This window comes from Paramormyrops kingsleyae, chromosome 25 (assembly GCF_048594095.1).
Source record: "Paramormyrops kingsleyae isolate MSU_618 chromosome 25, PKINGS_0.4, whole genome shotgun sequence".
Classification (NCBI taxonomy): domain Eukaryota; kingdom Metazoa; phylum Chordata; class Actinopteri; order Osteoglossiformes; family Mormyridae; genus Paramormyrops; species Paramormyrops kingsleyae.
Window position 1 is genome coordinate 26,521,590 of NC_132821.1, and position 227,167 is coordinate 26,748,756.

The 227,167-nt window shown below is 42.5% G+C and overlaps 4 protein-coding genes and 1 long non-coding RNA gene across 12 annotated transcripts; 3 read left to right on the forward strand and 2 right to left on the reverse strand.

The window, feature by feature from the left end:
- The first annotated feature begins 16,701 nt into the window (after positions 1-16,701).
- ndst3 (N-deacetylase/N-sulfotransferase (heparan glucosaminyl) 3) lies at positions 16,702-176,400 on the forward strand. Of its 5 annotated transcripts, none has more exons than XM_072706933.1 (15): positions 16,702-16,832; positions 17,126-17,196; positions 104,272-105,540; positions 128,504-128,591; positions 129,651-129,805; positions 132,495-132,680; positions 140,392-140,520; positions 159,123-159,305; positions 159,599-159,695; positions 160,932-161,055; positions 166,603-166,777; positions 169,444-169,614; positions 169,878-169,987; positions 171,406-171,508; positions 176,051-176,400. In XM_072706933.1, the coding sequence occupies exons 3-15, from the start codon at positions 104,560-104,562 to the stop codon at positions 176,168-176,170; spliced, it is 2,622 nt and encodes an 873-aa protein (XP_072563034.1). In that variant the 5' UTR covers positions 16,702-16,832; positions 17,126-17,196; positions 104,272-104,559; the 3' UTR covers positions 176,171-176,400. The 5 variants fall into 5 exon arrangements, with proteins under 5 accessions (XP_072563034.1, XP_072563038.1, XP_072563036.1 ...); XM_072706935.1 differs by lacking the exons at positions 16,702-16,832; positions 17,126-17,196 and adding exons at positions 96,282-96,388; positions 98,171-98,268; XM_072706937.1 differs by lacking the exons at positions 16,702-16,832; positions 17,126-17,196 and adding an exon at positions 86,084-86,182.
- On the forward strand, positions 34,154-36,811 carry LOC140582842 (zinc finger BED domain-containing protein 4-like). The gene is made up of 2 exons (XM_072707237.1): positions 34,154-35,746; positions 35,940-36,811. The coding sequence occupies exons 1-2, from the start codon at positions 34,382-34,384 to the stop codon at positions 36,435-36,437; spliced, it is 1,863 nt and encodes a 620-aa protein (XP_072563338.1). The 5' UTR covers positions 34,154-34,381; the 3' UTR covers positions 36,438-36,811.
- Positions 137,926-151,060, reverse strand: LOC111837439 (uncharacterized). 3 transcript variants are annotated; one of them, XR_002836660.2, is made up of 4 exons: positions 150,771-151,060; positions 147,387-147,501; positions 144,087-144,242; positions 137,926-137,980 (listed from the first exon to the last, which is right to left on the reverse strand). It is a non-coding gene; the product is annotated as an uncharacterized lncRNA (long non-coding RNA). The 3 variants fall into 3 exon arrangements; XR_002836659.2 differs by lacking the exon at positions 137,926-137,980 and having other exon boundaries at positions 143,677-144,242; XR_011985497.1 differs by lacking the exon at positions 137,926-137,980 and having other exon boundaries at positions 143,677-144,242; positions 150,601-151,060.
- Positions 176,401-183,003: 6,603 nt separating the features above from the next.
- prss12 (serine protease 12) lies at positions 183,004-209,787 on the reverse strand. Of its 2 annotated transcripts, none has more exons than XM_023799455.2 (13): positions 208,708-209,787; positions 205,806-205,944; positions 203,709-203,887; positions 203,078-203,228; positions 202,180-202,358; positions 201,417-201,558; positions 200,494-200,690; positions 194,939-195,080; positions 192,343-192,545; positions 190,473-190,551; positions 189,820-189,942; positions 185,893-186,173; positions 183,004-184,507 (listed from the first exon to the last, which is right to left on the reverse strand). In XM_023799455.2, the coding sequence occupies exons 1-13, from the start codon at positions 209,036-209,038 to the stop codon at positions 184,200-184,202; spliced, it is 2,454 nt and encodes an 817-aa protein (XP_023655223.1). In that variant the 5' UTR covers positions 209,039-209,787; the 3' UTR covers positions 183,004-184,199. The 2 variants fall into 2 exon arrangements, with proteins under 2 accessions (XP_023655223.1, XP_023655222.1); XM_023799454.2 differs by having other exon boundaries at positions 202,162-202,358.
- Positions 209,788-210,442: 655 nt separating this feature from the next.
- mettl14 (methyltransferase 14, N6-adenosine-methyltransferase non-catalytic subunit) lies at positions 210,443-221,175 on the forward strand. The gene is made up of 11 exons (XM_023799518.2): positions 210,443-210,603; positions 210,992-211,080; positions 211,469-211,556; positions 211,662-211,739; positions 213,063-213,150; positions 213,334-213,424; positions 213,681-213,822; positions 215,830-215,922; positions 217,980-218,096; positions 218,724-218,934; positions 220,279-221,175. The coding sequence occupies exons 1-11, from the start codon at positions 210,538-210,540 to the stop codon at positions 220,581-220,583; spliced, it is 1,368 nt and encodes a 455-aa protein (XP_023655286.1). The 5' UTR covers positions 210,443-210,537; the 3' UTR covers positions 220,584-221,175.
- The last annotated feature ends 5,992 nt before the right edge of the window (positions 221,176-227,167 follow it).

A 227,167-nucleotide genomic window follows, 5' to 3' on the forward strand; every position in this document is an offset into this window, starting at 1 on the left:
GAAAAAAAAAAAACACCATGATTTCATGACGCTTTTGTTTCGTTTTCGTCCCTTTAAGCATTAAGTACTTGTTGAGAGGCGGTGGCTGTATTTCAGGAATGGCTTAGTTGGAGCCCAATCGAAAATCTCTGGAGTGGGCTCCATTCCGCGAGTCACCTGCTGTAAGTGAAGAGCTTTTAAAAGCTTTGTCCTTGTGTCCCCTTTTTCCAGCGGTTCTCCTGCTTTTCATGGGGCTACAATGCTGTGAAAATAAATAAAAAAATGGGGCCATGATTGACTTAAAAAATAAATAAAGCGTTGTCTCTTGTCTCAAAATGTGGCTGCTCATGTCTGGGGTGAGTCTTTTTTCTCCGGTTGGGGATCAGATCAATGTGTAAGCAAAGCCCAGGAAATAAGATCTCGTGTCACAGCAAATGGAGTAGCGTTTGTCGTTAATGTGTGCGCTCTCGGTTACTCTTCCTGGGTACGCCGCTCACGCGGCGCCGCATGTTTTCCAGCTACCGTCCACGGAAATGATTTAAAAACCTTTATTGAACGTTCTGCCACCTTTCTAAATTTCACCTGCCAAGTTTTCATTATCCTAAATTGCTACGTTAGATTTTGGCGTTAAGCATAATGCGGGTTTTTCAGAATGATTCTGGAAGTCCTCGTGCAGGCTTTTTACATTTATGATGCTTCCATTTATGATGAGATCAATTATTTACTTTTATGTTTAAATCTGAAGCACATAAAATATATCTGAAATAACGTTTATTAAGAACACTTTCAAAGATTTTGCTAGAAACTAGTTAAAAGTTAGTTGGTAATAAATTACGTGGAAAAAGCCACTTATCGTACGGAACTTAAGTTCATTAAAGTCTTTTTATGTATTTCACATAAAATAATGCTGCTTCATTTAAGGCTATTATGACAAGAAGAGGATTTTCAGCAATGAAAAAACAGGATTAGTGGGTGGGATTTACACTCAGAGCATGTCTACAGAATGAAGCAACAAGCAAGGCAGTTCTTGTAGGTAAAAAAAAAAAATAATGATTTGGATGATTGACATATTATGTGATAAAATATGCACCCACAGATCAATCACTGTTATGACACTACCAGAAAGAAATTTATTTCACATGGTATGGCAAGTGTGACACAAACAACCCACAAAAGATATCTGTTTAGTATGGATATATTTGCAGGTAATATATTCTGAAATAATGGTGTGATTTTCTGCATGACTACAAGTCACTGCCATCAATGTCACTGGTTAAGCAAAAGTATAGACCTAATATCATCAGATTCGGAGGTTAAGCATACTCATTTATTAGTCTGCTGCCACACCGGTTCTGCTCTGATAAATACAGGAGTCGATAATTAGGCGAGGCTGCGCCGGGATTCTTTTGCAAAATTAATTTCCAAAACAAACAATGGCCAATCTGCATGCCTTTGACAACCCTGCATGAATTATACAAATGACATCAGAGATATGTTTTTAGATGTCTGAGAAGGGGTCACTGAAGGACCACAGCAATGGGATTATAAGATATCATATACATGCTGATCATTTGGTCTTTTGACAGCAATAGTAGTAATAATAGTAGAAATAATAATAATAATAATAATAAAACAGCTGCAGAGGTGATTTCACTGAACTGCAATCACTGGCAAGTAAATGTCGAATTTATTTTGTTTCATTTCATTCTTGCTCTTGATTTCCATGCGAGTCGGGATGTTCCGCCGTCTTTCTGAAATCCTTCAATGTCACATCACGGCTCCCAGCAGTAAATTGTTGCTCTCTGCCTTTCCATCATCTCTTTTTTCTGGCCTGGCCCTGTTGTCCCATTCATTAAGCTGCAGCTCGCTGTCATATCCAGAGCAAGATATAATATTTCAGGTGTCAGGTGGAGTGGGCAGGTTACTGGAGGACGCGCCAGCGTCTCTGCGCTCCCTCAGAACCTCGTCTGTCCTCGGCCCTCTGAGGGCTTGTCATCTGTCCCCTTGGGCCCTCTGCAGACTCCGAACAGCTTGCATTTATTCATTCCATATTTAACTGGGTTTCCGGATAACGTCTCGGCTCAGATGGTTCTAAGGTAGTGTTCGATAAGTCGTGGGACCTCTTTAGCCACGTCTTTTCAGATGGACGGAACGTAGATGCCGTTCCTCAGCTTTGTTGAATGTCCGTGACGATGGATTTTTGCACAAACTGCATTTGAAAGCCACGGCTGAGAAGCAGAATCGTTATTTATAATTATGGAAGGAATGTATCTCCCACTTCAGTCTTTTTTCGATGTATCTCAGCTATCGCAACAGAATGTATTCTTTATAATCGCTGTTGCTGCAGGTTCTCCGCTGATCGCTACTGTAAAATGACCAGTTTTTGTTCTGATTTAATAAATAATACTGGGTATGATATGATATGATATGATGAACTGGTAACTGTTGCCCTATTAGGGATATCCCCTGCTTTGTACCCAGTGTTTTCAGGGATAGTCCAAACACAGTGCAATCCTCTACTGGATAAGTGGGATGGATGGATGGATGGATGAATTAATATATAAAATACGATGCGCAGCAGTTTTTGGTATCAGACCATGAATATACAGCAAAGCGTCCTCATATTCATGCTCGCATGTACAGAAAAAATCTTTATGCATGATAGTTTTAATTAACAGGAAGCAACCAAAGTATTCATTTTGCACTCAAATACTTAAAAATGAATTATCATACCCTTGATTTTTAATTTAACAAGCACGCGGTTATTGGGGTGAATTTATGCACAGAATGTGCATGAGTTAATTCCTCCTTGGCCGTGATGTAGAGTAGATAAGTACATAAGTGAAAAAGCCCATTTTCAAAACAGAATGTCTTGCGAATATGAGTAAATAGATGCATGTTTGTGTAGGTATATGATTCTGTTGGCACTGCCTTCGCTGTCTTTGACCGCTGCGTCTGTCTGAAGTGACCCAGGTTGCCGTAAACAATATGGAATCTTTTGCAACGACGTGGATCCACTGTAAGACGTCCTATTTGGTCTGATAGGCAGCTCTTCGTTTTGCAGAAGCTATTGTCAGATCACAGGCTCAGGCCAACGTTTCTCATTCGTTTTGTTGTCCCTCTTTCATCTCCGTGACTCTATTTAAAGCCCATCAGCATGGCAGTTGCTCTGGTTACAAGATGACACCAGTATAGGAACACCAGGCCTCTTTCAGATGTAACTCATTCCCTGTAGTGTTTATTAAATTAAAAGTTCTGATTAGAGATAAACCAGAAGTGAAACTTTAATATGTCTCTTTTATTAACTTTGACAACTTTAGAAGCTGTAGGTGTAGCTTATAGTTGGGTGGACTTTTGTCGAAGAGAAAGAAAACAAAACGCTGGAACAAAACAAAGGCAGATTTCTTTCGAGCTTAAATCTGAAGCTATAATTGCCTGTCTGCCTGTCCCATTGCCTGCAGTTGCATGTGACTCTCCCCCTCCCGCCAGCCGCATTTCAGAAAGGACCCAAGCAAATTCCTGACTTCCTGATTACATCCGAGTCAATCCGCCTCTGTCAAAGTGATTTCTTCAACTTGCCTTCGCATGGAAGCGGGCCAAAGCATATTTACTGCAGGGTTAGGATGCTGTGGAAGGCTCCATGACCAGTGCGGCTTTTCCCACGAATGTCCCCGTATCTGTCGTCGAAGGTTTTAAGCATCCGTTTGGTAAATAACTGACTTGGAGTCGTTTTCCATGCCCATAAATGGACCTTAACGCAGATCCGTGCAGTCAGCGTGTTAAGGTTCAGTGTATACAGCTCAGCAAACTCACGGTGCCGTTCGAAGGAGTGGCCCGCTCAGCCGACGGGTCGAGACTCGATTTGCGGTCGTGTGTGGCGGATTCCCCAGACTTCATAATACATCTCATAGGTTCGAATGTGTCCACAAAACAAATTTTCATTTTTCATCTTTCAAAACCAAATTGTGTTACACGCTCCATTTTCGAGAGCTTTATTGAATACAAAGCAGAAGCCGAAGCAGAAATTATTTGTCTTTTTTCTTATCCCGCTATTGTATTTGCTAAGTAAAATATCACTGAGGAGATTTTCCATTTCATTATCAAGTCTGACTGGGAACCGTAAGCCTATTCCTGTTTTGCACCAGGAGAAATCATGCCAGTCCCTAAGTAATGAACCAGCATTCACAAAGCGAGACTAACCTTGATTTTGGTGTATAGCTGACTAGAATGTAAAAGACACTATCTTGTGAGGACTATACATTTTAAATGGAAACAAAAGCCTCATCTTTAAATCTCTAAAACCCTTATTTGAATCGTCTGAAGTATCAATGTCAGGTTCACAGCATCACATTTTAAACACACTCAGGCACAGTTTTAGTTTTTAATTTATATTCTCACCGAATTGTAATAGCCCCAGTTGTTGAAATGCATCGCACTGGTAAATAAATGTCTTAGTCATAACTTCCTGTGTTACACCCCATAGTAAATAATACTAGCAGTGTCACTTCCTGTTGGCAGCAAATAATAAACATCTCAAGTGTGACTTTCTGTCTGACAGTATATAGTAAATCTCTTAAATTTGACATCTCGCGTGACGGCAGGTAACATACTGTATGTCTCAAATAGTCTAAGATTCCGGCCAGAGAATAATTCTTGAAAAAGAAAAAAGGAACTTCAAGGAAAAAAAAAAACTTCTTGAGGATGTCAAGACTTTCTGACCTTTCCTACGTACCATATATGCTCTGCTAAATTGATTATTTTAATGTGTATCACTTTACCCCGATTCACCAGGTCAAAGGACCTGTGGTTCTCGACTAATGCCCCCCCAGAGACGCCAATTTGTTTGGTCAAGGGCAGGAACACTGAGTTTCTTCCTGCCAGAATCAGGCACGTCTAGTGAATCAATGCTAATATTCAAATACCGATTAAAGTCCTGGACAAGCGTGCAGCGTTGTATAAGAATGTTGTTTAACTATGTGTTTTTTTTTTCTGTTCTGTTTTTCTGTTGTGGATTGTGTGTAGGCATTTTAATTCCAGTGACGGCCATTACGAATTTTACATCTGCTGAGTTTAGGGATTCTTGGTCCTGGAGCAATTTATCTGAATTTTAAACTGTGTTAAAAAAAAATGAATTATGTCAAAACATGAAACGTGGAATTAAGAGCTGTCTGTGCTATCTAACTATCAGGTGATACTAAAATCCACAGCAAGGGATGCTTGGTAACATTGATATTTTCATTGGATTTTACAGTTCTGATAATCGTAATTGCCTCCTTTTGTATTGACTCCTTCGTTATTTCGGACACATACACATGTGATGGACTCCTGCTCTGTGCCTCCTGGACCAGACTGGTTGCAGCCCTGTGTCGGTCGGACGGACGTATGGACAGACGGACGGACGTGCATAGTTCCATTAAGACTTGATTTCACCTTGAAAGGAATCTGATATTTCATCTTAACTTTCTCCTGTGTTCTTTGTCTTGAATTATGAATGTCTGGCCTGTTCCTCACCCAGTAGAAAGCTGGAAAAGTCATTTGGAATCTCATGATACACTGTCTTTCCCTGATTGCTGATTGTTTTTTTCTTTCCCTTTTTAAAGTGACCTTGGATTGTAAAAGGCACTTTATGAATGTAACCTATAATAATAATAATAACTATTATTATTATTATCATTGTCATTATGATTCATATTATTGCTAATTATTAGTTAGTGTTATTTTTATTATTATTAATTATAAAATATTATTACTAATACTGTTATTGGTGCTTAAGTGGGGTAAATATCCTTTATCATGGCAAGCTTGAAATACAATGTTTAACCAAATGATTTAGACACAGATCATTAACGCAATGCTTTTTTGATTGACGCATTTATTAGCGTTTGCTCAGAAATAAAAACACGTCCAGGTACCAGGATATATGAAGGGCCGTAAAGGGAGAGGATTAAATAAGCTGACAAACACAATGATTCACAGACTGTCAGTGTTGTGGCTTTTCTCATATGCATTGTTAAAAGTGTAACAATGGATACATTTCCGTAAATCATGTAACACTCCAGATCCGTATTGTGAATTTAATCTCCTCATTACTTACACAAATAAACAAGGAAATGAACAAATTAATAATGAGTGATGAGAAAAATGTTTATCGTGTGCCAATAAATTAGCTAAGATGAATTACCGCCGGTAATTAAACTGTATCACCCTTTCCAGCTGTGACTTATATGAAATGACAATAGAGGGCATTTTTAAACAAGTGTTTTTTCTTTAATTATTTTATGTTGTATGCACATTTCTTGGATAAATTAGACATTACATTCCCAATTACTATAAATTTCTTACCCCCGGGGGGCAAAGGTAAACACAAACTTAAGAATGCTATGTTTTACACAGCTAATTATTCTGTATACCTTAAAGGCATACGTACTTAACAGAGCAAAAAAAATAACTTTAGGATAGACTTGTATCCTTACTTTACATAAAATAGAATTGTTCTAGAATCTATTCTTTTACTGATTTATATTTTTATAATTCTATGAAAATATAAATTAGTATTGATATATATTGCTCCAACTAGGAGTCCATTGGAAAACTGAGAATTGGACATTTTTCATTGGGTTTTGACAAGAAGGTCAGAAATGGCCATATTTCTACAGGGGCATGATGTAACAGACCGCGGAACATATATATTCTTCATAGCAGATTCAAACAGTTGTTCTGGAGAAAGATGTGTACATCACGCAGATATTAATGATTTGCCTGACAAATTACTCATCAAAGCTGTAACCTCAGTATCAGGCATCCATCAATATGCTGCAGAAGCACGTTCATTTATGTCTGTCACTCGGATATCTAAAAGAGGAATCCAGCATGTCATTTTATCCATTAGCTTTTGCTTTACACGAGAGGCCATCTTTAATAATTGCTTAATTTGAACATTAAATGTGTGAATATATATTCAGTAGTGTTTTAGCACTGTCTGATTTTTACACAAATAATTTATTAACGTACTGCAAAATAAATGTTAGCGCTGCGCTAAAAGGTCTTTAGGGCTTTTCTGAATGATATCTGGAAAATAAACCCCTTTATTAGTACATATTCTCTTCATTTACTCATGGGTTCCTCTGCCGAATCCAATTATCGAAATGGACATGTGCATCGAACACCGAAGGATACTTCAGCTCCGCTGATGACGAAGGTTACAGCTGACTGCGCCAATGGCATAATCGCAAGCCGTCTATTTGGTCCCCTGTAATTAGATTCAGTTCTAATCAATTCATTCCACCCCCACGATAACTGACGTACTGTACAGGAGCAGAAGCGAGGACTGAAAGTCCGACAACCGCGACGTGCTCTCTTTTATTTTCCACCTGCCAATGGACAGGAAATGCCATCATATTTCCGCATTTATTAACCAGTTTATGGGCAAAATGCCACATATTCTGGTGTTTCTCAGCATAATGAATTAGTCAATGAAAGGAAAGTGGGATTTTGAGACACGGATTGGAAATGGTGGGGAAGCAGCAGGGTGTCCGATAAAATATTAAGGCAGTGACAGTGGAGTCGGCCATTGATGAAACTCGTGACAAAGCTGACCATTAGGTGACCACCACATGTCACCGCCGCGGCCTGCAGGAGATGTCAGAATGTGCGAAATCTGCACCGGCCGCGCTGCTCCAAGAATAGCCGTTCTCGCACAAACGTGGGCAAAAGTTTTCACTTCTTCTCAGGGAGACAGGAAATGTGGACTCGGAGAACTCTGCCGGCGCTATTCTGTGTTATAAACAGTCACTGCAGCACATGAAAATAAATAAATAAAGATCCTGTACATAAAAATAAGCTCTGCAACCCAGCAGATGTAATATGCTTTAGGAAGACGGATGGATGGATGGATGGATGGATGGATGCATATCCCTGTACTGGATGATGAGGTTGCAAGATGGATGGATGAATCGCTTTATTATTATATACATATTTAAAAAGGTTATTTTTTTTATTGTTGCCCTATTAAAGCAATGAGCTGTCTGATACAGATCCTGAACCGTATTAGGCATTGTAAACATGAAGTTGCCCAAATTAGTGTTTTTAAGTATGCAACTACAGGAATATGTAAGATACAGCAACTGCATTCTCCATTAGTAGAAGAGTATTTTAGTAGAAGAGTATTTTAGAAGAAGAGTGTTTTTGAGGATTATTGATCTATTATTGTTTCCTCTATGATGGTAAAATCGTTGATCTTTTTGTTAAAAATGGGAACCTGGCACTCGAAATATGTTAACTGCTGTGAAAATATTTAACAATGCAAGTAGCGATTACGAATATTGATTGCATTGCTGTCCATGAATACTTGATATAATATTGATCACTGTTTTAGGGGGAAAAAACATGCAGTAAGAAGGACATTATCACAGTCACTGTCATTTTCCTGTAGTTAGAAAATGCACAAAGCAAGAAATAAATAAAAAATAATGTCCTTATTAGTCTTCAAACTAGTACTAATGATTATTTAAGAATGTCAACTGCAGTCCATTATCTTTGCCAGTTTGTGTGCTGTTGTCGATGTGACAGTGGTGGCTTACTGGTTAGGGAAGTGGAATTGTAATTGAAGAATTGTTGGTTTGAATCTGCATTCTGCAAAGTAGTGCTGAATTAGTTGTCCCATGCTATGTGGCCTATGGGTTAAATGCAGAGGACATATTTTTCTGCGGTGTGTGAATAATGACAATTCTTCACTTCACTAAATGGACGAATGTTGCATATATACACAGGTGTCTAATTAAACCCACAAGAAAACATGTGCAATATTAACCTAGTTTGGATTGAAGCTATTGCACAATGTAAACAACATTTTGTTTTATATTCTATCTAGAGAAACAAAATACAAAAATGTTTATGACACTGTTCAGAAATAAGGAAATAAATTAATGAACAATTTAATAGGTGAGCAGAAAACCAAATCAAATACACAAAAATGTTTTACATTGTTTGGTAGTAATTTGTCATGTTCGCTTCCCATTTGAGAGTACAAGCACTTCAATAAATTCAGTCTTGAAAAGTATTGTGTTTGAAAAGATCATTTACCGCAGAAGGCAGTCACCATTTCTAGATAGCAGTGCAAAAAAAACTCCTTTGTAATTTATGAAGCAAGTAAAACGAACAGGCACTCTCGCCCATTTTCAGAATTCTATGAAAAATGCAAATTAAAATTCACCTTCAAGTTATCATTTGCATTTTATTCAGAATCTGCCGCGGAGGGTCTGTGTAGGACAAACCTTTGCGAAAATGTAGCACTGCTTTAGCCTGAAGTGATGCACCATAAAAATGAAAAAAATAAATAAGACTGCAGATTTACATTACAGCTGACATTAAAAGTTCATTTTTATGTCCCTCAACACGGAGTTAAAAATATTACTTTTAAGGTCGCGGCTGTTACAAATTTTAAGACAAAAATTTATATCGTCATAAAAGATCAACTTCTAAGATTTTCTTCTGCTGTCTCGTTCAGTACAAAGTCAGCACCATATATATATGCATGCACTTACGTTACGTACGTATATCGTTTTCAATCTAAAAATCCAGATATGTCCATTTCTTTATTTACTTTTTGTCAAATATATTTAAATGAGGCCACACAAAATGAAAATATTATGGTTTTTCCAATAAGGCCATAGCTGAAGAAAAATTTGTATGAATTGTCATAAAAACATATCATGGTTAACAACAATTTAACAGCTGAAACAACGAGATCCTCGGGTGACATCCTGGGCCATTAAGGTGCTTTCTGACATGGAAAGGGGAACGTTTTTTAAATGTGTCAAGTCACCTCATAACAGCACTTTACAAGTCAATGAATTTTTAATAAAATCATTAATAAAAATTGTCTAAAAGTAACATTACAAGCACTTCAATTAAGATGTCTGCAGATCTGATTTTAAAGAGTTATACTATATGGACAAGAACATTCTGGACAAACCTCTTAGTCACTGAATTCAGGTGTTTCATTCAGACCCATTACCGCAGGTGTATAAAATCAAGCAGCTAGCCTTGCAGTCAGGTTTACTGACAGAAAGGGTCGTTCTGAAGAGCTCAGTGAATTCACACATGGTACTGTCATAAGATGCCTTTGCAATACGTCAGTTCGCGAATTTTTTTCCCTGCTAGATATGCCACGGTCAACTGTACTGTAAGTGGTATTATTGCAGCGTGGAAGCGTTTAGTAACAACAGAAACTCAGCCACGAAGTGGTACAGTACGTAAAGTAACAGCGGGGTTGAGGAGCGCTGAGACGCATAGTGCGTGAAAGTCACCAACGCTCTGTCGACTCAATACCTGCAGAGTTCCAAACTTCCTCTGGCATTAACTCCAGCACAAAAACTGTGCATGGAATGGGCTTCCATGGCCGAGCAGCTGCATGCAAGCCTCATATCACCTCACATCACCAAGCGCAGTGCCAAGCGTCAGATGGAGTGGTGTAAAGCACGCCGCCACTGGACTCTGGAGCAGTGGAAACGTGTTCTGTGGAGTGATGAATCACGCTTCTCTGTCTGGCAGCCTGATGGACGAGTCTGGGTTTGGCAGATGCCAGGAGAACATTACCTGCCTGACTGCATTGTGCCAACTGTAAAGTTTTGTGAGGGAGGGATAATGGTATGGGGGTGTTTTTCAGGGGTCGGGATAGGCCCCTCTGTTCTCGTGAAGGGAACTGTTATTACTTCAGCATACCAAGACATTTTGGACAATTTTATGCTTTCAACTTTGGGAACAGTTTGGGGAAGGTCCTTTTCTCTTCTAGCATGACAGTGCCCCAGTGCAAGGGTGTAAATTATGGGGGGGGGGTGTGGCGGTGTATTCCACCAATAATCAAAACCAACCCCCTAGACCCCCTTAAATGGGTGAACCCCCTCCCAGTGCTCAACCCAAAGTTACGCCCTTGCCGCAGAGTGCATAAAGCAAGGCCCATAAAGACATGCTTGGGTGAGTTTGGTGTGGAAGACCTTGACTGACCCACACAGATCCCTGACCTCAACCCCTTCGAACACCTTTGGGATGAACTAGAACAGAGAATGCGAGCCAGGCCTTCACGTCTAACACCAGTGTCAATCCTCTTCTGGACGAATGGGCACAAATTCCCACAGACGTGCTCCAAATTCTTGCGGAAAGCCTTCCCAGAAGAGTGGATTTACAATGGGATGTCAAAACTTCCTGTAGGTGTAATGGTCAGGAGTCCCAATACTTTTGTCCTTATAGTGTAACCCTGAAGGCCTCTGGTAAACACTAAATCGAATAAACTGCCACTTCAGCTGAACTTCTGAAGCAAACAAAACCATCGTCTTTTCACACTAAAACGCAGTATGAAAGCACCGACTGAACAGAACACGAAATACTAAACCTTCCAAAGGATCCTCAGGCAACAGCTCACCAGACTCACACAAAACGGCTGTTGCAGGACGCAGATACTAACAAAAACATCACACACTCAATGCGCTGAAGAGGCAACAATGTCTCAAAAGGTGCAGCAATGCAGAATATGGGACTGAGCGGGAGAGTAATATTACGACGACGGCATTTACGCATTGGGTTAATAGCTCCATGAATTAAATAACAGCCATCCTTATCAAAGAACAGTAAGAGTGGGCTGAACATTAGCTCAGATAAAAGTGACATTGATGATAAAACAGCAACAATGGAAGCACATAAACCTACAAAAGCAGCTGCAAATCCCCGCAAGATTGCCAGCCTGGCATATACAAGCGTAGCAGATAAAAGCCATTCAGGAGAAATTATTTCAAATTTGATTCTTTGTGTCAGCCTCTTGGGAATCTAGCTTAAATACGGACCTTGTTATTTCCAAAATGAAAGCAAACTTGGAAATACATTTTTTTTTGAGACCGGCATCCCATCCTGGGTGTACCCCAGCCTTGTGTCCTGTCCCGCCTGGGGCAGGTTCCAGATCCCCCTACCACCCTGAGCAGGATAAGGGAGTAGAGGATGGATGGATGGATGGTTGGTCGGTCAGTTGGTCAACAGAATGATATGGACTTCAACCATGTTTATTGTTGCTTTATGTTGTGAGCAGGATCTGTACACCACAAGCGGCGTAGTGACCATAAGCACATACTGTGCATTCCAACTTTGGGAACAGATACAAATACAAAAATATATCACAAATACTTCATCTTTCTTCGTGAAATCAGGCAGAAACTGCATGTCTCAGTATAAGCAAGTATATGACAAACTGTTTATGTCCACATTATATCTCTAGATGTGTGGAGTTTAAGTCAAGGGAGGTGATGTTACACTTATATAATTCCTTGGTAAGACCCCACCTAGAATACTGTGTGCAGGTTTGGTCACCATACCTCAAGAAGGACATTGCTGCCTTAGAAAAGGTGCAACGAAGAGCTACGAGAATGATTCCTGGTCTTAGAGGAATGTCTTACAAGGAGAGGTTAGCGGAACTGAATCTGTTCAGCCTTGAGCAAAGGAGACTAAGGGGGGATATGATTCAGGTCTATAAGATTCTAACGGGTCTGGATGCTGTTCAGCCAAATGACTATTTCAATATTAGTCTAAATACTAGAACTCGTGGCCATAAGTAGAAATTAGCGGGAGAACATTTTAAAACAAATTTGAGGAAGCACTTCTTTACACAGCGTGTAGTTAGAGTATGGAATAGTCTTCCTGCTATTGTAGTGGAAGCTAAAACCATGGGTTCCTTTAAATCAGAGCTAGATAAGATTTTAACAACTCTGAGCTATTAGCTAAGTTCTCCCCAAATGAGCTTGATGGGCCGAATGGCCTCCTCTCGTTTGTAAATTTCTTATGTTCTTATGTTCTTATTAGCTATTGAATAAAAAGCCAGCAAAACATTTACAAAATACACCAGTCGTTGTCGGCGAAGACATTCACCTTCCGTGTGCCATTTGTCATCAAACTACAGGCCAGATGATACGGGTCACTTTAAGATCAATGGGCCACAATAAGTCCCAAGTGCCGAGTTTGAAGAAGAGCAATTAAGGATCCAGATGCATCCAGTCATGATCTAAAATGCTGATGTTTCACAAAGCCATGGAGACTGGGGGGATATCTAAATAAACTCTGGTCACATTAGTACTAGGTACACACTCAAGGTACAAACAGCATTAGTGTACCATCAACGGTACAGAAATGTTCAACAGAGTCCATTTCAGTACCTTAAAAGGTACAATGACCTACAGCTAAGGGTATAATTGGCAGATCCTTGAGGGTACAGCCCCAGTGACAAGCAAAGGTACAAATTTTGACCTGAGAGCGTATGTACAGATACAGCACTACGGCCATGTGGCACGTTCCCCTGAGGGCAACCCGGCTCACAGGATCCTCGTCGGTGAGGACCCAAGTGGCCGGGCCAGGCCGTGGGGACGCCCACGTAACACCAGGATGCGGCAGATGGACGCCCATTTCCGAAGGGTGGGACTGGACCGTGTGTCTGCCCTGGGGGGGGTCGCCAGCCGGGATCCCGAGGAGTTTCGCCGTGCGGTGGGTGCGGAAACACGCCGCATCAGCTTATGCTCCCCAACCTGGCCTGTATGTACAGCCTGTGATGTGCTGGATCTGTGTATAACTTGTGTAATAATGAACTGAATTATCCCATAGTTTTAGCTAAGCTTATAACGGCGGCATGAGGTTAGGGTCAGGGTGGCGTGTCTCTCAGAGATATTCATTATCACTCCTCAAGGAACCACTGCTAGTTGTACGTATTTCACGTGACTTCACTTGTAAATGAAAACACATTCACTGTTTTTCTAGTCCCTATATTATTTCTTATATGTAAAAATACTGATGCACTGACGGCCGTGATCCTCGATGTGCCTCGGCCGTGACGTTCACATCTCATCCTTTGCTCGCGACCCCAAACCAGCTGTCGATTACTCATTTTTTTGCGCTAGTGGTTGCGGAATTTTATACATTCCGCAACCACACCTTTTGTCTTTCGAGAGTCACACTGCTAAGTAGATGTGAGTCACTCATGAGACCTCCTTCTCATAATGGTCATATGAGTAAGATTTATAGGCTGATCGAGGGTTATTTATATATAAACATTTGCACGCATGGTTCAAGCCTGGTTTGCACATTTGCCAAAATAGCTACATACAGTATGTATCGTAGAATATAAATGCAATGTTGACTATGTACTATATGATACTTTAGTAGCTGTGCAGATCTGCTACTACATGATATCTTGTATTTATGAAATATGTCAGTATCTTTCTGGACGTCTGCTTTCTCCTGTCTGTCCGCCTAACTCTGACGAATATTTCTCATTGCAGGAGTGAGACACATGGCAGTGGGCCCCAAAATTCCCATCAGCTGTTACCTCTGTCTCTCTCGCTCCCTCTCTCTCTTTCTCTCTCTCCCTCTCTCCAGCTGGCTGTCAGCCTCTGGATGTGTTAAGAGACCTAATTGTCAACAACTTCTCTCCCAACACACCCTGATCACTTTTACTGCTCTTCCGTGGTTTTCTAATCAACACCAGCCACTAACCCTCCTCCAAGCTTGACACACTACGGACGCTATCCCTGTCAGCAGAGAGCACTCTCGTCGCCATATTCCTCAGAGATAATCTCTGTTCATGCCCACTGTCACCAGATTCCCTGCCCGGCCCTTGCTTATTTAGGCGGGTTGGCTGGTGTTACTCTCTGGCAAGAAAATGGCTTGAATTGCATTCCTGTCGATCTGTAAGTTTCATCATTTAAAAAAAAAAATACAAAATGTTGCCGTCTGATTTCTAAGGACCTTTTGTGGAGATGACAGGGGATGCTATTAGAAAGGCAAAGAAAACAGCCTTTAATCATATGCCTTGTGATTGCTTCACATTTGCCGGAACACTCTTTAAACCGGCACCGTCGAAGACGGCTTGCGGCTGCAGGGCTGCAGCTCTGTGGTGAGCTCTGCATTTAGTGATCTCTGTGGTGAGCTCTGCGTTTGGTGCCACATGAGTCATCCGCCCTTCCTAAACAGGCACACCTCCTTACCCTCCACACAAGTTTACCTATCAAAAGTTACTTTGTCGGCACTAAACATTAATTTACTCGGGAACCCCTGTTGAAAGTATAATTCTCCTGCAAGCTCCCTTTTAATAAGCACCACAAAGCTTAATTCGGCACACAGCAGGGGTATTAATGATAGAAAACAGTGTTATTATAAAAAATACCATTTTAATTCAAAATACATTCAAAATATATCATAATCCTCTAAAATGTATTTAAGTTTCACTTTCTGTTATACACAGAATGTCGGTTTGATTTGCTATTAACTCCCGAATTTCTGGCTTGACTGCCATAGTAAATATGAATTTTGCTGAGGGACCTGGGTGGCAGGACATGTTCAGTCCTGCCTATTTGTGCGTGGAGGTCGTCTTGTGGGAGAGGAATTCAGACTCATGGTAGCGTCCTTGGGGATTAGTCAGCGTGCAGTCAGCATTATCTGATAACCTGTGCGATAATGGAACGGTACAGGCTTCCCATCAGAAGGTCACATTAACTGCGGCTCTTGGCTGCCTTGTGTTTTCTTCCACATTAGTCCAACGGGAGATTTATTTAACCTCTTTGAATGTTAATATTCTCCGTCAGCTGTGATAAACTGCACTCGAACTGCGAATGCACACGTGTTTCCTCTCCGCTATCATGCAGATTAAATATCATAACCCAAACAGTATGGTAATAAAATTACAAGTGCAGGTGTATAGAACGGATTTTTCCACAAATTTTAGAAATATGTTTTAATGCTGGGACATCTATCTATCTCTTTATTTATATATTTATTTTTATGGATAAATATCAGCTTTTTAATTTGCGACTTCTTTACTTCACTGGTCAGAATTGTATGAGAGATTGTAAAACATTTATGTTCTCTCCCTGACTTTAAATGACAAAGTTTCTTAAATTTGCACTGTATAGCATAAATAAAAGCCTGATTCTGCATTATATTGTAGCGCAGCTGCATGCCTATGCTGCAGTATACTAATTCATAAATATTCATCGCGTATAACATTTATAACATCTCATTTTCTTCACATTTACCGCGACAGTTCTGTAATAACACATAAATGCAGGGAATTGTGCACGAACAATGAAATCCCTCTCAGATGTGCGATGGACATTGTTTCCAGACTGTTGCACAATCGCGTTATTTAAATTTTCCCCTCTCAGGAGTTTAAGGAAACATCGAGCGGATGCATGTTTTGAGAAATGTCTGAATCGACATCCAAAGACGCGTTAATTGACACAATTAAATATGACTTGTTGCATATGCAGGCTGCATGATGGGCTGGTTTGAACAAAGGCACGGAAACCATCAATAGCAGAGGTCCATCATTACACTAAAGGGTCTGAACTGTTATTGACCTGTTTCTGCAGACAGTTCACCCGATGAGCATTTTTACCGGAACGCCATTCATGGAATTACAGAGGGTGTCTCGTTTCTAGTAGAAGTACACGTACAGATTCCTGAGCCATGGAAGCATTTCAAAGGGAATCAGCTACATAGCATCTAGAATGGCGTGTGATATACAGTATGTAAAAAGGTTCGTTTCCACAGGTATGCACACACTGCAAATTTCTGTCGGTCATTCCTTTTTGTCTACTACGGTAAGGTCTGTATCACCAATTTTTTTTTTACATCAGCAACGTTCCTTGATTAATCAAATGAAACACAGCTGCGACTCCTAACATACATTTCATATAAGCAGTGAGCGACTTGTTTGGCGTCCACCAGCATGAGTGAAAACAGCTCCAGTTAGGCGGTGTAAAGTGTACCAGGGTTTAACTTGGCTCCTTATGCCATGACACCTAGTATGCAGCGACAGGAAGGAGGTAGGTAACCATCCCGTTACGCAAATAAATCTGTCGCTGCTTCTTAGTTAGTCTGAAATATTTATTTATCGTTTATAATCAAAGTGCATTATTGATCACTAATTTTATCTGTATTATCAGACGTTCTAAATGAAATAATTACCCTGCTGTAAATATGCTTTTTTTATACGCTTTTTAAAATCATCTAATTAATCGGAAATCGTTTTGGGTCAGGTTAACGGCATGCAGAACGTGGTAAAGGGAAATACTGTCAGTTATGACTCACGCTGTTGTGAAACTTGGGCTGTTTCTAGCAGCCATTAACCAGACGAGGGCAGTGGCGCAACTGACCAGAGCGTAACGCCTCAAGACAACCGCTCTTCAGGTACTGAGTATATTCTGTTTACCCAAATTTGTTTCCAAACAGGGCATTGAGATTTAGCATGCATAATTAATAAGACTCAAGTGGATAGCCTGCATAATGGCGGTATATTAGTAATTTTGTATTTTGTTTTAATTTAGCAATATTCATAGATATATCTTGATACTGTAAGGTTTTAAAAATAATAATAATAATAATAATAATAATAATTATATTATTATTATTATTATTATTATATAAGCATGTGTGGATGTATAGAAGTTAATATTTAAAGACGTTTCAATGAAAACACAGTTTTGAATAATATTATGTAAATGACGACGATTACCGGTAATGAAAGACCTCTTAAGATAATCATTTACTAGAAATGGCTGGAAGGTATGTGAAATATTTTGCTGCCACAGGATTTAGTTCTGAAATTTTCTTTGTTCCGTTTCACTTTTAACACCTTTGACTCTAATCATTGCATGGCTTGAATTCAATGGGCGCCTCACTTGAAAATGTCAACTTATCTGTCAAAACTGTTCCGCTCTTGTGACATCTCAATGCCCGAAAGCCGGGGGAAAAACAGCTCTTTGTATTGAAGCAGCTGTCTCTAAAAGGCCTCCTCTGTCCTTGGATTCAAACATTGTTGTCTTTCATTGAAATAGCTAACATGCGATGTGCGGAGAACCGAGAGATCGCGCCCAATGTGCGGCCGATAACAAAACGTGAACTTTTCCCCATTCATCTAATCTGTTAGAATAATCTAACTTGTAATACATGTACCCTAGCTATTTATTGGAAATCAGACGTATTAGAATAAGAATGAGGTCTGATGAGCTTGTCAGCTGCAAATCCTGACCGAAATTAAATTTTGAATAAAAAATAATTTGCAGAAATTATAATATAATGAGAACTTTTCTGCTTCCTTTCTCCATTGGGAATTAAAAGGGAATGACTTATAGAAAATATTTTCATTCACTGTAATTAAATGCTACAGCCAGAAAGGTATGTTTGTCTTTCATTTTTATATGGGCTTTATTAGATAACAAGCTTTGGCCCACCAAAGTGAACAATACATTTTAGCTACCCTTGGTATATCAAGGGTTAATTTAAGTTAAACACTGTATATTCTTGAGGTCCTGGGGAAATATGTTTATACACACACACACACACGGACATATAAATAGAAACATCTTTATACATTTTTGTATTGGTATATGTAAAAGTTTTGCAATTACAGCATGACAGATGTGTAAATTGTATTGCACCAGCAATTAGGAATCAAACTGGTCCCAATTACATTAAGAATAATTGTGCAGGACTGGAAATGGAGCACGCTCAATACAGTCAGTGTCAATAACTGTCGACCACACGCTGACCATGAACAACGACATCGTCGCTTTTGAGTATTCTGATGTGCATTGTGCTTTTAAAGGGATACCATTAACGGCTATACTGAAGAATGCCATTACTTTTACTTAATTTATAACTGTAGTATAGTTACCAGCATGATTGAAAGTGTGAATAGGATCCCTTCAGAATAACCTTCAAAGGAACAAATCTTTCATATCAATGCTTTAAACATTCCTTCAAGACCCTTGCGTGTTTTTTGTGCATTCTCATTGTGCACTTAAGCTGGGACACATGGGAAGTAAACAGACTTTTTTTTTTCCCCCCTTCTAAACAGTGTCCTGACCTGATACTGTAATCTTTTAGATGGCCTGCTGATACAATGTATTGACAGTTCTGCCACTTTTCCAAAAGCCTTACTTTAATTAGACCTTTGAAACTCAGTCAACATGCTTTCCTGTCCAGTCCATTCAGGCATGCGGATAAAGCCTCAACACCGGATAGCTTTTTATTTTCTATAAAAACAATGTGTGAATTGGATTAAATGTGAATAGCACGGTAATGGCCTATGTATTTGATGTACTGCTGGGGATAAATGTTGCAGGAGGTGTAATTTTGGTCATTTATTCTCAGTCGGAAAATGGTGGTAATTCTGAGCCGTGTCTTTCACCACGTTTCATACCGTGGTATTTGCATTGTTTGGCCCCGGCTAGGGTAGGTGGACTGCTTATCAGGTGTAGGCTGAGTGGCATTCTGGCTAAATGCTTTTTCTGGAAAAAAACACGTTTCAAAGGCCTCCGACTTAAGCTTCCGGCCTCCTGAATAAAAAGCAACAGGAGTGAACAGTCGCCACTGGTCAAAGGTCAGCAGAGCCGACTCCTCTCTGAAGAGGCGTGGAACACTGAGCTAATCCCTTTGGAACTGCGTTCAGATCAAAGTGTGTTGGTTTTTACTTGCAGTGCATATATACAAATCGGGTACTTGAGCAGAAGACAAAAATGCAACAGGTGACACCTTGATGAGATGAACTGGATACATTTTTTCCAGGGAGTTAAAACGGACTCGGAAAATGCGACGGCACCTTGCATGTCACCAGTATCTGAATTTGCAAACACCACGTCACCCAGATTTCGTTAGTCAGACGAAGACCAGAAATATATTTCATAATATCATTTATTAGTGTTTTCCTTCTGTACCTCCAAAACGTTACCCAGTTAATTGAGTTATAACATCATTAAAATGGTTTTAGGCCTGGAATGGACACGCCCCGCACCCGGTTACTTAAACCTTGAGCGCAGAGCAACCAAAATATTCACGTTGTTATACAAAATGTACACATTAATCCTACAAGGATCAGACCAAATTTTTCCATTTTACTTTGTGTTTTTAATAAAGGCCGCCATTGATCAGACCCCAAATACAGATAATGTAAAATTACAGTTGATGGTCAAACATTGTTAGTGTTCCAGGTGAGCATGTTTGTAACTGTATGATATACAGTATTTATTTCATTACCCAGTGTGATTCAGGCCTTGTCCACACGTACACAGGCATTTTTAAAAATGTACCTTTTTCCGTGCGTTCTGCGCCGTTGTCCACTTTGTTTGATGTCAGAATATGTGGCGTTCGCTGTTTACATTAGCTGTTTTTAGCCTAACAGAATTGGCAATAAGGCTTCTGATTGGCCAACACGGCTTTACGGTTAGTTATATCGCCACCTGTTGGCTTGGCATGCTCTTGACAGCGTGTTTTAGTGTTTTCAGAGTTTTTTTTTTTTTTTCTTTTTCTTTTAGTAACTCAGGAGGAAAAACACCCTTTTTAAAAACACCTCTGTACATATGGACAAGGCCTTAGTGTGGTTTTCTGATTCAGGAAAGAAAAGGGACTCATGGATGTTGTGATGGCTTGTTGGGTAGTATTACTGCACTGTGCGCCAGTGTTGTTGGTTCAAGTCCCACCATACAGTATGTGAATGCTTGCATGTTCTTCGCTGGTTGTACAGCTCTCCTCCTGCACTCCAGAGGCAAGAAGCTAAGATGATTATTGTCTCTAGATTGCCTGTAGTGTGGCTATGTATGTACTCTATGATGGCATCTTAGCCTACACTGTGAACCTTTTGGATAGATTTCAGAGGCCTTGCAGTTCTGACCATGATAAGTGGATAGACAATGGATAGCAAATTAACACACACTGTTTGACTGTTGGCCACTAGTCTGAATCTAGTTTGATGTCAAAGAGCAAATTAATGAGCTTTCATCATCTAGAGATGATATAGAGATGTATAACTGACTTCAGTTTCTTAGTGGAAGACTTACAGCTGATTCCCGGCATAACAAACCAATGAAATCTCATCAGATCTCACCCATTGGGGTGGATTATACATTAAATTCAATTTGAGCCTAATACAGTCACTGCTGAGTTTTAGAAAATGAAAAAAAATGCTTGCAGCTTGCATGTCTGCACGGTAACGTGATGCGATTAGTCTGATTACTTCACCCCCTGTTTGACCTTTTTCTGGAGCTTTTCTGGTACTTAATCCCAAAGGTTAAGGCAAAGCCTGCTTCCATCGGAAGTGATATGCAATTTAAAATATGCATGTATAGAAATAGTTTTTTAATTCCATAATCAGTGGATAAATATAGCTACACGGCTGGGAGCAACGTACATCGGTCTCTTAGCTAAGGGGAAAAAAAAAATTCTCGTTACCCTATTCATAATGGAATTATGACTGAAAATAGGCACCAGCTGATTTCCAATACACCTTTTTCACTTGGGGACCCCCCCCCCCCCCACCAAGAAAACTGATGGTCATTTCACTACCTCCGTAATTTGGGGGCCCAAAGCAACTGCCTGTTTTGCCTGTGTCCAGAGCTGACTATGTTTCTGCCTGTACTTAAACATTTTAATTTGATGTACAAGCTTTTATTTTTATTATTTTGTAAATTTTTCATAATTGTTCTTATTTTTACTTATGAATATATAATATATATATTTTTTCATGACATTGCCTGGGCCCCTTGTGCTGATTGGGCCGAACGCAGCCACCCAGTTTGCCTGTGTCTGGATTGGGGCCTGTTTGTAGAACAGCATTCTGTTCTGTGGTAGTTTATTTGTGGAGCAGCACATATTTAGGGGCCAGCTGTGTGACAGATGCATTCCGAACATTGATGACATGCTGGATGTTTTTGAGGGACTAAATCTTTTTTATTCCTGCTGTCCATTCATTAATCAGCAGCCATAACCAGTCTCTCGCATTCTCCACTTTCAAACTGGCTTATTAAAACATTCCTTCTGTCAAACATATGTTGGGTTTAAAAAAGAAAGGTCACTGGGCGTTTTTTTTTTTTTTTCCCCTTCCCATTGCTGCGTCGCTACGCCCCATGTATCGACCGCTCCTGCACGTTAAAACCCTGGGCGGAGTAAACCGCTCCTTCACGTCTAATTTTATGTGTGGCTGCCTCATTTTTGCGTGCATCTTTAAAGCTCGCCGGCATGTCCGTAATGGGCGAGGTGTCGCGATCCATTTTTCAGTGATGGCTTTGGAGCGAATGATTGAGGATTCATGTTGCTGTTTGCACATGAGACAGGTGGGGGGAGAGAGAGAGAGAGAGAGAGAGGAAAAGAGTGAGCAAGCTCATCCATGTGAGCAGATAGCCGTTAGGAGCCTAGGGTCTTCCATTATGTGCCCATAAATCTTACGGTGACACAAAGCACCAGTGTGAATCAATGAATCAATTTTATGTATATGGTGTACTTAACAATTGAGAGCGTCTCAAAGTGCTTCACAGAGAACAAAGGAAGCAGAAGGATTAACAGGTACAACTCATCTTCAACAATGTGTATCTATGAACAGGGGTGTGCTAGGAATTCTGGGTCCCCTGACAAAATGAGGGCCCCGTGCCAAATAAAATTGAACAATTTTATATATTCAAGGGCCCCTGTATAGTGTTGGCCCCCCTAAATGTACCAGGGTATCCATCCCTCTACTGTATCCCCAGATTCCGCACACCCTGAAAATCGATCTAGCCGCAAGTCTGATCTGCTTTTATTCATTAAAACCCTTCTCTGACTAGTTCAGGGCTACACGGAGCGTGAAAAGAAATACGTCTCTATGGTTATGGATGTCCACTTCAGAATGTCGACGCTATGTGAAATGGATGACCCGGGACAGGTCTGGCCGCTCATAGCGGCGATGAATTAAAGGAGCCGGTGGAATTGAGATCTCCGCGTGCAGCGTCTGAGCCGGAGGTACAGTACAGAGCAGGTGCAGTCACCCATGGAGACGGTATGGCCCAAGTGCTCCTGTCTGACCTACAGCCATCAGTCACACCGGCCAACAGCAGAGCGCTGTGCAGCACGCAGTACGTTAGGGCAGCCTTTGGCAAGAAACGCCAAATGAATTGAGGAATTTGAGTCATTTTTAAAATATATAATACCCTGAATAAGCTAGAATGCTGCGCCGTCAGCAGAAATCAAAGGACGAGTTTGCCTTTGTAGCAGCCAGCAGATATATATTTGGTGGCCACTGCTTAGCTTCATGCTTCAGCCCGTCTCCTGTTTTTCGTCCACATCGCGGTTTGTGTAGCAGTGATATCCGAGAGCAATAAAACCTATAAAAGCTGAGGTCGCTTGAATCCGAAAGCAGCTTAGTAAATAATAAGCACGTGTTCCTCGGCGCTTGTCTTTTTTAAACAGACTCGTCTGTTTGTTTTATCCATGTTCCATCGATAAATTTTGAAGCGAGGTGAAATCGATCGGCGGGTATCAATTCAGGACTTGAACAAGAGGTGGTTTTGTGCTTTTTTTTTTTCCCATGATGCACTCATCTCACGCTAATGTGCCTCGGTGACTCTGTTGGGGCTGTAATTTATTTCCCAGTACTGTCGACGTATATGTGTTTGAGCTGCCCGCCGATGATGGTCGGGGCTGGCGCCGGGGTGGGGGGGCAAGATGCATTTTTCTGGGGAATCGGCAGAAATATCCCCGGTCGTCATCTGCTTTGCTAAACTGGACCCAGAGACTCTGCCGCGGTGGCTGCCCCGTGTCGCCGCCCCTAAACCCCCCCGTCCAGCACCTCGCCCCCTCCCGCAGGACAGCAGGGATTTGTTGTGATGCTCTTCGGTTATGAAAGCACTAAAATATACTGATGGATGGAAAGGTGGGCACTAATGAATTATGCCCCCTGACAAGAGCTGTTCCTTAGTGCTCTCGGGGAAGATTAATGGAAACGGCCCCCGCTGCCTCTCCACATCCCCCCCCCCCCCAATGTATGACCTTGCCCGGCGGAGCTGTGAGAGCTTCGACTTGGCCATGTGATGAAATATTTACGCCTCTTGACTTACACGTGCCACAACAAGGCGCTTGCGGCCCACGCGGGCGGCTCTGGAGCTGGTCTCCCGCTGGTCTCCAGCACCCAGCGGCATGGGGTCACCTCCCACAGCCTCTCTTCTCCTTCAGGAAGTGCTCTGCTGGGACCCCGAGGATCCACGGCCACCTCCCTCCCTCCATCTCGGATCGGCGGCGTGTCCAGGTCCCCAGCAGGGTCTCCCTCATCCTGATATAAATTATTATTGGCTTTAATTAAAAAGGTGTTTCCTCTCTGGTACAATAAAGGTTATAATAATGATGATAATAGAGGCTTTATAGTGGCTTATTGGATGGCAATGTCACCTCAGATTTCCAAAATCAGGAATTTCAATCCCATCCCTGTGTGTGTGTGTGTGTGTGTGGGGGTGGGGGGGGGGGAGGCCCTTAGCCAAAAATAAATTGAAGGTGGGAGTCCCCCCTCAGTTGACTTCACCAAACAGGCGGTGCAAGTAAATTTCAAGTCTTCATTTTCATACCTAATCAGTAGGAAACAAATTGTAGTGGGAAGGGGGGGGGGGGGTATTGTGGTGCGGAGTCTGCATATTCTCCTTGTGTATTTAAAAGGTAGTTCCTCTCTTGTCCAGTATGTTACGATGATGATGATAATGGGCATTTTACTGGCTCATTGGTTAGCAACATTGCCTCGTTTCCAAGGTCAAATCCCATCTCTTCTTTGCGTGAAGAGTTTGCATGTTCTCCCTGTGTTTGTGTGGGGGTCGAATCCCACCCGTTCTGTGTGTGGATTTTGCACGCTATCCTTGTGTATGTGTGGGGGTCGAATCCCACCCGTTCTGTGTGTGGATTTTGCACGCTATCCCTGTGTATGTGTGGGTTCTCTTCGGGTTCTCCAGTTTCCTTCCACCTAATGGATTCCTTTAAATTGCCCATAGTGGGTGCCAGTGTACCCTCTGATGGACTGGTATCCAGTCCACTGTGTCCCTGGCCTGTGTCCTGTGTAGCCGCCAGGCATGCTGTGACCCTATACTGGATGGAAAATGGATCGATGTAATAATAAATGAATAAGGTTAAAGTTTTTCTTTTCCACCATCTGAGAATGTACTAGTCATTCTTGTGAAAGTAAAGCAGTTTTTCCTGCATTGTGAGCCTTCTGTTCCTGTGAAAATGCTCTAGTGATTCCATTTATGGCATTGACATTAAGGAGGTCTGATTGGAGTTTCAAATGAGTCATAACAGTTTACCTTCACTCACCCTGCTTCTTCGTGTTATAACTCTGCTCATTGCTCAATAAATGTTGTATTTTGAGTGACTGGTACTTAATAATGACGTTCTAGTGAGAGTCTGTCCAACATACTGGTTTTTTTTGGTGGGGGGAGGGGATTTTCAAGTGTACACCAAAGCGATGACTGAAATTCTGAGGACTGAATTAGCTCACACAGACTCTGCTCCAGGTACACAAGAATAGCAAACACACTAAAGAGAATTAAGATACATTCACACAGCCTGTAGCTATTTAAAATAGATGAACACCCATCTGCTCGATTCATTATAATGGTCCATCAGTATTCTCATTCCTGTTGCGATCTGCAGGGGGTATCCTCTATATATGATACATGTGATTTAAACAAAACAGGAGGAAACTAATGAAACTGTTAATGAAATTATGTTATTGAAAGCATGCAGACTTTTAGTAATTCAGAGCATCTGGATTGGATATTTACACTTCGTAGTGAGCTAATATTTCTATTAGTGGTAAAACAAATTGAGGTTATGCTTTTGTTTGTACTTGATGCCATTACGTGTTGACTTACTAAATGCAAGTTAGCCTTTATTTAACCTTACCCGACACCCCAGGCTGAAACGACTAACAGAGTGGACGGTATTTATGCAGTTTACACTCAGCTGGTTTCACACTGTGGCCCAAATAAAATGCAAGTGTGTGTGTGTGTGTGTGTGTGGTGGGGGGGGGCCTGGACATAGAATTCAGGATTCTCTCAAAATAAGCCATCAGTGCCACTGTTAACTATGTTTCACATATTTATTTCTAAAACATGCTGTGCACCTTTAAGGTACAGTGGATCTAATGTCATATACAAAGGGTGTACACGATAATATTGCTTGATGATTAAGATGAATACCCTGAAGTTTAATATAGAATTGTTCATGTCCCTGATATGTTAAAGTTTGCTTTAAAGTTTCCATATGCCTCGATCCTAACGTGGTTGTCACGAGTGAAACGTATAGGGCGTGGATTGACATAAGGGGACTTGGAGAATAAATGAACGAAGTTTTGAGGAATTTTGTAGCGTAAAGTGTTTTGTCTTTAGCCAAAAAAAAAAAGAGATGGCATTGCAGCCTGAAGACCTGCGAGTAGGAGTACGGGGGATTGCAGATAATAATCCGAGAGCGAGCCGTGAGACGTGGATTAAAAACAGACGGCATTGTTGAAGTCCCCTTTGTTCTTTTTCACTACTTTGATCTAATCCTCAGGCTCTTCAGACGTCAGCGTAATTATCCATGGCACTTTTAAGGCAGAGGCGAACACTGACGGTGGAGTCCCCTGACCTCAATGTCACCATGGCGACCGAGATGCCGTGGCCCCCCGAATGCAAATTCGGGATTAAGCGCCGCTCTGACGGGATTGCTCTCATGACGCTGACGCCAGTGTCAGATTTGCAGTGTGTGACGCTTCATGCCGCCTTTCGGGCAGTCACTCGAGCCGGCTAGTATGCATCTTTATAAGTGTGTGTATATGTCGTTTAATAATATATACATACACATGGAACTGTCGCATGGAAACGTCTTAGGCAGCTACTGGAAATTACAATATGTTTAAACTTTGTCTGACACGTTTATTCAGAGGGACTTTTTTTTGAGAAAGCAGGGTCACAGTCCCCAGAGCATTTATTATTAACTGTGACATCACTCTGCTGACCCTGGGACTTGAGCTGATGGCCCTTTGATCACCGGGACAGTGACCTACCCCGCTCAGCCACACTCTAGCCACAACTGCGTTTACGTCTATGTCAATCTATCGTTTTATGTTTGTAGGAGTGCATACTTTTTATTACTGTTGTTACTGTTAATCTGTGCTGTATACATTCTATATAAAACTGCTTTTTTTTCTGAGTAAATGTACACTCACTGTGCAGATAAATAGCTTTAAACATAATTTCCTTAGGCTGACTAATACTCTTGCGCAGTACTTTACATGTATAAACTCTCCTCTAATGCTTGTGCCCACGTTGAATAGATGGTAATTAAGGTTGTAACGTATCAGCCAGGCCGACACTAACGTCTTACGTTTTTGAATCGGCAAGACCAAGAAATAAATAATAAAGCTGTTTTTTCGTACTTATCGCAGACTTGTCAAATCTCAACATTAGGTATGCCTGCCAGAGCTTATTTTACTCAGTTTAGCAAATATCTTTTGAGACATTCCGAAATCTCATTAAAAATCGTATCGACAGTACAGTTACGACAGTATAGCGTACAAAAAATATTGTTGGTTATCTTTACTGACAGTAGCTAGCCTGTATCACGCTCCTTTTATTGTAATATTTTAAGGTTAACATTATGAATATTTGAGTATTCTGTGAGTGTTAGAAGAAAATATGACCTGTGCGTATTCACAAAAGGATACCATTTCATTTAACGTTAAACATCTGGCAAAGGTGGTACTTAACTTTTATGAGTTTGATACACATGGTCGAAGAAGAATAGTAATTCAATTCGCAATTTTTATTAACATAAATCAGACAACTTTTTTTCCATTTGTAAAAATAAAAACCTCTTTTGCCAGTCCATTTTTTTTTTCTTTCTAACAGCTAGCTGAGGAAGTGCAGAGGAGATCTGCTGCAGGCGAGTCTCTCTATTCGCCGTTGACTCCATCGAATCAGCGGCCGATGCATATTAATCTGTGGGTGATTTCACTACTGGAGCAAGGCTTTTCCGCTTTCAATTATTAATTTTTTTTCCAGATATTTCCTGTCCTCCTTTTAGCTTAAATTTCTAGCATTATGTCATTGCACACAAACTTTGCACCCTGCTGTTTGACTGTTCTTTTCAATAAGCTAAGAGTAATTTATGCCGCGATCATCTATTGTAAAAATCAGTCATAAAAATGTCAATTTGCCGATAGCCAACAGGAGATTTTATGGCTTTATCAGCCAGATATGGCTCTTTGAGTGATCAGTTGAGGCAATCCCTTGTTTTAGTTTATAACAAGGGAATTAATTATTCTGCAGGTCCTAAGGAAAATGGCTCCCATGAGAACGTCGTAGGAAGAGTTTGGTTTGTCTAAGCAGCCTCAGGACTGTGTCCTTTCAGAAATAGGATACACAGCGCTCACAGAAGGCCTTGGGAGGCTTGCTTAATTCTATTAAATGTTGCACATTTATTGGTTTCATAATAAAAGTCCATTGACAGACAACATTTAACATATGTGCATATATATTCAGCACAGACATTCTCTTTTTAATAAGTATCATTTTCTTGACTGACTCATTCACTTCTGTTCTTGTCATTGCTATTAAATGCAATTGTAGTCATTGACTCCCAAAGGGATACTAAAAATAAATGTTTGGTGTTTTATATTATTACAGATGTCTTACTAATTAAAAAGACTTTGTCAATGAACTTGTAACTCAAATCTTTTAGAACTATATAATTTGGGTTTCAGTGTGTTACATGAATGTTTTACTTAAAACTACTGGTTGATTCTAATGTGAGATATATTGTAAAACAAATGAATAAAGTGGTGATTTTTGTTATAAAACCAATATATTTGCATTTCTTATTGAATTAAGCAAGCGAGTCTGTGAGCGCTGTTTTTTGATGCTGCACTGAGCAGAATAGATGGGTGAGTACACAGTATGTAAAACTGGTATGAATTTAAGAGCAATTTGTCCATGGATGATCTCAGCTATTGCGCTTCAGCTTGAGGCTGATGTCCCATCTTCATGCACAGCTACACACTTTATATATTTATGTACATACCTTTTAAAGGCAAAATTTTACCGGGGTTGTATGAATTGGGTTGAGTGAGAAGATAGGAATCCACAAAAAAATAACAGACACACCACGTAGACCCCTTTCGCAGAGTGTATTGCATATTGCATATTGTTCAAACCCACAGCTGTAGATGTGCAAGGTTTTACCGCGATTGTCTCGTGTGGTTAAATACATGTGGTGGCCTCTTCAGACGTTCTCAGAGAGGACATGCCTCATTGATCTTGTAAATAAACAACTAAACCATGCAGACCAGTGGCCTGTACTACGAAGCGGGGTTACTGGCTTATCGGGGTAACTTGTCGGATTTAAGGTACCACAGTTTAAATGGACTTCATATTCGCTCACTTACATTTTGCCCAGACTACCTTAAATCCAACAAGTTACCCCGATAAGCCAGTAACCCCGCTTCGTAGTACAGGCCACAGCAATCTGGTCAGTCTGAAGGTCCCCAGGTGAAGTATTACTTGTAGACATCTTTGTTTGTAATGGTTCCTAGTCATTTCAATAGACATCTCCCCATTAGATGTTGTGGTTCCAATGCAATATGTAAATAAAATATGTAAATTCAGTTGAAAGCTCTATGTGGATTAGCCTCCAGTTCTTAAATGTAATTGTTTTGTTCGAGGTAATCTCTGACACAATAGAAATGTCCTTTCTGGACAAGATATGCAGTTATATATATTTTATGAGAGCACTTTTTTATGGCCTGCACAGAAATACTCGTCGTTAGAGTCATTGATATGACTTTTTGAAGTGCTTACTTAAAGATTTAAGGGGAAAGCAATTTGCTTTTCTCCTTTCTGCTCAGTAAGCAATTAATGAACTTGGGTCCAAACTCATGAGTTGAGTTCCATTGTTATAAAGCATTTCAACGTTGTCCTACAGTCGCAAAAAAAACAAAAAAACAAGCAGCTTAAGGCAAAATAATGAGTATTTCATTTAATCTTTAACCCAGTTTAAGTAATTCTGAATTTAGGTGCATTGAATTTGTTGTTTGTGCGCTGTCAGTGGATGTACACGTCTGGCTAAATTTACACCTCGAGAGAGAGTGAGAGACGGGTACATTTTTGTTTATTTATCATTATAAAGTAAGAATAGTCCCAAAGGTATTTCAGTTTTTTTTGTTTTTTTTTTTGGTTTTACGCTTAGGAGTCATGTAGGATTGTTGGACGACTTCCACAGCTTCGTGTAAACTTTCCGAGTTGGCCCATAGTCCAAGGACACGGCAAAGAATGAGAGAGGCATGCGGGGTGGGGTCAGAGGTACGGCAGGCAGAACAGAGCCCATCTCTAGACGAACACAGTTCCAGCCACACAGGAGCTAGCACAAGGTGTAAAAATAGAAGGTGTTGTTTATTAAGACCTTCAAGGACATCTGTGGCACATCCACTCACCCTGACTTTTTCCTTCGACTAACTACATAGTTCCGGTGTCAATTCTTGTAGACGGTACCAAATAGTTCACATCCCAGGCCACGATGTGTACAAACACATGCTACTGTATTAATAAAGCCATAGTTAATTTGAAGTATGCATCTTATTGCAATTCTTGTTTTTTTTTTCCCTTAATTTTCTTTTAATTACACTTTAAATTAAGCCTAGCTATTATGCTTTATTTAATTTTGTCACCAGCCCCTAAAAGCTCCCAACATAAAGATCCTTTGTGTATCTTTTAATAAAGTAACACCTCCTTGTGTCTCTGATGTGATTATTTTGTTTCATTATGTTTTGGTGTCTGCTTCATGTTTGGGATTTTAACGAGACAGAACACACTGGTGGCCAGGCATGCTGATTTTGATCTGTAATCTTGGATGGTTATCTGTTGACCCTGCAAATGTGATATTTATTGAATAATGATGGTGAAAGCCTAATTTGGTGGAAATGTTTTACCTCTAGTAATGCATATTAATTAAGAGCCTTCATCTGTGGAGATGGTTTTTTTTTCCAGATGTCGAGTTTTTAATAGGGAATTTTAATGACATGGGAGCAGTTCTGAAGATTCCATCCTAAAAGATTTTGATTGCTTTATGAGAGATTTTTTTTAGCTAAAGCAGTGGAATTGAATTTAGAGTACAACACACTATTCTTGCCACAAATACACATAATATGCTCTAGCTATTTCTGTGTCTTTTTCCATTTTCTGTACCCCTTGTCCAGTATGGAATCATGGTGAGCTGATGGGCGTTTTATGTACACAAAAATGTTCTGATGGCAGAGCAGGAAATGATAGGCTATCTCTAACCAATCAGATTAAAGAGAATGTGGGTCCAAACAACTAGAGAAGGCGGGGCCAACCAATCAGATGTCTTGTTCCCACCACCTCTACAATATGATTGGTTCAGACAAATAACCAATCATTTTTCATTGTGCCCTCAGAGCAATTTAGTGTAATTAAAACTCACACAAGCTCATGGTGAGCCTGGGTCTTGTCCCAAGAAGCACCAGAAACCAGAGAGAGGATGCCCAAGACTGGATGCCAGTACATCACAGGCCACATAGTCATAAATTACAGGGATTCTGAGAAACCAATTAGCCTATGTGCATGTTTCTGGATTGTGGGAGGGAACCACTGGGACAGCATGCAAATTTCACATGCACAGAGCCAATAAGGTGAGACCTGAGGTGCGGCTACAGGTCTAAGTTCGGTGACACAACACTGCTTTCAACGGCCTTTTTTAGACATATGAGCCCAGCTGGGATTTGGCACCGTGCGATGACATATTGCAAGTTCCAAAGCTCCCTGCTAACCTTTTGTTTACCTGCTGATGACATCGCCGAAAATGTCACGCAAACAAACCAACACAGCCGCAGAAGGACTGCATAGTCCTGTACTGATAAAAACATCCCATTCCTTCTCGTACCCATGTTATGCGTAATTGTATGGCAGGACAGAGAAAACGTCACCTCAACTAGTTAAGTGATTCATAGTTACTTGCAAATGAAGAAATCTAGTTTAGAATAAGTAGTCTGCATGTTAAATTCATAGCATGAAATAAACAATGACTAACCTTAAGCTCTGTAAGATGTACATTACATCATACCATTTTTGTTTACATAAATATAATGCTATATACACACACACATATATAATACTGTATACACTGATATTTCAGTCCGGCAGAAGCGCACAGTCTATATCACTGCTATTATTTCTGTATTCACTCCTGTGGAAGTGTTTCCAGCCAGGTAGAATGCCACACCAAACAATCTTTTTAGCAAATGTGCTACGGTTAAATAAAAGGCCAACATTTTCCCAACACTTGAAGGAATTTTCAAAATACCTGATTTGTTTTAAGAATTTTATGAATTTGATGATTCGTTTGTGCTTTATGAAACTTTCTGCGGCTTATTTAAACCATATTGCTGTTAAGTATCCCACTGCTCTGTGAAACACCCTAAAAGTGCAGATCCCCAGCAGCCTTATTCCACCAAAATAAAACGGGGCAGCACTTTACAATGAGGCTTTGTTTTGCCACTTATAAATGGTAGTAATGGTTGTCTTATTGTACAGTGGTACCTATAATGGTAAGCATTTCTGATTTCATCTTTATACATTGACAAACACACGGTAACCACTCTGTGCTCTGCTAAATCCTAAGAAGAATGTGATTTTCTCAGTATGAAGCAACCCAGGGGACAGATTATCCTCCAGATTTTGCCGTAATCGCAGGGGCGGACAGCATAAATTATAAAAATCTTGGTCTCGCAAACTCTAGACACGAAGCTGTTTTTTGAACGATAATCTTTGTCATACACGTACAAGACAAATGCATTACTGTCGCTCCGAAAGATGTTTTCCGCCATTGAAAGGCTTAAATCTAACAGTTCACTGTAGCTGCTTCCTGGATTCCAGACTCCGAGGTTATATTGATATGTAGCATTTTTGTATTTAATATCTCCTGCTGTGTTTATAGTGTTACGAATAAACTCTGCCAGATTGAACTGTGAAATTGTATAATGGAGCAAACTGCTGTTCTGTCATTTTCCTTAAAGAAAGTATCCTCGTGTCGTTAGGTTTCTAATGTAATCCTGATATAATGCACACAAAAGGCTGGTTAATTCTCAAGGCTCAAATATTAGCTATTATTTTAAAATTTTAAAGTTCATATTCCATTTTTATGCTGTTGAACACTCAGTCTAGCATTGAAATTCTGAAACACATTTGTACACATCGTACAATTGTTTGCATAAATCACATTTTCAGCTAATCAGGGGTATACCTAGTCCCAGTGTTTTACACACTTGTTGATTAAGCTTTTAAGGCCTTAATTGTTCATCGTCTTTACAACATGGTAAAACAAACTATTAAATAAATAAAGCGATCTCTAAATGAAGCTGTAAACGTAGAATGCTTATGAATTCACAATATAATTTGAAAGGGATCATATGGCAGTAATCTATTATGAGAGCATTAAGATGCTTGATGTGTATGTTTTACAAATTAAAATTCATAGTGCATGAAGAACAAAAAAACAATGTTCCCTGATAAATTAATGGCAACATTTTGCTAAAGAAGAATGAATTTGCTTACTCTGCATTTTTAAAATTAATTTCCAAATCTCTTTAATATGTCATATTTGTTATTATAACAATATAAATGGTTTTGTTTTTATAGTAGTTAGTTGATATATCATAACAATGTTATGTTAGCTGCATAATTCATGAATTCACTATGCATTCCACTGTTCCAGGTGGGGATTGTAACGTCATCAAGCCGATGTAGTCTCCAAAACAATGGCCTTCTTACAGCAGAAGTGCCTCAATGCTTTATGCTTAGAACGGCTGGTGCCCCCGGGAGATATTACCATTCATGCAGAGCGCCACTTTTGAAGGATCCTTGTTGTGACTGATAGCTATACTCAAAAGCTCGCGAAACCCGGAGCCGCTGTCCGCGCACATGTGGCTCACCTTAAAACGTACTGATGCTCCCTGCCACCATATTGACATCTTAAGTCGTGTCTCATTTGGCCGTCGCACCCTAGGGAAAGAGAAAATGAAAGGACCCGAGCTTAGGTTTGCGGGGATGTTTCGTCGAATTCTGCACCCTCTGTTACCCATGAGCGAGCAATCACATAACAGCCAGCGAGTGCCGGCGCTCACGGTGTGCCCGCACTTTGTCTGAACAAACTAATTGACGGAGCCGATAGCTGATAGCGAGCTTGTGTTTCATTGGTTGCGATGATGGATTAGAGCGCCTCCCGCACCAGCCGGCTAGTGCCGATCAGTGTTGTGTGTAACGCGTTACTAAGTAACGCGTTACTGTAATTAAATTACTTTTCCACTGAAAAAGTAGAGTAACTGATTACTGTTCATTTGTAGGTATTTTAATTACAGTTACTTGTAATGTACTTGCGTTACATTGAAAAATAATTAAACTCGCTGAATATCATTATTTAATTTTATTAATTTATGTTCTAAAGGTAAAAGTAAACTCTGCCGCTTTAAAATCGTTGTAGTGCAGGTGCACGTGATTTCGCGCCAGTTATAGTCTTATATAGTCCTATTCTAAAGCGGAAGATGTCGGACTCGGCTGAAGCGAGTGGCTGTTTTAAAAAATGGAAATATTCCCATCACTTCAGTTTCCTTAAACAAGCAGACAAGAACATTACTGTACTATGTAAGCTATGTCCTGGGGAGAAAAAACTATCGGCCGCTGTCAATAGCACGAGTAATCTACTGAAACACCTGACACGGCAGCATAGACGAACACTTCTGAGTGATCCTTGTTCATCATCGACGGATAACCCAGCGGCAACTCCTGCTAAGCAGGCAAAACTTGATTTTACTTTGGCAGTGCAGAAAGTGTCTGAAGGTGAGTTTAAAAAAATGATTGCAGGCTACATTGTGGAAGAGATGCTACCGCTGCGTACTGTAGAATCTCCGTCTTTTAGGTGCATATTAAACAAAATACCTGTGTGTGGCAAAAAAGCAGCACTGCCCGATCGAAAAACGTTTTCGACTTACTTAGACGAGTGTTATGCTGACATGGAAATGGAGCTTAAAGGGAAATTCGAGAGTTTGCAATATATTTCCACGACTGCTGACATTTGGACCAGCCATAACAAAAGTTTTCTCGGAATGACGGCACATTGGATTGATCCTTCTACTTTTGTACGAGGACATGCAGCACTAGCATGTAAAAGAGTGCGAGGGAGACACACATATGATGTAATCGGCAATGAAATCGAGCAAGTACATTCGGCTTATGGACTGAACTCTAAAGTGACAGCCACCGTGACAGACAACGGGTCCAATTTTATCAAAGCTTTTAGAATGTTCCAAAAATCAGACTCTGATGAGGAATCCGAAGAAGATGAAGAGGTGACATTTACTGATGTTGAGCAGACCCTCTCCACAGAATCAGAAGGACAGTTTTCTCTCCCTCCACACTTAAGGTGTGCATCACACACACTGAACTTAATTTTTCATGATGTCGAGAAATGGCTTCAAGCAAATGAGTCAAAATTCATCTACCGAAGTGCAACTTCAAAGTGTTCTGCAATGTGGACAAAAGCAAACCGTTCTTCTGTTGCTTCAGAGTTAGTAGATAATTTTTTCAAGAAAAAACTCATAGTGCCTATTTCAACACGATGGAATTCATTTCACGACGCCCTGTCCAGGATCACTGACATTCCCCTTACTGAATTAAATACTGTCTGCACTCAGTTTGGAATCAAATGCTTCACTGATCGGGAGTATCTGTTCCTAAAGGAGTATTGCATCGTGTTGAAGCCACTCACTGTTGCGCTAGACATATTGCAAGGAGAAGAGAACTGCTATTTTGGAATCCTTCTTCCAACTCTGGAGATTCTAATGTCCAGGACGCTGGCGCTGCGGGATGAGCTTAAGCTGACAGCATCTCTCCCTGATGTCATTGTTAAGGTAATCTAATATATATATATATATATATATATATATATATATATATATATATATATATATATATATATATATATATATTATACATATAGTACAAATTGCTAGATTCTGACCTTACCCTAAAATACATTTTTGTTTTATTTATCATGCTCTTATGTGAAGTGTCTGAAGTGTCTGATGTATTTTTGTCTCATAGGCGATCAAGGTGCGCTTTTCCTCAATGATGGACAATAAAGAAGCTCTCCTGGCTGCAGTCACTTTGCCTAAATTTAAGTTACGCTGGATCAGAGAAGAAGAGAAAAAAGGCATGGTTAGGGCAATGCTTACTACAGAGTGCCATGGGTTGTCTCTTGAAGACCAACAACATGCTCAAGATCACAAGAAACCTGCAGACTCCACTGATGACTTTTTTTCATTTGAGGAGGACGACTGTACCTACTCTGCTGAAACAGAGGTGATGGAATATTTGAAATCTGCTGGGTCTGAGCTGGGTGTTCTTAGCCAGTTTCCCAGGATTAAGGCCATTTCACTGAGGCACAACACAGCCACACCATCAAGCGCACCAGTCGAAAGGCTTTTTAGCCTGGGCAATCTTGTGCTTACGCCCAGAAGGAACAGGCTGTCAAGTGAACGCTTTGAGAGACTTACATTAATGAGATACAACCACTTTTTCAAAAACAAAGCAGCTAAGTAGTACAAAAAGTTTTTTGGAAAACATGAGTGCATACAGTATGCATGAAATATGGTGCTCATTGGTTTGAGGAAGTTTCAGAGGAATTCTGTTTGTTAACTAAAGGTTACAGTTAACTTCACTTTGTTGAAACATGACATGATTACATACATTATGTATGAATATGGTACTCATTGCTTTGAAAGTAAGTTTCATGTTTCATGTTAACATTTCTTAAGTTAAGCTTTTTTGTTATTCAGATATGTTGAAGAATAATATTTTTTTGTTATTTTGTTATGTGTTTCTTACCTGAAGAAGGTTACATTTCTTACTAAAAGATTTATTATTATAGAATGTTTTTTTATAGAATGTAATAAAGATGATTCAGAAAGGTAAAAGGCTAAACTATTTCATGTTTGACTCATATGTTTTTTTTTATTATTTATTATTTAAAGAATTTAATTTCTATTGTTTGTCCACTGAAGGTTTATAGGGATTTTAAGAAGTATTTAGTTAAATTACTTATTGAGTAATTAAGTTACTTTTCAGACACAGTAATTAGATAAGTATTTTAAATACAACATTGATTAAGTAATTAGTAATTAGTAATTAGTTACTTTTTTAAAGTAACTTACCCAACACTGGTGCCGATTCTCTCTGAACATCTTTAAGAACCGGGATCTCCGCAGAGGATGCTGTTCAAACAGTATGAGAGGTATTTCTGCAGAGCTTCAGCACCCGAAGGTGCTCCTTCAATCAGACACTTGAGTTAAGAGTGTTTGACGGACCAGGTTGAAGGGAAACGACGGGATTTGGAGAATGCTTAAAAGCCTTTGGATGAGGACCGTTTCAAAAACAATAATCATCCCAGTGGGCTGGTTCTATGAAATTTGCTGTGTTGTTGTAAGTTTAATTTACTGAAGAACAAATCAACGCATTAAATAATAAGGCCACTCCAATCCAGCCCTCCCCCGCTCACCCCTGCCCCCCACCCACTATGACCTAGCGGTATACAAATGGACAAATAAGACGTGGCAGGTAGGACAGACATGACATGACATTGTAAGACTGTGCAGGTTGACGTAGACGGAAAAAACAGGGCAAGACAAAGCAGAGCACTACACTGACTGGGATAGTTAGGGATTTTCTGTGAAGGTGACAAATTTGGGATGATTGCATTGAGGAGTTGTTGTGTGTGTGTGTGTGTATGTGTGTTGGGGGGGGGGGGGGGGGTGTTGCATAGATCACATATCAGATAAACAGATAAACACAATCCTGGTTACGTGAAGGAAGTAGGTTTACTATTTACACTAATAAAATAGGCTTTGACTTGTACCAACATTAAATATTGTAAAATTCCATCATAACATTACATTTTAACACATACAGATCACTTGAATGTTGTGGATAATTCATGAAAAAAATAAAGTATGCTTTTTATTAGCTAATAGAATTACAATCTTTAACTATGAGGGTACATATACAAATGTCATCTGATTTTATAATTTTTATGACTATCCCGAAATCATGTGATCGAGGCAGTAGGTGGCATATTGGAAACTGATGCAAAAGTGCTATTTCGGGTTTGGATGGAAAGGAGCATATTGTCTGCTCATTGATGGGGTAAATATAACGATGAAGCAATCTGTCAGGTACAGTTTGACTTGGGAAATTATCACAATAAGGCAGCTTTTTTTTTTTGCTTTGTTTCTGAGACACTGATACTAGCTGGAATGGTGGATAATTGTATTTGATTGAATTTATGGAGAGTGTGACTCAATGAGATCCGTAACAAGGTGAAGTTCTGTTTGAAAACAGCCCCCATGAATCATGGGAGAAAAGTTCTCATTCTGAAAGACATAACTGTCCAGGATGCCACAGTAGGCGAGGGTGTGTTGGGGGAAGAAATGGTCAGGAAGAGGAAGTGCATTCTTTAAGTGTGCCGTCTCATATCTGACATCAGTGGCCATTTTGTGAGGAAAATGCCTGAGAATGACCGTGTAACAGAAGGGGTCCCGCTCTGCTTGGACCGAGCGGCCAATATGTCTTTATCGCCTCGACTTTCTGCTGGTATCGAGAGGCGTGTCAGGAGATATGTGGGGATGTCAGTTTGTCAAAGTCAGACAGGTCTGGGTCCCGTTAGGTAATCCATCTTACCCTAGTGGGGGGGGGGGGGGGCTGGAAAATTCAGATTAGAAAATATAAAGATTAAAATGTCAGAAAACCTTTGGGAGATCTCAGGCCACTACCTGTCAATATTACCAGTCAGAGTTGGAATTTAGGACTGGTTTTTTATATATGTGGTAGGTAAAATGTTGACGCGGCACCAAGGGAAATAATTAAGCACGGATCAATTTTGACAGAGGTTATTTTTTATGTCTGCCAGCCTACGAGCGATATTTTTTAAATGGCGAGTGATACATGTGTGATCATTTGCAAAGATGCGCATGCACATTTGACACAACTGATCCATCTTGAGCCTAGCAGACCATCTGATGGCCTGTTACACCTAGTGTCTCTTGTTAAGTAGGAGCAGATCCCCCGATCCGTTCAGATCAGCAGTTATCCGCACGCGCTGTGAATGTTATGTACAATGTGCTAGTGACTCGTTAATAACTAGCCTGTCTGTATGTTCATTATCATTAGTGTTTTTGTGTCACCCACTTTTTGGAGGAGAGTTAAGCATATTAATCACGCCCTATAATAGATCTTATAGACCTTTTCTGCAAAAAGTAAGTGAAGCTATTTAAGCGTGCCAATTTCATGAAATTAAAATCGTTAGATGTTATTTGTTTGGTTATTCGATTTTTTTCGCATTTAATATTTGATGTACGTCTGTGAAAGGCTGGCATCCTGTTCAGGGTGTACCCCAGCCTTGTGTCAGGGTTAGACCCCGGAACTCTCTGTAACCCTGACCTGGATGGATGGATGGATGGATGGATGGACCGACAGATGACATACATATTTTATAAGGGAGAATTTATGTATATATAGATTTTTGTAACATAGTGTGTACCTAATGATCCAAAAGAACATTTTAATTGCATAATTAAAATCTTCATTTTTGCCTTGCAGCAAACATGCATCGGAGATTTTGAGCTGTCATTTCATTGAAACCTTTTGGCACACAATTACGTTTCTCACGTTTTATTACGATTTTCTCGTTGTATAACTTTAGTTATTTCTCCCTTGAGGTAGATCAAGTAAAGAACAAAAGTAATATTCAGGCTTTCAAAGTTTTTCAACAATAGTAAGCAAATGTGTGACTTTTGGGATATATGTGTTAATGACAGAATATCAATTTCCCACATGTATGTGTTTTGACATTTATAGTATAGATATGTATGATTATTGAGTCTAACACATCCCAGGATACTATATTAGAAAAGCACAAAAAATAATATTTCTGGTTAGAGAATTAAAAAAATACCCGACTGATGTACATGACACGAAAGTGGTCGTTGCTGTCTTGTCGTTGCACAAACTATAAGTTGTCATTTCATGAGTATTTGTTTGTATGGTTAAGCACTGCAGTAGTACAGAAAATGTAAATTTAACTAAGCACCGTATCACTAGACAGGAAACACTAGAACCTGGAAGACATCTGTAGCACTTGAGTTCCAGCACCTCCTGTAAACAATGACATCGTAATAAACCAGGAGTAGGCTAATGACTAGGATAAAGATCTTCTGCGATCACCTGCCATCAGTAAATGACCTAGAATCAAGCATGAAAATATATCCCCCTTGTCAAAATCTGTTTAGGTCCAGTTGAAGTACCTAGACTGTGGAGCTAGTGGAGTTAGTGCACAGAGCTGCTGTTTTGTCTCCTCTCTACCAGTGAAGGCTGCCAAGCCCTTAAGGAATGTGTAACTTTGCGTAATGGAGGGAAAAGTGGACAGGTTTAAAGGTAGCAATCTACATTCGTAATGACTGAGTAAATGTTATCACTCACGCCATATGTTAAAGGGTATCAGAAAACAGCTGTTTTGTGTGACTCACGCATGTTCTGAAAAAAGCACAGCCATATGGTAAATTGCACTTACATCACTGCTACTTTGAAGAGTAGATAAACTGTAGAAAGTCGGGAAAAACGATGCCAAATTTTTCATGGTTTCTGGAGATATAAGCATCGTTTTATATCGTTCACCTTAACCCAAGGCTTGTCACTTCTGCTGTCATTTTGACATCCCATTCATGCATATTTATCACCGTTGAGTATCTCTACTATTTGATTTTTCACTTATTTCATTATTCTATTTTCTCTTTTTTTCATTGAATGCATGGTTTAATTTTTTTTTCCTGAACAAAGTGTATTTTTTTTTTTTAAATCATTCTGGATTGTTGACTTAAAATTAGCAGAGTCTTGCATTATTAATGCATGATTAGTTTACATTTTAGATTCTACTCAAATTGTAGCCCCAGGTTAATTTGTATTCCTTATGTCACACCACTGCCCCATGGTATGAGAAAGGTATCTGTAATAACAGCAGATACTTTCTTCCATAATGGAGGCGCACAAAGAGGAGAGAGCATGTGTGACATCACCCTTAGCTGCACACGTCTGAGAAGCTGTGATACACAGAGGTGTTTGCCAGACAGAAACGATGCAGTTTAAGGCTATATTTATTTGTGTTTTCATAATTTTTATGATCCACCCATTTTCCATGCCTGCTTGTCTTGTGCGTGGTTGTGGGGGTGTGGAGTCTATCCCGGAAGCTATGCCTGCAAGGCAGGGAACAATCCAGGACGGGGCACCAACCCTTTACACGGCAAACACACCATTCACACCTACGGACAATCTGGGAAATCCACATTAGCATGTTTTTGGACTCGGGGTTGTGCTGGTGGTACAGGAGGAATTCCCGTGGGAAGAACAAGCAAAGTCCACACATGTGGAGCCAGGTTTTAGGACACGGGGGGCCAACGACTCTGGTGCAGGCGTCAGGAGAACTAAAGAGGCTTCATTGTCAAAACGGGAGCAGGGACACAAACAGGACCGCGAGAGGTCAAAACGGGAAGACTGACTTGGGGATGGGCTCGGGTAACAGGAGGGCTGACGTTAATGACTGGACTGGGGATGACGAGACAAACAGGGTCTTGTATACAAAGACTAATGAGAGGCAACAACCAACATGCTTGGCTCATCTGGGCTGTGACAGGGAGGAGACAGAAGGGTCAGGCAGACATGACAGGCTGGACAGGACCCAGGCAACAGTGCTAACCACTGCACCACCGTGCCGCTCCTATTATTATTATTATTATTCTTATTATTGTTATTTATTACCGTTTCCATGGGGGTATTCCACAAAGCAGGATTTCTTCATTAACCAGATAAGGATTGGTAAGGATTGTCCAGTAGAATTCTCGCATACTTCTCCTTCTGTTGGATAGCTTTCACATAAGTTATTCAGCTAATTGGGAAATTTTACTTTGTGGGAAAACCCTTCATGACCCTGTTCAGGCTAAACAGTTGGAAGATGGATTATTCGGTTGCTGTTGTTGCTATCAAGTTATTTTTATATGTTTCATAAATTAGATTAGATAAAATTTTCTTAGTCAGACCAAAACCGAATCCTTCATTTTTTTAAATAAATACATGTGTTTTACTGTAATCATTATGGTGACGGATACAAATCAGAAATACTGTTTTATTATACACTTTTCATCACAATTAAAAAGTGTGGCTAATGAGGTCAGAGAGAAGCTGACCAACCACGGCAGGCGAGTTCTTAAATCGGGTGAAGTCGTCTTGATGCTTCCCGGCCCGGCTCTGCTGCTAGGCAGCACCTGAACATAATTAAGCGCTAAGCAAACACCTTTTTGTCGGCGGTTTTTTTTTTCTATTTCCTCCCTTCAAGGTGTAGAAATAATTAAGTGTCTTATTTTGGGGAGCACTGGAGATGAGACTTCTAAGTGGTATTGATGGAAATAGAATAGATTTTTTTTTTACCAGTCGGTAAAGTTTTTGCACTCACCGTACAAATCGCATCCATCACAATACTGAAGACACACCCAGCATGCGCAAACTCAGATGGCTGACTGTTTCCTGTTTACCATCTTTCCTCTCTTTGATGAAGACCTCCATCCCACTGCTTTCCAGGACCTTAGGTTTATACCCACCTCGCGGGCAGAACCTTCTTCTATTTGTTACGTCGCCTCATTTCAGAATCGTTGTTACCTGCCGTCCACAGCAGGTTATTCATTTACCCGACCGAGGACAAATGGGCCACCTTTTCATGAGCGTTCCGCTACTCCATTTCTCCTGCAAGAACTTTAAATAGATCTTTGATAAATAAGCAAACTTTCAGCCAAAAAAGAAACTTCTGCTTTACATGGATCATACCATTCAATTAACATTCATTTAATTAAATAAAGAGGTCAAGATTTGTTTTTTAGCTTGTGGGAGTTTTACTTGCACAAAAATGTTCTGAGGGCAGAAGCAAAAATGATTGGTTCAGAGAGATAACCAAGCAGCTTGTAGAGGAGGTGGGTCCTAGCAACTAGAGGAGGCGGGACAAAGACATCTGATTGGTTTGTCTCGCCTCCTCTAGTTGCTTGGGCCCACTTCCTCTGCAATCTGATTGGTTCAGAGAGATAACCAATCATTTTTCCTTCATCCCTCAGAACATTTTGTGTAAATTCCCATGAGGTTGTTTTTAAATTGCAATTAATGCCTTGGATTCAAAAGGGTGACTTTGTAATGTGGTCAGGGGACCTGGCATCTTTAAATTGCTGATGCTTTGTTGTTCCCTGTAATGGACTGGTATCCTGTACATGTTGTTCCCAGTGTTTCCTGGGATAGGCTCCAGGATTCGATAGTGTGCTGGTCAAGCATTTATGTAAAATGGATGGACGGCATTTGGACAGTAAGTGTAACTATAAACAGCACACGGACGTGAAAATAAAGCTGTAATTGTGCTTGCTCTGAATTATGGATTCCTTGTTTTTAATGGTATGATAATGTTGACGTACAGAACATCTCACCAGCGTTTCAGCTGAATCGTAAAAAGCCTTTATGGGGGGAAAAAAAAAAAACACGGTACCTTTATCTCAATCTAATTTACTTTTGCGGGTGTAACTTTCAGTTTTTAGCACCTGTGTAGTATTTTCTACTCGACTCGCATACAAAAGGTGGCTCAACTCCCCCCCACCCCCCAATCTCTCCACAGATAAGATGCAGTTTAGCCAGCTATAGCATGATGAAAGGGGAAAAATATCAAGTGGGTAACAAGGGCCAACAGTCAGTTTGCAAGATAACATTGAACAAAACAGAAATCTAGTTTTACTTTTGCCTCACAGCATCCACAGCTCACTGGATTAATCTTGCCCTGCACAGAACCCAGTAATCGGTTACTGGATTCCTCTGAAGCAATCGCTTGTTGCCTTTTCTTGATCACAACAGAAGCTCCCAAACTGAATGAAAAAAATTCTGAGTGAGGCAAGTCAGTTCATTTTAGCTGCTAAGTTGAGAAAATGCCAGGCATGAACACACTGGATTGTTTTCATTCTAAAATAATTATTTGTTCATAATTATAACAAACACGCATCTCACACCCATCACACGATATCTGCAACTGAGTGTGAAGTAGCTGAATTTATGTTTGTTTGTTTATTTATTCCTGAATTTATTCATCGGGTTGTTCGGTTTTGCTTGACTGCTTTGGGTTTTCTTGCACTGGAACAATCCTTTGGAGATTAAAGTCTCATAAGCCTTAAAGCGTCCTTCGTTATCATGCAACGTGACGTTAGACGTTACCTGGATAGCTGTGCAACATGTCGATATTCACCGGTCCCTCCTACCCCACCACCTCATAAATTCCCCAGAAAAGATACGTGGTTTGCCATCCAGCTCTATGTCAGGACACCCAAAGGGATGAGGTCACCGCTATATTAATTAACTGCAAAAGGCTCCATTAAACAAACCAGCTTCACAAAGGAGAGTAAAACACAGGCGGATGGTCTTCCTTCTCTCAATGCTGTTTGGTCATTATACGTATTTATGGATGTTTACAAAACACGGGCATGTTTAAGTGTCACTAATTTTACTGCTGCACGCAATCATTTGTTAATTAGGTGCTTTAAGCAGGCACTTAACGCCATGATACACCACTAAACAACATGCATTTGACTTATACTTCTTCATTATTTTTAACAGATTGGCAGTCCCTTGCCTTTCTCAACACCCTATACCAGGGTTCTTCAAATCTGGACCTCGATTCCAAATCCAGGCCATGTTTTCAATTCTCCCAGGTAGTTAGTTTAATAATTACTGATTCTGATTGGTCAGAGGCTTCACACCTGACTGACAGGTAAAGGAAGGCTGGAAAACCAGCAGTGCACGGACCTCGAGGACCGGGATTTTAATAACCCTGCCCTATACTGTGCTCTAAATAAGCATCAAATACGACAATATTTGCAATACATGTTTATACTCTATAATGGATTTTTTCAATAAAATGCTGTGACCGGGAGGGAAGGCTTTTAGTTTGTATTAAGGAATTGGTCTTCAGCAGGTATGAATGGGCCTTCAATGGGATATCAATGAAACATATACTAGTTTTTAGAATTTGAAGTATATATATATTTAAAAAAAAAACCTTTTAATGTTAAAACAACCCCACCTGTTTTGACCCATGTATCGTTCCCGCTATTTATTAAAATGTCCGGCTCTGCACGGCTTTGTACAGACTGACATTTTGGCGTCAGGGTTGGGAGGTGCAGCCCCTTTGACCTGCGCTGCGTATCTTGAGGGTCAGGGTGGATGTGTTCTGGTTCTTATTCCCCCCCTCCCACTGCACCCCCCCCCCCCCTCGCATGATGGTACGGTCCCCCCGAAAGCACTTCTGCGGGGGGGGGAGTTGGAGCACAAGACTTTTAGCCATTAGCATGGTGTCAGATAACATGACGTGAGGTCCTTTGGAGAGCTTGGCTTTTCTAAAATAAGCACCACTTACGGAATCTCTGGGGCTCCACCGTGCACCGCTTTCAATTTAGTGTCACTTTATTTCACATCTAGACTGTACACATCCATTTAGCCAACTCACCGGTCTATACATCCGAACGTTACGTTCTTTCATTACCTAGCATATTGCTGGAGTATCGCTCTGCATGGTCTCAGGTAAACAACCAGTATTTATAGCTTAGGTTACTCATTACTTTGTTTTATCTGTGGAAGCGATATAATAGGGCCATAAATGTTTCAATTTAGCATCCGAAATACGTCGCCAGGTATAGAGCCGTGTCTTTTGCGATGAAAAGATTTGTTTCAAGGTTGTACCCATAGTGTACTGTCTTTACTTGGGTTTCAACAAAATCTCAGAGCGAGATCCAATATAGCCCATGCTGCCTATGATAGATGGTGCAGGCGGAATTTCACCTATTCCCTGGGAACTCCCCTTAACCGCGTTTACTGTTCTGGGGTCAGTTCAGTCATTTGTCTTTGTTGATAATTCATCTCACAAAATGCACATTCATTCCAATACAGCTCACAATGCTCATATTGGGGATGCAGGCAAAGCTTTAGCAATAAATATTTCTGATGAGCCGGACTCTGAAAAGGCTACATTCTCTGCATTTATTTGCCATAATTATGTTAATAATATGTCATAAGGCCATTATCATAGCATATGATTTCTTACCGGACAGAATGGTAGGGAGACGTTCTCCAAAGACTATCAGTCAGTAGGGTTCCCTCCTGCCACCGTACAGTTTAACCATGTGACTTTACTCCTACAGGAAATTACATGTCTTACTCGTCCAGAAGATTTGCCCTTGTGAATAATGTAACACATTCCATGAAATTTGGGCTCAGATTGCCCTTTGGGTGTCTCTCTCTATGTGAGCCAGTGATATATATGTTGGGGGGGGGTGATACCGCAGCAAGAGGTCAACCACAACAACTTCTGTTCCACGTAGCAGCAAACAGATAGACTGAAGCATCAAATCGGTGGCGTGGTAAGAAGCTCTGAGTCAATGAATTAGAATTTAGTGATCAGTGGTCATTGTTGACACACCACAACAAAACGTGTCCTCTGCATTTGACCCATATGTGACAATATGACAGAGCAGGGGGCAGCTAATTCAGCGCCCGGGGAGCAGTGCTTGGGGGCGGTACCTTGCCCAGGGTACCTCAGTGGTGCCTTTCTGGTCAGGAATTCGAACCTGCAATCTTTCAATTTCAAGTGTGCTTCCCTAACCATTAAGCCACCACTGCCCACGGAATGTACCATTATCTTGGAATGTACTACATTGGAAGACGGGATTTATAATTACCTAAGTAACTTTGGCACAACGTGAAAACTCTCGCCTGAACTCGGCCAGATACCTGCAGCCTATTACAGCATCTTTACCAAAACCATCTATAATATATCTATAGTTACTTGAATTTATAGAACTGAAATATCAATGTCCATATAAAATAAAATACCAAAGTCTTATAAACAATGCAGAATATTTTTTTAATATATATTAAACCGCTTTGATGTACTTATTTAAATGAGAATCTTCATCATTGGGCTCAAGGCTTATCCAGGCCCTGCATTGTATAAGCAGATATGAAAACTTGATGGATGTATTTCTATCATTAGTAAAAAAATATATATTCTGGTCATTAGCATTAGCATTAAATGTTGCAGCTTGTTAGCATCTGCATGTAATGCTTATCTCATTAGCATTAGCAAGAAATATTTCATCTGTTATCATTAGCGCATAATGTTTCTGCTGTTAGCGTTAGCATGAATTGTGTTGGAAGCATGGGTTTATCCAGTGTAAATTTATCCAGTAAATGATAGTATAGATAGTACTATATCTAATCTCTTTCTATCTCTTTTTATATAGTTTTTACCAATATTTCCTCGGAGCATTGCAATAAGCATTTCACTGCATGTTGTGCTATGTATGATGATGCATGTGACACATAAAATTTGAATTTGATTTTCGGTTTGTATTTGTGTACCGTTGACTGCTGTTCATGCTGGCTCTCTACACCGCATAACTTGTGTCGCTGTGTGAGTTAATGGGAAAAATGCTGCAGTGAGGACACGTCCCAAGATAAACAGGCCTGCAGAACAACGTCAAGGAAATTGGGGGGGGGGGGGGGGGGGGCTGCCTGCCTGCCTGGCAATCAATTGTCCTGTCAAGTTTTTATCTGGGTGCCAGGGGACAAGGGCACACAGCCCCGAACGCCGGCGTCATGTGGAAACGGCATCATCTAGGCAGATTACATTCAAGCCCTCGTTTACTCGCCTCTCAGTCTTGTCGCTCTGGGGGTCTAAAGTGCGGCCGGATGTTTGTTTACCACTGGCCGGCTCCGCCTCGCTCCCGTGTGGCCACCGGAGGCAGCGGTGCACATTTCAGTTTGAAACAACTTAGATCTCAATAAACCAAGAGGATGTGGCATGTTTGTCTTTAATAAACATGGGCTTCTGAAGATGGAAGTGTTTAAATTCAAATAAATAAAAAAAAGACAAATTGTCTAACCAAATGCATTTGAACTGCTTTTCTATGACCAGCAGTTACAAGGCATACATTTCATTTGTTCCGTCTTCAGCTGATTCTCAAAGAAAGGATAGCATCTATGAAAATAGTTCAAACATATGTAGCACATTTAGTGTTTTTTTTTTAAAATACAGTACATTAGATTTGGCTTAACAATCTTCAGCTAGTGCTGTCTGTGTAAAACGTCATAGATTTCTCGAACTACTTCTTCCATTATTGAATCATCTTATATTTTGCCTGTCTTCCGAATACGCTCATGGGAGTTTTACTTACACACAAATGTTCTGAGGGCAGAAAGAAAAATGATTAGTTCTGAGCGATAACCAATCAGATTGTAGAGGAGGTGGATCCAAACAGCTAGAGGAGGCAAGACCAAGACATATGATTGACATATGACCCACCTTATCTCTCTGAACCAATCATTTTTCATTACATTTATATGTGAATAAAACTCCCACGAGCTCCCAATACCTGACGACACGTGAGACTTCTTCTTCTGCAGTTTAGGACTCACCCCATTCCTGCACTTTATATTATTGGTTGGTTGATGTTTTTTCACCCCCCCCCCCCCTCAATCTCAGATACAAGTCTTTTTGTTCTGAGAACAAAGACGGTTTTAACGGAGGGGAAGCAAAACAGCAAGCTCAACAAGAAAAGAAAAAAAAAAACAACAAAATAATCAGCTCTACCTTCATAATCACAGGGCCTTGGATGCTTTGGTGGGGACATCAAAGGCTTGCGGAAAGGGCCCGCCGACGTACGGCTTGAAGTGGCAGAGGATTGGGGGAAGGCCAGGTCACGGAGGGGGCAGCGACACACATGCTGCCAGACTCTGCGGTAGCTAGTGTTTTTAGCCAAACACTAACGGCACGGCGGTGCGAGCTAACTGGGTGACATTTGCGTGGAAATAATATGCCAGAACATTAAGTATAGATCAAGGCCCTTGCTGATTGTCTTTGTGTCGATATCAACCTCCAACCCTAAATTAACAGTCTCTCATTAAACAATCAGATTTCCTCAGTATTCCGAACCATTAGTCAAGAAACGATTAGCTGCATCAATTAAGGAGGATAATGTTTTACTTTAATTGAACGCCGGAGGAGTGTAATGGCGTAGCTCTCTCTGTTAATGGATTGCACTCTGTATTCTGTTGTGCATCGGCTGACACCAAGATCAATACATTTCGCTTCAAAGTAGAGCTTTAGGCTTTTACCTTAAGCTCATAGGCCTATGGTTTACAGATGCTCCATTTGGTCCTAAGATAATGAAGTGCAAATTAGAAAGAGTGACAGGTCCCGGAAACGGCAAGAGCGTAATTAGATCTGGTCCCTGAAGCCCAGTGAACAGGGGCGAGCGTTAAACACGCTGAGAGAGCGTCGACATCATGGTTTTTCTATTTATTTATTTTATTTTTTCTCCATTTTTACGGACTGTGGGGTTGTGACTGCAAGGTTTTCTATTTTCCCTGCTGACCCATATAGATATCTTGCAATGTTGTTTTGCACATCAGTTTTTGCTTCTTTTCTTCGCTGAGCCTTTTTTTTTTTTCTTCCAAAACTGATGTTTTTCATAAAATGTTGAAACAGTTTAGGTTAATTATCAGGCGGAACGTCCCAACTAGCCACCTTCAAAGGACTTAAACCTCTGACTATCCAATTGGAGGACTGCCGCGCCCTCATCAAACATGTCACCTATTAAGCCACGCCCTGTCGATTCCTGCTCCGCCTCCCCTAATTACGAGGCACAGACCTGGTTAACTGGCAGAGATTAAAAGCACCTGCTTTTCAGTTAACTATTTGTAAAGTATTGAGTTTTCCACCATATTGAGTGGCTGTTGGGGCTGCGCTGGTGCTTTGCGTGACTTGTGTTCGGTCTTCGGGATTTCTGGCTCTTTATTTTGTGCTTTGGTGACTTTCCAGTGCTGCTCTCTCGATTTTGTGACATTTTGTCTGTGTTTGGACTGTGGATTTGAATCAAAATTTGGGTTTAGCTATCTTCATCTCCCAGGACCCTGCCCAATGACCTACTGCCGATTGTTTTTGGATCATTATCCTGCAAATAAAACCTACCACTACTGCACTTACATTCTCTCATGGGATCAACACCGTTAATCTCTGCACTGCCTGTTCACCTCTGAATATTTTAAAGTGGCCCTACTTGTCATTAGCTAAGGCAATCAAACAACATATTGTTTGCCATGAATTTAGGAAGCACATTTCGAATTGGAAACCAAACCTGGCGCAGCATTCCGCCATCTATGTTTTGAATGTTTTACAAATACCTAATTTTCACACTTCGAAACAACACAATAGTCTGTTTTCAATTTTAAAACGGACAAAAATGCAATCAAAGTGTTTGCAAATTAGCTTCTCGCACAGCAGCAGAGGAACATGTTTTGCGTTAGATGAGGCTACGTTAAAACACATTTTATATTATTTAGACGCATTACTTTTCTGCATGAGCTGCCATCTGTTCTGTTCAGATGGATGTAAAAATTTGCGGGTGTCCATCGAAAGACAGTGCCTGCAGTCACCACTTTCAGCTGAGCGCTGAGTCGAGTTTCCACACGAGGTCCTGTGTGGAGTGTTCAGATCAGAAACTGATTTTGATTGGACATCAAAGGTCATAAACAAGGCCTCACTCTGTTGTTTATTGCCGTCGTTCTCTTTTGTTGTAGGTACTATTAAGATAATTAGCTCACAGATAAAATTAGCATACTGTTATATGTTTGCTCTCACGGTGCTTGAGTTATTGTTTAGAATTAAAATTAAAAATATGCCTGATCGTCCTTCTAACCTCTGTTTTTAATATGTTATTTTTACCAACACAAAGCATATGGAAAAAACATTTCTTTCAAAGGAAATGTTAATGCTTCTTGTTGTCTGGGAGGTTCATCCTAAAGGTAAAGACATTTTTATTATACCACAAATACACATAAACAACCAGAAAAAAAGCAAACATAAGATTTAAAAAAATAGCTCAGTTTAATATTTTAATTCCCCTTGCTGTATTATGGTGTGTACACACTATATATGGCACTAAATTTGTATTTTTGGTTTTTACCAGATTATTTCCTGTCTTTTAGGCATTGAGGCATGAATCGGGTCACACAGTTGCATTTTGTGATAGCATTGTTCAAGGTGATACCTGTTAATATACTTTAAGGTCGAGGCTATGCTCATTTAGTACCAAGCTTAAGTTATGCAAAGACAGGGTCTGCAGTAATCACGCCATCAGGGTTATTTTTAACACCATTTATTTTAGGCTGGTTTTAATGAAAGTAATAAAAAGGAGTGATGGCATACAGGAGCCAAGGCAGCCTGCTGTGGAGATGGCCACTCTCCGCTGTTCCCTGGTCCATGCCTTGCGATAGCGTCATGCTATTTTGGGGCCCACGTTAGCGTCCTACCAGCCAAACACAAGCATTAGCATCGCTAAAGGATTCACGCTTGGGAACCAGCAGTACGCATAGAATTATCGTGTTTTTTTTTTGTTAATTTTTCTTTCCACTTGATCTTAGAGGTACTCGACTAAGGCAGATGCTGGCTACCTGACTTGTGCGCCGAAGGAAATGCACAGATACACTTTATCACAGACGTCGGGCAATTTATGTCTGGCGAAGTCTGGTAAGGTGATTAAGCATGAACAGCAGATAGACCGGCCGCTGCTTCGGAGTGCAGCTCAGCGCTTTGCAATATGTAAATGCTGCACTGTAAATTCATGAGTTATGTCAACATGTCCCGATTTCTCTGAATCGGTCAAAGCAATATCAATTTGTTGCTTTCCTCTGACAAACATGATGGACAGCAGTTATAAATAAGAACATGTCGTGTGGCGTATATATATATATATATATATATATATATATATATATATATATATATATATATATATATATATATATTTTTTTTTTATTTATTTTTTTTTTTGAGAGCAAGAATAGAGACTATATGAATAACAAACTTTCTGGATTGTTTCCAAAATGTATGAACTATGTAACAGTATAATGGCAAAAAGCTCTGTATATATTTGCTCCTGGACAACTTTGTCTTATTCAATGTGTCACTGAATAGTCTGACAAGGATTAAAATATGAATGTGAGTCCTCAGACTATATGATTCCCCAAATATTTCATCTGAAGATATATTCAGTAGCTTAAGTGGGTACTTTCATTGGAACGGTTCTGTAGCATTTTCCCGTTTATGCAGTTTACGACCAGACCAGTTAAAACAAATTGGCAACTTGTTGCTTGTTCCTTGTTAAACAGCGTGGTGTTTTCTGCCTTGGTTGTTGCCTAGTGACATTTTAAAGTCTATAAAGAATAATTAACTCTTACATCATTAACCTCCCTTCCAAATCACTTTGCTGTGCCTCGCTTCTGTATTTTTGCTTACAAAAACAAACTGGACATTATTAATAAGCTACACGTTATTCTTTAAAGACTCATGCCGGCTACATATGAGGTTTTGCGATCTACTTTACCTGGCCATCTCAGCTTTCTATATATGACTAAAGATTACTTTTATTTGTTTTGTGACCATTTACGGTGACCTTTGTCGTTTAGATTGCCTACCTGGTCACTGGATGACATAATACATTATAGCATCTTGCTTAAATACTGTATAACATTTCCGTTATGTGTTTTACACATTTATCGAATAGGGATTTTGTTTCAATATGTCTATGTCATGCATAATAAAAAAAATTAGGCACAGGCCAGGAGTACTATTAAATCTTTATTTCTATTACGCTTAAAGCCAGACACGTCTTCCCTAGCGTGGGGTTGTCAGGGTATGTCTGTCCACACTTCAGGGAAGGAAATAGACTACAGCACTTCTGTGTCACGCTGTCAGGGAGGTGATGGGGTCTTCAGTCTGCAAGTTCCTATTTCCCTCTTAATTAAAGGATCCCGCCACAGACACCCATGCTGACATGAATATGCAGTTTGGGGGGGGGGGGGAGCTGTCGTGGTTCATTTAAGACACGCCCTATAAAAGGCGAACAATCTGCGGGAACGAAGCGCTGACAAGTTCATCCTGGCGTTATTACACATTAGCGGGGGCGGTCAATACCGCTAATTTCTTCTACCACATATTAACACTGCACACTCTTAGCAACGAAGCTGATTTAGCATGCATGACTAAGAATTTAAAAGAACTTAAGTCTGTTTTAAATAAAACGTTTCACTACAGGATGTGGCAGAAAGGTGTTACGTTTTAGTATGCAAACACAAACTGCAGCGTCAGATGCACGGGGAAAATCTTGCCCATTCGACAAACCATTAGCTATTTTTACTCGTTAAGTGGGCCGGAGGAACTAATTAGTGTAAATGATATGAACTGTGGTCCGCCAGACAAGTTACTGTAAAGTGAGACAGATTAGACACTTGCTTTCCAGAAGGTACTATCCTCCCCATTTCCCCAAACCAGCTGCTGTTTGCAATCCTGTCTCCCGGAATTCCTGCAATTTTTATCTTATACTTTTGAGTATTTATTGAAGCTGCTATCTGATTGGTGGAGCAATTAGCTGTCACTGTCACGCATAATGCATTCATGTGAAAGGCTATGCAAGTTGTCCCTTTTCATTTTGCTTCCATTAAGCTTACTTAACGGCACGTTGCGATCCATCCCTTTTGAAATTCAGATGATTAGATATATATCTGGAGCCCGATTAGCATACAAGGAGACCTCTTAAGCGGAAGGGGGGGGTGGGGATATCTGATTTACTGGCCGTTTCGCAGCGGCGGGGTTTCCGTCAGCTGAGGGCGGCACGCTGTGTGCGCGGCACCGAGGCAGCGGCGGTCGCTGGAGAGCCGCGGAGAGGCAGGTCTACATGCTGTCCTCTCCCGGGAGACAACACGTCTGCTCCCGCTTTCATGCTCCTGGTATTTTCGTCTCCTCTCAGCTACATCCTTTATTATCGCTGCTCGCACCAGGCACGGTGACTGGCACTTTAACTGTCACCCCAAACCCCCCCCCCCCCCCGAAACTGCACCTCCACCTCCATTACCACTCTCTCCACCAAGTGCCCTCAACCCTCACCCCTTGGCTGCTACTGGAGCTGAATGCAATGTCCGAGTGCGCGCTGGGGAGGGGTTGTCTTTTGAAGCCCTTCCGCTTCAGCCTCTGACAATAATTTTGAAAGTCGATGCATGAAATCTAATTCAGGAGTGCCCTTATATTGCTCCGCCCTGTGGCTTACCGAACAGAGAGGAGCACGTTCTGTATCAGATGTTGCAGACGGTGTCGGATTGAATGCTTTCCAGATGTAGAAGCGAAACCCTATTCTCCGCTGTGGTTTTTAGCTATTAACAGCGGGACTCCGGTTACTGTCATCCTGTACACAAGGCAACCTCTATCCCTTTGTCAAAGAATATCGATTCTGTCCCATGTCTTGTACAGGAATAACAACATTATTAATTGCAGCCGGATCTGCAGAACAACGGATCACTCCCATCCCGTCACAGTCCGGTCCGGCGAACAGAAAAACCTTCGCTTTTACATTGATAAAAAAAAAGGGCTAGGTTGGCATAATTTGACCCAAGACCCAATGCAGAGTAATCACCGGGCCTCCGTGAAGCATCGTGCATTCGGCCTTAGTTAGTTTGTCATGTGTCTTAGTTTTTCTGTTTGATATCAAAAATCATATTTCACATCAGGCAGTACATTCTGCTAATTTATATTCCAGCTAATGTCCCCAAGGCCACTGTAACATTTTCCAGATGAAGGAGAAAAAGAAGTGGGGAAAAAAAATCCTTCAGATCATTTACATAGAATGTGGAGTTTTGCAGCCTAAAGATACAACAAAGTAGCTTTTGTTTGATTATGTAAAATAAATATATTCATGCACTGCCTTGCCTTCTTACCTTAGTTCAAATGGCAGCTAGTTTGTGAGATATCAAGTACTTGTACATAATCACATTATAATATATATACACATACACACACACACACACACACACATACACACACACAGGTTTGTAATTATAACTTTGTGGGGACTCTCCATTCATTTCTATGGGAAAAATCCCAACATGACGACCTTAACCCCTACCCAGTCCTAACCTTAACCACAAGTAACTAAATGAAATACGAGACTTTTGGCATTTTTACTTTTTTGATTGCATTTACAGGTCTTTGTGGGGACCTGAAAAATGTATTTTTCATAATCTGGCGTAATACTTGCATGTATACCATGATGCTGCTTGGGGAAAATGGAGTTTAATTATTAAATACACAGTGATTGGTTTTAGTTCACAGATTTATGGTTTATTTGGAATATATCTGGGATATTTTTTCGTGATTCTAGTCTGAGTTTGCTTCCAATGGCTGCATTTCCTGTCATTACATTGTAATTTGAGCCCCTACAGGTTTTGTCATGTCACTTTTAATGTTCCCAAAAAAAGTCTCACTGAAAGCAAACTTCATAATTGCGCTGCCATAATTACAGCTCCCACAAAGCATGACAGCAGGAGTGGGAGTGTTCTGCGAGAGTGATCAGCAGGCGTGCTTTTCAACTGAGTCGTCATCCCGCTACTCAAAGTTCCTTCGCCGTTCGCCTGAGGTCAGATGCAGGCGACAACCGCATGAAGGACCGGAGGTAATAATTTCGGTACGGGAGGGTGCGGCAGTCAGGGGGTCTGTGAGTGTTGGACGAAAAAACAGCCTTGGTTCGGTTTATATATATATAAAAAACACAAAGTAGATCTTTGTTCCTCCTGTAAGATGGCAGTGTGAAATTTGTCAGGAAGAAAAACAGGGGATGCAGAATTTCTTTGAAAAAATAAAAAGGATAGATCTATTGGAATGACTCCAGATGGGCTTAGGGGGCACGAACATGTGCCGTGCCTGACCTGAGCCAGCGACGCGACAGATTATGCTGGTTATAAACTAACAAAAGGATCTAACTGTTGTGGACAAGCAAGTTCGGCCTGATCTGGAAGCTGCATGTGTTCTGCCTTTTACCCATGATCCTACATGCGGCAATCCCCCCAGGCTGTCTCCAGGGGGCGCCCACCCCTACTAACGTGGTGGGTCTACTCGCATCATTTGCCTCGGATCCCCCCCGCAGCACCCTACCGCCCACCCCGCCGTGTCGCGCTCACCGCTCTTGGGCGTCCCCCCCCCACAAGCCCACGTTACCGTTCGCCTCTCCAGCTCCTCAAAGCCCCGCGCCGTCTCCTGATGTGCTATCATGAAACGCGACGCCGAGGCAACCGAAACAGGACCCCCCCCCCGCCCACTCCCTCCCCCAGGACCTGCTTCTGTGCTTCTTTTTCATACTTCTGTTACTTTAATGTCAAGCTAGGAGTCTGTTTCTAAAAAGTCACATGTTGTCTGACCTGGGACAAAATTCCTTCAACCAGGCCCCCACGGCGTGCGACACCCCCTATCCAGAGCCGGCACCCTACTGCTTATTTACCCCCCTGGGCTTGCCTGGGTTTTCATACGTCCCACCTCAGCCGTGAATGTCCCGGGAATGCGTCGTTCTGTGCAGTAAAATTAGCCAACAAGATTTCGACGGTATTTTTAAAAGTGACGCTATTCCGGCCTTTCCCGATAAAATTCACCTGGGGGTGGGGCATATTTTCGAATGAAAATAATGTGGTTTACGGTATGACCGTGACACTGCCCCAGCCTCGCCAGCACCCCCTCCTCCCATTTGTCCCTCATCCACCCCCCTAAAATCAATATGCAAGAGATGCAACGTCTGGGTTCTGCACTTCTGTTTAGTCTGGTCATTATATACCCATTTAGTATTTAGATTGTTCTAGTCAGTGTGAATGTTTTTGTGACTCATAGCTGCAGGTCAAATCGACACAAGGTATTTATGGAGACCCAAGTCACTGGGACTGTGAGCTGATCCTTGGGATAGTGGACCATAATGCTTTGCTTTACCCATGAGTGCCCAAGAGTTTTTTTTCTACACCAGCTGACGTCGTTCGCCTATTGATGCCTACACCTCACGGAGTGGCAGTCGGGAGTGTATGACCTTCTCTGACCATTGAGAGGTGGGAGAAACCTGGACGGAGAGCAGGAGCTTCTGAGAACTCTCTGGTTTGGGGTTAGCAAAGCAAAAACCACACCAAACTCATTTCTTCAGTGCCGCTACGACCTGCCTGTCACACTCTCGATAAGCGAGGTTTGTATCATCTTCGTGGAGGTTGATCTGTTTTTTTTGGGGGTGGGGGGGGGGGATCTCTAAGAGACTTCAGGCTGACATGTCCCCTAAAAGTTTGGCGTAAAAACTTTCTTCAAGCAACGACTTTGAACATCGCGATGGATTCCTATTTTTAGCCCTGACCTATTTCAGACCAGATAGAAAGATGCGCGATAGTGAAAATAAAGGAAACATTCTGAGACGGAGAGCGAATGGCTTTGCCGACTGAAGCCTGCGTGTGGGTCTGTTATTCTTGTGACTTGGAGTTAAATTGCTTGTATAAATAATTAATAGCGCAACTCTCCTTTTATGTTTCTAGTTGTTTCGCGCCAGGATTGCTGTCGAAAAATACAAAAGTCTCTGGGTCTAATGAAAGACGTTTCTGAGAATGCACACAGGAACACTGAGACACATCAGACATGTTGCCAGAAACAGGCACACACACACACACACACACACACACACAGTCGGGTATACCTATCCTTATGGGGACCACTCATTCACTTCTATAGGAAAAATGCTAACGCTAATTATGAAAACCTTAACCCCTACCCAGCCCTAACCATAACCATAAGTATGTTATAAAATAGTCGGTGACTATTTTATATAAGTCACCGACTTATATAAAATAGAGTTTTCCCTTATGGGGACCAGGAACAGATATTTATCACGTTATGGGGACATTGTGTCCCCATAAGGATAGGTATACCCGCTCACACATACACACACACACACACAGAGACAGACACACACACTCTCGATTCTCACATATGCAGGAAATAGCGAACTGTGGGAATTCTCACATCTTCTTGCTACGATAGCTAATATGACAAGCTCTCAGCCACTTTATAGAAGTTAAAGGCTAAAAAATATACCGCTTTTAAATTACAAATTACCCTAACAATTTACAAATGAGAAATCATTAACCGCAGGGAATACTTTTGGGCAGTAGCAGATATACAAAGCTCGTTTTAAAACTCCAAGGGATTTGAGACATAGTCTATTGTTAAAATTAATTGATGCCTATTACACATTTATTCATCAAAAACTATTTCTGTAACGTACAGGGGCAGAAAAGGCAATCTGTTCTGAACCGATGCAATTCACATCAGTAGGACTGTGTGCTCATGCCTTATGTTTAAAGGACTTTAAGAGAGTCAAAGAATATGTTGCCTTTTAAGGAATCAAAGAGAACAAAGTTCGAGTTCTACAGCGGTTTCCATGGTATATTATGAAACACGCATCAGTAAGAGCGGGTGGGGTGTTCCGCCCATGTGTTTATATGATCTTAGGCCGGCATCCATGTGACACTTGAGAAAAGTGATACATTCTTCAAAGTTTTTTCTTATATCTATGCAGGTGAATAATGTTTTTTTTTTTTATTGCATTCAGAGTGGTTGACCTGTGCCGTTCTCAATCACATTACCCAGAGGCACTTTTCTCAATAATCATAAAGCTGGTATATTTAAATATTTATTTATGCATGTTTAAATACTGATACATGTCCTAGATATATAAATATGCAAAAATACGGTTATGTGTACATGAGATATTGTACACCCCAATATTTAATTTGGATTCATTCACCCTGCCCCCCAAAATGAATAGACCATTGTTTATAATTTATTAAGTCTTATTCCCCCAATGTCAAACCCTCTCCTATGTCGTTGTGTTTCACATTTTTTGTGTGACAGAACTTTTATCTTTGTTATACATACAACACATGTCTTTGATAAACCGAATATATAAGTTTAAAATGAGGTTTTTGGTTGCAGAGATCAAACGCTCTCAGAGAAACACCGAAATGTCGTGACTGAGGCGCGGCCGGTTTTCCACGCCGCGTCCTGCACTAATAGAAGGAGCTTCACACGCGTCGCTTTTTCCCGTTTCAGCATTTTTAGCTGCAGTAGATGTGCACGCTGACTTCTGCCAGCATGGAACGTTCCGGACGCGGCAGCTTGTCACGCCGAAAGCTCTGATGTATTCTGACGCTTGGCTATTATGTGTTCACTCTGTTTTTTGGTCTGTGCTTCTGCTGTTCATCAGAAATGTTAACGGCCCCTTAAATGCTGGAGCATCCAGCCGCATAAGATGTTTAGGGTGGGTGCACGTTGAAATCTTTTAATGCATGTGCTTTAATCGCAAAAGCTTTTCAGGCGGAAAAATTTTTCAGTGCAGGTAGCATATTGGGCTGGCTTGGCATTGTGATCTCAAGGTTTGCTGAGCTGTCTGACACATACGGGTATTTCTCTTGTACCTTTAAAGGTAACTGCAGCCCCTGAATTGCTTTGGTAAGAAAAGATTCGGTGCACGAATGAATAATGTCTCTTGAAATAGTGTGCCGGCGAGTGCAGACTGAGTGAATACACAGTGCACACTTTTACTTATAGAGATTGGAGTTTGATTTTCTGTGAACGCAGGAGAAGATGCAAGCTGCAGGTACTGTGTGAGATGGGGCTACTTACTAAGGCGTTTTGGTACTTTTTTTGCGTCATATCCGGCTCTGGGAAAAAATTAAGAGACCACAAGATAATTTTTATTTTCACTCATTTCTCAATATATGGATATTCTTTTGTAAACTGCAGTCTGGTTCTTCCTGTTTGTCATTAATGAAGGGCTTCTTCCTTGTTTTGTGGGACTTCAGTCCTGCTTCTAGGAGCCAGATATGAACTGTCCTAGCAGTGCACTTCACACCTGCATTGTTTCCCATTCCGTTGGAAGGTCACTTGAGGTCATCCTCTGATTCATGAGGCACTGTCGGATAAGCTGACAGTCATCTCTGGCATTAGAAAGTCACTTCTGCCCTCTACCTGGCTGGTTTTTGGTCATCGCCAGTGTCTCCTGCTTCACCTTATTCTTTTGTACTGCTGTCTTAGAAACTTTGAGTCTGGAAGCAGCCTGCCTCACAGTGTAACCTCTGCCAGCAGAACCAGGATTAAACCAGGATTTAACAATGCAGATTCTTGGAAAATAATGAGTGGTCTCTTAATTTTTTTCCAGAGCTGTATATGTCTAATAATTACACCTAATTTAATCTACCTCCTACATCAAAATAATCTTCCACTTCAACTTCTTAAAAACAGTTCCATTGTGGTGCATTAATGATTCTGACAGTTTATCAGTACCCTGTTTTTTAGTTTTTTTTTTGCAGTTCTACATATAGAACTGTGATGGATTTGCTTATTCTACCAGCTCTTGCATTTGTATCGGAAGTGAAATCTAACGGATAAAGCTGATTACTCCTGCGCCCGTCTATCAACAGTTTGCGCTGGCGTGCAACAGAAAGTGAGGCGATGATGGAAAGCCGATCATCACGGCTAATGTTTACAACGCCCTGTAATCGCCAGCGAAGAAGCCAAGTAATGATTAAAATCTGTGCCGTCTATAGCAATATTGCTCTGTTTAGCACGTAATATGATTTATGATAGTGCCACTACAGTTTATAGGGCTCAAATTGGGACAATCTTGGAACGGAAGAGGAACTGACTTTGTTTTATATGAAAACTAATAAGCTAAATTAATGTAAAACCTCTTTTTTTTTGTTAAAGTAATTCTGAGATTGAAACATCTTAACGGTGACAGATAAATCATTTTTCACACGCTGGAAACCTTTATGGATTAACACCACTGTACTGTCTTCCCAGTAATGCTTAACTCCGCTGCCAAAGCAGTAATAGAAGATAATAGATTATCAGAAGAGTACTGGGTGATCTGGCTTTTCCCCAGATCCCCAGAAGCAGCTGATGAATTGACGTGTTGAAATGTTTCTTTAAATAAAAGTCTGAGCTGTCAGAGGCTTAAGGACCACACTTTTGTGGCATTGTATGTTTGATGAAAATGACTGCTGTATCATAGCTTTGAAGTTCCAATAATTGTATTACCTTGGTGTTTCCCTGTAACTTTCACTGAAACTCTATAAATGAAATAGCAGACTTGGACTATGGCACATATTGAAATGTATGTACATTATTTGCATATAAGATAAATGGCAAATAATGATTGTTAATTTCATCATCATTTACTTTTTTTACTCCAAGGGCATTTCAGGTTTTCCGTCCATAAAAAGACCAGCTTCTTTGTGGTTTCTACTTTTTTTTTCAGTCCCGCAGAGACTCGTTCCCAAGCATATTTTTTTCCATCATATTTGCAATATTTTATTTTCCCCCAAATTTAGCTGGTTGTCACGGTCAAAATCGCTTCGGTACGGAGACATAAATGTGTAATATAAGACTTTTGTTGTGGAGTGCCTGTCCCTCCACTGCGGTGGCACCATGGATTTGGGGCAAAATCCTCAGAGTAAACAGTAAATCATACCATTGACCCTACAGCTGGTCTACTGGCTGGGGAGATTCTAGGGGTTTTTTAAGGTTGGGAGCATAAGTGGGGCTGTAATTTATACAATAGGGACAACCTTATCATGAGCCAATGATTTGTCTTGAATCTTTGAGTGACAGGGGAGGCGACACACTGGGGACCAATCAGCTTTCAGCTGGACCCCGTGCCCCTGTGGCCCCACCCCTGTCTATGCCCCTGTGGTTAAAGAAATTATCTTATTTCACAAAAACGACACAGCTCATATATGGCACATATACACGGAGTTCTTTCGTACACAAATTATATGCGTGGCCGTCCTCCTGAATTTTCAATAGTTCTTCTTCAATATACAAAGACATGGCATGCAGATTACATCATTATAAACTGCATCAGGTGCCTCATTTGTATTCTGGCCTAAAATAATTGTAGCCTCCTCTACTCTAAAATCAGTAGCAAGGACCCACCTGTGCAGGCACTAAATATAATCTCTATCAGGCCTTAATGAAATCCAATATTTCAGCCCAGGAGGTTATAAGGCAGACAGGGAGTGGGAGGAATAAGTGCATGAAGCGTATCCACGGTAACGTGTCGTAGCTAGCTGTCCGTGCCACTCGAGGTGAACGATGAAGGAGATGAACTGACGGGTGATAGGCCGAGCTGCCACCTGCCAGCCGGATGTTGCCTTTTTCGCAAGTTTTAGCCGGACGCGCCGCCGACGAATCGGGTTAATCGTTACCTTGGGGTGATCGCCTTTGTCAGATCCCGTAGGCCGCAATTTGGACTCGGCGCGTGCAGGTAATCGGGGATCGGTCCATGAGCCAGGCCGCTACGTTCCTACTTTTCATCTGTGCAAAAAAAAAGAAAAAAAGAATAAAACTCCCATTGTAAAGAAGCCATTATGGAGATGTGTTTCGGAGCGCTCGGGGATATTCGGTGATTTGATCACCGCGTTGAGGGCTTTCCTTATTATCACTAACACCGAATCGGCTACGGAACTGCCTCCCTCGCTTGATCTGCTCCCGACTTCCTGGAGCCCCTTCTTGCTGGGGTATTTTTAAATTACCTTCCACCGCATTTGAGGGAGACACTCACTCAGAGACTCGCTCACTATCTTTCCATTTTATACAAATTTACACGGCTCACTGATTTAAACTGCAGGGCAAGCGTAAATGTTTGGAGATAGAGTACGGCCCCTTTCATTGATGCTCTACGTTTTCTACAATGGGGCATCTGCAACTCAGAGATAAGTTTCCTTCATGCTAACACCCAGAGAGTGCGCCTTGGTGCACATTTGCATGAATATACCAGCATTATAGCTACATAGCATTTTTTTCGCCCCCCCCACACGTACAAAAGTCTCTTAGTATCTCAGAATAGGACATCACAGCGATAGGAAGCGGGGATTGTTATCGTAGCATGCTTTATCCTCATCTCCCCCCCCCCCCTCCCCCACGCCTAACCTGCGTATACGGATTCCCTCCCACGCAAACACGGAAAAGCCACAACGCCGCCATCTAGGTCACAGACGATTTACCGAGCGTTCGCCACAATGCATCCTGTTGCTGAGAAGTGCTGCGAAGAGGCGCCTGACTCGCGGGTCATCGCCCCGAACCGCACTGCCAGGCGACGTTCTAGAACTTTCCATCCTGCACTCTACTGCGTTTGTTTTTAATTCGGCGGGTGCTTGAATGTTTCACTCCTACAGTGACAGCTAAATTACTGGTGATGCTGCCATTTTATCCCACCAGCATATCAACGGGTAAATACAGACCTCAAATCATACAACAGTCTACACAAGAGTTGATTGCGGTTGTGGGCATAGCTGTTATTAAGAGTGAAAAAGAAAATAAAGAAATTCTGCACGGTTTCTGTTTGTTTTCTGTGTACGAATCTAATTTAGCTGTTATAGTTGTGCGCTGTTTTTTGTTTTTTGTTTTTTTTCCTCTCCCAGAATTCAACATCTGGAGAATAAGCACTATAAAAAGCATTAAAATTTTAGGGAGCTGAACTACTGGAAAGTACACCTGCTGAATCACCCACCCAAGAAGCACTGGGTTGCATTAGTGTCAAAACCTGCAGGCCGGGCTAATGAACTTACCAGCTGTGTGACCTTGGATTACAGTCGCGTGAGATTCTGCAGGCAGACAGGAAGGAAGTCATAGGCTGTGACAGATCCCAGTGGCTCGAACAATAAGATTAGCGCTGCCGTGAGGTCGCGGTCTCCCCCACGCTGCGCAGGCCGCAGCCCTGTTCCTAGTTCATGTTTGTATGGGGGGGGTAATTCCACAATATTGCCCAGGCCTCTCGTTCAGGCCAGATGCTGTCCCGTTTCTGAGAGCTTTGCCCATCAAAGTGGAGCTCTGGAGCTGAGCTCTTCCTGCCGTTTTCCTGGGGCGCTGGAGCTCACCTGGGGTGAGGTGGTGGTGACAGGTGTCTGATGTTCTTACGCGTGCAATTTATCACTCGTTTGGTGGTCAGGGGCTTCTTGGCACCCCACCGTAGCGCTGAACCGGAGGAGGATCGCGATGGACACCTGCTGATCTCGGATGAAGCCCGCTTTTCAATTTATTTTCATTTTCGCTTTAAGTATCGTTTATTTTGGTTTTGAATTTCCTTCACTTGGCGAAGAACTTTGAAGCCGCTGATAATGAGCGCTCGGGTGACGTTTCAATAACTCGCATCTCTCGGTTCTGTCCGGGGTTCAGGTTGAGTCCAGAGGAACAGATTTCTCAAGCAGCTGTGTCTCCGTCATCAGGGGACACTTGACACTCTCCCATAGCGTTCCTTGTGCTCCGAAGTGCGTCCGTCCCTGGCGATCTAACAATGTGTATGTAGATCATTCTTCCCCATGGCATCAACAAGTGTTGTTGCGATATTTAAATGCAATTAAATGGGACTCATCAGCCCTGGTATCTTAAGGGCCATTTGATAACAGAGATCGCAGCCTAACCGTGTGAAAACCACAAGACACATATTGTGAAGCGAGCGCATATCTGCCCACTCAGAAGCCATCGTGTCAATGTCTGTGAGCGTGTCATGCTGAACTGGGGTGGTTAGCTTGTTTGTTTTTGTTATATGCGGTCTAGGCTTGGATTGAAGTGTCCTCCAGTTTGTATCAGCATAAGTGTTGTTGCGTCAACAGTAACTGAACGGAATTGCTGCAGCCTTTCTTAACGGGCGTCACCTTTTTTGTTTGCATTGTTCTTTTTTGATAAATATATCGGAAGTCTGTGGTGTCACACAGAAGCCTTGTTTATGTACGGTCATGAAGGGCTATGTCCCGAGGGTAGGAGGACGCCTTATTGGCTAAAGGAAAACATCTTCATCTCTCCCCTGTCTCTGGGTGTCTTGTGACTCACGATGGGAATCTCTTAATTAATTTATCAAGAAAAACGATGGCGTGGAAAGCAAAGAAAATAACTTTGGAATTTGATAAGTTGAGTACACAGCTACTCGAAAGAGCCTAAAATATTTATTATCTGTTGTTCACTGTTTGAATGCCAGCCTCTCATAGTTGCCTCTGTCCACTCTGTACCTAAGATCATCAGGTGGGCTGGTGGCCCTGTTTGGCTGTATATCCATTCATCCAGTGGTCCTTCCGTCCATCCATCCATCCATCCATCCGTCCTTCATCCATCCATCCATTCATCCATCCATCCATCTTCCCCTGGACATCTCCAGTGGCCTATCTGTTCTGCTGCATACAAAACACTGTATTTAATTGTGATAATTCTAGGCCTTGTGTAAACATGCTTTTTAAAAGCTTAGTTTCTACATTGTGCAATAGAAGTCTCAGGTTATAGGTACACCTGACATTCTATTGTCCCTTGAGTCATGTGAGGACAACCCAGGCTTACACACATTCTTAACTTGGACTGGTTGTATCTTGTGCAGTTGATTAATCAATTGCAACCCTTTTAATGTTGGTATGATTCATCCTCCCATGTATTAACAAGTTGCGTTCTGTGCTGGTGAGCTGTAGCTATGTATTTTATCATTATTTTCTGTTAAGTAGGTGATGTATCACTGAGTTTGGTCTCTCACGTCAGATCGCTACAATGAGACACTTAAGCAGAAAAGTACACGGAGATCTAACAGTACAGGAGATGTTAGATACATTGGTGGAATTATTAATTAGCTACTACACCATAAAACGTAAGGTAGTTTTACTAGAGGGCAATAAAATATGATAATACAATATAAGGTAATAAAAAACCACAAGTATAAAATATATAATTATATAAATAAATGATTGAGAATAGTAAAAAAAAATTAAACGTCATTGTCTTTATAAATGTCATTTACATGTGTATCAAATTACTACATAGGAATCATGTTATATGCATTATTATTTAAATACTTTTTGCTGTGCATTACTGAAGTCCAAGACTTCAAGGGAAATTAACAGTCAGAGATGAAAAATCCACTGGTTAATGCTAAAACTAAAACATAACCTATTTGCCTTTAAAAAATTGTCTTTCAGATGTATTTTGATTGACAGCGATTAAAGTCAGCTCATACTAATGAAATAGTTTCTTAATTCGGGGAATTGCTTAACTTTTCTTTGTAAGTGTCACCCTTAAAATTGCAACTTTTGGGTACTAAAAAATACAAGGAAGCATACTTACACATTAAGTGGAATTAGCTAAACACATTTGTCGCATAAACCAACCCGTCCATTTTCTGTACCTGCTTTTCCTAATGCAGGGGGTCTGGAGCCAGGGAATAACCCAGGATGGGGCACCAACCCATTGCAGACCACAGACGCACACCAGTCACACCAACGGGCTTGTACCATGTGTTTGCTGGAACTGCCCCCAGGCTCACACTGTTCCTGTACTGCAGTGTCTCCCAATCCGGTCCTCGGGGACCCACAGTCAGTCCATGTTTTTGCTCCCTCCGAGCTCCCTGCCGGACAGTTCACACCCTGGCAGACAGTCCACATCCTACTGAGTGCTGGGAGGGAGCAAAAACATGGACTGTCTGCGGGCTCCCAAGAACCGGACTGGGGAAACACTGCTGTAGTGAATAAGCGGTTATGGAAAACTGGCTGATGGAATTTCGAGTGAATAGCAGTTTTTCTTATAACCATATTAAATGTGATATATACTGCATTCTTGCTGCGGTCATCTGTATCAAATGTAGAGTCTAAAATGCTTCCTTCTGACCTCTGTGAGACTTGAATGCCGTGGAAATATATGGACTGGATTTTGAGTTTGCCATGTCTATCCGTCTGAGTGCTACGTGGCTGAAAAGACCCCCGCCGATGCACCTTCAGAGAGCGCCTGGAGGTCGTCGGGTCGAGTCCCAACTCCCTCCGCACACATGACGAACGTCAGCAGCAATTTAACCTGCACGGGTCTTTGTAACATTAAGAAATCACCGGTTCGTAAGTTATATCTACACACACCCGTCTGCAGACTTCTCTAGACTTCACCGTCTATAGATGAAATGTTTCATTTTAATAACGTTGAAGCTATTTTCTTGGTTTGAAACAGGCACCTGACAGACAAGAAATAGGACCCATTACAGCAGACTTGTATTCGAAAATTACACTGGGGTGACGGTATTGATTCTGTTTGGACCACGGAGTTAATCTGAAGAGTAATCTTGCTGTTTCCCTTTAATTCTTAGCCTTCCAAAATAATAAAAAGCTAATCGAAGCCTTTTATTATTATAATTATTTTTTGCACAGAAATATCTAGCAGGCGAGCCGGGCATGGGCATTTTGCCATTCACTGTGCCAGTCTGAGGCTGCTCTCTGTGTAACTTTCCTGCAGTCACCGTTCTCCTCTAAGTTAATGGACTGCAGATACGAAAATTCGACACGGCAGTGATGGGGGGTGGGGGGTGGTGATGATTTAAAAACACCAGGGTGTCGTTGAGATCCTGAAAAGGGGGGAGCGGGAAGTAAACATTCTTTTTTCACTTTCAAGTTTTGTTTTCCACATACGCGGCATACAGTGCACATGTATATAGTGGATTCAGGTTCCTAAAATCCCCCCCCCCCCAAAACCCCCATAACTATCTCTGACATTCAAACACCATGTTTAACTATCACTCAGTCACCTTGTTTATCTTTTTATCCGATTCTTTTATTCACCTGAAGACATTTAAATGCCATAGATGTCATGTCTGTTGTTTTTAAACCATGACTGAGTGAAGTTCCAGGTTGATTCGATCCAACAGTGACATGCTATTGCCACATGGTACCTAGACTGTGCTTAAAAAGAAAAGACATAGTATGAAGTAAGATAAAAACAAGGTGTATCATTAGAATAAAATAAAATGAAACCACAAGAGTGGGTGGCACTGACAGACTGTTACGATTCAAATTAAATTTTTCTTTTGCTGTTTGGAAATCTGCTGCGTCAAGAATTATATCGATTTGGGGCCACTTCAATTAATTAGTGACAGGGTTTGGAAGCGTGTGCTGAGAGAGACAGCGCGACATAATGCATGAAGGCCCCGTTTACTCGCGCAGGTCCGTGAAATTTTTATCGAATGAACTTTTATTACCTCCCGCGTAATGCGATGATTTATAAAAATTAGCTTTTAGATGAAAACCATTATGCTGGGTATAAATTGAAATCTGATGAATTATTCTCCCAAATATGATCGTAATCTCCGACGGAGTATCGACCCAGCCCTATCCTCTTTGCTTTATTGAAAGCAATTTGAAAATTGCAGATGGTGGATGTTATTCTATTAGGGCTCCGGGAAGAGCGGCGTGTGCCGGAGAAGCGACCATCGTGCCAGCGGCTCTGGCCAACAGCTCTGATCAGAGCCTCACGCAGCCTCGCGCTGGAAAAGCATTAAGGAGCCGCGCGTCCCTGTCATCCCTTCGGAATGTACTTTTCCTCCCACCGGCACGGGGTGGCGTGGGCCGTACCACGTGGAGGGGTGAAGTCCTAGAGCGGCTCACGTGCCGCCTGGGCTTTCCTGAGGCGACCTCATATTGCACTTGGCAGGCCTCCTTCCACTGGCATTCCATCCCCTTACTGGAACCCCGCTGCTATAACCTGGGCTGCTGCTTTCTGTAAAGGCTCTCAGAACAGCGGTCGGATCTTCTGCCCGGAATATGAATGGAGGCTTCTGGGGCAGTGCTCCTTGATATTATAGGAGCCTTTTTTCGTTCATTTACACATTGCACTACATTTATGTTATTTTGCAGATACTTCTGTACAAAGCTACGTGAAATCGCCTGAAGACAGAATCATACAGTTTAAGGACCAACTGGGGATGAAGGCCTTGCTCCGGCGCCCAATGGTGCAATCACTGTACTGATTCTGGGATTCGAACCCGTGACCATCTGATCACAGGTGGAGAATCTTAGCCGACCACCCCTCTATGTATATGATGCCCTGCAAAATTTACACACATACACACGCCACAAGGTTTTATATTTGCATGTATGTATAAACCTTTGTGTGCAGCCCTCTCCATCCTGTGTGTTGTACTTTAAGCCCCGGTGAACCCCCCTCCCCCCCCCCACCGCTGTTTATATGTCACACCATGGCCCTGGGGGAACATTATGGCGCACCGCGCTATGCTTGTATATGGATGGCATGACACTAAAGCTGAATAAATATCTAAAGAGAATTAAAAAAATAAAGAAATAAAACAATCCCAGGCGGCTGCGGAAGGGGGGGCATATTTTATAGTAAAAAGGAGCAGGTTGGGAAATCCAATGGGGGGGGGGGGGGGGAGGGGGGTTGAGGCAAACGTGTAAGGACAAAGAGAGAAATGGCGGGAAACTGGTGGGGGGTGAATATGTCAGAGGTAACGAGGGCGTTTCAGGGGGCAGCACGTCGGGGGGGGGGGGCAGTCTGAACGGGGGGGGGGGTGTAGAAGGATGGAGAGGTTGGAGGGGGGAACAGGAAGTTCAAGATGCCAGGAATCCGCCTCATAGGACATTTCTGATGGATGCGAGATATGGGAATCGAGCGGGGGAGGGGGGGGCAATCCATTGATCCGCTTAATGGGGAATGCATTGTTATTTCTCAATATATACATTATCTTAAATAGGCCAGAGGCAGGGATCAATACCTCCACATCTCATATTAGGACGGGCTGGTGAGAAAGGGCACGAACACGACGATATGACGTTTACCCTCACACGCGACTCGCACTCTGTCACGTTCACACGGCAGCGTGTGAGTACCCTGTCACGCGCGTTCCACATTCCAGGTTCCGGGATTCATTCCTTTACTGCCGCCCCCCCCCCCTCCCCAAAGCCAATTCTCCTCTGCGACCTGACAGGATAATCGATACCTGTGCCAGAGCCTTTGGTTGGAAAGCCAGAGACGGCACCGGCTGATCAGGAACGAGACGACGAAGCAGCCGGCACTGTTTGCTTTATAGACGCGGGATATACATAAACGAGACAGAAGTGTGTACAGGAGACAATAAACCAAAGTGCGGGGAAGAATAGGGGCCCATTTGATAAACCATAATGCCAGTCCGTTCCTTAATTACAAACCTCTCAGAGACGTGTAAGACTTTCATAAGCGTATTCTGAATGTACGCAATTCTGGCCTGTAAGTCACACCTACATTCATTCGAGTACTGTAAAAGTCATTAAGCAACCATCAGCTGGGTTTTCTTAATGGAATAATGAATGTGAGGGATCCGCGCGCCACGGTGCTGTTTCTCTATTGTGTGTGGTGTGATGGGAGGCGTCCTGATGAATAGGCTTGTCAGGGGTGCCGGGCGTTTCCAATTTCTGGTCAGTCATACATTTATCCACGGCTCAATGGGCGAAATCTCGTAACCTTATTTGTTCCTGTCAACAACGAGAGTGGGGAAGGCGATTGGGCATCCGGCCGCCCGCGATACGATTGGATGAGAGGGAAGCCGACCCTTGCAGGAAGCGAGCTGTATTAATGTCAGCAGCAGCAACCCGCTCGTTAATCACGGCACGCTGCTTATGAAGACAGTAGCTGCTACTGCGCGTAGAAATAAAGAAATAGTGGAGTAGCTAAATACTGAAAGTAGCTGAAATATCGATCTGGAAAAGCGGGACGTCAGACTTGAGAGTGCGTTGGTCGGCAAGATAAAGTATTCATGCGGCACCACTCATTCCAGCTATTCAGGTCACATTTTTTCCCCCTTCTGTGGCGTTCTCATGCGTTTCTGAAATAGCGAAGTTGACATCTGATGGCTTTTAATGGTACGGCTCACTTTTAGGATGGAGGGGGGTTGTGTGGGACCCCGACTGCCTTTGTAAAGTACGAGAAGTAGCTAACTGAGGTGGTGTGTGACAGCTTTAGTCGCAGGCGTCACTCCGCACACACACACTGTTGCGAGGATGTGGGCCCTGGGGCTTATTGGGGGGGGGGGGGGGCTTCTCTGATCAGTTGATCCTACGGGGGGATAAGGCCCCCAATGTGTCAGCATGAAGCAGCTATCCCCGAACAGCTCTGCCAAACAGAAATGGTGCCCCTGTACACCCTCCACGAGGATTCCGCTTAGACCTACACCAGTGTCTTCCTGTGAAAACCTGTAGCCAATTTCTCAAAAAAAAAAAAATTCTTTGTAAAGAATTCCACAATTCAGGACGGTGTGTTTCGGGCGGAAAAAAAAAAAAACCGTCATGTGACCCTCCATTCACCTGTTGCCGTGTAACAAATGTCTTGAGCCAGCTGTCTGTTTTTCCTCTCAGCCTCCAGACAGACTAGACCAAATACTAAGCCCTCGTGTCCCGACTCCTGCTTCTTCGCTTGAGCTGACGCCGTGAAGGCCATCCTTTGTGTTCCTCTCCCTCCTGCAGGTTTGTTAAACTTGCAAAACCCCAAATTAAATCCCTAAACTTCCCATTTCATCCTCCCACGTCCCATGGGACTGTTCGCTGTCCCCATGGAAAGTTTCATCACAACCCGCAGAAGACTGAGGAAGACCATTCGAGTTCAAGCTCCGTCCATCCTGCCACCATCTATCAGGCACATTAACCTGGGTATTATTCTGCTCCACGAAAGAGTAATTCATACTCATGATTTATATCCATAGACCCTCATTACTGCACTTCGTAACACAGCTTAATTTAAACACTCAATAGTTCCATTCATCCATTTTCCTTACCTGCTTGTGCTGCGCAGAGTTATGGGCAGAGGCAAAAATTTCTGGGCCAGGAAGTAAAAGTCCAGACCGAGATTTTGTTTCAGCCAACCGGTTGAGTATTGTGTGACTGTGATTCTTTATGTTCAACTGGACAGTTGAAACAAAATCTTGGTCTGGATTTTTCCTTTCTGGACCTGACATGGGGGTCTGTAGCACAGGTGGAAATTTCAGGTCCTGAAAGTACAGATCCAGACCGGGATTTTGCTTCAACCAGCCAGCTGGGTATTATGTGATGTGATTCATTATGCTCAAGTGGTTTGTTGAAACAAAATCTTGGTCTGGATCTGTACTTTCTGGACCTGCACTTTCCACCTCTGGTCTGTAGTCTATCCAGGAAGCAACGGGCACAAGGCAGGGAATAACCCAGGATGGGGTCGCCCAATAGTTAAATAGGAAAATCATTCAATAAATAAATGAGTTTTGATAAACTTTGTTAAGAGGCAGCTTGAAGAAACTAAGGCTCAGATGTAAACAGATGTAACAATAACCTCCAAAAATTTAAAATAGATTTCCATTGCAACCATCGCAAAGATTACCATATTAACACAGTTTAATTCCAATCTTAATCTAATGTGTAGATGCCCTTCTGCTTGATTTATAGGAAAAGTTTGTTTTGCCTGCTCACTTGCTGAGCTTATTTATCCGCTAGACTAATGCAGTTATAACAGGAGGTATAGCCATCTGTAGATTAACAGTGTTTTGCCCAGTTTCATTATATATTTGACAAGGCCATTATTTTTGGAGAACCCAGCCAAATCTCAGTAAGGAAGGCATCTGTATTGGAAAGGCACATATTTATAAACAATTATAATAATCTAGCTATTTGAAGCAAAGCCTAAAATTGCTGTGGAAACTTACTATGGACCTGCATTAGATAGATAAAAAGGGAGAGTCTATAGAAAGATGAAAAAAACATACAACTGATGATGATGATGAAAATGATTATGCACATTCGCATGCTGTCTCTAAATATGCTTTTTACTTTTATGGATAACGTAAATCCGTCGCCTGTTTTTGGTGTTGTGTAGAGTTTGCTACTGGGTATTTACTGGTGTTTACGTTCAAAAGCTTGGAAGGAATTATATCACAGATATGGTCACTCTTCTTTAATTTCAGAGTTCCTCAATAAATCTGAAAATGTGGAATTCTTATGCTAAAAACTGGATGTTATTAAGCTTGAAGTCTAATCCTATTTTAAAATTATAGTTTAAGGTTAGCTGGTTTATGGAGGCAATTTAGTAAATGTCAGATGTTGCACTTATGTTTATTTTTAGACTGTTTATTTTCCATTATCACACGTGTTTTTTTTTTCTTCAAATTGGTTGCATGCCACCTGAGCACAATTTTAATTTTGTAGGAAATACTCTAGAAAAAAGAACAGGTCGCTTAAATGAAATACCAGTTACGGGAAAATTCCCCAGGATAGGTTGATCACTATTCCAGACAGATATACTACTGTTTAGTCTGGGACAGAGTAAGTTGATATAGATGCCTCTGTGTGATCTGCAAAGGTCATGTACTGAAGTTATATACCATAAACAGCAGAAAGTAAAACAATAGAAATAGGCAATAAATTAGAAAACTGAGTAGTAAAAGCTGAACCACTTCATCGAACAATACATTATCGAGGTCTTGATTGTTCTGTAAAACGCATTGTCCATATTTTTTATGATACTTATTATTGAATAGTCAACAGATATAAAGCATTTTAACAGGCATAAAAATAATGTTTTCTCCCAGAAATTGAAAGCAATATTGTGAGTTTATGAATCAATGAGAATATTTCATCCTTTCCCTTTATCCGAGCAAGGCTATGAGCAACTAATTTTTTTTGTCACGGTTGTATAATAATCCATGCATCAAGCCTTTAGTGGCAACAAATAAACAGTGTGCCTCAAAAGATGAGAAGGACAATATAGAGGATTTCATTAAACCGGCAATTTTAAGTTTCTCACAGAGAAAATAATGCCGTGCAAGCTTTGAGAAAAATAATCTGACTAAAGGACAGAAATAGGTGATTCTTTTTTCTCTTTGATCTAAAGAAGCGATTAAGGCGGTAACTTTAGCAATGCCACCTTAAATTTCACTCCTTTTCAGTGAGTATCATCACATTAATAACTGCAGGGATGCTTTCTGCATTTCCATGGGTTACTGCGGCATATTTTACCATCAAGTTCCGCTACCTTCGATGTCCATAACAAAGGAGCCGCCGTTCTTGGGGACTTGCTGTCCACTGAAGTGCTTTCAGAAGGTACATTTATTTCCATTGCTCGAAATGCCACTTACACCCACGGATGTTCTATCACTGCTTTGGCTTAATTACAAGAATTCATATCTTGAGATGAACTAGTGAGGCACAAAAAAGAAATGGTACTTTCCCTCCTAAATATACCTTTGCGATAAATTAACGCTGCCGTTTTTATATTAATGGAGATGATACACGTAGTGTAAAGTGGAGTCACGGGGGTTCATCGATTAAGTAAGTCACAAATTGCCTGGATGCTCTAAGGTCATCAGAGGAAGCCACGGAACTCTGCCGTTCGTTTGAATCGGTGCAGTATAGCTAGCCATGGGTTTTCCATCAACATTGGCCTTCTGACATCAGAATTAATCCCAAACTTATCTCTAGTCCTGCTGCCTTTCTCCATAAATGAAATATCAGCCCCCGTCACTTGCTCATGGCTTCCCAGACTCTCACGTCAGCTGTGATGCGGGTCCAGAACATCTACTCTCAAAACCATGCGAAGAACTCCTTGTTGACAAGTTGTTCCCGCTGCATTGTGGGATTGACGTGAAGTATCTTAATGGCAAGGGCTGAACGTTTTTGCCGCGGTTTAGCGGCCATTAGCTTTCAGCTAACTGCTCTGTGCCCTTTAGGCTTGGGCTGCTCGGATGGCAGGTGCATGACCTCACCGTCTGAATTACCGCTGTAGACGGCCGAAATGCACCAGCTTCCCCGCCGCTGCCTTTGAAACTCATTCGGCATTTAGCTGAGGTGACAAAAGCCCCTGAGAGTTTAAGACCCTGCTTTGCTGTCGGAGGTCCCCAGGCAGCTCTGGTCCATTAGCAACTCACCATAAGCTAAGAAACCAAACAGCCAGTTTGTGAAACATCCTATAATTTCACTCGCTTTTTACTGGGGGGGGGGGGGGGTATGAGTTGATCTGCTTGACCCAAAATGAACGAAATACGAAATGCAGCTTTCTTTACCATTTGCACAATAACAGAAACATCGTAATGTGTTTTTCTCCACATATCCCACAATGCTCTCCTTGGAAACATACACGTATATACAGAATCAGTCAAAAGTGTGGACACATCTACCCAAGGAGAGGTTTATTTATATTATTCTCTACATTTTAGAATAATTATAGGGGCATCAAAACTATAACATAACTTATATGGAATTATGAACTGACCAAAAAATATGAAACAAAAAAAAAAAAAAAATTGTTGGGGGCAGATCTGTGGGTTAGGACTCAGAAGGTTGCTAGTTCAAACCCCTGGGTCAGCAAAGTGACCCCAGCACTGGGTCCTTGAGCAAGGCCCTTACCCCCATTTGCTCCAGGGACTGGCTGAGCCTCCACGCCATTTTCATGAGGTCCCTCCTGGGACGCTTTTCCAGCAGGAGGTCCCACCCATTGGCTGCTTTCCCTTCTCTCATTGGTCAGACTCCTCTGTTCACCATCTCTACTGCATTTAGGTCAGGTGGCCAGGTCATGTGAAGTAGCATTTGATCCCTTGTTCCCTTGCAAAAATTTCCATTACGAATCCATTCCGTTTAGCTGTTCTATACTACTTTTTGAAGTACGAGGTTGGAAATTTTCAATTTCCTAGTTATCAGGGATGCATCAATACATTGCAATATGCAATGCTACTTATAATTAATAATATATAGAACATGCTGTTTATTCCTTCAGATAATCCACACTTAGTGATGCAGATCATCGGTATATCTGTGCTTTCAACCAATCAGATGGTGGTGATGTAACCACCTTGGTCTGATTACGCATCTGGCCCTACTAGTTAGCCTAGCCTAGTCTACTGAGCCACGACCCACCTCCTCTGAATCAGTTTGGCTTGCCTGGGTTGGATGTGGCCATCCATAGTGCTGACAATGGTTCGAATATATTTCCAGTCTGCGCAAATGAATCTGAAGGTTTGGCAGACATTTTAACCCCCCCCACGCTCACACTGTATCTCTGCCCCTGCTCCTGTGCTCAGCTGGTGTGGCATATTTTGTCCAAAAAAATGAAAATAAAAAAGTGCAGACACATCGGAAGTCTATTGCTGCTTATTTCAGTACGTTTGTCAGCTTGCATTACCTGCGACAACGGGGCCCAATTTATTGCAAGAGATGGCTGGGGAAAAAAAAGCGCCACAAAACAAGCTCATGATTTATTAAATCAATCTCGTCAGTAGCTGCTAAGCTCATTGGGTATGCGGAGCACTTCTGGCCGCGTAAGACAAATGACGTGTCTATGCAAAAGAGCAATGGCCGAGTTAAACTCGGAGTAATCAAGTTGTGAAATTAAACATCAAAAATGCTTAAATTATTGTGTGTGGCAAAGTGATTTGTCTGCAATTAAACCACTGCACATTACTCAAACAGCTGCACTGTATGTGATGTTAATGAGTTGGCATTCCCTATTAAGATGTTTAAAATACAGCATAAGCAAATCATAAAATACGGAGCATTAAAACGCAAGAGGACGTGAACAGGACTCCCGATGATTCTTAAATCCCTGGTTGCTCTATCTTGTAGGCAGCTATAACGACTGCTTCTACAGAGTGGGGTGTATATTATCCAGTCATTTCTCTTTATCCGGTCTGCGTTCATTTGTAACTATTTCCAGATTTACAAGGTGATACAGATACCATAACTTGACAGTACATCGGCTGTTTTAGCACGCTCAAAAGCATGGAACCACATTTGGTGTATCTAAAGCATCCCGCACGGTTTAATAACAGCTTTTTAATGAGTTATTAAACGATTCTTTTTTTACATTATGAATCAGATTAGAAACATTTGTAAAGAAATGCAAGCCATTAACTTCCCAAATTAATTTCATTTACTGAAGAGTAATTAGGAGCTTGTGTGGCGTTCGGATAATGAGGTGAATCATGCAACTTTGTTGTACAATACAAGATAAGCACCCTGACACAGAATGTGGTTCATGCTTTACTTGAAAGTTTAAAATGCGTTAAAACATGGTACAAAGCTAACATTATGAGGTCTGTATTATTAAGGGCATATAAAGGAGTTCAGCCATTACATTAAAACCACCAGCCTAATATTGTGTAGGTACTCCACATGCTGCCAAAACAGCTCTGACCCGCTGAGGCATGGACTACAGAAGACCTCTGAAGGTGTCCTGTGGTATCTGGCGCCAAGACGTAAGCAGCAGATCCTTTAAGTCATGTAAGTTGCAACGTGGGGCCTTCAAGGATTGGACATGTTTGTCCAGCACATCGCACAGTTGTTCAATTAGATTGAGATCTGGGGAGTTTGGAGGTAAAGTCGACACCCTGAATTCTTTTCCATCTTCCGCAAGCTATACCTGATGAAATTTTTGCAGTGTGGGAGGGCGCACTATCCTACTGAAAGAGGCGATACCATTGGGAATACCGCTGCTGTGAAGGCCTGCAACAATGTTTAAGTAGGTGTCAGAGTAACTTGAGAGGAGTGCATATTACACTTCCGGATTACCCTATTTCAATTCCGGCTGCGCTCAGCGACTGCGCCTGTGCCCAGGTTTGCGCAGATTCTTTCTGCAAGGGCGTAGGTTTGGTGTCAACATCAGTAGGGACCAAATCAGTCTCCAACTCCCCTGAACACACACACACACACACACACACACACACACATATGGAGACACACTCACACATGTACTCTCAAACACACTTAGTTCATATATTCCTGTCATTGTGGGGACTCTCCATTCGTTTCTGTGGGCATAACCCTAATCCCAGCTATGACAACCTTAACCCCTACCCAGCCCTAACCTTAATCATAAGTATTATACGTAAAGATATTAATTAAGCATTACACCAGAATTGCAACCCTGTCAACTAGACAATAGATCTACTAAAAAATAAACTTTCAAAATAAATACAAAAATATCAAAGTCAAAGTGAAAGAATTAAAGAAAGTGGGCTACAGATGCATTAATAGATTATTCTGGGAACGCAAAATGAAACACCTAGGGCCTGTTACGTAAGGAAATCATAACACATTACAGTAGCTGTACGATTTGTTGCAAGTGGAGGGAATGTTTAATGTGAAAGAAGCTTGTGTGTCAATGTGTGCTTTGTGCTGTCAAAAAAAATAACAAATCATCGAAACCGTGCAATGCGCAAAAATTGCACCAAACAATCATTTGAAATTCTCATAGTGTGCGCTTATAATTAAGAAATCGAACGATATTGGTGATCACTAACTGCACTCTCGTCTCGAATGGCTGCACACTCCCATTCGTGACTGGGAGTCACAAACCTCACGCAAACCTGCACATTAGGGTAGATCTCATTATTTTAGTTTCTGTCTCCTCCGTGAAGCTTAAAAATGACGACAGTGAGCTACTGAAATAGACAAGGAAGAAAATGAAACATTATTGGGATGCGTTCATTTTGCGCAACAAAATTTCAGAAGGAAACGATTTAACTTACTGTGTGATCTTAATGTGAAAAGGTTTGGAGAATGTCCCTACCATCCATAACCAAATCTGCTCCCTTGTATGAATGTCAGGACCCACCGCCTCCGCCAGCTTGCCTTCTTCCCATACTGCATCTCTTCCCCAGGTAAACAACACACACGCACCCGGCCATCCACATGATATAACCGAAAATGTGAGTCATCAAACCAGGCCACCATCTTCCATCGCTCCATGGACCAGCGCTGATGTTCACATACCCATTGTAGCCGCTTTCGACACTGGACTGGGGTCAGCAGGGGCACCCTGACTGGTCTGGGGCTACGCAGCTCCATACGCAGTAAGCTGTGACGATAGCCAGCATTAACTTTTTCAGCAATTTGTGCCACAGTAGCTCTCCTGTGGGGTCAGACCTGACAGGCGTCCCCTTCGTTCCCTACGCCCATCAATGAGCCTTGGGCACCCATGACCCCATCCCCGGTTCACTGGTTGGCCTTCCTTGGTAGGTACTGACCACTGCATACTGGGAACACCCTACATGACCAGTCATTGTTGAGATGCTCTCACCCAGTTGTCTAGCCATCACAATCAGAGTCGCTCAAATCATTCCGCTTGCCCATTTTTCCTGCTTCCACCACATCAGCTTAAAGATCTGACTGTTCCCTTGCTTTATATATAATGACACCCTTGGCAGGTGCCATTGTAATGAGATAATCAATGTTATTCACGTCACCTGTCAGCGGTTATAATGTTATGGCTGATCAGTGTACATGGTAATTTAAACTAATTTAATGAATGTCTTACGTTCATGCTGCTCAAAGAAGTTCTGCAACTATCTGACCTCGCGTCACAAACGTCATGGAGTGTTTCTTGGCTTGAATTATAATTTTGATGAACAATATAATTTAAGAGTACCTGCCATTGATGGGCTTGGCAGGGGACCTTCGTAACTCATAGTAAAAGTGAGATGTGATTGTGTTCTGAAGCAAGGTTGTATTTGCAGACACTGCATAATTCTGGTGAGTTGCTGGCCGTAAATTTGCCAGCGTGTGAATGATTTGCGTAGAACTTTATATAGATGGTCTGTAATACTGACTTTTTTCCCTGTCAGTTTTCCATGGGTCCTGCCACAGAAAGATCTATCTTGGGAAATTTATTGTAATTATGGCACGTTTAAATATGTAGATACGAAGGGGTTTAGTGTTACTGCATAGAAATAGGATTTTTTTTTGTCTAATTTTTTTATCCAATTAAACCGAATACACTATTTTCTGATTGAACCAAATTAACTTTCATACAGTTAATGACCATCAGCCCTATGTATGTACAGTATTGATAAAGTTTGACCAATCAGCATCCAAAGTTCTCCAGTCACACAATGGAGCATGATGTCACATTCTACAGTATATGGTTGCTCTCTGTCTCTCTAGATCAGTGTTTCGCAACCCAGTCCTTGGGGACCGCCAGACAGTCCACATTTCTAAACCCTCCCGGCTCCCAGCCAATCAAGAACACCGACTACATGGCACAGGTGCGTTTGGAGCTGGGAGGGAGCGAAAATGTGGACTGTCTGGCGGTCCCAAGGACTGGGTTACCGAGAGGAGATGATGAATCAAAATTGTGAGACTGAATGAGCATGTTAATGCAATCTTCTAATCGTCTGAATATATTATAAAATACACCTTTAAATATAAATGATTTTACTGCTGTCTTTTTTCTGTTTGTAATATAAAACATGGGCTAATATTCAGTCCATCTCACAGGATCACATCTTTGCTCTTCTCCTGTTAAGACTATCTAGACTATATTATGTATCAGCTAAACACACCGTGAATGCTAATTGGAAACACAGTCCTATCAGCCTGCCGTTCAAGTTCACCAAAGCGCATTTATAATCACGCATATTACTCCGCTGCGGCCCGAAAGCCCTCGTATTACTTTATTTTTATTTTTGTTTTGTGCCCTGTAAAATGTCAACAGTCTGAGGGGTATTTCTCGGGACGGCGGTATCATCGCGGCCCGGCTTGCAGAGTCATGCATTTACTTAGACGTTTACAGCTGCATTTTAATAGACATCTGTCTTAAGTGGCAATCAAATGGGGAAACATCTGCTGCAAATAAGCACTGCGGCTGCCAAACTAATAGGCAGCCGCAGATGTCAGAGTGTTTCCTCATGGCCGCATCCATCTTCCGGTGGTAAATAGGTTACGGCTAAAGGGCCCGCTGTGATTTGCGGCGACAGTGCGTCGTCCCGCGAAACGTTTCACGCTGTTTGTCTCACTGCAGCTAATTGGCATTCGGCCTCATATAAAATGCGACTCGATTGGTTAGGGGCGGCCACGACAACGGGAAGTCGCTCCGACGTCTGTGTCTTAGCTCGTGAATCTGCAGTAGCTTGAAGATTTAGGATGCGGGTTACGGTTTCATGGGAGGGGGAAGTGCGCTCTCTCAGCATGCCGTTCGTAAGGTTCACTTTAGCTACCAAGTAGCTAAATGGCATGTTTCGTTAAAGTAGCTTTATTCATTTTACATTAAAACAGAGGAAGATATACAGCAGTGAAAAAAAATAAGTGGCCACTATTTTTTTAAACAAATCTGCATTTTTAAATCCTGGTTTAATCGTGGTCCTACTGGCAGAAGGTTACACTGGGCAGCAGGTTGCTTCTAGGTTCAAAGTTTCTAGGACAGCATGACACAAGAACAAGGTGAAGCAGGAGACACTGGCGATGACCAAAAACCAGCCTGGCAGAGGGCAGAAGCGACTTTCTAATGCCAGAGATGACCATCAGCTTATCCAGCAGTGCCTCATGAATTGGAGGATAACATCAAATGACCTTCAAAAGGAATGGGAAACATTAAGTGCAGGTGTGAAATGCACTGTTAGGATAGTTTGTATCAGGCTTCTAGAAGCAGGACTGAAGTCCCACAAAGCAAGGAAGAAGCCCTTCATTAATGAGAAACAGGGAAGAAGCAGACTGCAGTTTACAAAAGAATGTATATTTTACACAGACACACACCCATATATTGAGAAATGAGTGAAACAAAAAACTATGCTGTGGTCTCTTAATTTTTTCCGCAGCTCTATGTGGCTTCGTGCTTTCGAGTCGGTTGGTCGGACTCTCCACAGAGATGACTCGTAGTCTGTTTTTGCAACTCGTGACTTTGGGATAGGGATAGATTTGACCATTCTGGATTTGCCGCGTTACACCCAGCCAGTAGCATGTGGAGGTTAGTCTTGGTGGGAGTCATGGGGGGGGGGGGGGAGGGGGGGATGTTGGCAGGAGCAGAGACTTCCCTCTAATGAGTGACTCATCCTGGTCTGTGCATCTTTAATTAGGATTTACATTTGAGTTGTTTCGAGGCCAATTAAACACCTACTGGAATTAATTTCTCAACATGTGTAATAAATCAAAAAGTAGTTGCTGTTGCCAACTTTATACTTGGAAGTCGGGGGGAATTTTAGAAAGAAGATCAGAGGGGTTGGGGCAAACGGTAACACAGGGAATCGTTCGTGATGTGTCATCTGTCATGCAACTAAAATCTCATCCAACTTGCAGACCTTTGGCTCAGATATTTTCAGACATCTACTGTGCTTCTCAAAAATTACACGAATGGTAGCCTACACTCCGATAGGTTTAATTCGCAAAGCGTTTATGAAGAAAAGGCAATCAAGGGATTAAATTTGATGTTATTAATGTAGTGTCCTTCACAGTGGACCAGCATCGGTACGGTTCCATGCTGAATTAAATGGTAATTTTTTAATGCCAAGGATGAAAACAATATGCAAAAAAACTGTAAAAAGGAAAAAAAAACATGTATAAAATAAATCAATATATGCTTTCTAAATATAGAAATATGTGCTGCTATTGGAAACAAGATACATTCTACTTAGTATTTTATAAAGCCTTTTATTATACCACTAAATGAATTACCATTGATATCAATGTGCCTATTTTTTATATTTTAACAAGATCAGCTCCAGCAGAAGGTGACTGAAAATGTAGCCAAAACATTTAATTACCATTTTCAGTACAAACATATTTTCATTTAAAGACTTTTGTTGCTTTATCAAATGACTTTGGACACAAACCTCGATGCAGGGCCCCATTGATGTAATTTACACAATGAAAATATTATTCCAGCAAATTACAGGGATCTTTTAAATGGTCTAAAAATAAGGCTGAAGTGTTACTTTTACTCTCAGGTTTTGAGTTGGAACATAAGGACTTTTAAAGCTCAGAACAGCTTAAGATGTAAGAGCTAATTGCACAACAACAGGAAAAGCGTGAGAGTTTTCGGGTGAGAGCTGATCAAACAGTAACCCCAGTATCAGTACACAGAGCATAGTTTTCTCACACTTGTTCAGTTTCAGAAATGTAGAAAGGTGTGTCCCCTGAAGTTTCATAGATAATTTTGTAGATAATAATTTGTAAGAAGATGGAGTGATCTTGGGGGACACAAGGTCATCATCCACTGTACTTAATCTTGACATTTCACATACTATTTAGCATGTTGGGGGTCTAGCCCAATCCATCTTGCTAAAAATCACCCTGAATGACCTGTTTTTACAATCACATCTTTCAGCTGCCTTCCTTGAACAATTCATGACTTTACTCACTATCTTAATGCCACATGAATCTCAATGGAGTTCAAATCCAGGCGTCTCTGACATCTGCGTACTGTCTGGTACCTTAACAGGGCTGTCAAATCCTGTTCCTGAAGACATCTGATCTGAGAAGATTTTTAAACTCTGTTTGACGAGGCCTTAATGTCTGAAGTGGATTGCTCAGAAATCAGTTATCTTAACTGTCCTTAAAAGAAATCCTGACTTATTAAGCACTAATTATTGGGTGAATCCTCTGGTCAATAGTGATTTCTAAAGATATCTATAATTAGGGCTCTCTGGGGCTGAGATATAACACTGGTGTTTTGGGACATCAAGCACCTTAATGGGTAATACTGTCATTTTCAATGTCACTGCTAGCAAATATCTGCCAATATAGAAGACACATACTGTGGCAGCCTACCAGCACTCTGATACCCAAACCTTTTTGAAGTGTAACTGCACTTCTGGCAAATCATAAACACTCTTTAATTTCCGGCAATCTCTCGCCCAATCAGGATGAAAGGAGCACAGGTCCTCTCATCCAATCAGGTCCTAGGGTGGGGCCATTGTTACATCACCCATATTTCCAGTCACCTATGTGCCTGAAGCAAGGGTCTACCGGGATGCGTGCAGAAGCTACGCTATGCTAGCTGTACGAACATGCTCAGGGCATGCAAACTGCACGGACGTGAAAAGGTGATGCTGGCACGGCGCCAGAGGATGTGATGGTACAGCAAACTGCCAGCGCTGCTATCACACGGGTGAATTTCCAGCATTAAAAAGAAGGAAAGGAAAAAAAAAATTTAATAGGTAATGACAGTAAACTGTAAGCAAGGCATGTTTCCCTAGAAAGGAACAGATGGCGAGCTAACAAATAAACACAAATAAAGAAACGCTAAAAATCATCAACCCACTTATCCCCCAGTTTGTCATTTAAGTAAAACCATGAGTAAAACCCGAAGGAATTAAGGAAAATAGCATCAGAGCCCTTCTGCCTTCTTCCAGATAATCGGTTATTTTAAGCATACATATATATCGCTAAGAAACTTCTTCGGGCTTCGTAAAAAAAGCCTTAAGTATAGGTATAGCTTATCTCTCTCTCTGCAGTCTCTGTACATGTAGTAAATATGTGGTTTGAGTTCAGTGTGGTTATTAATGAATAGCGTATTGGTCCGTAAGGGCCCTGGGAAACTGTTCGCCCCCATCGGGCACAAAACCTCAGCAGGGTTCCGGGGGGGTGCAGCTAAGGCCAGCAAGAGGGCCTGCCTGCCGTGAATGAACTTGTTGTGTCACCCGATTGTTGGGGAATTTGAAGGAAGCGAATGTAATCTAAGTAAGCAAATTAAACAGGGAAAGCTTCATTGGTCTTGATGTTTTTCCTTTCCTGTTTTAGCGCATATGGTGCTGGTCTGATGCTGGAACGAAGCAAGACAAACGGACGTTTATGTGCGCCGCCTAATGGTAGGAGACGAGCCGGTTTTTATTAGATTTAAGAGTTCCGGGTGAATTTCAAGTAGGCCTAAGTGGGTCCATTTCGGGGTGCTACGAAGCATCGCGTACGGGCCCGATATGTGCCCTTTAATCACAAGAAATTATGTTTGCATTTGTTTGCGAAAGAAGCTCAACAACAGGTTTTAAGTTAATAAGATTTCCACCATCTAAGACTGGGATAATGCAGCGTGTTTTCGCAATCGATAACATCTCAGCGGTGCAACTTTTCAAATTAATCAATGTTAAAACGGTGCGAGCAGAACTTTAGCCCCCGCGATGCTTAAAATAACACAATATCATGCCGCTCATTACTTCATTCATCACTGTCTTTCATACTTATTACCTCACATATAATTTCAAGGCTTGACTCAGTTCTAAATTTGACCTGTTTAATAAGACCCAGCGAAGTGTGACTAATGTCGTTTGATAGCGTATCCGACTGCAAGACGAACCAAGTCAGCATGTTTGATGTACGTGCGATTGCAAAGTGCCGCGGACCATTCCGTCTCTGTGGCCCATTGATAAGGACATAGACATATTTGCCCTCTATAAAAATAGGGAAAATATAACGCATGGTGAAGCTTTATAAATATTTTTATTGGTATCGCAGACATAACAGCTTTTGATTGCACAAATACTTTTTTTCCCCTGACAGATTTTATATGTACTTCGTTCTGGGTATTAACATTAACCCAAAACAGTATTTAGATTTACATCTCAATGTGTATGATGTTGTCTACCTGAAAAAAATGCAGTGATAATTATGCACTGATAAAATATACATTTTTAATTACTTTTTAATGGGAATTACTCGGAGTTGTTTACACAGCCTTCTTTCGCAGCTGGTAATTGCAATCCAGAAGTTATCTCCATTCCTTGGAGCATTCAGATTACCTCTTTGGCTGCTAATTTTGTGACAGCCACGTTAAAGCGTATACGAAAGCAACGCAAACCCACGTAAAACGAAGATGAGGCAAACAAGTCACCTTTTTTTGTCAGTACGCACAGCATGCAAAGATGTCCTGTCAACTTTTCTGCAGTTGTTTTATATATTTTGACAGTGACGTTTGACGAATATTTTCACCTCCCCCCCCCCCCCAAAAAAATGTATACATATATAAATAAATAAATGCATCTTAACGGAAGACTGCACATCAGAAGTAATTGAGCGTGAGGTTCCCCCGTTTTCTTTGAGGGCTTTCCGACACGTCCGTCCGTCAAACGCGCAGCATCCCATGTGCGATAACTAAGGATCATGACAGGCGGGCTTACAGCGCACATTCATCCGGCCATATCCATCTCCGTAGGCAGACAGGAGCGCAAAAGAGCACCTTTACCGATTCTGCACTAAGTGATTTACAAATGATTGTCATGGTAAAATTTTAATTGTTGTTTAAAGGCTGTTAAGTTTAAATACAAGGAGTTCATTTATAGAGAGAGAGATTTATAAAACAGGAACTTTATTTGGAGAGTTTTATATTTTAAGATTGAAATTAAGATTAAGGTAAACTTTATTGACCCCAGGGGGAAATTCTTGTAGATATAGAGTTTTATATATACAGAGGACGATTGGAAGGGCTATTCTGGAGTGGTGGCAATAACTTTGACAGTCTTCCTGGTTTGAGCAGGTATTTTCTGATATGTTTTGTTTTAATCCCACGCCCCTTGCTATAGGTGGCAGGAAGTGGCGAGGACATAAAGTGAAGGATACGCGGAGCCCGCTACATGCTCCTGTCAGCTGGTGGCTATTTATTACACTCCGAGTCACAGTGCAGAGAAGGCAGGGGGGGTGGGGGGCATTTGGGCATGTCTCTGTCACAGGCAAGGAGCAGGTGCCCGAAATTTTTCTGCGGGGGCACAGCTGTGATTGGCCGGCCCGGTCTGCGTGTTGGTTTTGTCCCACCGTTACAGCACGCCCGTTCTCCGTGGGTGAGTGACGGGGGGGGGTCAGCTACGCCGACGGGCATTAACTCAGCCGACTACGCAGAATAAGCCCCAACGAGCTGCTTAGATAATAATTAAAAAAGAGCAGCATGCGCAGCGCCACGCTCCCTCCCGCGGCTAAACCGCTCTGCGGACTTCCTCCCGCCCAGATCCCAGGCGCTGAGCTCGCTCGAGCTGAGCCTGTCTTTGACAGAGATAACTCCCCACTCCGCCGCCGATGAAGCTATTTCCCGTACACATCTGAGCGCTTAAAAACTGCGCTGTACGTGTTTCGGCTGGGGTGTGTGAGGTGGGGGTGGGGGGGAGAGAAAGGCCTTCGCCTTCAGATGGATCAAAATATTAATGGAAATGTTTCTCGAGGCAGTTTATGTTCAATATACGACCATCCGTCTTTCGTAATTGCTTATCTGGTGCAGGGTTGCAATAAGCCTGTAGGCTATGAAAGAAACATAGGGCAGGAAGCAGGGGACGCCCTGCTAGAGGTGCCTGTCCATCACAGGGCACGCGCACACATACGCACACGGGTTTGTAATTATATCTTTGTGGGGACATTCATTTCTAGGGGGATAACGCTAATCCCAACATGAGGACCTTAACCGCCACCCAGCCCTAACCTTAACCATAAGTAACCAAACAAAATATCAGACTTTTTTTTACTTTTTTGATTGCATTCTCAGATCTTTGTGGGGAACAAAACAGCTTTTTATTACATTGTGGGGGACATTTGGTCCTTTGGTCTCCACGATGTAATATAAACGTAACACACACACACACACACACACACACACTAGGCCATTCAGAGGCATCAGCTGACACAACTAAATGTTTTAGACTCCATAAGGAAATCTCTGGAAATATGGTGGGAACATATTAACTCCACACAGGGAGCTAAGGATGGGACTGAGGCTGCATCATTCAATGAGCATTACAGTTCCTATTGTCATTTCATTGCATTTTTGTTTGGGTTGTCATTTTTTCCGATGTAACTCTGCTGCTAGCTTGATCTTTACCCTGAAGCTCTGATCCTGTGATTGCTTTTACTTATTCGTCAGACGTACAGTAAAGAATGTTGGGTCAGCCGGAGCAACTGGGGTCAAGGGCTTTGCTCGACAGTCTCGTGGTCACATCACTTCTCTAAACATGGGCTTTAAACCGACAACCTCCTGAGCATGAGCATCGGGTCCTAACCCACAGAGCCACACACCAGATTGGGACTGAACTTATTCACTTTCAAAGCCACCTTTTCAGAGGACACCCAACACTGACCTCTGCAAACGATGCAATATTATAAAGGAAAGCAGACTCCATGTGAATACTGAGCAGAGTCTAGCAATGCTTACAGATTACACAACTGCTTTTAAATAATCGCACAAAGTGGAAATTGCGTGCCTACAAAATGACTGAATGACATAAATGATAACAGCATTACTGGGTCATAAAAATTAAAAATAAGAGCAACAATAACTGGACAAGCGTAAAAAATCACGCAGCCAACTAATAGTGCTTGTTTGATGCTATATGTGTAATCAGTTCCTTGGTGTTTTAATGATGCCGTTTGAATTGCATTCTTTCACATCGCGATTATTTTCCGTAAAGAAGACCGCACTGCGAAAAAAAAAATATATATATATATACACTCACCTAAAGGATTATTAGGAACACCTGTTCAATTTCTCATTAATGCAATTATCTAATCAACCAATCACATGGCAGTTGCTTCAATGCATTTAGGGGTGTGGTCCTGGTCAAGACAACCTCCTGAACTCCAAACTGAATGTCAGAATGGGAAAGAAAGGTGATTTAAGCAATTTTGAGCGTGGCATGGTTGTTGGTGCCAGACGGGCCGGTCTGAGTATTTCACAATCTGCTCAGTTACTGGGATTTTCACGCACAACCATTTCTAGGGTTTACAAAGAATGGTGTGCAAAGGGAAAAACATCCAGTATGCGGCAGTCCTGTGGACGAAAATGCCTTGTTGATGCTAGAGGTCAGAGGAGAATGGTCCGACTGATTCAAGCTGATAGAAGAGCAACTTTGGCTGAAATAACCACTCGTTACAACCGAGGTATGCAGCAAAGCATTTGTGAAGCCACAACACGCACAACCTTGAGGCGGATGGGCTACAACAGCAGAAGACCCCACCGGGTACCACTCATCTCCACTACAAATAGGAAAAAGAGGCTACAATTTGCACGAGCTCACCAAAATTGGACAGTTGAAGACTGGAAAAATGTTGCCTGGTCTGATGAGTCTTGATTTCTGTTGAGACATTCAAATGGTAGAGTCAGAATTTGGCGTAAACAGAATGAGAACATGGATCCATCATGCCTTGTTACCACTGTGCAGGCTGCTGGTGGTGGTGTAATGGTGTGGGGGATGTTTTCTTGGCACACTTTAGGCCCCTTAGTGCCAATTGGGCATCATTTAAATGCCACGGCCTACCTGAGCATTGTTTCTGACCATGTCCATCCATTTATGACCACCATGTACCCATCCTCTGATGGCTACTTCCAGCAGGATAATGCACCATGTCACAAAGCTCGAATCATTTCAAATTGGTTTCTTGAACATGACAATGAGTTCACTGTACTACAATGGCCCCCACAGTCACCAGATCTCAACCCAAAAAAGCATCTTTGGGATGTGGTGGAACGGGAGCTTCGTGCCCTGGATGTGCATCCCACAAATCTCCATCAACTGCAAGATGCTATCCTATCAATATGGGCCAACATTTCTAAAGAATGCTTTCAGCACCTTGTTGAATCAATGCCACGTAGAATTAAGGCAGTTCTGAAGGCGAAAGGGGGTCAAACACCATATTAGTATGGTGTTCCTAATAATCCTTTAGGTGAGTGTATATATGTGCCATAAAGAATCAGATTTTTTTACTTCCCTTATTAAGCTCTGTTAGTTAATAGAGTAAGTGTAATTTAAACAACCATCATTTAGCATCATTGTGGTAACTTGTTGGCCCTGGTGTAGATTTTAAAGCGCGAGTTAACGAGCCATATTTATGACTGATTTTTCTGCTCTTCTGCTGCATGCAGGCCAGCATTTTAAGCAGCCTGGTTCTCCGGCACATTTTGCCATTAACATGATGCGCGGTGGATGGCGGAGATGTGAAAGTGTTACGACCTGGCTGATACCTGCCGGACTTACGGAATGCACCAACCCTAGATAATGGCGGGGGGAGGGGGAGGGCACAGCTGAGTGAGGTCAAGCCATCATAATGCTCAGCAGGAAAGATATTTCTCCAAATGGATTTAGTTTTTTTTTTCCAGTGGTAAACCAGTTAAAGCAGTGTTTCTAAACCCAGTCCTTGGGGACCCCCAGACCATCCACATTTTTGTCCTCTCCCAGCTCCTAACGCACCAGTACATGATATTCAGCATTCTTGATCGCTTGGTTTGTTCTTGATTGTTTGGTTCTCATGTGCTACGAGCTTGGAGGGAGCAATCTATCTGGAGGGGTCCCTGAGAACTGGGTTGAGATAAAGTGCTGTACCCATTTCAGCCAATTATTTCAAATATATTTAAAACCTTTGGTAACACTTTACATTTACTGCACCTTCATAATGCCTTTATGATGCATTCGTAGAACATTAAATGCACCTTCATAACCCATTCATAGAACGTTCATAAGCAGCATGTAAGTATACCCAAACATCGTAGCACACCTTTACAGCTTTAATATACATTAATAACACAAATTGTATTATAATAACAAACATTATAGTGATATAATCATATAATGTTTGCTATTGATGTATATTAAAGCTGTTAAGGGATGTTAGGATGCTAATGTATACTTACATGCTGCTTATGACTATGAATGCTTTATGAAGGTGCAATGAAGTTCTATGAATGCATTATAAAGGCATTATGAAGGCTGGTAAAGCATTACCAAACATTTAAACTCTTGGCTGCTCATCACCATCTTTAAAAGACATGCCACCGCTGCCACTTGTTTACCTACTAATAGTTGTGACGGTCTTTCCTGCATCTTGTTTTCTTTTTGGTGAAATAAGCATACAATTCATCAACAAGTAATCTATATTTCTTGGGATAGGAAGGTGATGAACACATAACAATCAAGTCAGTGGAAGAGTGATGATGTGATACGTATTGATCGCCATTGGTAATTACATTGGAATTTATTAGCGGGGGGGGCAGAAGTTGTTGATCGTATTTAATTTCACGTTGTAACTCAAGCTTCGTGAGCAAACAAGGTCAGTTCACTTGGAGCTACATCATTCCTGTGACGCTTTTGCTGAGTCGCCTCTCCCAACGAGACATGGCAATCTGAGATTTTTTAATCTTTAAATTAAAGCCATCGCGTTCTTGTCAGTTAATTTTCGGCTTAAGTGATTACCATTCTGTAGCCAAGGAGTGTTTGTGTCGGCTGCATAAAGATAATTAAGTCAAAAACTGTCAACGTAAACATTTAATATTTAAGAAGTATTATATTTTCCCTTTAATTTTTTGTAAAAAATAATTAAAATAACTGTATATTGACAGCATAGAAAAATTATTTCACTTGGTTTGTTATAAAAAAGATCTTGTACTGCTGTCATATTTTGTGGAACATACATAATTAGGTTGTTAATATGTTGCTCTTAGCCAAATTTATTGGGTAAGTTTTGGAATGACCTTTTACCAATGATAATCATACCTTGCTTTTAAAAAACAACGTGTTAAGCGTTATAAGATGTTATAAGATAGGAAACGTGGCAATTCATGTAAGAAGTATTTTTTCTTTAATAATCTTCCATCTCAGTCCAGTAAAAGAAAAAAAACAGTCCATTTCGTATGTTGCGATATCCAGGTAGAATTTGTCCTGCCTTCAAACTGTAATGCAGTAACACTGGAAGTTTATGTGCACTAACAAATGTGTAAAATGTGGAAGCTTGTATTTTCTAGGACTTTTTTTGTAGACCATGGGAAAACAAAGGTTATCTGTAGAAAAGACTAATAAAACACACACAATTTCATTATTAAAAGATTTTCCACAAATGCCCAGTGTTTTATATACGATATCTGCACTAGAGGTCTTAGTTTTGACTCCACAGCAGCACAGAAAACCATATTGTATTGGTGAGATATTAAAGTCAAACTTAATACTCTGAAAGACACAGTATGAGGAGCTCAGCGATTTACCACTTGGCTGCTTGTTTTCCCTGTGACTCTCTCACACTGACGTCCTGCTGAAGGTCTCTACATCCACCCAAAATACGTACGATGCTGAGGAATTCAGTGTCGCATCCACGTCCGCAAAAATAAATATGAATTTTAACTATTAGGTGGATGGATACCTGTAGCACACAATAACTGCTAGCTATATTATGCTAAGTAGCGAGTAGCAAATATGTATGCTGCCTGTTTTGCAAAGTATTAAATAAAAGTATACAGATTCTGTCAGTATTTAGTCCATTGATACTTATCCAGCCACCAAGCAAGATTTCTCAGTTAGCTAGGTTAACTTAAGCTAGAAGTCATGATTGTCCAATAAGAGTTTAAGTAAAGAGCATTCCTACAGGACAATCATGACCAATCATTTTTCTTTCTGCCCTCAGAACATTTTCATGTAAGTAAAATTCCACAAAAGTAGAGTGCAAATTTCACACAAGTAGAGAGGGCAAAGACTTGAACCCTAGTCCCCGAGATGCAGGGCAACAGGACTAATCGCTCTGCCTCCTGGATTTCAACAAACAAATGATTCATGTCACAGTAATGCTTGAAGCAACACAGTATGAAGACGTTAAATGGGAATCACATTATTTGCAACCTTGGCCAGCAAAAAAAAAGTGCCAATAAGTCTCTGGAAAAGGCCAGCTGAGATACCCAACCCGTGTCACATGGAGCGATGGGAGTCGGTGCCCAGTGGCCGTCAGAGCATGGCGTCTCATGACATTTTTACCCAGAAGCACTGAGACGCGGCTGGAGGGCAGAATGGTTGAGCCTCTCTGGTGGTCTTCTCGCAGCAGTCCTCACAAAGAGGTCACATCAGAATCTGTCTTTAATCAGCACTCTAAAAGACGTCATTTCCACGTGGGGGTTAAATATAGATTTATTTAAACAGCAGGAAATTTTCTTACATTTCTTATTGCTGCCTTTGGCCGGAAAACGTAATAAAAATACAAGAATAGAAGTCATTATAAGGAAAGAACTATGTGTGGACTGTGTATAAATATGTGAAACATTTTTATTCTGATTTTATTTTCATTTAATGCCTTGTCTTCTGCATCCTTTAAAAAAATATTTAAATCTTACACTATATCTATTTATGTTATAGTACAGTTCTCAGGTCAGAATGCTTTCTTCTTAATGTTTTCTTGGTAAAATTTCAGTTCATCTATTTTGAGCAAGTTACTGAACCAGTTTTTGCCAAGACCTTTGACATATTACAGAAATTTAGGCAACACTGTTTGCTACTGCAGGGTACTAAAGAATTACTGCATTCATTCAGAGTAAGACCACAAGTATTGTGAATGAATTCACAACACAGTGATCCAGCAGTTTTGAATGAGATATTTAATAGCTGGACATATTTGCCTTTTTCATATTCTGCACATCTTGCTGTGCAACTCATAAGTGTGTTTTGTGATGTTTATACTTGTATTTTGCTCTGGACATGGCTGCCAGCCTATTGTCCAAGAACTGATAGTAGATCTTTTCAAGTATATGTCTCTGCAGGCTGGATTACTGGCCAAACTGAAAGGTTTGTGGGTGTGTCAGAAGGTATGTGGGTGTGTTGAAAGGTTGTGGGTGTGTTGAAAGGTTGTGGGTGTCTCAGAAGGTTTGTGGGTGTGTCAGATGGTTTGTGGGTGTGTCAGAAGGTTTGTGGGTGTGTCAGATTGTTTGTGGGTGTGTCAGAAGGTTTGTGGGCGTGTCAAAAGTTTCGTTGGTGTGTAAAAAGGTTTGTAGTCCTGTCAAAAGGTTTGTGGGCGTGTCAAAAGTTTTGTGGGTGTGTTGAAAGGTTAGTGGGTGTGTTGAAAGGTTGTGGGTGTGTCAGAAGGTGTATGGGTGTGTCAGAAGGTTTGTGGGTGTGTCAGAAGGTTTGTGGGTGTGTTGAAAGGTTTGTGGGCGTGTCCAAAGTTTCATTGGTTTGTAAAAAGGTTTGTAGTCCTGTCAAAAGGTTTGTGGGTATGCCAAAAGTTTTGTGGGTGTGTTGAAAGGTTAGTGGGCTTGTCAAAAGGTTTGTGGGAGTGTCAGAAATTTTGTGGGAGCGTCGAAAGTTTTGTGGAAGTGTTGAAAGGTTTATGAACATGTCAAAAGGTTTGTGGGCGTGTCGAAAGTTTTGTGGAAGTGTTGAAAGGTTTATGAACATGTCAAAAGGTTTGTGGGCGTGTCAAAAGGTTTGTTGGTGTGTCAAAAGGTCTATGGGTGTGTTGACAGGTTTGTGGGCGTGTCGAAATGTTTGTGGGCATGACGAAAGGGTGCATCTCAAAAGGTTTGTGGGTGTGTCGACAGGAATAGCGTGTGGTGATGTGGGTGGAACCACGCACATTCATTTCTTTTGCGCTTTCTGGAAGTATGATGGTAAATGTAAACAAGCATAGCACATGTCTTATGCTATATGAACAAATATGAAACAGGCATTTCATTACAGATATCTGTTAATCCTAGTCATTGCCTGATCTATATGTCAGGTGAATGCCTGATCTCTTTCTGAAATAACATTTATTGTCAGCATTTTCAGCCATTCCTGCCTTATTGCCCGCATCACCTCTTGACACGCCTACTTTTCAATACACCCACTACTCCGTCCTGCAGAGACACACATCTACATCTTTTTGGGAAAGGTATGCAAAGGCATAGGAACAAGGTCAAATGCGGCTAAAGCGCATCAGTTCGTCAAGTGTGCCGGTCCTTCATCAGATGATTTGCTGGCTCGGTTGCTGTTGCTCAGCTCTGGCTAGTGATGCTAGGAGGAAATTCCCTCAGAATAGTCTGCACTGTCAGAAAAAAGTGCCAGTTTGTACCTTTGAGGGTACAATTACTTGTCACTGGGGCTGTACTCTCAAGGGTTTGCCCTAGTTGTAGGTAAATGTACTATAATGTACAGAAAATGTACAGAAATGGACTCTGGGAAACATTTTTGTACCATTGGGGGTACATTAATCTTGTTTGTCTTTTATTGTGACAGATTGTATAACGTTCCACTGATTGGCATGCAGTAACTGCTCTCTCATTGAACAGCAACCGAAGTACAAACTTCTATTGTCTTGAACTGCATTAATTCTAGTGCAGTGATTGAGATAAACGTAACTTTAACAATTGCTTTTTAGTCAACTTTTACTTGTATTACAATGTATAAGAAACTCAAGTGCCCTGTTAGGAGGCTGCAAACTAATTTTATTTTTATAGAGGAGGAGGGTCCAAGCAACTAGAAGAGGTGGGACCAACCAATCAGATGTCTTGGTCCCGCCTCCTCTAGTTGCCTAGGCCCACCTCCTCTACTATCGGATTGGTTATCTCTCTGTACCAATCATTTTTCCTTCTGGCGTCAGAGCATTATCGTGTAAGCAGAACTCCCACAAGTGAGAAGCTCAGCATTTTCTGATTTTAAACATCTGTGAATAATCAAATTGATTTCCCTTCTTATAGATTACCCTGCACAGTTTTACCTAAATGTAAATCACAGCATAATGTACATACATGGTCATACATGGTCTATTTTCTTCCTTTGTACTTCATGAAAGTTTGTTTTTTGCTCTCCGTTTGCACAGCAGTCCTGTTAATACTGAAGTTTGTCATCATTACTAGACCTGCGTTAAAGTATAATACAGGGTTCTCTCTCTCTCTCTCTCTCTCTCTCTCTCTCTCTCTCTCTCTCTCTCTCTCACTGTTTCAAAAGCAGAATTAATTTGGAGATGCCCTATTATAAAAGATGCATAACATTTGAAACCTCCGGAGGCTGTGTCTACAATCACAACAGTAATTTCAGTTATTTCGCATTTCTGCAAACTACTTTGCTTCTGGCTGTAAAATAACAATTACATGACTGCGTATTTTGATTGCATTAATCTGGAGGATAATTGTTTTTTTTTTTTTTTTTTTTTTTTTTTTAGAAAAAAAAAACCTATTTATTTCCATCACATTTATTCGGAATAAGTGTTCCTTACACAAACCTTTTTATGTTTTCGCAGGCAGATTGGCCCATTTCCATCCCACTATAGGAAAAGAAACAATGTTTTTGTAGTTCTGTATTTATATCTTTAGCACAGTTTCCAAGGTAACGGAAGGCACCTATAATATACCTTTATCTAAAATTATTTTTGAACTGAAACTGAATGAAATTCCCTCTTTTTACTTTGAAATGTGTATGTGCACCTGTGGTATGTGTAAAATGTGACTTTTTAGGGCAGTTAGGGTTCTTACACGTTTTTATGTACTATATATATGTACACTTTTTGACGCACTCGCCTAATATTTTGGCGCAGAAGTTTATATGAACTATAATTTTGCAGTGCTAATGAATATGTTCTTACAAGTATAAACAAGGTCTTTAAAAAGAATGATTCTTTTAGATTTAATACCTTTAGGGTGGTACCCCAGCCTTATACGGTAAATGAACGGAGTTATGTCTATTGTGGCCAAATTAAGCTGTAAATTGTTCGTTTTATTGGTTTAGTCGAATTTTTAAATTTATATTAAGGCAAGATGTAATGCTAGTATTGCCTGTTTTGAACTTCTCTTAGATTTTGCCTCGAATAAGTATGTCTTTCAGTGAGAGTTTTTGAGTGTTTGAAGAGTATTAATACACTGCGGATACCAATTTCATTATGAAACAACTTCTAAGATATAATTTATCTTAAGAACTGGCAGCGATAATTATATGACAACCTGCTATTGACCAATGCAAAGTAAAGGAGAAATATGTATTTATATTCAAAATGGGGATTATAACTCTTAATAAGAAAGTTGACATGAGGTTGTAGGCGTGTTACTGTGAAGCAGGTGTGTGCGTCTATGGTTATATATGAGTTTGCGTGTCTTTGTGTGTATATGCATGTGTCTGTGTGTCTCTGTGTGTATATGTGAGTGTCTGAAAGCTGCCACTCTCGCTCTTCTTGCGGTTGAAGCCTCCCCCGCCTCGCAGCCTCCACGCTCGATCGGGACGCAAAAGGGAAAACTAAATACAGGCTTTGAGTTCGCGTAGTCTTGCCGTATCTCATCCAGCTTTGGGGAGGTAAGGTGCCCGGCCTTTTATTCGCTCCACCTGCAATCGTGCAACATGCACGGAGACGTTGCGGCGATTTGCAGTTCACTATCCTTAAAAAAAAAGGGAAAAAAGCACGCACTCCCACACAAGGTAGATGAATGCGGATCTATAAATACGCGCTGACTCTGGAGACTGACCTCGCTTAGTAACGCTGGGCGATCACACTGAAGTAAGCCTAACACTTCAGACGCCAATGAACAGGACGACTGGCGCACGCTTTATGTCAACTTTACACTCTTTGGATAGCGTTGCATTGCTAAGTGTTTGGTCAGATATCAAGTAGCTCTTCAGTCTGTAGCCTGTAGAGGGAACGGGAAAATATTTATAGACTGTGAAGATATAAATTTAGATATAACTAAATGTTATTTTTAGTCTCAAATGTTTCTCCCTTATAAACCACATAACCTATTCTTCGTTTAAGAACTTTTTATTTATCTTTGTTTGTTTGTTTGTTTATTCATCTATCTATCTATCTATCTATCTATCTATCTATCTATCTATGCAAGTATTTTTGCAGTTGGCAATCTTTCTATTGACTGTAATGCAAACTCACGTGTGTTTGTGTGTTATATTTCTGGAGTATTGAATCATTGGACCTTGTGGGATGCAACTGTATGCAGGGAAATTCTTGGCTGGTTTATCAATTATTATGTAAATATGGAGCGTTTACATATTCCGCACGCTCTGGGATATCGATCCCACGGTTGTTCAGAAGCAAAGACTTTAACATCAGATTCCGTGCGGTTTCATGCGTGATGTGATCATTCCCGGCATTTTGATCAGTTCGTCTTTATCTACCGCTGTTACATCTAGTTGCTTAATTTTGCTTTGTTTCTGTATTAACTAGCCCTCTATTCTAATTCTAAGATCGTAAAATTAATATTAAAAAATTGATCCGTCTATCCATTTATATCCATTTATCTAGTACAGAGTCTTAGGAACTTGGTTCCTTGCCAAGAAGCAGACGGTACGTGACAGGGTGACACCTTGGATGGGAGGCCAGTTCATCACAGCATTTAATGTGATTTAAAATGTACAAATTTCTGCGTTACAGTGAGCAACCGCTCCGTGCGGCTCTCAAAAGTATAAGGTCACCCAGAGGTTTATGTTGCCTGAAGCTGTACATTTTGTATTCAGCTCCGAGTATAACTGAGTAGCCTGATAGGACAGGAGCTGCTTGGTATGTTGGTCACATACGTTAAAGGAAAAAGGTAAAAATTCTGCTTTTGGCCCGCTTGTTTCCTCTAGGCCAAGGGAAAATCAAGGCAACACAAGTAGATTGTGTAACGTACTACAGCAGGCCTTGCCATGGAGCTTATGTGAGATTTAGAGGTTAACTGTCAGTTTGTTTTCTTGTGAAGAGGTTGTTGTCTCTCTGAAGGCTACCGCGATGGCCTTTTCAAAGTCATCGTTTCAGTGCCAGTGAATAATTGCGCATATTCGGAAATCCATTCACCCATTAACGAATTAGACAACAAAGCAGTGTTTTTGCTTTTTTTTTTTCGATGAAGCGGAGAAAAAATCGCCCGCATGCAAATTATTTCCCCATGATTTTGAGAATTTAAAAAGTTTGTCAAAAAAAAAAACATGTCATGCCTAAACGCTTGTATTAATTTAGAAGTAAAATAATGTACCACAGAAACATTGTCTCTCGTGTTTATGAGAGCACCTTAGCTCTTCGTGCTGCCGTCTTCCTTTTTTTACGTCAGTCTTTATCATTTGTCTTTTTTCTCTCCTTCTCTGTGCCAGGCTACTAGTCCGCCCTGTCCATTCTTGCCCTCTGAGGTACATAACAGATTGTACTGATCTATGGCAATGAGTGTGACTCACACTTACCGGTTCACCTTGTAAGTATACCTCATGCCACAAACAGAAAACACTTCAGGGTAGTCGGGATGTATTCTTTTAACACAATCATGTGAAGTAAAATTTGCATATAATTATGTAGCCTAGTGCCCAGATATAACAATCCATCCGTCCATCTTCCAACCTATCCAGGATTATTATTATTATTATTTTTATTATTATGTTGCTGTTGTTGTCTTGCTGTCAACAAATTCTAAACATACTAGCAGTAACTGAATTTTGCATGTGTTTCATAGTAATGTGTTTTAATTGGCATCCTCTTCCTATTTGCAAAGCTATTTCTGGATCATGTAAATATCTTCAGATGTCTTCTTGCCATATGACTCTTGGCTTTTTTTTCAGGTATCATTAATAGAAAAAAACCAAAGACCACAACTAGTCAGGTTCTGACCAGAAACCATGCAGAGTCACCTCATGAATCCGACTCGATACGCTGACAAATGTTTGGAATCAAACATGAAAAGGGCTGTAGACTATTTTTATTTCCATTACGCAGTGTCACGTTACACCTCTTCGACTGCACCAGTGTCGCATTAAATGTGGTAAATAAGACATTCATCCCTGGGTACCTCTCCCAATCACATCTGGTTGCAGGTTAATACCTTTTGGGACATGTAGGGGGACAGATCTGTCATGTGACTCTGCAGACAGATGCCTGGCCCAAACCAATATTATGCCATGGGGGGGTGTCATAGGTAGCATTTGGAATAAATCGGGGCAAAAAACAAGCACCCCTTTGTGACTGAGAGGTTGCTAGATCCCATTAAACTTATAATAGATTTGATAATGGAAATTTCCCTCACCCTAATTCCATTGACTCAGAGGGCATAAATGTGAAGTATGCTGGTGTTAAACCCTTTGAACGGGAAATAGGTTTAAGTTGTCGAGGAGATAAGAAACAAATAGCCCCTTGTCCCTGTAGGGCATCGTCAAATCCAGGATTCCTTCAAAGGAAACCGCTCTTCAAATATCTAAATCACACGGTTTGTGCAGGCCCTTGTTTGATCATACACAAGGCAAATTTATACCCAAAATAGATCACATCTTAAGTAGGTTCCTGGACACTGTCTAAGATCATCATTAAAACTTGACTCTCCTGCTATACACAATGATTGTTTATTTTTTAAAATGCTGATATGCTTCCTTTAGAATAAATTCTGTGGATGCATCCTGTTTCATTGCTAATAACTGAGTAGGAACATTATGTGTGTATATTATCTTCGGTTCTATAAACTTTTTTTTTAACCAATTAAGCTGATGTGCTGGTGGCTTTGCTATGTTACTCATGCTAGGATGACAGTCTTTTTCAAGCTATTTTGATGACAGCAAAAGTGCTTATGCAATGCAAAACTTTTAAGCAATTAATGGGTTCTCTTGCATCACAAAGCAATTTCTTAACATGGAAGTTCATTAATGCAGCTTAAGTTTCATAACTTGTGCGTTGACTGTTCATGCTTTTAAGATAAGATAAATTTTTCTATTAGGGCTCTGAAGATTTTTTTTTTTAGCATATAGAATGCAAATATTTGTCAGTTTAGACATGTAATTTTGCCTTGGGAGGTTTAAAAGATGAATCGTGCATTGTAATATTTTTAAACTGTTGCTTGTTTGTTGTTATCCTAGTTTTTAATCTATAATGCAATATAAATGCATAATTTAAAACTATTAAGTATTACATCAGCCACGATTTGTCTGCTCTGTCATGTAATATCTACATGTTGTTTACGTGTAGTAGTGAGAGAAAAATTGCAGGCTCTTGGTCAGGTGGTTGTTAGTGTAAGCAGCTGATGCAGTTGTGAAGTCCTTCCCAAATGCTGTACTGTCCAGCGTGATGGCCCACATTTTTCAAGGGTTGCGTTTGAATCTAGGTGAATGCAAATCCCCTGCATAGCTATATTTAGCCGGCCCTCCCCAACCCGGCCTAGCCGGCTTTAAGTTGGGTGCTCCGATTGTTTTGATTCACTGAGGCAATCCTCTCCTGAAAAGATATTTTTAGAGAGGTATTGTTAGGCCCTTAAAACTAAACTGCCTACTCCACCACACAACAATGGCACCTAGGCCCCCTTTGTTTGTGGATTTCAATCTGAATCAGAGGCAATCACCTCTCCATTCGCTCGTCGCTACAAAATGAACTTCCCCTGCGGTCGGCATCTTTCTCCGGCAAATCACCCCGACGACGCACAGTAGGCGACGGACCGGGGATGCCGACCCAAAAGGGACAATTAAATAAACGTTTAATTTTGCGGGTGTGAGTCTTACTTGTTGACTTGCGTCTGTTATTGGAGTTGTTCAGACACGTTTCGGGGTGGCGGCGATGGTGGAGGTGTTCCTGAAATGTTGCCAGTTCTGCGCATTTGGTATAAATGAGCCGACGCTAATGAAAGCCCTGCGCAATATCTAGGAACTTCTTTAATGAGGAACAATAGCTGGCATCTCAAAGCCCTTGCTCTCACAATGAGGGAGAATGGCACTGAGACAAGGCCCTTCTTGGTGCGTTACGCTGCGACGAATGGCACTTTAAATCGTAAATCAGTCTCTTCAAGACGTCCGGGGCCTCTTTTAAGGACAAATAACTTCTGTGTGTTTACTCTCCGCGAATTCCACTAACAAACGCATGTCTGTCTCGATCTACGATAATGTTTTCGTTCGGCGGAAAGCCAGCGGTCAGGGCATCCAGGAAACGTGGGAAGATCAGAAGCTCCCCCTATGCATCTCCCCACCTTTATTTATTTAAGTTTCTGATCCCCCCCCCCCCCCCTCCTTGAAAAAGTCATCGGCCAGGAGTGATGCACCTTGGCGGTAAATACTTTGCATTCCTGTACTTTCCGTATTAGGAGTAAGTAGCTTTGTGCAAGTGGCAGAGCTTTTCTCTGCTAAGGGAAAACCAGAACTTCTGACAGATCCACCTACCGCTAAGTACTTTGTCGCCTCGGAGGCGACGTTTCGCTCCTGCATCTTCGTATGCCATGTGTTGGTCCCCATTTACATAGATTACATCAGCCTATTGCTGTTGCATTGCTGAGACACACGTTCTAGAAACCACATGCAGAAAAATGAGGGAAATCAATCAGTAAGTAAGAGTTTAATTAAATTTTTTTTTTGCAATTAATGGCTCAGTAAGCATTAGAAAACATGTACATAGATCTCCTATCAACTATATTAATTAAAGCTTCAAATTCCTCAGTCATACCCCCAGGGTAGAAACCGCGGAAATAACAACATTATTTAGGCATGTCATATATATTTTTTTCTTAATAAATCTATGAAACAGTTTATTTACACCCCTCCACCCCCACCCAGATTTTTTCAACGTGCACTAGCACAAGTTACGTGAGTGCAGGGTGACAGGTCTGGGGCACCCGTTGGGAATATGCAATCAATCATGAAAAAACGCACAAGGATATTGAGCAGAAGCGCTGAGCTGGCTTCCCCAGTAGAATGTGTTCATGTGTAACATCCCGCCGGCTAAGTGATACCAAAATGGCTCCTAGCCCTTGAAATACTAGCGTGATTAGCTGGAGGAATTGGCTGTTTGTGTCAATCACTCTCCCACACCGGCTCGTGCTTCACTTCCCGAGGTGCGCGCGGGGAGACGGCAGCACTCGGCTAACGGAGGCGACGGAGGCAGCAGCTGCCCGGATTTTTTTCCCCCCCTCGTGCTGGTGATTAAATACTTCTTGTGTCTTTTGCCGCTGCTATAATCCGTGTAGCAGAGAAAGAGGTTGCGGGAGAATAATGGTGAATGAAGCTCTGAATCATTCCAGCTGGCTGCACCTCAAATAGCACTGTGTAGAGAATGGGATTGGACTCCCTCGTTCAGTCACTAGAGCAGCAGCATTTTAAGGAGTTTCTCCCAGAAATTGTTCCAGAACGAGGGGCTTCTGTTCTGCCTCTTCCCCCAGCAGGAGTCCCATTTCAGCTGGAGGTAAGTGAGCGTGCTGCTTCCCAGCCTCTGACTCCGGGGCTACGGGCAGGAAATACTGATGCATATTCGCGAGTTCGCGAGCGTCTGCGCGTGCAAGGCAGCCTCGCGGCGGGTTTTAAGGCGCCGCCGCGAGCATCTCCGCCTTGTTGTTTCTGTAACTCTACAGACGAGAAGACGGGCAGTCCTGTATCTATCTGTGGGGAGCACCAAACGCTGCTGCCGATCAAAGATAGGGGCATCTGGAGAGCGTTTTATATTTTGCTCATTAAACCTATATTGCAATGCATTGACAATGCATTTAACCTTTACACAATACGTGTTACGTGAATGATGTCAATAAACGTAATTAGTATGAAAATCCTTATAGAAAGCATATATTATGAAGAAACATGTGCCGTTGTAGCGCTGCATTTAATGCAAATTACGGGAATTAATTGTTATTACTGTGGTTAAATATTTATATTAGATGCAAACATAGGCAAGTTAACCTTGGTTTATTAGATGAAAGGTAATCTAACTGTCTTGCTAGACGGACATCTGGAGTAGTATGTGATGTAAACTTTTCAGTCATTCCTGCTGAAATTCGTAAACGGCAGTGTGTAATGAGTCTTTCAGGGCGCTGCAAGTGTTAGATTAAGAATTACTCACTTATAAATAGTGGTGCAGGGAAAAAAAACAATCTGCGATTGTTTTATTTAGTTGTTTGAGAGGTTGTGATGTCTGGCTTTTCGGTTTTTTTAGTTTTTGTGTGACACAATTTGTGATGCCTTAAGTACTATGCTATTTTGATAGATGTGCTGTATTATTCAAAATACAGTAATATAAAAATACTAAAGTTATATATTCTTGGAACAAGTTGGCAATATGTGCCCTCTGGTGGTGAAACCCAATTTGCATGTAAATAGAGGCTTTTCAGAACCTCTCACACCATGAGACATCCGGTTAGTGGACATCACTCATCTGCCACCTAGATAAGTCATAGAGCGTGTTTCCCAGCTAATATGACACTGCAGAAAAACAGAGGTATATCTTCCCCAAGTTTCGGCCAAGTCCTGGGACTCGTTCCATAAATCATACAGAGCCACAGCATGTGAAAGTGCTTGGTTTTTGTCCAGATTTACTTCCCACTTTGCAAGAGAGGGATAAAATAAGAGACCAAAAGCCTTTTATTTGTGGGACTGTATGGAGTTCCTCTGTGTATTGAAGTGGTTCTTTGAAAGAGGTGTCATTACTTGTGAAAGAGGAGTTAAAGAGGATGGCTCTCGCGTCTATTCCAGCAAGCGAGATGCCTGAATGAGATCTTCCTCGGGATAAAAACACCAGTTGGTGCTCAGTGTGTGCGCGTCGAGCTGCTAATCTTCAGTTGCATGCTGCATAAGTTCCTGTTAAGATCGTTAAAGGAATTAAGAACCACCAGTGAGTTGCTATCATAGTCTGACCACCTCTGTCAGAATAAAGATAACAGAGACACGGCTGAAAGACTCAAGTGGACTACAGGTGGAATTTTATCAAAATAATGAGAATATTCTGTGGTTAAATTGTCGTCTCTCTCAGCGGTTCAGTTAGGATGAGGAGTGAGGCTTTGGGCCAAGCCTGTCAGCCTATTAATAAAAAATAAATATTGAGAAATCTTTTTGCTCCTTCTCGCTATGTACGTATGTGTTTAAATCAAGCTACTGGTTGCTGTTGTGAACGGCCCCCGTCCCCGGCTGAAGTCGTCGTCGCGTGGCATCCGCACGGGGCCACTCGGGGGAAGCTGTGGCCACAGCTGGCAAGTGGCAGAGGAAATGCCCTTGGGGTTGGAGGGCTCTTTCTGGTCCTCAGGATTAACCTCTCCTCTGACAGGGCCCTCTAGACCTCCCGATACACACGGCGACCGTGGCTCAGGGGTGGCTGATGATTCGACAGCCCCACATTCAGAAAGGCGGCAAGGGGGGAACTCTCGAGTTGTAAATAACATGATTGTTCCCTCTGTGAGACTCACACGACCGCGCTCTCTCTCTCTCCTTCCCTCCCTCCCTCTCTCTCTCTCTCTCTCTCTCTCGCCCTCTTCCTACAGATAACACAGAGGAAATTGCACCAGGCCTCGGCTGCCTACGTCGTCTATCCCCATTCAAGAAAGAGGTGTGACCGACCAGTGAATCGTCCTCCCGCCAGCGTGTGCCAAAAGCGGGCCACTTTCACTGCCGCCTCTGAACGACGGTCCTCCATGCACTGCAATGGTTACATGAAAACCCTCTGAACGCTACAGAGCCCTGCGACGTCGCCACCGTGGAACACGTGACCCGTGGAAGAGCGCGCACACACACACAAAGCGAAACCAACGGGCCTGGCTCGCCGCTTCGGCATGAGTTTCGTCACCAAGATGCGGCGTAACCTGAGGCGTCTGGTAATCCTGCTCACTACTTTCTGTATGGTGAGCATCATCGTCTCGGCCTATTACCTGTACAGCGGCAACAACCAAGAGCTGGAAATCTCCGACCGGGCGGCTGGCATGGATTGTGGGGACCTCAAGTTTCTGCCTTATAGGCTCCTGGAGTTGAAGACGGCAAAGCCTATCGACACGTCTAGGAAGGAGCCTGTAGTCCTGGTCTTTGTCGAGAGTCAGTACTCCCAGCTGGGGCAGGATATTATAGCCATTCTGGAGTCCAGCCAATTTCGATATCACTCGGAGATCGCGCCGGGAAAAGGCGACATTCCACCCCTTACCAACAAGGGTAAAGGACGGTATGCTCTCATCATCTACGAGAACATGATGAAGTACGTCAACATGGACCTGTGGAACAGGGACCTTCTGGACAAGTACTGTGTGGAGTATAGTGTGGGAATTATTGGCTTTCACAAGGCGAATGAAAACAGTCCACCGGTTGTAAAGCTCAAGGGCTTCCCCCTGTACCTTCACACCAACCTTGGCCTTAAGGATTGCTGTGTCAACCCCCGCTCACCTTTGCTCCACATCACCAAAGCAGAAGCAGATAGAGGTCCGCTCCCTGGGGAAGACTGGACGGTGTTCCAGTCCAACCACTCCACGTATGAACCCGTGCTCCTGGCCAAGTCCAGGCAGTTGGACAGTAGTAATGGACCGGCTCTCTCCGGCCAATCTCTGCACGTCACAGTCATCCAGGACCTGGGCCTTCATGACGGCATCCAGCGGGTCATGTTTGGCCACAGCCTCAGCTATTGGCTGCACCGGCTCATCTTCGTTGACGCCATCTCCTTCCTCTCGGGAAAGAAGCTATCTCTGTCCTTGGAAAGGTACATTTTGGTGGACATAGACGACATATTTGTCGGGAAGGAAGGCACCAGGATGAACGTCAATGACGTTAAGGTAAGGGAAGAGAAACTTGAGGAGATATCATCAGCCTGTTCTTGCCAGGCCAAGGGCCCCATTAAGAGGGATAAAAGCCTCGATGGCTTTCATTCACACTTTCTCACGTTCCGGCACTCAGTCACTATAGAGGCAGTGTAAGGCCTCTACTTGGTCTATTGTCTTGTGACTTCATGACTTACTGAGGGCTTTTCAGGCCAATGGCTGGACGTGTGACAACAGCATAAAGCCATCAAGTTATGCAAAGTGATTCGGTAGCTCTGGCTGAGAAATCTCAGAAGCAGTTGCTATTCTCTCAAAGTTATTACGCTCCAGGGTACCTTTAGAATGGGTTGAGCAGTTCAGTGTTAATGCTGACAGTGTCCTGTTTTCATACAGCACGGGTGGAAGTGTTGGTAGATTAATACCAAAATGTTGCTGAGAATAAAGTGCCGTTGGTGGTTTACCACAAGTAACTCAGCAGTTTTGTTGTTTTTGACTACTGGGGACTTTGCTGGCTAACCAGACGTTTTGCATCCGAAATAATATTGCAGTACTTACTAATATTACTCAAGTGATGTATAATAGTGTATGTATTGGGTTGAAAGAGTGATTATGATTCTGCAATGTGTAAGGGAAAAGATTGAGTTTAAGTCTTAAAAATGTTCATACATTTCAGATCTCAAATAAATTTAACAGGATATGACAATAATATAATCCAAGCTGACTCAATCCATTATTTCAATTGCTTTCATCAGAATGAAAGTTGCGAGACGTTACCTTCAGCATGATAATAAATATGTTCCTCTTAAACCATGTGGCCACAAGATTGCAAGTGCTGCAGTGCATATGTCTGACTTTACAAGGCTGATTAGTAAAGAGCATTCTCAAGACCATGTCGTAGATTGTTAGATCAGGTATGTGCCTTAGTGGGAAACATAATTGGAATACTAAACTATGTCTATACCTGACCAGCAATAACTTACCGACTGAGTAGCAGATGCTATAGTAAAAAAAAAAAAAAAAAATACAGCGATGAATTATTTTACCAGGCTAATTCTGCAAATTAATTTCTGAACTATTCATTTGAGATGTATTAAAAGGTTACCCGCATACATTTTTTTTTTACGGATTTGCCCTGAGCAGCTAATTTAAAGGATGGATATGAATTGCCTTTTGCAACAGTTTTGTCCGGGCCAGAGCGATCACAGAGGAATTAGGCCATGTGACGGGGCAGCTAAAATGTCAGCGTCAAACTCCTAGAGGGATGGCAAAAGCAAATCAAATTAGACCCTGGAAATTGTCTTTTGATCCTGTGTCCATTGTGATATTTGCATATCCCGGCTCTCCGGCTTCCAGAGAACCATCTGCTTGTGGCCCTCACCCGTTCCGGTCTGGGAACAGGTGGACGGCCGAGATGTGGAGAGAGTCGGCCCCTCTTTTTGTTCCATGGCCTGTCTGTCTGTAACTAAGCCACTGGAACTGGATGAAAGGAAGTAGCTAATCAATGAAGCGCCATGTTTGATTTGACTAGGGAAGAGTTATGGGTTCCAAGGAAAAAGAGAGTGAAATGAAAAAGAATTGGGGCAGTCAGAAACACCCCTGGAGTTGTGTCATTGTTTCATGAACATGTCTGTAAGGCAGCGGAACTGGCCACAATGTTTTTTTTTACAGTTTTCTTAATCCCTTAATTGTAAGATACGGGAATAAGAATTAGATTTGACATTTGACCGTTCTGTGAAACCGTACTTGAGTTGAAACTTGTAGCAGTTAATTTGCTTTTCCTGTGCAGATGTTGGACAGCTGGACGGCACTCTTAGACAGCCCTGTGTCAGGCATCTCCATGCAGCTGTGCTCTCTTCCTACTTCGAGCTGTGTGCTGCAACACAACTATCTACACAAAGTCTTGTATAGGATAACAACATAGTATAAAAACTGTGTAAAGATGTATAAAATGTAATTATAAATACACAATCCAACAACAGAATTGTGTGATGTACGACTGCGTACACCTGCTGAATGGCACCATTTGATTATCAACCATGTATTTGCCATAAACCATAATTATCTCAGCCTCTGTTTACGGTAAATGTCTCCACAACTAATTTTATATTGTTTTGCCATAGAAAGAAATTTATGGTTCTCGCTGGCTTGATTTTTGTTTTTTTGTTTTTTTCTTTCTGCCAAGTTTAGAAAGGTAGCTCAGTCTTGACTTAGTAACTGTTGCTGTGGAAATAAAAGAAAAAACAATGCCGGTTGGCGATAATACTGAGAGGTTGTGGAAGCTGTCATTGGCTGTCACCACGATGGCATGCGGCATAACAACAGGAATTTTTGATTTGGTCTGGAAGCGTCTGCCACTATAAAATACATTAATAAAGAGTGATGCCTAATATACCCCTGTGGGTGTTTTAATATGTGGCTCATGCTTGGAGTTTAGAAACTAACAATATTTGGCTCGTGTTTGGATCTTATGGTCTGGCGCAGAGGCTCGTCGGCTAAGAGGGCGGGAGTTTGGTCAACAGCAACAGCAATAAAGTTCAGTTCTCAAAAGGAAGGGACAGGTCATCAGATAGATGGGTAAAATGTTGTTGTTAATTCAAATGATTCTTATTAATTTGCGTGTACCCGTAAAAATGTAGAGAAGGGACTCGACAGGATTATTTCGTAATTGTTTCCTTAATCCAGCGCTGACCTCCTTGGAGATTCCCCTGGAGCCCCCAGAGGGTTAAACCTGTACAATTGAATTTTAATTAATTAATGCCGTCACTATTAAATAATTCTCAATATTATAACAAACATCCCGGTCTTTTACAGGGATGCCCGTGACCTCACTGGATAACTTATTATAGTTTAGGCGAACGTTCGGTAGCAGCGTCTATGTTTTTCGCTTTCAGCTATCTAACCATAAAAGAAAAGTGCCGACAACAGTCACTGCCGGAGCAGTTCTCCATTAACTCCGTTTCTCATCAGAAGTTTGCGCAATCAAGATGTCCGATCAGTTACTGAAGCGAGATGAAATTTAATTTAGCAGATTAAGCTATCTGTGTAGAAACGCATGCATTTGCTAAGCACACTATTACAGCAAACTGTGTGGCTGAAGTTTTTCTTTCCTGATTGTAATATGATGTGATTTCTGGAGACTGAACCCAATACTGTCACATTCGGTTAATCACCGGTACTTGGCATGTAGCTAAAGCAGGGCATCTTATCTCGAATGCTAACGCTAAGGGTGTCGTCACGCTTCTGAAAGTCGCCAGCTACCCGGGAGCTACTGTCTTCCTGTCGTCTTGAGAGCCACGAGAAGCCGATTTGCATTTAGAGGCTCGGTACGACACACATCCACCCGGCCACACAAGACAGGGCTGTGTTCGGCGGCACAGAATCGCCGGCTGATTTGTCAGCTCGTGTCATCAGTCAGCGGGCCGACGCCGCAGATTAGAATGTCACTCTCGGTGCACCACTGACATCTCCTCCCATTATGGCACTGAGTAATGTCTCAAGTGTCTTGGGGCTTTTGACAAATTGCCTTCGAAAAATTTTTGACCGAGGTCCTGTGTGCATAAAATATCTCATTGCCTTCACGTACAATAATTTAGTTATTTATTTATTTTTCCCCTTCTTCCAGCCTTGAGTTTTCATCAGGGTCACTTTTTTTTGGGTTTTTTTTTTGGGAAGAGTTCAGGCTATGCTGTGTAGCGAATGCATAGTTCGAGGGGAAAGCCCAAACTTTGCTCTAACGCAGAGGTGTATCGATAGGACAGGCAAAGATGGCAGTCGCCTGGGGCCCCGATTTGGGAAGAGGCTACTGAGGGCCGGCCGATTTTTATATAGCACATCGCAACAAAAAAATTTCTTTATTTGTGTATTCCTTTTTTTTTCTTTTTTTTTTTTTTTACAAAGGAAAGGACTTGTTTATGGAATTGTCCTTGTTGATGTTATTTATTTGGACTTCACGCTAAAATAACGGTAACAAATTTGACAACGTCTGGGGAGAGTGAGCTGCAGGGCCCCATGGAGCTTCCAGGATCTCTAGAATCGGCTCTGCCCTAACATACGTCTCGCCAGGAGTAAGGTGCCAGCATGCATATACATGAGGATTATGGGTGGAAAAAAGTGGGGGGGGGGGGAGTAAAGAAACCTGACACAGTGTTCTGACACGGGAAACGTGCGTCTTTGTGTTTTGCTTTTCCTGGTGCTTTTCAAAGGCGGCGCGAGTTGAAAGTTGGGCCCAGGGGAAAGTTATCAGCAAGGAGCGAGGATGAAAACAAAAATGCAGAGTGAAGTCATGGGGCTGGCAGAGCCATCGCCGCGCTCTTGGCCGTGAGTCGTTTCGAAGAGGCGAAGAAAAAGATGGCAAAAAGCCAGTTTTTTTTTTTTTTTTTTTTTTTAAAGTTTCTACTCTGTTCGAATCTCACTTCCTCTGACCTGAAATGCCGCATTTTTGTTTTTGCTACATTAGTTTTTATCCAAGCAGATGCTTAGTACCAGAATGAATTTTGAATTAACACTTACTTAAGCCGCACTGCCACATTTGCAATGATACATTTTGACATTAGTGCTTCTGCGTTTTGTATGTAACTGCAGCTCTAACAAAGGAATTCGGGTTAAACGCTTTGTTAAAATCTAGACTGGAAAGGACACCCCCCCCCCCCCCCAGTGGCGCCATGGGCCTAGTAGCTAAAAGCCCATATTCTTAATCACGGCGTTCTGTGTTGTTGTAACACTGCACGTTCCGTGTTCTGCGATAACCAAGCTGCTGGTGCCACCTGACAAATACATGCAAATGAGCGTTTACGAGCTGCCAGGTGTGTTTTACTGCTCTGTAGGTTTCATATTTTTCGTGCTAAGCTGTTGATCTGTGCAGCAGATCGGGACTGTTGGATACTGCAGCCTGCCGGAGAAACAGAAGCCACAAATTAGCATGTGTCTGGTGTCTGCGTATGATTTGTATTTAAAGGCTTTGTCTGATGGCTTACCGCATCCGGTCTTTTCTGTGGGTTTTAATCGCGGCCCTACCTGAGCTAGGCTAAGCTGAGCTGACGTGTCACGTGACCAACCCTCGGATGTCTCTCCTCAGCCGGCTCTCTCTTTCGAGCAGAATCCTGCCTGAATTTTTTTTTTTTAAATAAAACGTTCCGAATGGCCAGTCGCTGGCCGTGACCGTTTCGCAGAACATCCCGGAGAGAAAACCGAATTTGCCGTATCTCTGGTTTCCCCCCCCCCCCCCCCAGTCACGGGGGATGATGGTGTACCTGTCTCCCGGGTCACTGGCTGTCATTCCGGGACGCTGTTTTCCCATCGGCACCAGAGTGGGGATTATGGTCCTGGGGCTCCACAGGGTCGCTTTGACATACGGCAGCCCTGCCCTGAGAGGGACGGCCTTTGAGGGCACACTGCTGCTCTGCCTGCCCAAACAATTATATTTGAGGGATGGGGCTTAAGTACATTTTCTTCGGCGATCATTTTCGAATCATTAATCTAAGTGCCACGTATGTCGGGGCTGGCTCTTTAAAACCCGCCCCATGTGCTGATAGCACCGTGAAACAAATGAGACTCCTAAGTGGGATCCTCATTCACGCAGAGAAGGCCTCACCCAGACTTCATTAAAATGAGAAACTCGCACTGAAAGAACTGGGACAAGCACACCGGGATTTGAGAGAGTAAAGACGTTATTTTGCTTTCTTCCCCCCAGTAATTGTACTACACGTTGTCGTACTCTAGTTTTATACCCTTTGTGCTTATAGGAGGTTTAGAGGAAGTGTAGTATGGTCTGCTCTAATGTTTTTAAAAAAAAAACATCGAAAGAAGTCTTGTTGCTTACGCGTGCTTGTTTCGGATTCTGAGTCAGAAGATTCCTACTAAGCTGGGGTGTCACCCCCCCCCCCCCCCTTCCAAGCCCTTTACACTTTGATGTGTTACTGACAGCAGGTGTGAACTGCCTTTATATTAAATGCAAAGGCGACTGATGGCAAAAAAAAGAGGAGGTAAGACGATAATGCACTTTACGATATTACAATTGTGAATTTTCCAAAAGAAGAGAGAGAACGTTTTTAAATGACGACAATAAAGTTATAGCAATTAAAATTATGGTTATTTTAAAGTTACTTGTTTCATGTTTTGACCTTAGAGGTACTGCCTCCTCTGCCTCTATGGACCGGCTGCCTCTGATTTAAAGTCAGACCTCCAAGCTACAGAGGGAGACGATCTTGCAGTCTTGCAGTAGAGTTCAGATGGATGTTTCCCAGTGCATGTGGACAGCGAGTACTTTGATTTGCGCTGTTAGAGAGTAAGACTATACACTCTAATGCTTTTTGAGTTTTCGCTGTAAGGTTGCAGTTAACAGCTAACCCCGTTTTTTGTTTTTTTTGTTTTTGACTCACTTATTATTCATTTTGCCTTGAGATCTATCGTGGACTACAGGAGGGTTATCCTAGCTCTATAGCTCTAGCTAAGAAATGGCATAATGATATCATAGATCAACGGAGTTCTGTGAGGCCCAACTGTATATATTACTTTCCTGCTGTAGTATAAGGTCCTCGTGATGACATCTCACTTCAACCGATGTGGCACATAATCATAATTCATCTCAGGGTGTATGAGGTATATATGTTTCGAGGCGTATGTGTCTTTTCCTTTTTGCTTTATCGGATGTAGATCCTTTTAACCACAATTCTAGCAGCTGCATATGGAAGTAGCATGCATCCATAAACTGGCTTCTCATGGGGAAACGAGAGCATATTACTGCGCGCGAAAATAATTAATATAATTAACACAGCTGGTGTTGAGAGGATGTCTGTCTCATGGGACGAAGTTATTTATTCATCAGCCGTTCACCCATTCGAAACCTAGTCAGGGATGTTGGGATCTGGGGCTACTTTGCGGAGAGCACAGGGCGTGAGTTGGGGTGTGATCTTGCTGGGATCCCGGTACATCATGGGACTCGGATGCTTATCTATGTGCTTTTTAAAAAAAAAAAAAAAAATTTGCTGGGTGAGGCACTTGTTTTGGCTGGGTGACTTTGCACTCCAGAAGATAAGACGCAGGCCCGTCCGCCTGTGTGAGAGCGTTGTTTGGGGAACAGCTACTCCGGGAGCTCATAGCACCACTCTGCAGGTAAAAGACCACGAAGAAAGCCGCCATTCTGCTTGCTGAACATTTTTTTTTTTCCAAACCTATAAAAGGCTCAGTTTGAAACTTGCACTCAAGAAACCAGGAACAGCTGAAATTTGCCATTATCCAATGGCGGGTAGCTTTAGAGTGCTGAAGAATTATACTGCAATTGCGGGAAATATATATCATAGGCCTAAAACTGTTGCAAACCATCAGTGATGTAAAATTAAGAGCAATGGTTACAAAAGCGATGAATATCAATATTGGCATGCATATGGCTACGTTGTATTTATCTTTATGTTGGAATGAATCCAAAAGCTTTCATTCACAGGAAGTGCTCAGTTTTCGCTGTCTCAAACGGCCATCTGTGTGTATGAAAGGATGACGAGGCAGAAGTGGGAGCACGGTTGCTGTGACGACACGCTTTGAGCACCTGTGTAGTATTGAGTTTGTTTTCATCCTCTCATTCCACTGAAGTTTCACCGGAGATGAAGCGTCTTTCAGGATTAAAAATCCCAGAAAATATAAAAATAACACATTAATGTGTTTTTTTTTTTTAAATCTGATGTTGGGGGTTCTCAGGTTTAGTTTGTGAGTAAACAAGTCCTTTTGAAAGGATGTTACAAAATATAAACATTTCTGTTTCCACTCTAACGTTTACCCTGTAGGTTCATCACAAGGAAACAAAAATGAGTCATAAGTGATGCAAAACGCAAGCAAACACAAGAATTTTGTGCATTTTTTTTGGTGCTGTGAGGCAGTAATTGCATATAAAAAGTCATATTTGTGTTTGAAAACGCTTTCGCTGTCAGGGGGAACAATGGCACACGCCTGGTTCACACGACCAGACTGGACATTTAACCCCAAATGCTACAGGCAGCCGAGCCGGTGTTTTGTCTGGACCTGTCCACGCGTTCTTACATAGCGCGCACAGCCTTAAATCTTCTTAGCCCCTCATTGTCTCCTGATGCATAAGAAGGAGCCCCGAGATACACTTCTCAGGCATGTCTGAATGCGACGCCCCTCAGAAACCGAAGGCCGTGACGTTTGCGGATTCACGTCACGCGGTGTCACATGCTCTGCTGCTCACCTCTGTGTTAAAAAGGCCCCGGAGGAGCCAGTCAGCCGATCAAAGGCGGCGTATCTGTATGGATGCTAAAGATTTTGGCTGTCTGGGTTTGAGTGACGTTATTTTTTTTACATTTTTTTATTTTTTCACAATGAGTTCAAAAAGCTAAGCCACTCTACTGATGTATGGCCGGCTTTGCTTTGACTGTGCAGGGAAAGCATTCAAATGGATTCTGTCCATTGGGCCTGCTCTTACAAAGAACAGCTTTATTTCATGTTTATGTATGAGCTGACATTCGTTATTAGAAACATATTAAACATAATAAATGATATCCTGCATGGGATACTCTGGATGCTCAGATGCTGCAAACCATACTCCAGATTACTCCGATGTTGCATGCAATACTCCTGATTCTAAGATGCCGCATGGAATACTCTATATCAGTGGTTTTCATTGGCCTAGCCTCAGGACCCACATTTTTCCTTGGTCATTAAGTCACAACCCAATTTTTTAAATTTGATCCAAATTTATTTCACAAAATTCAGTACAGTAATAGTAAATAGAACATATTAAAACAATATATGTATATTCTTAGATCGTGACACACCAATTGAGAAACACTGCTCTAGATATTAATATGTAGCACGGAATACTCATTTCCTACCTGTTAGGTATTTATTCTCTCTTTTTGCAAGAGATCTCTTCATATTTTGGAGGTTTGATGTGTATTAAAAAAACAAAAATGAACAAGTCTTTATTTGATTGCACTTACCTTCATTTTCATTTATTTATTTCCAACAGTAGCTGAAACTAAGGATGTTTTAAATAGCGATAAAGACTAAGCAATGACAATAATATTGGTATTGATGACTTATGATAATACTGTAATGTAATTGTAACCGTCATCATTTATAATACTGTAAGGTGATTGTAACCGTCATTAATGATATTACTGTAACGTCATTTTAACCGTCATTATTGTCAGTACTAGTATCCTTTCAAGGGTGTCGCCTGCTTTGTATCATGTACTTCCTGCGACTGGCTCTAGGTTCACTGTCACCCTGGACTGGATAAGCAGTTATGGATGAATTGATTGACTGAATATCAGTATTGTCAGTAACTATATATAGGTAAAATTTAATAATCGGTTTCTTCAGCTTTACCATAACAAGCATGGGCATAAGGATGTGGTTTTACTCTTCGTTCAAGGAGATTTCAGTTTCACTATGATTTCGCTAATCCAGTGTCTTGTAAATATTACTTTGGTCCTGGGAGTGAACTTATTCCATTATGCTTATTAAATTTCATAACAGAGTGGGGGTCGGGTGCGTGGGACAGCTGAAAAGGGGAGGAACTCCGAATATTAACTTTAACCAGTGCGAATCGTGTCTGAATGCGCTCCCTCTGACAGGGGACAGGGGGCGTAATTTCCATCGCTGTGATAAGTCGTGGCTCTGTAAGGCTGACGCGTGTGTTGTGTTCCCGTGGAACGTGCGGCCCTGATGGCGCTGTGGCGGGGCCCGTGGCGGATGAAGTGGCAGAGGTTTTGTAGTCGTGTCGGGTATCATCTGACATCCTCCTCCTCAGATGGGCAGAATCTCAGCAGAGGAAAAAGTGGAGCTCGCTTGATATTCATGGGAAAAGGAAACGACAGTTTAAACGGATGTAACGTGGCCTCATCTGAAGCTGGATTACATTCACGTTGCAAGTGGAGATGCTACTACAGTTTTTTTTCTGAAAATATATAGTTAAAACAACAAACAGGTATTGCAAACAGGCCTGCAATTTTGGTACAATGACAAAAGATTGTATAGGGAGTTTTCAACAAGAGCAAGAGCTCTGTTCTTACCAAGCAGTGGATTCTACCTTGATATTTTGCCATGTAGCCCATTTTCACTGGTGTCTTGATGGTGGAGACATTAACAGTGACCTCAGCCGAGGAAAAAGAGGCCCACAGCTCTCTGGATGTTCTTCTAGGTTTTTCTGTAACTTCATGGGCGATTTAATGGCTTGCTGTTTGGGGGATGGATTTGGCAGAGTGGCCACTCTTGGGAAGGTTATTACTGGCCCGCATTTTCTCCATGCGGACAATATGTCTTTGACTGTGTCCAGTGCAGTTTGTAACTCTTTCTTGACTGATTTTCATCAAATGCTGTATATTTAAACTGTGGTGTGTAGGTCCTGTGAGCTGGTGGCTTCACACCCGAGGTCAGAATCAGATTCATACTGGGCAGTGCCGACCCAAATTAGACCTGATTGTTTATCGCCGTTTATAAGAATTAGGCAACACTCTTCCCACATTGGATTCATTATTTTATGACTCGCGGTATATTACCGCTCACACGATGACCTGGTCAAATTTTAATGTGGAGAAAAAGTTTTATTTAGCAGAGCCTTTTGTCCAAAGCGGCGCACTAGTCAGGGAAATACCACATTACAAATATACGGGCTGTCAGAGTCAACTAGGCAGAAGTTCAGCTAAGCTAATGAATGCCCCAGTACAGGTGTAAGCAGTATGGAAGGAGGAGCTGCAGAGCAAGAACCTAGTGCTTAAGATCGGGCCGAAGTCGCATACTTTTTCCTTGACATTTTCAGCTGAGTTGAGCGCACAGCGGCGAACTACGGCCAAAGCTCATTAGCGAGTCTTTAGAGAATTTGAGGGACCTCTTTGCTTCTACTGCAGTGGTCCATGTAGCTTGCCGTTACAGTTCAGTAGCTCACCTCCGAAATTCTTCAGTCATTCCGTATCCGTATATTTCTGTGATTTCATCTCACCAGCTGTGCCTCCCCCCGTGAAGGATCCCTCCCACCACCCCCACCCCCCCCCCCCCCCCCCGCCCCCCCCGGCTACTGACCCACACCCCCACAGTCACCCCCTCCAACACTCTTTGCCCCTATGTGTAGACGCAGGTATGTCTTTAGCAGGGAATGTGGACAGGCCTTGGGTCCGCACTCGCCAGGGGCCCCAGTTAAAGGGCTCTCTGTTATATTACACTTTAAAACACGGCTAGCAATTTTCTGAAAGCGCCAGATTCCTGGAAATGAGGACATGGTTATTGCATGAAGAGCATGTCATCTCGGGGGAAGTGATTCCGAAGCAGATTGTTTTCATTGTCGCCCGCCGAAATTTTATGACCGACTTAGCATTGAAATATGATTCGGACCGCATGTGCACTGCGGAGGTCAACCAAGGTCAAGCGGCGCAGAGCGAGTGGAGAGTCGTGGGGTTGAGCGGAAACGCAGGCCTTGCTTTTGTGTCTGTCTCCGGTTTCAGGGTCTCTCTTTATACGAAGTGAATTTGTTGCAAAATGGAATTTGTGCTCCTGCGCACGTGACCGACTGAAGATTTGCACGTGACGAGTGGCAACATTTTGGGCCTAAATTGCCTGATTTTGGCTGCTTTAGCATATTTATTTCACATTAGTCCTACTGTATATTATCAAAGCCAGTGGCTTTGATATGGCTTTCATTTGGCTTTTACACTCACCTAAAGGATTATTAGGAACACCATACTAATACAGTGTTTGACCCCCTTTCGCCTTCAGAACTGCCTTAATTCTACGTGGCATTGATTCAACAAGGTGCTGAAAGCATTCTTTAGAAATGTTGGCCCATATTGATAGGATAGCATCTTGCAGTTGATGGAGATTTGTGGGATGCACAACAGAAATCGAGACTCATCAGACCAGGCAACATTTTTCCAGTCTTCAACTGTCCAATTTTGGTGAGCTCGTGCAAATTGTAGCCTCTTTTTCCTATTTGTAGTGGAGATGAGTGGTACCCGGTGGTTGTAGCCCATCCGCCTCAAGGTTGTGCGTGTTGTGGCTTCACAAATGCTTTGCTGCATACCTCGGTTGTAACGTGTGGTTATTTCAGTCAAAGTTGCTCTTCTTTCAGCTTGAATCAGTCGTCCCATTCTCCTCTGACCTCTAGCATCAACAAGGCATTTTCGCCCACAGGACTGCCGCATACTGGATGTTTTTCCCTTTGCACACCATTCTTTGTAAACCCTAGAAATGGTTGTGCGTGAAAATCCCAGTAACTGAGCAGATTGTGAAATACTCAGACCGGCCCGTCTGGCACCAACAACCATGCCACGCTCAAAATTGCTTAAATCACCTTTCTTTCCCATTCTGACATTCAGTTTGGAGTTCAGGAGATTGTCTTGACCAGGACCACACCCCTAAATGCATTGAAGCAACTGCCATGTGATTGGTTGATTAGATAATTGCATTAATGAGAAATTGAACAGGTGTTCCTAATAATCCTTTAGGTGAGTGTATATATAATAAAAAAAATGTATTTATTTAAATCGGAGAATGAATAAACACTTCAAAGAGTCATTAAAGATGTTTTTAGAAACCACTGTTCCTAACTGATCGTTTTCGTTATCTCAACAAAAAAAATCATGCTGTGAGGTGCTGGCGGTGTAATTATAGCGCACGTACATTGCGCCGAAACTGACGGCAGAGATTTTGTGCTACTTCCCAATGGGGTTTCGATGAATAATTTCCTTGAAACTGGAAACAACCTTTTAGATCCAGCCTGTTTAATTGACAATTGAGCATGAACTGCAGCAGTCAGTTAAAAAAACAATAGAGCAGATCTGAACAACATCAGTCTTTTGTTTTACTTCCATTATGAACACAAGTTAGCCGTTGGTGTATTACAACATTTTTGAGTATACCTTGAATGTTTTATTTATTGCGTTGGCACAGTGACTTTACCATTAAGTCCTAGAATGAGGCCCTAACCCCTAATTGTTCCAGGGATTGTCTGACCCAGGTTTCTCAAAAATATACGTTGGTTTGGTAAAAAAAAATCTGCTAAATAAATAAAAATGTGGCAGCATTTTATTACATCAGGGAAATAATAAACGGAAGAAATACAATTTGTGTGTAACGTCAGGAAATCGAAACAGACAATTAACTTACTTGAAACAACGTTGCAACGTTACGGCGTCTGAAGTTGTCCGCTCGTCCATATGTCTTAATTTGCAGGAAGTTATTGGAATATGCAGTTGATGATATCACACTCGCAATATGCCGCCCTCCCATTGCTAATGTTCTCATCAATGGATCCTCCTGGTGGCAGGGGAGAATAATTCTCCAGGCCGGTAATGAAGCCTCGTGTGCACGCTGTAATGGTTACCGGTGTGCTCTCCGCACTCAGACCGCCGGCACCAGCTCCGATAGTGACATTTTGTTCTAATTAAATTGTTGCTGACTAGCTTAATCACACGCGCCCCGCATGTCGCTCTGTGTGCGACAGTTTGATGGAGACAAAAAATTTCGGTTCCATATGATGGAAGATGTAATATTTCCCAGGATTTGTCGGTTGCCTCCAGTCGATTGCTTCATCATTTGCTTCAGCGATTCAGCTCGAACGGGCGCTTGCTATGGGAATTATGTGTTTCTGTATATTTACCGGTTTCTTAGAGGAAATGGAATGTCATAATATCACACCGCAGTTTTATTATGAGGGAAAGCCCTTAACGACACATTATTGTTGGGGGCGGAAATCGATACCTTGGCCGGCAGTTATGGGAAGCAGGAATGGGTTTTGTGGCCTCCTGAATTGTTCAGCGTAATTACTGCTGTTGTAATAAGGCTTTAAAAGAACTTCTTGATGAACTGTGTCAGGATTAATCTCTTAAGTATTTGCATGTCTAATTTGTTACGCCTAGCTTATTTTTGGTAATTGATACACCATAGATCTCGGTGTATCAGTCCTCTCTGGCAGGGTTCCACGATTCTGGTCCTGGAGGGCCGGTCTGCAACGAAAGTAAGGTGTGTTTGAGCAGACTGGCCCGACCAGGAACTGGACTCGCAGAACCCTGCCGTAGAGGACTCATTGTTCAGTGTCGTTTCACACAAAGGAATCTCAGAGAAGGACTCTGGAAGTGTTCGGTCCTCCATAGCCTTCTGTTTGCATCTCATTAGCAATTCAGCTGTCTTGCCGTCTGTGATCATACGCAGCGAGGTGGGAACGCAGATGCCCGTCCTCGTGGTGAACATTACAGGTATTGGCTACTTGTGGCGTTTCGTTCGATCTCAGCCCCACTGGAGAATCACCGTGTCCCCCAGGGAGCTGTTTTCCTCCTCCTTCCTTTCTGAAGGCGTCCTCAGCTTCCTCTCATGGCTCCGGCATGTTTTTCTCCATGCTGGGAATTGATCGCCGTATGGATGGTGATTTACATGTTTTTCTGTGCGCCCCCCCCCCCCCACGCCCCCCACCAAATACACTCTGTCTCATGCCCCTGTTGTTAACTGTTGTTATTCACGACGTCACTGCTGTGAATTGGCTGGGGGATGGCGCAGGGGCCTAGGGAATTGTTCCGGTTTTCAGGGATGTGCATGTTTTTTGTTGTTATTATTTTAATTAATTCTCAATGCCTTTTCTGCAGAAGCTGAGGAAACAGCCAGCGTCATTATTTCCTAATGAATGACACAGCTAGCTGATTCTCCATGTAAATATGATTTGGACAAGGTTTAACTTAATAAAATCGGTGATTTCATTAGCGTTGATTATCAATTGCATCCGGTTGTGGATTAAGGGCCAAGCTGGCTTTCATTTCACTCTGTTTTGCCAAATATCCCATTCAAAGGAAAATGTGTGGTGGCTTATCAAAGCGACAGAATGTATCTTACTTATCCCGTAAAATCTTGGCTTAGACGTGGTAATATTGTAGCTGGAAAAATTACAGTTCCAAAGCCAAAAAAATGATCTACAAAAAGAAACCTAACCATATTTACTGTTAAATCATTTATAATTTGGATTCCATTTTTGTTCTAAAATAATAAATAACTAAAAAAATAATTTAATTCAGTGTAATAATGACACGTTTTAAAATGTATTCTGTGTATTTTGTTATGGGGAAATTACACTTGTTATTATTAAACACCTTATATAATGTAATCTAAGAGTACATTTATGGTATTATTAATATATCTGACATATGTTAATTCAATTCAATTTGTATAGCACATTTTCATAATATTACATTGTTTCAAAGTGCTTTACATTATCCCTGCCCAATGCGCCTATGATCAAACCAGAGCCTCCCTCAAACGACGTACTGAAACATCACGCCTCAGAATCTCTATATGTGATTGAGATTCTCACTACCAGCGAGAAAGTTCCACATGTAGTTAGATGCGGCCTTTTTTTGTTTTAAACGTGGCTGAAGCCAGGTAACGGCCAGCAAAAGGCTGAGGAATGTTGCCATCAAAGGAGGGGCGTGGCCAAGATTAGCGTCACGGCAAATGTGCTGGAGAAGCTGAGCTAATGCTGACAGAGTGGTGGCTTATTGGTTAGGGAAGCGCACTTGTAATTGAGAGATTGCAGGTTCGAATCCCCGACCGGCAAGACACCACTGGGGTACCCTGAGCAAGGTACCGCCCCCAAGCACTGCTCCCCGGGCGCTGAATTAGCTGCCCCTTGCTATGTCACATTGTCACATATGGGCTAAATGCAGAGGACATATTTCGTTGTTGTGCACTGTGCGCTGTGTCAACAATGACAATTAATCGCTTAATTCTAAAAGGACCAGAAGGAGGTGCAAAAGTCACCAGAAAAAACATGTGCATGACCTCACTGTAGCAGTTAGCACCGCACCGATAACCGGGGTTTCTCCTCCTTCGTCTTCTTGTCCCCCCCCCCCCCTCTATGTATGAGGTTTGCATGCCCCCCCCCCCATGTCACATGTGCTCCAGTTTCCTCCCACACTCCGTTGAGAGCTAACTGGAGTCTCTGAACTGCCTATTGTATGTGCTTGTTCCTGTGTTTGTGTGGGTTCCCTGAAGGGGGGTATCCCACTGCCCTTTGCTGTTTGGAATAAGGTCCTGGTCCATCTCTCTGTGACCCCATACTGGTTGGAAAAAGAATGATAATGATGATGATTATTATTATTGCCACATACAGTGTGATCTGAGGTTAACTAGAGTGAAATTACTGAGACATAGCTAGCCAGTTCTAGAAAGAGATTATGTTCTGTGGTATCTTCTAAATGGGAATGATCTAGTAGATGAAAATCGTCTCTCTCTACCTGAAATTGCTAAGTCAACCTTCAAATGGACTCATATTGTCTTCAGCACTGCATCACAAAATGTCTACCTTTCAAACCTAATAGTTCCCGAAGAGTTCACTGTTTATGTGGTCTCAAGTCTGCCCAAGTGGCTATATACACGGCAAGCCTGTAACCTGGAACACCAGTGTGGACAGAGATCATTTTGAAACAACACAATTTCTGACAACAAAGTTCCCAAAAAGCCTGTCAGACGCACTTAGGGCCGGCAGAGTAGTTGTTCTGTGATATGTTCTTTTTAGCTACTGTTTTGATACTTGAGAAAAAGTGCAATATGGAGGAACAGCATCCTGAAAACCCAATGAGGGTCTTTTGGCTTTCCTGCGTTGTGGTCCTGGTGTGGGCTGGTTCTCCATTTGAGATGCCATTACGCTATTAACTACTGAGATGAGGCAGGATATTTGCACTATTGGAGAGCGAACTAAAATGGATTGAGACACCAATGGACACATCTGACTACAGAAACAGCATCGCATAACCAATCCCAGCAAGAGCCACGTTCAACTCAGCAAGATTTTGACAGCTACTGTGGGAAATCATTCTGACAAACAAGAAAGCTTGTAGTACACTCTGTTGAAAATTCCGTGCTGCTATAAAGGTGTGTGGTGTTGACCATCCCCTTTGGGAGCGATATAGAAACCAAACGGGACTGAGAACTTCCATATCGGCCCCCACTGAAGTCGTAAAATCTACTGAGCAGCACTTTGCCAAGCTATCCATGTAATTTTAACTGTGCCTGCAGTCGCTACTTTCTGTCCTCTTTATTTTTTTAGCGTTCTTTGTGAGGTCACAGTTGCATCATAGTTGTGCAAGGCTTATAAGAGGGCCATGGGTTTGCATTCAGTCCAAAATTCTTAGGTGTTTTGCTTTGCTGGAGGAAGGAGTTCTTCGTATAGCTGACCTTTGTAGTAGCCTCATCAGTCCAGCATTGGAACACTCTATGTCATGTCAATTCTTCTTTTGCGAGCCTCTCGCTGCATTACCTGCAGCGTCCTTTCTGATCCGGATTTTATTTTTGATGTCTATGTTGTAACTGTCTCTGTTTTGCTCCTCGTGTCTCTTTCATGAGCATTGCAGCCTACAAGAAGCTTTAAAGGCTGATAAACCTTATGCTGGTAATTTTCTTCCTCCGAGCTGCCCGCTCTTCATTAGGTTATAATATCATAATAGTACAAACACTTTGTCGAGCATTAATAAAATATACTTCGGTGCCAAAACCTGGATTAGCTACCCAGCGCTGCCAGCGTAGAAGTTCTGGCAGAGTTGTGTAGTTTTCTGAATTGTGCACAACTTCATGATCTGAAAAATTATGCCATGGAGGCTTTCATGAAAATTAATAGATATTGATTGACATTTTCTGGAGGAGGAAGAAAGAAATTGTCATGTTATTTTTTATGTTCTGTTTTTTTTGTAACAGCTCACCATGCAAATCATTTGATTTAATATCCCCAACCAAAGTACACAAGGCATTTTACTTTCATGCGAAAATATTTGTTTGGGTTTTTGTGTACTTAGATCCTCACCAGCATCAGCTTGCTCAAACTTTCAGGAGAGATGTTGAACCACAACACTTCTGAACTGTAAAAAGATCAGCTCTATTTCTAGGAGAAAGATGTGCATTAGTATTGATGTTTGATGCATTGATATTGATAATAATAATAATAAATAATCATTGCCCTATGGTGGGTTGACACCCCATCATGAGTTATTCCCTCCCTTGTGCCTGTTGCTTCCAGGATAGGCTCCAGACCCTCACAACCCTGTGTAGGACAAGTGGGTGTAGAAAATGGATGGATGAATGAGTGAGTGAATGAATGAATGCATGAATGCTATATAATGAATGAATGAGTGCTATATAATGAATGAATGAATGAATGAATGCTATAGAATGAATGAATGCTACATAATGAAGGAATGCTATATAATGAATGAATGTTATATAATGGATGGATGAATGAGTGAATGAATGCTATATAGTGAATGAATGCTATATAATGAATGAGTGCTATATAATGAATGGATGAATGAATGAATGCTATAGAATGAAGGAATGAATGAATGAATGCTATAGAATGAATGAATGAATGCTATAGAATGAATGAATGCTACATAATGAAGGAATGCTATATAATGAATGAATGTTATATAATGGATGGATGAATGAGTGAATGAATGCTATATAGTGAATGAATGCTATATAATGAATGAATGCTTTATAATGGATAGATGGATGAATGCTATATAATGGATGGATGAATGAATGCTATATAATGGATGGATGGATGAATGAGTGAATGAATGCTATATAATAAATGGATGAATGGATGCCATAGAATGAATGGATGAATGCTACATAATGAATGAATGCTATAGAATTTATGAATGAATGCTATAGAATGAATGAATGCTATATAATGGATGGATGGATGAATGCTATATAACAAGAAAAGTCATAACTACAGTCCTTGACATCATAAAAGAACTTTTTTAGTTCTTGTTTTCTGTCTTCCTTAAACGTGCACTGATAAATATTCCAGCCGGGCGCTCGTCCTCTCCCACCGTCATCTCCTCCTCGCTGGAGACAGGTAGTGATGGATATGCCTTCAGACTGAGGTTGCCGGGACGGCTCCTGGCTGCATGCAGACTGACAGGCCTGGGCTTCTTGTCATGTTTCCCCGTGGCCCCCCTGCCAAGACCGGGTGGGGGGAGGGACTGCAAAGCATTAAGGTACCAAAGACCACTCTGCCGGTGCCTCGGTGCGTAAAATGAAGCGAGTTCACGGATGTTCCCGGGCGTCACGCTTCGCAGAATAATGAACTCCGTCACCGCGGTGATTCTGCCCGCGAGTGAGCTGCCATCGTATGAGATGACCCACCTGTTCCCATTGCGCGGGAAGACACTTCCCAGTATTGTGATTATCGGGAAGCAAACATGACGGCAAGCCTATAGCGAGTATTAATAGTCCAGGTTAACAGCATCAATACACCATCAAAGTCCTTTCTGTCTCCAAACAGACCTTTTTCTGCCTCACAATGGGTGTGTTTTCATTTGTATTCCTTTCACCTGCTGTTCTAAACCTGAACAAGCTCAGCTTTCCGAGGCAAAGTTCATCTTTATTGTTACGGAACAGAATTGAATATGGACACATTAATACCAGTCCTCGGGCCTCATTACAATAGCAGTGTTACATCAAAACATATTACAGGAAAACAAAAAAAGAATAAACTCGGACTCTCCATCTCTTTTAGCTACTAACCCAGGTTATTACGTTAACATCCCACAAACATGTTTTGGAGTTTATCTGTGCCTACATTCTGCGTCGCGTAATTTTACGAAGTATAATTCGCAATCAGTGCCTCTCCGTCCGAAGGCCAATTTTCAATTTTTTTATATTAGGAGAATTCCACACCGCGAACCCTCGCTACAAAACTGTCACCATTTGTTTTATGTACTGGATACAAAAGGTTATAATTCCATAAAGGTTTAATCTCCACCAGTGTATAGTGTGACCTTGTAGGCATGGCACTGTGAGCGTGAAGCTGCATTAATGTTTACCTTTGTTGATAGAGCAGGAGGAGAACGTGTAACGTGTAAGACCAGCACTTTCAGTAAAGGCTTGCTAGACAATAACCGCTGAGAATGAGACAGATGTGTAGATGATGAATTCAGGGTTCCTCTACCCTCTGCAGAGGTGAATTCTTTACCACTATTACCATATCTTGTATCCGAACGGAAGACATGATATTCTGTCAGAATAGGGACGAGAGTGAAAGTTGTCACGTCCACTAACCTTCCGGAATGTCATTTTTTTTTTTCCCCATCGCCATATTACACTGAGATGAATCTGACAGAGCCAGCGAGGGAAATTTCATTCTCTCCTTCCTTGCACACAGACATAAATACAGAGGAAATAAACAAAGATGATGTGATATGTAGCTAGAAATGTTTTATTTATTTTTCTTGTATGAGAAACTTTTTAATATGCGGCGAATGTAATCGATGTTCGGCATTCGCTAATTAATAGGCCCTTATCGTTCTCCTCGGAATATTGCCCGTAAGGTTTTGTGGACATGAGCATGACGGAATAAATATTCATGTGCTTCTGCTCCTTGATGTCGCCGATTCTGTCATTTTCTGATCTTACTGTATTGGATTTTACAGTAAGTGGCCACTCTGCAAATAGACAAGCGTGACTTTAAGTTAGGAGTTTGTCGATTAATGCCATTTAATTCGTGGTAAAACTAGGGCCCACTCTGGCTTTGCAGGGGCCCTGGGCAAAGTTTTACTTGAGAAGCCCCCCCCCCCCCCCCACCAAGAAAACCGATGATCATTTCGCTTCCTCCGCAACACAGATAATCGGGCCCCGAGGCCTATTCTGCCTGTAACTACAGCCGACCCAGTGTATAGTATAATATAATCTTTTTTTTTCATGACATTGTCTGGGCCCCTTGTGCAGATCGGGCCCCTTGTGCAGATCGGGCCCTAGGCAGCTGCCTAATTTGCCTGTGCCTGGATCTGGCCCTGGGTGGAATGTGACTTTATCTCTTCTGGGTTTTTATGGGTGCCGCTTTATGAAAATGTCTGCAAAGTGACTGGAGCTCCAGTGTAGTTTAAACGCTATTTGTGAGTGTCACCAGGAACATTGTGACAGGAGCTCAGACCTGTAGCAAATTTCATCTACAAGTTACATTCTTGGCCAAGAAGGTGAAATTCCAATACTATGATTTGCAGACGTAATTAATTTAATTTTGTGTAAATAATTGCGCAGAAGTGTAGATGTTGAATTATGTGTCCTTGAAAAATACTTATCCTGGGTTGCCCACTCACACTTTCAGATTCTTGCACCCATACAAGAAATCTTATATTATATTCCGTTATACACCTAAAATCAGCTACATCAAAAGCGTTGAGATAGTTTGCGACCCTACAGACTATTTACAAGGTAATGAAGCTGTTGCATACATGTAAATGCGTGTGCACGTGTGTGCGGACTTGTCTCGAATTGAAAACCTCACACCAGCTAGCTGATCAAACTGAGCAACCCTGCTAATCCAGCAGTTTGGGTTCCACAGTATTGCTGCATTATGTGCTTTTAGGGTTCACTTGAAGTTAACCAATAACTACCAAAATTTGAAAAAGAAAAAAAAAATTGTATATAAACCAAGGGAAAAAATGCCCTTTCCACCTGGCCTGTGAAGTCGGTCCGTCTGAATAAGGTCACTAATGGTCATGTGACGTCTGTACTGATCTCCACTGGAGCCTGTCCCACTTTCATATGTCCCTGCCTGGTCCATTGTGCTACTTCAATAACAGCTTGAGTAATATCCCCAGTGGAAAACGCTAACAAGTTCAGCACGCCTCGCCATGCCCGGCGCAAACATATAATACATTCGGCAAAGAGCGCAGACGGGCTTGCAATCCTCCCACCAACACAAACAGGCATGTATATACACAGCTTCTGCAAAATGAACACGGCCGTATGCACTGTGAAATAACGTCGATCGCATTCAAGCGCTCTCGATGAGAAAGATATCAGAAAATTCGTGTTGGCGCCATGAATCTGCCTTCTGCCCTGTGCGTTCTATAAATCATCCTCCGCCTCCGAAACAACTAGGCCGTATTGATCGTTACAGCCCTTTCGCCCGAGAAGGGAGTATTTAATTAGTTGGCTGACTTTGGATTTTCATTCTCTTCCGGTAGAAGGGTCTAACCCCTTAATGTTTTAACCGTCGCTTGACGGCCGCCTGGAATTAGAGCAGCTGTCTCGAAAGATATCACGTTTTCTGTAGATGAGGGCAGGATACAGGTCGTGAAAACACAGGATCCGCCCCCTGGAACCTTTTCCAGGCCGAACCTGAAAAATGCGATTAAAACCTTGGTTTGCTTGGCCTTAGCAGCCTCGATCTTTGGTTAAACGAAATGTGTTGTGTTTTGTCTAAGAGCCAGAAATAATGAACTAATTTAAAAGGCTTATTTAAGGCAATGGGAGCCAGAATTCTTCTGGCAGCCAATAAGTATGCACACATACTCTTACTTTACCTCTGCCAAGCCCATCGGCGTGTAAAATATAAATACATTTAAATTTGCATGATCAGTCATAGGAGTTAATCTGCAGACAGTGAAAGTTAGACATGTCGGTCAGACACCGGACAAAATTTGCGAGGCAATTTGGGTTTATGTCGCACTGACGCCCAGGAAATGGTGTCTGTTATGCGAGGTCTAAGAAATATACCTGGAGTTGCGTGGAATTAAACATCTGAAAGCGGTAGATGAGTTTTTGCTTTCATAGCCAGTGCAGGCAAATGAAAACATACGCCGTGGTCATACAGGCTGGGTGAGAGTGATGGTCGGGCCTTTTTGCAGCATTATACACAATGTGGTCCTTTTGCGTTTCCTGAATTATAGCCATCTTAAAATGTGATTTACACTGGCCTGTCCACCCATTTTGTGCAATCGTTTTAATGCCTCAGTAAACAACACATTCACATGTAATTGTATTCACTTTGCTTCCGTGGGTAGTGTTTTACTAGATTGCCTTCCTAGCTGCAAACCTTCTCGTCATAACCGCGGGTGACATTTATAAGGGAGTGAAATGAGGTTCCGTAGCGACTGGTTTCCAGGTGCGGATGAACCGCTAAAATTCGGCAGTCTCGCTCTAGCACGGTAACCGTCCGTCGAATCTCATTGCGTTTCGTTTGTGTTTGTGATCCCTTTAGGCCCTGCTGGACACGCAAAACCTCCTCCGATCTCAAATCACCAATTTCACGTTCAACCTCGGATTTTCCGGAAAGTTCTACCACACCGGTGAGATCCCTTGCATCTGTCTGTCTTACCTATAATTGCCCATGTCTGTTTGCCGCCTGAAGAAGCGCGTTGCTATTATAAGGTGAGCCAAGGTGTTCCCAGTGCTTTAACTGCCAGGTGTATTAAAATCTAATAGAACCACCTAAATTATTATGCTGTGTCTGACTATAATTGACATTGTGAGATAACACGGGGAAAAGACTGCAGCCTTCAAGCCTTGTGCAACGGAGGGGTTGGTGGGTTATATGAAACTGAGAGGATTACGATGACGAAAATGAAACGGGCATCAATTACTCTCAGACTCACAAAACTAATTGAGTGTTCCCTCAAATTATTTCCATAACCCTTTAGCTCACCCTGGCTTACAGGCACTAGCTGGTAATTCCTTTTAAATGAGAGAAGTTATAGGCACAAAGGTAAAATTACAGAGCAGAATTAGTATTTGTGTGATATTATGAAACTAATAAAACTAACATACATGAAACTTGAATATTTTTTCAGCATGAAATAAATCATCTTTAGCTATTGCAGCTTATACTTTGTCATGATTTAGAACATTGTTTCCCAATCCGGTTCTCGGGGACCCACAGTTGCTCCATGTTTTTGCTCCCCTCTGAGCTCCCTGCCAGACAATTCATTTTTTTGCTCCCCAAAGGGAGCTGGGGCGGGGGATGAAAATGTGGACTGTCTGTGGGCTCCTAAAGACCAGATTGGGAAACACTGATTTAGAATATAAGATTTTGAAGCATTTCCATGTCTCTGTCGCATGTTGAGGCTGTAAAGCATTTTTATTTTTGCTTTCTGGGTATGGTGCCAACCTCTGTACTTAAGTGCTGGGTGTTATACATGATTTATTTTCTGTCCCTAGACCAGTGTTTCCCAACCCGGTCCACGGTGACCCGCAGACGGTCCACGTTTTTGTTCCCTCCCAACTTCCTGCTTGACAGTCCACACGTACTGGGGAGCTGGGAGGGAGCGAAAACGTGGACCGTCTGCGGGTCCCCGAGGACCGGGTTGGAAAATATTGCCCTAGACGATGTTGTTGGGCTTCTCCTGCAGGTACGGAGGATGAGGATGAGGGTGATGACCTCCTACTGAGATACGTGGATGAGTTCTGGTGGTTTCCGCACATGTGGAGTCACATGCAGCCGCACCTCTTCCACAACGAGTCGTCGCTCATGGAGCAGATGATACTTAACAAAGAATTTGCACTGGTGAGCAACAGCCTTGCCAGGAGAACATGGGGGGGGGGGGGGGGGTGGTGGGGAGGGCGAGAATTAAACAGCGGGGCATTCTGCGAGACTAAAATCTTTAGGCCCCTGTGCTGTACGGAACCTTTTACAGCACAACTCTTCAGCCGTAACCAGAGGAGTCGGCTTTCAGCTGAAGTGACGTGAAAACAATAGATCGCAAGAGCCCATGTGCTCGGCCGAAAAGAAAAATACAGTCGAATAAAGGATTCCAGGAGAGTTTAGATTAAGCTCTGATGATAGGTGACATCTATGGCTTTGAGGATCATATGAGAAAATACAGTGGGTTTTCACACTCATTAACTTGTTCCCGTTTCCACACAGAGATTGATAGCACGTCGTACGAACTTTTTGTCTTCGTATGACACTGCTTCTGTAGGCTTGGGATTTTGTTTCACTTTTTTCTCTCCATCTTATGAATTTTTTTATTTTTTTTTTCATACTAAGAACCAGTAGACGTTATGTGTGAGATGTAACGGGTTTCATCCTGACACGGTCCCCATGCGCTCTCCGCTTCGAAAGCAGCGTGGTTTCGAGCGAAGGTGATGATGCGGTTCATGCTCAAATGTAACCGATACGACCCACAGGTTCAGCCAGGCTAGGGATCAACATTTTTACAGCTGCGGGAGACAAAGACCAACATGTTTCAACTGTTTAGATAAGAATGTGGTGAGGAAATAGCTAATGCAGCTCTATGTTTATAAATATTTTAACGTGTTTCGCCAGAGTCAAGGCCTTCACTCGGGGCTAGAGATGAAACGGGAGGTGAAAATCTATGAAGAAAATCGCAGAGAGCTAATCGGTCTCAACAGCATAAACGGAAAAGCCACTGGACCTCATGAATGGGCTTGTTACAGCATGAAATCTCCTTCCAAAAGTGCGCCTGCCCTACATTTTTCAATTACGATAATAATATCGTATAAATGAATGATTATTCCAAGTGTCACAGCTTGTCAGTAGCCCTAACTAAAAGTGGCCCTACTTGACCCTGTGTTGACCTTCTTCTTCTAAACCAATTGCTCTGAGAGTAATATATCTAAATCCAGAAAAGCCGCATCGCGTGGTCAATAAAGCGCATTAACGCTTGATATCCACTTTAATTGATTCGCACCCGTGGCTTTTCCTTGAACGATCTTGTGAACACCCGCCCTCCTCATAAAATGGAAAAATACAAAAGATGTGCTTTTGTTATCCCAAAAAAAGCTCCCAGTGCTAATATATATATAAAAAACAAGTTTCTGCATTAAAATATGTTTCAGCAGAATGAGAGAGAAAGTATGAAAGATAAGCGCTGCAAAAGTTCGCTCCCACTGATTCAGGGGATACTGGAGAGGAAGTTGTTTACCAGAAGTTTGTCTGTTAATACTAGACGACAGACTGTTTCTGTTAGACGAAGAGTTCTAAAGGGTCATGTTATGGTTTTCTACCAGCTGCGCTATAAACAGTGGTGGTGTTTACTGCCACTCGAACCACGCATTTGTGTTTGGGGCGCCCCTTGTTGGCCACAGACAGGAACTACACGGGGGGGGGGGGGGGGCTGAATTAACTTTTTGAGTGTATCCTGGGAATGGCAAACCGTCCCCTGTCCGTAAAGATGCTGTAAGTAACATTAGCGAGGCTTGTGCTTGTTTATAAAAACTTTGAAAAGAATTCCGAATGACAAAGGAACCGCAGAGGACAATAGTGGAATGACAGTAGACTTTAGGGAGAGCGTAATGTACAGAAATACTGTGAGAGCACTCGGGATGTAGGCTTCATAAGGTCACTTAATTATTTATCTATTTGGAAATGCCTAAAAGGTCATCATGAATATTTTATGGCGAATAATCCTTTAGATTTTCATTCTCTTGTTTTTTCAAATTCCGTCTGCTTTGGTGGAGAATTGGAAAAGGTGTTTGTTTTTTTCAGCCAGGTGTAGGGGTTAAACTCATTGTATGTCAGGAGAAGGTCCACATTGGCGTGGTGTTAGGCCGGATCCGAGCCAGCGCCTTGTCCGCCGCCGCTCGCGGGGGTGTAACGCCGCGCCATTAGCTCTCGGCTAACGCGCGGTGGAGCTGTATTAACACACCAAAAGGCCGTCTCCATCTCAAGGTCAAGCTGTTGATGTTATGGTCAGGATCACCCCGGTGGGAGTTATAAATTATAAACGAATGGCTTCAGTAGTGTTTTCATGAATTTCAGCTTAGGGGGCAGGAAGTTATTGAACAGAGCATGTATTTTCACATTCAGAACTGTAGTTTCTATTTAGATAGAGTACCATTATGTTTCCACATAATACTGCATATTACTGAAATAGGTTTCCTTCCTTTCCTTTCTTCCCTCCATCTTTGTTCCTTATTCTTAATCCTACCTATCTATCATCTCTCTCTCTATATATCTGTCTATCTCTCTCTCTGTATATAACTTTCTCTCTGTCTGTCTATATATCTATCTTGCACTGCATTTCATGCATGAGAAGTGCTATATAAATAAAGATTATTATTATTGTTAATCATAAAAAATCACTGTTGACTTCAGTGCTGTTTTTCCGTATTGTTTTTATCGTGTAACATATTCCGTATCGCCTGCTAATGCTGCTGTTTGCGCTCTCCTGTGTGTGTGTGTGTGTGTGTGTGTGTGTGTGTGTGTGTACGTCCACCTCACGCACTGGCAGGAACACGGCATCCCCACCAACATGGGTTATGCGGTGGCCCCCCACCACTCGGGGGTCTACCCCGTACACATGCAGCTGTACGAGGCCTGGAAAAAAGCCTGGGGGATCCGGGTGACCAGCACAGAGGAGTACCCGCACCTCAAGCCCGCTCGCTACCGCAAGGGCTTCATCCACAACAACATCATGGTAAGCTTCCGCCACTTCGAGCACCTTGATCGAGATATACACGTTACGCGGTTGCCCTTCCAGGACCTATAGGCAGAGGGACATGACTGGTCCCATGAAAAATTCTCCTGAATATGGACACCCCACTCCTTCAGCCAAAACGTATCATTATCCAGACTTACACGCCCCCCCCCCCCCCCAAAAGGCTTCCGTGCCATCACACACCTTAATGAAGATTCATGAGTTATGCCATTGCCCTTCCAGGACCTATAGGGGTTACCAGGACCCTAAGGAAGATCCAGAATGGCTTTGTGATATATATTACTTAAAAGGAGTGTAAGTCACATTGTGTCAAGAAGCAAATAAATAACTGAATAAAGGAACAGTCCCTTAACATCCATATAAAAATATCTGAAAGAAGCCTAGTAGTATCTATAAAATGTGGCTGATGGGAAATGCAGACAGCGGCGATGTAGTAAGGGACTTCGTTCGGGCACTGAAGCTCGTTCCGGAAGGCAGAGTTCTCATGGGAGCGACTCAATAGCGCCGCCCTGGCTTTCACTCCAGCACAGAGGCAGACGACGTCTCCTATGATCGTCACGTGTAGCGCTCTGTTTTCTGTTAGCAACTGGGCCGCCAGCCCCACAACTGGCACAGCGACGATTACGGCAAAATAAATGCACCCCCCCCCCCCCAACGTCAGCAGATCTAACAGGGCGTGGATTGCCGTCAGTAATTCAGGTGTTTCTGTATGAATTTCTGTCGTATGGCATTTTTGGTGATGCGTCTTTAGTTCAAGAGATGTGGACTGAATGTGCCCAAGTTAAATTCTTCGATATGAATTTTTCAACTTAAATTTTGAGCCAGTATTTTCTGTGGATGGACCCATTTAGCATGGGATGGTTCTGGTAAACGTGATTTTGAAAAGAGCAAGGAGTCTCTCGTTAGTATATTTGTGTTTTTCATTTTCTCTTTATTAGGGGAAAAAAATCAATTAATTGTAATTGGTTGACATAACGATGACTAATAATTATTGTAACATTCTTCTCTTTTTTTAGTTCTTTTGCACACAAAGGGGTATAAAAGACTGCAAATGTGAGCCGGTTATTTATGTATAGAAGCAGTTGAGCCTCAGTTTGTTGCCACCGGCTTGTGCCCGTTGGAGGACGACGGCAGCAGAGGCCTAACAGACGCCCTGCGATACCCCCCCATCCGTGCCCTCATGCCCGTCGTCAGCCGTGTTTAAAGCCAGGCACTCTGAGGACGGCTCGTACTCCGGAGTAGCTAGCGCTCGGATGCACAGCGTATTAACGCTCTCTGTGTTTCCGTGTCATCGCCATGGCGGCCCTTTTGATTCTGACTAAAAAAAAAAAAAAGCATATATCCTTTCGAGCCCTTTCATTTTGGCTCAGTTCTCGGCAGTTGGCGCAACGCTAAGCTGTAATCCTTCTATCTTCAAAATGCTTATCCTGAGCAAGGTCGTGGGGGCGGCCTGGTGCATATACCGCGCAATATAGGGGCACAGAGAATAGCCTGGATGGGATGCCAGTTTGTTGCAGAAGACACAAACATACTACTGGCCATTGAGAGGCATGTCCTTGAGAGACATTGACAACATTGGACTACAGGAGGAAACCCGTGTGACTTGGGGACCCCGTGTGACTTGGGGACCCCGTGTGACTAGCAGTCCACACATGCACAAAGCCCCAAACCTGCTCATGTGAGGCAACAGTGATACCCACTGAACTACCACACCATTTTAATTGCGATGGGAAATCAGTATCTGAATTGAACAGGAGGGAGTGCAAAAAAATGGCACAGGGGGAATAGAAAATGAAATGTTAACTCATGTCTAATTGTCCCGACTCATGAAATTTATATATTACAAAGGCCTTTGGTACTGGCTCCTTAGAACACAAATCTAAGGCTGCTTTTTTCATGGTTATTTGCTTCTATCTTCCCTTGAAATTGCAGTTATACGTCTCCCAGTGGCGAACGAGAGCGGGCGGAATCGGCTTGCTGTATTCACACTCTTAAAAATGGAATCCATGTATATCAGAGCAATAAAATATTCCATTTGTTGTTTTTTTTTCCCATGAATGAAATAGAGGTACTTTACATGCATTTGCAGCAAAGTCTGCTTTCCTAAAAGAGTGCTTTAGTATGGGATTGCTTCAGCCTTGGGGTTGAACCTAAATGAGAAAAATAAGGGTGAACCTAGGCCTGAACTTTTGAAATGCTTGATTTGTTCCCTGCACAGAATGTAATGGGATCGCAGCAACCAATCAACAAGTGTAAATAACTCTGTGTTGCAGTAATACCCTATTAGCCATGATGCAAGATGACAGCTTTACTTCAACTGTGCGGGACTACTCGTGATTACTATAGATGCCGTCTTAATAAGGCATAGCTATGAAATTAACCACTGATTTTTCTGGGCAGGGATGGTACATGTATCTGTCAGGGGTCATTTGTAAAAGTGTTCTTTGTGCTGTTTAAATACTTGCAGAAGACAAGACCCCTGACTTGCATCTTCAGCTCTGTGAGACAAATGTGTTTTAATGGAACGGCTCGTTTCAGCAGTGAAGGTGACGCATGAAAGCATTTTAGTTCCTGTACAAATTAGCTTGTAGATAAGACCGTGGGAGTACCACATCACGACAAAGGCTTGTTTTAGTGAAAAATGGATTTATTCAAATCAAGTGGCAGACTTACAGAAGTGCACATTTGACATCCTAAAACTTTTGTAGGATCTGGCTTTGTCTTCATCTGAATGTCAACTCCCGCACATTTCAAACATTTTATGGCATTAAAGTCATGAATGCATGAGCACAGTACTGTGCAGAAGTCTTACGCGGTTAAAGAAAATGTTTAAAGCTATTTATCTGGGGAATAAGTGTATATTTGCTCAGAAAAAAAACACAATTTCACATTAGACAATACACAAATGAACAGTAAGATAATAAAAATTAACGTGATTTTTTTTTTTTTTTGTTCTCCAAAAAGTTACCTTGCTGGACCGCTAGATGAACACCGCTTCAGTTCCCAAACATCTCTCCAGGGGCACCTCAGCCGTTCCATGTGTTTGGTAAACTTCACCACCAGCTCACTTAATTATTTAATTTAATTAGTGAAATAACTCAATGACATATTAATTAGCCACACGAGGCCTGCTAGTGGTCAGTCAAGAAAAACATGGGTGTACTGAATGGTTGCTGCAAATACTGTGGTGATTTTAGTGGTGACTTTGACAGGCATGTGGTTTTACACCAACGCGATCATTTAAATGTCATTTCCTTTGTCTGCCTAAGACTTCTGTACATATTAGGACACACAAGATCAAGTTTATATATATAAATAAGCTATATATAGCTATATATATAGCTTATTTTATGTCGTCTTAGTTTGTATCATATTTGATTTATTTTATATTATGTATGCCTCTGTAAGATTATCAGATGTCTGTGGCTATTTTTCGTGTAATACAGTCGACATCTTGTACATTTGCAAATCCTGTCTTGTCCTACCAACGCGGTGGAACTGTTCTCCTGAGAAGTTGAGCAATGTGCTCCTTGGCTTCGGCTTTGTACTGACTTCAGTGGCACACCCCAGGACTTGGCCCGGTCTTGTTAACCGCATGCAGCTCTGGAAAAGGTTTCATTCTTTGGGGACACTTAGGTCCTGTTTACACTTGATCTTAAAATGCATCTTGGGTGGTTGAATCACAAGTAGACAGCTAAGACATCAGGGCTCATTAGGGCAGGGCTGTTCAACTCACGGTCCTCGAGGTCCGAGCCCTGCTCATTTTCCAGCCTTCCTGTACCTGTCAGTCAGGTGTGAAGCCTCTAGCCAATTAGAATCAGTAATTATTACACCAACTACCTGGGAGAACTGAAAACAAGGCCTGGATTTGGAATTGAGGGCCATATTTGAAGAGCTCTGCACTAGTGTTTGCACTATAAAAGGTATGTGGTCAATTGTATCCCAGACCACCTTGGCAAATGGTTTGAATGGTCAGATCTTGATGCGTCGTCATGATCATGGTTGCGCCCACTTGCGTTCACCTAAGACTCATTTTAATACTAAGTGTAATCGGCCTAATCAGTGTACAGTGAAGATGTACAGTATAGAAACTATAGCTTCGTCGTTGATTGGTTTGATTTTGTGAACTGTACGACCAGTTTGTAGATAGATGGGTGGCACACTTTATGGCTGCCAGGGGAAGAATTTGTTATGCTAGCGTCAGAGGAGCACACAGATATCATACGCAAGCAGAACCTGAAGACATAGTGCAGATACAATACACATACTGCAAAACTACAATGCAGTAATGGATAAATAAATAGAACAATTAAAAATAGGATGCCGTACATGTGATTTACACAGTATGTGTCTGTTCATGTGTAGTTATGTACTAACTGGTTTACAAATAATGTAATGTGTTGTGACTGGCGGTGAGGTTTGGCATTGCAGCTCCCGGTGTCAGAAGGTGGGAAAGATGCCCAGTAGCGCTTCTTAATCTTAGCAGACCGCGGTGAAAGGAGCCGGTGGCTTAAAAGTGCTGCAAAAAGGGGGGAGGGGGGGCAGAATTTAATGCGTTCGTCTAAATTGTGGGAAAGCAGCGTCATTACCATTTTAAATGGATTCGCTATTCATAGTAATAGATGGACACTAAAGGTCGGTAATCTTTCAGCTGCTTCAATACTCAGCAGTTGTATCTCCGAAATCTACCGATAGCTTAAATCACCGTCGAAAGAACTTCAAGCAGGTCTCCGCTGGTATTCTGGAAATCTAAAAAAAAAAACGTAGTTAGCTAATAGGCTCACAAACACAAAGATGCTTCGAAGTTTCTAGCACTTTGTAGGACCCGATCCAGAATGGCAACTTAATGTAGCGCGGTTTTGCTTCCACATTTAAGGCAGAAGTATCACGGAGCCAGCGTGGAGGAAAGAGGGACGGCCAAGACAATCCCATAACTCTCAGCATGAAGGATTTACTGCATTTTGCGCAGAATTGAATTTTAGGGCATCGGGCAGATTAAAATATTAAATCAAAGCCAAATGCTTTTTTTTTACCTTTTGTAAATCAGGCAGCTTGAGCAAACTGTATAAAGTTTCTAATGTCTTGTGGATTCAGCGTTACACAAGCTGCATATCAATGAAGTTAGCAGGAGTAGCCTAAGTGGCTGGAAGATGAGAGCGTGGAGGAACAGGGAATGTCGCACCTGGATACGGCATCTATGCTGGGCTCCGTTCCCCTGGGACGCGGCTTGTGATCGGAACTGTGGGGCAGGACCGTCCGCGGCTTCGGGTCCGCCGGTGCTTCAGAAATAAAAATAATAATCTTCACTCAAATAAATTGAGCAAAAGTAGTCTAATGTGCTATCCTTGGGAAGTGAATTAATATGCACGTCGTTTTAATTAGTGACAATGAGTTCAATTTAACGATTTCATTTACAAACAGCTATGCCGACGTTTTTCATTTACAGATCATGTTTTTATATACTGACAGAATGATTCAGCTCAGGTTAGACTAACAGAAGCCCAGGAAGCCAGACACACATGCGCGCACACACACACACACACATAGCCTACCTATTAGCCCAATGCGTGTGTTTATAGGACGACATGAGCAAATAAAATCTGTAATAATATGCGTGTACGCGAACGTCTTATATAACACAGCATATAAAATGTTTTCCCCCCTCCGGTAATTTGCACACGTCCTTGCAAATGTTAAATGTTTTGTTTGTGATGGGAAATGGCGCTGTTTTAGGCGCTCCTCGCCAACATTAATGTGCAGAAAAATCCTCTCATTAGATTTCCAAGCATGCCTCGACTGTTAGCGCAGGTAGAGCGGCGGAAACAAATATTAGCAGCTGATTTATATCGCTCCCGAGGGACTACAGGAAGAGTAAAAACGCTAGCAAGTGATAAAATAAATATAATAATAAAAATAAAAGAAGCAAGCTGAGAACTTAGAGGACGGGAACTTGCATCAGCCTAGGAGCAGCGCGTACGGGGGTGGATTCTGATACCGTTGTGGGAGTTGCTGAGAGCCAGTGTCAGGTTAATCTCCTCACGCAATGCTTTTTACTCCTGCCCATTTGGCCTGACTGCCTTTCTAGCCCCAGTGTGGACGAAAAAATGAGATTGTGCAGCATGTCACAGTGATGTACTGGTATTGCCCATTTGCCCATTGCGGGAGAATTCAGCATTGTTTCAGGGGACCTCAGTACTGCTTCAAGTGACATGAATTGCTCCCTGGAAATACTGATTTTTTTTTTGTAGCGGTTTTCTGCAGGACGCTGGTCATAGAGAAGAATTGTGCCACCCGTTAGAACAGATTGAATGGCTTTCAGGAATATCAAAACTAGCCAAGTCAGTGTATGGCCGCTACCATGGCTTAGACAATAAAGACAATTTCTGTAGCTGTGCATGTTTTCCTGATTGCAGGGATATTGCATTTATCTAGTATTTCCAGTTAGCCACTCTTGCAGTTTTTATACAAAGGTTTTTATGCATGTCTTGTTTTGTTCTGCATGTCATGGAACAGTGTTATTTTGAATTTTTTAAAAACTACTTTTACAGAAAGTCCCAGTCATTTTAACAAAGCTGACACGTTCACTAGCCTGGTTGCCTGTATTTTTGTCTCTTTCCAAAAAGCCCAAATAAATGTCTTTGTTTTTACAGGTATCATAAATAACCTGATACCCCTACTTCCTTAACGGAAAAAAAACAATGAATTTCATCATTAAATGCAGAAATATGTGCATGTAAGTCTTTATCCTAACATCAAAAATAAAGGCACCCATACATTTTTAAGATGCCGATTGTTCCTGACTTAATGAAACCACCGAACCGGAACAGTAAGGCATATATTTTCTTAGGCAGCAATGAAACAAAAAAAAAAAAAACAGGTAAGTCAGTCTCAGAATCCAATGGGGAAAATGCAGAGCTACTTTTTGACAGCTGGCCTCTGAGGACATCAGTTCACAGTCCCCAGCAGCCGTGACTGCTATTATGTATCATTCCCGGTTGCATGATATCCTATTATGCAAAAGGTCTCCGCCAGATGTGTAGTGAGAAGCCCTCACTTATAGAATGGGGAAAATAGAGAGGGGTGCGGAGTGTCTCCATTGGCGACTGACAGCCTGGGCGGTGACATCACAGGTTTGCGCAAAGTGACATTCCGGTGGCTTTCTCTTGGTCTGCAAATAAGAAACTAGAAGGCGACAAAGACCCCCGCATTAATTCCATTTCCACGGTCCATATCCGCAGTATGCATATAGTTATACGACTGCTGGTAAAGAAATAATACTGTTCTTGACATTGTTCTTTTTCACATTTCAGTTTATATCCTTTTTTCTCCTTCGAAGGACTCGTGCATCTAGATTTTTTTAAAAAAAAAAGTCATTTGTGTAAATCACACAAGATAAACACAGCTGTTCTCCAGACTCTCCAACAAAAGGCAATTCTGCTGATCGCAGTGACTTAACAGTGATATATATATATATATTTGTTTTTGGATTGTATTATATATCTTTTGGATAATGCCAGGTTTTTTGGTACATACTGGCTTACTGTTTTACAAGAAAGTGAAAAAAAAGGTGAAAACAGGACCTCAGAGGTTTGGTGCATTTGCACACAGATATTTTCATATCCTCTGTTCTGCTATAAATTGCTTTTATTGGAGAACCGCGTTCCTGAGTTGCATGCTGTCGTCCCTGCAGGTACTTCCACGGCAAACCTGTGGCTTGTTTACACACACCATCTTCTACAAGGAGTATCCCGGGGGTCCCAAAGAGCTGGATAAGAGCATCAGAGGCGGGGAGCTCTTCCTCACCGTCCTGCTGAACCCGGTATGACCCCCACTTCTACTCCCACCATGCTTTCTACTCTTGCAGCGCTTGCAAGCTCCTCTGCTAATCACACACTTTGTCAAGAACAAATGTGTCACCTCCTTCCTCTCCTGCCCCAGTTTTCATTATAAACATTAAGGGGCACCCGTCATGCATTTCCGGTTTTTCCCTTTACTTTACTGCGTTACAGTATATAGCTTTATGTGCATGTAAATGGTCTGCAAAGTCGTAAGGCCCAAAGTCCACGTCAAAGAAAAAACCACTCTTCTCTAATCTGCCTAAAACACCTTGTTGGAATTCCAGCCCGTACTTCCTTGACGTGGTGAGGTCACCTTGTAACGCAATCCTTATTGGCTGCCTACCTGCAAGTATTTGTCTGCAGACTGCAAGGCGGGCGGAACGTGTAGGGCAAGGTGGCCAATCGTGCAAGCTGACCAATCAGAGCACACTGGGCTCATCAGGGGTGGGGCTTAAAGCTCTGACAGAGCGTTTCAGACAGGGGGTGAATAGAGATGTACAGTATGAGAAAAATGATGTGTTTTTGGAACAATGAAGCATGTAAATCTATTCTAGTAGACCACAAAAATAAAATTATGAACAGTGACAATGAGCATAATAGGTCACCTTTAAAAACCACTCAATCCAGTATAGGGCATGTTATTGGTACTTCACGTGATTTTGCCAGCTCAATTTACCCAGTCGATGCCCACCGATGCCCGTCATCTGCGACAACATATATTTGACTTGCTAAGTCTGTGCCCCCCCCAAAGGTGGTGCCCTAAGCTGCTGCCTCACATAATGTGTTGACCAGCAGTGGTACAATAATACGTTTATTTGCAATAATACATAGACAGACACATGGTACTTTTCATCAAAATATTATGTTGTCGTGTGATAATTGGGGCCAAACAATTTGAGGTGTTACAGCTTGTTTACAATAATATCAATAACGCAAACATGTTGCACAGACTTCATCATGATGATATAGTACCATTAGTATAGTACATTAGTACAGCAAGCACTATTGATTTAATATATACTAAGGAAAATAAGATAGCAATATGATAAAACATGAACGCTATTACGATAAATGGTAAAATGTGATATTAGGATGCACAGAAGAGTTTCCAGAAGTGCACAAGTCGTCCGTGACACCGGGGGTAAGCCTCAGTGATGTTACTTGTCATGTGACTATGTACAGTGAGAGAAAACACCATGCTGGAATTGCTTAAGGTTGTCAATAAAAGCATATGTAATAAAACCGGTACTGCACAATCACGTTGTTAATATCAGGCAGAGGTGGCTGGTGAAGTTGCATGAAGACAGGGAAGGCTTGGAGAACTCTTACCCAGAAGCAGACGGGTTTGTCCAGAGTCAGCAAACAGCGGCGATATGATTTCCAATTTCCAGCATCTGACTGAGCAGAGCTGTAGTAATAACCTGATATGACCATGTCTGTGACTCAGAGTGGCGCCCCTCTATTCTGAGGCCCACTTGGGGGCGTCCTACTAACTAACAGTATCAGAGGGTCGCCAGCTCAGTAGAAGAGAGCTGAGTAGGTGCAGAGAGGTGGGGGTATGAACCCCTGCAGGCCCTGCCTCTGCTCGTCCTCAGATCATTCTAGCAAGCGTGAGCTCTCGAGTTGAGAGCTTTTACCATATGCAAACTTGCGGTGGTTTCCACCTACTCCACATATGTCAATGTGTCAGGGAGAATCTGTTTCTTCTGTGTTATCCGCTTTGTCACAGAACCCTAAACCAGGCGCTTCCAGAAGAAACGGTATTTAAGCCAAAGTAGATATTATTCCTACAGCAGCACTTCCTGCCTTGCAGACTTTGCCTGCCGTTTAGTGACGTTCGAGTCTATCCCCGGCAACCGTCCATAAACGTCCACGCTTGTCTGCTTCTGTCTTACCATGTACTAATTCGGTTTGTACATGCGCTCACATAAATAGTGTATAAGATTCCGGCGTGATATTGTGTTATTTCTCTCCGCTGTCACGCTGGTGAGTAATCGACTGCGCCCGTAATTGTGTTCTCCGAAGGCTGTGCTTTGGAAAAAAAAACATACAAACAGCCCTACAGTGTCGGCAGTAGCTTTCACAGTGAGGGACCGGCGCTCCGAATCCACGGATTTTAAGGCGAGCTTTAATGGAAGCCGCACGCTGTCTTTACAGTGTTACTCGCGTCGTTCTGAAATAACTGTTCGCAGCGGCTCTTTGAAAACTACGAAATTAAAACTTAAAAACATGGGGGTCACAAGCACCATGTCGTGCGTGTTTGGAATCGGGATTGTTTCCGCGGTTTAGGTATAGAAAGCACTGGAAACTCGCGGCAGTTAACATTTAAAATTTTGTATTAACTATTTGGCTTGTCTGAATTGTTGACGGAATGAATTATGCAAAAGTGTGTTTAGATGGCAGCCCGTTTAAATTGATCTAGAGGAACATGGCTTTCTGGCTGGAATTATTGGCCATAATTACTCACAGGAATTCTGTAGCTGAGAAAAATAGAATCGTGATTAAGCATAATGGAGGGAAAATGTTTTCAAAATACGAATTATTTACAATATCATGAGAAGCAATTACATAATGCTGGTATTTTGAAAGTTGAATCGAATTCTCTCTTAAGATTCATTCTGCTCCCATGGGATTCACAAACAAGATGCATTCTGTCAGTATTAATGAATCGTTCATTGCGGAACAATTTGATATTCTCTGCACTTTTGACTTGAATTGTTTGAAAGTGTGTACAAATAGCATAGTGTCAAAACAGCATAGTCATACATAGATTTGCTGCCTGAAGGTTAATTTTGAGTGATTAAAGCAACGTTTATGATCTTCCCTCATTAATACATACACAAAAACAGAGACATGCATATATATTGTATATGTATATAGACAAACGCTTTCACTGCCCCAGTGGACAAAAGTATAGGGCTTTGTACGCATACTTGTGTTTGGACAGACAGCACTGAGCAGAAAATTGTAGCTTTCTGTGGACAAACTGTAGTAGCCAAACATTGTGATGATTCTCTGAAGGCCGAATGGTCATTGACGAAAGCCTTTGAGAGTACCTCACGTCAAACCCGCTTTCACACTATTTAAGTCAAGTGAACCCAATAAGATTTCCTCCTTCTATTTTGTTCAAGGCCAGACAGGGAAAAGTATCACATTTATTGACCCTGAAAATGTATCAATGAAATACAGTCCTGAAATACAGTAGAAAATACTACAACCCTAAATAATAGAAATTCTGCAATCGTATATCTTTTTAATACTTCTCTGTTCCTGTCCTTTTCCTTATGGCATCCTCTGCCCGTCCTAAAGTCCCCATTTCTAAAGTCACCCAGATGTTGGGGATGTAGAGCAAAGGGTGGTGGGTCTGACCCGAGTGGCACGCCACCTCTGATTGGCTCTCCTGCTATGACACAGAAATAGCCAACGCCCACTTACACCAAGCTGGCACACACATATAATCAGGGTCCAGGTCTTCAGCCTACGTTGGAAATCAGACTGTGACCTTCCTCCGGGGGGGGGGGACCTTGAAGAATCAATGAAACTTCACCTCATGGCTGTTCAGATCCAAAGCAACGATGTCTGATAAAGATGGCTGGGCGACATCCAACGGTTGGTTTTCATGCGTGGAAGAAACCACTGACTCCATATCGTCTTTTGAAATACTGATTCATTCAGTTCTGGGCCACTACCCCCAAACCAGGACCTGGAACAGAAGAAGGGAAGCTTGCTGTCATTTTAAATAATCAGACGTATCTGATATTCATGCGCCGTTTCCCTTGGAGATCTAGTGGTGATCAACACTAATGGTGTTAGTAGTGGTGACAAGTTCAATCATTAACATCCCTCTTCCTTTCATTCTTCGCAACGTTTCTGTTTTACTTTGATGGCACGAAAATGTCGGTTTGCTCTGGAATTCAGCCTTGGAGCCGAGCAATTTTGTAGATATTTCAGCCAGCTATTTGATTATTGTTGCCAAAACATTTGAAATGCCTTTCTGAATCGTTGTTGACACATCATATGTCATTAAACTAGATACATCTGGGGTAATTGCACTTTCACACATGACAACATGCAGCTGAGAAAGGCAGGTGTCTCTAGTTATAGGGCAGGTGAAATTCTGACATCATCAGTTCTGTGGACTGTGCTGCAAGCATGTAATCCAAATTTGGCCCTCGACGCTAGATGATTACCAGAGTAGCTTGGGGCAGCAGATTGTGATATCTTGTGAGTCAAAGGAGAATGCTATGTCTAATTCCAAGTTTGATGTCAAGGTTTCCTAAAACTCCCCTGGAATTGGAGTGAGAGTAAAGATCTCAACATATCCCTGCGGTAGAGAGTATATTAGGATTTGATAACAGGTAGGAACCTTATAGATGGAAGCTTGAGTGTTTGTTTGCCAATACTTTTTTTCTTCTTCCATTCTCATCATTAAAATAAGTGTCATATCGTTATACAAAAATATTGCATTAAAACTGTATATTTGTATCCAGTTCTTGTGCTATTTTTGAGCAACATATCTATTCAAACCATTTTGAGCTATAGTGCAGTTCATGTTCAGAATTTGGTTTTGCAACAAAGACTCTGTCTCAATAACAAAATTACTGAATATTGGACGCAGAGCAAAGGAAAAAAATATCATACGAAATGTGCTCAGCAGTACTATACTAACAAATACTAACATAACTAACGTAAAATACTAACATAATTGCTGTAAATAATCAATGAAACTTTGAATACTTTTCAGTGTTGCATTCATTTCTTTACAGGTCTGTTTTCTAATCTTCTACTGTGGTTATATACATGTCAATGATATTATATACATTTATATTTGCTTTTATTTCGTACTTATCCTTGAACCTATCCCAGGGAATACAGGGCACAAAGCAGGGTACAGGGCACAAAGCAGGGTACAGGGCACACTGACTCACACACTGCATGTATTTGGACTGTGGGAAGTACTGTAGTACCCATAGGTAACCTGTTCAATACAGGGAGAATATCCCAACTCCACACACAGAGCGGATTTGGGATTCGAACCCGCAACATTGATACCCGTTATGCCGCCAACGTCATGCGAGTGCTTTACCAATCTATGGCGTGAAGCTATTTTTAAATGTTACTCCTTATTTGACTTTTTTGATCTTCAGCATTTAATTCCCATATATTCATTAAGAGAGAACATTTATAACCTCAGACTTCTGGTGACCCTGGGTTGGATAAGCTGTTGTGGAAGATGAATGAAGACATAAACACAAACTGAAATATATAGCAATGTGTTATAAAGAGGATAACTTAAAATAGAATGGATGACACTTTCTGGAGAACACCATCTGTTATTCATCTCTACACCAAAGACTGAAGTAAACCAGAAAGATATGAAGTCGCAGGACCTACTGTAGAAGCAGGACTTTATTTTATTAGAATATGCATGAACGGATAGCGTATAGCGATTCTATAAACCTACCATGGCCTCTTAAACCCAGTTCATGCATTTGCTCCACTCGCAACTCCTTGATACATCTCTGAAATTGTGCAGTGGGTCAGTGATGAGAAAAATTACATTTCGCGGTTTAATCCTATCTCAGCTTCTCAACTGACTTTGTTGTCCCTTTGAGGTAGACTCCACTCTCTCCACCCTCGAAGCTCCCCCGTGCGCAAACAAAGACTTATTGAACGTAAACTGTTTACCTTGTTTGCCTTGTACTTTTGTTTGCGGTTCCTTTGCTTCGTTTGCGGACTTAACAATGTCGCAGAATCAAAGGGGCCCTTTATAACTGGGGAACTTCAATTATTAAAACAATCAGGTTTATGTGTGCGCTGTTAAAATTACACCCACTTACGTATTTACACCAAAGCATCCGAATTAACTTGTAGTACTGGGTACATCAAGAACATAATTGTTTTGTAGATGCTCTTAATCAACCTAATTCAACGTGCTGCTAAGCGTTCATTATAAGGGGCTGGATAATTCAAATATTGAATTTAATATGGATGCACACCAAGATGTGTAACAAGAAATCATACACAGAAGCACTGTGCAATTATAAATACCTCAACCTGATTGGAGGAAGATGCTTTAAATGTTTTTTTGTTGGTTAAAATTATACCTTTGTGTGGACATCTGACTGATCATCGCAGTATACATCCTTCCATCTTCCAACTGCTTATACTGCTCAGGGTTTGGAACCTATCCCAGTCCGCATAGGATGCAAGGCTTTGTACACCCTGGACAGGATGGTAATACAATACAAGGCGTCTACACAGAGACTCCACTTAGCCTTTGGGCTGTGGGAGAAGACCTCTGCAGCACCGGGAGAACATGCAGACTCCACACACACACACACACATACACACCAAATGGAGGTGGGATTCGAACCCACAGCCCCGCAGGTGTTAAACAACGTTGATACCCGCAAGTCACCATACCACCTCACCATCATCATAAGTGTTTCTAAAGTGTTCTAAGAAGCTCTTTTTAAGTAGTGTTCTATTTGTATTCCGCTAAGGTTTATTTAAAGAATCTGCACCAGCTGCTTTTGAATTTTGAAGTTATCTGAAATGACAGGGAGTTTTAACCTCTGATCACTGCTTTGTAGCGTTCCCTCTTCACAGAGGATCATATTTTCCTGCAGATCCTGCCCAGACAGAGCTGGTAGTGTGTACTACAGATGCCTGTATAGGTCCCTTTAAATACTTAACTAACAAGTGACAGCATGCAACATATTAAAACCTGGGAGCCTGTTGGCAGAATGCAAGGTTATTTTTCATCTCGGCGCTGCTTGTGTTGCTGGAGTATTATTTATGTATTTGTACAGAAATGTAACGTACTGGTTTTGGAGCATGTTACCTGTTTCAGTCACTGCTGCAGAGGGTGTGACCTAGACCGCACTACTGGCCCTCTGTACCTGTGTTCTCATGTGGGTTTCTGAGTTGCTCCCTCCTCCTCGTTAAGGCTTGATAACCTGGGAACAAAGATGGGGCATTGATGACTAAATGACTGAATATTCTAAAAAAAAATGTTGGTTTGCATGAAATGGCCTGGAAAATGGAACCCCCTTCCAGGGAGCCCCCCCCTGCCTCGTGCCCTGTACTTTCTGGGATAGACTACAGACTCAGCCTTGACCCTGTATTGGATAAACTGTTACGGATGGCTGGATGGATTAATAGGTAAATGGATGGATGCATGCATGGATAAATACTCTAATGGATGGATGAACAGTTTCCATAAGAAGAAAATGGGACATTTGTGAACAGTAAACATTTTTGGAAGGTATAACAACTGGCATTCATGTTAGTTGTTCTGCCATTAAAAAAGTGACCTCACTGAGACAGTTGAGGAAGAAGGGAATCTGTGCAACAGTGGCGACTCCAACCTCATTAAAAGTGTCCCACTTAAAAATATGTTCTCTGTCTGTACCCATTACCCACTGGTACCTCCTAGTTTCTAGATCATTCTTATGTTAAATGCATCAGCTCCTTGACAGCAGCAGAGTTAAGCTTTTAAGCGACATGATCCGTAAAGAGACACCCGCTATAAAAATATATCAGCTAGAAAAAGAATTTATTCCCTGATTCCGGAATTTTCTTACACACTTTTTTTTGGAGATAAATATTTCATAGCAGAGAAGGCAAAGGGGCCGGAAAAGTTCTGCCGTGTGCCAAGACCCGGGAGGGAATCACTGAAGATCACGTTCCAGCCAGACAACATCAACAATCACCCGACTCTTTTCTCTTACATTAAACAGCCATCAAATCAATAGATGTAGCCCCGCTGTTACAGAAATCCAATAGGGTCAGCCATTAGTCAAGAAGCAAAAGAGACGAAATGAACTGATTTGTTGCAGAGGGGAAGGGGGGGGGGGTGTCACATGCTCGCGAAGAGTTGCGTAGGACAGTAGGCGTCGTCAGACTCATCGTGGTGACCAGGTGCCCTGGGATTTTCAGTGACGTGCTGAAGTCGGTGTGAAAGGAGGCAGTTGATTAAGAACCGAATACTGGACTCTGAGGGGTGATGGTTCGATGACCGTGGTCCTGGGGGTTCTGCAGGTTCACCGGGACGAACCCAAATCGCGACACGCAGACCTGCTGTAGCCCAGATGGCGGAAACTCTAGTCCGCCGCTGCCGGGCGCCATGAGTTTTTGTTACTTATTGCTGGAGGTTTTGTAATTTTCACTCGGGACCCAATTATGCATAATGCATTATAATAGCGCCATAGAAACACCGTGTCGAGATCAATGGGCACAGCGACGTTCAGCGGTGCGGCGAGGATGGAGGGAAACTGATCGTTTTATGCCCTCCTCAGTCGATTCCAATGCTGTATATTAATGGGACGGAAGCTTTGGTGCTCGGAAGCAAAGCTGTGTGAAATAATTCCCTCTGAGGGGCTTTTTCAGCCTCAGTGTTCGTGTGACTGTCTTGGAAAGAGCTGTATAAATGAATCAGGGTTGACATTTAGTGGTTAGCAGTGCTGCCTTACTTATTAGAAAAATCCCAGATATCAGCAGAATTTTTTCCCCCTCCCAATCTCTCTCTCTCTCTCTCTCTCGTAATGTATATAACGGTACACCGTTATTGTGGCTGCTAAACCCAACGTGGACTCTTTGAAGCCACGTGCCGGCATAACTGATGGTACGGTACATAAGGGCCGTGCATCTCGGCTGCCTCGTGAGAATATCTTCGCGCCTCGCTATTCAGATCACGTCAGGAATGGGGTCTCGGGCGTCCTCCGTGGGGACGTTGCGGAAGTGTCGCTGCGGAGACGAGATTTGAGGGACTGCGCCATCAGTGCGGCACGGCTGCTCTTTCAGCGATCGTCATACGCCCGGTGCTCCTTGCGCCTTGGGATGACCCTCGAGGGTGCATTTGTTATGTCAGTACGTCTCGACCCGGTCCTTGGGGACCGCCAGACAGTCCGCATTTTTGCTTCCACCCAGCTTCCAGCCAATCAAGAACACTAAATATCTGGTACAGGTGTGTTGGGAGCTGAAAAAACAAAGCAAAAATGTTAAAGGACTAAGTTGAGAAACATCGCATTATGCCCAACTAAAGTCAAATGATCTTGACTTTGTAGTGGTTTACATTTCCGCCTTATTGCTTGTCCTGGGCAGCCTTGCATTCAGTTTCACTGCAAATGCAGTTTTTTTTTTTTTGTAGTTCCAGTTTTCCTCGCTTTGGATTACCTCAATATGCGAGGATGAGTGGGATCATTTTTGGAGTATATCGACGGATAACCATTTTCTCTCAGAACGTGGTCCTGATGTCTGAGGACGGATACGCCAACCGAACAGACGGTTGCTGATTAGGGAGAACCAAGGTTACCTGGCACCAGATTCGTTATTGACCTTCAGCTGTCGGTCATCGCAATAGGAAGGAGCTCAAGGCTCCCAAGGAGGTACAGGAGCAGAGCGCCACTTACGTTAAGAGGCAATATGATTTTCAACTGGAAAAAGATACTTGTTTCAAACTTAATGCTCCATAGTGGGAAAAGAGTGTCCAATCAGGGCTTCTTATCTGATAAAACTATTCAGGGTTCCATGGCGACCTGCCCAGAAGGTAAAAAGAGTGAGAGAATGGAGGAAAAAAAATAACATCCACCTGAAAGATTCTAAAACCCCGTAACTGGAGACAGGCTTCTGTACTCCACATCACAGACCGAACGAGCTGGTGACTTGAACACTATTTGGGTGGATTCACTGAGCGGTGAACAGATGAGGGATGTGCAGCTTAATGCACAATTAATCCCCCACTGTACTGTTCCAGTCACAGCATGCTTAGTCAGTATCCTGTCGTATTCTCGTTTGTATGAAAACGTTCAACAGGTTTGGGTCAGAGTAACCCTGACTAGATTCAGAGAAGTATATTGTATTTGTGTGCTGCATTCCTAAGCAAGATACTACAATCATTCTACCACCAATTCTTCTTTCAAACTTCTTCCATTGATATCCTCCTTCCCGTTATTCATTTTTTTTTTATCGCAGAATTTAAATTCACCTCACACCGTTCAGTATGTCTTGTCTAGCTTATGACGCCAACATGAAGGGCACATACACCATATGCTTACTTTGCAATTGTTCTTTGTTGTAAAGTGAGTAGTTAAAAAAAAAAAGTTAAATACTCTTGTGAAAGACAAGCTCTGGCATTGTTTAGCTAACGATAATACGACGTGCGACCATGACGCGATTATATCGTATCACAAAAGGAAAGGAAATAAACAAAGTCTCTACATCTGACCAGTTTCTTCATCGCAGACGATGAAACCGCTGACGAGGACGCAGCGGACTTCACCAGCACAGACGGCAGGGGCTTTATGGGTAGGGGGTACGTTGAGAAGCAACAATCCTACCCTGGAATAAACGGCACCGTTGCATATTTCGCTTAAACAGACAAATGGCGCGGTGGCCAAGCCACAGCTGGAGCGGGATTAAGGTAGTGAAAGCACCATCTGTTGCCGAGAAATCATAAGACACGCCCTAATGTGTGATTGAACCAATTACAGTGTGTGACAGCTCAGCTTTACCTGCCGAAAGCCAACAACAACATCTAGAATGCTTCATTTTTAAACCACTCTCCCAATTGGTTGGATAAAACTACACACCATTTTAGGAATTTCTAGTGGTGCTTTTCCTGACCACCGCAGAACAAACTGTCCCTAGGAGTTCATTTTTGGCCTCTGTTCTTGTTATTTTGTTTAGCAATAAGGTAATTAGCAGGTTATGTTTTTTTTTTAAATTTTTTTGCATAGCGTAATGAAGATGCTCAGAAGAACAAAGAGCGAATGTGGCATTTTGTTACATTATGTTTTTACCTGCGAGATGATGTCATCGCGCTTCGAAGGGAGTTTCCTTAATGAGGCGAGCAGGACAGCCCTCCGTGGAATAGAGGCTATATTTGTAAGTGGTTTACTGTTCGCGAGAAACGCACGGGTCAGGTGGATTTGTTGGCAAGGCACCCTCCTTTAAGAGCATCTAACTCCGGTGTCCCTGCCGCATCTCCAGTCCGGAAATGGTGGCGATGGAGGGTCTGTCGTCGTTAGTCGACACCGTGAACATTTCAGAGGAGCGATTTATTATTCTGTCAGGTCTTGAACTTAGTCCAGGAGGAGCAGCTGTTTGGGAATCTTGGAATCCCAACTGGTGACCCATCAGATGGAATAGGTAGGAGAGCACCAAATTATAACCCCCCCCACCCCCGCCCCCCACCCCCTTTGCAGAGCCAGAAATAATAGTGGAAATGAGAGCTGCGGAACCACTTCTTCCTCCCTCCATTTTTGGTGATGGTGGGACGACATAAATAAATCAGCATGGGGTCGTGTTGATCCTTCCAGTCCTCAGGAATAAAGTAAATTAATCATCCATTGTGGCTTCGGGAAAACAAAGAAGGCAGAACCTTCGAAAAGTGCTGGGGCAGCAGCAGAACTCCGTTATGAATATTAGAGGGCTGCACATGTTGGCACTTTGTCTTCATCACTGGCTCTGGCTGACTCTTAATTAATCCAACAGAAAAACGTGCCTGCGCTGGACGCTTTGACAAAGAGCCATTGAAATCTTCAGACCACTGATCCCCGTATAACACACTTGCCTTCTTTCCCCCATATTAGCACTGGTGACAAATTCGGCAAAGGGAGTTGGCATTATAATGTCTCTGAGCCTCCAATGAGATTTTGGGACTGTGAAGCAGTATATGGCCTCTAGGGGGCATAGTGGTTAATGAACCGGATGGAACAGCCGCAGCCGCAGACCTGTCATTCACGGAGGCACCAGAAAATGAGGTTGTTGTACTTTAGAACAAAGCACCTAATGTGAATTGCTTCATTAAATGTCCAATTGTTTTAAAGTTTAAAGTAATCCTAAGCTCTCGAAATGTCTTAGAATAAGCACAAGCGGTTATAATAGTGGGATTAAAACACTTTGAAATATTTTTAGCAGAAGACGCATAATGTGTAGTAAAATGAATGAGGGCCAGTGACTGTGAAGCAAGGGCATCGATTTTGTTTCAACCAAATCAGCCCCGAACCCCCCCGTCCCCGTAAACAAACACGATACTCCCAGAATATTGACAAGGACACATACCTACTGTCCATACTCAAATCTACGCTCTTGCTGTGGAGTGGTCTCGAGGTGGAGTTCAAGTAGGATTAGGCAGTGTCTAATTTTTCAACCTGTCAAATCTTCCATGCATTGTACTGAGGCGTATAATATTGTGGTTTATCAAAAGGGATGCTATTCTGGTATTTTGAAATCATGCCAATAAAATTTGCCAACTACCCCCGCCGCCCCCCCCCCCCCCATCCGCTCAGTGAATTTTTAGCACCCAGATTTCAAAATACCGTGGTACACCCAAAATACAGCGGTATACCCGATTACCGGCCGAGCTCATGTTAAACCACGGGGTTGAGGAAGTTCCCGCAGCAAACGGTCCCAGAACTTAGTGCCGCTTCAGGAAAGCGAGACCAGATCCGGGTTGGAAAGGTGTCACGTGGTGGCGACATGATTCTCCCCCCCCCAGCGTCTGACATACGCGCCTCAGACTCGAAGTGTACGATCCCCCCCCCCGGCATCAAGCTGAAATTACAGGCCTCTCCGCCTGCGGCTCCCTTTAAACCCTGCCTGCCTGTGTGTTTCTTTGTCACAACTGTCACTTGAAATTGGGTCAAGCCAAAAACAAGTGTAAGAGAGAAAAAAAAAACAAGATTGACTAAATAGTGTTGTGCTGTCTGTACAGACCTCGCGAACAGGCCGCGTTCATAAGGCATTCAGGGTGACAGGGTGGCCAGTAGCAGCGTCTAACAAGCAAAGTAAAATGCACAGCGATAGATGGACGTGAAGCGTGGATTGTTATGAATATTTATTGGCGTTTCCACAGAGGGTGCGTCAATGGCGGCCCTGTCTGGCTTGGCCTTCGGAATGGGCACCTTTATGGTGTTTAAGGACGTCAGCAGAGGTGTCACGCATTATTCCAAGGAAACTCCAGTGACATTTTAAGTTGAGGGCTCTAAATGAGGCTGGAAAATATAAACTGGGAGCAGCCCCTTCAAGGCAGGGACAAATTTCATTTTCATTATGAAATCCCTTCTCATAAAACTCAAGAGAGCAGCGCAATCCGTCGAAGGACTTCCATTATAATGCCGAGGACCGCGAGTCAAAACGCAACGAAGAGAGACTCACCGTACTGCCAAAATGCGTCTGTTAATAGTTTCTGTTTTTAGTGTATAAAGTGCAGGAGTGCTAGCCATCCATCATATAGCCACTTATCCTGGGCAGGGTGGTGGGGGGGGGGGGCTGGAGCCCATCCCAGACAGCACAGGGCACACGGTTGGGGTGCACCGCGGATGCCGGGGCGCAGGAGGGTCATGCCGAAAATAGCTCATTAACGAGGCTCGGCGAATGTGCGCCTCAGAAATAGCTCCGGTATAATAATCACACATCGTCATTAGTAATTATATACAGTTTTATTTTGAGCGTTGAGGTTTTTCCGTTTTTTTCCCCCCAAAAAAACATTTAATCTTTATCTCTTCTGCCCTACAAAGGCCAAAACGGCGTAACTGCATGTTTTGTCACAATCGAATTATGACCGAAATCGCGTCTCTCGGCTTCCGTTTTTATCTCGTGACGGAATATCTTAGTTCAGCTACCCCCGGTTTGGAAGAAAACGGAGTGTGAAGATTATGGAAGCTACGGAATCCACACCACGAAGGCGAAACACGCTTTTTACTCAGTTTCAGTGTCAACGCCTTTGTAGGGCAGTATGTGGAGAACTTGGCTTATTGACATTGGCAGGGTATTTTTTCAGTATATGGAGGAAAAAGTTCAAACTTCCCCTTGTACCACTGAAGTGTAAAATCACAAAAAAGGACCGTGATGTTAGCTGCCAGCTTGCAGGATGACTGAAAGGTGAAGCTGCACTGCGAACTGTACGTCCACAAGTTTAACACACCAAGTTCCTCAACACTCTCCTCGAGCTTTGTTATGCTATTAAGCTTTTCAAGATAAGTTGGATTAATAGGTGGGATGAAATATCGTATGAAAGCAGATGTACTGTTAGGTAAGTTAATAAAGGTTTTATTTGCCAGTTTAGTTTGGTGAAATTTTGGTATTTGGTGGAATAATTCTAGAATGTTCTCCGGCAATCTTGGGTCTCCTTCGTCACCTTGCACAGGTGCTCGCGACATTTAATTTGTGATTTTGTCATGGCTGTAATAAGCTCTGCATATGTCGCCATCCTCGCATCTTTATTAAATTGCGAAATAAACTTTTAGATGTGACACTTCTGCGCGACCTGCAGACAGCCAGGAATAAATTGTCATCTATACTGATGCTAGCACTTAATAGGAACAGCAAGGAGACGCTGGTGTTCGTGTTCAAAGCTGTTCTCTTGTGTGCAGATCCATCCTCCTATCATGATTTGATGCCTTGTCATTTGCACAAGTACAGATACGTGCTTGCTTATTTTCACATATCCCATCATGCTCTCCTCTGAGACATGCACACACACACACACACATACATATATATATGCAGGTGAGGGTGAAGCTTGGGTTAGGACATTAATCTGCCGCCCTGGTACATTTTGGGGGCGGGGGGGACGTTGCTGAAGAGCCCAGTGGTGATGTGACTATTCTACTGAGGATGGGATCTGAATCGACAACCTTCTGATCACATGCTTAGCCCGCTGTGATTTCTATGGGGAAGATTTTGTTTTAATCCTAACCAGTTATGAGCTAGTCGAAGGGTTACCTTCCGTCGTTATGTTACAATATCGATGGTGTATCATGCAGTTACAGAGAGAAGGAGAGCATGTAAAAGAAGGCTTTTTTAACATTGTGTTATCAACCAGTTTTAGACACGCCAATTTATTACAACAGAACAGGTTTTATTTTCTTGTAAGCGTTTTCATTACCGTCGCTGATTGTGACGACAGGCATTTTCTGTTTCGCTTTACGCTCTCTCCGCAGCCGGGCCGTTTTGTATTCAGGTGAACGTGCAGCATGACAGAGGACGAGTGCAGGCAAAAGGATTGAGTGGCCCCATGTTGCACAGCGCGATTGCAGGTTGTAGTTACCGAAGTGATTGTTCCCGATCAGCAGGCTATGCATTCCATACCTGAAGAATTCTGCAGAAAACACTATACATAACAAGAAAATGATAATAACAACAATAACAACTGTGTTGTGATGGGTTGGCACCATGTTGAATCTATCCCCGTGCCTTGTGTCTTATGCTGTCTTGGATAGAGGGATGAATGGATGGATGCATAGATGAAATAATCAAAAAATAACTAGATTGTCACATTTTAAGTGAAGTGCACATAGTAAGACAGAACTGCATATAGTCGTGCATGGAATGATATCGTTGGAGGGCACAGCACATACTTGTACGTACGTCTCCATGTAGACTATTGTGTAGCAGATAAAAATGAAGAATAACATGATGACAGACACAAACAGCTATGAATGCTCAAAGCTAATTAAATTGTCTCGATTCCCAGCTGTTGGGTAACAAAGGAGCGTAATTGCATTGCTCTGCTGGGAGGGGGAGGTGCCCACGTAACACGGAATGTCGTAGCCAGCATGCGGCGAGCTGATTGGCTGGGGGATAATGTCGATTTCCCGCACGCGGATAGAGACGCATTAGCGTCGGTGAGCGATCGCTCTGTAACGCGGCGTGACTCAATCTGTGACGGATAGCTGTTGGCCGACAGGGGTCTGTACTGAAGCAGTACACCCTCTTTGTCCTTGAAATTCTCTTTCCAGGAAAGTTTAGAGGTTGACCAAGCAGAAAAAACGTTTTTTTTTCCCCTACTTCTGATTCAGAGTGAGAAAATGAATGAAGTGCCCAAACCTTTGTTTAATGCTGTTTTAGATCCACAAGAAGATGTCACCCATTTGTGTCTCTCTGAAGTACAGACATTTAAACCTTCCGAACAAGTAGTTCTCGATGACAGGCTTCCCCCAGGCTCTCAAAATGAAGCTGAAAGTAGATTCTGGGTTTGCTACTGAGGTTTAATTAGGGCAGTATTGAAAGGAAGTCCTTTGTGATATTGTGAATGGATCGTTACCCTCAAGATCTTTAAAAATATTCCATAAAGCTGTTAAGAGCAAGTATGTTAATAGAAATGCACTAATACTGGTAATGAGAGGGATCATTTTGGGCTGCTTTCTGTGATATATGTCCATATAAAAAAGCAGCTGCTGTATTGAAATTTTTTTCTGAGGTTAAACTAAGCTTATATATTGTCTTGTGTCTCCATTAACTGAAAGTTGTACTGTCTTTCAGATTGAAAAAGACCAGTTTAAACAATTGCCCCAGTTTCCAATGATCTTTGACTATTTTGTTAAAAAACAGCACTGGCTGATGTCTGGCAAGCCCACACGCGCACACACACAGACCTGTACTCGTATCTTTGTGGGGACCGTCCATTCATTTCTATGGACAAAACCGTAATAGCAAAAATGGCCACCTTAATCCCTACCCAGCCCTAACCTTAACTATAAATAACCAAATAAGTACAAGACTTGACATTTTTAGTTTTGTCGTTGCGTTCAGAGATAAATTTGATGTTATAGTTCTGGGGACTGAAAAAATGTCCCTACCAGGAAAAGTTACAGGTTTTTATCACAATGTGGGGAAATCTGGTCTCCATAAGGCAATAATTACAATGCATACACACACACAAACATTTACAAACGCATGCACCAGTGCGCACACACATTCACACACACACAAACATATACACACATGCACCAGCACACACACACACACACACACACACACACAAACATATACACACATGCACCAGTGCATGCACACACACACACACACACACACATCCAAGCATCCATCCCTTCTGACTTCATGCCATCTCTCTCCATCTTACACCATGCATACATCTCCTCCATCAGTCGCCGCAGGTTGTCGTGCGGCTTGTCTAGGCAGTTGAACCGGCTCTGGGTCTCGTTGCCCAAATGCGGCAGCACGTCCCCACAGGGGCCTCGTCGGGGGCTCCGTGTCAATGCTGAACGGCATCGTGCGACGGGGCACGTGGCCATGCCTTGCGGAAGAGCCGAGACGTCGAAGTGTGTGGCACGTATTAGTGATCCTGAAGTTAGCGGTTCTGCTAATTACACCATATGGCCAAAAGGGTGTGGACTCCCGTGTTAATTAGAAGGACTGCCTCATTAGGCCACACCCATTACTGACGCAGGAATTTAATTAAGCGCACAGTCACACAATCTCCTGCGGCAAACATTAGCAGCAGAATGGAAGGTCAAACAGAAGAGGTCAGTGACTTTCCACTTGCCAGCATCTTAGGACGCCATCTTACCAAAAAAATCACCTCGGCGTATATCTGCCCAGCTAGAACTGCCCTGGGCAGCCGCAGGTGAAGTGACCGTGAAGGTCAGAATGTCTGTGAGCAAGTTCAGTTGTGAAGTGGTCGGTCACACAAGCCCAGAGAAAGGGACCTGATCATCCAACATCAATACCCAACCTGAATGGCAGCAAATCCCACCAGTCAACATCTTATGAAAAGCCATCCCGAAGATCAGAGGCTATTATACAAGTCTAGTGTGGAGTAACTTTGTATTAATCCCCCGGAACAAGCTGGTGTCCACATTTTTGGCCATATAGTGTATTTCCAGGAGATTAAAGAATGTGGCCTAGTGGGATGCATAAGCAGTATAGATGTCTCTGTCGTTAGGATGCTTGATAAGGGTGAATCGTCCTTCGTTTTAAAGCTTCTGAAGGTCTGACCTCTACTTGAAATATATTTACTTTCTCCAAAGAGAATTTGATATATTTAATTACTGTATCTACACTATTATTACCAATTTTAATGGAAGCCCTGACCAGCTATCTGTATCGGTATCACTGAAAGCTATTACTGTCTGCAGTTTCACTCCTGAAATATCAGTTTCCTTCTTGTGTACTAAAACAAATTGAGAAGTACAGTCCGTTATTTATAAATACGATGAGCAGTGGCATGTTGCAGCAGTGGGATCGTCTGGCAGCTGGTTGTCTCAGATGAAAACCTGTCTTTCGCGATCTGATTCGTCCGCATTGCATTGCTCTGCAGCATGGTGCATTTTGTGCTGTTGTGTTTTTTTTGTTTGTTTGTTTGGCACAATGATAGGTTAGGTTTAGGCATCCTGGGGATTAATGTAAAATGATTAATTGGAGGCGGAGGTAGCTAAAGATCTGTCTGGTCTGATATCAGGCGGGAGTGCCGTTAATTCGTAGGTGATGTCGTCTTGAAGACGTGCCCTTGCTTAAATCGCCGCTTCTCAGGAGTCCCGCCAGCACGTCTCCTGAGTGACTGGTTTTAAACGGCACAAAGACGCGGCCCTCAGTTTTACACAATTTTGACAGGGGCTTTCAAACCCCTCTTCATCAGCGGCTAAAAACGGATGATCGAGAGCTTAAAAACTGTCAGATAAGCCATTGTGGTCAAACAGAGATTGATTTTACAGCTGTGCCCGTCCAGGTACTTCAGGAAGTCCCTACTGCCATCTGTCGGGAGCTTGTGGAAGGTGTTTCGAGTCGGCATTTCCAACCGTCAATGATAAAAAAAATCTCTCTCCCTTTACAGATCAGCATCTTTATGACACATTTATCCAACTACGGAAATGACCGGCTGGGTCTTTACACCTTCGTGAACCTGGCTAACTTCGTCCAGTGCTGGACCAACCTTAACCTGCACACACTGCCGCCACTGCAGCTGGCCCACAAGTATTTCCAGCTCTTCCCTGAACAGAGACAGCCACTTTGGCAGGTGAGCAGGTGTTTATAGCAAGAACTGGTCCTGATACAGTCATGGTACCTTCCACTCTCTCCTAGCATAGTTTGACGTTGAACCATTGGTTTGAAGTAGCTAAAAGCATCATGATCTGTTTATGGTCCCTAAATATCAATATTATTGGTATAAGAATCAATATACACATACACTAAATCAGTATATGAGTGTTTTATTGAAATATCTGTGTTTTTGGGAGGCTTTGTATGAGTTATTGCCCGTTTTAACCTGACTGATAGCTAATTCACATGATTTATCATTGGCGCCAACAGAATCCCTGCGACGACAAGAGGCACAAGGACATTTGGTCGAAAGAGAAGACCTGCGACCGCTTGCCGAAGTTCGTGGTGATCGGGCCGCAGAAAACCGGTACGTAGAGCAGAAGGCGGCGCTTTATATGGGGGCCGTAGGAGCTAATTTTGATTGATTCGCTCCAGGCAGTTTGGCACAGCTCCTGGACAACCTAAGTGAACGGCAACCTGTGCATTGTCCTTCTGTTTTCTTTTCTCTTTTATCTTGATTTTTTCCCCCCCGTCCTCCTCAGAAACAGTGTTTTGGGTTTAATCAGAGAGAGAGAGAGAGTGAAATCTGAATCCGCTCACGGTCGAAGGAATCGGAGACCTTTCCTGCGGTTTTCCAACGCAGCCGCTAAGCCCCGCTAATGCTATAAAAATTTTGTTTATTAGAGTCCGAGACGTGAAACGGGGAATGCGAGCCGTCGGGTTTCCCTGTAGAATGTCTTCTCCTTCCACCGGTTTGTCCGTTTTGTATTGTGATCCCCCGACGGCTGGTTTAACATGAATTAACTTCAGAATGAAAGGGGACTTTCAGAGGGCAGTGCGTGGATGTAATTCAGCTCGGCGCAGAAGCGCATGCCAGACCGTCATAGATCCCGACCCGCTCAGCTCTCTCTGACATTGCACTCGACAGCGTGACACTCCAGGCTTTATAACCCCTTACACCGTCTCATTTTCGTGAGGGTTTAGTGTTAATGGCTCATACCATCACACCTCTGTCCTTTCATAGAACTGCTTGCAGTTCTGTGTATTTTACATCTCGCCCTGTACTTAGACTTATAGATGCCTTTCTTATAGCTCTTGATGCTCCTTAAAAGTCTTTGAAGGCGTAAGTAAAGAATGTGAAATGTCAAGAGCTGCTCCATGTCAGATTTCTTTTTTGAAAGTGTATCCCGTAAGAGGAACCATTGTAAATTTATACTTCGATGTCTTAGAAAGTGATCTCTTTGAAGGTTAATTTTATTTGAACACTAATACATGTTTTCTTAATTTTAGTGGATTTCCATCATTCAGTATTTCAGTCTGTAACATCTCAGTCTCCGTATGCATGTTATAACACGTTCCGTGATGGTGTAGAATGTAACATTTTGCGAAAATGGGGTTTTATTAAGATGTATTGAAATTTAGAATAGAAATATGGACCAGATTATGGTCATAATTGCACAGATAAGTAAAAATAAAGTTTGGGGATATGTGTAATTCCTATTTCAACCACAACAGCATTGTTTTTCGTATGAACTTGATATTAGTGCTTCATAAATTGGGGGATCATGACGTAACATCATCTTTTGAAATGGCTTATTCTCAGGAACCACAGCGCTGTACCTCTTCCTCATCATGCACCCGTCCATATCAAGCAACCTTCCCAGTCTGAAGACCTTCGAGGAAGTTCAGTTCTTCAACACCAACAACTACCACAAGGGTATCGACTGGCAAGTAGCATTTTTAATCAATGCTTTCGTCGGCTTTGTTCTGCTAGAATGATTAACCTCATTGTTCGCGTTAGGGTGTAGTTGGTTAGCGTGGGGGGCCCTTTTGGAAGAATTTATACATTTCTGAAACAACACAAAGATGAAGCCATTTTAGGACTTGTTTTTCTAAAGTGGGGGCATAAGAGGGGCCATAAATCATAGGGAAGGACCAGCTAGCCAATGATATGTTTTGAATTGGTGAGTGGCACGGGAGGGGCTCTCTAAGGGCATATCAGCTTTCAGTTGGGGGGCGGGGCTCCATACAGAGCATCATCTCTTGTCTTTAACATTTGAAACTTAAAAGAGAGGAGAAACATTGCAAGTCATATGGGTCACCCGAGAGCAGGGGGATGAGCCACCGAGGGCTGTGGGGCTTATCCTGGCCTGTCAGGACTCGACCCGTGGGCTTCAGCCATTCCGGGCCAAGGTCACCCGGTGCTGCAAGTCGCAAGCGGCAGCAGTGACCTCCGGCGTACACGGCTCATCGAGCGGAGTCCCGCCTGAGGCTCGGTACCAGAGCTGTCCCCGAGGTCCCATTCACCTCCACGGGTCGGCCGGCGCGAGACCGGATATCCCCACGTCTCCGCCTATGCCGCGTTGACATTTTGGTCATCAGGCACTCATAAAAAAGTCCCGTGATGGATCAAAATAGGTCTGCAAAGGTCACGTTTCAGGACTGGGCTTTCATCACGTTGTGCTATGGATTAGCATAAAATAACACGGGGATTTAAAATGTCATTGTGTCGTTAATGAGATGGCGACCCAGTGCACGGGCTATCAACAGCGAAACGCTTGCAAGTCCACAACTACTGTTACTGGCAATTAATGTTGCACACACTACCTGAAATGCTTATTATTATACATCTTTATTATTTATTGCAGAAAATTACAGCTTATGAACATTATGTCGAATTTTAAGTGACGTTATGTCAAATTCTGATTCTGGACCATTTTTATTTTCTATCATATGAAAACTCTGTTTCCGATACTGATTTTAAGGAGCATTTTACCAATAGTATCAGTTTATATAATTTCATATGGTCAAAAATTAAACTTACACCAATAGTTTTACTTAAACAATGCTTTACTGACACATGATTGTCTCTTAAAATTATAAAGCAAGCTACCTCATAACAACCTTAAAACAAAAAAATAACAAATTCTTTTATTAAGCTCAGAAACTAGCATAAAGTTAGAGAACTTTAATGAAAGCGGCTTGGTCAATTGCTAATCATGGCAAGGTTGCGTGTTAAATCCCGGTATGGGCCAGAAATTCCCTTCGGAGATTAAAAAAGCCTCCGTCCATCAATTCGTCCGTCATCTATCTATCAGAGGTGGAGATTTCAGGTCTAGAGTACAAATCCAGACCAAGATTTTATTTCAACCAACCAGTTGAGTATCTGTGACTGTGACTCTTTATACTCAAATGATTGGTTGAAATAAAATCTTGGTCTGGATTTGTACTCTCTGGACCTGAAATCTCTACTTCCCTTCTTTCCTTCCTTTCTGTCTGTCTGTCTGTCTGTCTGTCTATCTATCTATGTCATGTTTAGTCTGGTATACTACAATATTTCCATTCCCAGCTGATGACTAACTTTTATATTATGCATATTTTTCTAGCAATTACAGACTAGATTTTCCCATATATATTTCTCATATGGTTTCTACTTATATGTTTTGCTTATGTATTCATTTTTGTAATCCTATGGCCCAGGCTATCACTGGCTGATGACGTTCTCACAGAAATGGATATCCTTTCATTATATTATATTATCAATATACCAGTCTCTTTTAGGCCATAGCATGTTTCAGATTCCCATTTGGGAGCTTGTGTGTTTATTTATTATTGTCCAGAGCAAATGTAATCACTCACATAGTGCGGAAGCAGGGAAGAGGGAGGAGAGCCATATTTTAGCACCAGAGGTGTCTGGCATTAACCTAGACACCCCCAGGGTCCTCGCTGTGCATAGAGCAAATTGGGGGGAAAAAAATGCTAGAAAATGAAGAATGCATTAATCGGCGATTTGTGTGGTTGTCACTATACCACACCAATGGTCTTAAAATGGTGTTGTGCTGGTGTTAAAAAATGTGTGCTGGTGAACGGATACACATGGATGGCACGCTGAAACAGTACACAATAGTGAGCTGGGAATATTCACGCTCTCCAGGCACATCAAAGCCAACAATAAATTTAAGAGGAGTATTGAGCCGGCACATGTGGGGAGGGGGGGGTGGGCGGTTTGCCTATGTGACTGATTGTGCTCCCCATTTGAGGTTCTAAGTAGCCCTTTCCGATAAGTGATGATCACGCAGAATCTACTGAGGAGCTCCCCCCCCCCCTCCCCCCCGAGGGCCCTTGAACAGTCTTAGCATGGCAGTGGTATTGAGAGTACTTCTTAAAGATTAGGATGCCGTGTAATGGGCATTTAGTTCATTACCGTCTGTAATCAACAGCAGAATGGAAGGACAAGATATGGGAAAGGCTGAGGGCGTCCGCTGAGCAGGGAAATAGACCCAAAGAGAGCAGAGCCTTGACGTAATTCAGCAGAGCAGCGTTATGGTGATATCAAGGAATATTATGCAGCGTGTCGCAATCAATAAAGAAAGAAGGTTTAGTAGGACAAATCAGGGCAGAGGGCGAAGAACAGCGAAAACAAAGTTTTGCGCCCTTGATTATGAACAGGTCAGTTTTGTGTGTAGACATTCAAATATTTACTACCTAGGTTTTGAGAGTTAATCTCAATCCATTTCTCAGTTCATTTCTGAATCATCTGTCTGATTTGATTTGCACTAGGTGCAAATCTGTGGAGCCCCTAAAGTGACAGGGTTTTTTTAACAGTTCCCTCGCAACCCTGTCTTGTGACCTTTTGCCGTGTCGCGCAATCCCACAGATCCAACAGTAATGGATCACCCGATTGATTTTTACTTTGAACTTAGTCTAATATACACAGATATTGTATTAATGCTTAATTAAATCCCATGGATTTGTTGTCGCCAAAGTCTAATTGAGTAAACGCAAAACAATTTGCGAGAGATGGCAGAGCTGTTTCGAAAGAAAAATTTCCGGCCCTGTCCCCTTGGGGGCGCTATACAAATCAGTATATCGCAATTCATATCTACATACAGTGATGCGGTGCACGTTTCAGTCAACAACGGACTGCTTATATGACGTGGCGCCATTGGATGATGATGGAGATGAGAAATTCCTATCGCCGAGTGACGTCGTAGCTGTCGTAACGTCATAGCGCAACACGTCTCTCACTTGTTTGTGGTGATGCTGGTGTATGCAAACTTACTGAACCGCCAGTTGTATAAAAGGTTTGCACATGCAATTATGTACAGCGCATCATATTTGATAATGATAAAAAGCAACTATGTTACTCGTTTACTTATTTACTATCATTTTATCGTTTTTAGGCTATACCATAAATCCTTGGTGTTTTTTAGGTTTGTGTAAGTACAGTCCGTGATGATCATGATCACACAACGATGACACTGTCTAACGTCACATTCCTCAGATTGTTTTTCCGCATTGTTAAGTGACGAATGACTGTACTTCCATTCATTCACATGGTCACAGTCAGATTTGCGATTCACAAATATATTGTGGGCTGGGTAAGTATTTCATCATTGTGCCCTAGAGTAAGGCCCCTGACCCCCCAGCCGTGCCAGGGACTGGCTGTTCCCGCTCTCTCAAACAAAAAGAATGTTTGTCGCTTCGGATAAAAGCGCCTACTAAATAAATTAAATGTAAATGTAAATATTGCGGCTGTGTTTGGACTGTGGGAGGAAACCGGCGCATGCAGGAAAACACAGGAAGGGCATGTAAATTCATAGAACCAGGGCCAGATTCAGATGAGAAATTTAAGCTATTTTCTATTGAGTAGAAGCAAGGTGATTTATAAACAGAAATCAGCAGCACTGGAAGTAAAACATCTCTTAATGAAAGGGAGTAAAAGGAGCGAAAGATCCAGGGAGACGGCTGGGAACGGCGGCATGAGTACAGGGGCCCGAAGGCAAACTGGTCTGGGCAATAAATCAGAGGTTTGTTCAGGCTGAACGTGCATCCACCGTGCACCGTAGACGGCAGCTGCAGGAAGACGGGGACGTTTTAACTCGTCTGCTCCTGGCCGGCGCTCGGCAAGAATGCTTGGGGAACAGACTGAACAGTCACGGTGATCGGTAATTCCTGTCTCGGGCCGTTTAATGCCGGCGCGGAGTGCCCTCGCTCCGCTCTAGTGAACGGCGTTAGCCTGCCAGCTGAAATGACCAGGTCATAATGTGTGGCTGTGATGCCGCAAACACGGAGCTTCCTCCAGATATTCTGCTGCTCCGGATGCTACACAAGAGTTTATTAGTGGTTTCAGGTAATAAGGCAACAGAGAGAGGCTTAAGACCATATGCGTGTGCACTTTTCACAAATTATAATTACTGTGTGCATAGATAGAGGGGTACTGTAAAGGGTGAAGGAGTTAGCCTGATTCCAAATGACAGGGGCCCTAAAAATACTAGAACGTAATTGCATTGGTTTGTGGTTGGGGGCCCAATATATTTATGTCATGGGGTCCAAAATCTCTAGTGGCACCGATGGATGGAGTAAATGAACTTGAGGGGAAAAAAATGCGATAGATAGATTGCCGACAGTGTTAAATCACGTGACCTGGCCATCTGACCTAAACGCAGTGGAGATGTTTTTGGAGAAGCTTGGCCAGAGACAAAGCAGCCAGTCAGTGCTCAGAATATATGGGAGACGTCCTTCAGGATGAGGGCTGCTGGAAACGCATCCCAGGAGGACACTTAAACTGGCGTAGAGGAGAAAGTAGGATCAGCCAGACCTGGGAGCAAATGGGGTTAAAGGACTTGCTTAGGGGCCTAATGGTGGGATCCTTCCGCCGACCATGGGGATTTAATCCAGCAACCTTCTGAGTCCCAACCCAAAGAGCTGTCTCCACCCAAACGATTATTTTTTTTATGTTTAATACTTCTTTGGTCAGTGCATAATTCCATATATGTTATTCTATAGTTCTGATGTCCTTATAATAATTCTAAAATATGCAAAACAATTCAAATAACCCTTTCCATGAGTTGGTCTGTTCAAACGTTTGATTGGTACTGTGTGTATGTATATATATGTGTTTATGTCTGTATATACATATGTATGTTGACATGGCCCCCATATCTACGGTTGGGGGCTCCCCCCTGCCCCCCCTCTGTGTATGTGAAGTCCGCATGTCCTCCCCCACGCTCATGAAGGTCTCCTCCAGGGACTCTGGTTTCCCCTCCAGCGTACAAAAACATGCGCTTAGGCAGATTTCGGTCCCTAAATCAGACTGGTGTGTTGCTGCGTGTGAGCGTGCCCAGTGATGGACTCGCCGTGCGCGCTCCTGCGCCCGTTGTCCTGGTGCTTTCTGGGAATCGCTCCAGGCTCACCGCGATCCTATACTGGCTATGCATTTCTGCAAAACGCATGGATATTTAAATCTCTTTTTTTTTTTTTCCCTCCCACAGGTACATGGAGTTTTTCCCCGTCCCGTCGAACGTGACCACCGACTTCCTGTTTGAGAAGAGTGCCAACTACTTCCCGTCTGAGGATTCTCCCAGGCGGGCAGCCGCTCTGCTGCCCAAAGCCAAAATCATTACGCTGCTAATCAACCCCTCGGACAGAGCTTACTCTTGGTACCAGGTAAAAGCACCTGCTTTCAGCTTCTACTCAAGTTCCTTCTGCTAATTAAAGCACCACAATCCTCAGGAGGATTGTTCCGTTTGTGTTGATAGTGAACGACGGTGACAATCTGCACAGATATGACTGTTCTGTAAAAAATGTGGTTAGCTTGCCAAAGTCTCCGCTCTGGGTTTTATTAATCCTTGGGTGTGAATTCAGCGTTGTGGTCAGGCACGTGCTGGATGACTTGGCAGGGGGTCCTGGACTCTCTGAGTCATGTGACTGATGGCATCCAATAGGGCAGAGCTAGCGTAATAATGGCGGTCAGAGCCACTGAACACCCAGGGTTCTTAACACTCTGTCTCAGGCAGGCATGTGTGTTGGGAGGGGGTGGCAAAGAAATAGAGTTGACCTCAGTTTCAACTTCGACGCTCTGCGTTTTTTATTGACTTGCGGCTGTCCAGAATACATCAGCTGAAATTATAAGTCCCCAGATCGGTGTGGGGGGAGAGAGCCGGGGGCCCCCCCATGTTTTTCTCCTCCTCTCCCAGAGCCCCCGGGCAGCATTAGTGTTGATTTCTTTGTGTTGAGGCTTAATGGCAGCCTTACCCAGGGAGGCGTGTTTGCTAAAAAGCCATTTTTTCCCTGAATGGTCTCCTAAGGAAAGGTCAGGCCCTCCGTATAGGCTTTTACAGACCATAATATTCCCCACGTGAAAAGTCTCATTCGCATCGTTTTCCCATAAGGCTTTCCTTCGTTTTAATTGATAATTCATTCCTAGGTATGCCTGAAAGCTAGTAGCTGAAGTGGTAGACGGAGAACAATTGATGATGTCTAACCTTTGTGTTTTTCCTTAAATTTAAGTTTCAACTTCACATTTTTCAGAGCTAAGATTAAGCATTGCGCCTGACATTACACATAGATGGTCATCCATCACTCATGTGTCTTTAGAGTTTATCTAGTACAAGGTGACGGTGAGCGGGCGGTCTGTCCCAGAAAGCTCTGGGTGTGAGATGTGGGACGCTGTAGGTGGCATGCGAGTACATTGCCAGGCACAGATTGACACCAGGGTCATTATCCTTAAGGAAAACTCAAGCCGAAAGGAAACATTTGCGAAAACGGAAATAAAGTCAAATATGAAAATAAAATAAACGCTACGACAACAAATATTGCTTCCAAAACTAACAAAAATAAAATAAAAACAAACGTTCAGTTCCCATTCTTAATATTATTTAGCTAAAGTAATGGTTTGTTTTTAATTACCTTTTAATAATACCAACAGCATGTTTTGCCCATTTTGAGGAAATTATTAATGTGCACTGTGTATTGATGTAAGATCAGACACATAAAATATCTTTACAAGTTTTGGTCTCTCCCTAGAAATAAAAAAACTGAATCTTGAACTGAAACTAAAATATACACTAAACAGAAATTTACCTTTAAAATTAAAACTAATAAAACCACACTGAAAACTAATTAAAACTGAACAGAATTTCAAATGAAATTTTTAAATAATATACTAAAAACTTAATCAAAAAACCACAACCATAATAGCACTGATTCACACACCGTTTAAAGGCTCCAGTTTACCAGATTGATTTTGGACATGGTGGGAATGTGTTCTGACACAGGATTTTTCAGATGAACATACAGATTGCAGGCAGACAGACCCAGGGGTGGGATTTGAACCCACAACCCTACAAATTTAAGGCAACTTCAGTGTCAGTTTAACTTCATTTCAAATTTAATTTCAATTGTTTCAATTTCATTCCAACTTCAATTTCAGTTTCAAGAGCGCTAATCATTAAACGGCGTATGTAGCAATTCTGGAGCTATTCTGGTACAATATATTGTTCTCGGGAACGATACAATCCCAAATAATACAACACACACACTGAGTTTGTAAAAACAGACATAAGGAAAGTCATATCAGGGGTATTTGCAAACGGTGTCGTGATCGATAGCTTTCTCTGCCGTCGCGTCGGCCTCACCCCCACACATTGCTCTGGTTTCCCCCCATGTGACACTCTGGCACGCTCAGCACGGAGGTGGGGGGAGCGGGGGGAGGGCGAGGTGGGACCGAGGAATGGAGAGAAATCTCATCAACAGCATGTCCTACGGGCCTGGCGTGCAATTATTACTGCTGAGAGAGCACTGCGCTCACCAAAAGCTGTCTCTTCAATTTCCTGCAGTTAATGGATGAGGCTTCATTCGAAATGAATTCCATCGTCCCCCCTGGAAGCGTGGAAAGGGGCGTGGCCTCGGGCGTTAATTGACTTACTGCTCACTTATGAGTTTTTGTCTCAGCCTTAATTGCCACCATCTAAATCAGCACCTGCTAGGGTCTCGTATCGATCCGCTGAGACCAATGTGAATCCGTAGCGGGTTTTCGCCTCGCATTTGTTCCCAGGGACGCGTGGGCGCCTTTTCGGATAACGAACAGCGGGATTCGAATAGGATAAATGACTTTCCTGCTTGTCGTGGTAGTGTGGAGCTCCTCTTTTATTGCGCCTTCTGTTAATAGACAAGATTCCCAGACGCATCGGTCTTCTGCTAGCAGGGATTAATCTCCTGTGAGGGGGGGAAGCTTGTGGCCTGTCGCGGTAAACAGCTGCTTTCTATGCACTCTCTAAAGCCTATGATTAAACACAGCCACCTGTGGGTGCTCCCCCCCCCCCACCCTGTAGCACCAGAAGGCCCACGAGGACCGCACCGCCCTCCAATACAGCTTCTACGAGGTGATCTCCGCAGGACACCACTCCCCGGCTGAGCTGCGCTCCCTCCAAAGCCGCTGCCTTGTCCCAGGCCTGTACGCCACCCACCTCGAGCGATGGCTCACCTACTTCCCCCCTAGCCAGGTAACACGCCGCCCCCTACTGGTCGGCCAGGGTGAAGAACACATTCTTAATTTACATTCAGTATTTTCAACTTCCAAACATATTAGGTGTGCCTGGAATGGTCCAAGTAGTTACTAAACTTACTAAACTTTCCAGTTTATTAAATTGTAATTGTGTACTACGTGAAAGTAGCCGGAAAACAAATAATTGGGGATAATTTATTGAAATGCACAAATCTCAGCCGTTCTGCAGTCTAATCGGTGACCCCCTCCCCGTGTTCATAGCTTCTGATCATCGACGGCCAGCAGTTGAGAAACGACCCTACTGCTGTCATGGATGAAGTTCAGAAGTTCTTAGGAGTCTCTCCATATTACAATTACTCTCAGGCTTTGACGTGAGTTATCCGCATTCAAGTTGGATGATCCTTCATGCTGTTATAATTAAATGAGCTCATTTACTAGTCTTGTTTTTTTTTTCACATGGTTAAGTAAGCCAGTAGGAAACATAATGCCCCCACTCTTCGATCGGGGGCTGATACTGGCAATTGCCCAGGGTGGCATCTTCTTCCCCAATACACATTTTTAATCACCCATCTCACAGTTTTCTCGCCAGCTAGGTTGGACATTTATGCAGAAGTTTACATGCAGAGGTGGAAAGTCCAGGTCCAGAAAGTACAAATCCAGACCAAGATTTTGTTTCAACCAACCAATTGAGAATAAAGAGTCCCATTGGTTGAAACTAAATTTTGGTCTGGATTTGTATTTTCTGTACCTGGACTTTCTACCTCTGCATGTAAACCTCTGAGAAAAGGACATTTAGCTGGTGATGTATCCTGGGGTGGGGGGGGGGGGTGCCAGCGGTGAAGCTAGCCTACTGCTCCATATGGGCTTTGATGGACACTGCCCCCGACTGCAAAAATTAACAAACTACACACCTTATTGGGTGTGGGATGGGGGAGAAAAAAAAAAAAAGCTTCGGATGACACGCAGCTGAACAGAACCTCGCATCCGTTTCAGTTCCAGTGTACGAACAGGAATTCCCCGAGGGCCCACGCCTGTGTGAGTGACGCGTCACCTGGGATGCCCCCGGGGTGAGATGGAAGGTGCCGTTTGGATGTTCAGGAAGTGGTGCCGGGCAGTAATACAGATATCAGATAGCTGCTTATCTCAGCACCGGGAAGCTCCCATGTCAGCCGACAGCCAGCTCAGCATGCACGAGCCCGACAGGTCCATCAATCATGTGATACGCAAGGCGCTTATTAATATCCAGTGCTACACTGCGGTTAGCCTCATCTGAACGTGGCCTCTCGCAAAGCGGAACTCCCCACAGCATTTGGCCAGTGCCACTTCCTGTTATCCAAGCTCCACCCTCCCCCCTATCCTGATTGGTTGAAAAAACAGGTGCCTTGTTTTCAAAGATGCTGAGATCTCAGTTTGCGTGGACTGTCAGGGAGTACGGGCGGTGAATCTTCCGTGTATCTTACCGGTTTTCTTTAAGGTATTCTAACTCATTATAAAGATAATTGTAAAGATATTCTTTCTGGGAAGTGTTAACCTCGGACGTTCCTCCATTTTTTCAGTGCTTAGCTATGTGGATGCCTGAGAGAATGGAACTCAGTGTGAGGATCTCGTTTGCCGATTAGCAAAAAGTTCAGCCGACTTTCGCGCGGATGCCGAAATGCCAAGGGCCTTAAAAAAACAGACAGGCGAACGTTGAAAATCCTCCAGATGTGAGAAGTACTGGATTAACGTAATCATTTTTTGATCCCGTCGGTCCCAGTGTGGGTAAAGCTGTCGCCTTCTTTTTCTTCAGGTTCGATCCTCAGAAGGGATTTTGGTGTCAGCTGCTGGAAGGCGGGAAGACAAAATGCCTGGGGAAGAGCAAAGGACGGAAGTACCCCCCCATGACCGCTGAGGTATCTCGCCATTCGCGCTTAAAAATCACAGCTTGTTGTCTGTCTCGCTTGCTCTGTATTTGACGAAAGAATATGAACAGTTTCTGAGTAGGTGACAGAATTTCTCGGTGAATTCCGTTGGTCCTGATTAAAAATTGTCTTGAATTGACTGGCCAACCGATCAATCGACCAACCAACACACAGAAAGTCGGACAGATTTTATCCAGTAGCTTATTCAATATAGCACATGCCTGCTAGTTAATTTTTTGCTTCTTTCGGCAACAAGCGGCAGTTAGATGGTGACTCATCTCTGAAGCTCATTCTTCTTCCGGAATCAGACAGTCATTTGGGCCTGGATAAAATCTAATGGATTCAACCACATTTTCACCCAGCATTGTGTGTCCCCTGGTGTATCCTACCGTTTACGGTCATGCAGATGTTAAATGGATTATGCCTTTAAACCCAAGTATATAGCAATTCAACAATTCAGGAATATAAATATTATGTAATGTAGTATCGCGTATATTGTGGAGTAGAGAATTTGGAGAGCCTGTGAAATTGTGGGCATTGACTGACTTGAGACTGCAAGGAAATTACAGAGAAACGGCTGTAGAGAAAGAGTTGCATTTCAGGAGTCCTTTGAGTGTTTGTTTAAGCCTCTGAAAGGTATCAGTTTACATACAGACCTTGTAGCTGAGTATGGGGGGCCTTTGTTTTAAGCCATAAAATAAAAACCTTCAAAAAAGAGCCCTTAATTTGACAAATTAGCATAATATCTCCAAAAAAAAGAAGATTTGTTTTGTTTTCACAGTTGTCTTACATAAAGGAAGTTTCAGTAATTAAAACGAAAACCCTAGATGCAGTTACTACCATTTCCAGTATTACAGTTAACGTCTGCTTTTTTAAAAAAATATTTAAATAAATTCTTTGTTGTTTGAAAAATGTTGCAGTAGCTTTTCCCTATAAATTCATTTGCATTCTTCCCCCCCCCCCCCCCCGTATGAGGTAGTATTCATTCCATAAGTATGTATATAGTATTATTTAAATGTAACAATCTGTATATTTTAGCGATTTAAAATATTTCAACGTTAAAACATCGCCTTTTAGTGTTCCTTTTCAGCACATGTGTCCTGCCCTTCCCTAACAAACAGCCCCACAGAAAACAAAAGATAAATGAAGAATCCGTACTTAACAGGACTTTCCCAACTCCGGATGTGTCGCATGTTACGTTCCCATGGCCATGTCAGTCGCTGGCTGAGAGCCAAGCTTGTCACCAGCTTCCAAAAAAGCAGACTGCATTTTTAAAGGGGCTTTAAAATTTAAAAGGTTTATTGATTAGTGGGAGTACAGTAGACCGTTTCCCATGGAAAACAAGTCCAACCCGACCTACTGCTAATTAACTTATTTCCTCCGCCAAACTGAATCTCTTTTCTTGGCAGTGTGGTTCGCTAATAGCTTTGTCAAACTACTTTACGGCTGAAAGACGGTATACAGTATGTAGTCCCCTAGGTATAATGCTTCCAGGTGACAGGTGAAGAAAATAAATAGTGGAAAATCCAACAAAATACAATAATAGCTAGCATGGGTTAATGCGATTATTTTATCGGAAATGTCTGCCTGGCCTTACAGCTACCTGAGGGAATTTAATTGTGCAATTTCACTTAGCCTGGTGACTTTCATTGTCGTAATTGTGGAGTCTGTGGAGTGTCGGGGGCGTGGAATCGCACGGAATAACGATGTCCACTGATGAGTCTAGAGTGCCCATCAGAACGTTATAAAGCAGCCTGATTGGTCAGGGGTTTCCTAGAATACAGTCACACTAGTGCTAAGCTAAGAGGAGGAGATGCTGTTAGACTGTGAGACATTTCTGCAAATATATAAACAGACAAGTTATTTTTTCCTGGTTGGTCAGGAGGGTATTGATTAATTTCCTATAAGCGCACATGTAGTTCCAACCAGTAAATCACAGTAGTCAATCAATGCGCTGTTATAATCTTTAATTCTAACATTGCATAAAATGCCAAGAGTACAAAATCATTTAAAATTAACCAAAACTAAACAGAAATGTTCAATTGTTGGCAGAAGAAAGTAGTCCTACTAATAAATGCATTTTCAGCTTGTAAATGTGGAACTAATTTAGGTACCACCGTGAGCAGGATGTGCAGTGACCGTGGTGGGCCCAGTGCACCACATGTCGCCCATCATACGTTTTTAAACGCATTCCGCTGTGCGTCAGGTGGTTCTTTGCCTCTGCAGCTTTGTGTTTAAAAATATATGCACAGTTTGTCATGCATTAACTTGTTTGTATATATATATATATATATATATATATATATATATATATCGTGTGTGTGTGTGTGTGTTTGTGTGTAAATATAGCTTTTCGTGTATTAATCCCTACATATATGCAGCTCTTAAAAAGATTGAGACCACAGCAAAATTTTCAGTTTCACTCATTTCTCATTATGGGTGTGTCTCTGTGTGTGTGTATTTTTTTTGCAGACTTCAACCTGGCTCTTCCCTGTTTGTCATTAATGAAGGGCTTCTTCCTTGCTTTGTGGGACTTCAGTCCTGCTTCTAGGAGCCTGATATGAACTCTCCTAGCAGTGCACTTCACACCTGCATTGTTTCCCATTCCTTTTGAAGGTCACTTGAGGTCATCCTCTGATTTATGAGACACTGTCGGATAAGCTGACAGTCATCTCTGGCATTAGAAAGTCGCTTCTGCCCTCTGCCAGGCTGGTTTTTAGTTATTGCCAGTGTCTCCTGCTTCACCTTATTCTTATGTACTGCTGTCTCAGAAACTTTGAGCCTGGAAGCAGCCTGCCTCACAGTGTAACCTCTGCCAGCAGAACCAGGATTAAACCAGGATTTATAAATGCAGATTTTTCAAAAATTATATAGAGGTCTCTTAATTTTTTCCAGAGTTGTGTGTGTGTGTGTGTGTGGGTTTGCATAGATCACATTTGAGGACACATTAGTGTGTGTGTGTGTGTGTGTGTGTGTGTGTATATATATATATATCAGCGGTGATGTTTATAAACAAATAATGTTACATATACTTTGGACGATTAAATAAGTAACTAAAGCAACAGTTGAATGAAGTTCTGTAATCTCTCCCACAAACACAAATGGGGAACATTTGGTCCCCATAATGTAATTTAAATACAATCCACACACACACACACACACACACACATATATAAAACAGTGTTATGTCTAGTATGTCTGATAATATTCATTTCACTTTTTTTCACTTTGCATCCCCAGTCGTGTGAAAGTACACCTGCTTTTCTGCAGCTGATTTGCTAGTGTCCTATTTCTCTGTATTTAATCGTACGCAGTTATCAGTCCTCCAGGAAAACAATATGTATTTCACTAATTAAAAACTCAATTAATCATAATTCTCCTTAAGTGCCCCTGAACTTCTTACTTGGGGCAATTCTGACTTCCCGACAATGCTGCAGTGTGACATTCCGCCATCGCCATGGCAAGAATCCCCCCAGGAGAAGAGCATCTGGCAGAAAAATCGTACACCGGGAGGCAGGTGGGGGGGGGGGTGTTACAACCTAATTACGAGGAGTCATATTGCCCCTTCCGTCGAAGCCCCCCAAAGCAAAAAAAAAAATGGCAGCAGATAGGGATCAGTCCCTGGACAGAACCGGCTCATCCAATGCATAGCAAATGACGGCTGTGAGGAACGGAGAGAGATTCCGCCCGGCTTGTGGAGGAGCGACCACAGGGACCGCGACGCTATCCGTACAGATCCATGGCCTTTCTCTGAAGGCATGCGCTGACCGGCAGATAAGCTGGCTGAGACTTCTGCAGCTGTGCTGTCAATCCACCCCCCACCCCCCCCACGTCTCTGTACTGCCTTCACGCTGTCAGTAATTACAGTGTGCTTCAGCTCGAGCAAGGGGAGTCAGAACTTAAGACTGGGTCATGAGGGAAGTACAGGCTCTAGACTTCTCACTGTCCTGTCGCCTCGGCCCGGTCCACCTCGTCCCTCTTTCCAGTCATCTTACAGATCTTCTGGGGCAATGGGACAGTAGTGAAGAGACAGATATTTATTGTATTGTTTATTACTATACTGTAAAGAAGATACTTTTTTGACATGCTAACCCTGAAAACGAAAAATAAAAAGACACGTAAATATCGTAGAAGCATTTTCTTCTGCTTGTGTCCATCGGTCTCTCCATCCGTTCATAGTCCACAAACCCATTTAAGGGTCGTGAAATAAGTGTTTGAGATTCTGGGCGGTGTGCGGCTCGGCGGGTTAGGATTCTGTGTCCGTGATGGGAAGGTCGCTGGTTCAAATCCCTTGGCTGTCAGAGCGATGCTACTGTTGGGCCCTTGAGCAAGGCCCTTAACCCCAATTGCTCCTGGGCCGCCGGATGCTGGTTGACCCCGCTCTCTGAAACCCCCAAACGTGTCTCCTGGAGAGTAAAAAGGGATGAGCAAAAACAGAATTTCCCCACGGAGATGAATAAAGTTTTACTGAGCTGAAATTCCTTCAAAGGCAGAGAAGTGACCCACCCTTTGCCGTCCCCCTTGTCTCCCCAGTCCAGGGCTTTCCTGTCCAGGTACTACAAGGACCACAACATCGAGCTGTCCAAGCTGCTGCATCGCCTGGGCCAGCCGCTGCCGGCCTGGCTGCGGGAGGAGCTGCAGAAAGTCAGATAGCGAGGAGCGCCAGGAGCCTCGAGGACCCCATTCGTCACAGGACTCCAGCGACCCTCAAATGCGGCTGCCAAAAAACACAAAAACGGAAAAACAGTAAAAAAACAGAACCACAGAAACCCGACCTGGATTTAAACACCTCTTCAGGAAAACAAAATCCTTGTTTTAATGTTTCCATGTGCTGGCATGTGGTGTCACAAGTACAGGAACCTGTGGAGAGCAGATATGGCGTGTCCCCCATGGGGTTGGGGGGGTGGGGGGGTTGAAAGGCAGCGCGCGGCAGTATTGGGGGCGGAGGGGGCCTCCGGTTTCTGGAGAGGGCCTGCACTTGTGCCAGTAGTGACTCTTACGTTATGATTCCAGTGCAGTGCTGGCCAGCTGTCTGGTTTCCATGGTGATAATTTGCACTAAGTTTCGTTCCATGCCTCACTCACTGAGTGTTTTGTGTTTCGTACGTTATAGAGACAGTAATAATTGAGAAAAAAAAAAAAAACAGAGACACGCACCAGTACTTCTAACTCGTTCCTATGGGTGTACTGAGAATACGGAAGGTATGGAGACGGGGGGGCGAGCGAAGCCGATTGTCGGGAGACGGTTCTGTTTCGTTATTTTGCGGTAAAGCAGTTTTTAGACTTTGTTTTTATATTCTTTAACTTGACGTCGTCGATAGCCGCCTGGAAGCCGTTGTCCTGTCGGTCTCACAGCATATGCAGGTTTTAACGAGTATGCAGGGATCTATGCTGCCTCGATCAAACAACAAGCAAAATGCTTAGGGGGAATGGTCATTTGGTTCGTTTCACCCTAACGACAGCTGCGTTTGAAAAGATACAGGTTAATCGTCCGGTGAGGATGGTAGATACCGGCAGTGTCGTAGGCCCAAGATGGAGTCTGGAGACTGAGGCCTTCTGAGTCTCCGATTTGAGAGCCCTGGTTGTTTTGGCACATTAGTCTGACGTTGGTGTGGAGTCGGACATCTCTCGGTCATCCAGAGTTGCTCTTGGATGTGGGTACCGAGGCTTCTGGAAATATCCACGGCCTGCTATCTATTCTTATGTGGATCAATGACCTATAAACGACTTACCTTGGTGAACTCATGTGAACTCAGGGAATTCTGAGTGTCCCACCACAAGCGTCAAAATTGATTCTTTTCCGCTTTATGTTTTGAGGTCTGTATTTATTCGTTGTTCAATGTCTCACCGGCATGTGGACAATCAGCCAATGCAACGCACGTAAGGGGAGTTCGGCCGAGTGCGGATTCGACGGACGGACGGACGGACGTTATCCCGGGAAGAGCGTCGATCCTTATCGGCGTTCGTCTTTCTCGGACGCCCTTAGCGTCTTACCTCGGCGCGTCGCGCACATTCGCTTTCCGTAACAGGGACTCAGAATTTATGACGGAGAGTTGCGGTCGTGGGTTGCGGCCAACATCTCACAGGGGAAACGTAGTTGATTGTATTTATGATACCTAGACTAAGGGTAGGAAAGGAGATGAAGTCTAATGCCTACAATGATCAAATGTAATGTCATATTTTTAGTTTTTTATCATTAATAGACCACTTGCCATAATGGCACAAAGCAAAGAAAATACCTTATGTAAAATTAATTCTAAGAATTCCAAGATCTGAGACACTTTGTGTAATTCTGTTTCCAGTTTAGCCTTACTCTCGCTCTCTGGACTGCAGCATATTTTCTGGATGGTTTACTTGTGTTTTTGTTAATAATTGCCTCAATTTACTGTGTAATTGCTTCAAAAGAGTGTATGTATATTCAATAAACACTGAACTGGTTCATGTTTTAGTAAATTGCTCTGTTTAAAGGGTTTGGTTTTACTTGAATAAGTCACTCTATTGCTGCGGCTACTGTGTGTGTGTGTGTGTGTGCAGGCGTGAAATGAGGCTGAGGTTTGGGTTCGATTGAGTCGGCGCTCATGTTGTGCTGCCAGGGAGAGCGGCTGCTGCTCTTCCGGGACGGGGGGCGCTGGAGAGTTTGACTGGGGCCGCATCTTGAGGAACTGCAAAGGCCAGCTGTCACCACCCCGAACCTGTATCACTGAAATCCTCACGAGCAAATACTGCCTCGTTATTGTAGAAGGCTCATATACATACAGTTAAAGCATGGTACTATGGTAACGTCTATAATTATTTTGACTTTTTGAAATACTTTTAAAGCATGTGGACGTTTTATGTTTCACAGTTTTTTTATTTTTTTAATTCCGATACATAAAATTAGCTCTCCACTTTCCATGATCACTTATCCTGTACGGAGTTGCAGTGACAATAGATGAACTAACATCTCCATTGTCGTAAGAAATGGCTGCAGATACTTAAAACATTGTAGCAAAACACCATCAAAAGATTTCGCATGAGACCTGTATCGTCCATGTCTATTAGAAACTAAAATAACATTTGATTTTCTAGCAGTGCAGTCTTGACACTAATAGGATCTCTCACTTTGTGTATATAAATGGGTCGGGATGTGTGTAAATCACGTCGGTAAATGACAGCATGCCCCCAGGAGAGCACCTGGGACAGGCTGTAATTAAACACTGCTGAAAGATTCACAGGAGTCTGGACAAGCAACGGTTAAAGAACGACAACAGACAACCGCAAGTCCCAGGAAGGACAGGGCTGTCAAAGCCTTAGGAAGAGACCCACCCTCACTGCAAAATAGGCCTACTTAAATAAGAACAAACATGCTTATCTTCTAAGCAAAGAAAATTATGTTATATTACCCTTAATTACACTTTAATCATTTGAATTACTTTTTTTCATTCAATATTTTGTTCTGTCCAAGCTAACTTTTGTGATTTTTAATTTATGTTGTAAAAGCATCTCTGGGACATGACACTGACCAGCAGACCAACATGACACTGACCAGCAGACCAGCATGATGGATGGATGGATGGATGGATGGACTGATTCGTCTTCCCAACACATTCCAAATGAGATGCTGTTCTAAAAATGAACAGTAAAGCCTGCGCAGTGAATTGAATAGATCGCATTTGCATTCACTCAAAAGTGCTGCAGAAATAATTTTCGTTAAGCTAAACCGCCTTGGAGTCGCATCGTGAAGAACTGGGTCCTGGAAGATGGCAATAGCAGATGGCAGTATTAACTCAGTGGGCTTATTTTTGGGCTTATTTTAAATCTGTAGGATTTCTTAAAACCACCTGTCACGGTGCCTGTGCATTTCGCTACTTTTCCGAACCCCCCCCCCCCCCTCCATGGCAGACGCTGTGATACTTGGGCACTGTAAGAGAAAGTCTTTCTCTTTTTCATTCCGTGCAGTGAAGAACCATCCTTTATTAAAAAAATAGACATTTTTTTCCCCTTGGGATGTGGAAGGTTCATACTCAAGGAAGTGAAGTGTTTCTGTATCCTTCAGCAAGTTAGGGTTACCTGAAATGATTTTGTACATTTATCGGACAACTGAGTAACGTACAGCTTAATAAACTTCCCTTATCATTCGATCATCTTCCACACCCACTTGTCCTAAATCTGTCACATATCTACAGCATTTAAATTTATGCAAAAATATATTCTTTACTGTTTTCAGTTTGGCTGTACTACTTATGTTATACTCATCTCATAAAACGACACAAAAGCTTAAACAATGGGAATATATTGCTGCAAAATACAATAAAAGTATGAAGGAATCTCCTAGTATTGAGAATAATGTCACGTGGTACATGTTCAATCAGGCTGGAATGAATAAATCCCTTGTGTTGTGTTATACACGCCCGCACTGGTCCGGCAAGAATGACCACCGCTCTGAAATATGGCGGTATTGCAGCGCCCTCTAGTGTTCAACGAGACAGCCCCTACATGACACCCAAAAGCTACATGCTTCATACTTTTAAATGTTTCGGCTGATTTAATAAGATGTTATTCCTTTTTTAGTGCTTGTATTTTTGTATGAACATTTACAGTTCTTTATTTACAGAGCGGCAAGTAAAAGAAAGCACAAACCGGTCGTATGTTTTATTCTCTAGTTTGTGTGTGTGTGTGTGTGTGTGTGTGTGTGTATCTGCGGTGATGTTTATAAACAAATAATAATGTTACATATATCATACTTTTGACGATAAAATAAAGTAGCTATAGAGCAACAGTTGAATAAAGTTCTGTAATCTCAAAAAAATGGGAAGTGTTTCCATGGTTTTGGCCATAAGGGGTTAAGGTCGTTATGTTGAGATTTGAGTTTTCTCCATGGAAATGAAAGGAGATATAATCACAAACCTGAGTGTGTGTGTGTATATATTTATATATATATATTTACACACATACACACATATAGTGACTCTTAGTCATATATTTATATATGTAAGTATATTATGGTTTTGCTTTTTTTAGTAGGTTACCTACTAGAATGTGGCTTATCTGCCGGTTTCACACTCGGGCGTGCTAAGCTACGATTTACTGCGCCGCATTCCGAGCCAGATCCTGCGGGAGCGCTCGCCGGAGGCGCCGGAGCTCCGGTGCTGGCACCCGGCGGTGATACTGTGGATGTCACCACAGTGGAGCCCGCAGATGGCTCGGGACAGATCCCTGCCAGCAAAGAGCGCTACTGGATCTAGAGGAGAGTCTTTCCCTGTACTATTCACGCTGGAGATACTTGGTTACTGGACTGTAAATTTAAATCCAGCAAAATAACATTATTCTGTTTGGATTTTTTTTCTTTTTTGTAAACCTTTGCCAACTTTATAAGAAAAGTGGAAAATACGGGCGTATACTCGGATAAAGTCGGGGGATTTCAGTACACGGGACTTACACGGGTTTGAAGCGCAGGGCCTTCAGCTAAAATTGTTTGATGCAATTTTAAGCCTGGAGTTTTTTTTACGGGATTGTCCCGTAATGGAAGAAAAAGAAAAAAAAAACCTAGGAGGCACGGGGGAGGGGACAGGTTACACCCCCGATGGGTGCAACTCACATCACAGGAAATCACATTACGAGTAAGATAGGAACATCACTCCACCTAGACTGGACACCTTCAGGGTAAGAAAGTGTCAGAATGTCTTGAAAACAATCAGAGACTAAGACACTTAAAAATATCATAATACATACATAGTATTGTACTTTAAGGCACCATTAAAAAGGTGTATCCATATGGTGTGGAATGCTGCATTTTAAGAACATTTTTTGCTAGTATTCACCATACATCTAACCCTAAACCATTATAAAAATCCTCCTTTAACCCCAATGCCTTATGAATTATATTCATTCTTAGTTGAACTTTCCTGTTGAGCAAGTCGGTGTTTATCTCACTTCAGCGTTTTAGTGAAGTCCCTCTTTTTTCTCGCTTTTGTTTCATCCACCCTGCGCTTTAGACACGTCTCACTGTCATGAAAAGCTACCCTTTGAAGCGTCCTCTGCTATTAAAACCGCAGACTATGCTATGTTGTTTTTTTGCCGCTACAGGCTGAATTTTGTGGGCTGAAGATGTTTGGGTCACGCAGGACACTAGACATAGGAGACCGGAAAGTACTTCCCGCCAATACTTGTGCAAAGGTGCCGGCTTTTGTGGCCGGGCCGCACCTCCGAGCAAACAGTGTCCTTTAGAACCGTGCCCTGTATACATATTCGGCTTGTCCAGCCAACAGTGAGGACACTGGGATGTTTGCCATGCCGGTGAGTTTTGTTTGGAGCTATAGTGCTAAGTGCTGTTGTGAACAGGCCTTGGTTTGCATTGCTTCACACTGGAAATGCAAAAATTTCCAAGTTACGTGGGAAGCAGGCAGTGCAACAGACGGCAAAAGGCGGAATGCATTCCTCCGCAGCACAGGCGTACCCAGGACATATCAAACCCTTTCACAGTAGCAGGACAAACACTTACTTGATATTCCTCTGAAGTTGTAGAGCTTCGTCTGGTTCAATACACAGCAGTGGGTGTAAATTGTTGCCTGTGTGAGTATAAGGTTTCCACGTACCCATCTTCTGGCAGCTTACACAGTACAGGGTCAGCATGAGTCGGAAGACCTGGGTGCGAGGCGGGGGACACCCTGGATTGGTCAGGTGACCTTTACTGCTTGTCTTTGGACTGAAAACGGAAGTTGGAGGGGCTGGAAAAAGCAGACGGAGATCATGCAAGCAATTACATGTCAATGGGCGCAGTGAGTGGCTTGGTGGCCGAGCACTGTGACCTCTGATCAGAAGGTTGCTGGTTCAAATCCCACCATTTAAGAATGGTTTCAGAGCGTTAGAGCGGACAGGAAGCTGAAAGCCACAGCTTGTCTCCATGAGCTCCTTCCCACCAAGATGCTGCCGTAACAACTCATGTCAGCAGCCAGGCGAGCCCTCCTCAGTCGGGGGAAGGGCCGGGTCATTATCGGGCCGAGATGGCATGGTGGGGTGGTGCTGTTACCTCGCACCTCTAGGATATGGGTTCAAGTCTCCACCATGGCTCCTTGTGTGTGGAGTCTGCATGTTCTCCCTGTGTTATCCTGGGGTTTCCTCTGGGTACTCCAGTCTCCCCTCCTGCCCCCCCCCACCCCACAGACCAAAAACATACAGAGTTGCCAAATTGTCCATAGTTGTGCATGTGTCAGTGTGCCCTGTGTTGGGTTGGCGCCCCATCCTGGGTTGTTCCCTGCCTTGAGCCCATTGCATCTGGGATAGGCTCCGGACCCCCCCTGACCCTGAATAGGACAAGTGGTTACAGAAAATAGTTGGATGTATATTTTCCATAATATCTGCAGTTATTGTGCAGATCACGATTTTGTTTTCTATGATTTAAAACCAGTGATGAAAGCGAATCAAATTATGATGATTAATCTTCATGTTTAAGTTGGTTATGAAAATTGTTTTCTAATCCCCACAAAGCAAAACAAATTAACAAAATGATATCAGCACTGCATTTAAATGTTTATTTGTTTTTGTACTTTTTACAACACCCATTAACCGACGCACCTCACTTTTTCCGAAACTTACCACGTTAAGACTTTTATAAAAGCAGTATATATAGCGTAGTCCAGTAATACATTCAAAAATGTAATATAAAACTAAGACGTTGTACAAAAGCAGTTGCAATAGTTGTTGCTCAGTTGTAACCAAATCGGCATTACTAGAAATTCATAATGCAAATTGTTTTGCGCTTTTCACAGATAATTTTAAGTATATTTATCATTTTTTTTCTCAACTTAAAAAAACTAGGAACGATGGATATCTATAGGTGGAGAATCCCTGAAGTATTGCACAAAACTATTGCATTAAACATACTGAAAGAGCACCATAGCAAAGCGGTCTCAGTCTACTGAAAGAGCACCATAGCAAAGCGGTCTCAGTCTACTGAAAGAGCACCATAGCAAAGCGGTCTCAGTCTACTGCAGAGCACCATAGCAAAGCGGTCTCAGTCTACTGCAGAGCACCATAGCAAAGCGGTCTCAGTCTACTGCAGAGCACCATAGCAAAGCGGTCTCAGTCTACTGCAGAGCACCATAGCAAAGCGGTCTCAGTCTACTACAGAGCATAATTTAAAGCACAGTAAGCGACACTTAAACATTAACGTAGTACACAATTGACATTTTAATGAAGACGTCCTTGAATACATCTTTTATTGTGCATACCTATTTAATAGGTAATGTTCCCATCACCTAACTGCGCACTATTTCGATGAATTTTTTAAATCCTAAAGTGCAAAGTTTGTCGCTTCATGTTAGGAATTAAAAATGTGTTTCGCTCTTATTTCCGTGGGCTTTTGCTTGAAGAAGAAAAAAACACAACAGGCAGCCCCCCCGGCCCATTCTGTGCCTTTGTTAGGATTCGGAATGTGGTCCCTTTTAACAGAGAAGTGCTGATGTGTAGTAAAGGAATATAGCTGGAGCGTAAGAGGGGCCATAATTCATACAGAGGAGCCAAAATTATCATTAGCCAATCGTATGTTTTAAATTGATGATTGACAGGGGACAGACACTGTGTGAACCATTCAGCTTTCAGCTCGGGGCCTGTTCCCTTGTGACCCCGCCCCCTGTACACACCCTTTTGTTCATAAAATCTTGCTCCCACCTACGCGCCACACTCAGCTGACCCCTAGAGCGCCATCACAGCCCCGTCAGGCGGCGGATCCAGGGCACGAAGGCAGACACCTTGGTGTAGACGCCGGGCGAGTTCTGCAGTCGACACGAGTAGCCCCAGGACGTGACCCCGTAGAGCACCCAGCGGCCTCCAGTCCGCTCGCACACCAGTGGGCCCCCGCTGTCCCCCCGGCAGCTGTCCACCCAGGGCTCAGACGGCGTGTTGCCGGCACACAGCATCCGGGCGGTGAACTGGCCCGGGTAGTGGGCCTCGCAGTGGCGTTTGTGGAGCTGGGAGACGGCGGCTTGCTGCAGAGTCTTAGAGTATGCCCGTCCTGGGGAGAGACACGAGCTCACTCAGGGCACGGGAACCAAAAGACCAGCCACCGCGCAAGAAATTTACGCTAAATTGTTTAATCAGCTACGTAAAACACTACGCAGTGTAATTTTGCTGGTATAGTCTAACCGGTTTGTACTGTATATATATCCTGTACCTTTTCGGAAGTGTTTTTTTGCGTTATACAAAGTCTGTTTCTTTTATTAGCTATATGAGCTATACAGAAAAACAAACAAAAAAGCTGACAGATGCCTTTCACGCACCATTCCTGGCCATTCAACAACAACCACGACGCGTTTGTTCACAGGGGCACAACAGTCAGCAGCTTGTAAAAACACGTTTAATATTTTAACGCAATTCTTCTCATCCTATCTGCCCAAACCCAAATGTCAAGGGCTTCAAATGCTGAGTTCTCTCCAGCCCCCCCCCCCCACACACACACAAAGTATCCAGCATGAACAAATTGCACCACACCACAAATTCTCAACACAGTCACAAATTTCAGTTAATATATCCTTAGAAAATTCCTCAAAGAATTATAAATCATTGGTTCAACGACAGCCCTTTTGGATATGACCCTAGATAATGATTGTGTGCACATTTCGACAGCCAAAACAAGATACTTTTTTGGAAAAAAAAAAAGCTATTATTAAAAAAAACCAAAAAACTTCAGGCCGGTTGCATTATGAAGAGGAACAAATCTGCACTGGGTTACCCACTGAACCAAAAAAAAGTATTATTTTGAAAGCGACAGGAGCTGTGAGATGGTTTCTGGCAGGTCAAAGTGGTGCGGACGCATTTACCATGAAAGATTTTCATGCTGACAGCCCTTTGTCTGTCCAAGATGTCAAAAAAATCTGGATTTGTAGAAATAAATTACACAAAAATGTCCAATTCCATGTCTTTCAGCTGTCAGGCCAAGTAGAGAAGTGAATCATAGTGATATTTAGGGTGGAGAACCAAAAAAAGATCCACTCTGCCTCATGTCATTCAAAACTGCTTTTTAATTGAGGTTGAAGCCAACCTGGACTCATCTGCTCTGAGATTTAAGGGATTTATTCTGTGGATGGGCTGGACGGGATGCCAGAAGAAGACGGATGTGTTACTGAAGCTCCCGAATTAGATGCGCCGAACCTTTGGATCGCAACGCTTTGATTCCGTCTAGCTAGCCGAGGTAGGAGTGCACGGAGTGCGCGGAGTGCGCGCTTCCCTTGACGGAAACGGCTGGCAAGGCCCGAAGCGCGATCCTTTAATGATATTCGATTACGGAGCGTGCCGTCGTGTTTAAGTCGTGCAAAGCCTCTGGAACCTGAAACACTAGCCTGCCCTGCATATGACTCGGGGAACTTGTGAACCCGGTTACCAGGGGGCGGGGCTTCTTACCTGTGTCGCCCCAGCCAGTGATGTAACAGCTGGAGGAGGTCCGGGCCGCCTTCTCCCTGCGTCCGGGCAGGCAGGCCGGCAGGACGTGGCGACTGAAGGTCACACAGCGACCCTCCCGCCCAGATAGCCTCACCAGCGCCAGGTCGTAGTCGTTACTATGGACCTCGTAGCTGGGGTGGGGGATGATCTCCTCCACGGCGTATTCTGTCTCGTACTCCTCCGGCACCAGGATGTGGTAGTCGCCCACTCTGACTTTGTACGTCTTTGTGCTGTTCCCATACCTGTGTGAGAAGGGGCACGATGTGAGTCGCCGGCTTGGGTGCGGGTCACATGACACAATGGCGCTAAAATCCCCCCATCTCCACAAGCAGAGCTGTGTCAGGCTCTGGGAGAATGGGAGTGTGCTCTTATTGCAGCACTCTCTATTTTTACATGAAAGGTTACCAGTAACGACTGCGTTTTAATTGAGTAAAAACAACAACGGACTGGAAATGATATGCGGACTGAATCAGAATCGTTTATTTATCACCAAAGACAAAGCCATCAAATATCAATATAATAAATTATGTACGTGTGCCTCTAATCCTACACAATATGAACGACCCCATATGAAAACTCCAATTGCGGAACAAGTACATGGTATTTTCCTGCTCCTGTAACCTTGTAACGCTTTCAGACTTCAAACTTCCCCAAATCCCAGAAGATCAATAACACACACTCGGGTCCGAATTTACACCGACGTCTCATTCTGCCACAGAATATCCTCTGATCTCATATCATGTTGTAAGTAATAGGGGGCATTTATTCCAGGCCCCCGGAGGTCAGAGTTTCGAATGAACCAAAGACGTAACTCGGTACGAGCTCCGTAGTATCATTTCCGCTTGGCGAATTCCCTGGCACCCCTGTAGGGGAGTTAACAATGTTCGCGAGATGCAGATTTATCTTTCAGATGCGAGTCTCCAAGGTCTGCATCGACCACGGGTTTGCCAGTATGGCTGTGGCATTTTTGCAGTCCCTTCCGCATTCTTGTGGTTTTGCATGTACTGTAACACCAATCTGCCGACTGTCACAGATCAGCACTCGCGGGAAAATAATTACATCCAACAGGCCATGGATGGAAAGAGGGGGTGAAGAGGGGCAATCGGAATTTCCGGAAATAAATCAACATCCTGAAATCAGAGCCGCTTCCTGCCGTTGGATGGCAGTGAGTCAACAAGACTTCTGGACACCTAGTCAGTTAATGTTGCTTGCGATGTCCGGCACTGAAAAGCTCGACATCTCAAATAAATTCAGTGCCCAGCAGCTATATTTTGTTTTCCTCAAAGAGCAATATTCAGACACTTTCCGTCTATTGCTAAGAGTCAACAGAAGGTCTGTGCTGAATCGTATGAGACACATGAAGAGGTAATGTTTGCACAAGTGAATGCTATTGATTTTTATGATGGGAAACTCTAAAGTGGCGCTATGTCAACAAACCAAGGTTCTAAATCAAGTAATTTCTTCAAATCTCGTGTCTGATGTGACAACGGTGTTTTCAGCCTGTAACTGCCTGAAGGCTGTCGTTTCATTATCCTTGGGCAGCAGCCAAATGGAGGCAAGATGCATAAAAATAATATGACATTTACTTTGCTACGTCCCCGGTCATGTTGCATGGAGCGTCTGTCATCGGGCTATTTTCATAAAACCGTTTTGAAACGCTTAACATTGAGAGCCATGTGCGGAGCCCAAGTTGCAACCAAACACTTTCTAAATGTGCTCTAGCTACACGACTTCAGGGATTGTGAACTAACAAACGCGTCTGCAGCGAGACTCGTGTTTGGTTTGTGGGTAAAAAAAACACTTTGCAGGTTATGTTTTTACATACTATGTCCGTGGTAAATAAAAAATGCATATTGATACAATACAATACATACATTTATTTTTTTATATAGCACCTTTCACAACAAAGTTGTCCCAAAGTTGTGTCAAAGTATGGTAATTGTATGATAAATGACTTGAAAGCAACTGAAAAAGCAGGTCATAAATATAACAGCTTACACTGTTTCCATTCATGAACATAATTCGGCAGGGTTTCGCTATATGTTAGTAATACGATATAAACACTCATCTTACGTAAACAGAGGCATAAGTGATTCACCAGGTGTGTGGGGAATTGTGATTGATACTGAAAATATATACGTTAAATGCTAAGGAAGCTTCCGTCAGATACATTTTTAAAAATGCGATTCAACGGGAAAATCCACAATTATTTCGCAAAGCGACCGTGGCAGATTTCTTTTCCTGAGATTGAAGATAAGGTTGAAAGTCACATGGTACAGAGATTTTAGCGTAAGTAAACACGTCTGAAGGTTTTAGTTTTTCTTTTTTTTTAGATAAATGCAGTCACTTTCTGGGCCACATATAGGGCTATCCTAAATAGCACAGGGTTCTTAGGGGCTGTCAGAGTGCTGTTTACTGCTGTTCCAGAGCCTATAATTTAGCGATCGCATAAGTAGAGGATAGCCAATAGGGGCTCTGTGTCTGTGTGTGTGTGTGTGTGTGTGTGTGTTGGGGAGCGGGGGGGTTAGTTGAGGACTGGCTGCATGTGGAAGCGTTTCAGTTGGTGAGCAAACTTGTGTGCCCCCCCCTGATCCCCAGAGAGGCCCCCAAATATTTACAATCCCCCGATGGGCTCTGCCATTCAGGAATGGTCACATTACGCGTGAATCCCCGCAGAACGGCTCCCATGCGGACGGTGTTTATTTGCGCTCCATGCTCTCCGTGGGGGAGCGCTTTATGACCCAGATAAGTGCAAACAGTAAATCGGGCCGCGGGAAGAGGAAATCTCCGCCGGGCGTTCATTTCTATTCGTGAGAGGTTTCGGATTGCAGTGAACGCCGCCACCCCACTAGAAAGCCTGTCGCCAGGGCCATGGGTTCGAGTGGGGGTGTGTCCAAACGCAGCGGTCCTGTGTTCCCCTAACCAAAGCCAATTTTTACTTCTTTCTTCTGAACCGTATTTTCGGTAATAGGCTCACTATTCAGCGTTATACTGCACATATATATTATAAGTCATGCGTTATAATTAATTACAATTATAATTTTTTAAGCACGTGTCTGAGGAGACCAAGAACCACAGAAGAGCACTAGGGTCACCTGAAAGGAAAATAATTATGAACCATTTTCAGATTTTTGAGGTTAAAGTCAAACGTCTCAAGATTAATATCGAAATGAACCTTTGAGAAAACAATTGAAAGTTAACCGGTAGGAACCAGCGAGTGACTGTGAGCTGTCTGTAGAAGCTGAGTCGTCTTACATGACGACACCATATAGATGCCTGATATTCAGCTGCTATTTGGGTTCATTCTGCATGAAAAGAAGACTCATGTCTGCCAGGAGAAGCTATCCATCAAATTCAACTTCAAGTAAAAAACTTTAATTTTCCACTTTTTCCTTTTATTTTGAATTTAATCTCAAAACTTTTGACTTTAATTTCAAAACTTCCAACTTTAATCTCAAACCTTTCAGCTTTCTCTGAATCTTAATTCAGTAGAGAACCACCTGAAGCACAGTGAAGCAGATTTATTATGTATTTTTTTGTGGAACAACTTTCTTCAACTGATAATTAAAAAAGTTTCCCTTAATTTTAAACTGTGCTGTCCATTTGGAATTTTAAGTAACGTTAAAGTTGTATGCTTAAGGAAAAGTGACCATTCAAGATTCAAGAATTCAACAGTGACGTGGTATAAATGTTATTATTTTTTATTCACTCATCTATCTATCTATCTATCTATCTATCTATCTATCTATCTATCTATCTGTTTGTCTGTCTTATCTTTTAAAAATTATTTTTTATAATATGTAGCACTGCTAGGAACTTACACAGAGTTTCATTGTATATGTACAAAGATAAACATTCTATTCTATTCTATTTAACTGCATCCCTCACCTCTTGAAGCAGTGGGCTGAGGTGAGGATCCAGCAGCTGCTGACCAGTGTCGCCCCGCACACCAGACGCCCGTCACCCGGGGAACCACGCAGCCGGATGGCGGCCTGCCAGGGCCAGCCGCCCCTGGAAGCACACAGGCAACGCGCGCACACACACACACACACACACACACACGCAGACACACAGACACACACACACGCAGGCCAGTCAAGATTTATAGCAGCACGATGTGGGTGGTGGGAGGGGGGGCTCAAGTGTGCAGACCCCCCCTCCACACCCTTCAGGAGAAGCACATTTCCCGTCACGTGACACGACGCGGGTAGAGCCGACCACATCCACGTCATGAGGTTCTTATTTGCCTGCTTTCCCTTTTCTGTCCGTCCCAAACAACACGGCTCCCGCTGACAGATTAATGTGCTTGGAGAGCAGAATCGGACCCCATCATCCAGCATAACTTGCGGTTCACCTCAAAGGCACACATCACTTCTTTTTTACCTTGATGTTGTGCCACGGAGCTCCTTAAACACAACATCTGCATTACATCCAGAACCAGCAGCAATGCACCGGGCTGAAATCGGCTCCGTCCAGATGGAATTTTCCCCCGTTCACGACGGCATCCCGGATTAATCTGCGATGCATTCCGAAAGCCTTACCTTAAGGAATTCTCCCCACCGATAATTCTTTTCTGCCGCGGCCGCACAAGGCGGATTCCGCACGCTGGGCGCGCAGGGTCTGGAAAGGGGGACAGAATCGGGCCTCTGAAATCACAGCGTTTGATCAAAACCCAACATATATAAAGACAGCAAGTCTTGCTTCCATGGGAACGTTTCGTGCGGTAAAAGGCTAATGGATAAACCACAAGCTAAGCTAAACGTGACATTACGTTATTCCGTTAAGAACAATATACGAGAAAGCCCGCCCGCCCCCGAATGACCGGCAAAGAATTTCCTCCTCTCTCTTTACATGGAAAGCTTCGGGTGAAATATCCGCCACACACCTGTCCCCCCCCCCCCCTTTATCTCACACACCACACCACCCTTCTCGGGTGAGTCGTAAGAGAACCTCGCACTGTTTGTCCAGATGGGGAAAGTATAGAACGCGGTTTAACCTATCCTACAGGGGAGCACAGGCGTGACAGAGAGCCCACTACGCGGCGGTATTAAAAACAGGCCCCAGAGTTTTCAGCCGTTTGTTATTCATTATTCCCTCCATCTGTGTTAAACAATGTGGCTGTGTGTGTTAAACCCGACCACCACTACACCTCATCTCAGGCCAGTGATTATTTTTCTAGTGATGTATGTTTAGATTCTCCAAAACAGTGTTTGGTTTTGTGTTCTCTATGTTTGACACGTCCTCCGCCTCATCTCCGTCCAACAATATGGCGATTGTTTTTGTTTGTTTTTTTACTTTTTTTCTTTTCTTTTTTTTTTTAACGTGAGGCTTGCAGCTGTGGCAGGATAGCCAACTGTCACGCTCTCGTAATCAGATGGAGAATTTCGGATTTGTGGTGTCACGCAAGCCAGACAGAAAGAGGTTGTTACTGGGTCAGATGGTCCAACCTCAACGAGAGTGCTGACTTTGGCATTGACCTGGAGCCGGTTAAGAACTGCACTGCTAAAGTCCTCACGTTGCACAGTAGCGCAGGTCTGGCTTGTGATTTCTCTGGCTACAGTACTAGGCTCAGCATTATGCAGTTGAAGCACTCAGTCCACGTTTTGTTGTTTTTGAGATGAGACCTAATGCCAGGCTTCCTCAGCACATTTTACAGTGTCGGGAATCAAATCTCACTCAGACCTCATGCAATCCAAAGAAGGGATTTTAGAAACACATAGCCAGCAAATGAGCATTTTGCTTTATAAGCGGTTGAAGAGCTTATATCCAAAACTCTCTACGTCCACAGAAATTTTGATAAAAATGTATCCTGGGGACTGAGCTTTGGAAATTTGCTCTTCGAATGCTTATAAAGCAAAATGCTACTTTGCTAGCTATGTTTTCTAAAATCTCCCTACTAAAGGTACTACTTCACAATAAAGCTCCCTTCTGCCACTTATAAATAGCGTAACTCATATAAAAATAAAATCAGTGTTATTAATGATTTACAAACTTCTTCTTCTGTTCCTTTATTTATTTGTTTGTTTGCTTTCTCTCACTCAGACCCATGAATATCAGAGTGAGTCCATTGCTTGTGTCCTTGTACCCTTATGCTGATCTGTTGTCTGTGGCATATTAATGTTTGAATGTTGTCCTGCATTCAGTTTTATTTGTGTACTGGGTTGGTTGTGGAACTGAATGCCCATCTGGGAGAAATAAAGTAATCTGAATACCGATTACTGAATACTGATTACTGAATACTGATTACTGAATACTGAAGTGCTACAACCCAGTTAATAACCTGATTATAAACCATTCATAAACCCTTTATAAGGGTAGCCTTACTGTAAAGCAATACCCTATTAATACTCTTCAGTTTTGAAAACATGAAAATGGTGAAATAAAAACAAAGAGCCCATGCAATGAGGAGACCTTGGCTAGTGGCTGCGTTGCCGCTCTGGCCGTAGTCGCAGATGACTCCCGCGTCCTCGCTGTGGCGGCAGTTGTGCGAGCCCGCCGGCTCCTTGATGCAGTCCCCCAGCGACCGCTCGGCCCCCGTGCATTTCACGTTGTCCACGTGGATGGCCCCTTGACCTTCCCCGAAGTAGGCCATGGTCCTCGCTTTGGCTAGGCCACTTGGGATTGTGGGAGAAGAATGTCGTCATTACGTCACTGATGCCTGGATCATTGTGATTCACAAGGGAACAGATGTAGACACTCGTCCTAGTGAGTAATTACCCCCCAGTTAAAAATAATTGCAGTGATAGATTCCTGTAATGAAAATAGCTATGAAAACAAGAGTCTAGCTTTCAGGTGAGACTTTTGCATTGTCTGATAAGGAACCGAGGATATTAGAGAGGTACCACTCGCTAATGACCTCTAACCTCTTCTTTCATTCATGCCTCATTAGCCTTTGTCTTGGTGCTTTTCAAGGTTTTTGGTGTTAATATCCTGTCACAGCACTGTGAATCCAAGGCGGACAGATACTTTGTGAAGACACAAACACAGTTACCTCAAAAGACACCCAATACAAAGACAGACACGATGCGCAGATACAATGCGCCTATATTTCTAATAGTCTTTCAGGCGTGACTTTGCATTTGCAGTTTGCAAAAATGTCAGATATTAAGAAACTCGGTCATGAAATATCCAGGGACCTATACACAGTCTAGAAAATTCTGGATGCTTCTAGTATTAGGCTCACTGCTTCATTTTATTATAGAAGTTATAATAGAAGGTGTCACTACAATACCCACGATCATACCGGAGCTGTGTACAGGGGTGGGGCCACAGGGGCACTAGCCCAAGCTGAAAGCTGATTGGCCCTTGCAGTTCTCCTCCCCTGTCAGTCACCTTTCCAAAACATATCATTGGCTAATGATAAGGTTGGCCCCTCTGCATGAATTATGGCTCCACTTATGCCTTCCACATTAAAATATCCTAAAATCACTCTCAGGAGTTTTCATAGGATACAAAATTAACACCTACAGCAAAAAGCCGTCATCCGGTACACAGAAATTTCCCTGATCTACAGCTGAACCTAACCAGTGGTAATTCCTATTGCTTCCGTGTGCCATGGCCGCATTTTTAGAGTTATGTTATACTTTGCAGGTGCTTGAGACTTTTATCCATCTCCAGGGGAGAACGAAAGGAGGTGGGAGAGTATTTGGCTCATTGGCTATTGTAAGCGAACACAGGCTCACAGCATCGTAATGGCTTATTTTGGATCAGTTTGAATAAACCCAGTTCACCTGATGTGAAACGGTGATTTGCATTAGCGTGCTAGCGCCCGATGTGTTGTGCTTGGCCCCCACGAGATGCTCCTCGTGCTTGAAGCGCTTCTAACGGCTGCCCATCCATCACAGCTATGAAGGGTTTTTTTTTTTTTTTTTTGCATGAAAAGAGTCTGATATCATTTCAGGCATTTCCAGTCCAAAGCGAGCAAAAAGTAACGTCGAGTTAACTTCCATGTTAAGAATGCATTAGCAGAGGAGGCCCTTATATATGGAAAATTCCTTTTCAGTATATAAGAGAAAAATATTTAAATTGTGTGTGTGTGTGTGTGTGCACGCGTGTGTATATAATTGTATGTATTTTATGTTGTAGTGGACGCTGTTTGAATTTAATGAATATTTCATGAACTCAGTTAATTTTCAATACTAAATTGAATAATGCCAAAATAATCCCTTTTATTTATATTTGAGTGCGATGGGAAATACTCTGTAGTATAATGGGCATAAATGAAGCCTGAATGGAAATGGGAATAACTAAGTATGCCCAGGAGAGTACTTCACCGTTCCGGAGGAACCCGACTCACCATCATCGCACAGCCTCACCGTTCCGGAGAAACCCGACTCACCATCATCGCACAGCCTCACCGTTCCGGAGGAACCCGACTCACCATCATCGCACAGCCTCACCGTTCCGGAGAAACCCGACTCACCGTTCAGTCTCTAACTCAGGTCAGAAGTTTCCACACAGTTGTAATATCAGACCCCACCCTCTGCCGCCAAAACCCAGACACATTCTCATAGGATCTTCACCAGTTTGCACATGCTCCATTTTGGTGGGTAAACCACAGACCCCTGGTGTATGACGGGCAGTCAGCTACGAGTAACGGCAGTGCTCTCCACCACTCAAACCACCCATTAGCATGGGGCCCCTGAGGTTTGGGGGCCCCCTGTTGGCCTCAGACAGTCGCTACACTAAATATTACTGAAACACATTTCTTATGTAGGAGATGCTGAAGCAGCTAGCTATGATCTTCTGACTTTACTTAGTTTTCTAAACATCTTGGGTCACAAAGTAGAGGTTGAAAGTTCAGATTCAGAAAGTACAAATCCACACCAAGATTTTGTTTCAACCAACCAGTTGAGTATAAAGAGTCACAGTCACAGAGTACTCAACTGGTTGGTTGAAACAAAATCTTGGTCTGGATTTTTACTTTCTGTTCCTGAACTTTCCACCTCTGGCTCAAAGTGACTTTTTGACTGGGGCTCCAGAAACAATGAATGGGGGTCCCACTCACGTGTAACCGAGCTGCCGGCACACCACATCTGCATCTTGGTCGGTCCATCCATCATCGCAGATGGTGCCCCACTGTCCGTCGATCAGCACCTCCACCCGGCCCTCCTTCGGATTCTCTCCACCCACCAGCCGGAGGGGCAAACCTGCGACAGAAATGGACACATGGAGATCGGTGAGTGGGTCAGTTCTGACCCAACTGAAAATTTTCTGAATGGTATATAGCTGACACCAGTGTCATGTTTTATAAACCCACCTAACAGCAGTGAGCAAGACTAGAAATTCAGACAAGCCAGTTATCTGTGATTCTCACTGCATGTGAGATGCCTTAGCCAATGAAATCAGTACAGCTCTTTGTCATAACAGTTTTGACTCCGAAAGAGATGAATTAGGTTTAATTGGAGCTGAATCATTTGTTGATGACTGACGCCGGTGATCACGTCGAATGTTAGAGCGAAGTGTTACTTTGTAGCATGGCACATTTTAAACGTATCTCACCATCGACGCAAATGTGTCTCACTCTGTGGGGATCTGTGATGACATTTAACGAAAACAGCAGTGGACCGGTATGGAGCGGGAGGGTTCAGTATTTGCACATGACGGGTGACATGACCTGTTAATGTATTAACCACCGCTATCACTGAGGTGACAAGCACCCTAAGTTGAAGCACCCAGATTCCACACTAAACCACAGTCTAAGGTTTTCCAGGAAAGAAGTGACTTTTTCTGTGTGTGCTTCCACATCAGGAAATTAAATAATTTTACAAGCTGGTAGTGGACAAGTTGTCTTGAATCCCAAAAACACTTTAGTAAAAACACTGACTTAGGCAGGACTATTAATAAATAATAACACTCGCTGGAATGTTGACTTTATTCGCACTGACCCAACGGTAAGCGGACCCCGTACATTGCTCATTTGCGAGTACCCATCAGAGCTTTATCTTGAACTGTCAGTAGATCCTAAGTGTAATTACACACCGGCCTCCTGGTTTCCCAAAAATGACACGAAAGTGACACTGGCAGTTAGTTTAAAGCCCGCACTGCGCTTTCACTTCCTCCTGTAGCAATGGCATACAGTTCAGTGCTTGAGGTAACCGACCAAAAACCAAACAACCACAAGAGAGGCTTTACGTTGGCTACTGACTCCCCGATGTGGCAGGAGCGGACATGGTGAAATCGTTCCTGGTGTTTTGGTTTAAGTGGTCAGATTTGGTTTATACATTAGCCTAGCCTAGATTTATAGCAAGGGATCTGAACTCATCTCCTTCATGTAGCTCCTTCCTTCCAGCAGGTTAACGGTTCAAAGCAGTAGAACCTTCAGGATTTTTAATTAAGAAGGGAAACCATAGTAATTAAGCAAACTGCTCATTAGGCTATCAGATTAATTACATTATTCTTCTTAAAGAATTTTAATTTTTCTAGCTCTACAGAAACGTGCAAGCAAGGTTCCTGAGGCCAAATTATCCACAAGTTGGGAGCATTAGCTTCCACTGCACAACTGGGAGAAATTTTCTGCTCTTCTGTTGTAAAATAACAATTTAGCGCACCCTAAAACATAAAAAATAAACAAGCCACTCAACAAGGACATGAAAACAGGCAGTAAGACACAGTGACAACTTCATATGAGAGAGGCAGAAATTCTTCCGACTTTGTTTTCGGTGTCATGGAGATTGCACGGGGTTGCTATGGTAACAGAATGCCTTCGAGTTTACTGGGCAACCTGTGCGTGCGATTGATCTCCAGAGACAAGAAATGCATAAGTTTCCATCCTGGCAAAAATAACCCTGGATGATTTAGAGGATATTTCTGAAGTCAGGCACGGATGTACAGTAGAAAATGTAATTTACAGCATCTCATAATGTGGGCATTATGTAAAGATAAAGCAGGGAGAAAAAATTATATATCAAGAGAATATTTGCACACAAATAAAATACTGATATTAATAAAATATGTGCACTGTTGGTTCTTTCCAGTTACAAATGAGAAACATCTTTTCTGAGCGTGTTTTCTTGAATGGCATATACAAATTCATCAGCTTATACAACACATTAAATTAATGATGTGCTATAAACAACCAACAAACTGCAGGCTGTTAAAGCATGCGATTGATGCACAACAAATTAATTATTCAGATAACAATGAAATTATAATTATTGCTAATCACTGAAAATGTAAATGGGTAATGCAATTTTCCCATGACAAATACAACAGAAGTATTGTCATAAAGTAATTTCTGTGACATGATCATTTGTTTTCCTGACAGTACTACATAGACACAATGACTTCCATCCTTTGGGAAGAGAATTTCAGCCATCATCCCAGATGGGATCTTAATGGGTGTTCTGGTGTCTAATGAATTTCGTTTGGATTGTCTAGGCAGTGTTTTTTAAACGAGCTTAAGATTGTTTACTTCCTACATGTTAGGGACGCACCTGGCTTTATGCTGTGCCAAACATTGTCGAGTCTTCCTGCATGCCACTGTTGATTACAACCCATGGTACGATTTTCACTGATGCCCAGAGAGATGGTTTTTAATTGGCTGCCTGTTGAAGAGGATTCACAAGCTACATAGCTTCCTCGCTAAAATTTCTGCTCATCGCACGTCCGCAATGCAGGGGACAGGCTGCGACTATAGCTCCATAACTCTAGGTCCGGACCTCGAAGTAAACTGGACCAAAGACTCAAAACATCCTGAAATAACCTTTGGCAGAATGTGAAGAGTTTCAGAACACCTACTGCGAAATAACATGTGGTTCTGTTGCTCCACTTAGTCCCTAATTGTTTACTCATGAATGAAGGCATTTTCCATGACCACTTACTCAGTATACAGCTGCGATCTCACACAGCACACGCCACACAGTAGGAGACACTCTGGATGGGAGGCCTGGTCTATTGCAGGACACGTATGCACTATTAGCCATTTAGAGGCACCGATTCAGCTAACCCCGTGTTCTTGGGGTCTTCTAAGAAATCGCATTAGATGGAGGAAGCCTGGACAAAAATGGGAGAAGTGTCAAAACTCCACATACACACACACACATATGTATACACACACACATGCATGTATACATGCACATACACACACACACACAAGTATAGTATACATACAGACACAACCACATGCACACACACACACATATGTATACACACACACACATGTATACATGAACATACGCACACACACACACAAACAAGTACAGTATACACAGACACATGCACACACACACGCACACACACATATGTATACACACATGCATGTATACATGAACATACACGCACACACACAAGTACAGTATACACATAGACACATCCACATGCACACACACACGCAAATATATACACATACACACACATACGCAAGTATACAGTACACACACACACGCACACAGAATCAAACCTGCAACCTTTTATTATTAATTTCATTTATTTCTTGTTTATAACTCTGGGGTTTATTCAACTGCAATAAATTTCCAAAAAAATGTTTCCAAGCAACAGCCCTGTTCTTTGCATGCTTGTCAAAAAAATTTGAAAGGCATGACCTGCCCCTTGTATTGATTTTATTTTCTGTTTTGTCATGTTGAAAACGAATGAAGACTACCATTTTGTGCTTGCCCTGAACTTCGAATCCAGCAAAGTTCTCAAACTGCTCTGTGTCACACAGAAGGTTAAAGTGGCTTTGAAATTTCAAAGGCAAGCACAGCTTAAAGGAACAAAGTAAAACTATACGACTGCTACATCAGAGGTCCTTTAAGTGGTTTCAATAATTACTTTGCCGGTAGCTGAATATAATTTCACACAAACAAATCGTACGATCCGACTGGTGTATTTAGCACTTCAAGGAAAATATATGCTGACAGCAAAGTCAAAACAGATGAAATAATTACCTCCGCATCACGTAGGTAAAAGCCACTGAGTGTTAATTCCTGGCTGCATTCTTAAGGACTAATTATGGCCCTACAATAAGCGAGAAGGCGTCATTCTGTGGCACTGCTACTGGAAAGAAGGAAAATGCTACAGATGGGCTGCTATTTTTAATCAGTCAGCCCCACGTGCTGTGAACCTCAGGAACCATTGGAATTTCTTTCATGTTTTTGTGAAATAGCGTGTGAGGACACAGAGGAACCTAGACGTGACCTCTGATGATAATTATGATTGTTGCCTTTGCATTTTAAGATTTTGGTGGGAAGGAGACGGCTTCCTGCGCCAGGACTGGTGGGATTACTGCATGCAGTCAGCTGACAGCTCATATTCCATTGCTTCAGTTACTGGTTCCCTCCGGATGCCTGTTCTCCCTAAGGTAAGCTTACTCACTCCGAGTATGGAAGCACGATTTTCTCCTCCTCAAAACGCCTTTCAAAATACGAGGCCGTCCCCATTAGCCTCCTCGTCAAAGGATCCGCTTTCCTGACAAACCACTTTCCCGGATGGGAGGCAGCGATGATGCCCTAAAGCATTTCGATCGAAGTCAGAGCCCCAGTCGACTCGATCGCGCTCTAACCCGACCAGCTGGAGCGGATTTCCGGAAGCCCGATGACAAAGACAAGAAGAGACGACACTTCTGCAGTTTTCTCGAAAGGAACCGCAGTTATGGGCCTATAATTAACATCGACTTTGTCCTTCCCAGCCACCGTAATTATCATACCACCACGGAATTACTTCCAGAAGCCATACGGCTCAAGGGTAGGAGGAGTGCGTGTGAGGAGGTGGAATGGGGGGGGAGAGAAAAGAATAGGAAGCTGGAAAAAACATTATTTGAAGTGAACTTAGTCAGCAAGACGTGATCTAACTTAAGCCTACTCTACCTTCCTATGCATCCTGGTTTGGGGGTTCAGTCGCACTTCTGTGAGTTTGACTGTTGTGTCAGTTTCCTGCAGCTACTCCAGTTTCTCGACGCAGCCCCAAAGCATGAGGTCAGGCAGACCGGCGTCTCTAAGCTGCGTGTGATGTAGATGCATATGTCAGACTGTGCGTGTGGACAGGCTGGGGGTTAGAGCAGGAGTTTCCGGGTTTCTGGCAAGGAGACAAGAAGTACAGTCAGGCGTTTGAAACACCCCTGAAATTTGTTTGATGCCCTCCCGCCAGCAATATCTACTGAGGGGGACCTATCAGTGAGGCTGCAAGACACCCCATGAAATTTATTTCTGCCTACGGGTCTGGTTTTAGGGATGTTTGGGGAGGTATGTGGAAAGTTCCTGGTTCAAATGCCGTGATCATCAATGGGCCCTTGAGCAAGGCCCTTAACCCCAAATGAAGAGCAAATTTTTGTTGTTTTTGAGATGAGCTAAAATCATCTCATCATATGTTAACAAAAACCCACCAAGACTCATTCATTTCTCATGTGATCTGCGAAGAACTTTGAGATCATTTTCTCGAAAATGCATCCTGCATATTGGGTTTTGGATTCGCTCTCCACTTGCTCCACCGATTCTAGTCCCTTGGATGTATGTTGCTTTGAATAAAGTGGCTGCTAAATGAATATTTGTTCTGTAAATATAACTGAGCCCTGTCCAGGGTGTCCCCTGCCTTGCTTGCCGTACAGCCGGATAAGGGGGGGCTTACTGGGCGGGATGCCGTGGGCCAGGCGCTGGGGACTGCAGGAGATGGAGATGTCCTCACTGTGGGTGCAGTCGTGCTTCCCCCACTCGCGGCGACCGCAGTGCACGAGTGCCGGCTCCTTCCCCGTGCAGCTGATGTCATCGAGCAGGATGGGACCCACGCCCTCCCCGAACTGCTGCCCCGCTCCTCCCTCGCCGTGCCTGTGGTCACACGCCCCCCTCCCATTTCAGATGTGGGTCTTTATGAATACACCACCATGTCTTACAGACTCACACGCTCTCCACATCGCTGCCTCGAATTGCCTCCGCTCTGGGCTGCTGGCCACATGAGGTATCCGCGGTGTTTGGAAACACCGCGTAGGAAACAAGTTTCCTGTTCAAATTCATAAAATTTAAATGAACTATTATAACCTTTTGTTACAAAACTACTTTTGAAATACTATTTCTCCACCAAGTCACTACTTTCTTCTAATGGTGCTTTTTGGGCTAACTGAGACGCTAAGGGGTGTATGGCTAACTGAGACGCTAGGGGTGTATGGCTAACTGAGACGCTAAGGGGTGTATGGCTAACTGAGACGCTAAGGGGTGTATGGCTAACTGAGACGCTAAGGGGTGTATGGCTAACTGAGACGCTAAGGGGTGTATGGCTAACTGAGACGCTAAGGGGTGTATGGCTAACTGAGACGCTAAGGGGTGTATGGCTAACTGAGACGCTAAGGGGTGTATGGCTAACTAAGAGGCTTATGGGGCACACTGCTAACTGAGAAGCTAAGGGTGTACAACTACCTGAGAGGCCAATGTGCTTGCAGCTAACTGAGAGTCTAATGTACATGCGGCTAACTTAGGCGCTATCTGTACACAATAGTGTAAGTGCCATCCACGGCTAGCTTCCTTGTCGGGGGATGACAGCAAGGGTGGACACCTCACCTGAAGCCTAGCTGCCTGCAGGCCACCTGCGTGTTTGAGTCTGTCCAGCCGTCATCGCACACCGTGCCCCACTGACCCCTGTAGTGCACCTCCAGACGCCCTCGGTGGGGCGCCGACCCGTTCACCAGCCTCAAGGAGCCGTCTGGGGGGAAAAAAAACAGACCTGGATGAATAATTTACGCGTTTCTGAGGTGGATTTGGCTTTTACAGGGCAGGCTGCTGATATTTTGTAATACACAGGAGACAACCTCAACTGTATGGAATGTGGAAAGAGTGTGTTTGCTTTGTACGGCAGCCCAGGACGGCAGGGGGCTCGTCACGGACTCGCGAGCCCCGAGTTACCGCGCTAACGTCACATTTGGCCACATTCTGAAACGTCACTACTCTTTCGGTCCCAGAGCATATCTGTTTCTCAATTCTGCAGGAGCTCCAGCTCCAGCTCCTTGGCATTTAACGCAACATTGTTCCTGCTGGAAGAAAAAATATCATGGGCCTCTCCTGTTGTGGAGTGGTAAGAACAGCGTCTATGCGAGACAGCTAAAGAGCTCGATCGTCCTGCAGGAAAGGTAAGATGGCAAGTGATCATACATACACAACAAACAGCAGTAGAAGAATGAGCCATGTTTCCTGTTCAAAGGAGGAACATTTTTATGGTCCTGTAAAGAGCAGTGATTTATTCTGGGTTAAGGCTGGATGAGCAAGACTTTCACAACATAACATTCTGGAAGGATGTTCCTGTTCCTACCGATGTTCCTGTTCCTACCCGCTGTCGGCATACAGGACACCCCTGCATCCTCCCGGTGCTCGCAGTTGTGCTCCCCCCACGGACGCTTGGGGCACTGCTCGATGGACAGCTCGTTGCCAGAGCACTGTACCTCATCCAGCAGCACCTTTCCGGAACCTTCCCCGTAGTAGGCCTGGCCCCAGGCCTGCGCGGTCCCACTGCAGGGAAAGAGTGGCTGCTTCCATTTCACGACGACAATGTGGAACACTCAAAGGCAAGTACGGCTTATAAGAACAAACTCAAACACTATAATTGCTACATTGGAGACTTTTTAAAGCGGATCTGTGAATGTTTTAATAATTACTTTGCCGGTCCGTGGTACTAAACCATACACCCCTTTAACTGCAGACTCTCCTGGGTATTCATAATCTTCTACAGACCTTACGTAATGAATGAACTGCTGTTTTGAGGTATATTATATAGCCGGTCTTATAGTAACTGCAAGCACATGGTAGCACATAGGTTACATTTCAAAATACAAACACTATAAAACGTAGATCAAGTGAATGAACCACGGAGCAGATTTCTCTGACTCAGTATCCTGTAAATATGAAGTGATTCTGTACAATAATTCAGGCCGATCCTCTCTATTGTGCTGCAAAAGGCAGTGCAGCATTTCAGAAGGAACAATGGCGACGATTCACAGTTTGACCTTTAATGTCCACGTTTTCCTATAGGGATTTTTTTTTTTTCCGACAAGCATAGCTTGCATTCCTGCGCATATGCTGGGCGTTTGTGAAAATCTGTGTGTCAGCCTTGTCATTTTCCATCATCCCCTGTTTTTCTCTCGCCTCGTCGGGCAGCCGCTCTCCCACTTAGGCAGTTAAAATCGCAAAGCACAACGCGAGCGCCGGGGTGGGGTGGGGGAGGGGCTCACCCAAAGCCCAGCTGCCTGCACACCACCTCCGCGTCGGCGTCGTCCCACTGGTCATCACACACGGTGCCCCACTGGCCGGCGTGGTATACCTCCACCCTGCCCTCGTACCCGGAACCGCCGCCGGACAGGCGCACGGGCACAAACGTGGCAGCTGGAGCAAGAGAGATCAAAGCAGGGAGATATATGGGCACCTCTCTGGCAGAACGAACTGACCTGCAAGAAGTTCAATAGAGAAGAACTATTTATTGAAAATGAACAAGTGCTATAATGTGGTTTCAAGGCAAAAGGAACAGTATATATGTGTATGAGCCCAGTGCATCTTGGGATAGGCAGCAGGCTTTAAAGTAAAGTGAAAGTAATTAATTTTCATTGTTGACACAACACAACGCAATGTGGTAATCTGCCTTACTTCATAATCCCCTGTACGGCACGGCTATAACATAAAAGAAAAAAATCCTGTAAAGTTCTGGATAAAGAGATTATAGTGAGAGAGTCATGTGACAGGAAGTGACATGAGGATTCTGAGGAAGATATGTCACATGAATCAGTCCAGTAAAGTCACTTTTGATTTAACGGGCATCTAAGCAGGTAAGAGTGACTTTAATGGTGGCGGCAAGGGCTCAGGACTGACCTTCCTGGGGGAGGCAGGTCACAGCGGCAGCTTGCTTCTTGGTGCATTCCCCCCCGTTCCAGCTGGTGGCAGGACACTGCAGCAGGTTGTCCTCGTGTCCCCTGCAGTGCACCGAACGCCAGTGAACCAAGGCGAGGTTCAGCCGGGAAAGGGGTCCTTGCCGTGCTCGCCCCTTGAACCTGATGTAGGACAACAAACAGTAAAGATGTGAAGCGAAGAGTTCTGCGCTATTATGGAAACCTGGAAATTTATTCTGGACAATTAAAGTCTGAGATTTGCACATTTTTTAAGGAATTGTCCGCGAGGTAAAAGTTGATCTTTCAATCAAACTCATAATCTACACTCATCAGGAACCGTATTTGTCTGCTCTGCTAATCGGGATTTTTCATCAACCCAACGAGGGCTTTGTGTCAAGACTGTTAGCGCCTGTATGGCAGGAGTGACTCTCGCCACAAATGCCCCATGAAGAACTGTGAAGCTGCATATGAACAGCAGCTAAATGTCACGTCAGTGGTATGTTAAGGAGAGGGGCCCTGCAGAAAATCTCACCGCCTTTCAACAGACAGGACCGAGGTATCTGTTCCCGCTTCTGCCCCCATATCAACACCTAGGGACATAAAATATTATCGCCTCCACTCGGCTGACCTCATCTGTGTTGCATCAAGAAGACCACAGGTGCTTGAAGGGCACATATCTTTGGGCATGAGCCGTATTGGAATGCGGGGCGGAGACCAGGAGAACTTCCACTGATGGGTAACAGACTAATGGCTAACATATGCTAGATGTATTATTCTTCCTTTGCTTTTAGCCGACAGCCAGCTCTACAGCCCCTTATATCAGATTTAAAGCAGAGACGTAATGTACACAAATCTGATATTAAACAGAAAACACTGGATGAAAGGCATTTTAAATATACTTAATCAAAGTCGACTGGTTCATCCATCATCCGCGAATTTTACAGACAGTCTCAACTAGGGGGCAGTATGAGGGGGCCTGGTGTCCCTGCCACGGCTGGGGGTTTGAATCCAGTTCTCTGTGGGGGAGGGTTTGCATGTTCTTCCTACTTTCTCTGTACTCTGACCCCTGCCTCCCTCCAATAACTCTTTACAGGATAAATTAATAGGATAAAAGATTTTTCTAATTTCCTATTGGTCATTTCCTTTACGACCCTTCTGTAATATAATATGAATAAATATAGAAGCTAAGGAACTTTATTTAACATGCGAGGTCATGCAGGTTTAAGCTCTTCTTAGAGCGATGTACCTTAAAAAACGAGGTAAACCACCTAAACACCACCAGTCAAAAGGTTTTACACACGTCAGGTTTTACCACCTGTCCAATTATTTAATAAACTGCAGATTTTTAAAATTCTTTTTAAGCGTTGGAAAGTTGAGTGCAAAATAAATGAAAATATAAGTCAAATAAAACAAGTTGCCTTTATAACATGGAAAGAGTGTAACTGTATGGCTGACATCCTGTTAAAGTGGCTGTGCGGTGATGGGTTAGTCAAATTCTAGGCTGACTATAAATGCACTAGTTAACTGTCCATGAAACATCCCATGAAACATCCCATGAGACAGAGCAGTATTTAATGACCCTTGTAGAAAGAATGCCTCAAATTTTCTCTACTGTTACAACTGCTGGTGGATGTTACTTTGACAAATCAAAGATGTGACATTTTCTTACTAATAAAGCTACCCAAATGGTGAACATGCTGTAAATGTATTTGTTAGCAAAGAATATTGAGGGTACTTTTAGTAAATGTTCAGTGAGCAACATGCAAATGTAGAAAATCCGAGTGTGTGCAAAAAACCTTTGACTGGTAGTGTATCTCTCCGTCTGTCCAAATGGTCCATTACCTTGCGCTAAGTGACCCTGAATATTTGGTTCTGGCTGAAAAGGCAGGTAATGCAGAAACAATGTGTTCTAACATAGGTTGTCATAAAACCGCTAAGAGGCTTAGATGGTCTGTGTGATTTAGCAGTGAAACACGACTGTCCCACCGCGCCAGTATAATGGTGAGCCGGCGGAGCGGAGCCTGTATCCACTCCGCTAATCCAGATTAGCGAGGCGCACGCCGCTGCGTAATCCCCCTACCCGTGGCCCAGCTGGCGACAGACCACGGCCGCGTCCTCGTCCCCCCAGTCGTCGCTGCAGATCGCGCCCCACACGCCGTTTAGGTACACCTCCACCGTGCCTTCCAGCTTGCTGCGGCCGCCTTGCAGACGCACCGACCCTGAATGGAGGCGGAAAGCTGCGTTAATGCCGTGATCGGGTGGGCAAAGGCATCCCTGCTGACGGCAAGAATGCTGTGTAACAGACAGAATAGAACGGAATACCTTCATCACCACCGTACAGTGCGCGGCGAAATTTGTCATGCCAATGTGGCAGGAAAAAAAAGGAAAACTAAAGAAAATAACAGCTAAGATATGAATTATATACAAAAATTACTTAAATATATATATAAGCGTTTAAAAAGGTTTAAAAGACTATATGAGTAAAATGTAAAGAGGTATGACCATGAGGTAATATTGAGGTAAATTGGTAGTAAGAACAAGTATGACAATGTGAAGGGAAAAAGACTGACACAAAAAAGATATGGCAGTTTGATATGTGACAGTAGAGCAAGCAAGACTGATTATTGCTGGTTCAGCAGGAGAACAGGTATAAACTCTTCCTTGTTCTTGAGGTGCAGGCCTGGATAGTCCTGCATGATCCGCCTGACGGAAAGAAGGCAAACCAATGGTGACAGGGGTGTTTGTGGTCTGGGACCATACTGGTTGCTTGCACAGTTCCAGGCTTTACACAAAGACAGATACATATAGCAGTATACAGAGGTGGGTAGTTCAGGTGCAGAGAGTAAAAAATCCAGACCAAGGTTTTGTTTCAACCAACCAGTTGAATATGAAGAGTCACAGACACAGAGTACTCAACTGGTTGGTTGAAACAAAATCTAGGTCTGGACTTTAACTCTCTAGACCTGAACTACCCACCTCTGGCAATAAAATATAGATCTATTTGTTTCTTTATTGTAAGTTTCAAGTATATGTAAAACATCCAGGTTATAAAACAAAGCTCTACACAATAAAAATTAAAAGTAATCGACAAATAAATGTATTTTGTTCTCATACAAAAATATTAAATATTATTAGCAATAAACACACATTTAAAATAAATTAATGTAAAGCTCACATTTCTTTGACACATTAGCAGTGTCTGAATCCACAATTTTTCATTAACCCAGTGATTATGACATCATCCATTTATGACATGCATTATGACATCATCCATTTATGACATGCATTTTGACATGCTATTTATCGTTAAACCTTTTGAGCAATGAATACGTATCTACATGCATTTTCAGTTACGTTTTTATTGTAAGCTTCTTCATCATGTCATGTATGTTAAAACACTGAGGGGTTGAATCCAAATAATATTATGCGATGGTCTCCTGAGTATCATTTAATAACCAACAGCGCTAATTAAGCCTTTTAGTTCATTAAGATTCATAAAACATCCAAATTTCCCCTGTTTTACATTGTAGCTATGGGACTGATTTTTTGATTATGTCTGATAGAAACGTACCCTAAGCATTCTCCAATATATATGCCTAATGAAGAGATAATTAAAACTTCTAGTGATAAAATTAGAAGTAATAATAGTAACAGATGATATATAGAGCACAGTATTAAGGTTGCCAACAAAATTTGCACTAGAAATATTCACAGATCCTTGCTTACTGCTAATTATTCATTTCATCTGCTAATTTGCGTTTGCCCTGCAGAAAATAGCCTGATGCTAGATGCTATTTCCAAACCTGAATTGGCCCCTTAATGAGTGACACCACAAGGGCTAATACTTCATGCTGATGTACTGTAATATAAATTCAACAGGGGTCTTAAGAGCTCAGCTGGTGTTCCTCCTAGTGGGAGAGAGGGAGAGATCCAGCAAAGTCCAGAATGGCTGGCATGCCACGTCTAATGGTGCTCGGACTCATCAGCGGGTCGTAAATTAGGGAGACTTCTAATAGATGTGCCGTGTTGGCGTGTGACGAGGCCTCCTGGAAGCTGGCACCTGAAGCCGGAATTCCATCCTATACGTAAACAGACTATTTAAAGCATGTCTGACTGGATCAGGATCTCGGGGTCCGTCTTGCCCCAGTTCAAAACAAATTATGCACTGCAGTATGAGAAAGCACCACTAAACCATACATGCATGTGCACAACCAATACAAAAGTCTCATTTACTTTTCAGTCATGTGACAAGAGATACAAGCCTATACAGGTTGCACTGCACCACTAAGACACAATCCGGCATTTCCACAGTTTCCCAAAGATAATTTCTGTGGGTCCAGCGGGCTGCTTAAACAATTTGGCTGGATTATCAAAAGCTCACAGGCTAAAATCACGAAATAAATATGGCGGTAGTAGCCATGATTGACATACTACTATATTACTTGCAATATCCATCTGTTTACATAAATAAAGCACACAAATAAAGTGATTTCAAACAGTTGTAGAGCAATACATACCATATATAACAAAACATCAAAAGACTGTATATTTAGATTATTTATGCTTAAATGGATCCATAAACTGTAAGATTAAATTTTAATGATGGGTGTAAGAATAAGTCACGTTAGTTGGTAGCACAAAAACATGATTGTTTTATACCCTTGTGTCCATTAAAACAGGAAATGCACGTTATTTCTCATCCAGATGTGACAGGGCCCTCAGCCAACAAAAGACACTTGCATACCAGTGAGGTCCATTTCAATGTGTCTAGGCTTGTTGCTCTTTTAAAGGAAGAGGAAAGGTGTGCACCAAGCTAACAGGTGTGTTTTAATACACAAAATGAGAACTCATTCAATGACGACATATATCAGTGACGTGTTAATATTTTTAAGTTTAATTGTGTAACACATTGTCCAATATTTTAAAGGGAATGCCACAGAAAATGACAGTACACGATGTTACAGTAACACGTTGGTGTTTACCTTGCTTGCAGTCACAGTAGCCCCAGTCTATTCTCCCTCTGCTGTTCCTGACAAAACACCACGGTCTGATCCTTCCATCGGGATTTCTGCAGAAATTGTGGTCTCCCAGTCCCTTTCCCGGATACCTGTCCTTGATGCCCGCGACTTCGCTCCAGTTCATGCACTTTCCCCCAGACTCGGTTACATCTATCGATCCCTGGTAGTAACCCGCCTTGCCCTTGCTCTGGATGCAGTCCGTAAAAGGGAGAATGAATGAGGAAGGATCGCTGCCGTAACAGCGATTGCCGTTGAAGACCAGCACAATAACCGCGACAAGGAAACTTGCGCTCATTGTGCTATTCAACCTGTGTCCATCACCCCTCAGCAAAATCGTTTAGGTTTTAAAATCTTCTGATCTCATAATCTTGCCACTTTATCAGGTAACATTTACCAAATTCGACAGGAACCCAAATCCAATGAGGCACACAGAAGCGGGTCAATAAATCCCTGTTCAGGACTGGCTGAAACCATACGCCTCATGCATCTTAATTAAGTCCCAATGGGACAAACTGCTTAGAAAGCTTTTCCCATTCGTTTTCCTTAAGATCGTCTAAAAGTATTGCAAACAAATTAGCTATGCCTTCAAAAAATGATTATATAGTGCATTTCAACGCAAATGACAGCCTAACTACAGCAGGCTAATAGGCAGCTTTTATCAGACAAGTTCTACTTGAATTTCAGTGAGTCGGTGTCCATATTGACTCATATGGAGTTTTAACAATAAAAAGGACCACCTAAAACTTATCTGTAACTTTAAAATAAAATACAAAGTAGTGCTGAAAAAAAAAAACATAAAAACAAAACATAAAACAAAGAAAATTAATAATAAAAAAATTGCCGAGGATCCCTGAATCGCAGTGTGATTCCACTCTTTCTTTTGCCAGCGAATCAAAGCAAAATATACACCTCCCCCGTTAACGGTGTGGCGTTTCCTTCTTTGAGATAAAGTTAGACTTCAAAGAAGTCATTCTATGAAAATAACGAAAACTTCCCCAGCTGCTCCGACGCGCACTGCCCGATTTCATAATAACATTTTACTGTATCTTCGGGGGGTCAAAATTACCGTACAGCGCCCCCACAGTCAATTTGAAAACGAAACTTTCTCACTATTTAGTCTGAAAGCCGAAAAATTGTCAGTGGATCGAATAAATACGATTTACTTACTTACAACGCTTTATAATTGGAATTTCGGTTCTAATGAAATCTATAGTATCCGCGTTGCAATGTGGATCGATGTCGAACCAGATTTAACAGCAAACAAAATTATTTAAATTAAAATTAAAATGGTAAATAAGTGTCATTTACTATTTGATTAAATAGGCTATATAATTTTTCGGTGAGTATATATAGCGCAGCTCACCCACCATAGTAAATGATAATAAACGTCCCGTGGTTTAAAAGAGAAGATTATCAATCCGTGCTTCTGTTAACGTTATGTTGGTTGCAAAAAGAAATACTACCGAAATTGGACGATATTACGGACAGCACCACAGAATAGCGGTAATATTGATTTATTTCTGTAATCATGGAGTTACTTTTGCAATACGGTGTTAAATATATAAAAACTGGGGGAACATATAACAATGATAATAATAATAATTGTTATTGTTATTATTATTATTATTATTATTATATAGTTTTATTTAACTATCTCATCAATTCGCCGATTAATAGTTTCCATAAACAGCGTCGAGTAACCGGAAGTGACGCTATTCTCGGGCGCCATATGTGTTTTACAAGAAAAAAAGAGGGAACAAAAATACACATAGTCCCAATTTATCTTTAATTAAAATGAATAGCCGTCTTCTGGAGATTAGAGAGAGGCAGAAATTGAGACGGCAACTTCTAGCACAGCAGGTAATGCACTGAAACGTGCGTATTGAATTTTATGAATTGTATTATTCAGTATGTGTGAGCTCTCTGGGTTAGATGTCAGTAGCATTAGCACGTTTAGTCACTACTGCCAGCGAAACAGTAAACGCAGCTCCCATTACTCATACTGTTCACTTGTAGTGAGTACACAGCCTTAAATTATCCCGTGGGAACGTGTGCGTTTGTGTTACTGCCTGTACAGCTAGCTAAACGTGCATGCTATGTTTGTAGCCGGCGAGAGAATTTAATGTTTTGCAGCATGGAGATGGGTATGTTTAATTGTTTTGAGAACTCGCGCTGGATTAACCGACATTATTTATCCTTTAAAACACATGTGTGAAGGTATAATCACGGGGTTTCTTGTTCTCGGCAGTTGGGAGCTGAGAATCCGGACAGTATCGGCGCTGTACTTAATAGCAAAGATGAACAAAAAGAGATCGAGGAAACCAGGGAGACCTGCAGGTTTGTGTTTATATTATTATTTTTATATAGTCTTACAGCTATTGTTCGGGTAGAGGGTGAACGGTGACATTTTGCATCCTTTGCATGTATTATCTGTTCTTCGTAATTGCATCACATTTATGTCTATTCCCTATTAATCATTAATTATAATACTACGCCTGAATTTCCGAAGACAGGCTTGAGGCTTAGTTTTCGTGGAGTTAAAGTTGGTCCCACGGTGACGTTTTTCACTTTGCTGTGGCAGGAAGTTTCACAGGACGGTACAGCAAAACCCCTCGTATTATTCAGTTATATGTTCTTATAATAATCCGTTTTCCTCAAAAGGAACTGTAAATGCACAATCAACTACTAATCAACTAACCTGTAAAAATGAATCGTTCCATCCAAGGGCTTCATTTGATGCATCAGCTGTGAGTGGCAAGCGAAAATGTCAAGCAGAAGGAGAGGACACAGAGGAAGACTTAGAGGAACAGAAGGTATAGCTGTCAGGATGCTTCCCCCCCCCCCAAGACTGTACATTAAAATAGTTGGAAATGTTGAATTATGCACAATCATTGATTCATTATTTATTTATTTAACAGGATGAAGTGGAACAGCAGCAGACGGATGAGAGTGCGCCATATGAAGAAGTTTACAAAGATTCCAGTACGTTCCTTAAGGTGAGTTTGCATGGCTCAGACATGGCGAATGGGTGTTTTCAGGCACTGAGAAGTGTGACCACATCACGCCATTACTCACATCCCTCCCATGGTGAATGGGTCTTTTCAGGCACTGAGAAGCATGACCACATCATGTCAGTACTCACATCCCTCCTATGGGGAATGGGTCTTTTCAGGCACTGAGAAGTATGACCACATCACGTCAGTACTCACATCCCTCCCATGGTGAATGGGTCTTTTCAGGCACTGAGAAGCATGACCACATCATGTCAGTACTCACATCCCTCCTATGGGGAATGGGTCTTTTCAGGCACTGAGAAGTATGACCACATCACGTCAGTACTCACATCCCTCCCATGGTGAATGGGTCTTTTCAGGCACTGAGAAGCGTGACCACATCACCCCAGTACTCGCATCCCTCCCATGGCTTCATTTACAGTTTAGGATAGATTACAAGGTACTCCTGTTTACCTTTATAGCTATAAGAAGACTTGCTCCTACCTACCTTACTGACCTGAGTACTCCTTACGCCCCAGCTACGTCTCTCAGAGGGGTATTTCACGAAGCAAGAATTCTCGATTAGCCAGATAACTTGTTGGATTTAAGGTAGTCTGAGGTACATTTAACTGGACGAAGACCTTAAATCCAACAAGTTATCTGGCTAAGCAAGGAATCCTGCTTCGTGAAATACCCCTCCAGGTCTGCTGATCTGTTTTTGTTGACTGCCAGAAAGTTTAGGCCCTAAACTGTGTAATAAGAACATAAGAAATTTACAAATGAGAGGAGGCCATTCGGCCCATCAAGCTCGTTTGGGGAGAACTTAACTAATAGCTGAGAGTTGTTAAAATCTTATCTTGCTCTGATTTAAAGGAACCCAGGGTTTTAGCTTGCACTACACTAACAGCAAGAATAATCCATACTCTAACTACACGCTGTGTAAAGAAGTGCTTTCTCAAATCCTTTTTAAAATGTTCTCCTGGAATGGCTTACTCCGAAATGTTAGAATGGCACCTTCACTGCCTGTTTTCAAATCTCATCTAAAAACACACATTTATTCCTTAGCTTCTAATTCAGTTTGAGAGTTGTTTGTTTACCAATTGTCACTGATTTTAAGTCTTATTGTTTTTGTTCATTCAGTTGTTTTAAGTTCCTCTTGTTACACTGTTTTGTCATTCTGTGTTGTTTTTAATGGTACATCGTCTGTACGGCACTTTGGGTTCAACTCCTGTTGTTTAAAAGTGCTTTTTAAATAAACATGGCTCGACTCGACGCCTCATCAGTCATGCTACAACGACACTAATGCTGTGCAAATCTTTGTTCCAGGGAACCCAAAGCTTGAATCCACACAATGATTACTGTCAGCATTTTGTGGATACTGGTCACAGGCCACAGAACTTCATACGAGATGTCGGTATGTGAAATGCTAGCTTTGTCTGACCCAGTTTCTTTCTAGAAAAATGCTGTTTCTACTTGTTTATATGCATGGATGCATTCTATGTATTTATTCTATATGTTTATTCAGCAAGAGGAGAGCTTGTGTAGAGTTTGTTGTAACAACCAATGCAATTTTCTTAATCTTTTCTTCCTCCTGTAGGTCTTGCTGATCGCTTTGAAGAATATCCGAAACTCAGAGAGTTGATAAGACTGAAAGACGAACTGATTTCCACTACAAATACTCCACCCATGTAAGCCAGAAATCATTTAGTGCTCACAGGCCTCCTAATTACACCTTCATAACACCTAAGAAGGTTGAGCCTTTCTTTGCGTTTTCAATGTAAACAAAAGCTACCACTTAGGAATCATTACTCTCTCTCTGTTTTAATTAAACTATAGTGATTATTTTTTAATTTAAAATTAAATCATATTGATCTTACATAAATTTCTGCTAGTGCTAGCAGTGTGGAAATCACCCCAGGTGATATTGTGTTATATGTGTTTCAGGTATCTACAAGCAGATTTAGAACATTTTGACTTGCGAGAACTGAAGTGTAAGTTTGATGTGATCCTGCTTGAGCCGCCCCTGGAGGAGTACTACCGAGAGTCGGGAATCATTGCCAACGAGAAGTTCTGGACCTGGGATGATGTGAGTAGTGGACTTTTTTTTCCAATGAATTAACCCTTTCAAACCGTAGCTGTCGCCTCCGACAGGTTTTTTCAATGTCATTGTTGAATTGCCATAACTCTTGAACCGTTTGCGCAATAGAAAAAAATCCAACGGTTTCTGAAAGCAGAGAAGCGGCGCTTTTAGTGATATTACTGTCATTACGGTAGTCCACCGCACGGCTTCACTGCAGCCCCGGGAATCTGAATGTTGGTTGGTAGTGAGTGAGTGAGACGGAGCTCTGCAGAATAGTGATTTTATCGGACATTTTAGGTGAAAGAATGGGACAAAGGCACATACTCACAGCAGGTTTTATGACACTTTTACAGCTAAAACAACCAAATATGTCCAGGCGACCTGTTTTGAATTATAGGGTTTAAAGGGTTAACAAGAGAGTCATTCTTAAAAGTTGGCCTGTACTACTGGTTTAGTTGATCTTCGGCCTGCGGCCATTAGATTTGGCTGAGCCCTATTTGTGGGTGTCGGCTAGTAGCAGTGGTCTGCCACAGGTCGATATTTATTTAGCTGGGGGGGGGGGGGGGTCCCAGACTTTCACAACCTTTTTGGAGACAAATTTATAATGAGGCACGCCAATGTGAGTTGATCTGTATGTCTGTCTGTCGGTTGGTCTCCTGCCATCATCGTTTATTACGTGAAACACCAGGAGGGAGCAAGAATTGGTTTGAGGGGTTTGGTACTGAGAACCGGTTTCAAATTAGAAACAATTCTACATTTTTAAGAACCAGCAATTTCAGACATTTGAATTATGGTTCCACTTGTTGATTCCTACACATGCACTTTTAATCAACCATGTAAGGGTTAATGCACGACAGCTTCACTTACACATTTGTACTTGAAATTATTTTCACGTGCACGAACTGAAAACACATTTATTAGTAGAACTACTATTTAGTCTTGGGAGGTAAAATGGCACTAAAGCATACTGCAACATTTCCTTTTAGCAAAACTGTATTTCAAGATACAGAAATAGCAGTGCTTTTTAAAATAGAGTTAAAATATCGTACACCTCAATGTAATGTCTGGATGGTATCAAAAATTAGATACTGTTACTATTAATATTTTGGATATATATGTCCCAAGTCACCATCTTTTATTCGAAAGTACTGTGTTACTAAGACCACGAACCAGTTGTTAGTTTGGAAATTGCCTGCTGATTAACTCAAAGGCCAGTCTTTGTATACAAATATATCAGCCAAATACGCAATAGCCATGGTTTAAGTGGGTACCATGCATTTTTTTTTAGCAGGCTGCACAGGAAAAGTGTATATATATTAATTTGGCCATTGATTCATTAATTTAGTTTTAGGAAGACGCTTTAAAAAAAATAAATGCAATAAATAGGAACCGAATTCGATGCACAGAATCGGAATCAGATTTGGAATCGATAAAATCTCAACAGTACCCAATCCTCTGTGTGTGTGTGTGTGTGTGTGTGTGTGTGTGTGTGTGTGTGTGTGTGTGTGAAAGAGTGTGAGTGAGAGAGAGAGTGAGTGTGAGTGAGTAGAGTAGAGTAGAGTGCTAACACGAGGCAGTTGTCATCTTAACAATGTGTGTTGGGGATGATTCTGTGCATGATGTCATCTATCTGGTCCAAAACTGCTCTTGTTTGGTCCTTTGGTGATAATGAGATGATCTATAGTGTTTGTTTAAAAAAACAAATTAATTAATAATAAAAATTAAAAAGAGCACGACTTCACTCTGTGACTTTTAAAATAAAACATCACATTGTAATTTCTGTAAGTCGTATGTTTATTAACAAAGCATTTATCAGTCATGCAATTAAGATGGAGAAAATATGAATGTGATGCGTTGCATGTTGATTTAAGTGGTGCGCCTACAATTTTTGGGAAGGAGCACCAGGGCTGTGGTGGAAAAAGTTAGTCTGGAGTCCTGGCCTGTGTTTTTTGAGTTTTTACCAAAGGAATGCTGTTTCCCTTGTGAGAGTGACACTTTCTTGTGTCTTGACAGATAATGAAACTGGAAATTGAGGAGATATCTGCCTTGAGGTCCTTTGTCTTTCTTTGGTGCGGGTCTGGTGAAGGTCTGGACCTCGGAAGGATGGTGAGTAAAGATCCGAAGTTGGGGTCTCTGCGGCAGTTTTAATTTCTGGGTTATGCTGTTCACGAAGTCTGTGATACAGTGCTGCACAAATATTCAATAAACCTCAGAATGAAGATGTTTGAAAAGAACACACGTTCCAGATATCTCTAATGGTTACTTGGACACTTGCACATAAGGGTGTGGTGCAGAACCTTTCCATTTTAAGCTTGTGTTCTTAACGTACAGTGGAAATAGCAACAGTTGGTGGCACGCTGATTTAATACGAGAGACTAAAGTTGTCAGAGGGAGGGATTGCTGTCGACAGGCAAAACAGTCAGAGGTTGTGTGCGTTGTGAAATACGCAGAAAATAAACTACCATCATGCAACAGCATGACGTGTGAAGGGGAAGTTGAAACGGAAGTATCCCACCGTGGCAGAGAATTCTATGGGCTCACTTACCTTGGCTAGTTTATTATTAACTTTATATTGCAGTATATGTGTTTAGTAAATGCTGTTATCCAGAGTAACGTACTTTAATGAGAAAGCAAGTTAAGGGTAGTACTTAAGGACCCAGCTGTGAAATCACTCTGCCAACCCTGCAATTCGTGACCCTCCGATTACAGGCGCGGCGTAGTAACCTACCGAGCGAAACACATTACTCTCCAGAAAGTAATAATATTTTAAAATCAAATTCGAGTTGAAAAATTGAATATTGGAATACTGGAATAGTTTCAGGCCTACTGTAGCATCGGTTAATTTTTTTCTGAAGGTCCTTTGGGAATCTTAAGCTTTGAAGGTCCTTTGGTATGTGTTTAATGAAAATGTCTAACTGGAGAAACCTTTCTCTGTGATTCACCCCTTAACTAGTCTCAGACAGGGCTTGCTTGGAATGTTTTTAATAATTACATCATTATCTGGCATTAGCTTAGACGGCTCTGGAGGGGTCCTCGTGTCTGACACCATGCTACCATCGCAACGCTAAGCCCAGCTTGGTTTTTTATTTCTATAAATGAAACCACAGCTGTCTTTGTCATTTTTGGGAGCGCCCACATAACAGCTTGGACTGAGATCGAGGTTTGTCAGTTTTTTTTTTTTTTCCCTCCCCCTTATAACTCTGGAGCTCAATGACTGCAACACTAGAGCTCAGAGTTTGTCCAACTGCAAACCATTTTTCCAGAGCAGTAATATTGCGGAAACGTCCGTCATATTCTGAATTAACCGTGTATCAAACTACAGTGTTGGCAGTTTCAGATTTATCAGGGGAGGGACTTTCTAAAGCCCACACATGGTGTGACCATGTGATTATCAGATTTATAAGTAATAGGGCTGGATAAAGTGTAAATTTTGCCCCTTTTTGAATTGGCTGGCTTTATAGGATGTTCAGTTTTTGGGCAGCTGCGATTTAGTCAACATAGTCGATGACATCGACGCCAAAAGTGCGTCGACATCAATATTTTTAATCGACGCATAGTTTTTTAAAATTTAATTTAATGAAGTAACCTTTATAGTTTCTAAAACACTTCGATTCCATTACAACAATTGTTTTCTTTTGTTGTCACTATGTAATTATGGGAGTAGTTCAAATTATCACTAAACAAAAAGGTGGTCTTACGCCGTGCGAAGTCTTGATGGAATTCCACAGCAGTACTAGCGCCGTGCACTGAAGAGGGGAGACAGGCGCTGTTCTGGATGACGGACCGCCAGAGTAGGCAACGCTGCCGTGTTGTCTATTCATGTTTAGTACGGGGAGTTTTTTTATATCTTATGTCCTTGTAGCTGGTAAATACACTCATTATTAAATCCATTGTCTGCCTGCTAATATGTTCTGAATGCATTTCTTATAACTTTTTTTCTTTTTATATGTCTCTACTTCTTGGCACTTATTTTGTTAGCTTGTTTTTATTCTTTTACCCCTCTGCCTTATAGCGCAGTCTGGAGTAGCGCTGGTTTCAATTCTCTGCCGTTTCATACCGCTGCGTTCATGTATGCAATAAATAAAATTCTTGAACCTTGTTACGAGTGTAAAGCCTTCGTATGAATCTGGAAGTCCTCCCCCCCCCCACCCCCCTTTCACCAGTGCCTGCGAAAATGGGGCTTCCGCAGATGTGAAGACATTTGCTGGATCAAGACCAACAAGAATAACCCGGGGAAGACGAAAACTCTGGACCCCAAAGCCGTCTTCCAAAGAACAAAGGTAGGTTCAGGAAGCAGATCAGCGCTGGCGGTCTGTTTTATCCCATTGAAAGGCCTGATTAATTCATAATCATTTCTGCCTGCCCCTCCTCCCTTTTGTGGAAACACAGTATGCATTGCCGCCCCCCCCCCTTCCCTGACTGCCCCCTACCCCAACTGCATGGTCATTGATATGCAAATGAGAGGGGGTGTCTTGGAAGTGTTTGTCCTGCGCTGGGAGCCTGAGCGATGCGACGGGCCTGAATAGCCATTCACTGGCTTCCCCTTTTGTGCGGCCGCATCGCTATTGATTGGACTCAAATTACCTAACTAATTTCTTTCTAGGGGAAAAGGGCGAGACGAAAATGCATCTATTGTGCGTTTTACTAAGTATTGAGCCGAGAGCGTTTCTCGGGGTTTTGTACATTTAAAAGGCGACATAATATCCTTAAGAGAGATGCATCGACGTGCAGAGCTTGGCTCAGTCGGGGAAGGGGTGTGTGTTACTTTGTGGGTAAAAACAATTACTTTCGCTTTATTAACTTTTCCGAATAGCCATAGACGTAGAAAGCAGATGGTCGATGTTTCTGATATTTACCTAATGGTAATCTAGATGCCCACTTAACCTTTCTCTACCTCACCAACCCAGGAGCATTGCCTAATGGGAATCAAGGGCACCGTGCGGAGGAGCACGGACGGCGACTTCATCCACGCCAACGTGGACATCGACCTGATCATAACCGACGAGCCCGAGATCGGCAACATCGAGAAGCCGGTGGAGATCTTCCACATCATCGAGCACTTCTGCCTTGGACGGAGGCGGCTTCACCTGTTCGGAAGGGACAGCACGATTCGGCCAGGTGAGCCCAAATGGGTCCTGGCGCCTTTGCCTCCCGGCCGAGTGCCCCCCCCCCCGTGTCCCACGAGCTCGCTCTAGGTCAGCGCTTTCTGGGGAAACGCATCAGACACCAGCTTAGTACGTTGTCTTGGACACCATCGCTCAAACATTCTGTCTGCGTTTCCCTACTTAATTACGGTGAATTTCTGAACCGCGTGCTGAGCAACCTCTGGGGGCTCTGTCCTCCAAGGACCTTTTTCATTGTGTCCTGCCTCATTATTCCAGACGCGCAACGGCAACATCTGCAGGACAGGCAGGGCTCTCGATTGTATTGAGACGTAATTTAAACAGACATAAATGCTTCCCTCTTCCCACTGCAGTCTTTTTCCGCTTATGAATAATCGGTTTCTGTCCTTGTCTTTACCCTACCCTGAGTTTTTTTTTCTTCTTCTTCTTTTAATGATCTCAAAAGCTACGTACAAAGGAATGTTTATTTAAGCAATAGAAATGTTGATACATTTGAAAGTGTCCGATAAGCTAAATAGCGAAATGTGTAACATTCGTTTTCAGCTTTTAAGCTAAGGGTTAGCATGAGTTAATGAGAATAGTAACATCTGTAAAGCATTTTCGTTTAATTTATAGAGCAGACGCTTTTGTCCAAAGCGTACAACTGAGAAGGCGGGGTTACAGTCTCCCTGGAGCACTTGGGGGCTAAGGGCCTTCCTCAGGGTCCCGACGTTGAAATCACTCCGTTGACCCTGGGCTTTGAACCAGCAACCTTCTGATTATAGGCACCGCGTCACGACCCACTGAGTCATTTTCTGTCAAAATGGATATGGTTAAACTCCCTTATCATAATTTGCTTGCCTAATTATTACATATAAGACATTCCTTCTATTGCTAAAGTCATCTTTATGTTCTTTAAGGTCTTGCTCTAAGCCCATCTTGATTAGGGTGGGGTTTGTTACATACATTTGCTCTAATGTAACACAGCTGTGGCTACTAATAGCCCAGCAACTGGTCTTTATGACGTTGTTGTAAAAATCAATGCAGACATCCTGCATACCATCCCGTTAAAGCAATGGCAATAAGATGCGTTCACGTGTAGAGTAAGTGTTCCCAAGTGATACTGCTGGTAGACCCCCCCCCTGCTCTACCGGTCTGTGAGTTTTTCGTAAGAGTAGCAAATCTCTTTGCAATCATGAAAAGGTTGGGAGCTCCTGGTGTTTACGTTCCTTCCCGAGCATGAAGTGTGCTTTATAGTCCACTAAAGGGTGCTTTATAGTGCACTAAGTGTTTCCGAGGTTTGGGGGAACTCCGACGTTGACGATAATGATGGCAGAGAGATCTTCGTGTCGTTTTTCAGGCTGGCTGACAGTGGGCCCGACGCTGACCAACAGCAACTTCAACGCGGAGGCGTACGCGGCCAATTTCAACACGCCCAACTCCCACCTGTCGGGCTGCACAGAGGAGATCGAGAGGCTCCGCCCCAAGTCGCCTCCCCCCAAGTCTAAGTCAGATCGGGGTGGCGGAGCCCCGAGAGGCGGCAGGGGAGGGCCTTCGGCGGGCCGCGGGGACCGGGGCCGCGAGCGCAACCGTCCGAATTTCCGTGGCGACCGCGGGGGATTCCGAGGCCGTGGTGGACCCCACAGGGGATTTCCCCCACGCTAGATCGGGCATGCGGCCTGTGGCAAGATAGGACCCCTATCAACAGCCCTTGATTCTGGGATTGTTTCAGAGCCCAGAACAGAGGCTGGCAGTGCTGGGGCTCCGGATCTGTGGTTCATCTGTTCTTGCCCGCACTCACTTTGATTACTGTCATTGTTTGAATAGAAAATAACATTACTCGCCTTTTGAAGAGGCGAATCGTTTACCGATCGGGCCACTATCCAGCCTAGCAGCTGTCTTCTGCCCGCAGAATCACATGATGTTATCGTTACGTTCAATGAAGACTTTAATGAAAGTGAGTGCCGAGGCGTATTAAGGTTACCGCGCACTGCCGGGTCAGGTGTGAGATGCCGGAGATTACCGTTGGCGGCTCGAGTGCCACCTGTGTGCCTGAACGCTGAAACATGAAGCCACTGGATGGCCTGCGAATTTGTTCAGATATTTCCATCATCCTGGAAATGGACTGATTGTTTTTAAATATGTTTTATACTTAAGTATGAATTGCTTTTATTTTTGTCACGTTCGCGGGCCTTTGTACGAAGCCTCTGAATCATAAGAAATGTGAGAAGTTGACTTAATAAACGGCTGAACTTTTCATCCAGTACTCCTATCTATTTCTGCTTTATTTTTTCTCTCTATTTTGCTCCCTAATTATGTGTAGATTTGAATGATTAGGATTTCAGTTAAATGTTTAATGTTTGTTTCTCAGTAGGCCAGAGTATTTGTATCTTTAATGTCAAAGTAGAATACTTCTCAGCCAAATTTATTTATTTTCCTTTTGTTTTTTTTGTTTTTTTGTCCAATCTCCAAACAAAAGCCAATACTTTGAACCCAGCTTCCCCAAACCTTTTCTTCAGTTCCCTAAATGGTAACCTTAGACAGCATCACCTGATACACACAGATTTGCAGATCTAAATATTTTCTGCATAGCCCTAAGCACACCTGTCATCATAAAATACCATTATCCTCAGGCTGTCATTCAGACAACAGTGCCACTCAAAACAACATAATGAGCACACAGATGTTATGGTTTAAGCACTAACAAGCTTAGTAGTTAATACATTGTTCTAAACGTGCAAGCAACCAATGAGAAAATAGTAATGCTGTTTGGATATATGCATTCAGGTATATGCTCTCTCGTAATGGAGATCAGCAATTGCTTAAGGAATCTAGGAAGAGGCAGAGAGAGATGTGGTGAGGAGGTGGAGCGGAGAATGTCAATGAGGACAAAGTACAAGACACTGTGTCACAGGCGAGATTGGAGCATGATTATCAAACACGGCTCTGGGAGCAATATCACGCTCTGGGTAGCCGTCAGCCACCATAAAGTCCCCCACCACCAGGCTGGACAGTTAACAGAGCACATCTGCACGTGTTCCTCAGTGGTCATCGAGATGCTGTGATGGAACAAGAACATCAACGGCACCGCCAGCCAGCGCATTCTTACGTTATAGTCCGGAATGATGATGTCAGTTTTTATCGCAAAGTCTGTGTATGATTCAACAAGAATACAAGACTCACAAATCTCTTCCTTCGGTCTTATTCCCCATTTCTCAATCCTGTGGAACAATTTTTTCCAGGCATAGCAGTGGAAAGCATATGACAGACATCAATTTGACTGGTAAATTCTTTCTCCATGCTTCTCCGGTTTATTTAGCAGATGATTTTCCTCCAAAGTGACATACATTTCACAGATCAGGTTCAGACTGTATCCCTGCTCAAGGGGCCCGGCGGTGACAACACTTGGCCATACATGGGATTTGAACTGATGACCTTCCGGATTAACACTCAGAGCTGCACACTGCTTGAGGTGACATAGTTGTAGACTCCTTCCCACGGTGAATGTGTCACTGCAGGAAATATTTCCCATAGTTTTCTGCCGGGGGGGATTGCACGTGATGCTGATGAAACACTCTGGCTTGATCTATAGCCCAACAACAGGATGCAGAAAAAAATCTGCTGTATTTTTTATTCCATTTGCTATGATGACTATTTTCTTTCTGTAAACCTCACCACTATAAAGTATTTCATATTTAATTCTGTTCAGATTATTCTTGGACAGTACAGTGCTCTATTCCAAAAAAAAAAAAACTTGCATCTATTGAATGAATTGTTTCTTCTACGTTTATGGCTTACATACACATTTTTCAATTCACTAGTGTGAAGTTGATAAAAGTAGGGTCTATATATTTGATGAATCTGTATGTGCTTTGGCAGCAAAGATTTAATTGTAAACAAAGTTCCCATGTTTTTGAGTCAATTCTTGGGTTTTGCCCGGCAATGCGTTTTGGAGATTATAGTTAAAGCTTTTAGTTTTTATGTTTGGGGTTTTGGAAAGAAAAACATTGGTGGTTCCAGAAAATGTATCTTTGCAGTTGTGAAAATCTGTAATCAAGCATTTGATTGATGTGTTTCTATGGCAATTACTGAACCATTTCGCAAACCGCAGTGTATGTTCGAATCGTAGTCACTAAGGAACGGCAATGGATCGTGAAAGCGCTTTCGTGTAATACAACACTGACATCTAGTGGTAGAAATACAAGTCTGTCCTGCCCATTTTTGCACTTCCCAAGATATTCATTGTTTAAGCTTCAAAATAAATGTTTCTACTTTCGTTTTATAAAATGTGAGATTAGTCAAAAATCTTTGAATGACGAGTATATAATAACCAGAACTAATGAACTGAAATGTAGTTCTGCTTAATGATTACATTAATTTTAATTTATTGTATTTTATACGGTAATACTGAGTACGTAGTATAGCTGGTATTTGCAATTGATTACAGTCACGCTAACATTATGCAGTGGAAATAAAAGGTGCAGGTTACAATCATTTTTCAAAAATGTTTTATCCTTAAATGGTTTCTGACGGAAGGGATTCGTTTGACTTTTACTTGGCGTGTTATTCCTGGTTAATCAATCACATTGAGTTGAATGTTTCTACAGAAAATACCGATGCAGTGATATCACTAATTTGGTTTGACAGCTATTTCACAGTACGTGTGGATTTTATATTTATATTCAGATGTATTAAGCGGGGTTTCAGGTGGACTGGCATTGAAAATCCCACCGACTGCAATTTATTTGAAGTGTTCGTTCTTACCGACTTTTTTTTTTTGTTACAGATGAAACCTATTTAAATTTAAAGTTTATTTTGCACCATAGTTTTACCAATATGTCATCCTTTTTTCCAGGAGAAAAGCCCAATAAGAATACGACCTATAACGTTGCTTCCCATTCAGTTTCCAATTATTGTTGTTACATGCCTTCTAACACGACTGTGATGGTTGACTTAAGTTCTCAAGGACTGGGGGGGGAGACAACGAAACAACAAAACGTCGCAATGTGTTAAATTCAACGTGTGTTTGACAAACGCTCGCTTGATAGAAAATCGTTGAAAACAAAGTAAGTTTGCGTGTGAACTGGTGCCCGGCCCCTTGGCTCATAAGAATAATCCGTACCCATAATAGATTTTCCACATTCCGTGGCTTCAGATATTTTCCTTTCCGGATGGTCTTGGATCAAGGGGTTTCTGGGCACCGATATTTGCCAGGGCGGACCCCTGTAAATAGCGGGCAAACGGGCAGTGACGCGACATCCAAGGACTGTGTCCGCATTTCTTCATTTTAAGAGCCTGGGGCAACGGCCGCTCATGCTTCGAGTCAGCTAATAAAACCGTACAGAACGTAGATATTAAAATATTTTTTTTAAATGTTAAAACCGATAGCTTTTATTGTCCTACATTTCCGTGCCTCAGTGTAGGCTAGTTCTGTTCCCTGAGTTTTTAAATGATTTTTTACGTTTTCCGGTAGAGACAACTAATGATGTTCCTCGTTAAAAATAACAGTGGAAGGATTTCCAGTTTACCATGCAATGAATTCTTGCAACCCAACGAGGTTTTTTTTTCTGGTCATGCTGGGGATGACATTCAGATCTTATCCACTAGATGTCAGTGTCTCCTAGCTTTAGATTTGGATTTACCGATATGCAACTTGTCTGTGGGAATATTTGTTAATGTCTGATTTATATAGTCCTCTACAAAACGCTCGTTAGTAAAACAAAATATGACCTCAAAATTCAATTTTCTCTTATAGGAATATAGGTATTCTGAATGTTTTGTGAAAAGAGACTCAGCTCACTTGCATAGTTTATTGTTGAAAATGTAGGAGTATTTGTGAATATATATATCAAATACTGAGCGGCCGTATATATATATATATATATATTTGGATTCGATTACGTGGTATCGCCAATATTCCACCTGAGGACGGTCAGGCCTCCAGAGTAACATAAAACAATTAGGCTGCCCTTTGATCTAGTATCTCAGATCCAGTCTTTTTAATCAATTAACCATGAAGCCGCTCAGCGTGTCGGTCCATCAGCCCCGTCGCGGCGCAGATGAAAGGTGGCGCAAACTCTGAAAGACGGCTGCACCTGGGCAGAGGAGGGGCAGCACGGATGCGGCACCTCCCCCCCCACTCCACCGTTTTCCATGGATGAGTTTTGTACTTAAGATCGGCATGGAATTCCGTTGAGCTGCTTCTGCGTCGCTGCCTGCTAAATATGTATGTTAATCACCGCCCGTGTATATCTTTGCATTGCACTTGGCGGTGAACATATTCCCTTAGCGATAGAACGGGACAGTTAGATCCATCCTCCTCACATCTGATCCTCCATTTGACTCCCCAAAAAGTTATTACCAACTGACATTATCTTTTCTTTCTTAATACTTTATTATGTGGACCCTGAATCAAATTCTAAGATCAAAGGGAGCTATCGGTTATGTCGTTATCATTTTGGCTATCGTTGCGTTATGTCTGAAGTTTCTTTTTTAATGAAATCTGTCATAGTTCTAGCGGCCTTAAATTTGCCCCCTCCCCGTACTCTGATGTAATCTATTGCCATTCATTTTAACCAAACCAGCCTTATGCCCCTAACATTTTCTCCCCAGAATCCTCTTACAGGGCCACGCAAAGCACGTTTTGACATTTCAGCATTTACCCACCGCTGTGTTAATCCCCGCCAAATGAGCAGGGGGGGGGGGGGAGACGTCAATGAAGAATGAATGGCAGCATGTCAATAGCAATTTACGTTGTTTTTTTAGGTTGCAAAAAATAATTAGAGGTTTAGCAAAGTTTATGCAGCGCGTGCATGGCGCGTTGAAATGTATTTCCGTGGCTCACGTGAAATTCAGGTTCTTTAAGTAGTTGTTAAAAAAAGAAACCAAGAATGAAAACGGTTAGACCAGATGTGGCATACACTAAATATCTAAAGCGAATAATGGTAAAGCAAGGCTCAAGCTACAATGAAATAGTAAAAGGGACAGGCCACTCATTGCCAATCTTATATAGCCATTAAAAAAACCTGTAAAAAGAACTCAAACATTTCTGAGAGGAAATATTGATGTATAATACTTTCCTTGGCATTATGCTTCTATTACCATACTTTATTAAATCAAACAAATTTCACTTAGCAAAAGCTTTGAGTGTTATGGCACTAATCCTATGTCAAGTGACCATGGCTGTTATTACTATATCTATGAAATATAATGATTTTATTCACTTTAAACAGGCAAGACAAAAATCATATTTAAAATTTGATTGTAGCTACAAAAGAAGGAGGGGAAATATGGCAATAGCATAGACACGTTAGTTACTCGGTACTGAAATCCAAACCTGGCTTGTAATGCAAATGTTATTCACGTGGCAATTTCAAAACCTTCCGAACAATAGGCTTTCAGTTCCCACGTAGCCTCGCCCAACCGGCTTCAGCGGGAAGGAGGTAGATGCTCGTAGAGATGAGAAAGAACAAAAACAGGCCACGGTGAGCAGGGCTCGTGTCTTCATGTCTGTGGCCTTTGCAAATCCACATAATTTGGAGTATCTCTCTGAATATTTGTCTAGTGGCTCATACATAAGTTAAGGGAAAAATGAACCACACCTATTTCGTCCTGATACTGTATGAAACTAGTTCTGGAATAAGAATAGTTATTGCGATAGGAATGTTGGTCTTTTGTCAAGGTACATATAATATTTTGTTTAAACCTCTGTCTGTAACCAAAGTAAATCTTGCTGAACAAACCTGATTCTTTCAAGCATAAAACTTCCAAACTATGACTGTCAGACAAATATGATCCTTTGAGTCGAAGGTCTAGAGATGTTAGTTCATGGTTTATTGACGGTGGCTCAGGGGTATGTAGTGTAGCCCCATTCCTCTAGGATTCTGGGTTTCATTTCCAGGTCTGTTTGCAAGTTGTCCTCCTGTGTTTACATGTTCTTTTTTTCTGGGTACTCTAAACCCAGAGGTATGTATTTCACTCAACTTTAAATATATTGAAATTATGGTTAGGATTATATGAAATTGTAATCCACCCATGACTCTAAGCTGAATTGGCCACTGCAAATGAATGGATGGATAAATGATTGGATGCAGAGGTGCTATTCGAGATTTTGGGCACCATGAAAATGAACGTGATATTGGGACCCCAACCCAGACCAATCTAATTATGTTCCAAAATTTTTGGGCCCCTGTCACTCAGGGAATCGTTCTAATGCCTCTTCTTGCACCCCTGGATGGATGGATTTAAAC

Bases quoted from the DNA above. Each gene is read 5' to 3' on its own strand.
- ndst3 (XM_072706933.1), top strand. From the start codon at position 104,560: ATGAGTTTCGTCACCAAGATGCGGCGTAACCTGAGGCGTCTGGTAATC. The intron at 140,521-159,122 runs GTATGACCCCCA...CTCCCTTTACAG, and splicing joins TCACCGTCCTGCTGAACCCG to ATCAGCATCTTTATGACACA. The intron at 166,778-169,443 runs GTAAAAGCACCT...CCCACCCTGTAG, and splicing joins GAGCTTACTCTTGGTACCAG to CACCAGAAGGCCCACGAGGA.
- mettl14 (XM_023799518.2), top strand. From the start codon at position 210,538: ATGAATAGCCGTCTTCTGGAGATTAGAGAGAGGCAGAAATTGAGACGG. The intron at 211,740-213,062 runs GTGAGTTTGCAT...TCTTTGTTCCAG, and splicing joins ATTCCAGTACGTTCCTTAAG to GGAACCCAAAGCTTGAATCC. The intron at 218,097-218,723 runs GTAGGTTCAGGA...TCACCAACCCAG, and splicing joins CCGTCTTCCAAAGAACAAAG to GAGCATTGCCTAATGGGAAT.
- LOC140582842 (XM_072707237.1), top strand. From the start codon at position 34,382: ATGTCGGACTCGGCTGAAGCGAGTGGCTGTTTTAAAAAATGGAAATAT. The intron at 35,747-35,939 runs GTAATCTAATAT...TTTGTCTCATAG, and splicing joins TCCCTGATGTCATTGTTAAG to GCGATCAAGGTGCGCTTTTC.
- prss12 (XM_023799454.2), bottom strand. From the start codon at position 209,038: ATGAGCGCAAGTTTCCTTGTCGCGGTTATTGTGCTGGTCTTCAACGGC. The intron at 203,229-203,708 runs GTCAGTCCTGAG...CTCTTGCTCCAG, and splicing joins GACCTGCCTCCCCCAGGAAG to CTGCCACGTTTGTGCCCGTG. The intron at 202,359-203,077 runs GTGAGCCCCTCC...CTTTCCCTGCAG, and splicing joins TGCAGGCAGCTGGGCTTTGG to TGGGACCGCGCAGGCCTGGG.